This window comes from Ciconia boyciana, chromosome 6, assembly GCF_034638445.1.
Source record: "Ciconia boyciana chromosome 6, ASM3463844v1, whole genome shotgun sequence".
NCBI lineage: Eukaryota > Metazoa > Chordata > Aves > Ciconiiformes > Ciconiidae > Ciconia > Ciconia boyciana.
Genome location: NC_132939.1, coordinates 59,125,468 through 59,361,164, shown reverse-complemented (window position 1 = coordinate 59,361,164; position 235,697 = coordinate 59,125,468). Strand labels below are relative to the sequence as shown.

The following is a 235,697-nucleotide window of genomic DNA, read 5'->3' as shown; positions in this document are numbered from 1 at the left end:
CAGCAGCCAAACCATTAATCTCAGTCTTTTGTGCAACTGTTTCCCGAAAGCATAAGACATAAACAACACAGAAGGGAGTGGAAGCACACAAGTGAGAAGACGACTTTTCCTTCAGAATCTCATTTCATTTTAAAAAAATCCTTAAAGCTCTTTCACAGCTGTCACATACATGCCTGCCATAGCCCAGTGTATATGCTTTGACTGATCTAAGGTATTAGATAAGTTTAGCTCACTGCCACTGAATGGACAATCCTGTTCCTCCTTGCCCAAACTAGTCCCCTCCCTCGCCTGGTCCTGCCTGGTATTTGAATGTGCCTGGGAGAGGAGAAGTGGCTGTGAAGTTCCAGAGCAACTCCGACTCTCAAGAAGTGCACTGGGACCGCTGGGTGACCCACAGACTAAAAACTCCAGTTCTTCTTCATATGGAAGTGGAGAAGGGGAAGTCACTCAAAAAAGAAAAACAAGCAAAACCAAATTCTACAAAACCACCTCCGAACCCCACATGTGTTTCCTCAGGTGGATACACAGGCAAACGCACGGAGACCCTCACACCCAGGACCTGTTCAGATGTCCTGCACAAGAAATAAGGAAGCTGGGGTAGGATATCCTGCCTGACAAAGGAAGTCCTGACCGGTAAGCCACTACGTAGTGTAACAGTGTTAAAGGGTCTATGTCCAGCTAGGACACTAGGAATCCAGAAGGCCCAGCCACATACTCCAGCTCCTCCATTTCTACCTGGAAAAAAGCTTGCTCATGCTCAAGTAGGCTCCCAAGGGGTTTAGGAGTCCAGTTTAACTTTGAAAAAACAGCAATTTCTTAAGTAATAGAAATCTCAAACCTTCTTGTCTGGAAGGAAAAAGATCTGTTCAGCACCCAAGTTTCAACCACAAGCACCAGAACTGATAGAGGTGATTCACTGAAAACCAATCAAAACCATTTAATTTCCCCCCCCCCATTAGAAAGGTGAATTTTATTTTTGATGAAGAAAAATAGTGGTAGATACTCATTTGAATATTCTATTTACAGAACATAGTTACTGATATATTGTTTAATACAACAGTCACCTATTTCCATTTTCTGAAGTCTAGTTTGCTCACCCCCTATCATTCTGCTACATGCAGGTTATGCTTTAGGATTATGTTTAATATGAAAAAAAAAAAAAAGCTCTTTGCTAGGCTGTCTGAATTCCACAAAGGCTACCCCGTAGCTGGTCCTGCCTGACTGCTTTCCAATCAGGGGAGAATTATCTAGTTCCTACATCCACATAGTGTCAGTACAGGCCAAGCATCCAAAAAACCACAGGTTAAATTAACATCCTGGCCTTCAGGATGTTCGTTAAAAGGGCGTCGATAATACTCTTAAGCAACCTAGATACATCTCAAGTGTAACTTGGCATGTCTTAGGAGGTTAGCTCAAGCTACGTTTCAAAGCGCTAGCATTCTCATTCTTCTAAAACAGCCATCTGCTGCACCAAAATGTCACAAAATTTTTGTAGCTTACAAAGCAAGATACAATATTTCATTGCTGTAAAATTGCTGCCAGGAAAAAATTAGAATAAGGAAAGTAAAGTAAGGAAGTAAAGAAAAGCAAGCTGGACAGAGATAGGAAATAAGAATTCAAGTAATTATTGATATACATTGCTGCTGAATTGTAGAGAAAGCAGGGTCAGAAAAACCCCAACAAGTCTCATCTTACTGTAGGTTTTAAAAACAGAAATACTCCCTGTGCAACAAGACTTTATGGTATAAAGAACAAGTCTAGGATTCTAATATTTAAATGCTAGGCTACTTGCAACTAAAAGCCAGCGTACGTAGGACACTTTGTATTCCTTTAATCACTTCAGCCTTATCTACTGTGCCACAGGGCAGGAGGAAGATGTTGTAAATTAAGTTAAAGGAAATTGAAGCAAAGACTAGATAAACTAGCTTTTTGCACAACTTCTCATGTTCAGTTAAAGCTTTAGCTTGTTCAGTCAGGGTGAAAAATAGTTTTCCTTGATCTACCTCCAGTTAATTCTGAATGTCCTTTTCTTGGATACACAAAGGACCCGGCTCTTCTAACAGGTATGCGAGAAGCCATTGAAATCAGCCATCCAAAAGGCAAGACTGCCAATATGACACATTTCCCCTATAATTTAACTAAAAAGTATTTCAGAGAATCAGAATGAGAACTAGGACTTGTCAAGACAGACAAGATCTGCTCCTGGCAAATGGTGTACAACATATGCAGAAATAAAACCTTTTGTATAGCTTATAAAAGAAACAACTTTTTTTAAAATAAAGTTGTCTTTTTCCTCTATTTAATAATAATTTGGTAGTATTTGAGACCAAAAACAAAGCAGAAAACCCAAACAAGCAACAATCAGAGAAAATCACTCCCTTTCTCATCTCTAATCCTCTTGCATCTCTAATTCTATGCCAGAGTACTAGAAAAATTACTACCGCAAAACCTTCATGCTAGCATGAACCCTCTTAGTGTGGTCTTCTGGATCACAAAAATGCCTAAAATAGCCTGAGGCAGGTTATGTGAATATCCTTCCCCCTCTTGTAGCAAAACAGTGGAAGCCCTCTCCCCTCAACACCATAGGGCTGATGGTTATGAAACTTCATGTTTTGTGCGTGCAGCCCTCCACTTGTGCGGGAATGAATGCAGTCCCAGTATGACTGGGCTCAGAGAAAGCCAGCTGCAGTCATGCTGCTCTTCAATTATGTGAGGAAGGAATAATGTATTATCATCTTTAGCACCACAGTAAATTCTCCCTTGGGAAATTTTACATAGAAATTTTTTTAACTACATCAAAGTTTTACTTCACAGGTAAAGACAGCTCAAGCCAAGTTTCATCATGTAAAAGAAACTATAATCCAGGGAGACAGCAATATGGTAATTAGAATGGCATTTCTTAAATAGCTATATGCAGTCTGAGTCTCCACAATCATTATGCACAGTTAAAGACAAGATTCTAGGAGCAGAAATGCTCCATGTTTAGGTGGATGGTCCATAATGGGATCCAGAACAATACCCCTGGATAACCTGGAATTGTAGCTATCTCCTCTAAGTACCATTTCTAAGGTGCTAAAATAGTTTCCGTGAAGCCAACCAAAAAACCTCCAACCACAAGCATACTTGTGGCTACACTAGCACCTTCCTTTCCACTTCTAAAAAGCCAGACAAAGCAAGCAATGCCAAAAAATGTTGTTGGTCAAAGCCCCTGAGCTTAATTCCCTTAGAGAGAAAGGATTAAAGTTCACTTCCTGAATATGCTTGCAACTCAATAAGGTATTTATATAGAAAAAAATGTCACTACTGCCAGTATTTTAAAACATTGTATTTTGAGACATATTTGACCCTAATTTTGTAAACTGAACAACTGAATCCTCAGCTGTTTCAATATCTAGTTTTTGATTCATGATTAAGCTTGGGAGTGCATGTGATGAGTTTACTTCTGAGCTTATGCAAAAAACTACTTCATTCAGTATGCAAAGGCTTCATTTATAACTCAAGTCAGTAGTCAGATATTGATCCCAGGCTTACAACGTGTGTCGTCCCCCCCCCCCCCCAAAACCCACCACATATTGAAAGTCAGCTTTATGTGTGTCATTTCCTTACTTCTTTCAAATACTTTTATGGATTCCAGAGGAGACAATTCCTACTGCAAACTGAAGTTTTTTCCTACGTCCTTGCCACCTGACCACGTATCACCTACCACACTATAAACCCTAATTTTATGGCTACTTTGCTTGAAACCTGTCAATATAGAAGTGTTACAGGGGAAAACACTATTGTATGAAAGGTGTGTCTTTCATATCTGTAGACTGGAGATTTATCAAATACCTTTCAGTACTGGCAGTTGTTCTAAAAGTTAAGTCTGTTTTTTCTACTGAATAGCCATTATTCCTGTTTATTACTAATGGACTTTCCATAATTTTTTTTTTGCTTTTGTGAAATTTCTGAAATTATTTTAATTTGTACAGCTGATTCTGCAAACAACAATAATCTGAACACACCCCCAAATACCCTGTGCTAAATTTAGTTTCATGATGAGCAAGTAAAATTCACATGTTCTTTATTTGTCCATATAATACACCATTTTTTTTTTTAAGTTTTAAAATTAGATAAAAGCATATTAAATGGCAGGTGTATGAAGTTCTTGAGAAACAATGTCAGAACAAAAAATTGAATTACAAAATGTTAAAAAATATGTAGGTACATTTGAACTTAACATTCCACTAATGCATAATGTTACAGATATTGTCTAATGAAAAATAATTGTGCCACTTACCTATTTTTGCTGTTTCTAGGAACTTTTTATTCTGTACATAGGACGATTCTGTACAAAATATGAAGTCTACATTTTTATTACTTATTACCATAAAACAAGGTACAATGTATGTACAATATTAAAATGAAGCCATACTAAAGCCACACTAAAAAGACACTTGTAATATTACTTTTGACATTCCTGATGTACAGGTGTAGTTTTGGAAAATGGGGGAAGGTGTCAGACACAGAACTTTATGAAGAACAACAGTCACCAAAATTCTACTTTAATTTTTATTTTTATTTTGGATGTATTAGTTTTAGAATGGTTTAGTACAGGTTTATAAGAAGTATATAAATATTGATAATAAACATGCTAAACCATTAGTGGTGATAGATTTTGGAATATTGCCTAAGTAAACGTTCAGTGGCCCAAAACTTCAAGTATGAATTTATGGTGAACTTTAAGCCTTTAAAAATATCATAGTATTTCCCTTTTTGGTGAGTGTTTATCTTCAGTAAAGAACAGAAATAAAATCTAGACGGTGAAAGATGTTCTTATACGTTAGGCATCACACAATCAATCAAACATTGATATACAGGGTTTTTTTTCTTTCCCTTGGGCAACATAAGAATAATTCCTTTCAGCAACCTCTTGCACAAACATACTGAACACCCAAAATCAAAGGTAACTGATAATCTACCAGCTAAAGATGGAAGTTCAAACAATGGTATATCAAAATACATAAACGTTGCTTTACACAATTAAAAAAGCACCCTTTTTCCCTCAAAAGGAGAAGGCATCTTTAAACTGTTTTAATATAGTTTATCCTAATGGTAAAGCATATTCTTTTTCAAGTTTTACAGGAAATATTTTCAGACACAGTGGACATTCCACTTAAAGGTTGGGTTGGTCTTTAAATTTAGTTGTTGTAAGCCAATATTTACCACCCACAATTTTCTTCCAATAGACAACATAACAAATATTGGAAATTGAATGTTAAATGCAACCAACAAACAGCAGGCACTACATCTGCACAAGGTTACTATGAATGTCTGCTTTGCGCAATTTTTTTTTTAATGGATGCAGGAGACGTTATACTTCCTTAAAAAGTAAAACAAAACTATTTTTAAAGAAGCCACGTTTTTATCTCTTTATGCATCAAGACATTAAACATTAAGTTATACCATGTTACTGCCAGAGACAAAAGAAACTAATCACCCATTCAGAATAGCAGAACACATTTCAAACAGCTTGTAAGCAGGATAAGTAAGTCAAAATACTGGCCACCCTGAGAGAAATCAAATATTGAAGACAAAGCACTATATTTTTAAAGAGATTTTCCTCCCGTGCTTTTCCATCTACAACAAAAAGCTCATTACATGCAAGTAATCTTGTGGAATATATAGCAGCATTTGAAGATCATCAGCAACTCAGATGCATTTTCAGTTCACTCGTGAGGTGTATTTGCAGCACATGTGCTCTTTACAACAACAACAAAAAAATATTTTCACGGTAAAATTATGGTCACTATCTCCTCAGCTCTTAGACTCATTTAAAAAGAAGCAGAATGGAATTCAAGGGTCTCTTCTTTTTCTTATTTTAATAAAGCTTGTGATGTTGTGTTTCCTGAAAGGTTATGTTAATCTTTCAGATAAAAATTGGTGCAACTGAAATCACGCATAGTATCTGCCACAGAATATTGAACTCCTAGAGCCCAAGAAAAATGCTGAGTATTAAAAGCTCAGATAAGGGAAAAAACAGTGAAAGAGTATTTTATTGATTTGAAAAAACTTAAAATGAAATTTTATATTCAGTCTATTCCCAGTCATAGTAAACAAATTTTCATTTTAGGAAAAATTCTTCTACCAGTTCATATCTGGAATACTGGTGCTGTATTATACACTAAAGACTGGAAAATATGGCTTTAAATATACATAAAGTATTAGGACATGGTATATATAGATATATATCTTTATCCCAAAGTAAAGGAGAAATAAATTTACAGAATTCTTAGAAAGGAATGATGATTGAGGATTGTCATGAAATTTACCAGTTTGTAAGCCATGTTTTATAATATGAAAGAATAACTGTGTATTTTCAAAACTGCTGGTATATTACAAGACAGCAATAAAGTGGAAAAAACTGTAAAGTTGAGAAATCCTAGAAAAAGTTTAATACTTAGATTTGAAATAATTTTACTTCTGAAAACACACATTTATCATTAGTACCAACTATTGGTAATTCACTTATTTAGATGGAAAGCGTTTATAGAATGCTCTTCTCAAATATGACTATAAAAACTTGTATGTTATCAGCTAGCTGGTACTATGATTAACACCTCCAGGAAGCTGTGTCCACTTGATTATAGTCAACCCAATATTCTGCATATGGAATTGGTTAATTTACCATTGTTTGAACTACTAATCTTGAGCTGCATACTCTATTAAGTTATTGCCTACAGAACTGGGTTGAAGAAAGCTTTGACTTTGTGTGTAACTGATTGGTATGGCACAGAAAAGTAAGTCCTACTGTAGAACTGAGTCCAGAAAAAAAAAAAACTTTTCCTCCAAAATAATATTTCACTGTAATAGTTTAATGCCCATCATGTGATATTAAATCATCAGCTCTGCAATGTGATTCCAAGGCTTTCATGGTATAGATATCCTGAGGCAGTTCTGACTTGCGTCGCACAAGAGGACGATCTTTTTTCTGATCTTTCTGTGCCTGAAATAAAAATAGAACAAAGTTGGCCAAAAATACTAATTACTAAACAATTACTGAAAAATATTTCTAGCACATCAGTATGGTCACTTATGGGAAACGACATAAACATATGGGAAAAAGTTTATACCTTCTCCTCTTTACCCCACCAGCTACCCAGTTTCAAGTCCGAAATAATTTTTTTGCTAAGAGGAAATATTAGAAACAACTAAGAAATTCTAAGCTACTGGCAATCGTGACATTACTACCATAATTATCACTTGATAACATTTTTAAAAATAAAATTATCATCTATCTTCTCACTTATTTTTCATTTTGTATGTCTCTACATGTAAGATAAATTATCCTAAGTTTTTTTCCATGCTTCTAATTACTTGTGCTATTCAGATATCTGAAAGTTTAAGGTTCTGCAGTATTATTTTACTGATGCTTTCTCAAAACCAGACAGTATCCCTATCAGAGTATCTTGAAACTATATAATGGTGTCTTTGTATAGTCCCCATGTCTGTCTCACTTACCTCAATTTGCCTGTTAGATCAATTATATTTATTCATGTTCTTCTATTAAAAAAAGTCCTTATAAAAACTGATTGTCTTTTACTTAGCCATTGATTTACTAGTACATTCAAAAAGTTCGTAAGTCATGGTGGTCAAGTTTTATTTGTAGCAAAGAATATTCACTAAGAAAGCTGATATGGTCTGGTATAGAAAAAAATTCCTGGTCTACTTTCCTCTCATTCCATCACCTCTTCAGTATGGACATTCTGCTACATTGCTAACCTCTGGCATAAACCTTACTTTCACTGAAACTGTATAGATCTTTACATAGAGTTCCTCACTTCTGAAGTTTTATTTAAAAAATAAACTAAGCTATCCTTTTGACTTGCCCCCCCCCCTTTTTTTTTAATTGATAAAAAGGGATACATAACTGTCTTTCCAGTGTCCTCTCAAAGACTGATGCAAGAATGCTACCTAGCTTTCCTTCTGCAATACCCTAATCCTTAATCAATCCTTTTCCTGCCTGGTGACCCAGACTTACCAATCCTCTTGCAAGCTTTATAATTCCCACAGATTTCTGTAAGTTTTTCTAATAATAAGAATTCCTGTTTCAAACTGTTCTATTAGCTCTGCTAGGACAGGACCTTTATCTTTGAAAAACAGGCTTATAACCTTCTGATCATATCATTTACTTCTTGCACACTTTCTGAGCAAGAAAAAGCAGGAAACCATGCACTTGGAGAGATGGCTAAAGAATGCTTAAACAGTTCCAACCCAAGTTTCAGAATTTTATTTAGTTTACAAATTTGTTTCTTTTCCATTAGTGTCACTTTTTTAATCCCCACCCCTTCTAACAATTGGGGCAGGGGGAAATCAAGCTCATCCATAGGAATGCAAAGCACTAATTTTCCAGCTGGAATGTTATCAATGAAGCTGTATATAGCCCCAACATTATAGCTCCTGAAGTTGAATTCTTTCTAGAAAAGAAGGTAAGACCTAGGTGGAGTCCTTGGTTTTAGTTTGGGCTGCCATTACTGTTTGTGCATTTTATACTGTGTAATAATGGCCCAAATCCCCAAACACTTCCAGCAGCTGGGACTGGGAACTTTGTTCTTAACTGCTTGTCCCAACTATTAGTATTAGTCATACTTTGGCTGCTTTTCTTCTAGAACTGATGTTAGAGCACTGAGAGTTAGGAGGTATGAGTTTTAATTCCCTCTGGCCAGCACAGAAAGTGAACCATGGTCTCATAAATCTTGAGAAAATGGTTATGCACTAGGAGATAGCATAGTAAAAGATGGACATTACCATCAACACAATTCTAAGATTAAGCAGTACTCGCTTTTTTCAATATTCTTATATGTACCTTACTCCACCAGAACTGGTTCTAGGCTCTGGAGCTAGTGAAAGGAGGCCCCTCTCCCCATCATGTGGGCCTGGGTAAGCTATCCAAGGTCTGACCAAAGGCAGAGGTTTAGAAACTTTAATAAGCCCAGTGCTCCTCACAGACTAGCACTAACCAGCATTCCCATTCAGGGGAACGCTACCCTCATTCATTGCCCTGGACAGGCATGTAACTCAACCGCCAAGATTTACTTGTAATGCATAGGGTTCCACTACAGAGATAAGTGTTTAAAAAACAGCAATCACTGAGCATGTCTTGGAGGCATTCCAGCATTTCTTTTGATTTCAACCTTCATCCAAAATGCCATAGTACACATAATAAATAAAATATAATCTTGCAGGATAATGACACTGGAATTTTAAGAAAGTAACATAGGAGGTTAGGTTGACCATATCCTTATTTTTATTAAATTTCTTGTTTGATACATAGTCTGTTAATTTGAAGCAATCTCCAATCTCAACCAGTTTTTCAGCTCCAGATCAGTTCTCTGGTCTTAAACTTTGCTGGATTTAGAGATATTCATATTACTGATACTCCTACCAGACATCTTAGTGATACTGCAATGCTCCCTGGCACCTCTCCATTTTCCATCAGCTCCAAGTTTCAATCTCTAGTTTGAATGTCAGGATTCCGGTTCCACTTAGCTGAAGTTAAATTAAAAATACCTGAAGATCACTAAGCATTAGCTAAAACCAAAAAGACTGGAATGACCTTGAGAGTCCTTGCCCTGCAGTAGGTAATGGAACATGACAGATGGTGGACTGAAGACGACGACCCATGAGTGGGCAAGACAAATGCACACTTTACACATTTTTTCAAAACATAGTAGCTTTAGCCACCAAGAAAGCTCTGAATAACAAACAAACAAAAATGTCATCACTAGAATCTGACTATATTTTATGCAAGTTTTCCTTATGAAAAACCAAAACTGTTACTTAGAGAATAGAACATGATGTGGTAGATTTTAGCCGTATTTTTAACTATCCTTAAAGCATAATCATTGTTCCCATCATGAGAAAACTATTTCTAAGTGAAAAGAAAATGAAAGTTTCTGTACAAGAAATGTCAAAAGAGACCATACAGCAGATTCACAGACATTAGAAATACAACACTGTATTCCTGACTACTACAGTAGCACTTAAAAGTAGCAGGTCTAATGAAGTTTTATTACTGTAGGACAAATAGTTACAGGGCTGAAAATACAACTCAAGTTTATGTCTAGGATTCAGAGTAGCTTAAAAAAACCCAATTAATAATTCAGAGTACTTTGTTATCTTCACATGGCTTTACCTGACAAGCCTCCTCTTTCACTGTCTTTTTCAGCATCTGCAAATCTTCAATTAAAGGCCCATCTGTTTCCATTGCAACAGGACTGTTCAGCAAACTCGTGTCACTGTATGTTGGGTACTAATAAAACGCAAAGTGTTAAAATAATAATTTTTAGTAGTAATACCTAAATACTAAGAGTGTATTTGAGCATTTGAATGCTATGATTAGTTATTTGAGATTAGCTTCACTATCTTATGCTTCCAGGCACCAAGTTAATAAATTTTAAAATGGAACTCCAATACTTTGACTTGGCAGAAGTGTCCTGTTGAAAAATACAGTCAGAATACAAAAGACATGCTTTGGCTATCTGAGACTGAATTTTAAAATATTCAGACTTTGCCACTGTTGAATATCTACTTTGGCAATCATTTATCTGAATTGTCAGTGAACAGTGTAGCAATCCAAACACAGTGATTTTACTTTCTGGTGCAATTTTGTGTTGGAAGAGAAAATACACTGTTAAAAGGCTAAATATGGTTAATATACATTTAAAATAATTTCAAAACAAAATATTAAACTTTCCTGTGTTGAGAAAGTAAAACAGCTATGAAAGTCTTTTGGGAATAAAAAAACATCTTGTAGAAAAACTTGTATAGTATCTAAAGATTACTGTATAGCAATCTCAGTATTTTAAATTCTATTTTAATTCAGATGAGGTGTATGTGGTCTTGAAATCAAAACTCCTTTACACACACACATACACACTTTTTCATCCATTTTTCCTCATAAATATTTTAGTATCTGAGTGCACCAATAACTTAATGCAGATGAGTCAAAATAGAAAAGACCTGACAGCAAGGATTTAACGAATATAATTACAATGATCTAAAATCTTAAAATGTATTCTTGTGTCATGCAGAGTCAGGAATAGCTCTGAACAACAAGAAGTCAGTAATTAGACAAATTCAAAAGTTAATAGAAATTCCAGGAAAAAAAAACCAAACTTAAAAATCCATTATATAGAGTGCTAAAAGCATTTATATCCTTACGTCAATTCAGTTGAGCACTCAGTGTTCAAATTAATAATTATTTTAAATTGCTTCCAATTATTAGCCTTCTTTGAGCATCCTATGCAGAATATACTGTATACAGGTTGTGTTCACCAGTTCCAGAAAATGTACAGTTACAAAAAATTACTTGGGAAGAAAAGGAAATTTACACTGTAGAACTCTAAATTTTACTACTACAAGTCAATCCCCTTATTTAGGCAGACATGCAATAGTTCATCAATTGTGATAGCAAATGACCACGTATATCAAGTACTCTTCAAGCAAGGCTTTTGTATGGCTTATCTGATTAGAGGAATGTTTTGTCACTGAAAGTCAATTGCTGCTTTCATACAAATGGTTCTTTTTTGATTAATTTAACTGATCTGTTGTCAGATGACATTTTGCTTAATTTTAACAAATTTCATTTGAGCAGTTTAGTAGTTGTTCCCGAGAAATGCCACAAAAGGAAAAAAAATTATGAAATTCCTCCTTCTTAGAAAAAAGATGACCACATACTTTCTGTTTTAGAATAGCATTGAGATCATAAAGTGTCCCACTTCTGTTTATAGAGTACCATTACTCCATCTTCCACCACTTTAAAGTCAGCTAGATGATGTTGGAAAGATACAGTACAGTAAGTTTCTTGCTGCAGTATGGTAAAATTCTGGCTACAAAGTAACTGAAAAGTTTGAGGTTTTTTTGCCCATAGCAGCAATCAGTATGATTAAGATAAAGGAAACCTGGCAGCATTCTCCAAGCAAATTAAGTAGGGGGAAAAAAACAACCCCAAGCCAAACCATCCCCTTCTCCCATAATTTCAAAACATAATGAATAGTCTAAAGGACCTTTGTTTATCAAAATTTCAGTTACATCAAGTAAGGCCTGACAGGATGTTTTCCTTTTAGTAAGAACCTGAGGTGCAGGTTCACCAGAAGACCGGCCCAATGCAGGTATGAGAACAAATGCAGCAGACAAGAACGTACAATATTACTTTAATCCATTTGACACAGAGGAAAACTGACCAGTCATAACTCACAGTTTGCAGAAAGATCTCTTTTGTAATATATTGTTTGCAAAACAGCTTTTCAAGAGAAACCAATTATGGCATCTCTATATTTTCCATAATTTTGCACAATAACTTTTCAAACCGCAATACAGTATGTCTCCTATTATAAGAAAAGGAAAAAGTACTTCATATCATACTTTTCAGAATTTTTTTTAAATAATTACTTGCACAAGAGAAAGGTTACAAATTTTAAAAGTACTTTTATTGTATATCTTTCATAATACAATTAGTGAAATTGCTTTATTTCCATGATCAGTCAGACCTGTTTCCCCCACTGATGTTTAACAAAACTAAAGTATTTAAACATGAACATGTTAATCTTTTCTAAGTACCTGGGGATTTGATTTGGCTAGATTTTCTATTTTAACCCATGCTTCTTCCCGTTCCTTCAATTTTAGCTTCTCTCTGAAACAAAAAAAAATTAGAAGCAAAAATGGCAAAAGAACCTTGGTGAATCCTGCATCACAACTTAGTATACTTTCTTAAACATGAAGAAATTAACTAGAAGAATTCAACAGAATAAATTATTTAGCTATGCCTCTTTCAGCCTATGGCCCAAAATATCACTTACTGTTGAGAGGATAATTTACATTATTATCAATACCCTATGATCTCAAAGCAACATTAAAAGGGAAAAAACTTCTATTTTCTCATGAAAGCAACAAACTGGCTGATACCAGTTTATCTTCAATAACTGTACATTGTTAAAAGAGTTAAAATTAAAACAGAAAGTAGTCTTGATCTATGTTGAAAGCACATTTGTGTTTTAACTTTATAGTATTTGAATTCTATATTGAAACATAAGAAGCTAATATCTGACCATAAAAAAGGGCAGAGATTCTTGCTGTCAGCCCAATGGCTTCAGGTAATAAAGGAAAAGGCCCAGAGACATTTTGAATTGAACACTACCAGAGAAGTACCCAACACACACACACTCGTTCAAGGGAGTCACAAGCCAAGAGAGATGACATGGGACGCCCTTTTTTTTTTTTTTAATTAAAGTAGGAAAGGTTTGTTTCCTTATGCCTAATGTAATTCAAAATGGTAAAATCTAGGGGGCTTCTTTCTTTCTTACAGACAAACAACTTATTGCAGAGATTAGAACCAACACTTGTCTTTGAAAGGTGGTAGAGTTTAAAAGGGCTTTGAGCTTAAGAGTGCTAAAAATGCTCTCAGGCTTCAATGGACAGAGCAGATGATCCAAATATATATATACATATATATATATATATATATATATATATATATATAAAGCAGTTATATTCAAGCACATACACAATTTGCCTCCAACTCTCAATTAAGTTAAGTTTGGGTTGGGCTGGAAGAACTCTTTAACCACCCCTTTTTAATGTCTTGTGTGGTGGGGGATTTTTTTGTTTCATTTTGCTATTATGTCACTCACTCTTCCTGCCTTAGTTCACACTCAAAACGCCACCCAAAAAGCCCCAAAAAAACAGAGAAGAAAAGATTGCTTTCCCATTTAAAAGGGATTCTACTTATTTGCTGTAAAGGAAGAGAGACTTACATAATCTTTTTAAAAGCAGCAAATATTCACATTTTGTTATCTATGAACACACACATCTCTTAAAAATTTGTTATACCAGAAGCTCATTTCTACTTAAATTGTAATAAGGAACTTCAAAACTTGGACAAATCAATCTACATTAAGAATTTGTACTACTTCCAGTATATTGGTTTAAAATAGGTGTATAATCTGAACCACTACTTGAAGGAACCCCTGTTCACTTCAAAATTAAAAATAAAATTCAAATCCAGGTATTTTCAGTACCCACTTTCTAACTATGCTCCCTAGCCCCTAAAATAAGAGCCAAACCATTAATACTTTTGACTTCTCGATCTCACATTAGTAGGCTTTATAATACACTGAATATTCAAATTTATGTCTATTTAACAAAATTTGAAATAAAGGAACAGAAGATAAGTGACTTCATAAAAGTTATCTGCATTTTTTGATATAAAGCAGACAAATTCTAGCTTCCAAATCCCTGCTCTGTTCACTGGCCTATGCAAGAATATACTAAACTCAGCAGGATTTTTCTGGCAAATAATGTACGAATGCCCTGTATTACAACAGAGTAACAACTGTATTTCAGGTAATTTTTTAGAAAAACATGCACATGTGCTCACACAGTGCAATGCTGAAACATACTGGAAAAGTGTTTTGGGAAGAACTGAGGAACAACATGAAAGAAAATAACACTGGGTAAATAAAGCATGCTAAAATAAACATAGGATGTAAACTAAACTGTTTAACAGATCTTTTATACTGGGCTCCCCAATTAGCAGTGTCCCTCAAAAAAAAATTTTTTTAGGGAGATGGTGACACCCCCAGCAGTATTAGGCCAAAGACTACATGAAGCATCCTATTCTTAGGAAGATTTTACAATTCATATATAATGAGAAGTTTCACCAAATCAGTTTTGAGACTGTTGTAACTGTAATCAGATGGGCACAACTTCCCACTAAAAACACAGTAGTTTTTCAGAGCTAAAGCACTCTGAACAAATTATTCAAGAACAGACAGACACACTGACATGAAAACTTACTTCAGTTTTTCTGCTTTAAATTGCTGTGTGCAGTCATCGAACAGTTTTTGGTTCATCTCCATGAAGAGTTTCAGAGCATTGTATATCAAGCCATGTATTGTCCTATAAGTAAAACTTCTGGTTGAAACTCAGAGTACTTTAAACTTTGAAATCTATTTTTTCTGGTCAACAGTAGCCAATAGCCTACATAACTGGAAAATTACATCATTTCAGAATAAGTGGAAACAAAACTAGTTAGTGGAAGTTTCAGTTTACCCTCAAAAGGGCTAATACAAGTAGAATCATAGAATAGAATAATAAAATCATTAAGGTTGGAAGAGATCGCTAGGATCAGCTAGTCCAACCCTCAACCCAACACCTCCATGTCTACTAAACCATGTCCTGAAGTGCCACATATACATGTTTTTTGAACTCCTCCAGGGATGGTGACTCCACCACCTCTCTGGGAGGTGGTGTACTAAAGTACTAAAATTACCAATTTCAAATGCAGTTTTCTTACTCCATAGTACTACTCATCACTTACACTTTCAGTGTTTGAACTTCATTTTTAATACTACGTGTATCAATACAGGACCAGTTTTGAAATTTAGTAGCTGACACTAATCAAATTAGGGTTATTAGAGAAAATGCAAGATGACAGTAAAGATCTGGATATAAGTAACTTACTGCCAACTGACAAATTCAAGAAAAAAAAGTTAGTGATTAAAAGTAGCCTAGAAAAGACAACATTCATTTTGAAAACTGCCACACAGCAACAACACTCACTTCAACACAATTATGCCAGGACTCTTTAGAAAAGTGTTAGCAAAGCGAAGTGGAAAACATCAGAAAAATTAAACAAAAATAATCTGCTTTATGTCATGCTATTTATGACTGGAATTTACAGTTCCAGTCTGTAATCTATTGCTGATCACTAAATCCAAAAAAGCAATCAGTTAAATGATTAGTTTGTATCATACATGTAGAGTTACAAATAAGAGTGCAGCGGTGCTGGGTAGCACGACTTCTGCGCAGCATAAAATGAATGCATGGCCTTGAAAGCCACAAAAAACAACCGACAGCAATTCACATTTACTATGTACAGTTGCATCACTGAATCAGAATTTTATTAATGAGTATGTTATTTGTTACTGCTTACATCCAGGGACAGTAACCAATCACTAACATCACTTTATCTTCCATTTCTTTTCCTGTGTCTAGTGGCAGACTGATCACACATTCTTGGCCAACCCACCAGCAGTCCTCAATTCATGGCCAGCACTAGACTGATACTTTCACCATCCCAGCAGTTGCACAATAGCTCAAACAAAGAGGCACTATACAATGGAACAGCTGCAGAAAGGAGCTGACCAGGACTGTTTTCATGCGTAAGTACTATGTTATTGTGGGGAAAAAAGTGAAAATAGTCAATGGAGAAAGAAAACAATAAACAAAAAGGGGGTGGGAGGGGAAGGAAAGGAAAAAGTGACCTGCTCTACAACATATTCCACTAGAATGCAGAAGAAATGCAAATCAGCAAAGCAGTTAGAGATCAGAAATCAAAGTTAGTCTTTAGAAGTATCTGAACTACAGATTAATGCCAAATTTGCTTCATATTAATAAAAATACGTCATGGATTAGATGCACTAAAACACTGTTTCTTGTTTAATGAAAAAAGGAAAAACTTTCTTCCTCAATTCTTAATTTTTCCTAAAAATTCTGACAACAGTAGTCTCCTTATCCAGCAACTTTAATATCACAGAATAAACAGCTCAACACTGTTAAAACTAGCAACTCAAAGATGTGAACCACTTTTAAGCCTAAAACTAGACATAAGTGAAGGAGCAGAATTTTATTTCTACGAGTGTTTCTTACTTGTTCCAATGTGTCTTTGAATTCCGGTACAAGGATGGAAACATGATGGGTAAAATCTTTGCTGCATTGTCACTAATTAAACTCATAATGTATTCATTATTCCAGTAGTATAATGCTCGCTCCGCAACCTAAGACGACATGAAAAAAAGGAACACTTCTTCAGACAACCTCTTAAAGAGCAAATAATTGAAACATTGGGCAAATATAAGGGAAAGGTACGAAAAGTTGCAACTTAGATTTGGATTTTTCTAGTGCAAATGGGAATCAGAGCTGATGGAACGAGATGGAAAAAGTGCTTTTTCCTTTATAGGGACATGATTCAAACTAGAACGTATGAACTCTGCAATTCAAGCAAAGAAATGTTTTCCCAAAGAAAGAGTACTTGTAGAACTCTATTACAAGCAGTGAAACACAAACAGTATGTACTGAAAGGGTTCAGGTACTTCTGAAAACAGTGAGCTTTTAAGCTTTAATGTTAAGCATAACACGGAAGTGAATCTCCCAATATGAATGCACATACCACACTCTTGGAAAGAAACAATAAACATTTGGATGCTTAAAATTTGACATAGAACTGAACACTTTTTTTGCAACAAATGAAATTCATTACGGTGAATAATAGTAGGTAATACTATTATACAAGTCTGCTTTACAAAATCCTCATATTACTGTACATTCATTAAGTACAGACCTGAAAGTGTGGACTGGACACACATTTGGCTAGCTGTCTGAAAAGAGGCTCCATAACTTTTACAAATTCAGATGGTTCAATGACATCTAAAATTTCTTCTAGTTCATTTAAAAACATGACTTCTTTTGGACTGTGAGTCTTTGGCCAGTATTTCAGCAGTGCCATTACAACCTGTAGAGACAAAGTGAACATAATCTTCACGATAATTTGACTTTACCTTGCACTAAATTGTATCTCATTAAGTAGTCTGATATTTTAAACAGAACACAAAACTCAGGTTTCTTGTCCCATGTGACAGCAGTGATCAGATCTGGTTCAGTGTCACAGAAATAACTGTTAATAGGTCTAAAAACACTTCTTCAGAAAAAAAAAGTTATACAGTTAAAAGACATGTTCAAAAATAATCATCAAAAGACTAGAGAAAGTAACCTGACATCTAACTTAACATGATCATCATCAACAAATAAAAGTGCAAATTTGCTACGATACTATGGGGAAAGTTATCTGCCACTTAAGTGATAGCAGCTTTCAATCTCTAATTTCTTGGAGGCATACTCCAAAGCTCAAGAAATTGAGTTCTATCATGTTTTAAGAAAAAATTTACTATAAATACCCAAATTGACAGGTGACCAACTACTCTAGCCATGTTGCTCTTAAGTGTCAAGTTGTATTTAATTGACAATATTACTATAATCAGTCTTAACTTTCTTCGTGATTATTAAATTATTTACTCAGCTTGCTGAAGCAGTTTTTGCCTAGCAAACCATAAACACGCAAAAGATAGGTGGGAGAAAGGCGGGGAGACAACTAAGGGATCCGTAAAAACGTGACACAAAAGGAAATCATCTGCCAGTTGGCCCACAACTCTTCAGAAAGAGTCTATACATCTGTGGGAAATGTTTCTGAAGCCTAATTGAAAAACAAACTCTCTCATCTATTGAATATATAAGTAGAAGAATTTAAGTCTGAAAAGTGATACTAGTTTAGCAGTTATATTTAGACATTGTGTTTGTTAGTGGAGTTATGAATTACATCATAATTTATCAAGAATCTTCAAATATACACAAAGTTATATTGAAGGAATAATTTCTCATTTAAGGAAAATGCGAGTAGACACAAATGTTTTTGTTATGAAAGGATGATGATTTTTTTCCCCAAAGACGTCATTTTTCAAACCAAAGTGTAAGATTTTAAAATTTAAGTTTGTTTGGGTTTTTTTTAAACTATAAAAACTGTTTTCCATCTGTCGCAATTTGGTGACAAACAATATTCAAATAAGACGACATCTTCCTTCAAAGGATATTTAAACCATGTTAAATATTTTAAAATGACTGGCATAGCACTCAATCCTATATTTAGATATTTTTGATGAGAAATTAATAAACCTTGAATATGTAACTTTATAAATGCTTTTGTTTTGTGGTTAAAAATTAAAAAGCCACATAAAGAACAAAAATATGGCGGTGCCTGTCTAGTCCTAGATGTAGAACTGGACAACGCCCCCCCGCAAACAGTACAGACTTGAAAAACTCTTCTAAAATAAGGTTTATATTTGTCTTTTTATATAGTTTAAAAGTTGCAACAATCCATTAGCTTTTCCCTCAGACAACAATTTTTTTCTCTCATGTAGGAAAAAAAGCAGTCTCTTCTGTTGTTTTCTGAAATGGAGGACATTTTTATAGAAGTGCACCTTTTTATATTTAAAAACTATAAGCAATATTTAATATCATCACTGATGAGATAACTCAGTGAGAAATCAGTGCATCTTTCATATATGTATTATTTAATCATGAAAGCAGACACTATGTCCTCAAGGAAGCTTTTGGAAATTTATGCAGATTTTTTTAATAAGATGTCAAAAAGTCTCATAAGACAATTATAAGGGGAAACGAAGAGTTTTATTTTGTAATGACCAGAATTTTTGAAGGGGAACTTAGTACTTCAGTGATGCATGTGCTAAGTTTTTAAAGAATGTTGTAATCATGTACTAATTTGGATCAAAAAGGGAAACAGACTTGGATACGTTTTAGTTCAGATTTGTACTAGGAAATATGTAACATCCTAGCTGATGTCTGGAAGAAAGCTAAGATTTCAAGATCTCATACAGCACGAATGACAGAACGTCTGAGATTTGATATCCTGACAAATACTAAAAACTCCAAGTAGAAAAGAGTTCTTGCTAAGCTGCATACTTCATTTGTTTCAAGAATCCCAGTTTCCATCTTACAACAGAACTGGTTATAAACTAATAATGTGCACTTTTGTTAGTAGCCATCATTTTACTGATTGCTACTTGGTGATTAAACTTATTAGTTCTCACCTACTTAATACTGGGTGTAGTGACGCAAAACACTATATACTATCAAGGACAATTAAAAGTATTCATCTATGCAATTATGTGCAGCCAGACCAAAGTCTGGTTTTGTCTATGGTCCAAAGTTGGTAGACATGAACAGGATCTGACTCAAAAAGCCTTGCATCAGTTGGTAGCTCCATGTGCCAGAAATCTGTGTTCCATCATAACATCAGTCTCTCAAAAGAGCACAGTTCAGGCAAGTTAATTGCTGACTAAACTGCTTCTGGATCAACCATCTCATATCCAGTCAGTCAGAACAAAATACGCAGAATAAACTCTGGTCTGTTTGTAAGAGGTATGCTCTTAATGTTTTTTTAATTCATTTTGGACATGCCAAACAACTGTTGGAAAAACTGAATTTGATAGATCAAAATGGTTAAATATTTGAGTCTTCCTAACAAAAACAATGACTTATCAATACTTTGTTCCCAAAAGCTCCTTAAACAGTCTACAGATGAAAGGGATATTAAAATTCCAAAATATATAATAGCAAGATAAACTTACGGGTTCTGTAAGCGTGCTGTCCTTTTCTAAAAATTGAACTACACAGTATGCCAGCTACAGTAAAAGAAAAAGATTTTTATTAACACTCACTGTGAAACTGAACACACTTTGAAATCACTAGTGTAGTGGAGAACACTACTGAATTCAAATAAAAGCACAACAGTTTTTCCTGTAATTTTACAAAAATTATTTGGCAGACAATTTAAACAACAAAAGGGTAAATACGCTTTACCAATTTTTCCCAACCCTTCCAAGTCTGTCCTCACTTTTTTCTGGGTTATAATATAGACAAGCACATAATCTGATGTTTTTCTTTTTAGACCTAGTACTTTACATTTCAGCACACTTCACCTTTTCAAACATAGGATTTAAAAATCACAATCTTGTCCTCTAAAGTGCTTTCCACTCACTAACATTTTGATGTCCCATGCTGATTTAATAGGTTATGAAATAGAAAATACTTAAGTTAGTTAAAAATGCATTGAACAGTTGTAAATCTTAGGATTTTCTATATATAGAGAACTAATTACAACTATGCATATCAATGTAAAGCTGATGCAAGCTGAGGCTGAATTACAGTATTTACCAACTTCAGTTCTGAGAATGAGACTGTGTGTCTGTGCCTAAATGGTCAACTATTACATCCCTTTCACTCAACAGGCCAATCGTCCCAAAGTAAATGGGAGGACCACTGCATGCCTCATGAACTGTTTAACCATTTTTCTAATGTCTCTCCATTTATGGAAGTTCAGCTGATGAGCCCAAGTGCTTTCCTCTTTTTGATGATTGCTACCAAGAATGTCCCTAGGTAATTTGAGGAATGTACAGAGATTATTACATCTAGTGTTCTCCACTATTCTAAAGTAAATTTGAATTGAATATAGAAATTAGCTTTCTTCATGTGTATCTGGATTTGCAGCAAATCCTTCTGAATATCTGCCACTGTTTCAATGTGAATTTTTGTGGTTTTACTCCGGTGTTTCGCACACTAAGCTCACTTGAAATGCCTTCCCATTTCATTCAGTAGGACATGTAAGACAGTCATCCCTATGTCACTATCTTCTTTTTACTGACAGTAATGAGAAATGCAAATCACCTGAAGGTTTTGGAGAATTAGTTTGTGAAGTAAGGGGAATAGATAAAGACCAATCCAACTCAGGTAGGTAGAAGAAAAGGTGGCAATCAGTGTCTGCACTAGTTGAGAGAAAGGTCTGACTGGCCACACCCCAACAGGTTATGTTCACAGCATTAGAAAAAAAGTAAAATATCTCTGGAAATGGGAGCCACTCTAGCCTACTACTTCAACAGGAACCAATGTGAGCCCCAGTAGGCAAGATCCAAAGAAAATGCTTATAAGCATCTCTAATTGCTAGAGAATTGTAATTATACAAATGGTGTTCTTAAAAATACAAGTTGTTAGTAATTGTGTTTGAAGAAATGGTACTTAAAACTTGGAGTACTTGAACTTAACATAGAAAATGTTGACCTTTCAAATTATAAAAACAAAGCTGTGTAACAACTTCTCGCAGAGAAAATTTCAGCATATGACAATAATACTGTGTTTTCTCTAACACTATATGATTTCCCACTCCTCTAGGAATTCTGAATGGAACTACAACTCAGCACAGAAAAGATACAGTTGGTTTAAAAGCATGATACAACTCAGATGTCCCCTTTTTTCCCTGTGTACTTTTAAACAGTTCTATTGAATTAAATAATGATGTCCTAGTAAATGCCCGATTCCTTTCAAAACATCAACAGTTGTAAGAAACTGAATTCAGCTGAAATTCTCCATGTAGTTTAGAAAAAGCTGTTTATAGATGACATTCATTAAAACCATACTTTTCTGCAATTTATGTATGTCTAAACATTACAGGCAAGGACAAGATAAACAAAAAATTCTGTGTGTGGATAAACATCAAGAACTCTCACATTAATCAACTACTTCATGCATTTCATCTGTAAACACTACAGTGCTTTTAAAAAAGGTATTTATTTATTTATACACACACATATATATTTTTTTTCCCCCTCAACAAGTGAAGCATTATAGGTACATACATTAAATAATTTCCCCGAGGGCACTTAGCAGGGAAATGTTGGCACCTAGAACAGAATCCACGTCAGAATGACTAGACTCCCCCTGACCTCTCTAGGCAAATTTACTTTAACACTAGTATGAAAAGCGCCAAACAAATCTTACCTGTGGATGGTAGACACTGAGTGATTTCACTTTGTGCAATGGTAACAAAACCTTCAATAGGAATATTTTGTGCTCTTCTTTTAATGGTAAGGCAAATCCATTAATTATGCTGCCAGGGAAACAAATTTAAAAATAAAAATCAGTAAGTATGCAAAATCTGCACTACTGTAGAGATACACCAAAACCCTTGTTTTCATCACATGTTTTTTTTGCCATCTCCTGCAGAACAAGATGCAACAGAAAAATATGTAAATTAAGCATGCACCAGAGGCTATTTAATTTTTGATCCAGTTCTCTAAAGATTACAAATTAATAGAATAGTCAAATCAACCTCTGCCCATCCCTCATCCAAGTCTCTCAGGTCCCAAATTCTTCTTCCAAGCAACATATATGACTATACCTACACTTCAGATTCCAGCTTTCACTATGAACTATTCACTATCATCAAAGCTTTGAATACATTTTTCTCCCAGCTTCTTCATGGAATTAAAGAATGAACCAGAGACTGGATGTAGAAAAGATCAATCCAGGACAGCAAACAAGTCAAAACATGACTTTTGCCAAAATATTACTATTTCTGCAAGAATCTAGCATATAACCAAACAGCATCTCAACAGATGACAACCCAGTTCCAGGTGAGTGCAGATGTGGCTCAATACTGGGCCAATGGCACCTTTACCTAAAAACATAGTACTAGACAGTGTTTTGTGTTCACTCACTTTGCTAGCATTAACATCAGTTAAAACATCCAGAATCCTATTGCCCATTTACTATTTTAAATCCTATTTTATTCATTCTAATGCTTTTCTCTTCACTAAACAAGGACAGAAGGCACCAGGCAAAAGGAACCTGCCAAAAACTTATCCTAAAAGAAAACACATTAAAAAATTCAAAGTTACATGTATTTCAGATCTCAGAAATCAGATGATGTCCCAGAATTAAACAAACACTTGCTCACCCTTACTGCACATGCTTAAAATAATTTTCACTAGTAATGACTGCACAACTGTTTTGAGGATACGAGGTTATTCCTCCTGAAGTCTCTCAGTGCATAATATCAAACCCCCATTTCTACATTAACATTTCTATCATGTTCTTGCCACAACTTCCACATACTCGACAAAAGTAGATTAACTTCCTTTAAAAAAAAAAAAGTTTCTCCAAGATGTTTTAAGGGTTGTTAACCACAAAGAGAAACAGAATTGTAGGGCAAGCTTGGCCTTGATTGAGTGTGAAGAAATTCTGCAATCCTGTCAAGAGATGATCATCAGAAAAAACATAACCATATTAGTAGTTCCTACTGGAAGTGTTCATTTGTCCAGTATTATGTAGCACGTAGCAAAGGAAAAGAATGAAATCCACTACTTCAGCATGAAGTTCAATTCTTCTTTACTTCTGACAAGTCAAAACCCAGGAACCCAACTGAAAACTGTTACTCATAAGCAGCTCTGTGTCAACAACATGCTGCGTGAAACTCCTTATCGGATTGGAAGCATAACCAATACAGAACAGTTACAGCTCAGAAGCCTCATTTAGCTACTAGAAATTTTGATTTGGAAGCCCGAGGAAAAAAAATTCTTAACTTTTAAATCTGTAACACTTAAAGCTAATCTAACAAAACCAAGAATGAAAAAGCTGGTGACTTAAGCAACAGTTTTGAAGATTTAATTCCATATTCTACTATTTAAGCTTTACACAGTCTTCAGTATATCTTGATGACTATTACTTGATTATAGTATGTTGAAGTAATGATGGATATGTAACTCCTTTAATCATTGAACCTTTCATTGAAAATTAAATAATTATTCTGGGCAGACATGTAGACCTAGAAAATTTTAAAACATCTTTCCAATTTCAACAGCATTCTGGGCTGCATTAGGAACAGCATTGCCAGCAGGTTGAGGGAGGTGATCCTTCACTTCAGCTCAGCCCCGGTAAGACACATCTGGAGTGCTGGGGCCAGTTCTGGGCTCCCCAGAACAAGAAGGATGTGGACGTACTGGAGGGAGTCCAGCAAAGTGCCATTAAGATAATGAAGGGGCTTGAGCATCTGACATACAAAGAAAGGCTGAGAGCGCTGTTTAGCCTGGAGAAGAGAAGGCTCAGGGGGCGATCTTACCCATGTGTACAAATACCTGAAGGGACGGTGTGAAGAAGACAAAGTCAGATTCTTCTCAGTGGTGACCAGTGAAAGGGCAAGAGGCAATGGGCACAAATTGAACAACAGGAAATTTCATTCAAACATAAGAAAAAAGCCTTTTTATTGTGATCATGGTCAAACATGGGAACCTGTTGCCCAGAGAGGTTATGAAGTCTCCATCCCTGGAGATATGCAAAGCCTGACCAGACACAACCCTGAGCAACTTGCTCTCGCTCACCTGTTAATTTTATGTGCAAAAATATGGGAACACCATAAAGTAAACCTAACTAAGCTTTTAAAGACTATTAATGTATAAAAAAACAAAAGCTTGCACATGGATTAGAGATATCAGTTTATAAAACACACACTATTTTTGATGAGGCTATCAGCTTTAAGTTGTAAAATTTTAGTTTCAAGGGCTTTCAGGTGCATCACTGAAGTTTGCTATATAATGCGATTAACAAAAGGTTTCTGAAGTTTCATAACCTATGCTTCCTTTGCTTACCCACTATGCATTTAGTGATGTTAGAAGAATTTTTGAATAAATTTAAACTAATTACATGTTATTTGTAGTTGCTTTACAACTAATATTAATTACAAGGATCCTAAGCTAGAAAATAAGACTTAAAAAATAAGATTAAAAAATTGTCATATCCCAAAACATTGCCACTGGGTTCAAGTTTTTGCTGTGCTCCTGCAATCTTACACAAAACTTCTCTTCATTACAGCTCTGCCACATGATATGAAGCTATTTTAATCTTGTCTCAAAGCAATCTGCAATCCCCAACTAGATTTTAAAAGTCTCCTCTGAAGACCAAGCGAGTTTAATTAAAACAAAACCTACAACTTACCTTCCCAGTATTTCCAGTAATTCTGCTATGCCATTGTGATGTTCTGTTTCATAAATAAACCTAAATAAATGAAAAGTTTTATTCAGTTACTGCTGAAGAGAGATAGAACTCTAACACCAAGATCCCCATCTAACATTACAGGTAGCCTTGATCTCCCAGGTTTTAGTCACTCAGCAAAAAGAACACAGAAACAGTGGAAGAGAAACTGTGGAAACAAATCAATAGCACATTAAGCTGCTTTCAGTGTTCACACTTGCTTGCTCTTTTCTTCCACTTTTAACAGAGCAGCGTGCACTTGAGTTTTTTCCAATAATCATATTTCAAGCCACTTTAATAATGCAAAATGATCACAGCAAACAACGTTTTAAATATTAAAATAACACAAGAGCATCTGGCATAATCAAATGCCATGACTCAACCTTCTATAGCGCATGCAAGCACAAGGTGTTCAAACAGTTACTGCTTACAAATCTAAAAAGCTCTTTGGCATTACAGACTTCTGTGCATACAAAAGGCTCTGTAATAAACAGAGGAAGTAAAATTTTCCTGAATTTTCTTTTGATAGAGCAAATTTGATAGATTGCCTGTAATTTACTAGGCCATCACCTTTCCACCCTTCTTCCCAATTGCCTGAGTGTAAATTTATTGAGAAAGTTCTATGCACAACTTCAGGTATTTTGCAAACAGTTATAAAAATTTACACTTATGAGAAAATAATTCCACTCATTAGAAAATATTTTTCTATTTGAAAATTTGTCACATATTAACAGCTACTTTTAATCCAGAATATTTCATGTGACTGTATTTTCTCCTTAAAGACCCTTTCCATATAATTCAGGACAACAATTCCAAGCAAAACTAAAGACAATGATACAAAAAGCTTTGGACTGAATTACCAGGAACATATCAGTTTAATAATTTTTATATTAGAAATTTTACATTAGAAAAAAATCAGATTAATGTACTATCGGGACAGAATTCACGCAATTCTGAGTGACTAAAAGACAAATAAAGACTGCACATTTCTCAGGTGAGCACAGTAACAAACTGACGACTTGCAGGAAAAAGTATAAGAAAAGGAAATATTTTGAAAAATTCTACGCATACTTTAAGAGCTTATCATGCACAATCCACTAATTCGAGACAGAAGTTGAAACAACTTTCCTCCCTGGTGCTCATATCCAGGAAGACTAGTTTACATTTGCATGCAAAATGTTTCAACTTCTAGCTCTTAAATATTATACAACTAGGTGAGGTTTTCTGTTTACTCCTCCCCCCTTGCCCTGCCCAACTTGGTCGAGAAAGGTAGTCTCTACAGTGCAAATTATATAATCTCCCATATACATTTCAGATTGTATAGAAATATGTTTTCAAACTATTACAAAGTTGATCTAATGACCAGAACATTTCTTAGCCTTTCAAAAGCCTTGTACCAGAAATATCTGTATTTGAAGACTTTGCTTCCATTATCCCTGAAAGTAAAGTGCAAGATGTGGCAAATAAAAACACTGTTCAGAAGTGCATTATAATATGCTGTGATGCTGTTGTACCATCATTATGCATTTTGGAATTAATTTAATAAAATCTATGTGTGGGGAAAAAAGTTTACATCTTTGTTTGAAAGACACACCCGTACTTTTTCCTTAGGACATATTGGATCTCAACACATCCAGCCAAGAGCAGCTGTCTGCAAAACAGTGAAGGCTTACTAATTATTTTAAATTAGCCCCTCTGTATCTCTTCTAAAGGCTTACTTGTTACCATAGACAGGGAAGATAAGCTCCCTCTACAGCTGGTACTGCTGGGTGCCATTCATGAGATGGCACAGAATATGTGGCAGCTTTTTGCTATTTTCTTAAAGGGGTCGCATCATAGATTCATTTTGGGATGACAACAACAGTTGTAGAGAAAAAGGGAAGCAGAATGGAGGGAGTGTAAAACACATCATTATTTGTAGGGAAAAAAAAAAAAGGCATACCAAAACTAAAAGACTAAAAAAAAGGCACCATAATCTTGCATTCACACTTGCCATAATGGCACTAAAAACACACTTCTAAAGACCTTTGGTAATACAGTGGATTAATTTTTCACCTTTACACTTTTTGTATCAGGGATAATACTGCAGTTTATTCTATGGCAATTAAAAAAATATTCCATGACCCTTAAATGGTACATCTCCGTTCTGATGAAAGAAAAGGCAGTAAATATGTTCCCTCAAGGGAATTCCAGACCTCTCAGTGATTCGATTTGAGCCCAACTTCTGCAGGATGCATTATGAAGAACTACGTTTTATTAAGGCACTACTGTAATACAAATACGACTACCCAAAAAGAAAGGAGGGGGAAAAAAAAAAAAAAAAAAGACTCACAGATGAAGATACCAAACCACCTATGGAACCACATACAAACTCAAATTTCAGCTGCCAAATTTATGCTGTGTGCAAGACTACCCCAATTTAAATCTGCCAGACTGGTATTAATTATTGTTAGATGTAGCAATATTGGGCATAAACTTACTAAGAATTAAAAAAATTGCTAGCAGTGTCTTGGGAGTATTTTTAGTTGTATCCCTGACCACATGCACCATAATACAAAGATACTGACATACCTATAAAATATATTATTAATTTGTTTCCGGATGTAAGCTCTTAGGCCTAAGAATTTCCCATATATTCTGTGAAGAGTTGTTTTAAGAAAATCTCTTTCACGAGGATCTTCACTGTCAAAGAGCTCTAAAAGCTGCAAAGAGGGAAAAGAAGAGATGCACTTTACTTGATTCTAATGTATTGTAAAATAATTTAGAGCTTGAAGTTAAAAATTCTTTTTTTACCTCACCTGTAATACAAACTTCTGATCGATATATTTCTTAGCTATATTAGGTTGGAAATCTGGAGATTCTAAAAACCTTAAGAAAAATTCATAAACAAGCTGAAAAAAAAAAAAACACACACCAACAAAAAATCATATTAGTCTTTTAAACAAGGAACCATTTTATAAGCAGCACATTACCAAAATTGCTAATTAGTTGTTCAGAACTGCCCTATGTTTTTATTTATATACCACAGAGTAAAAGCTTTGCTCTTGCTCTCCTGACAAAGTACAAGAACTTAAGGTTCTTTAAATTGCATTAAAATTCTGCTGAACCTCCATCACTAGATTTTACTCAAATGACATAGTAATCTAATATTCATCATGCCCAGAAGTACATGTTTTGAAAATTCTCTGTTCTCCTCTGTTTGTCACGGTACCTCTGAAAGCTAGAGCTGTGCCAGAGTCGGATCAAAGCATTCATAGTGACAAACTGAAGCTCATTTAAAACCAAAGCAGTTACATCTGTACCGCAAGAAACGAGCCTTTAACCTCTAATATACTAACTGAAACTTTTTTCAAAGATTATCAGTTTAAATTCAAGAAATATTTTAAATATTGCAGAGAAATGTAATTGACTTGAGATAAACACAAACTAAACAATTTTGAGTCAATAAACAATTACTTTAATGTCAAAATTTTGTTAGACTGACTTCCTAGTCTTCCTTAAATACCTGTAGATGAGGCCATGCAGCTTCTAAGGTCGGTTCATCTTCCTCTGGATCAAATTCTGCTCCCGTTGGATTGGAAGATGGTGGTAATGTTCGAAACATATTAACTGCAAACTGAAATCACATGTGCCTTTAACAATTTTGAAACAAGTGAATGATTAAAAAAAGACTTCAAAGATTGTTTTGACTGAGAATTCTTTACATGAACTATTTTAATTAGTATTTGCAAAAATACAAGCTATATAAGTTTAAACAATAATGAGGTACATTAATTCTTCTTTAAAGATTTCTAACTTGGAAAACGCTTTTCCACACAGTACTCTTTCAAGCACAAACCTACTGTCCGGACATGTTTTATGAGAATATTGCTCTGATCTCTTTACACACACACGTTTTAAAAACCCAAGCAAACGTATATAAAATGTTTACACAAACATTTTTTATATATACACTTTACAAGGCCTTGTAACAACCTGCAAAAGTGGAAGTCAGAAGCAGAGATGCAAAACAAAGATTACCCCCAACTGTTCTTTTCTGTAAAATATCAGTTTCACACCGTGGGTATACACACAAGGAAACACTTCAAAACCAAATTCCTCCCTCCCCCTCTGAGCGGTATTTCTCTTAAAACATGTCCATCTACCTGACATCACAGGGGCACTGAGAGGGGAGAAATGCACATCCTAATCCTTTAATCTTTCACTTAATCTGAAATCTCAAACCCCTGAAAACCATTTAGCATCCTCATGGAAGTGGAGCAGACTACAAAGATGAATTGCTTAAGTTGTTGATATATACACAGATAAATTATTTTTGTGTTCAAGTGCTCGTCTAGACACACATTCATATGGTGTATGAACCAAAGTAGTACTTTTCACAAACCTCTAACATGAACAGAGTTTCAAAGTCCCTAATAAAGAGAAAAAAAAACATTCCCTGTTATATGGACAGAAAACTTTTCTATGAGGTCCTGTTCTAGGCAAATCAACCTCATCACTAAATGCATGTAGCTTGAATTTTTTAAAATAAAAAAATAATCAGAAATAATCACATTTCTATCCATTTATACAATGCATATAATTGCAAATGCAAAGTAAAACACATTTGTTGGCTGAAAAAAAGAGACTCACATGATTTTTGGGATAAATTTAGCACGCATTCTCAAGAGTAACCTTACCTAGAATGGTGCAAAGATTTAAAAGGTCTGCAGTATCCTAAATTCTCCACCTGAAATGATAGTTAGCAAAACCAGCTGGCTTCTCTGTGGACAAGGAACAACTAGCTAGTGATTCAAATGGTTGTTCTCACACCCTGAGGAGTTAATAATTAAAACTTTACTGACCAAGTTGAAGGGAACAGGTTTCTGTGCATGCCAGTAAGAAAAACCTGCAAAAAGCCTTTATCTGTATATGCAAGACAGCTATGGCTGTCAGTAATGGAAAGAGACTAATTCCTCAATTCCACTTGTAATCCAGAGTATTAGGTAGGGCAGACATTGGTAGGAGACAACCAAATTGCTGAGCAAGTAGAAAAATGTAATCTATTTAGCCATGTAAGTGCACCCAGTAGAGACCTTCTTGTTCAATTTTGTTGCTTACTCATTATTGAGCCAGTACCAAGCAGTCTAAACTTATTTTTGTACAGAATAAGAAAAAATAAAGATCAATTCAAATTAGTAACTAAACTGCCTCCACTACTTCAAAATGATCCTTAGAGACAAATATCTCAGTCTCTTAGCAGCTTGAACACATTGCAGAAATTATAAGACTGCCAAAATAAAAACATAGTAGTGTACTGCCCTAACCCTTCCATAATGATTGAGTATATTAGACTCCATAAAGAAATTATCTTCAAGTCTACTCCTACTTATAACACTAAAGTAAATTCTGCTTTCAAATACACAAATCATTTTGTGCTTTATAAAAACACTAAGGTATTTTAAAGTAATTTTTGGTAGACATTTGCTCACAATGAGAACAGTGGCTATGCTGAATGGAGATCTACATCATGCACAAAACTGATTTATCAAATCAGCTACAGCTGGCTATAAGGCACACATACTCCATTCTAAATATGTACCACAAGTACTGGTAAGGGTTAACCTATACATTGTTATGGATATTCTATTGCTGTAACAGATTGGAGGTGTCTTTTTGCAACTATTTAGAGGAAATGTATTCTCAGATTTTCCCAAGTCTGGCAAAGTAAGAGACAACAGGGTAGACAAGCTGATTTGTCAGGAAAAGGAAAATTCTTTGCAAAAGGCTACATCACCAGGAGCAGCAGAAACATTTACAGAGCCTTTTCAAGAAAACCAATACTTGGCTCAGCAAACATGCCAGTACAGGGCATATCCAGGACCAGCTAGGAAAAAAAAAAAAGATTACTCCATTGGAACTTGCACTGAACTGAATGTCTTATTTGAGGATGCAAAAGAACATTTTATTTATTTCATCAGCTGAAAGGTTCCTATGCTTTCAACAAGTGTATAATACAGCTCAATTTAAGGAAAAAACCCTAAATCCTACAAGTTTGAGTTTACTTGTAATGCAGCTATTCAGAATGCAAGGTCTACTTCAATATCACATTTAAAATTTATTCTTTGTGCCACAGTTTCAATCTTTGTTATGTTCAAATTCCATCACAGATAATAATCACATGTGCCATACAGATTTTTATTCTTTTCTCAGGTTTTACTGAGGTTGGGGGGGTGTGGTGGTGGTGTATGTTTGGTTGGTTTGGGTTTTTTGGTCTTTTTTGGGGCTTTTTTGTTTGTTTTGTTTTTAAATAGCATCAAAGCTTTCTTGTTGATAATTTGAAGATTACTTGAAAGCTCTGAAAGATTAAGCTGTCTCAGTTTAAAGATGCTACTTTGCAGAGGAATGCATTCCACCCATCTTTGGTGGGATTCTGGGAAGAGCAACAGAATGTCATGTTTCCCTCTTCACATTCTGACTTCTTTTCATTGACACCTCCATTCACAGTTTAAAATAATGCGGTGAATTACCTATTAACTGGCAGGGCTAAGGAGCATATGTATGTGCTGTCCTGCCATCTCACATCTGACAGATGGCAGAGCAGACAGTGGGAGGCAGTATCAAACTGCATCAGCTAAATCTGCAAGAATTACATCATATTCCCATGAAGGAAGAGTCATGCTCATGCTCTGTTTTTCTTAATTTCAGCAACCGAGATGCAGGTCTGATACAGACTGAGACTGGCATATCAGAGTAATTATGATTTCAGAGAATTAAAAGTAAAGCTAATACACCTTCACGTTTCCCTTTTTGAAATTTTGCATGGACATGAAGCAACTGACAACCTCCAACCTTTGTTTAAAAACATATGGTGAAGATTTACAATAATCAGTGGTCTTCCAAGAAAATAAACCTAGAAAGACTAGATTTGAAATTTAAAACTTGCTAAGGTAATGAAGCCTGATTTGATCTGTTTTGTGTTTTATATCCTTGGCCAACGGACCACAAAACTGCTCAAACCAACGTGTAGCATCTCTTGGTGAAGGCAGAAACTTTAAACTCTCTTGTCTCGAGAGATTTTGAAGCCATCAAAATTTAGGAAAATTTACAATGAATTAATATCAGTAAGACCTTTACCTTTCTGGCAAATGGCTGATCTTTTTCCTAATGCCTCAGTCTTTTGCCCAAACAGACAAGACACAAGCTGCAAAGCCTAATTTCCTCTAAGGCCAAATTCCCATAGAAGTACTAAGTAAACATAGCATAACTTAAACACATTCACCCCCCATCTATGAAATTTGAGTCTATGAAAACTGGGCTAGTGTGCCAAAATTCCCTCTGTGCTGTTAGCACTGACAATACTTGACTCCAAAGGACATAATTTACGAGGATGGGAGAACAAAAAAAGGAAAAGCAGACAACCTGCATTTTTACCGCTTCACAGATATGTTTGCTGTAATGGTAGTTATGCACCCTGTTTTTCTGGTGGCCCATTTCGTGTAACACTGAAGAACATTTTCAAGTAAATAAGCATCAGAGATATCATTACATATTTTCTCCTCCCTTCTGCTGAGCAGCGTGAGTGAAGCCTGACATGAACAGCTCTGAATTACAAGCTATATAATCCAAAAGTCTGCACCTTCTATATTCATGTGAATAAAGCTAATAACTAGAGCCACAAGTAATACACTTCTATTCACAGTAAAATCTCTTATTCTAGACCAAATATCAGAGTAAAAAAAAAAGCCACACCCACAAAACTCTCAAAGCAAAAAAAAAAAATCAACCTCCCCACATGTATAACTGGGTACGTAATTTCATTTGCTGAATGCATGAAAAGTTGCAGTGAAAACTGCTTCGGTTGCTGAAAATACCTAGTTATAAAATTAGATCTGTTCCTATATATTATCAATTTTTAGAGTAATATTAGCGTATATGCTTCACAAAAATGTTAATTTACCATCCACAAGTACTTCATCATCACCACCACTAAGGAAATTATTCTGAGCACTACAGAAATAAGTAAGCTATATTTATACAAGCTTCTGATCTACTTCTTTCTCAGAACACTACGACCCTGGACCTCCACATCCAGTACTGCCCTGGCCTCTCTCAGGTCTCTTCAATACCCTCTGGCTGGCTAGCTGGGGAAGTGAATATTCATATTGACGTTCACTTTCACAGTCCCGCTTAAAACAGATACGATCCAGATATTGCCCATCCTTTCCTGAGACAGAAAGAGGCATTAATTTAGGTCTGTATTCTACATAGCTAGCAATTCTCACAAAGTTCTACAAAACTAATATCCTATGTGTCTGAGGTTCTGAAAAACTAGTGCATAACAGAACATTCTTATAAAGCCCTGTTTTCTTCAAAAGCCAAGCTAAAAAAAAAGCATATATTCTTTTCTAAATAAGAATCTGTAACTGATGCTTTTGACAAAAACACCCCACTAAATTCATCATTTACATTTACAAGATTTATTCAGACATTTGACTACATCTTATAGTTTTGAGAAGAAGTAAGTTCCTGCTCCGAGGCTAATCAGTTCAACCTTATTATATTATACCTATATACTATATTATACCTGAGAAATGGAACTTATTATACAAGCATTTAATAAAAACATCGCCTTTCCCATCACATCTTTGCTTACAAATGTAAAAGGAATTTGGAGGACACATCAGCTGGCTCTGAGGAAGAAAGAGAAGAAACTCTTGGATCCACTCTCGAGAATAACATTAAATCAATTTTAGAAATTAATTTCTCTCATATCTTTTGAAAAGAAGACTTATGATTGACATTAAATAATTGAACTAAGCCACTAGATGAATATATAGGTTAAAGACAAGAGCTTACTATAAATTAGCCCAGGACACTTGAAGCAAAAAAGAAGGATGAGGGTGGGGTGGATGGACATGACATGAGCACTAGAATTATAAAGAACCCCCCAATGATAAGGTAGATGCTTCTCTTGTCAGAGAAAAATAAGATTTGAAGCTATCGAAAAGGAAAAATACTATTTTATTATCATTAAACAGATAACTTGTGAAATGCATTGCCCTCAGTGTTTGGCCTAAATAATATGTTAACAAAACTAAATGAAGATTATACACACACACATATATATGCATGTATACCTATATATACTCATACATAAATGAATAACCTCCAAATTGTGAAGATGAACAGAATAGCACAGTAAAGTCCTAATTCCTATGCCAACTACCAACTTCACAAACTTTCCAAACCAAAACCACTCTCAAATCCGAGTACTTCTTGATCTCTCTCATAATTTTACTGAAAACACTATTCCTTATTAATATAATTCAGTGGCAGTAGCAGCACACAACTTATCAATGTCTCTTGGAAGAGTCTTAAAGTACAAAAAGACATTAGATTTATTTTTCCTTAAAATCCACACAATCCACTCAAATCTACTGCTAGAACTTAGCAAAAGTACACCTCAACCTACACGTACATGCCTAAAAGAAAGAAGCTGATACTACTACTGCAGGAGGAATATAGTTGTTTCAGAACAGATGACCAAAAGAAAATTGTTCCGTAAAAGCAGCCTAAAAAAACCTGCTGTCTGAACTTTAACTGTCTGAACTGATACTAGTCCAGGTGCCTTCACTGACAGTGTCTATTGCAGTGCTGTGTAAGTCCCATGCAAGGAAACCCTGCACCCTTTAGAACCTTGCACATAAAAAGCATTTTAAACTGACTGAAAGAATTGGCAAACAGATGCTGCGTGCTCCCAGCAAAACACTGGCAATTAAAATAGCAGCCAAATTCTGCACCAAGATTTATTAAACTGACTGAAGTGCAGGCTTTATTACCATTAGTTGCATCTGAAAGCAAATAAAGTATATATTCTCCTCAGCCAAATGTATTCTGGCCTTAACTGTTTGATGGAGGAAGATAATGCAGGCACATAAGGCAAAAGTTATCAAATTATGGGCAGTTAAGACTTCTTACGCAGAGCAAACACTGATGTCTGACATAGATATTCAAGAACTCATCATGAACTCCATTTTACCTAAATGAAGTCTCAGCAAGCTTATTCTCTTTCATAACTCCCCCTTCATCAGTGTCAAGTATTCCAAAACAAGCAATCAATTAGAAAAACTCAGAGATATAAATAAGCTACCAAAACATGGGAAAAGCCATGATCCCACATCTCCTCATTAACCATCCACAATGCTTTGTGTACATGTTTGACATCAAGTTATATGTAATCCTCATATACTCAGTTCTCATGAAAACAACTTCTTTATCAGTAAACACTTATGGCTGATTTAGATAACAAGCAATCTTCAGAATAAGCAACATCTTTCATACTATAAATCCTTAGAGTCTTTGAAGCAGCTTCAAAGACTCTGATTTGTAGGAGGACCTCAAAATTTGACTCAGTTCATATTTATGTTAAAGATGCACTGGTTTCTCATCCCCCTGAAAATTCACCTCAAGCTATAAAGTCTCGGGGAAAAAACATCATGTCACACACAGTCAAGAGCTTCTTGAAGGCTTAGTAGTTAGCTATTTTAAAAGATGCTTTCTGTTCTCAGTGTATTGCAGACAATGGCTACAGACCTCAACCCAACTGCTACTCCAGGCAACCGGTGTCTAGTCACCACAATGACAGCTGAAAGACTCCCTCATAGTTTCACGGACTTCTCCTCTGGAGTGGACTTCGGCATGACAGAAGAATAAACTGGGTCTAGCTGGCTAGGATTTGGATAGTGAACAGGGAGGAACAACGCAGGTCTGAATGGTTCACATAGCTTGCTCCCGCAGAACCCTCATCTGCCATCCCATGTACTAAATAAGGTCTGACTCTCATTCTCACCTCTGAATACAGAATAAAATAAATCGCTGGTACTGAATGGGATTACATAAGATCAAGTGTCAAGCTTGCACAGGTGATCTTAATTTTAGTCTAAATTTTTTTCAAATTTTCAGTTTTGCAATCTACATGGTTTAACAGCTAGATGTATTTTATAAACACCCATTCCAAAAAACATCAGTGGGGAAAAAAGCAAAACCCCCCCGCCTTTTTTTTTTTAATACAAGATTTCATTTTTTGCCAACTTAAACCATAATTTACTTCTGCTTCATACATGTGTCTACTTTCTATCTTACAACAAGAGGAATCAACACTGTCAATGGGATTTAAAAGCACTGTTATATTACCATTTTGCAGATGTGCAAACATAGTTAATCTTTTTTGAAGATTTCAGTAAGATTTCTTAAGATAAATTGATACAGCTGAAGAAGCAACTGTGAATTAAAAAAATCAAAATAGTTATCACTGTCAAATCACTTACCATATGTACAACTTCAGGGTAAATAGGTTCTGTAATCACATTGCGATTGTGTGTGATATATTCTACCATTTCACTTAAAGCTGCTCGTTTTACTTCCTTCCACTTTAGGTCACTTAGTGGATCAGAAACAAAGTCAAAAAGTACACAACATTGTCGTAACTTCTGGATAAAAAGCTTTTCTTGATCAGCAGGAGGAACATCTGAAAAGTGAAAATAATTGGTTATAAGTTATATTGTAGCGGACTTTACTCTTCTCCCCATTTTTACTTCCCGAGACACAGGCATAGCAGTGTTTAAGACGACCAGCAGGCTTTCTGAATCTTCAAACAACTCTCAGCAATCTAATGGTCCAGAGTATGAACCCCAGTAAAATACACTGTACATGACAGGATGATTTAATAAAATTTCAACAGTGATGCATACTTGCCTTTGCCAGAAATAGATACTGCATGGAAAAAATACATACTTGAAAAAATGCCTCAAGGAATTCCCCCAACAGCTCAATTTGTGTAAAGAATATTATGCCACATTTGCAGAAATACTCTGGTTTTAATATTAGAGATAAATGGGTGGATCTTCAGTTTCAGCATTAGATTTAAGCCAGAGCCACTTTTTAAACCTGGGAGCTGCCGCCTCACGAAGTCCATTTTTGTATCAAGTGCCTCCTACAACACAACAGGCTGCAGTAACCACATCTAGGCACAGAACAACTATTCAAGGTTTGGTGGTTTTTGTTTTTTTTTTAAACTTCATTAACACAATAAATATTTAAAGAAACTGGAGCAACACACTTAGGATCTTCAACTATTTGGTCAATTTGTAACACTACTTTGAATGTTTGTTTCACATGTACAAGGGTTAGACTTGCACCATAACACGTTTTACGTTTCTGCAATAATGACTTTTTTATTGTTAGATAAGAACTGCTAAAACGTTAATAGCATGTTAAAAAACAGAGTAAGACTAGATTGCCTTTGTAAATATTTCTGCAGTTTACTCCCACTTCTTCCAGTTGATGGCTTTTCTTTTTCCTTAGACTATCATAAAATGCTAAAATTTTCTTAAACACAAGCAGCAAGAGCTACCAAAGGATTTCAAGTGGTACTACTGAATACAAGCACACAGAACCTAACACATGCACGTACAATCTAATAAACTGAATGTCTGACAGATATCTACAGTCCAGTTGATTAGTTAAATACGACGAGTTGCTCTCCGTTAAGTGCCTGACAAACTTCTCCTTAACAAAAGCTGGAGTAGTTCTTCCCTCCCCAAGAGAAGTTGCTTTCAAAAGTACTTTTGTTATAATAAACCTGGAGGACATATTTGGATTAAAACAGCTGGCTTTTTTTTTTTTTTTAAGTTATGGACACTGAATTGCTCTTAATTCAAGGGGGGGGGGGGGGTAAAAAAAAAAATCTGTAAAGTAATAGCCCTGAAGAACATACGGAATGAAATGTAGAATACATGAAAAAAACCATAACCAGTTACAGACTTCAGTGTCACCAAGACATCTGGGATAGTGAAAACTTCAAGAACTAGAAAGAAGGTGCTAAATGAGAGGTGTCTCTAAACAGAGCAACAACTTTCTGGCAAATAAACCAAAATTCCTGTCCAGTGTTGTGAACAAGTTGAGGGTACTTTAAGCCCATGCAAATTTTGTGTCTGAATACACATGCTTTTGTCTATTTGGATTAAAAGTTATAGCAATGAATAATTTCTCCTGGAAAAAGAATATTTGAGTAGTTCGCATAACGAAAGCCAGCCGAATTTATGACCTGAACATAAGAAGTCTCGGATGTACGAAGTGGTTGGAGTGTTACCTTTTCCCAATTAACTGTAAAACGGAAAGTAGTTCAACCTGAAGCATAACACCACAATTTCACTTAGGGATACTGCGTTATGAATGTATGACTCCACAAAATCCAAAGCCTAAATAGAGACTATAATCATACAAGTAATGGACATGCAATTACAGTGATTTACAGTACACTACCCTGAAAGCAGAGAAGCATTAACGCTATAATTACTACTAATCTCGGAAGTTAAAGACTGACAACTACGAGGGTCAAGAAACACCCTCACAAGGCAAGCCACCTCCCATACCATTTATTTTGAAGTGGCTTGACTATCTTAAGTACCTCGGTCATCCTTGGTATTCTAGCAGAGATGTTCTTTATGCAAACTGAGAACCTCACGTATTTCTAAGGAACTGTATTTTGTTTGTTTGGTGTCCTCCTCCCCCCCCCGTCCTTAGAAGCGTTCATCAATAGTTTTCAAGTGTCCAGACCTCAAATCTCTTGTGGTACTTGTCTGGAGTACTTGCCATCAAACCAAGATCATCTCTACTTTTAAGGTTTGAAAGGTTGATTTCAGTATGACAGCAAATAGAAGGTGGCTAAGAAGCTGACCTGAGTAGACCATCATTTTTGTGCAGAGAATGCATGCACGCACACCTGCAGACCAACTCTGACATGCCCTGAGAAGTCATTTATCTTCAGCCACATGCCAGGGACTATCTGGCTACGTTCTTTCAGTTAACTGCATGGCGATTTCTACATCACCTTCCACTTCAATTAAACAATAACCCCTGACTTCCAACTGCTAAAGTTAACTGACATATTTGAAGAGAGTGCCATTAAGTAAAAGTTTCCATAGTTGAGCAACTCAGGTGCTCCACTCCCCAATGACCATGGGGAGGCCATTGTTATTCAGAAGCTACTCCTTACAATTATTCCAAAACTGATATTTGGAGCTATTCACCAAGCAATGTTTTTAACTCCCCCTCCCTCCCCAAACAAACAAAACCCCCACAAAACCAAAACCAACACCAAATGCCCCCTCAATCAAAACAAAACACCCCATACACACACCCCCACCTCCCTTTGCTAGCCACCATTTATATAATTTTCACAGAATTTGTTTCTAACCAGTAGCACGAGTATAATCTTAAGACTCTTTATTCAATCCAAACACTTACTCCTATCAGTAATCATACTTTAAATGAGTACTGTTTCTGGTCTCCTACTGGAATAGGAGCATAGAGTTTTTCAAAATCACAAAGAATTTCAGTCTTACATTTGGATTGGATGTCCAGCAATTGCTAACACAGATTTACACAAACAAATATTGTAATGGCATATTTTATGCCTAAATCTGCATTATTTATCCTACTGTCTTTTTTGTGAGATGGAAAAATACATGAGAAAAAATATCAAAAGAAGGTAGTACTATGATAGCAAGGTAAGCCTCTGGGCCTGAGGGATCAGCCTTTTGCCTTTTTCAGGTTTTTCAGAGTTTCCTTCCTTCCAATCCCAGGATAACTGTTGGATTAACTTACATAAACAACCCACAGAGATGCAAACTCTACCCCTTCTATTTTAACAGTATTGATACAGGAGTAACTGTTCAGTTTAAAATCTTCAACATCATCTTAGGCTGTGGCCTTGCCACATAAACTTGCTGATGAGTATAAAACATGTTTCTTTCCACAGTAGAATTGATACCAGCTGTGCTTTTATTATCAGACTAAATATACCAGTGTCTCACTCTGAAAAGCAGCACTTTCAGTCCATATCTCAGTTTGAACAGCCAGGGAAAGACCAGGTATTCAGCTACTGACTGCCTTAGCAGAACACAGATGATTGGCTGTAAAAGCTAAAATTTAAACAGACAACTTTGTATGAAAGCCGATTCCTTGGAAGCTTCAGGTATGTCTTCAACTGTTCTTACTGTGAGTTAAAGGTAAAGGAGCTCACTGCAAACAAACTGTTCACACTGGTAACTGCCCTCCCTCCGTCCTTGCTTGCTTCTCAGCCAGGATGTGGCATCATTCTGCACCCAGGACAGACTATAGCACCCTGAAAAACCACCTTTTTTTTTTCTTTAAGGTACAGCATAGCTAAAGAACTAAAACATAGTTATATTCTAACAAATCAAGATTTTTCCTGTCTTCATATTAAAACAAATTTTGTCTGGTTTAAGCAAATTAGAAATAGATGAAGTAAAAATAAATCAGAAAAAACTGAAGTTCAGTTTTGAAGTGCCTGAACATATGTTCAATACTGCATGACACATGAATATTTTTTGCATTGTAGGACTGCAGAGAACTTATTGTTCTCTGGATAACATTTTTTATGTTCCTTCAGATATAAAATTTACATTTTTAGTTTTTTATTGTAATTGTGGCATCACTTGGCATCGATGATTGATCCATCCGTACCTTTTTCACAGAAGCCCATTTTTCTATGGCAACAGTGTAATTTAATAGTTGCTGAACAGAGGACAAAAGGCAAGGCAGGGTAAGTAGGTGACCCAGAGATGTCACACAAAATAGCTGTTTCCTAGCACAGATTGGAAGTGAAATAAAACTAGAAGTTTAAAATTTTTAGCTCGTACCCTGACAGGAAGAACAGTTGATACAACTTCTACCACAAAAAACAATTTGTGGTCAGTAAAACTCACTACGTTACATCATTTTGAAAGCAGAAAACAAGAGACATGGTTGATAGCTTGCATAAGGAAGATAAAATTCATCTCAGTTGTATGAGCACTTTCTTGCTCACATATAAAGGCTCAGCAGAGGTACCAGTTTTGCTCAGCTGACAGATCCCCAATTAATTAAAAGAAAAATAGCTCTTTTTTTTCTTTAAAACTGTCAGATACCCATAGCTACCAGACTATGTACACACACATCAGTTCCTCTCATTTTAAATGGGCAGCCAGATTTTTTTCATACAGAAACACAAAGAGGTTTAAGTCAAAGAATACACAGACCACCATACAGAGGAGAAGGAGCATGTGCAAAAACAAGATCATAGAAAAAAAAAAAGGACTAAAAATCACATGCTAAAAGTAACTGCTTCCTTAAGACACTGGTGTAGAGCAAAAGTCTGAGCACTTAAGGTGACTCCTGCTTGCGAGTAGACAATACATCTTATGAAACATGTCTGCAAACCTACTGAAGGGCTAGGGTTTTTAATGATATAGAAAAACAACGTTAACTGTGAACTAGGGTGCTACCCAGAACGTATCATCAAGTATATTGATAACACGGTCCCTTCTGCTGGTCAAAAGCCTGTATTAGCGTATTTCAAATTTGACGTCCCTTGGAAAAGCAAGCAGCATTAAAGCTTTAGTGAAGCTTTGTAACTTGCACTATATACTTGCACTTCAACATGGGGAGTCCAGTATCTTGCTAATTTTTCTTAGACATTTCAGTTGATAGTACCATGGCAGCATTTTTTCCAAGAATAATCAGGGTTCAGTATCTTGAGTAAGAGAAATGGAAATTGCCAGACAATAAGGCAGAGGGACTGCAAAGCATGGGAAAAAGGACATAATCTGTCAAAACATGGATTTACCAGAATTAGCACTTTTTCCAAAAGATCAAGTCCTTAAAACGAGAAGAACATGAGACAATCACAGAAAACTAGAAAGAAGATTACAAAAGCTTGTCTAACATTTGATAAAATTCCATTTAAAATATTTACCTTATTTTGAAACGGTTAAATTACTATCCTAATCCTAAGCAAGGAGTACTTTTCTGGGTTAAAGAACTTAATTTTTATTGCATTTCTATTATTTGACAGACTTATTACAGTTTTCACTGATTTTATTGAAATCATGATGACAATAATTAACACTACTTAGAGATGACACTCTCCTAGTTAACAGTATTCTATCCTAATACATGATCTTGGAAATAAGGGGGTGGCGCAGGGAAGAAATCTTCCAACTCATGCATGGAAAAGTTTAATTAAAGCTATTACTTCTAGCAGCACTTAAAAATAAACTCGAGGAATACAAGTAAGTACTATAATTATATACAATATACAATACATTTTATACTATAACTAGCAACCCTGGGAGTGGGAGTTTGGCTGCAGATAACTCAAAGCAGGCAAGATATTGTTGTATGCATGCATTAAGACTAGAAAACACATAAAACATACTGCCGTTTATATTGTTTTATTTGGAACATTATTGATCCCGTTTAAGCATTTCTTTTGGCAAAAGAAATGCTTAAAACAAGAAAAACAACCACAGCAACCAAAGCCGCAGGAACATTCATGCAAAAACAGAGTGCTTATATTAGACACAAGAGAGCATGATATGTAAACATTTTAAGTGGCACAGAAGAGGAAAAAATGTCCGCTCCTTATCGCACTAATGAAGATAAAATGATGCACATGTAAGTGATGTGAAGTGTCATAAAAGAATGCAGGCTTACTCCAAAAGAATTGAGCTGTCAGTTTAAGGTCATTCTCTAATTACCATGTGTTATACCTGTAAACATTCCTACAGAGTAGTTCAATTTTTTTTTTTTTAACCACTTAACACATTTCCTGTCAGAAACAGAACACGGAAGATTAGATGGACTTTCAGCATGATCTACAGCAACAAAGCCCACTATTCCCAAACAAGTCCTGATCAATTAAAAATATTTTACAGGTACTCTGTAAGGATTACAAGAAAACACTTATTCCAACCAGCTATTACCATAGTAAAGTTGTTTTGTTCAGGCCAGTTAGAAGGAGCTCAGTGGATGCACAAGGGAAGTTGCCAATCTCAAGCAGTACCTGCACATTGGACTGAACTTCCAAAGCGTGACCCCTGTCTGCATCGGCTGCCTTCATGCGGCACCATGATGCAGTCCAGGCATTGGGGGGGGGGGGGAAAATGAGAACCAGCTGTAATTACTGGCTATGTTCACTCCTTTGCTTTCAAGGAACTGAGCTGCTGCCAGAAATACCTTTTGGCTGTTCTTCAGATGACAGAAGCTTGTAATTGGAAATGACAAATTGGTAATTTTCCTTTCCCTGCATTTGGAGAAACTGCACTGTTCCTAACTGCTGCTGTTTCACATTCGGTAATGCACTTGAAAAAGACTGGCACCCAAAATATGAGAACTACTTCCCTATATATTGACAGAAAATAAGGTTTAAAAACAATGCTTAAAATCATGCATATGTGGCACATTTTCTACCTAAAATTCAAAAGCAAGCTGTGTTTTACTTTACTTTCAAGCAGTTCAAGTTTTTGAACATTCAGGTACTCGAGTGGTTTTATTTAAAGAAGTTTTATTTCCAGCAAACAAGTCCTGGTTAGTAGTGAACATTCAAGCTTTACGTTTTCAATAAAGCAAGGGCTTCTATGCTGATCTGCAGTGTGGATCTAGCTGTAACTCCACTTAAGATAAAGTTATTTCACCTATGACAGCTTATGTATGAAACTAGTCTTAATCATGATACAGAAGTGGGGAGGGGGGAGGCAGGAGCAAGATGTTGGAAGTCATTATGTAGAAAGGTACACAACATTTAAAATTTTAGGTTTCTACATAAAGAAATCTCTTGGCTAAATTTTCATTCAAGCGAGCGGCTTTTCATTGGATTATGAGTCTTTTAAAGCAATGTATTCCATTTAATGAAAAAAAAAATTAAGGGCTGTTAGAATCAAGTGAGTCATTATCAGACTAATTAAACAGCAGGAAAAAAAAAGCCACCACCCAAAAAACCCCCACAGCTTAAGAGAGCCTGAAAGGAATGAGAGAAGCACAAGCTTGTCAGTCCTGGAGTGAAGCTCAAAACAGGTGCTTCACTACACTAATCCCCTCTGAAAGCTGCAGTCGTTGGGGAATCCAGTGCTGAAGGCTATTGCTGGTGGCAGCTATCTCCTAACTACAAGATTACATTGTGGTTTTGAGGATAGAGAAATTACGTAATAACATTTAACTGTCAAAGATTTAAGATGGGACATTTTAAGGACTGACTGGTGATGAAGTAGAAAAAAAGCCTGCTGTTTTATACTATTCAGCATAATTTTTACATACTAAACAACCCGAGGCACTGAAATTACTTCCAATAACATCTTTTCCAGGTGTACATCATAAGTCTAATGATGATAAAAGTAGATCAACAGTGAATAATCTGTGCACCTAATTATCTAATGATTTTTCAAAAGCGGACCAACACCACCCTGCACCTAAGCTCCTGTTTTACAAAGAGTTTTATCAAAAGTCAACTATTTGCTTAGAAACCATATGAAATTTTAAAAATCCTTGAGAATATATTTGTAATAATATTTAAGAAAAATAAGATAGACTATATTAAAATGTTTAAAAATAGAAAGTGAAGAGTAAAAGTGATAACTGTATAAATACTTTAAAGGCAGTGTACCATAAAGAGAAAACCAGGAACGCTTATACAGGAAATGACAAGTGAAACAAGCTGACATGGGCTTCAGCTAATGAAATAAAAATTCCACTTGAAAATTAGGGAGAAAAATGACAGGGAGGATAATCAAATAGACATTGGAAGAAAAAACTGTCTTAACAAGGGAAGAGAGAAACCAAACAGATAAAGAATTCTCAGTAGAGCTTTTTGGCATACATACAGTTAATATGACAGCAAACACCATTTTTAAACACAAAGCACTTACTAGAAACCCAGAGAGAGAAATCCTTAATTTCCTAGCTGTTACAGTGTCACAGGGTGCTAGGGGTTTGTTTTGGGGTTGTTTTTTTTTTTTTTAATTCCCTGAAAAAATCCTACTTTCCATTTCAGTGCAGTTTTCCTAATTTTTTGGCATAAGCAATGCTTCCTTACCCTGTGAAATTTAGGCACCTCGTGTGATGTGACACACGTAAAAGAAATGGTCAAGCATGATAGCAACAATGTTTTAGGAAGAAGAAAAAGAAATAATTTTAAAGCTAGGTCAGTAACTTCGCAGCCGATGCCGACCATGTCAAACGCTAACAACAATTATTTCAAATGCTAACAGCAATTACCAGCGGTTCCCTGCTAGGAAATAAAAACTACAGGAAGGACAGTTTTGACTCAAATACAGCAGAAAGCCAATTATGCCCATTTCAAAATGTACTAAAATATGTGCTTTCAACATATTTTAAGAAGATTAAAGATATACTATACCTGCACATTCTGTTGGGAATTAAGTCCTTCAGAATTTTCCATTTAACTTAAAAAAAATCATTCCTGCACAATCCAACATTATTTTCCTCATACCATACCTGTCTGAAAACATGTACATTTCCTTCAAACAGATATCTTCAGTCTCACACAGGAATTCTAGTAAGTACAGAAACTGTACCTATTAGCAACAGTGTCCCTGCTTAGCTGCCACAAAAGCTGACATTCTGGTGATAATTTGCACCAAATTTCCACCCGTCACACAGCAGGAGTGGAGAATTTAATTACGTAATACATTTAAATTGGAGCCTCCAACAAATCTGTAAATTTACAGGGCACAAGCAAGTTGCTTGGCTTTATTAGCTATGAATCCAAGACTGACCCACTGCTGCATGCCCAGAAACCCTGGACATGTTTAGACATCTCACTCCCAGCACATTTCCCAAAATATTAATTATTTTTATTTACAATTTTCTTTTTAAACAGAAGGTTCAGATGTGCAGTGAAAACAGAAAATTTATTGTAATTTCTTTCATTTAAAAATAAGCTTTAGGATTCTTTATCCCTTAAGCTACATTAATGAGTACTGAGTTTCCAATAAGAGGGAGTCAGAAAAGTTACACAGTGAAGTATATGCTCAAAATTTTACTTTAGAGAGGATGTGTTTATTCTGATTCAAAGCTCAGTAAGATCTTAATTTCCTACTGGGACAGGAACAACACAGAAGTTTTTATAGCATGCAAATAACTTTAATAGACAGTCCTCAAAAAACCCTATGCATCAATTTTTTGATTTTAAGATACTTTATATAGAAGAAGATTAGATGTAACAGGAGATAAAGATATAAAAATATTCTGGGAATAGGTTAGAAGAAAGATTCTAGTGTTAAGACTAGTTACAGTTTGTTTGGAAAATATTTTTTGGGAGAAAAACACAAACAAAAACCAACAAACCAACTTATTACACCCCAAGGACAGACAACACCCTTTTTCCTTCAATTATTTATGAGATTTCAACTTTTGATCCATTTTGTTAAAGTTTTCTTTCCAGCGTGGCTTGAATGAACATAGGACACCTTTGAAACACCATTGACATTGTTATGCTTTCACTTTAAATACAAAAACAATATGACAATTCAGTTCTAGAGGCTGTGTGAAGACACACAGCTGGTAGCTTTAATCCAAAAATGCAAATTAAAAGCCTTCCATAAAAGTCCTCAAAATGAAAAAGTGTTTCAACTTAGTAGACTGCTACAAACAACTAGAAAAGTCCCAAATGAATAATTTTACTTCGTTTTTACATCTTTCACATTTCATGTATCAGTTTTTCTTTGTGTAACTTATAAAGAACATATTCACTTCACAAAAATTCAGATCCTTATCAGTAATGAGAGCAATTATGAAAATTGACATAAAACTGTCACTTCTGCTACTGATAACAATCCAGAGTCAGACCCCACACCTAATTTTAACTGTATTTGAAAAAGAAAACTTAATTGGCAAATTATAGCAGAAATGATGTTGCATGATTTGTATGTGCATTAAGTAGAATTGATTAAAAGGGGTGTGGATGTGGCTTTAAAACATCATGCACTCAAGAGCATCATTTAACTCAGTTTTGTCACTTGAGACACAAGCATGCAGGCAGAAGCCAAGCACCAGCTCTGTTAGGCTGACAAGACTGTACTTTCACTCGTATAGGGTGTTTACCTTGGGCATAAAGATTAGAATATAAAAGCCACCACCACCAGAGGAACATCTTGTCTGCATATGATGCAAATATTCCTGTATCTATTAAATACTGCTGGTGCTCACTTAATCTGTGTGGTTCACAATGCAGTTTCAGTAGCTAACAGTATTTGATAGCACATGGAGAGAATTAGCTGACTCTACAGAAGTTGAAATTAATTATTAAAAGCTTTGAACAGAAATGGGAATAAAAATTTTCCTCAGAAACAGATGACACTGAATTTTAATCTTAAAATGTATTTCATAGCAACAACCACAAACCAGAAGATTTTTGATGTATGAATAAAAATTGAAGAAAATATGCATTTATGCCGATATAATTTTGCTTCCTTGAAAGGGCACACAAGTTACATCATGAGTCAGTAGATGTAACTTAAAATTCCAGCTGACTACCTTCCTATAATTTCACGGAATTTTCAGCTCAACAAAAAGTCCCCTCCAGAGACATTTTACAGTCATACCTTGAGAGATGTTAAGTGCAGTGAACATTTAACATCCTCATTGTTTCCAGCAGCAGAACTCACACATACACTCTTCATATGGGCAAAGGATCTATACAAAGGTAAAAATAACCCTAAGTGAAGTAAGAGGAATAACAGAATGACAGAGTACACAGAGTAAAAGCAGTAACAAGGTAAAATACATTCTCTGATACAAAGTGATTCACAGTAAGTGAAGAGTTAATAAACATGTTGCCATGTTAAATACAGCAGGAGTGATAACTAAGCAACCTCCTTTAAATCTGCTCTTGGTCAAGTATTAAAAACACTCCCCGTGAGCTGCTTCAGTATATCCCATTAAAAACCCCATCAGTCTATGTCTGGCTGTGTACTGTGGCTACGTCTGGATGTCCTTCAAAAAAATCTAGCAAAATTGTACAAGAGGCAATACAGTAACACAGTCATTTGTACCGATATCAGTCCTTTGACAAGTCCTTTGATAATTATCTAATACTAACTGATGAAAATCTTAAGTAAACACTTCACAATCCTATAGATAAGAGAGGCCTAGGTTCATTAACAGAACTGCTGCTTGTTCTTAAGGAAGATGGTCTTGTTTCTCCTTTTTGAGGCAACACTTTTAGAAAGGAACAGTGCATGGGTTTCAAAGCTAACAATTCAGTGTACAACTGGTTAAGCAATGCTAAAGAGCAGCAGTGGCTGAGAACTTGATATGAGGATATAAGAAACTTTTGGCAAGATGGATGACCATGAACTCCAGGAGTCAAGCTGAGTATCAGTGGAGTCCGCGTGGCTTGGTAGGAAGGCACAGGTATCAGCCCAAACACGCAGCTGGTTCTCAGCCCTTCAGATTATCAAATTATAATTGCTCACATGGGAGAAAAGGGAAGAACAAGCATTTTTATCTCCTTTAAATCTCAGCCGAGGTTTATCCATTTGATCCAAAACCAACAACAACTATGACCCACAAGCAGGACAGAAGAAGTGTGATGGACATGGGAAAACCCTTTTTTTGGATTACCAGGAGTGAAAAAAAGTTTTGAAGGTCTTTTGCACAGGAATATTTCCACAAAAGTAGAAACAAGCCTCCAATTTTACAAGTAGCTGTAATTTTTTAATTTAAATTCACTGAAAGAGAATTAGTACGATTCATCACAGTGATGGAAGCATCTCTGAAGAAAATGATCAAGATGTCTACTCTATGTACCTTTCTTCCCAGGAAGATTTTACTCGCACAACAAAGAGTCACCATACCTTAAATGTTTACTAAATTTAAATGTATTGAAGCATTAAAGGAAATTAATATTTAAATAAACATACATGCTCAGACCAGTTAAATTCATATCCTTAAAAATACCTACTTATGTGGAAAATGCAAGATGTGCGTGAAGGTGAGGATTATCATTACACAGAAAATAGAGAAGGATGGACTAACAGCAAAAACGGTAGCACGAAAGGTGACTTTCTGAGATTTTTAGGTATGCTTTCATAATCAGCATAGGCCAGTTCCAGACTATAATAAAACATTAATACCCAAAAAAAGGCAAACTGAACACATGTAACAAATTATGCTTGAAATTTATCAAGTTCTCTAAAAGTGTTAGAAAGTTGGTAAATCACAATTATCCCTGGATTTTTAGACTTTTAACATAATGTTTTTATAATGCAGGAAGATTACCAGAAACATGTTGTAAGGATCTGTGGTAGAAATTACACTGTTCAACATTTTCGTAAACACCACAGAAGATGAACAGCGAGGTCACACAGTTTGTTAATGCAGTATTCATTGTCAGTTTAAAGCTTGTTAAAAAGAGCTACAGAAAAACCTCATGATACTGAGCAAATGAATTCATTCTATTAGATCTTTCCAAAACCTGATAAATGTAAAGAAATGCAAGTGAAATAGCTGACTGTGTACCTTTAGGAGTTCTAGCTTATTCAGAAGATCCTTTTAGAGTTACAGATGTTCTGTAAAACACACATACCTGCCACAATTTTTTTTTTTACTATTGCTAAGCTGCTAACAGAATATTAAGAAATTACAAAACATCCTTTTAGTGTGCCAATATTTTTAATACTGCATGTGGTTCCAGTCACCCATCTTTAACAGTTTGCAAAAACATGATAAGAACAATTTAAAACGCTGTAACACCAAAAATTGAGAGTTAACACAGAGATAAAAGTACTACTAATAGGCATGGTGGCACCAAACATATTAAAAAGTCTGCCTTAGTAATTGAAGGGAAAAGCAGCAAAAAAAAAAAAGATCGTTTACAATAAGAATATTGCTCTTCAAATTTTAAAAAAGTACATTAAAATTGATATTGTAATATTTTTAAGTGACAGTAAAGGCCACTAATTTTTAGGTCCCACATGCAACAAAGAATGATAGAATCATAGAATAATTTTCACCAGAAGGGACTGTCTCATTTCTTCTAGCCTAGTTCCCCACTCAAAGCAGGGTGAGCTAGATAAACCCGGCTGCTCATGGCACTGTCCAGTCAAGTTTTAAGTATCTCCAAGCACAGAGACTTCACAGCCCCTTTTGGAATCTTGTTCCAGTGTTTAACCACTTTCACAGAGAAAATGTTTTCTCCTTGTATACCATTGCAACCTCCTGTGTTGCAACTCGTATTGGTTACTTTTCACTCAATCACTGTGGACCTCTGAGAAGAGCCTGGCTCTGTCCTCTATACCCTCCCATCAGCTAGTTGAAGACAAGATCTTTCCTTAGCCTTCCCTTCCTCAGGCCAAACAAACCCAGTTCTTTCAGCCTCCTTTTGTACATCATGAGATTGATGGCTACTGTTCTGCATGCTGAATTTGGTCTGTATTACTTCTGAAGTATGAGCTTTGGCCTCTGCTTCCCATTTAATTACAATTCCTGCAAAGCAAGAGCCTTCATGATTTTTAGCAAGTATGGTTAGACAAAAGTATCTTCAGGTCAATTATTTTTCAAGAAAAAGAAACACATGCTGGGTTCTTTCTAAAATGAAAGTGCCGAGCTCTTCTCCTTTAAGAAATAAATTGCATACTTCAGGTTTGAATGCAATATGCAGCTCACTTAAGTTGTTTCCTATGTTTACACATTGTCAAAAGGGACTTGACCTTTCACAGCCAAGTATGAAAATACAAAGTAAGTGGAAATGCACCTTGCAATAGCTAGATAGCACTTGGTTGCCTTAAGAACCTGACAGTAGTTCATGGTGATCAGGTAACCTTTCAGCTCCAGATCAAAGGTGGCCCAAGCTCAGGGAAAACGCCACCGACAGGTGCTTGATGCTATGTTGGTACATAGCCCAGTCCAACTCCTTCCCACACAACTTTCAGTATGTCTTGCAAAACATCTTGACAATTATTTTTGCAAAGCATGAACAGACATTACCAATCCTAGCCAGCCAGCAACTAAGCCACTAAAGTAACTTCTATATTCTACTAATTCTGCTATTGCAGACCAGAGCACAGTTTTACCTATATTTTGTTCACCTATCTGTGTCTTGAGTTCATAAAAACACTGGCATTTGGGCTACTTCTATGTTATTGATAAAACAGTATTAAGGGATTTTTTCTTAACAGCATCGAACTGTATTCCTAATGAAAAATGTGTGCCCCCCCGCCAATAGAATGAATTACAATTATTTTATACCTGCAACTGCACTCTGTATTACAGCTACAGTTTTCAGCAAGACAACTCAGTAGACACGAACTGGTAACTGAAGTCTAGTGACAAACGTTTACTGTTTGTCCTAATCCATGCTGCTTTTACAGCTGCTTTCTTTGCTTGAAGTGCTGAGATAGAAATCAAAAGGTCCTGATTCCTTCCCCCAGGCCTCATCTCATTTATGTGGATCCTCCTGTCAGGGCCTTGAGTGCACTTCCATCACCCTAGGGGTTTAGCTGCCAGAAGGGCTCCACAAGGAGAAAGACACATCTTGGAAACACCATCCAGCTCTGCTTCTCTCCTTGTTGCAAAAAGTCTTGAATTCATAATACCTAATAACCCTCTTCTCTGGACTGTCCTAATGGCATCTTCATAGCTAGTGACCTGTCTATGCACAAAGATCCTAAAGGAGTTCCCCACGCAGATATCCCATAACCAGTTGCTCTGGCTACACGATTTGTTTCAGAGTGAACTACAAGCTCAAGTCTCTCTCCAGGATCACAAACCACAGTAGTTAGTCCACAGCAATAATGGCTGCTCAAACTGAAATTGTGATTTTCTTGGAATCTCTGGATCATTTCAATACAAGGTAAGTTTTCAGTTCACCATGATAACCAGTGACAAGCAGCTCAGTTGACCATTATGCACTATCTTTGTACTCCAGAAAGATCAATGCAGCAGTAGCAAAACTCAGATCTCCTGGAAAGCCTGTTGCAGGTGGAATGACCAAGGGCTCACTACCCTAGCAGGCCAAACACTCTCACTGAGCCAGTGCTTTCAGCACAAGCAAATAACATACAGTAATGGCTCCATGCCACCTGCGTTCAGTGTGGATTAGGTTCTTTTTGGTGCTTGGTATTTTCCAACAACAGGTCCAAAGTCATCTTCTGCAGACCTGATTTCTACACATTGGTCTTGAACAACTGCCAACAGTCTCTGGTTGTGACAAAGGGCATAGTCTCCCAGTACCTGAATGAAGAAAGGAAAGTAGGTGTACTGACAGTGATCAGGGTCAGCCAACAGTCTGGTGGTGGCTGAACAAGTCCACAGTGAAGAGGCACACCAAGCCGGGTAGTCAACACATCAGGATCCAGATCAGCGAGTTAGGTGGCTGGACAACCACATAGCTACAACCTAGCTGAAGCAACAACCAAGGCCAAGGGCTTGAGCTTAAAGACTGAGTGAAAGGGGAACCCCAACAAGACTTCTCACAGCTCTTTCTACAGCAGTCTGACTCAAGATTACACGGCTGCACCATATCCAAGATGACCTTGAGCACTGGCAGCCAAATGAACTGCAGAGGACAGTGTATTTGGAGCTCTGACACCTCCCATCCTACAAATACCTACTGCTCCTCTGTATTGGTGATGGTGCAGATATCAGGGACAGCAACAGCAGTCAATGAAATTCTGACACCCTTATTTCCTATTCACAAGACTCATAACATCATTTTTAAAAACCACTTGCATCTGTTTTTCCAACTGTGTTGTTTCAGCAAAGCTGTGAGTAGCCCAGACAACAAAGCTGTCTGCAGTTCAGGAGGGGCAGGAAGAAGGGGAGCAAGCTCCCATCCCATGCCGGATCAGAAGATTTCCTTTGTATTCTGCAAACATTACATACTCCATATGATCTAGGTACAGAAAGTGCTTTAGAATTAACTTTAAAAGCAACATTGCAATTTTTATTTTCAAAAAAGTCCTGATAGTGTAGACCACAAGGCTTCACAGATTTTTTTAAAATTAAGATTAAGGCCAAATATGGTACCTACGATATAAGGGTAAAATAAAATACAATACATCATCTCAAATTTTAGTTTAAAGATTATATTAAATTGGTGATAAAGCAGTACCTTCTCTATTACAAGAAACTACACCTACTAGAAACAACTGAGGGGCTTGTGCCTCCCCTCCCTTTTGACATTTAAGTTTTAGCTATTATAGCTGCAAAGAGGAGTACTTCTACTAGAAATTTAATCCCATACTGCAACAGATGTAAAAGGACAACTTTAAAAGTAGCATGGATTGGGACAAACAGTAAACATATGTCACTAGGCTTCGGAGTTACCAGTTCATTTTTAACTGCTAATAATTTTGCGTGTATTGCTCTGACAGGCTTCATTTTGGAGGCCTATCAGTACTGGTAACATCAGAGCAGCTAGTGAGATGAGGTACACACATAAAAACCAAAGCAATTTCTGTATGCATGTATGTATGGAAGAGATGCTTTTCCTCTCCCAGCATCAAGAAACTCCTCTGGGCTATAGTACCAGAGATCCATTCAATTTCCTATCACCTGAAAAATGCAAAACAATCTCCCAGTTATTCCTTAATTGCTTACAAGAAGTTTACTCTCATCACCCATTTAAAAAAAAAAGAAAGAAAAAAAGCACCACACCAAACCACGAAACCCCTTAAACACTACTTTACTACTGTATTATCCAGTGCACCAAAAATTTAGGTCTTAGGAAAGTAAGTTTCAGAATAGTTTCTTAAAATCTGTTGCTTCCACAATTATGTATTTGATTGGAGCAACAACAGGGATAATAAATTCACTGACAAGAACCTTGTTATCATATTGAGACAAAGGATTATTAAGGTTCATTGTGATAACATTTCCTCATTCTGATTCCAACCTTCGTTTATTTCCCTGACTTGCACCTTTAAAAGATGGTTCTTCTCCCCTTCCAAAAGGCAGCATCCATTAGAGAATGAAGGTGATTTGCACAGAGTGAAAAGCAAAGACCCATCTACAGGTCAGGCAGTTGCATTTATATTCCCTTGACAAGTACTGTCCCTATTCTAACTCAATGGAATTTTATTGCATTTCCCCCCCACTCACACACCAAAATTAGAGTCTTCTAGAATACATCCAGTTCCACTTCAGACAGAGAGGATATGGCTCTTTTAAAAGGTAAAGAGCAATCATGAATTCTTAATATATGAAGGCCAGTGCTACTGCTTAAAGGAGCAGGCTCCTGAACACTTAGGGTTTTTTAAACTTTCAAAGCAAAATTTTTTCAGTCTATGGAATATTAACAAAAAAAAATACTCTTTTCAATGCTAACAGCTAGCCTACACCAGTGAAAGCTGAGAAGCAAAGGTAACTGAGAACGGTATCAGCTGTGTTTCTTGCATATAAATGCCATTGTTCAAGGTGTGCCGATCCCAGCTAATACATGTTCTGCTTTCACAAAAAGTTCTAAACCAAAACCACCTTAAGGCAGACAATAAAAAAAAAAAAAGCTTTGGTTTGTTAACAGCCAGCTAAAAATATACACAGAAAACCCCCATAGCAATGCAAAATTTTACTAACTGCAAAAATACTGAACAAGAGATACACACTCAGTATTAAGCAAAAGTGTCATACCAACATGTGTTTTCCCAGTGAATTATATAAAATGTAGATTCGCAATGCACTAATTCTATAAACCCAAAGGAACATATTCTGTGAAGAAATTTAACATCCAAAACTGCACAAAGCCATAGGCACATAAGAGCTTGCTTGTTAAAGCCGAACCACATCTCTTCTAGGAAATGCCTTCTGAATACATAAAGGATATTTTCATAACAAATGTCACATCTCTTCCCCCCCTTCCTCCCCAACAACACTCCCAATTCTTTTACAAGCTGCAGTGGGTTTTAAAGGAGCTCTATCTGAACGATTCACACAAAACAGGCTTTGAAGCACACCAAACGTTTGCCCTTATTCTACGGAAACTGTACAGCGATAACTTGGCTCTTCCCTCCCCCACTCAGTACCTTTCTGGGGTAGTGACTTCACATCCTTTGACATCAGCACGGCTTGAAAGGGGGATGGGAGAGTTACGGCAGAAGGCAGTAAAACCTGCTTTTAACTATGCATGCAATGCCTCTACGAATTCTTAAATCTTCCCAAAACGCATTTACTGGCACACGGGTTTCGATCTCCCCCGGTTTTCCTGCGGCTGTAACAGACCGAAAGGGACTGGGCTACAAAGGACTTCCTGCTCCCCTCACCGCAGCACCACAATAGCCATTTATTAGCTCGCCAGAGGGTCGCGATTCACTCGCACACGCACAATAACTCACCTCTAATATGCAAAAGGGCCACGGGCTGGAACGGCCCATTGGAATTGGCTGCGTCAACCACCATCCTGCTGCCAGCTCTGTTACATGTCAACATCTAGGCTCCAGCAGGCAAGGCAATGTATTCCTTAAGGCAAGAAACCAGCCTCCATTTTAGTTTAAAAAAAGACAGAAACTGAAGCGCTCTGCAGCTGGAGGGAACTGGCTAGTTAGTGATGTCAGCGGGCGGGAGCAGCCCCATTGGCTAACGGCAGCAACTTAAAATGACACTGAGGAGGCCGCGAATGAGCGGGGGCTGGTGCGGGGCTGTCACCGCGCTCCTGCGCCGGCCCCGCGCCTCCCGCCGCCGCCCGCCGGGCCGGGCCCCAGCAGAAGCGGGGCTTGGAAGCCGCAGCCTGAGGAGGTGACGAGCCTTCCGCCCTTGTCTTCTTTAAAGCAGGATGGTCTTACTGCTGCTCTATTTCCCCCGCAGATAACACTCAGTGCGCACCTGCTAGAAAGAGCGCATGCCTTTTTTTTTCTCCCCTTCCTTCCTGAAAAAGCCAAAAGCTTCATCTTTCCTTCAGTGAGGTTGCCAAGAACTGCTAAACTGCAGTTCAACTTAACCACGGAAAAACACAGCATTACGAGAAACATCTGCAACTTTACCTTTCAAGAGCCATATTAAAAGGTGATTCACAGTAAGAATTAGTAGTAGTAGTGATTTGTAAGTATAAAACCTTATAAGCAGTCCTGTGAACTATTTTATGACTGGTTGCTAATATGTATATATTTTTATTCATAACATACAGATGACATTCAGGAGATTAAAATCTCATTTCATGCTCATCTGAATATTCCTTTCAATCTAGAAACGGATCTATCTTAAGTTTAGTGTAACATTGGTAAACTCGGATATTGCAAACCTCAGGTTTTCCTTTCTAGAAAGTTCAGTCACGATTAATAATAATAATAAATGGTTACTTAAAACCTGAAGTATTGCAGCAGTAAGAACCAATATATAGGCATATGGAAACAGTTTTGCTGCATAATCCCAGAAATACAAAAAAAGCACATCATAAAAATTTCTAAACTTTTTAGTCAAATTACTTAAGGTATTTGGAACAAAACTGTAAGCAACTTTTTCTTTATCTATGGCACTTGCACATGTATTTTTACAGTGAGCTATCTGAAGGACCATTTTGTCTCCTGGCTACCTCACCTCTGGGAGTGAAGGTCAGAGAAACAGGCAATGTTATACTTGTACCATCTCCAAATCTGTGCTTCTTCTCAAATACTATTTGCACCAATATGACACCTTTAAATATTTAATTAGTTGATTTATGACACTGTCCTAACTTATATCTGCTCAAAAAAGGAGTACAACAAAAAAAGAGAAAGAGACTTTTCCATTAGGTAATTTGCTGATGAAAATTTGGAACAAAAACAAATTATAGGACATATGCATACCTGGTTAGAAAAATTATATCGCACTACAATAATACACTGTCAAAGGTGAGTTAGAGCTGTACTGAATATTATTGAATTGGATGAAGGGAAAAGACTAACTGGGATATAAAAAAAGAGGGATATTACCCATAAGACACATGAAGAAATAAATTGGATTTACTGATCAAGATTCACTGAAATGGCCCGATTTGAAGTAGTACCTCCTGGATGTCATAGTTGAAGAAGGATGTAAACCTGACAAGAACACCCAAAGACAACCAATCTAGAAAATATTACTTAAAAAAAAATAAAGCTGCTCTGTTTGGTGTGGTGTGGGTTGTTGGGTTTTTTTGGTTGGTTTGGTTTTTGTTTTGGTTTGGTTTTTTGATAGAAAGGACTAGACTGAGACTATCCAAGTATTTAAAAAAGTAATTATGCAGATGAAGGGAATTAGTTTTTCTACATTCACTACAGACAGTAAATTCTTCCTACATCAAGGAAGATTAGGTTAGATATTAAATGAAATCCTCTCACAATAAGCATAGTGAAACAAGAGACTGCAAACTTCCTAATAATTTGAAAAAATGGCCAAACATAATGAGTGATATAAATGTAGTTGATCCTGCTTTTGAAAACATCAAAATGGACTACATGAGCTTCTGATGCCTTTTTAAACCTTTTCCCTAAGACTACAGAGATTCAAATTATTTGTCCTTCCAGTCTAGGCAAAACCGGGGAAAGTGTATTCTCAAAAGTGTCAGGTTTTATATCCGTACCTCCCCTGGGTGTACCTTAGATGTGGAGTTTTAGTCTTACAAAACAAAAAGCTACCATAGAGATATGCCTTTAACAAAACTAGATTTAAAAACAAAACCAAGACTGACCTCAAACAAAGTTTTCTACAAGATCTTGATGGATGAAGGAGAAAAGAAAACTGAAGAACAACTCAGATAAACAGAATTTTCTTACAAAATTCTGCATATGAAAATACTGCAAAAAATTCTTTTCCCCATCTCTAAAGTACAATTAGACTGTTCTATAGTGATAAGCCACAGTGTGAAGCAGCAAAAATTAGGTTTCAAATTCCAGTTTATCTGGTAACCACATCTGTAACATGCAGCTGCTCTATCTGTCCTCCTCTCTACTCATGTCTTTGCTTTAATGGTCAACTGCTGCTTCTGTCTCTTTGAAACTCCCTGCAAAGATTAAAATGGGTATGAAGACTGCTGGTACAATGGCACACAACTACTGTACTGGAACACATTAGAGCAAAAAGGGAATGTTATTTAGTTACAGTGCCATTTCCTATTTTATACATAAGCATGGCTTGAATAGTTGGAGGTTCATTAGCAAATTTTAGGTAATGGTTTGAGTCAACCCTCCTACATTGTCCTCCACTAAAGAGAGTAAGTGTGACATTTGCTGCGCTAGCAGCAGTATTGGCAGAACACTAAGACATATTCAAGTAAGTTTTCTCTTGCAAGATACACATATCCTGTTCACATTTCTTCCTCTTTGCAGGACTGTTTTACATCTGAGGCCAGTACTTAGCAAACTACCATGAAACTGGTTCAAACAGCCATAATTCAGTATATTTCTGGTGTGCTTCCTGACAGGACAGTAGTGGAGTTGAAGAACTTTAATCTTTATAAGACCTTTTGCTCATTAACACAATCTGGTACCTTCTCACCAGTCGTACAGATTGAGAGGTACATTCTGCTCAGGAGGCTTGTATACCTTCCCTTTGTTTCAGCCTTAAAATATTTGATTTGCCAAAGGAAAATATTTACTTAAGTTGAATTATTTTGAGCAACTTCATTTGGGAAAAAAATTGCAAAGAAAATTGAGTTAGGAATTGATTTACTAATGGGAAGGGAAAGAGTATTAGTGCAAGTGGAATGGAGCTAGTGAATATCAATGGGAGGAGGAAGAGGTTACTTGAACAAATTTATGAAGACACTTCTGTTGCAAGAGAATCAAAAGCCTTATTAACTTTGGCTACCCATTTTTAGTACTAAATTAATGAAAAAACATATTGACAATATAGTAAAACTGTACCTATTACAGGTTTCCTCTGAACCCTGCTCATTGCTTCTAACTTCCTGATGATGGGAATGAAGGAAAATCCTGTAAAGTTCTCAGGATATAATTAAATATGTTACATTTAAGATACAGCACTATAGCTGGTGAATTCTCTTTACACTGGGAGGCTATGTAGTATTTCTTTCAAAACAAACACTCCATTTGGCTTGTGATTTAAAAAACAACCAATGCCACACCCCACCCCCAACAACAAATTCACCTGCCCAAAGGTGAATTTTACTTCCATTCTGAACTAGCTACTATTCTAACTGATAGTGACAGAATCAACAACATATAAGATAATAGAAGTTAATCCAATTTTAATTTACATGAAGACACCTTGGGACAAAGTTGGTTACCTTTCAGACTATATAAGGACTTTTCTTTTTTGGATTGGGGGAGGAGGGGGCTATTTAGTCTGAACTCCCAGGTAACTAAAGGCATAATTCCACAACTGCTGAAGTTGCTACTCCTCAGTGACCTAAGCCAGCCTAGCTGCAGACTGCTTCAGTCCCCTTCTTGCATTCCCCTTTGCTTTATTTTGTTCTCATCTGCTTTAGCAGTCATCAGACCCACAGCTGAGTTAGTTTAGTCCACCAACAGAAGAGAAGGCCACTTACTTTGTTGTTAGGTTGGTTTTCTGTTAACTTAGACTGTGTTCCACGGCAGCCCAAGCTGAACTAAGTCTGTATGAGCTACTGCTGCAATCCCACCTCTTCTGAGGCACATGTGCACAACCGTCCAAAATTGTTGTATGAGGGCTTTGTGCAGCTGCATGGTTGAACCAGATTAGGAAACTGAACAGAGTTAAAAGGAGAAGGAAAAGAGTTAGTATGAGCCATGCTGATTCCATTATCTGGTTCACCAGACAGCCACCCAAAAAAGGGACAGGCATAAACATGACTCACTGAATCACAGAATACCAGGTTGGAAGGGACTCAAGGATCATCTGGTCCAACCTTTCATGGCAAAAGCATGGTCTTGACAAGACGGCCCAGCACCCTGTCCAGCCAAATGTTAAAAGTGTCCAATGCTGGGGAATCCACCACTTCCCTGGGGAGATTATTCCAATGGCTGATTGTTCTCATTGTGAAAAATTTTCCTCCTGTGTCCAATCAGAATCTCCCCAGGAATAACTTGTACCCATTACCCCTCATCTTTTCCATGTGACTCCTTGTAAAAGGGGAGTCTCCACCTTCTTTGTAGCCACCCTTTAAATACTGGAACACGGTGATAATGTCTCCCCTAAGCTTTCTTTTCTCAAGGCTGAACAAACCCAGTTCTCTCAGCCTTTCCTCACATGGCAGGCTTCCCAGTCCTTTGATCATCTTTGTGGCCCTTCTCTGGACCCTCTCCAGCCTGTCCACATCTTTTTTGTGGAGCAGGGACCAAAACTGAACACAGTATTCCAGGTGTGGCCTGAGAAGCACTGAGTAGAGTGGGATAATGAGTTCTTTATCTCTGCTGCTGATGTTCTTGTGGATGCACACAGCATCCTGTTGGCTTGCTTTGCCGCAGCAGCACACTGTTCACTCATATTGAGCTTGTTGTCCACCAGGACCCCCAGGTCCCTTTCCACAGAGCTGCTCCCCAGCCGGGTAGATCCCAGCCTGTGCTGCACTCCTGGATTGTTCTCCCAGGTGCAAGACCTTACATTTGTCCTTGTTGAACTTCATAAGGTTCTTGTTAGCCCACTCTTCCAGCCTATCCAGGTCTCCTGCAGGGTGGCTCTCCCTTCCAAAGTGTCCACTTCCCCACTCAGTTTGGTATCATCGGCAAACATACTGGTAGGACCAACATAATTTACTTTTTTTCCCTCCAGTTATAGCCTAAGCAAAACTTATGATTCTCACAAATGATGTCAGGCTATAGAAAATAAGGGTCTCTTCACAACTCTGAACAATGAGTTACTCGAGGACAATAACTTTGTTTTAGGGGAGAAAAGGCACTGGATACTACACATTCTGGAGGAAAAATCACAGCAATAGGAAGGATACTGGGCTTCTACTACAAGGTTCTGACTCAATTCCAAAGGACAGCCCAAGAGGAAGTTCTTCAAGGAAACAGAGGCAGTAAACACCATGTTAGTACCTTGCTATCAAAAGAAATACACCAATAAGAAAAAAAATCCTTACCTGGATAAATGAAACATATGGACTATCATTTGGCTTCCTTAAAGAATTCCTAAGACTGAAGCATGGCAAAAGATAGTATTCTACCTTCCATGTTGAGAAATTGATAATATTTACTCCTTCTAGTACAGGAAAAACTGATTAAAAGTGGAATTGGCAAACATCTGCCTGTGATTGGATTTGTCTCTATCTGGATTTCCTAATATTTGCATGGTCACTGTAGCACACACAGGCTCAACAGTACCAAGTTCTCCTTCAGCCAATATTGTATATTCAAAAGGTTTTGTAAGTGGGGGTGGGGACAGAAATCAGTAGATATCTGTTGAGTTCAGAACGCTGTACAAGACAAAAAAACATTAGTTACCTTAAAAAGAAATATATTTTAAGAATAGCATCTGATACAAAAACATATTTCCCAGGGCAGATTGCAGAAGCTTGTTTCAAGTCCTGGCACACTATTTCCACCAAGCCCAGTATAAAACCTAACATGTATACCACCAAACTCACTCCTTTCTGTCGCCTTATTACATAGGTCACACATAATTTTCAAGAAATGAAGCATAAAAAGTTACATTTAAGAGTAAAAATTTGAGAGCATGCTAGTTATCCAGCAAACACTGACTTATATTTACATGCATAAATATTGCATTCAATGTTTGATCAGTAGAGATCTTACGAAGGGAGTTTAGTGCAGCAGCAAAAATGTTTAGGTCTGATTATAATGAAAACCTGTGCAATGGAACAAAATGTTCTTTTTGTAAATAAGGGCATAATGAAAGACATTTTAAGAGAGATCTAAACTCTGAAGAGACAGGTTAGAATCTAGAAAATAAGACAATACCACATTTTAAATCTTATTTTTATGGATTCTATCCAAGCTTCAGTGGAAACAAGTTTGGTAGGAAATGCTGCCAGTGACAGATGTAGAGCATTCTTCTAACACTTTCAGCTGCTGACTAATGAGTAGGTGTTTGATAGGGCAGTTGAAATGAAAAATGGCTCATTAATCCAAGCCTATGATTTCATGTAAAGCTAGCTAAAGAAAAAAAAATTCACATACTCAAGCAAAGTATTTTACTCTATAACCTTTTTTTGGTAGTTATTCACTCACTACCTACCATGTTTCTTAATCTTTAAAATGTTACAAAGTAATTCAGACTGGATAATTGCCAAATACTTTAGTATTAATGATTTGATAATCATTAAATATTAAAAGAATTACTCATTTGATAGGTCCTATTTTCCTGTATGAACACCAAACAATTGCCAGTTTTTGCTTTAAGAAATGTATATGCTTACCACACATATATTTTAATAATTCTTCTAAACATTTAGAAGAAAATTAAATACAGGAAAGTCTGTTTATGCAACACTATGATAATGTTTTAAAGATCAAAGTTCAAAAACAAAGTTACTAAATTAACATGGCAAAAAGCCTCCGCAGTTCTTTCACATGATACAATACATACACTCACTGACACCCAACCATACTGACGTAGGGAAGAGCAAGCTTCTGCAGTATTTTCCTATATGGACTTTTTGTTTCAATAAATTCAATAAAATATTAGGCTGCCAAAAATACTATAAAAGCGTGAACGCAGCCAGGACCAGAAGGATAGCACTTAGCATACTGAGTTAGTCCAATGCAGTTCGCGTACAAGGGAGAAGAACATCATCTGTTTCACAAAACTGCATTCATCGATGTTTTTGCATGAGAATTAATTTGTTTTGCCTTTTAAATGCATTACATATTTGGGCAAATTATCTTTTATAGTACCATTATCTTGTTTAATCTGCCATCTTATTTTGCATAAAATACTTTTAGCTAAACAGTGATGCTACCACCTTGCAGCTGGACAAAATTCCTTAATTGCCATGGGCGCACACAAGAAGCACGATTAAACTGGAAAGGCCGAAGTACTGCACCCTTGTTCTCTACCTAATTCACATTGGCAGGAGCAGGTTTCTGTGATGAAAGTGACATTAAACATTGAGATCTCCAGTCTCAACATCTTATAAGAAAAGTGCTCTTCAAAACCCCAAAGTAGTCCCTTACTGCTATGATTCCCATAAATTCAATTATATTGCATATATCCAGTGAGTCTCTTTTGTATCACGAAAATAGATGGTAATTTTAAATGAACAGGTAACACACTCTGCTTGAGTTTGAACTTACCCTGATCTAAGTTTGTGGAAATTACCAACATATATGGTTGAATTTCTCTGCAGCACAGAGAACGATACTTTGCTTTATAATTTGCTTTTTAATTTACCTTGGTAACAGTTTTGCTTACTTATCTGTACTCTACAGTTGAAAGAAACACACAACCACCTTCTATTTCCGACCTCTTGAGAAATTCTCACTTTTTCCTCCTTCCTCATGGTTACAACAGTTTTATCAATGAAAATTTGGTCCAATTGTTTTTTTAAATATCAGAATCTTAAACTGGAATCACCTCTTCTGCAATCTTAATTCATCACACTTTAATATTGTACAGACAATGAAAACAGAGCTATCTCCTAGGCAGCCATTTATGACTTAAAAACATTAGGAAAGCTTTAATAACGCTTGCCTCCCTATCAGAGTCCTGTATCACAGGCAGACAAGTTGAGACACCACCCTGATGTTCTCCCTTTGCACAGAACAGACTCAGAATTTGGCATAGCTCTAAAGTCTCTGCTTGGGGGAAAAAAAAAAAAGAAACCATGCACTCTGCATGAAATGTGCTCAGAAAAATGGCACCCTTATGACCTGTCATGTTCATTATTTCTTTTTTTTTCCCCTCTCTCTCTCCTTTTCTTTTTTTAAAAAATAGATACGACTGATAGTACTTTTAATGTTGAAATCATGCTAAGTCAGAAGACATCTCCACCAGAAGGTCAAAACCAGGGCTGATCAACATGCACAGCAAGATCTTCAACAATGAAATACCAGAATCTGTTTAATCATATCACATGCAGATACTTTACATTAGAAAACTGTGCTGTTTTCTATACTTCTCAGCACTAAAAGTTAGTCTAGATGTTCACATCTGTCAGCGTAGCTCATTTCTTCCTACCCCGATATATACCGTTATAAGAATATTGTATCCACATTTTTTAGATCAAAAATCCAACTCCAAGAGGTAAACAGTAATTCTGTAAATAAATTAGGAACTGTATTTGAAAAAGCTGAATTGCAATCTCCATCTTTAAGATGACATAAAACAATGTTCACTTTTATCGAAAAAAAAAAAACCCAACCAAAAAAACCCCCACAACAAACCAAAACCCAACAAAACAAAAACCACCCCAACCCCAAACCCACGAACAAAACCATGACACTGGCATCACAGCAGTCCTCTATAAGGCTATAAAAGGACTCCTATCCAGCTTTAAAAACATATACAGAAATGCTATGAAAAAGCATATTTTTGAATCATTCCCAAATTTACATATGCATGACTAACACGTTCGTTGGGAAATTTTGCAACACTTCAGAATATTAAGGAGCGCTGACTTTTTTTATTTTTTTCAGATTTATTATTCTAGGACTGACAGAGAACATTATCTTTTAATGAACATTACTTGCAGGTTAAAGTTAGATTTGTGACACAATCGTATTTGACAGTGTATAAAACCTTTTATCTCAGTCAAGGCATCATAATATTGTATTTAAGAATTCTCATTGCAACATTCTCTTATGTGTTGTAGGAATTCAGACCACATCCTTAAAAGTCTCCTCCCTTTGTACATCAGTTATCTCTAAACGCTGCACATTTACACAATTTACTAAAATCAGCACATCCTTGCAAAATAACGTGTACAAATACAAGTACGCTCACCTGTTTGTACAGTTAAAAATCCCTTATAGCATATAAACTAACCGTACATATTGGGCAAGGGAGCATCTTAGAAATACATAATTAGCAAGACTGTACCACGGGGAAAAAAACTGTCAACGTGTAATGGAAGTATTACTAAAATGAGAAATTCTTATGAACAGAAATTCTCATTTTTAATATCATACACATTTTGAATCATTAAACTTAAATTTTGCTTTTCTGTATTAATAGTGTTGAATAGAAGTGAAACACATTTAACATTTAGGTTGCCAGTTAACCAGTTATGAAATGCACCACTGCTAGCTGTTCTATTTTTTTGTTGTTGTTCCTTTTTGATCTTGGTCAATTACTCAGCAAGTCCATCACAGCAGCAACCTCACTCCTGCAGATGCTGACACTTGCACACTACTCTCATTTGGTAAGGGACAACTATATTTTCAGTAAAATCAGAGGGAAAATAGTTTGTTGTTTTTGGGGGTTTGTTGTTGTTGTTTTTTAAAAAAACCCAAACCCAAATGGTTGCAAAAAACATTCCAGAGAAAATTCAGAAAATATTAAGTCTGATCTCCTAATGGTTTAGATAGTAAACTAAGCTTATAGAATTTAGAAATGTTTGTTTGGGAAAATTTTTCTTAATATGCATTTAAGAGAAGAAAAAAAAAAAGGCAGCTAGATCTGGAAGTAAATGCAAGTACCTCATAAAAAAAAGAGATACCCTTCCTTTCCCTCAGCATTAAACCCAGGTAAGTTTTTTGTTTAAAATTTTACAGATTTGATCTGTATGATGGTCTTCAGATACTAACTCCATGAGAGCTGAAGTGAAAGTGTATTATAGCAGCCGTCAAGTGCACAAGCAACAAGCATGCAATTCCTAACATATCAAGACACTCTTAAAAGTTTCCTCTCAAAACTGAACAAACACAGCTAGATGAGTAGTACATATCCATGACATTCAAGCTCTAGAGCTTTTTCCAGTATATAACGTATCTGAGTGTCAGAAGTTCATAGAGGTAACCTAGAATCAAGAACTAAAGTGAATATGACCCATCAACATCACTAGAAAAACTGCCAGTCCACAACAAACTAAATCACAGACACTGTGGAATTATTTGCTAATTAACCATGAAAAAGTTATCCATAACGTAACAATGAATTCAAGCTTCTTGCATAAGGTTGAAGCGAGCAGTTGCAAAGAACACAAACTACTTCAGTGTGTCAGTGGGCAGGTACATACAAGCTCGGATATGGTACATTAATATATTTATTAAATATTCATATTGAACACGTACACTGTTTCTCTCATACAGAACACATTCTTACATTTGTAAACAATTTCAATATATCCTAAGTTACAAACTATTTTCTTAAGACAGCAAAAATAAACAAACTTGTTTCTGAAGGCTGAAACACCCTTTGCCATTTATATTTGAGATAACCAAAGCATTAATCTACAAGTTTTCAAATCATAATAAAACAAAACACACCTTTAAGGCTAATAAGTAATTTTTTTCCAATAAACAACTGAAAACAAAAATCAATTTTCTGTAACTGAAGTACCTGTACTACAAATGTTAGCTAACAAGGAGAACCGGATAAGCAGAAATCAACATACCACAAGTTTGTTGGCAGAGAATTTTTATTTTTTTGGTGAAAATAGGTAAGATCTTTTCAAGGTGTTTGACACCATTCTGAAGGTACTTCTCCAGAGATACTTCTGGGTTATCTGTGTGCAGACAAGCTACCTATTCTACCTGAACTACATCAGATGGCATTGCACTGTGCTGCAGGGAGCTTCGCCAGCTTGCAGCTTTGCTAATACATGGATCTCGATGCTCCACAAACCAATTGCATCACAGACTTCTCTTTTCTATGTTCATGTCTATTCTTAGAGCCTCTTAAAGCATAATTTATTTCCTTTTCTTTTTGCATTATCTGAGCTATCCTGCTCCTCCATTTCCTGCATAAACTGAGGGTGTACAGTGTTAATCATAAGCTGCTCCAATGAATATATTGGAGCATACCTCACTAATACCAGTCACCAGGGCAAACAGGCTGGTATTTCTGGAAGCCTATCACCAGCACTTTTGTGCAACGCCCAAGAGAAAGTTTGCAGCATGCCTGAAGACCAAAAATTAAGACTATTTCAGATTAAAAAGCAAAGTATTTCCTAAATAAGAAACCTTGATGAAAATCCACTTTCGCTGCTCCTCCTTTCCCTTCCCAGTATTTCAAGTGATCTGCTGACCTCAACTCCAGCCCTATGGCACAGAAGCAAGGTGGTTATCTCAGCAATACCACAGGCCATTTAGAGCTTACCAGTTACGGGCTTTCACAGATCTAATATAGATCTTCAAGTATGCGAAGACAACCCCATTCCATACATGGTGTTTAAAATACAATCTCACGTGAAGTACATCACACCACACAGTATTCAACCCAAAATTTATGAAGAAAATACACATCTCTTGGTCTACTACAGATAGAAGAAAGGTTTCCCAGGTACTGTAGTCATAGAAATATAGCCACCTGTTACAAATAACTGGAGTTTGAAAGCTGGAAGCCGGTTAAACACAGCTAACCTGAAGGAACACTATATTCTTCCCAGCGCTTCATAAAAGTCAAACCCACCTTAATCATCTCAGTCCTTTAAATTATAGCCTGCCAGTTTGCTTTAACTCCTGTCCAGACACAGACATTAAACAACACACAGCTGTCCAAAGAGAAAGTTTCCCAGCTTCACTTGACCCACTGAACGCACATCAAGTCATGTATCTATGTACACATTAGGAGAACAGGGTGACCGGTCAACAGCATTCTCAGCAGCCCTAATAGGTGTGAATTAAGTCACGAATGAGCACGCGTAGAGATCACAGCAACTATACAGACACTTGCTATGATCCATGAGTCTGGGCATAGCTTTATCTTTAGTAAAGGTAGCAATTACTACCCATCACTAGATCAGCAATTGCACCAGTGTTTCATAACAAAGTTTGACCCTCGACAGCCTGGGGACACACATACACCATCAGACATGCATCAGACATCCACCAGAGATAAGCTCAAGGTCTTTTCTTTCTTTTCACTTCAGATTGGGTGTAGTGATTGCAGACTGAAAGGCAAGTGTTGTGCACATGCACAACAATACTTCTACCATTTCTTCACATCTAGGTACGCTGCATCAAGAACAGTAGAACACTCTCAGAACATACCTTATGCAGTTTTTAAGACTTACACCCCCCCAAGTCCAAGCAGGCATTCTTCTGCCCTTCATTGGCCTACTAGTTTAAACTGCAACAGAGCCAAGGTGGAAACTGATCTAAAACTTCACCCTACCCGCTGTAAGATGGATTACTTTCCCCCTCTCCCATCTGCTCATTTTTCTCATTTCCAGCTCGTTGTCCACTCTGCTTCTCATTGAATGCTCAGTTCTAGTCTCCCTAAGCTGACAGTCCCAGGCACTCCCTAAACATACTACTTAAGATAGGACAAAATGGAGATTCTAGACCAAGTAAGAAACATTTTTCTTTGCGGCTGAGTTTTTGAACAAAAGGTTATGCCAGTCAATGAGGCTGTATACATAACTTTTTATAAAAATCACTACTTTCATTCAGTGTCATTTGCTTATGTTACACCCTGGATGTGACAGCTTGTGCATGAACCTACAATGTCAGTTTAAAAAAATAGGACATATTATTCATAATCTGTGGTGCTAAATATTCTTATTTACAAATTTAATAAAATAGATTGAAATTCACTAATTAAACAAACAGCAGTTAAGTCTTGAGATATTTTAAGCAGCATCTTGTATATAGACTGCTATACTAACATGATGGACAATATTTCATATTCTTTTTGTACAAACAGTATTGTGTGAAGAGAAGAATGTTGCAGTCTGGTTTGATCTGTATGAAAAGCAGTATAATTCACATGGGCTAAGAAGCTGGGTTTCTTATTTTCAAGAAACACTAATGCATTATATCAAGAAAACAATGACTGGAGGAAAAAAGTCTTATCCCTTGACATTTTCACATTGCCTACAACAGTACTACTTAACATTTCAGCAATCTATTAGGCTTTCACTGCCAACTTTGAAGACTGGAAAGCAGTATGCATCACACTCCAACACAGCTTTTTTTTTTTTTAAATAATCCTTCAGAGCAAATCAGTTGCTCATAAGCAACAGATCAGTACATCTGACCACACCCAGAAGATTCTATCCTAACACTACTACAAGCTACCATAAGCACGCTATGCAAACATGTATCTACACAACAGACAGTAGCTAAAATAAAGATGATAAAAGCCATATTAGTAAGAGAGGACGCATCAATTGTCATCATCTTTTCATCACAGATGGCAGTAAATATAATCCTAAAAGATCACAAAGCTTTAAAATTGACAAAGGAAAAATTCATATTCACTAAAAAGATGCCACTATGCTTGAGCCATGCTCAGGAAAACCAGACCAATAAATAGCAATAGACCAGGTCTTCTCACAATGCCAAGAGATATTTTAGTACAAACAAAGTAGGGTTTGAGCATGCTGCACTGAGGACAGATGACTGATATTTTGCATAGAGAGTCCCAATATTCTGCTTTTATGTGAAATGAGCGAATATACTTTCACACAGACATTTCTGGGTTGAAGAAACTTAGATATTTCCTATACAACACAATGGAAGTCCTCATATAAGGAATGAAAGAAAAAAACAACCAGTGTGTTTGAACATGCAAGTATGTGCAAGTTTGCACATGTGTATACTTGATATATAATGTATGCTGTCCAGATATAAGTAGTATGATAGTTGAGATGCTTCTCTGTCTTATGCCCAAGATCCCCCACAAGAGTTATTCTAATTTAGAAAGACATACCTTTTAAAGCTGGCAGTTTTTGAAGCTCCCTGTTATTGCTAACATTAAACCTTGAAGAACTCTGCCACTTTTCCTTCTTCAGTACTGTCTGTGGTGCTGGTACTTTGATTTTGGATAGTTGTGCTGGGGGAGGAGTGCTGTTTGATTTTTTGTTTGACACCTGTTCAAAAATAAATTAAAGCAGTTAATTGCAGCTGAACTTAGAGAGAAAATCTTCTAAAAAGCTATTTTTGTTACAGAAATAAATTAAGCAAAATAAGCTTTTAATCAAATTGCTCTATTCATCATCCTCTGAATGTACAGTTATCTAACTCTTCTGTTCCCTCTTTTCAGTGTTCATTTCTGTACCACAGCCCTCATAGATGGAAACAGATCACCTTGTTACATGCACTGACCCATTTATTTGAAGTTATTAGCCAACTGAAAATGAATTTTCAAATAGTGTAGTTCCTCAGCTACTCTTACCTTTTCTCTGAGAAGTCCAGGTCTCCAAAGTCTTTTGCTGTCTAACTTCAACTTCAAAGGGATCACAGGACTGTGCCTATTACAGCAGGTGAACCTTTCACTGCCTATTTGTACTGTGCCTCATTGCTGGAGTCTCAAGCTTGGCTTAGGACATTCAGGCTTTGATATAAAGTTAAAGGAGCGAGTCTTACTATTGTAGTAGGTTCAGCAGCTTCTAAAACATACATGAAGATTTGTAGCAGTTTACTGCCTACTCAGAGCAAGTTGCTTTTACTGTAATAATCCTTATCAGATTGTCACTGTACATCTATATGAAGTAAATAACATAAAACCAGGAAAATGGTTCCCACCTATAGGTTTCCAATTTGCTGTTATTTCCCAGACTACACTTGACAGTGCTCTCTCTCAGGCTGAATAAAATGCATCATAAACAAAAGCCTGTCAGAACTTGTGATGCTGCCTTTCTCATTCCTTTTCTGAAGTAGGAAAAGTAGGTAATAGTTAACTTTTTACATATTAATAATTTCATTACTTTCTTTAGAAGAATGATAAAACATCTAGGAGTGACCTACACTAAGAATATAGAAACAGCTGAGCAGGAAATCTTACTGCAAGTATTGTAATTCATTTTACTGTAATTCAATTTGCTGTAGAAGCCTTTCAAATTTGCAAACTATTTTACACTGAAGCACACACACGTGAAAATACACCTTGGCACTTTTCTCTTACAGGAAAGACCATATTCTCCTTTTCAGGAAGTGCCCACGTGATAAGAAATAGGAAAAAAATTAGATGGGAATGGGATTCAGGATGGAGACCAAGTGGTAATACTGCTACTTTGGCAGTTTGAATGGATTTAATTAGAGTTTTGTTAAGTATAGTAGGTATGAAAGCAGTGTTTCTTTCCTGCATGAAAGAACATCAATGGTATTTTCATAGGCGTATGGCTAAAACAATAGAAACCACTTTTCTTCATGTTCTAAAAAGGATTTCCAGAATAGCTTATTCATCAGCAATTTCCATATGGTCTGGGAGCGTACACATTCAGCGCACATGGAAATGTTACCATACATAAATTTATCTACCTTTAGAGTCTAAGACAGTAATTTTATTCAAATTTTGTTCTAGTACCATAACTTGGAGAAATGTATATGCTTCAGGAATAGATTAACATTTGTGTTATATTATACACACAGTATTTAATATACTGAAGATATGGCTGAAAGCAACATTTAGTTTTCATTGAACACATTTAAGATGACCATTTTGCGGATTTAATATTATAATAGCAAAATCCCTTGCAGCCTTATAGAACAAGTAAGGGGAGACCATACACTGAACACCAGAAGTCTTAAGTTACCAAAAATACTCTAGAACTTGTTTCAGTAAAAATGACACACATCAGCAAGTTAAAAGCATTTATGTACAAGTAATACCTGTTACATTGCATTTTTCAGACTATTTCACTTTTTAATCCCAAACACTAAATGCTTAAAAATCTTTTTGCTGAAATACAAGTGATCTGCAAGATCACTTGCAGATTTTATCCATTAATTCAAGTTTTTTAAAAAAGCGTTCCAAATGAAATTATGAATAGACTAAGCAAAAAGAAAAACAGCACTAAAAATTAGGAAGCAATGACTTACCATGTATTAAACAATAAAAGCTAATTAAGATCCATTATAAACACTATTACTGCACAGGATTCTATACTTTCAATATTGCACTTGAGCCTAATGGTGTTTTTCTGAACCAGCTATCTTCCACTGCCACCTGGTTTTTGTTCCTTACTTGGAACAGGAAAAGCCGTTTTCCTGTTTCCTCTATTCCCAAACAAAATCTCAATTTCGAATTAACAAGTGCTCACATGTGCCTGCACGCTATGGTATCTTAAGGTAACACACACCTCAGAGAACCAAGTATTCTAAATAACAGATAAATTCTAAAATTAGCCAAAAGTGGTTATTTAAGAGAATGGGTAACATTTCCAATTAGAAATGTTGAAGGAAAGCATTTTTTGTTGCTATGGCAACTTCCCATCTAGCAGTGACGACTCCAGCGTAATTCTAGCCCTGAATCACTGGCCAATTTATCCAACAGATTTCCTCCTCCTTTCTACCATCAACCATGATCATCCCTGCTTTTCAGTCATGCTCCAGTCCTTCAGATAGCACATACCACAACGCTGCTGAAACAGTTTCCAGTTCATTATTATTTGAATACTACACTGCACAGCTGTACCCAATGTCCTCTGCAAGTGGCACTATGGTGCTACTGTGATAACTGGCCTCCAGAGCTTGCAGATAACCATCCCTTGGATAGAAGGGCACCTCGAGAAAGTGAGTTAAGTCGACCTAAGCCACGCAACTCAGCGATCTTAACCACTCCTCTAAAAAGAAAAGAAATTCAGACTAACAATTCTGTGTATTCATTTGCTGAAGATTTCAAGGTAACATAACTTTTTATGAAGGTACAGTGCTCATTAGTTCAGATCAAAGAGCCAACCAAGCTCAGCTTCTTCCTGCCAGTAACAAACCAAACTACTTCAGAAACCACAACTCCTGAGAATAACTGATGGACATTCTGCTACACCAGTAAACAATTCAACTTATTCAACACTGGAACAGTCAAACTACAGATACGTTTTTATCAATTATCTCCCTGTGACTAGAATGGGAAACACCTAGTCTTCCCCTTGTTCTGGCAAACAGCTCCCTCCTACCCGAATGTTTATATACTCATAGACACATTCAATTCCAAAAGTGCTGATAAACTGCTAAAAATGTGTAAGAATTAGTCAGAAAAAGTTAGATTGAGAATGTGTTTCTTCAGATCATAATTAAAACACAACCCTTGGGTTTTCTGATCAATTTATTTTTTAAAAGCTAGAGCTTTACATACTTTTATGAACATGAAGACAATCAGGACCAGTGTGATTCTGACTTAACTTCTGCTTTTAACAATTGAAAAAACCAGAGTTTATATTCCTCAGTTCCTCTGACTAAGCTTAAAATTAATTCAAAAGAATAAAAGGCAGGGAGGAGAGAAAGAGGTTTCTTGCCAGTCACAACAGTTCAAGATAGGTAGTCCTTGCATCCCTTCTTCCCTAGAGTCCTCCTGCATCAAGTAGGATGTGGTACATTCCTTGTCTTAACATCACTGTTTTGAGCAAAGTTGGATCCTTCATCCCCCCAGGTCGTACACAGGCAAGTATAGATCAGAGCACAACACTAAGTTTGTGACCAGGGAAAGAAAGATGCAAGTAGACCAAGCACATCTGCAGTTACAGCCATTTTTTCTTTTTAAATTAAATGGATCAAACAGCCCACATAGCAACTTTTACTTTTGGCCAGCCGTCTAAGACGTAAGAGAGAGAGTACTGGGATCTGGAAGGAGGGTCCATCCTGCATCACAGGTACATCAACAAGTCTTTCAGAAGACCCTATTCTTCCCCTTCTGACAGTCCCCCCAAAAACCGGTATTCAAGCTACCTTGACCAAACATGGGCAACCAGAAGAACTCTGTCTGACCTTACCTTTCAAAGCACATTCACTAATAACTGAATTAGACCAAATCACACAAAGTCTTCCACTCCACAAAATCAAGAGGGCTTCCAAGCCAAGCCTAGAGTGGGGTCAACTCTACAATGATGCAGCAAACTTTCATACTGCTTTCTAAGATAAACTGGTCAGAGCAGGGTAAGGATTCGAAGATGACAGTAAAATCACCTGGATGCACCTATCATTCAAGAATACAAAAATTGGATGGCTTACTAGTGACAAAAATCAGATCACCTCCTAAGCACAAGGCAAGACATATTCTCTCCCTCTGCCTGAACATGGTGCTAGGGAGTATCCTATATGGTGTTTCTTGACACATATCAGTCTAACACTAATCTGCAAATTTCTTCCCTCTAATGAGTATCAGCACTGAATTCAAGTTTATATCAGTGTGTACACCATCCCCGGATGGCAGCAGCAAGCCACATACCAGCAAGAATCTCGATAAAAACTCTGGACTACAAGATCCAGATAGGTGAACTTTGTACCAATTAACACATAATTAAGACTCCCTGTGAAATGCAGGTACACAGAGTGAAAAGCACAGAATGCTTTTTATGAGAATCATTACTCTGAATCTGAGAACAGAGGGAGAATGCTTATATTAATGCAGAATTAATCCCTTCCTTCTTTTCCTTTTGGTATAGCAAGTAGTCTCCATGGGTTTATTTTTCATTAAGATAAAGAGAGGTCTGATCTATAGCACCCAGAAGGTGTCATTTCTTGCCAAGGCAGTCTCCGAAGGGGCTATGAATGCATTCTGGATTGTATATACTTACAATGAAACCGAAATACAATTTACTGAACCTAAAAAATAACATGAGAAAACATGAAAGGGACATTTACAGCCTCATTTTCAAAACTGTATGAGGGCCCAGCATGTAATCAAAATAATTTGGCTAAGAGGTTGAGGCCCAATACATAATCAATATCATTAGGCTGAGAAGTTGAACTTAATTTAATCTCTTGAGATGAGAACTGAAATCAAAGATCAAGGAGTCAAAATGGGTGGAAAGCAGTTAAAAGCCTTCTGTGCAGTTTTTTTTCCCCTCTGCAGTAACTTCAAAGTAGTGTGAAAATCTCTGAACACTCCAGGAATCTTGAACTCTGCCACAGAGCTCTCTCCTTTGCAGATCTTAATTTACTGCTCTGTTTTGGGGGTGTGAACAGGGACAGATCATATCTGGCACATGGCCCAGTAGCCATCAACTTGGTAATATATCCACAGCATACCTGCAGGAGGTAGGCTGGTGGTGTTAGATTAGCAGCTGGGATCAAGGCAAGTTGTTCAAGACAGCACACTACCAGGAGAGTGGCATTTATCAGCTGATTTCAATGCTGTGCTATTAACACCACCAGTTCAACATGCCTTCCATGAGGACAACATCAGAATAAACTCTTGTTATTATGGTATAAAAGATATGGCTTGACAGAGCTATCCAGAGAGTCTGCAGCAAATTCTAGTTCATGCAAGTAGTGCCCAATCACTGGTAAGGAGTTTGTTATGGAGCAACTAGCTATGACCTTTAACATCAGTATTTTCAATCTACAGAGACTCAGTGCAAACTGTACAAAGCTTGACGTGGATTCTTAATCGTCTGGACACATAAAAAGGGGCACTGATCCATAACCAACCCAGTTAAAGCAGGGAAATGACATGCTTGTTGGGTACCATTTTAGATGGCAAACAGTTCTGAGGTTCTCACTTTGATGAAGATTCTTGCTACTATGCCATTAGTGTTCACCAGTTTCACCACCGCAAGACTGTCTGGACAGACAACTTATGGAGGAGCCTCTGGAGATGCAGCTTATGATGCTGAAGGCTTTGGTTGGTTTCACACAGACTGCAATTTAGATTTCTATTTTTTTTCCTCAACAAAATCATTTACCAGAATGATACCTGGATTGGCCTGCTAGAATGATCTTTGCAGCTGCCTTTCTAACAAGTATGTTTATTATCGTTAAAGATTCTCTCAATGGTTGAGATACACTGGATAGTACAGTGGTAGTCTCAGCACAACTTACTATGTTTTTATTTGGTAAGATAGCAAGAGCTGCATCCTAAAGCTTTGAGGATCCATGTTATTATAATTATAAACAAAAAATTAATTTTTCAACTGGGTGGTGATGACAAAGTTTATGTATTTTAGCACACTGTAATCAGCACTCACTGATTTACATTGTGGTACTTGTTTAGCAACTGTGATTTTGCATTTACATATAGCAATGCTACTACTGGCTATTCTTGATGTCTAACTATGGAGTTCCATTAGTGTTTTGTCAGAGACAACATGGAGTTTCTTGAATTGCATCAGTGACTGGGAAGTTCCCTATGAGCAGTGAAGGTGATCTGGCACTCTGCACTGTGGAGGGGTGTCCATGGCAAGTTTTACAGTCACAGACCATTTTAGAACACCGATCTACAACCTGCTGAAGCTATTCTGCCTTTCTTGCTAGCATTTATTTTTCAAGACACAAAGCATTACTTGTATTCCCTGTTAGCTGCTCGCACGCACAGCTCAAATTTTATCTTCTAAAGAATTGTATCATCACAGCTTTATGCAATACACTTTACTTGCAACACATCAACCAATCCTGACAATTGCCAAAGATGTCTCAGCTCAGTGTACTGTATCCTTGACATTCTTGCACTGTGATTTTACATTCATAGTTAAAGATCAGTAGCATAAGGCTTGGTTTCCATTTGCTCCTTGTAAACTTAATTTTAACTAGTTTACTCCAGGAGCGAACTGACATTTGCTTCCTTTCAGTCAGAGATCAGATCTGCAGCCTGGGGTTGTAGAGTATTGACAAAGATTATCATCTTTGTCTGGTGCCCAGGCTCAGACTGTAAGCGGATTCACCCTGTTTTGCGTTTGCTGAAACACCACCACTAGTGAGCACCTGGTACTTCACAAACTTAGGCAGCAAGGCAACATTTGTTTCTTAATGCACCTTCTATTATGAAACTTCAAAGAAACAAATGCCCCCCAAAAAGTAAAATTTGTTACTTGCAACCGTCAGTTAACTAATTAAATATGATTAAAACCAGATAATGTCCTAAGTATTATTTCAAAACATTTATATAAATACAGAGATAAAGAATCTGAATAAATGATGGCCTGTCTTAAATCACTTTAGTTCTTGATTTTCAATTGTAATCTCTCTCTTAACAGCCTGGATCACCCTTTTACTTTTAAAAAACCAAACAAAAACTACTGTTGTGCTTCTCTTTTTAGATATATATACACACACATATATATGTATGGTTCCCTCCTTCATATATATGAAGGAGAACCTACACAAACTCATCTCATTTGCTTTAAGCCCCAACTCCTATACTCTGTTGTAAATTTTAATTATATAAAGCTACTGATAAGCTAAGGCTACTGTATATGTGGCTTTACCAATGATGTCTGTATTCTTGTGCTCCCCGATCCATAATAGTTTCTCATTTCACATACTCCCATTGAAATCTTTTTTGCTTTGCCCCTCACTCCTCAATTTCGTATTTGTATTAGATGCTATGTAAGAGAGGTAAGAGAGTTACAGCCCATGACAAGGTTCCTGGGCATTTTAGTAGTATAACCACCACCTTGACTACTTCTAAAGAACTGTTACACCAAATCATTTCATCTTTGTCTGTCATCATGCTTTTATTTTACATGTCACTAGAAAAGTTTACTTTTCAGTACTTCAGACTGCTAAACTGAGCAGTGATGAGGAAGTGTATTAAGTTATAGTCACTATAGAGGTGTACCAAATGATAATATTTGTCAGTCATCTTTTAAGAAATATATTCAGGAATGGGGCAGGATTATTTTCCTATAATTTTTTTTTTTTAATTGGCCCCAAAAGCCTGTTGGGGGAGGAAGGGGGAAACATAAAACACAGGAAAAAAAACAAAGCCTACCATCTCACTCCTAGATTTACAAATTTATTCTGGCTTCAAATGAAATTGCGGGAAAAAACAAATGATTTAATGTTTGTAAAGTCAGTGAACATACAGATGGATTCAATAGCTACCTGTTTTTTCTTACAATTTGTATTCTCTGTGGGGTAACTATATTAATAATTCTGTATTACACATATGCATTAATGAACACCTGAGTCCTCTCAAAGTTTAAGGAGCTGTAGGCCTTAACTCTTATGAAAAAAACTTAGAAAGAATGTGAAACAAAGGATGAAAAGGATGTTTTCAGTTTACAAACTGGTGATATCAATTTTTGAAGACCACTTTGCTCTCTTTGATTAGAACACCCTTTGCCTTCACTGCTGTGTTTCCATTCAGGAAAGATTCAGAGACTTTAAAAGCATGATTAGGAAGTAGAGGATAGCAAGTACTAAAACAAACCACAAACCAAAGACCTCACACATCATATGTTACACAAGTAGTTGTCAGCATTGTGTAAGAACTAAGAAGGGCATAGGATCCTGTTTTCAGAAGCATCTCCATTTAGGTAACAAAATATTTGTATACAGCAGTGTTTGGTACATTTCTTTAATCAATTCAATTAGTTTTAAAAGCATAATATTAAAGTTACATAACAAGCACTGTTAAGGTAACCTCTTTCACTAATCTGTATTAAGATATATTTGCTTTAGATGCAGAAGGAAATTCCGATTCCCAAAAATAAGGCAAGATGTCAATAAAAATTGAAAATAGGAAATTAGAGAAGTTAAACACAAACAAAAAACTGCATAGCTGCTTTAAGAGTAACACATACTGCATCTTTCTAGTCAGTAAAGATCACCTCATTTAGCACTAAAGGGTATATTCCCTTAAGTATTTTTCACTGGTTACACCTTATAAGACTTAAGTATTTTTCAATGGTTATATCAACCCATTAAAAAATTCTCTTTAGGAAAGAAAATCAGAACTGCAAGCCATGAGCAAAAATTAGTTTTCAAATTAATTTTTTTAAAGAAGCTGGCATACCAATTTAAAGACAAACCAACAAAAAAACGCCAAAGCCCACAGAGTTTATTTACGCAGCTGATAGAGAAAAATCCATCCTGATTTTACATGCAGTTTTGGTTTAAAGTCCTGTTTTGCTAATGTTAGAAGTAAAATCCCAAACCAACAGCCCTGGAAAGCTTCAGAAAACAGAAGGCCTAGTACTGTCCATTTATAGCCATTCTGCAATTCGAACTTGAGAGGACTAGTTGTTCAAAATTCCAAATTTATTTAATAATATGAGTATCTGTCTTCTTCCAAATGAAAGACCACCAATTTCCAAATCAATTTTATCTACTGCATGGGACTGACTCATGAAAACACTGGCTACTTCGCCTATCAGTCCAGCCAGGACATATTACCAAATACATACTGAAGAAACAGCTAGGGTACAGCTAGGTTTGTTAGACACCGTATACACCAGACAAACATAGCTTATTGATTTGTCCCACTGAAAACTTGGGGGCTTGAGGATGCTTTATCACAGGCTATCAGCCATTCCTGATCTAGACAGCTATATAAACTGGCATCAAACCGACAGTAAGGTAAGGAGTACTACCCAAACCCTTAAAACACTGTTTAATGTTATAAATAAATTAATACTTAACTTCAGGCATTAATTAAAAGAGATAAATATATCTAAATATATCTCTTTTAAAAAGACGTTTGTTTCTATGAAGAACAAATGCAGAAGAATCTTATACCTCAAAGATGCTGAACTCAATGCATCCAAAAATGCCATGCCACTGAGTAACAGGCTACCCATCTAACAATAACAATGGAAAAGAGCTTAAGTGACAGCTGCTTTACATAAGTGGCAATAAAAAGAACATACACTGAATCACATGCAAGTACAAATTAGCATACTAAACAATTAAAACTGGATTATCTCAGCTGATTGAAAGAAAGTTCTGTGGCAAGAAGATACTTCCAGAAATTATTTAGGAGCAGTCCCAGTCCTAATACATGTAAACAAGGGGGGTAAAAAACCCACAGAACTTATGGAAAGGTATTCTCCCCTCCCCCCAGACCTCAAGCTCCTCTTCTGTAGTCCCTAATGAGTTGCCTAATAAGTACTTAACTGTGCTAAGCCTTTCAACTATAACTTTAAAAATTCTGAAGTAGAAAAATCTAGTCACAAGCTAGACACTGTATAAGAGTCTCCATACGCCGTCTTCAAGGTTAGATCAGGTATGTTTGTGTCTCAGGGTTACTAATAACTGGTACAGCATCTTAAATAGCATTGCAATGAAAATCACAAACAGGAAACGAGAAAAATAAGCAACAGTATATAGAAAATGTTATATTCTAAATAACTTTCTGCCACGGATTCACAGGAACCTGTTAACACAAAAAATGCTGGATTTATTGCTTTTGTCTATTCCTAGTTTTCCTTTTAACATTAGGACACTTCTACATATGATCTCTGCTAAGAAACCCACACAAAACCATCAACGCCACTTCTACTCCCCATCCCTTTTTTAATTTATTATTTTTAAGGAAAGTGGCAATCATATGTGCACATGTGATCAGGAATCAGTAAAAGAAGTAATGAGAATACTGATAGTCTTTCCCCACTGTGTGCTGGCTAATGTAGGAAAGGTGATTATAGATAACTGGATAGCCACCTCTCAAAGTTCCTTCAGAGAGATTAAAGCCCTTACTTTTGCTGAAGTATTTTAAAGACAGCCCATTAAAGAGATTTCCGTAATTTCGTTACCATTCCCAAAAAACATTACTGCTATGTTGAATAGCTTAAGAAATTAACTTTTAAATAAAAAAGGCTTCACAAAGCAGGGAAGAAAAACCTCCGAAAACAAAGCCTGACAAAATTGCTGCACTGAAAGCTATTACCAGTGTTTAATAAACCTACTGAAAAGTGATGGCTGCGAGACAGTGGTAGGACAGAAGCGTGGATCAGTACTTAACAAAGCTTTTTAATTTTTTTTTTTTCCAATTGGTTTCAACAGTGATTAGAATCTGACATTAGCAACACATGCTGTTAATAAATCAAGCAATTTCTTGCACGGCAAGAAAACTGGCCAATGCAGTTTGTATTTTATTATATTTTGATTTGTCTGTATTCAATAAAAATACCTTTAAAGTAGAAAGAACCAACCAGGGCAGCACATGGAAACAATGAGATAATACACACAAACACACACACTCCTCAAACCACATTAGTCTTCCGTTTGCTGTTCTGCATGGCAGAAGAACTTGAAGAAAGAGTTATGATTTCTGTTCTTGTTTGTTGAAAGTCACCAAGCCAATACTTTCTTAAGCAACAAAAGTAGTCTTTCCCTTCTACAGACTACTCAGCACCTAGATTCAAAATGAATACAATTTTAAATTTAGAAGTTTCATGCCTTCTTAAACCAGTTCAGATAGGTGACTGGGAGTGATAGCATCTTCTAGGTCTATTACTGCCTTGGATGAAAGGTTACCAGCTACTTCTGACCTTTCCATCCCCCAGGTGAACCACAACAGTGAATTGTCCAAGTGTTCCTAGACCATTGCAGTGATTGGTAAAAAGTGCAGGTTTTAGAACATACATTCCCACAGGCAAAACAGACAGAAATGAGTCTATAGGGTTAAAATTTTAACTTCCTTCCCCTGTGGTTGTATTTGAAAACTACTGCTGAAGTACTGTAAGAAACACTTGAATTTTTAGAAGTGTTAGGTTTTTGCTAGAGATCGAAAAAGGTAATGTTTCTCAACAACCATTAACTGTGACCAAGCCACCTCTTTCTAAAGAAATTAGACTGACCATAAGTTACTACTGCCTTAACTCAAAAGGAGACCTCCACACCTCTGTGACAAAACAGAACTCTACAACAAAACTTACCTGTGAGGCAAGTAACTTCTAAAAAGGCCAGTTAGGTCACAGGGAATATGTCCACAAGCTACTAAGTGTTGGCATAGCCAAGCCCCACACCCAGACTTTTTTTTTTATTTGTTTGTGTCCTGAGTATAGGTTTTTGGAACTGGTAAACACCCCCCGCCCCCCCAAGTATCTTACCAGAGTAGAGACACTACTCCCACACAGAGGAAAAACAATCTGAAGACACTAATATCCTGGACTAATTACTGAAGTAAGTTATACTTTAAGTTATACTTAAAGGAATAGATTCAGTTGTTCTGGCAACTATTTAGTCTAATTCATTAATGTTTACTAAGAGGTTACAAACTAAAGTTAGATGGGAGCTTAATAATATTAGCCTTTTTCTTAAGTGTTCAAAAAGTAAACAATATGTGCAACTGGAATAATTGCATTAGGGTACAGAACAATGAGGTGCCCTCACCTCATACATACTGTGCATTTCTGGTACCTCCCTCACGAAAAGGGGAACAAAACACAGAAACAGAGAAGGACAATCAAAGTAATGGAAATCCTCCCAGCTAGGGGAGATTAAGCAGGGCTTGGGCCAGGGGCAGGAAATCTACAGATGACAATATAAGAAGTCATTTAAATAATTAATAATATGAAAACACCCCAGCTAAGCAACCTTCTAAGCCACGTACTGGCTTACAGAAAAGCATACCAGGATGGAAGACCATACATCTACTCTGTTTCTGAATCTCTCTTATCAGCTACTGACCGCACAGCAAATATGAAGCAACATGGACCTCTCTCTTTATGTAGTATGGCTCTTTTGGTATTATATCAAGTAACTAAGGCATGGGTAATGCAAAAAAAATCATCTTGTATTCCTTCCCCTAAACATCTGCTTGGTGGGAATGCTGGAGACAGGAAAATAGGCAAGACGGACTTTGCTTTCAAACACAACTATGATGGGATTCTTTGAGATTTAAATGAAGAGGACTTCAGTAGGTCACCTGTGTGCTGCAGCTACTATTTAGTACTTCTGCAAGTACTACATGCTCATGGGCTATTGCTGAGATTTTCAAACTGAGACAAGTTATCAGCTTAAGTCACTTTCACCCCCTTTTAGCATGGGCATCCTGACCTGGCATACCAGGAATCATTTCAATCCCTTTTCAAACTTGCTGTACTGCTTCACTCAACTGAAATCTTGTTTCCCTGACTGCAAGACAGGAAAAACACTTGTTCATTTTTGTAAATATTAAGATCTGTTGTGCTTTTTTATCTATAGAAGTCCAAGGCATCATGAATTTAGTTAAGTGCTATAAAAATGTCTATAAATAAAGTATTTGTGGGATGCTGCTGCTTGTGTTGTCCCTGTTCTTTGAACAGCAGACAGTTTCTAGTCTTTACAATCTGTCATTTGCATTAAATGCATATGCATTAAATGCATTTTGAGAAAAAAAAAATAATGAAATGAACCAGCATATTTCCAAATCTACTCATAGTTTAGAAAGGGATTTTTAAAAAGCCATGTTAAAACACATGTACAAGGAAATTGAAGACAACCTTCTTCAAAGAAAAAACCAAACAAACCCTAAAAACGTATTAACAGTGTGTTCCAGAATATTTCTATATTTACTAATCTTCACTATGTTAACAAATAGCCTCCTTTCTGCTCATATAAGCACCAGCTAACATACATCACGATTACAGCCAGCCACATTAGAATGCAAAGTCTACATTACTATTTGTGTGCAATTATTCTATTAATTAAGTTAATGAGTCAAGCACTGAGGTGTTCAAAATTGTATGGAGACTAAATAATGCCCACTGGGAATGGCAATCCTAGTATATGTGCCAGTCACGTTCCCAGTCCCTTTCCCATTCTACCCCTACTCACATATTATTAAGTACCACAGATAATATAAGTAAACTGTACTTTTCATTGGGAATTCCACCTGGAAAGACAACTGAAAAAGAAAAATGCATGAACACGACAACATATTCTCCTATTGAGATTCGTGTCTCTCACATTTTAAGTTAAAAAAAAGCTAGATCTGCAAACACAGAAAGAAATTACAAAGAAAACAGCATATACATTTTCAGTTAACATTTAAAGCTCTCCACTAATTAACTACGGGAGCTTTACACTCTATCCTGAAGTACGAAGAAGGAATAAGAAAATCAGTTTTGGTCTCAGCAGCTTGTCATTCAGAGGCTTGAGAAAATAACCAGTCAACAAATGCACAGCAAAGAAGCTGATAATGACGAGCCTTACAATTGCACAGGAACTAAAATTACAGCCAAGTAATACTCTTTTTAACATCACAGCAATATACTGTAAAGACAGAACATATCACAATAAAGTACATCTATTTACATCATTATAAACATCTACACTGATACATTTCTTATCTCATTCTAAAAGCTTTCCTAGTAGTTAAGATCCCTCCTAGTAGCTAGGCTCCCTCCACCAAAACTCACTCTTATCTGATTTTGCCAAAAATACTTAAGTTTACAAGTTTTAATGATCTTACTAATTTGACACTAGCATGCATCCTTCTGCACAACAAACATACAAGAACTCACTGAAGTGCATCAGAAAGAGTATACTAAATATTCCCACCCACCTACCCCCAACAGTCATTTCAGGGAGGGAAAAAATGGTAAAGCTGGATAAGTATTCTGTTCTCAAACATTGTATTTCAGTATCAAGACATGTAGTTTAGAGGCCAAAATACATAAGCTTTTCAGTGTAGCATTTTACATTCAGGCTGGTATGCAGATTTTAAAGGAAATTTCAGAATCCATCTAAACAGTGGATTTCCAAATGAAGCAAATGTATTAATTCTGAGTTTCTGGATTAATGTGGGAAAGGGAGTGAATAATGATGTAATTGACCCCTTTCAAGTCACTGCACCTTCCTGGTGGGCAAAACAGAGAGCAATGCAGAAGGAAAAAAAAATCAGCATCAACAACATAACAATCAGTCATAAGTGGAACACTCCATTGTGTACCTATAAAAAGAAATCACACAACAAAACAACTGGCAGCCTTTGATTAAGCCTAAGGTCTCCTGACAATATAACAGACTAGTGACACTTAACTGACATGCCAACATCAACAGTTTGAGAGAAGAGAGCTCTGGGAATTACAGAGAACGATCGAAACTGCAATGAGCAACTAGAAGACAAGCCCAAAACCTCACAATAAGACTAGAAAATAAGATAGATGTACGCCTCATAACCGAAAAGGAAATAGATGAATATTTAAGACTGTAGCAAGCAAGTATTTATTTACTCTAAATAAAATTAACTTCCTCAAAAGCATCTTAAGTCTTAAAAACACTTTTTGTCAAATACCAGGTCAGTAGTTCCACAATCACCTGTCATGTCAAAATTATAACCATCTAGAAAAACTTAAAACACTCGTCAAAAGTCATGACAAATTTGCCTGGAAAAAACCTACATATTTTAGTAATATTTACCTCATGTTCTTGGTTATCTTGTCCATCTTTGCCACTTTTTCCACTCTTGGCTGATTTCGCAGGTTCCTTAAAAAAAGAAGTTTGCAGTCTCAGTTACTTTGAAAAGGAAATTTAGATAGATTTTCAAGTCAAGCAATTAGGTTTTTTTAGACACTCACTAAGAATATTAAAATTGACGGGACAAAAATGATACTGTACTTAACTGTCAGTCTCTACAAAGCTGTTTAGACATTTTTCACCTGCAGAAAGGTTTCTGAATTTTATTTATGCCTCAAAATTCACCCATAAAGTATATAAAGATAAGCTTTCATATAGGTAAGCAGGCAGGGACAAAGAATGCAAGTGATTTGAACCATGTCTGAGAACATACCCTTGCTCTCTTTCATTTTTAGCTTCAGGAATATTTATATTTAGTTTAGCTTTGAAACTAGCATCAGTGCACTACACATTTTACACTTCATTATTCTGTCTGTTCTTGGGGATAGAAATTCTAGTATTAGAAGTAGGTCCACAACTGAAATTTCTCCCTCCCAGCATTGTACTTAACTTGTATCCTTCACCCATAGCATATTTTTGAGATCTGTTATTCTCAGAAAAGTAAAGAAAGGTTTGAATGTTTTTAATATCAAAGGTAGCAAAGATCTTGGGAAAAAGTTAAAACAAACAAACCCCCACAAACCACAACACCCAACCTCCCTACATCTAATTTTAAAACGATGTGGAAAAACTAAAAGACAAGCAGAAGTCAACCAAATACAGAAGGTCTAGAGGGACAGCAGCTGGATGAGGCAGACCCTATACTTCACTGTTTCTGACTTCCACTCATATGGCTAATTGCCTATCACATAAAATAAAGTGCAATCCAGTTAACTTTCTGTTGGATTTAGAAGTTTTCTGCGAACATTACTTGTGCAAGCCCCTTTCATGGCTACCGGACAAATCGCTCCTGGGAGCACCGGGAGAAACTGAGGCAAAGTGGGGCCAAAGCCAGGCCCTCTCCCATTGTCAGGAAAAGGAGGTGAAAAGATTTCGAGTGACGATTAGTGCTCCTTCAGTGCTTATGGTGATCCCCCAAGCACAACTTCAGCTGCAGCTAGAGCCACGCAGCAGTGAAACTTCCCAGGTCGGGGACCGGGCAAGCAGCTGTGGGGACCGGGCAAGCAGCTGTGGGGACCGGGCAAGCAGCTGTGGGGACAGTTCCCCCCCCCGGCTCTGCCGTGCCGCCATGAAAAACACCCCTTCCCCCCCCGCCCCAACGCACCCGGGCCAGCCCCGAAGTAAGAGACACCCCTTCCCAGCTCACCCTTCCGCCAGGCACGGCTTAGGACACGTTTCCCATCCCCTCCCTCCAGCACTCCCCCGCACGCCAAAACCACGGCCTCCCTCCACCGACTCCCTCCCTCCCGCTGCCCCCAACTCCGCGCCCGCCCGCCACGGGCTCCGCGCCCCCGCTTCGGCGGGGCGGACCCCCGGGGCCCGCCGAGACGATACCAGGACCCCCGCCAGCCGCCACGGCACCCCCCGGACTAGGCCCCACCGGGAGCTGCCCCCTCCCCAGTACCCAGGGGAAGGCGGGGGGCCGGCATACAGCGGTGAGGGGAGGGGGCTGCCCCTCGCCCGGCTCTTCCCAGCGGCACGGCGCGCCCCGCCGGCCCCCTCGGCGCCGGGCTCCGCTCGCCACTGCCGCCCCCGCACCCCGCCGCGCTCTGCCCCAGGCCCCTCCTCCCCGCGGGGCCTGCGCCCCACAGCCTCCCCGCGGGGCCGGGGCCCGGCCCCCCCCCGACCCCCCCGACTCACTTTCTCCTTCTTGTTTTTATTCGGCATGGCCGCCCCACGCGCCGCGACCGGAGAGCCGCAACCCCCGGCGGCCCCCCCCCCCGCTGCCCCCGCCCCGCGCTGCCGCTCCCCCGTCCTCGGCGGCGGCGGCCTCGGCCCTCCCCGCCCCTCCCCGCCCCCTTCCTCCTCCGCCCCCCGCCCGCCGTGAGCGGGCCGCTGCCTCCCCATTGGCTGTCCCAGTCACGTGAGCCGCGGCTCCCGGAGCGTCACCTCGTAGGCGGAGCTCGCGGCGGCTTCCCGCCCCTCACCCCTCCTGTCACACTCCCGAGCGGCGGCGGCCGGCGGGGTCGGGCCCGGCGCTCTCCCCGCTCCGCCCGGGCTGTGGGGCGGGCCCCGTGGCTCCAGCCACTCCTTGGGGTGGGCCCCGCAGGCTGAGCTGTTCCGCCCCCGCGCCCCAGTCCCGCCGCCTGTCTGAGGGGAAGCAGCCGGGCAGGCTGGGGCGTCCTGAGCTCCCCGGGCCTCCGGCAGGATCTCTCTCAGCCGGTGGCACCCCGTGGGAAGTGGGAGGTCCCCGCAGCCCCGCCGAGCCCGAGTTGCCTACCGGAGCCCGGTCTTAGGGAGGGGTATGGGCTCCGCCGCTGTGGATGCAGGGAAAGGTGGGACCGCCGTGCGGGGTCCGGGAGCCCGTCACTGGAGAGCGGCAAATGTTTAAGGAAGAAAAAAATAAAACAATATAGGGCATATCTGAAGCATGCTGGCCCTCTCATACATATCCAGTGTGGTCGTCATCAGTCTGAGGACTTCAATATATGCTTGCAGTATATGGGTAAGGAAAAGGTGAGCTTTCCATAGTTGCAGCCTGATTTTATAATAGTACCTTTATCCCTTGTTTGTTTTTAAAAGCCTGGGTGCAGACGTGTTTGTGTTCATGATGCCCACCTGTACCAGAGATAATTTTTTTTAAACAAACCGCTCTTTAATCTCTCAAAGCCAGAATGCAAAAATTGGAATAATCTTCTTAGACAAAAGAAGAAAGGTGCATGTACTTCATCTGGAAAATTTACAAACTGTGTTTATCACATGGCCAGATTAAGCCTCAAATTACCATTAGCTGAGGAAAAAGCACAGGGAATATTAATACTCATAATAATTACAAGACATAACGCATTTAAAATTTAGGTTGGACATGCTTATTAAATTCTAATTGTGCTGTGCTACTAAAGGATAGAAAAAGTACAGCCTAATAAATACCCACATAAAAGTGAAATTGATCTCCTTCCTTACCCAACCTGTGAGTATCAAAGCCAGCATGAGCAAGCAGCTGTGCTCTCATTTTTAGGAACTGGGATTTCTAATAACCACTTGTGTCTGATGTGATGATATCTAACATCAGCTTGTATCTATTATATTTGAACACTTTGCTTTTGCTGCGGTGAAAGAACAAAGAAACTTTCCCTTTTCCAGGCACTGCGAAGAAGTCTACTGACTATGGAGAACTGCTTCCTCTTGCTTGAGTCCCCTTCCTTTCCTGCTTCTGAAGTGCTAGAAAAGAAATTATGTCAGCCTTTTATCCTTTCCCTAATCTCTGGTTTGAGGATTTAGAAATGAGGCACAGCTATCACTATTGTGCTTCTGTTAACAGCCAGTCATGAATGAGTTACTACTAATAAATGAGACTTCAGACCAACATGGATTTTGAACATACTAAGAGGCAGCAAGGGAAAGAAATCTGCCTCCATCTGTAGTTTGGAGTTTGATCAGTGTATGAAAGGGTTTGTACAGCTAAGGATAAACTCGAGAGCTTCCAGTTCTTTGTTTGGTTTCAGTTTCATGGAAGCTTAAACTACTCTTAATTCCCAGCTGTTGCGTTCCTATCTCCCTCTTCTGCGCTGATGCTGGTACTGTGCAGCTCCTTAAACCAGCTCATAGAATTGATCAGGTTGAAAACTCTCCCGCCAAAGTGATGTGTTGTTTGGGTTTTTTTTTTTTGCCTTGAACTGGCACACGACCACCTGCTTCTGTAAACACTAGCACTGGCCGAAGGAAGGGGGTGGAAATATGTGGCGGGGGCGGGATGTGACCTCAACAGCCTAGATTTAGATCAGTTTAAGCAGCTTAATGAGTTTCTCATTGGCTGTTGGCCTCCTTTGTGCTTGCTATTGCTCATAGTTTTTCCAAATAATGGAAAAACTCTGTCAGTATCGTTGTTACCCAAGTACTTCTGAGTAGCAGCAGCGTGTCTGTCCTTATTTTGCTGCTAGTTGGGAAACCTTGAATCAATACGTCAGACTGAACATAGGTTCCAAAGATGGCACTGACTCAGTTAACATTTAGGAGGTTTTCTTTGTGACCACAGATGTAGAAACTCTTGTGAAAACTTGACTCCCCCTCACCTCACTTGCTGGGGAGAGTCTCATTCACCAGTAACAGAAAGCAATTGTGTTTTTCAAGGCTTTCTGTATTATATGAAATAATCAGTGGGTGGAAGTGGTTTACAAGAGAAATAGTTCCATCTGTATGCTCTAGTGTCTTCATAAAATAGGAGAATAAGACAAGTGACTTATATTTTCATGCGGTGCTAAGATGAAATCTTATTTTTACTACGGTGTTACATCACTGTGGGCCTAATTATTCTGCTACAGAGTAGGATTAACTATGTAAATAAGATGATGTAATATGAGTGTGAATATGACTATATTAACATTTGCATTAACTTCTGAACATGTTTCATGCAAACTAGATGTTTTCAAAAAACAGAACAGATTCAGACTGATTAGGTTATCTCTGTAATTAAAATAGCAAAAACTAATGCATGTAGCATAGCTTCCAATTTGCATTGGAAATGCAAACACCTGGATAATATTTAATAGCTTGAAACTGGGCCAACTGTCCAGCGTGCCAGTGAAAGGGGAGTATTTACACAGTTAGTCCTTTCCAACTGTATTGGATATTCTTTTTTTTTTTTCAACAGCAGTTGAGCAGTCATGCTCTGGCCTGAGTTTATTGAACAGATCACTGTGACTGTGATAGGGATAACAATCTTCAATTCCCAGTAGTATGATTTTACTGCTTTCCATGCACTCTCTCTAGTTTAATTGGGTGGCGTGCCAGTTCAACTTGCTAAAATGGCAGAAAACTAACTGAGCAGCGAAGACGGGAGACAATGAGACCTTTTGCCAGCAAGCTGTTAATTTGGCTCAACTAAAACTATGCAACTGCACTTGTGGACAAGGTTTGAGAAGCCAGTGAACTGTCATCATTATACATAATTGTCAAACATTGGCAGGCTGTTTCTCAGAACACTTCTTTATTGACTGAAGCAGATCTCTTCTGTTTTCTGGCACTCCATGTCAAATGTAAAGAGAGAACTGAAAACTGAAGCACCACTGGCAGTAAAGAGGCTGGGATAGATGCATTGAAATTTAAACAATTTTTCCATGCTTGTGCAGGCCAAACTACTAGTTAAGGTAACTTTCCTGTCAGGAATAGTGAAACTGCCAGATTATGTCTGAAGGAACTAACTGAGGGAATAAACTACTTAATCAGCACCTGCAATAGACTCTGCTTTCTATGCAACCTAGCATCAAAAGCTGCAAAGCCGATATATTCAACTTCACAAAAAAGCTTGAACATCTTTCAGAAACCTTCTCCACCAGCATGGATTTATTCTGCCTACCCTGAATTACATTAAATAATTCTTGGGCTGTTCTCAATCTAAATTGTAAGGCTTTAATTCTCAATTCTTTTAATATCCATTAGTGTTGGATGCCCTGCTGTCATGATCTGCTGTGTCGTAAAGGTTACAAAATAATTTATCCAAAGCTGTATAAAAGTCAGACTCTTTTGAGGTAATGAGTAACAGGTCAAATTTTAGAACTTCATGCATATAAACAACATGAGATTTCAGCCCTGTGTGTGACCACATAGTTACAAATGGCAATTATTGGCATCGCTTAACACAGAACCAGCAGTGCACATTCAGAACCATAATTAATCACATGTACGTATAGTAGTGTGAGTATTGGATACCTTCTAACTGTAATATTACTCCATATTTTTGTAAAATTTGGACTGGTAAAAAATGAAAAAAAGGGTCATGTATGATTAATTATGCTATCTAAATCTCAGCTTTAAGAATTTTCAGTGACTATGTGGAAGTGTTACATTGAAATACAGATTTCTTTGAGTTTTGTCTGTTCTTAAACCTTTTCATTCTCTTTCTTGCCTCTTAAGTTTAAAAAAATTGATAAGTTTTCATTTTTAATGTAGTGAATAACATTATCAGTTATTTAGGCAATTATAGCATTATAGAAAATGCTCGCTAGGAGGTTTTTCACTTTTGTTAAAAATTCAAGACTCTATTTCCTTCAGGTAGGGAGTGAAAGCTCATGTTAAGCCCACTTTTGACTAAGCTCCCAATGGCTTATTGGCAAAACCAGAACTCAGCTTGCTTATGACTCTTCTGTCAGGGAGCAGCAAGAGTGGGGTTGCTCCGCGAGAGAGAAGGAGCTGGGAGCAGAGTGTGGCTACAGCAAAGGCAGGACCTTGCTGACCAGGGTACCATCCCAGCGGGGTCAGGATGGCAATAATCACCAGTCTGAGACAAGACAAGGTAGCAAGTCAGGGGTCCATCCAAGAAGTCCATTTAGGAACAACAGGAGACAGGGCCAAAGACCAGAATGGAGACAAGGCTACCTATAATGCAAGTCCAAGCTTACAGGAGACCAGCCCAGAGAGGACTACTTATAACATAGGTCTACAGTTCATCCAGGAGACCGGGGTCAGAGACAAGACTACCTACAATGTATGCCTGAGGTCCATCTAGGAAGCTCAGTCAATAAGTCATGCTGGAAGGAGACAGCTAGATACAGATACAACTATGACAAAGCAGGCCAGGTTTGGGTGCCCAGGCCAGAGCTTAAATGGAGCTCCTGGACCAGTTGGAAATGTTGTCACATATGGCTGGTAACTGGTCTGGTATTAGACGTTTTCAGTAGCTATTGTCCATATTCATGAAGACATTGATTCTGGATTTTTGTTTGGGTGAACTTAATTTTAAAATGAACATGAAAAACATAAATAATGATCATGGAGAACTCACACAGTATGTTACTGAGGCGTTGTACTGGGTTCGGCTGGGCTAGAGTTAATTTTCTTCACAGTAGCTAGTATGGGGCTGTGTTTTGGATTTGTGCTGGAAACAGTGTTGATAACACAGGGGTGTTTTGGTTACTGCTGAGCAGTGCTTACACAGAGTCAAGGCCTCTTCTGCTTCTCACCCCACCCCACCAGTGAGTGGGCTGGGGGTGCACAAGAAGTTGGGAGGGGACACAGCCGGGACAGCTGACCCCAACTGACCAAAGGGATATTCCATACCATGTGACGTCATGCTCAGCAATAAAACTGGATGGAGGGGTGGGGAGGTTGGCCGGGGCTGCCAATGCTTGGGAACTGGCTGGGCATCAGTTGGCTGGTGGTGAGCAATTGTTTGGGGTGGTTTTTTGCATCACTTGTTTTCCTTTTTTTTTCCTCCTTTGTTGTTTTTTTTTAAATTATTATTATTATTAAACTGTCTTTATCTCAGCTTATGAAATTTCACACTTTTACCCTTTCAGTTCTCTCCCCCATCCCACTGGGGGTGAGCGGCTGTGTGGTGCGTAGCTACCTACTGGGGTTGAACCACGTCAGGCATCATTACTGAGATTCAATAATATTCTGGACAAATAATACATGACAAAAATATCTAATAATATCTAATGATAGTTAAAACATTTTATCTGTTTGTGGCCAAAATTTGCACAGTGGTTATTAAGTATTAAAATGACCTACATGTGGGAATGTGGATGGTGGTCAAAGTGATAGACAGACTAGTAAGCTGGATGAACCATTTGTCTTATCCAGAATGCCAGTTCCTATGAAAAGTGCCTGCATTTGTGTGCTGCTACCCAAATTCCATAGAGATGGGAATTACAAAAACAGTAACATTAAAACTTTGTACAAATCACTTGATGTTCTTCTGCCTCAGTGAAGCAAATAAAAAGATGATAAAAGCAAGACTTTGCTGCGTGTCATGTAGTTGAATCTTTTCGGGAAAATAAACTCAAAGAAAGAGGTGCAACTCTGGTAACATAGATGAAATTAGGATGTCTGCTTTCATGTTTCCACTATTTTTGTGGTTTTATTTTTTGTATTTATAATGAGTTGAGAGATACTTTGAGATATGATATAATAATCTGTTTAAAATTTATTGGATGTGCCTAGCATTCAGAGGATAGAAGGGACAAGTTTATTTTTGATAGTTCATCTCTTTTTCGTGTCCAAATTGGGTATTATTATGGTGTGTTTTGGTGCAATTTTTAGCAGTCTGTTGATTCCAGGTTTTTGCTGCATTAAGTGCAATGTTCCTATTCATGTACTACCGTTCCCTCTTCCCACATGATATCAAAGGAAAGATTAATTTTGTATCCAATGAGTGAGACTAGTAACATAAAGGTGACTGCAGCTAAGACTCCTACATTTTCATTTTTATTGTATTTAAGTTGGTATTTATAGAATGAATGAGGAGATCCAATTAATTGTACCTCCTGTTGCTGCCATACAAGATTTTCTCTTTCAACGCTTAATACTTTTTTCTGCCTTTTTTAGGATTTGTCATAGCTAATATAGCTATATATTTTTATCTCAGTGTGGGAAGAGTAGAAAGACATACTCAGAAGGCATACTCAGGACTTAACCCTGCAAGTACTGTAAGTTTGTAGATGCGTGAGGGTCTGCTTCTGAGTATGCTCAGAAGTGTCCAACTTCTCAGATGATGCGTATGCTGGATTTGTGATCTGCTTCAGAAGCACTCCGTGCTTCCTGGTCAGAAAGTAAGGAGTAGCTTCCATCAACACAGCATTTGGCTTGGTCCCCCTAGGACAGGCTGCCTGCATCTACACTGTGCAGCGTTTGGAGGGATCTTGTGGTCTTCTGCAGGCCTTTTTACAATACATAGCACACATATCCCTCCTCTGTTGCGCTCACATCCTCTGATCATGCCAGTTCTTACTGTGTACCTTACGATGGGTAAGGTTTGTTTTTAAGTATTGTTGCCTGGGGCTACACTGAAATCCCTCAGCATCAAGCTGCCCTACCACATCTCTTTTGGTAGTCAGGGTGATTCCTGCAGTCAAGGTTCCCCTTTGCTCAAGGGCTGTGATAGCCTAGAGTCCTCTGCCACACTAACCTCCTCTCGGCACCTTGAAGCCTATCTTTGCATATGAGACATCTGAACAATTTTGAAAAGGTCTTTAATAATTAATACCCTTTTTTGTTTGTCCAAGATAAAGAGAGAAATGCTTGCAGTATGCCACATATCTGCTACTATAGTATGCTACCAGAGAGACATGTTACGGGGGCATGCCACGCAGAAGGTTTGCAAGGATGATGTTGCAGGGTTGGACCAAGGGGAGGGAGACTTATACTCAAACCATTTCCTAGAGCTATCTAGCTACTGAATGGCTTCTAGGTTTTGTCTGGGAAGAAGCCTTGTTATTTTGCTTCAAAGGGTATTCCAAGAATAATCAAGCATGCACACAGAGTGAATGCTAATGAAGAGGACTTTGGAGCAAAACAGGTGATGATTCAAACTGATAGTATAGGTGCACTCAAAATCTCCTTATGTGTTATGTTGGGAGCCTTGGTCTGTAATTCAGCTGTAGATTATACTGGATGGCAAAACTCCCAAGTCCATCACTCTAGATTCAGTTTTTCAACATAAGAGTTATAAGCATTTGTCAGCTTTGGCAAACCAGAATATTTTTGCTTAAGTCACATTTTAGAAGGTGTCAGCTCCATTTTTACTGAAGGTTTGAAAAAATCAGATACTCTGAAAGAATTTAGACTGAGCAATTAAACATTGGCAAAGTTTATAAGCTTTTCAAACTAGAACCTCATAATAGGAAGTGTTAGGCAAACTTAACTACAGATTTCTTTTCCATCTGTATTTATATCATGCTGTGTACTGACTGTCTGGTATGCCTGTACAGACTTTGCCCCAAAGTTAACTTTGTCTGCTTCTTGTGTTCAGCATTTATTTTAAAAATTCTGCGTAGGTATGACTTGTTTTTACATTTATGTCATAATTTCTTAGGCATGTTAGGATTTCTTTTGAACACCAGGCAGGTGAATAAAAGTACTGAGAGGCAATAACATGGGAAGACAATTACTAAGAAGTCAAAAAACAAGGCCTTTGACACAGATTTTTTGCCTGCATGCCTTCCACAGAAGCATGAAACATAGTCTTTATACTTGATGCATTCCATCTGCAGAGAGTTTCACTTTTTTTTGACTTTATGCTCTTTTTTGCTGTCCACAGTTTTTTCCTGTCCATGAAAACGGCATTTATTGATGTGAGCAGAGCTGATTAATCACAGCTGCTCTTACAGATTTTAATTTCCACAAAACAGCTCATGTCTCCATCATGCTGTATGTCTCTGCTTTTGCTTTTATTGCTGTCCTACATGTTTCTTTCCAACTTTATCAGAAGACTCTCTGTTCATACATTTCTTGGCTGTTTAGAGCAGCGTTCCATGTACATGTAACATGGATTCAAGAATCAATTGTGAGAGCTCTTTTTCCCTTCCTTTCACAGGGGCTGCCAAGATAGTTGTATGGGCATCCATTTGCCTATCTTGTGTTTTTTAATTTATAGAATAAATGCCCAGATTACTTCATGGACTCCTTTATTTTTGTTTCAGAGAAAGAATTAGCAGGCATTTGAACTAAAGTTAGCTGCTTTTCAATATAAATTGAAATGGAAAGTCCCTGTTACTAGCATATAAAAGAAGCAGATTGGTAACTGCCTGTCCATAATTCCCATGGCACTTTAAATTTAAAGCTTCTTTCATATATGTAAAGAGGATAATGGTAATAAGGTAAACAAAGTGTGTAAATAAATGAGATATAGATTGTAAGATATATAAATAAAGGATTCTTTACATACATTGATGTAGAAATCCTAACCCCAAGTTAGCTGTATTTTTGCGACTTACTTTACTAAGTTGGATTTGAATTTTAGTTCTGCTAAATATGTTAAGGCATTTTAATATTTATCTAAAATGTTAGAAACTAGATGAACTGATAGGTAATCTTTTAAGATTTTTTTTTTTTTAAATTTACTTGTATTATGGAACCAACCAGAGGTTTTAACTCAAGACCGAAGTATCATGGCACTGTATATGAAATGCTAGTAAGGAAATGTCCTTTTCACAGAAAGGTCTGGGTTTGCTATATATTTCCCTAACAGTATGCTTCATAAATAGTATTATTCAATTAAATGCTAAATTAGCTATATGCATAACTTGTGGGCTAGAAGCCAGAATGAGAGGAAAGTGATCAAAAGCTGTACAATTAAAAAAAATGTACTATGTATCCATTATTTAGGAGATGCAAAGGCTCAGTAGTCACTCAGATGTGTGAGTCTGAGCTTTGACTGTGCATTTCCAGGCTGCTCAGCTGTATATAGGTCCTGTGTCATTTGGTCTGAAGAGGTAAAGCTGATCATTTATGATGTTGACCATTGCGTTCCTGTGCATGCTGTTGGCTGCAGAAGCTGGAATACTATACCCAGCTAGCCCAACAGGCTGTTGTAGGCTTGAGTGAACTTTGACTATATATGGTACAACAGGTATCTTCAAGAGCTTCTTAGCCAACTTTTTGATTATTCTGTAAATGTTACAGAGGAAGTGGGTTTCTGAGAGGTGGTAAGTTCGGTTGCTTTGTGTTTAAAAGCTCTTTTTATGGTCTAACATTAATTGCTACTGGTAAACACTGATGGCTAACAAAAATGTCTTAGAAAAAGCCCAGGGGAATACTCTGTGAGCTCAGCAAAGGACTGGGATTTGGAAGATCTGGATTCTATTCTTAATTTGACCATTGATTTGCAGTGTGATTTTGGCAAGTTAATCTCTGTGTTTCTGTTTCTTTTTCACATCTTTTATCTCTCATCTATCTTTACTGCAATTTGTCTCTACAGTGCCTAGAATAAGGAGAGAGGCAACCTTGACTGTGATTCTAAGAACAGTGATAACAAATAATATTAAATACAAAGTAAGTTTCCATCATTCTATTGAAATACGATTGTAATGGGTTTGTATAGGTATACAGTGATACAGATTTAAATTACGTGTGCAGCCATCTTTAACCTAAAGGGTTGAATCCTGTCAAGAGAGCTGTCTTTAGCATCCGTCTTCATGTTCTGTACTGAGCTGAGAGAAGTTAGACTTGAAGATAATGTCCATGGATGTCAAGGAGCTAATATAGTTGTATTTGTAACAATTATGACTGAACAACTCTATGACCTACAGCTAAATGTCTGCAGCTCTTTTACACAAATAATTCCCTTTCATGCCTGATACATTTTCAAAAACTTTCTCATTAAAACCACTTTTGTATGATACTGACCTTATGTTTGAAAATGATTGATTAATTATTTCTAAGATGGCTATTGCTAGGCTTACTCCAAATATACCCTGATGGTATTTTTCTTTTCAAGGAAAAGTGGTTCTACATTGTGACCAATTTTGCTGTCAGGTTCCAGGTGATATAGACAGCTTTTGGGTCTTGTTTGAAACCCTAGCAATTTCATTTGGGTTCCATGAAAACGTAAGTGTGGTTCTGTTCAGTAAACATGAAAAAACCCTATAATAAATTAAAAGCTCCTGGGGACCACTTAACATGGTAAGCTTTACTGAGAACAGTAGCTGCCAGCCTTCTCTAGGCTTCCTGCAAAAGGGAGTTACAATCACTTAATTTTTATCAATTTATTAATGCTTTTTTGACAATACAGATATTTTGCATCCATACTGTATTTTTGTATCACTACTGAAAATTCTTGTGCCTTGAGCGTACAAAAGAAAAAACACATCATGTCCTTCATGCCAGGCTTTGTGAAAACAATAGTCTGTCTCATTACATTAGTTTTTTCCGTTCGTCTTGAGTTGATTTTCTTCTCTTTGTTTTTTTGTTTAAAAGTTAATTTAGTCATTGAAAGAATACCTGATAGACACTAATGGAAACTGACAACTGAACAAGTGTAATATGTGCTAAGTCTGTTGTCCCACTTGCACCTGGGTTTCAAACTTGTTTTGAAGGGCTGAACCTTTAGACATAAAAGGATAATCAAGTCTTCTGGCCTACTCAACCCTGAGTTTGAAAACAGCATGCCAGCTTTGTTAACCAGATTCTACAGGAAAAGCTAGACTAAGGCTCATTATTACATATTGGCTATCGAATACCTGTCAAATAGTAACTTTCAGTTATGATCAACGTGAGGCAGATCTGAAGCAGTTACTTTGAGATTAAAAGCTGTGTATCCCATTACCAGTCACTTGAGCCGTTCAGTGTCCATCTGCTGATTTGAGAGGGAAACATCATTAATAATGTATTCACAGATTGTGCTTTAGCTTTTTATGTTGCTATTAGTTCTTCCAGCATGAGCTATCTCAGCATATTTAGCTTTTGAGCTCTAACATCTCCTTAGTAGCCATAGCAAGTTGCTTGGTATTTTCTGTTTTGGGGATAAAAGGAATTAAAATGTATGATGTGACATTAAAATTGATCCATGAGTATGAGGTTGCTTAGTTTTTGCATAAGAATCTATACTACATTAATATGTTTTATCACTGCTTCAAAATACATTTGCAAAAGAGGGAGTCTGAGCAAAGAAGAGTAACTTGTATCATAGTTTATTACAGCTAACACAGCTACACTAATCTAGTACTTGATAATATAAATCACTTAATGCTATGAAATGAATAGGGTGGTGTTTTGGATTTAGGGAGCTGAATGCTGATATAAACGGGTGCAGCTCCCTCAAAGTCAGTGGAAATGTCAATGCCAGAAAAATGGCCAAAAATATCTAGAGAATTTTGTTTGGTTTGGACAGTGTTTTGACATTCTTAGTTAACAGTTCCACCAGGCACAATAAAATTATTGCATTAGAACTTAAGCCATTCAAACCCATAATTTATAGTCTTATCATTTGGCGGAGTTGTTTTGTTTTTAAATTGATGAACAATGTGATCTGAAAAGTTGTCAGAATTAAAGCCTACAGCCAAAACAAGTCAGTATTAGCTGTTAAGTTCTTAACATCTCTGAAAGTCTTGCTCTTTTGAAGTATTGATTCTTTTTTTTTTCCCTTAGAATGGGCAGTTTCTATACACTGGGAAAGTAATTATGTGCTTGGGAGAAAATGGCATGCAGGTGTAGTCCTTGACCCAAGACATTTGCAAAATAAAAGTTCTTTTTAATCTATCTTTTTTTTTTTTTTTTAATATCAGGTAGTATCACTGGCCAAAACACCCAAAGGCTTGGCTGTTTATCTCTGATACAGATCCCTGCAGTTTTCATGCCTTTGTGGCTTCAAGATTGTATTACTGCAGTACACAGGGACTGAGGAGCTATAGCTATGGCAACCAATGCTTGATAGGTAACTGACAGCATCAATTACAGAATCTCTAAGGATTTGCTGGAGACTGGTCTCCCTGCTGCTCTGACTGCTCTTTTTTTTTGACCTTCAGGACCAGGATCAAGGCCTTTTCTGTTGTAGTATTCGTCCTTCTGTAAGAAACTCTAAAGAGTTTGTACAGATAAACACGTACAGGCGGATCTTAAACTGGCTTAGGAGGCGATTTTTTTTGCAGTCATGCTTATTCTAATTCTTTGAGTGAGACAAACTGTGTCTCACTTTTGCCGGTATCAGTATTGCTACATCTACGGTAGCACTTTTACCAGCACAACTAGCTCATTCAGAAGGGTATTTTCACAACCCTGACTGACTTAGGGGTGTAAGTAAATCCTGAAGTCCAACTCAACCTCAGATATAGCCTTTGTATTAAAGATGAGGTGGGGAATAAGGTGGGATATTAAATGTTCTTGTTTTCCTTCTTTAGGTTATGCAAAGAGTGGCTGAATTAGGAGAGCCCATTGTGGCCCTGACCTTAAAAATCCAGGTCCTCCATGGTCACTGGCAATTGGAGTACACCTTTCATAGCAGTATCACAAAATTCAAGAGACTGAAAGGTGAAATATAGGAGCAAATAATTTGGGTTCTTACTTTTCTTAATACCTCTGCAACTTGCTGATTAAATTTTAAGAAAAATTCAACTCATACCCCTGGTTAACGTGTGAGTGGTCACGCTTCAGAACCCAAAATTCAGTTTCAGGTCTCCTTACCCATACAAAAGCAACAAAAAGACTTATTGCTGGTTAGAGATATTTTGTAGATCAGAGTTTAATATCTCTGTTGACAATGTATTTGGACTTCTTTTTGTGAAAGCTGTTGGCCATTTCTGTAAAGATACCTGCCAGCAGTTATCTATTCACAGTGGCTTAATAATGTACATTTAAAAACAAAACTGAAGGTGCCTGGACACTTATGCCTTCAGCCAAGTATCTTGTTAATGCAGATATAATAATATTGTGTAATAATAATAACAATGACGTAATTGAGCAATCCAGGACACATGTTCTGACATTGCAACAGCTATTTAATTGCATATAAAGGTTTCAGAGAAAATGAAATCCATTTGTTAGAAAATGAGGACAACTTAAAACAAGTTTCAGCAGTCAGAGGAAAAAAAAATTATCTGAATGAAGCACTTCATAGTATAGAAGATCATAGTATAGAAGGTTTTATGGATTTCTTTAGTGTGGAGGTCACATGCAGAATTTTATTGCTTAAATATCATCAACAATCAGTAAACTGTAATGCTTGGGTATTAACATACGTTGCTACAAAAATCTACTAAAACGGGAGTAAAATGCATTTACAAGAACAACCACAGTAAGGTGATTTTATCTCTACAAACGTAAGGCATAAAAAAGCAGTTCACAAGGAAAAATCCCTGTAAAATGTTATTGGAGTTTGCTGGATTCAAAATTACTCAGATTCACTTAATTTTCAATTAAGATGACCTAATGAAATTTAATAAAGTTATAATCCTAACTGAATTGAAATCACTCTACTTGGAAGACTCATGTAATGCTTCAGTTGTGGAGTGGCAAAGCTGAAGAATTTGATTTTCTTTTTTTTAGTAACTACCAGTTACTTTTTCTAGTGGCTGCTTTCAGTACTGAGAACAAACTTTCAGAAATTGTTAGGAGAGTTCCCCACAATTCAGTGTTGCCTGATGTTACTGATGAACTGATAGCTAAGAAGAGATAAGGGAATTATTTACATGGTGATTTTTGCACAAGACCATAGAGAAAGTGTGATAAGTTTATGTGTTTATAAATAAATAAATAAAAATCCAAGAAAGGTGACAGATTTTTTCTTAGTTATTAATAGCTTTTATATATACCTAATTCAGATCCCTTTTCCTAAAAATGCCATATTACTATTACTAATAACTAGTGGACCAGTCTGATGCAATACCATTTTCCCAGTTTGTATTGATTTTAGTAAGATTGTAAATGACTAGAGATCACAGCAGCTGAGGATCATAAAAGAATTATAAATATGTAGGAAAGGTGGAATTCACATGAAGAGGTAATCCAGGGTAACCTATTGCTCTTGTCAGGTTTTTTTTTTTCCCTAAATAATCTATGACAAGGACATTTAAATTTACTTAAAAAACTTTGGTAAAGAAGTTTTTACAGCGCCTTACTGGGTCTGTTGCTTAGCTTCCCATCCATTACTGAATTATCATAATATATGTTCTAATTCTTCTCAATGTAAGATTTAATTAATATTTCCTGTGCTTCTTCCAGTCTTCCTTCTAGTGGATACATTAAGCAGTAGAAGATCATATTTTTGTAGCTACCATGTATCCAGAGAATTATCAAGTCCTGCACTCTTTCAGATCCTTCACTCCTCTCGTAGGTCCCATTTTCTAAGCCACTTTTACTGTTACTTTTATTCTCTGGATGGAGCTTTTCTATAAATACTAACCATTGCTGAACCTATTGACTTTTTAAGTTAAAGCAATACAAAATAACTGAGTAAATACACACATTAATTTAGGTATTGGCATATTAGTAATATAAACATGTATTGTGAACACATAATAGACATTAAGGAAAAACACTCTCTAGTTTTGAACAGTATAATGTTCAGTATGTCAAGCATAGATCTAAATGACTTGACTGTGTTCCAGTGTAGATTTCATTTGCTGAAAACAAGTGTGTAAAATGTGTTCTGGCCTTCTATTGAAGAAGAATGTCCACATCACCACCAGACTATGATTTAGACACCACCTTTTAGACTTTAATTTTTTCCCGAAATTAGAATTCTTATTCTGAACATGGAGAAACTTACAGCTGTACTGCATCAGGTAGAGTTCCGGGGGGTTGACCAGGGCAGTTGCTCCTCCTTTGCTTGCTTATTCCTGATGACAGCAATTTACTGTGGCTTTTTATTTGATACAGTGTACTCCTCAAACTTGTGCAAGTTTTTTTTTCTAAGTTCTGTCTACATGCTTTAATTGAAGTCTGCAGCTGATTTATCTCTGCTTTGCCCAAGTGAAGGTGTAATTCCTTGCTATTGCCATGAGTATACCCGAGCTTGGCCTGATCTGGTTCCTAGTCCTCAGAAGGCTGTCAGTCAATTTTCAAGTCTGATACCTGTAACTCTCACCAACAGCCTCACTTTTCATCAAGCAAATAAAATTATTTTAATGCTGCAATGAAGTAGGAACATTCTACAATAATGAAAGCAAAGACACTTTGAAAAATAATCAAAACAAAGATGCTTTCAATAGCACAGAATCCCACAGGTATTTCATCAAGATGTATGATGAACCTTCTGGTTTTGATCAAAAAAAGGCTTCAGGGTTTGTCAGGCAAAAAAAATATATCTTTAATTGAAATATAAATGTTCTTTGTTTTGCTGGCTTTAGAAAGTAAGTAACTTGAACTATATAGTAACTTCATGTACTTAATGTGGATGCATAGTAATATGACAACACTATCCTCTAGTGGCAGTATGTGTTACCACAAGTCTCTACATAAATGGGAATTGCTTTATATGTGTTGAAAAGATGGTATGTTGCCCACATTAGTATTTACGAACTCAGAGTTTTGTTTTACATAACATAATAAGGAATAATTAACCAAATGCTGCATACAATGGGGTGATAATTTTTGCTTTGGCCACCAGCATCAGCTGCACTATGTATTTTTATGTGACTATAAAACAGAGTATATATATAATTTCTTGTAATTTTCCAGACCATCAAACTTCTGTAGTTGTATTCCTCTATGGTAGCTTTTTCATAGGTATGTCGTTTAACATGGTAGGATCACTATTTGGTTTTTAGTCTATTCCCGAACTCTGGCATTAAAATCTAACTCTCATGGTGAGAATGTCTCTAGACACTGGTATCCACAAGCACATAAAATAATTTCTTTTTTCAGTTTGAAATTTCAAAAAGCCAGTGCATAGCTTAAAGGAAAATAAGGAAAGGCAGGATTTTGTGTAAGAGAATAAACTCAGATTTCAATGCATCAGTTTTTCAAACTTACCCACTAAAAGGGCCAGTCTAGACTGAAAGTGTATTTGCTTACTGTAAAGATAGATGTTACAAAAATTTAAATGATTTTTCACTCATCCTCTAAAGATGTTCCTACTCTGGAAGTTTGGAAATTTGCTATCTATATAAAAAATCCTATGAGAGTCATCTTTTCTGGTGGGTGTGGTTTTGTTGGTGGTTTTTTTTTTTTTTTTAAATATTCTGACACATGTTGGAAAAATTTTATCTAAATATTTCATAATGTGTTTTGGGAATAAAGAGGTTACGATGCTTCCCATTCACACATGCCCCATATAAATCCAAGGTAAAGTGGAAGCAGGAAACAGAGAAGACCCAGTTAAAGACACATCTCTAGCTTTCTGTATGGAGTGATTTTTGCAAGTGATGAGCAAAACAGATGGGAATGAACATGTTGATGTCTTTATTGTTCTGATTTTACTTTCAAAGACCACTTGGCATACAGCCAGCTCACTTGTGTATCAGGTCCAGTTAGAGGACCGCATAGCTAGTTTAACAATGCTTTCATTTCACATCTCCATACCCAGAGAGTTAGCAAACACGCTTTAGGAGATGGGATTTTACCTTTTAAATGTTACCACTTAATGCACCATGAAATAAAACCACTGACTTTGATACGTACCAGAGAATTCATGAAAGCTACTTGTACTTTATAAACTTACTTTAATTCACAAGTGTATTTGTTCCTATAGTGCCAAGTTGTTTTTCTGATACCTGTACAAAGAATTCAGGGTAAATATTTTCTTAATTTTCATGTGACTTGTCCTTAAAAAGCAAAAGCAAAAGTAAAAACATAAAAATGCAGTGTTCTTTTTTCCTAGCATTCAATTTATATTGCAAAATGTTTGCGTTACATTATTTTTCTCTGAGGTCTGCTCTTGGACCAAAGGAGATACTTGATCTGGACAGTTCATGTGCACAGAGAGAAGTCATTGTCTTGTTGTCTTTGTTTCACAATCCCCTCGAGCAGTGTTTGCTATAATGGTATAAACTGCAGTGGTAAATTGCAATGTGAAAACAAAATTTGCGACAACATAATTGTAGCCACAGAAGAACAATTAGTCAAGAAACAATTATCTTGATTGAGACAACAACTATTTTTAAAGTGTCAATAAAAACTATTAGTAGTATAAGTAGTGCCCTACTAAGGGTCAGATGTAACTCTGCAATGAACAGTGTTATTTTAAAAATGACATGTGAAGGGTTCAAATGTTATTACGCTTGGAAGATGTTATTCAGGGGCTTGTGGTGAGTGATGGAGCCTTTTGCTTCTGATTCATCAGTTTAATTCCAGTTCACATAGCTAGTGACAAAATATATAATGGCAGATAATAGCACTGTGTTTCATGAATTAACCGTATGTGTCCAGTCCCCCAAAAATATAGCTAGAAGTTTACATCGCAGATTGGCTAACTATGGAAAGCACCAACCGGTAATTTTGTTGGCAGTGTTTGCTACCAGTGTTTGAATGGCCAATGAAGATTGAATTGTCCTTTTTCCCCTAGTTCTTCTCTGAACGTTGAGCATTGTCAATGGGAAATACAGAGGAGTCTCAGAATTTCTGCCTCTGCTATGTGTGTTCTGCAGATAAATAAAGAAATGAAAAATAATGTCAGGGAAAAATAATATCCAGATGTCCTGGGGGAAATGCCTGTGAGGATCTGTGAAAGGGAACTGTATGTTAGTGACAGGCTGCAATCTGTTTGTGTGAAGACAGGCCCTACATCACAGGTGATCAAAATAATGCTCTTTATCTCTTAAGCTATGTTAAAATAAGCCTGTGATGTAGAAAGAGTGAAAAAACTTTGGTCTTAGCTCCACATTCTCTTCAATAGGTCATCATCACCAGGTGAATCTGTCTCCTGTTTCTCCTTCCACTTGCCTGGTTCTCTTAAATTCTGTGTTTCTAGATTCTGTGTATCTAAAACTAATGACTTAAGGGCATAAGAAGATGGAGCTTACTGTTATATGGGTTATAATGTGTTTTAGTTTTCCTGTTGACTAAAACCAAATTAATTTGATATTATGTTACTGAAAAACACATACTCACTTGATGACTCTATCAGTGTTTTTTGGAATATGTTATGTTTTCTTCGTAAATATTTTCCCTTGAAAAGGGAACCTTTTTAAATTTTCTTCAGAAAAATACTCTGTTTATGTAGTAAGCAGTACAATAAAACAAATGTTAATTATAATTTGCAGTTTCACATGCTCATAATTGCAAGACTGTTGCCTTAAATACAAATATAGGAATTTAAGAACTATTCTGAAACATTTGAAAACATTATATTTGGCTATGAAGCATCATAGTCTAATGGTTTATTGTTTAGGATTCCAGTGTAGTATTTTTCTCAGTGTTTCATTGAAGTATAGAATAGACATTAGAAGAGCTCTGTAATAAACACAGAGTTTCTTATCTATTATCATATTTTCAAATGGGGCTTGACTGCTAGCTCTGCAGAACTGAATTAGCAGGACAAATAACACAGGAAGAATGGCCAAAGCTCCTTGGATAATGTCCTTCTCTGCTGACCTACAACACGGTTCATTTCTGTACTCATTTAAAATTTGGGCTGCCTGCTGATATGCACAAAAAGACTACAATAATGGCAGTGTTCTCTTCCAATAGAAATCTGTAAAGAAACACAGGAAATAAAATCCTCAGATGTATTTCTCACAGGTCACTGAAGAGCTCTAATGTCATGTGCAGATAATAGTTACATACTAATGATCTGGAGAATGTGAACTTGCAATCTAGCACAGTCATACTCTATTTCCATTAATAACTGCATGAACCAGCCCCTGTTATGGTATAACGGCATGCTGTATGCAAGGATTAGAAAAGATCTTTCATATGGTGACTATGTCACTTTACAGATGGCTTCACTGAATTCCATTCAGTAGGGCGGGTGTTCTTCAGTGTGAATAAGGGTATCATCTTGCCGTGAATAAGGCAGCAAACAGAGTCTTATTGCATTGGCTAAGAAATTGCACAGGCAAAATGTCTCTGTGTTTCTGGTGGTTGACTAAAAACATAAGAAAGAAAAATTAAGTATGTAACAGAGGACAGAAGAAACAAATACGTTAAAGAGATTGACTTTAATTTGCAGAGGCTGCTTTTTCACTACAATTTCAGTTATGCCGGTGGGAAGTATGCCTTCTCTTTCTGCTGACACTATCCCGTACATCTGGAAGCAATCGGTCTTAAAAAAAGGCCCTGACATCTCAAGTTAGAGAAAGCAGACCAACGGTATGTGGCAGAGCTATGACAACAAATCTGAAAATCTGTCTTCACTGATTTCAGCTACTGTCATGTTAGATTTGACACAAAACTTTCAGTATCGACTCACTCTTATGTGTATTACTGTAAATACCTGGAAAGTATGAAGAATTATTTTTTAATATAAATTGAATAGACAGATCATACAAGCATGTGCTGAGAATTGATTTGAATGGGATACATAAGAGCCTTAAAAAATTTAAAAAGTACAATGAAGTGTAGCTGTAAAATAGTCTTTATAATATAGAACTACAGAGAGCAGAATCCTCTGCCAAGTTAGACTCTGTCAACTGATTAATCTTTCTAGAATAAAAGATCCGTGTGATTTCCCATAGTATGAAGTCAGAAAAAAATTTGTTTATTAAGAAAAGCTAGAGCGAACAAATTTTATAACTAAATACTGTATTTTATATGATGGTATATTTTTCATATCAATTCATTTGCTATCATTTTTGAAAATTAAAGTGTTTTCAGTGCACACCTTCATGTAATTTGCGAGGAAAAAAATACCACATAATTTTTTCACTTTGCAATCTTTTAAAGAAATGTCCCTAGATATGGAATAAATCAGAATTTGGCTTGTGAAAGGGACAGCTCCTCCTTGGATTCAACACAGACATAGGGTACAGGCTGGTATATTCTGATGAAGAGATTTCAAATCTTATATAAGGATAAGGGAAGTTGACTGGTGATATTGAAAAAGCAGCTATGTCTCTACTTCTCATTTTTTTAATAATATTGCATATTGTCAGTAGTATGACAAAACTACTAGTTTGTTACCAAGTAGAACAGAAGGACAGAATATGGCCACTTAAATAAAAAATTGGTAGTCCTATTTGCTGAATTGGGACTATGTAAGAGAATAAGTACTCACCGTTGTGAAAGGCAGAAAAATTATAATCTGCCTCTGGGAGCCATTTGCTTTTAAATTTCGTGCCTTATGTTTTAAACAAAGAACCTTTAGAGGTGAGGGGGGAGTTGTTTCTTCAAGTTGTAAGTGACACAATTTCTAGGTACATATGTCTTTACTGGCTTTCTCTGAAATAGAAGTTGCCGACTGCAGCTGGAAGGACATGGTACTAGAGTGATCAGTAGATTGGTTTGGCATGGGAGATCCTGTTTTTGTATTTTAATAAGTTAACAAATCAAACAGATGTGAAATAAAAAAAATTCCTAAATTAAAAAAGAGTTATAAATGGTTTAGTCAAAATACTGTGTAACAAAAGTACTACCAGAGAGAGGAGTCACACAGCTTTTCCAGGGAGTGCTTTTTTCTGTATTTGAGCAGCTCCCTCCTGGGGAGCAGTGCTACAAAAATTACTGGTAACAGAGTATGACAGGACTAAGTGCTTTAAGAATAATAAGCATTTTGCCTAAACCAAATAGTGTTATAGTGTCATAATAGTCTAAAATAATATTAATTCTTAAATTTTCTGAGTAATTTTGTCAGTTCTTGTTCTCTTCAGGACAGAACACCTATTCTTCATTGGCATATCTTTAAAAAAAAAATCATTAAATTCTACATTCTTTACAGTTTGAGAATACAAACTTGTGTATAGGGGAATTAGCAACATTAGTCAAATGTACTTTCAAAAATATTTAACTAGGTAATAATCTTATTATATGGGGGGTGTATTTATTTAATTAGGTTCTAAAATAAACTCATTGCTACTAATACTTTTTTACCAAATTTTTAAAAACCCCACAGGATTCTACAGTCTAACCATTCTTTCATTAAATGTCTGTTGTTTATAATATCACTTTTCTAAGTAATTTGCTACTCAAAAGAAATAAGTTAAGTAGATACTTTGAGAAACATGCTGTGCAGTGTCTCAGACTGTTTTCTTGCCAAATAAATGTTTTTAGCACCTTACAGTCTGTTCTTTAAAGGTATCAAAGAGAGTGAGCTACTAAGCCAAATTCCCCTCAGGATTTGAGAATGTGACTCTGTAATCTTGTGTAAAGAGGCATTAACAATATTAGTCACAGTACTCTGCTTTTTCCATATTCCTGACCAGTCCCTGATGTGGCCATCCTTGCACAAGCAGGAGTCTCATTAGCATTAACAGGTTTATCAAATTATTCTAAAAAATTACTGAGATTTGTAGAACAGTGCTCCTGTTACTTATAGAAACAGCATAATTTACTTTTATTTACTAATGCATGTAAGCATTGTAAAAAAAATAAAACAAACATTGGAATTGTGAATCAGCAATGTTTTATAGCAGGGGATGCCTGGGTAGGGACCAAGGGGATGATTTTAGGCATCTGGGCTTTACTACTGTAAATAATCAAGTTTATTTATAAGCGCTGCCTGTGTAAGAATTGTATGATAAAGCCATTGAAATGATGATTCACAACACTTAATGATAATGGACTGGTTTTCTTGGCAAAGGAGCAGCAGGGAAATACTTAAAACTTTCAGATTCGAAATTCACTTTTACATCAGCCCTTGCAGCATTACAAAAAGGGGACCACTCAAACTCCTTACCCTAGTTATGATCCACATGAGGCAGTCCACCAGCTGGAATTGTTGTCCCAGTTACTAACTTAGACTGCAGGAATTCATTGTACTGGATTCCAGCCAGCTGGGAGTGATTTTTGTGATCAGGGAATTCTACCTAGAGAGAGGTATCCAGTCTTTTTTTGATGTTCAAGCAATGTAGTGAGAACAAACTAGACCACAAAACGTGACCCCAAAAATGTATTAAAGTAGCTGACTCACTAAAGGAGGTGTTTAATAAAACATCTGCTCTATTCAGTTTTATCATCAGAAGAAAAACACCTGAATAAGGAATCCAAGATCTGGTCCTTACTGTGCTTTCTTTACCCATTCATTCCTTGTTTTGTTACCTTTGTGAATTTTGAGTACATACAACAAGTCAGCAAATGAAGAATCAGATGCTTTTTGAACTATTAGTTACAACATCCACTTTTCTTCTGTGGATGTTGATATCTTAACTTCCCTTAATATTTCTTTGACTGCTTAAAATTTTTCTTAATTTGTTTCAATCAGTTTAATATAATTTGGAGATCATGTAACTGCACAGGGTTGGTTTTTTTTCCCCAACTGTCTCTTTGTTGCTTGAATTCTTTACTGATTTCAGTGAAACACAAAAATTTATTTCATGTCACAAGAAGAATTCTGAAAACTGAGTGGTATCAATGATGGAGGCTCTATAGATTAAAGAATATCTGCATTTAAAATGTAACAACCTAATAACCTTATGTATTCTGTGTATGTGTGCCTATGACTTATGTAACACTATGGGTTTTGTTCCAGATTTAAGTATTTTTATTTTGTTGTGATTGCTTTGGGCCAAATTTTTTTTGTGTTTGGCTGTGAAAATAGTCTCTTTTTTGGGAACTGATTATATTAAAATGCTATAAAACTAGTGACAAATAGGTGACTCATCAATAGGTTTTTTACGTGGTATAGATTAAAAAGTACATTTGCATTAGGGTGAAACAGTTGCATGTTTTGAGATCAGCAATAGTGCAACAATATCAAATTTGAGAAGAGAGTGCTCAGCATTTTTAGGATTCCCATCACTGATTTATTGGAAAGAATGAGTTGTGGAGTATGTTAAATCTTACTGATATAAAAATACATCCTGACATTGATGCATTAACACTAATGAAGCAGTAGATATAGGTTATAGTGTAAATACCAATAGTGGGGGCTGCTGCTAAGCAAGTTCTAGTGCCAAATTTAAAAAAAAAAGATGATTCTAAGAATGGAGTTTTTAAAATGTTCAATGTATACATTAATATGTGGGTAACGTTCTCATTTTCTCACTGAGTATTTGCTAATAAACTATCTCATGAGACTTGTTACATAAGGAGTCTGCAAATTGTTTGCAGTATTTTTGATTTATTTAGTGCCAATCTAGGAATGTGTAAGTACTTAAAAATATTAATAAAGTAAACATCTGATTATTCTGGTAAGAAATATTTTATCTGTTTTATAGATGACTAAACAGAGCCCCTGAAAGGAGATGTGACCAGACAAACACTACACAGAAGATCTGTAAAAGAAGTTGGGATGTGTTAACCTGAGTGGCAAATAATACAGTAGGTGTGCTCATCTGTTTGATAACTGTTTCCTTCCCATAGCTACTAATGGACTTGCAGAAAGACATAAAAACTCAATTCATATGTCATTTACTTGAAAACAAAACACAAAGTGATGATACTTATGTAGAAGGCAAAAACCCCCCTAAGTTTTAAATAACCAATGTCTCTCAAAAGGAGGAAGACTTTTTCTTCCTTTTACCTGGATCCTTGAAGTTAGGAATTTTCTGGTTAACAAGCCAATAATGAAAAACCCTTCTGCACTGCTATTTGCACAATTCAGATTCCAATTGGATAATCCTCCACCCTGACTCCTCTAAAACTTTGTGGGAAATTTATTGATTACTGCTTTCATAACAGAAATTTTAAGGAATTAATAAGCTAAATGTTTACATAGTTAAATGCAGTATGATCGCTAAGAATAAAGTCCAAAACATTGGAACTAATATTTTCAAGCTTAGGTGCTAAAATGTGGTTACTCAACAACTTTATAGGCTCACAAACAATCAAATTGCTGACTATCTTCCAAAAAGTTCGAGTCACTTTTATTTTGGGATCTAAACGTGCATTTAGGAATGCAACTTTCAGGCACTAATGGCTGATTTGCAGTGAATTTTAATAGTTCATTTGATGATCCATAAATGAAGTCCAGAAGACTCATGAATTTTCTAAGTCCTCACCACCACTAAATTTATGGAACTGCTGTACATAAACTATTGTATTTTACTATGGTATCTGTGGGCTCCTGGATATAGACGTGCATCCTAAGTGACTGTCAGAACAAGCTCTAAGTGTGTATCATTCCTGTTTCCCCATCAATCTAATGCTGTCATTTGTGTTGAATGGAAACCTAAAGATACAGGCAGAAAGTTTTCAGTTTGGACAGTTTTCCAGTCTGAACAAAATCAGGGGAGCTGGATGACAAGGGTAAAATCTACTCCACATTTTAGGATCACAAGCCATGAGAATTCAGTCCTCTTATGTTTTAACATAGAGATCTCCTTACAGACTACAAGAGAATACTATCTCAGGGAAAAGTTATGACTGTGTTTACTGAAGAATTTTCCAATCTTGCAAATTTTAGTGAAAATTTTATTGTCCTATTTTTCAGAATTACCTTAGTTTCTAAAATTGATGATATAGAATGCAGAAACTACATTTAGTAACTTGGGGATATAGACCGTATAGCACTTCAAGGAAAGATGACAGTAGGCATCTGTTTTTTGGACAGTATTTTTTGTTGCAGAGGAACATTAATAGTAGAACCATCAAAAAGAGAACTAAGCAAGTGCAAGGGGGCAAATAAGGATAAAGGGCCACATCCTGCAAAGTCCTGAACATGTTTTGAGGCGCTGACTGCCTCTAACTCCTGTTGACTCCTGCATGCAAGGAGGGTGGATTGAAAGAATGTGTGTATGTGCATGTGTGTGGAATCAAAGAACCTTATCTGAACCTGTCTTGGGGTTATAGCCAAGTACTTTAAGTCAAGACGATAGTCAGATGCTTGGGTTATGAAAGGTACTTAATGCAAAAGAAAAAAAAGGAATATAGCTGCCTTGATTTTGATCTTGCTCATGTGATAAAAGTTCCAATACCTTCCGATCCTGCTGGCAGGTCCAAAGACCTTCTCTAATTATATTTATATAAATGTTAATAACTATTTCAGTATTATTAACGATGGCAAGATTTGAACTCATTAAAGGTGGGAAATTGGTGGGATTAATTTGCTCCAGTTTTATTTGCCAAGAGAGCATTTTCCCAGCATTATTCTTTCTCCATATATTTTAACTTTGTAATTGTGGATCAAAGCCTTCTCAGCTTTGGTTGTATTAAGTGAATCTTACTGAAATAGAAACTCAGAAAGGCATTTTCTGCCAAAAAATATAACTGGAGAAGTCACGATTGAGTTCAGCTTATTAACTCTGTTTACTCAGTGTGCCTAAGTCTTTTTGGAATTTAAAAAAAAAATAAAACATGGGTATGCTTGGGCAGAGGGACATGATGAGTAGTACATTTTTAAAGAAATAGTCCTGGGAAATAGGTTTGAGAAACACTCACAATACAGAACAATAAACAAGACCTCATAAATGTATTGCCTGCAATAATATGTGGCTCTATGAAATGAAAATTATTTAGAAATTGTGAAAAATCAGATCTTCAAAGACTTGCACTTTATGTTCACCTGAATATAAGAATTCTATCTGGTTCTGTATCCTGTCTCTGAAAATTGCTGATATATTTGTGCTTTCAAAAGAAGGTGTAAGAATTTTACAGGAAACTGCTGTAAAATTCTGGAAACTGCAGGAAACTGCTGGTTGGTCTTTTCCTGAACTCTAATTGCTAATCTGCTTCAACTTTTAGTAGCTCTTTCCATAAAACAGATACAAATAATTATAATAATTGTGAACATCCACTGTATTTATATTATTTCCATGTGAATATTTGCATATAAGTTCTTGACCTCATTTATTTCATGACATTTAGAATGTAAAATCAGCCACATGAAATGAGACCAAAGGTCCCTCTAGCTTAACACTGCCTCTCACCGGCTCTGTGAAAATTTTGTTTGGTGAGCCTTATTATTTGCAGAGTAACAAATAATGGATTATTCTTCTCTGTTAACTGTCTTAATTAGATTACTGACATTAGTCATCTCAACACTGACATTAGTCATCTTTTGCTTTCAGTCTTCTGGGAATTTTTTGAAGTGAAGCATGTTGGCATGTTTTGTTTCTCTTTTGTGAAGCTGTTCCATACTTCTGTTTATCTTTGATACTCCTTCTATAGTTTCATAGAAGCTATAGTTTTTTAGAAACTAAAATTATAGTTTTATGGGGCCTTTTTTTTCCCCAAGATGGGATGTCAGAACTGCATACTTTGTAGATGTTGGGAACATGGTAGGTTTAACCTGGTTGAGAGCCTTACCACCAAACTAGGTGCAGAGGTGGAGTTTGATGAAGTTTGGTGCTGCGCAACCAAAGTTTAAACACTGAAAAGATACAGAAGATACAAAAATTTAAATTTATTGATTGATTTATTTATTTTTAAAAAGTATTCTTTACAGGGTACAGAGCTTTCTTGAGCATCTGGGAAGAGGTTTTTTTTGGTTTTGTTGTTCGGAGTGGATGATGTTATTAATAGGCAATATTAGAAGACAGTAGCTGTATTTAGTTCTAAATAAAAATAAAATGCTAATATATTGTCTCAGAATTATTTCTGTCTCTTTCCTGGTAGTTTATGTTGCTTGCCTTTTTGAATCCTGTTGCATATTGAACTGCTATTTTCAAAGAATGTAATGACTCCATATGACTTTCATAATGACTCCAAGACCACCTCTCATTATGATAATAGTTACGAGATCATCTTTTTGTATGTTTTTGCCTTATGTATTATGCTGCCTTTATTGATTTTATGCATCCATTATCCATTTTAAGAACATTTGAATGATTATATTAGGTTAGACCAGAGATTACTCTAGGCCAGTTTCCTGTCTCCAACACTGGCTAAAATAAAATGGTGTTGGAAAAAAAATGTTAGAACAGGGCAATCACGTACTGTTACTTTGTCAGAATATTCTCCCCAGCTCCAGCAGTTTTCAGTTCAGGAAATTCCAGAGTCAGAGATACTGTCTTTGTAGTTAATGAATTTTATTTCCTGTTGCTCAGTACGATATAATTCTTCTGCAAATGCTAGCAGTAAGTTTTAGATTTGACCGTCCTGACTAATTTTTATCACCCATAATACTTGCTCCTAGTCTGTCCATATGCTGTTAGGCTTAATTGAAGTAATTAAGCCAATTAGTGTTGATCAAACTTTTAAGTTCTTGTAGACACTCAGTTAGTTGATCATTCTATTTTTTTGGTCAGATCAAATGTAGTTTATGTTTTTTCCAATCCTTTGTTAAATCCCAAACTGTTTAATTTCCTACTTTAGCACATTACTAATTTTTTTCACACAAGGTAGAAAGCACTTATTTGAGGAAGAGATGAATGGAATTTGAGCCATCCTGTGACTGTTTAAGCCAAAACATGCTGCTCTGAAGCTGTAGAAATTAATGGTTATTCCAAATGCATTCTGTACCAGCTGCAACTATTTAAGTAATTCACTATTTTTTGAGGAGATATGATATGAGTAGGGATAAAAGCTGGAAGAACTGATAAGTGTTTTGATTTAAAATCTTTCTGCTTAACCCTTTATTATGTTCACACAGGATTTTTGCAAAAATACTGTCCTTAAGCAAATGGTCTTTGACTAAAGAACTGCCTGAAAATATGACAGTCTCTTGCCTAGTGTTACATGTAGGATTAGATCCTGCATTACTGAAATTAATGAAATTAATGAGAGCTTCTGCTTTGACCTTGTTTACAAGGAGCAGGACCTTGGACACCAATGTGCAGCTGGACACATTGAAAGAGAAAAAGTTATCTGGGGTGGGTTTTTGTGTGATAGGGTATAGAGATAAGAACTCTAGGATTATTTGCATTTTCAGCGCTATTTAAGTGCTGAATTCCTAATGTGCATTGACATTGCACAGTTTTAAGGGTGGTATTATGTGCAACCAGAAATAAATGTGTATTATTATTCCTTTGAACGATTTAATATTTTAGGCATGGTATGTTGGTTGTGGCTTACAGAAAGAACAGTTGTGCAGTTTACCTTGTGGGAAGAGGAGTCAGCTGCAGTAATTTAGGCTTTTCTCCTGGTATTTCCCTATTATCCAATAATCTCTTTGATGAGGAACAGTCCCCAATTTTCTGTTCTCCCCTCTAAGTCTGGCACCTGCCCTAAATCTTTATTTATTTGGAGAAACAGCCCCCCCCCAAATGCCTTTCATATTTAGCACTGCTGTTTCCATTTAGTGCCTGATCAACCTTTTTAGAGGCTGTACTGTTTACCTCAAAGGTTATTGTTGCTGAGGACAAAAAGCTGAGTCCTAGATATGCCCTCTGGTCTTAACCAATATCTGTCCCTGAACCACAAGTTCTTGAAATGTGTCCATGTTAGCTATTATGATGGGTTTGCTATGGCCCAGGCGTTCAAGACCCAAAATTTTGTCTTTGCAGTATTAGTAGAGGTGTACTATTGTTCGTTTCCTTTCTGCTCAACCTATGGCATATAAGGAAGTTCTCTTGTTGAAAGGGAATGCTTTGCAGATCTTTTGCAATTAATATATTGCCTTTTCCTTCTCCTGTATTGAGGATTTAGTCCAAAGCCTCATTTCAGTTTTGCAGAACATGTGAGGGTTATGTCCTATGATCAAGCCTACATGTGGGATACCTTGGTTTTCTCAGAGTCATGTTTCTCAGGGGTTTCCTCTTTGCTGGTTGTTCAAGATGCAAACACTGTGCAAAAGGGGTGCAGCTAGACTCCGCAGTTTTCTTCTCAAATGAGTTAAGAAGACTTTTGTCTTTTCGTTTTCTCCTGAGCATGCCACCAGAGCCAAAATTTCTTGTGCCATTTGGGTAAGTACATAGGCTAATCATATGGGTGAGGTGTTCATGGTAGCACCAGGGATGTCATACGCCCTAGTGATTTGCTCTGTAAAGTCTACGGGGAAAATGCTGGAAGTTCACACAGTGCTTGTTTCCTACAGCATCAATCTATTATGCAGCTGTATCGGCTTTGGCAATGTCTGTAGAGCACAGTAGGACAGTATCGACATTGGCTCATTCGCTATTGCTTCCTGAATGTTTCTGACCTGGTGGCTCTACTTCTTGCACCTTTCAGATTATTAAGGCTACAGTGGCTACCATCAGCACTATACACATTGTCCTGCCTGCGTGGTTCTGCTTCCTGAAATCTCCTCCTTGATGCTTAAAATCTCTTCAGCTATTCCTGGCAACAGGAGTGTCATCTATTTGCTACTCAGGGATCTAAACTGTTCTGCTAGAAAGGATGGTGAGAAAATATATTTTTGTCTGATCATTAAAGGAAGAGCTCGTGCCAGGGAGTTTAAACTATCCATTTCAGTACCCAGTGGTATGTATGTGTTTCACTCCAAGGGTATCTGCTTCTTGAACCGGCTTACGTGGATCAACCTCCTTTCTCATCAGTCTAAGTGAGCTTGCTTATTTCTCAACATAATTGCAGTGCTGGCTGCTGAACTATTTGGCTTTGTTTTCTAGATGCAGATTCAAACCACTTGACAGGTTTCTTCTCTGCGTTCTTGTGTCCTAATACTTTCTTTTCTCTTTTTAATGGAGGCCAGATGGTCTCTCACACATCACATCACTCCAGACTGTTCTTGATGCAGCAGACGTAAGTTCCCATTCTATTGCATTGCCTGTTCAACAGTGGCAATTTTCATAGCTACAGAGTACTGGCCCCTTTAGGACATGCAATACTTGTTGAGAATTTGCTGTCTAATCATTCCTTCATTTTTATTTCCAGAATTAAACTCCACTCCACTGTCTTAAGAATTCTTAGACCAGTTCTGTTTGCCAGGAGTCTTCTGTTGCAAAGGGAACAATGTTTTACTAATTACTCATATTAGATGGTCTGTGCCTCCACAGTCTTTGAAGGTGGTAAGCCTTGGCAATGCGTTATTCATTTTAGGTCTCTGATTTATGTTTCTTCCCAGCCAGGGAACATGCAATAGATATAGGATCGCCTATTTTCTATGTTCTGTACTCAGTTTGGGTGGAGTATCTGGATACTGAAGGTGGTTATTGAAATAACTAGTGAGCTAGGCATTCTGGCTTGGACATGTCTAGCAATCCAAGTACTTGAGAGAAGAAGTCAACCAGTATTTCAGAATGAATAAACTGCCTTTTATCGGAGTTAATTAATTATTGAAAGAGATAGATGGTAGTGCCTAATGGTAACATTCTACATGGCTGCATTACCATTAATGCTTAGAAAACACTTAGTTCTTCAGGGCACGCAGTGTTCTTGTCTTTTAAACATAACGGAATCTCTGTATAATGTCTCTGGTCTAGGCAGTGCTAAGACGCGTACGTAAGTTCCCCATCTAAGCCTCCGCAGCTTTGCTGCACAGCCACTGATTGCATTTTAATTTTACCATAAACTCAGGCTTTATGCAAACTTTAAAGTAACTAGTTTTGATATTTTCTGGAGATCTAAACATTGTAAGGGTATTTTTTCCAGACAATCCTTGTTTATGGAACAGTGCAACTCTGGTCTTGATCATGAGTATTTAGCTGGGATTTAGTAAGGTGTCACTATGAATTACAGAAGAAGCTTCTATACAAAACTTTCCTAGAAGTATAATCCTCAGAAGAATTAACGATTCCAGACTACTTTGCTGAATAAATTTTAGTATGTGTGGCTTGTAAACAAAAACCCACAATAATTGCATGTTTGAGTGCCTTATATTTTTCTTTTACTGAATTACAGAATAGCAGTATCTCTTCATTACTAGACAAGTCTATGAGTTGTAGTGATAAACAATTCATCTATTCCAGAATATTTATCGGACCATTGTCTTTTAAAGATAAACATTGCTCCAAGAGGGAAACAGGGTATATAATGAAAGGTGATTGTTTAATGACTGATTGGGAACGTGAAATTCTAAGAGGCAGTAAAGCCTTTAGGACATATTGATACTCAGTTTAAAACTGTGGAATGAAAATCAAAATGATTAATTTTAAGAATTAGATCATGAGCCGACGGAGCTGGAAATATCAGATTGCTAACAGATAAGTATCTTCACATTGGAAAAATACATCAATATTCACCTCAGTATTTTCTGGAAAAAAGTTTTGGCTTTTCTTTATTCACTCAAGGCTTTCTGAATACTTTTCTGTATATCATTTCTATTGTTTAGACTTTTGGTATAAAAAGAATTCAAAATTCATTGATAGAGTTTTGTTTTCAAAGTCTGCTTATCCCTAAGAAAACCAAAAATCTTTATTTGCTATCTAGCTTCAATTAAATTAGCTAGAAGGGTTTTTTTTTCATTGGAAATGTTACTCCATTTCCATTCCAACTGCAGGCTAACATCCATGCTTTGGGGTAAATAGCAATGAGCCTTCTCACAGTTTCTCAGAAGCTCTTTAAATAAACAATAATTGAGTATGATAGGCAGCAACACCATTACAACCTGCTGATGTCAGAAGTTCTTTCTTTTTTTTTAAGAGACATTCAGTCTCTGCTTCGTGGATCAATAACTCTTCTCCAGATAATGTTTAACAATCACTACAATCTGTGTCTATTAATGTCATAGTATGAAATTCTATGAGAAGGAGCTATAGGAAGTGACATTAGGATTTGCACAGTGTGTTGGTAAGTGAGTAGCTAATAGTGCTAGGATTCTGTCTCTGGTATTGCAGACTGGAAAAAAGCCTGTAGCTTAGGAGACATCGTCTGTGTCAATGAAGAGGTAGACCTTGAGCTGCAACTGGGACATATCATGGGGCTGCCAAAGGGAAAGGGAAGAAAGTTCCGTTTAAGTTCTCTGATAGTAAAAGAGTGCTCTGAGTTGGTCCAAGTCCCAGGTATGCTAACTGCTAATGGTCCCAGTGGGCTGATCCAACAGCCACTGGAAAATCTTGTTTTGTGCCTTTTGGTTGTGCCCAGTGCCTCATTAGTGGTGGATAAATGAGATAGAGGGCACTATGCTGGGGTTGCACCACAGGAAAAAAACTCCTCACTGCATTTTTCTTAGAGAACTGCAGGTGTCACTAAAAATCACAAAGACAAATCCATTCTCCGGAAGCCAGGACACTGGGGAAATCTGGGGAAGTGGTGAAAAAGATGAATCCTTTTCCAGTTGCGGAGTGTGATAAGCCAACGTAACAGAAGACAGGGTATATTTTTTTTTTTGGTGTTAGATCTGTCTCAGTGCTTTATGCATGATGTCCTTAAAAAGTGCTAATTGTGGCTATAATTGGAGTTAGTAAGTTTTCCAAGTAGTCATTATGGTAAGAACAGTCTAAGAGGTTCAATTTCCATCTGTTACCAGATCCATGGCTTGAATAGCAAACTAATTTTTTTTTTCTTAAAATTGGCTTTGTTTCTTGTATTACACTTGTTTGTCACTGTGATCAGTATGTGGACGATAAATACATGTCGCTGTAAAATATTTTTAAAAATTACTTTTAAATGCTTCTTCCTGAATATTTGCAGGACTTCTAATGGTCACCATTTCTGGTTCTTTCTCTAGATTCTCTAGTGGTGAATGTTGCTTATTTAAGTGTTTTCTTTCCATAACTCCTTCAGCTTAACTTTGCTTATTATTTAGTGGCTCCTGCTTTCTTAGGTCATCTCATAGGACATGAGGATATATCTACTTAGTGAAAAGATACAGAAAATATCTTGATAAGCATGTTTTAATTGATATGATACTGAACACTGTGGAGAATGTAAGACAGTCTTGCAATAGTTCTCCATTCGCTCTGCATCTTTTAGTTTTCTGCCTTTCAATTTTGGCATGAAGTAATGTGTTAAGTATCATCCTTGCCTGGGAGACAAAAAGTCTGGGAGTATTTGCAGTCAATGATCTGTCACGGTGTCAAACAGTGTATCAAGAATTTAATAAGACAATTACCTATGGACCATATTTTTTCTAAAACAATGGAAAATTATTGCTGCTAGCTCTAACACTTTTAACAACCAAAAATCATCTTCCCACCTTTCCACCAGAAAGGGATATCAAAGAAATAATTAAATACCTACTTAGGAGGAAAAAAGCAGGCAGGAAATAGAGAAAGAGATGGACACACAGACAGATAGCAGCAGGCTGAATCTGAAAGGTCAGTGTGTCTCTCCTGCTATACAATGTAGTACAGTCTTGTTGGGCTAGGGACTGTTGACTTCTGCCTCTGAATGGCCCTTAAATGGTGGATTATTTTAGAAAAGCTGTCTTTCCAGCATCAAACTACTGCTGGTTGCCTCAACTTCCGATTTCATAACAAGTATAAGTTGCATGCAGTGATGTGACTGCCATATCCCCTTCCAGAGTTGGAGGAAACACTGATCGTTTATGCATATGCAGAAGCAGTGCGAGGGCTAACTTCGAAACTGATTTGAGGAAGCTGTGTGATGACCATAGTGGAAAGTGCAATTACTTTTGTCAAACATCCATGGCAAATATGAATTACCATCCTGTGAAATGTGTTAAAAAGTGTTTCGCAGAATTTATTACTTTGCTGTTTTATATCCTGCTGTTGGCACAGCAGGTACAAGGGGTTAATTCCAGAAATATTTCATATCTCTGCCTTGCTGACACTTTCTCATCCATCAGTGGTCTCTGGTAGCCTCTTCTTGCAGAGTCTATCCTAGGTAGTCCAGTAATGCATTTGAAAGGTTAATCCCATAGTTGAGTTCAGCTTCCATGGGAAACAGCATTGATAACAAAAAGTGCACTTTTCCAATTGAATTTCCATTTTTACAAAGTTCTCTGTACCTTGTTTAAACAACTTCAGCACGTCTGAAGGACTAATACTTACTAATTTTTTAAATTTTTTTTGAAAATACTTCAATTTTCTCCAATCACTTGTATTGTTCCAAAGCAATAAATAAAGTATCATGTACATCTGTCCGTCTTTTTCTACCAGAAAAAGCTCTACGCAGAGCTTTCCCACTTTCATTTTTCACTTCGTCTTTATTGGCTGAAAATCAAACGCCTTCTTGTTTACTTTGGCAGGCTGTTGAAGGTTATGACTGAGCCCCTCCATTTTCTTTCTTTGTTACATTTACAGTGGTCATCGGAAACATGAGGCTTCCTTTATGTGTTTCTTTGCTGAGAATTCCTATCAAACAACACTGCAGACATAACCGTTCTTGGCACTTACTGCCAAAATTTCATTAGCTGATGCCTGTGTCATATTATCACTTATTCATTTCAGTCTCCTCTTAAAATAGGGTCGTATTGTGCCTTTAACCACATTTTCATTACCTGTCTTTGACAACTTTCTCTCAGCTAAACATCCTTTGAAGATGAGTTGAACACAATATTCAAAGATTCAATGCACCATCAGTAACCTTTACACAGTTTATATTGTTTTCCAGCTTTTTTCTCTGCTGTACTAGATTCTCAGTTTCATGACCTTCTGGGTAAGTTGTGAGACTCATTTGTTTTCTAAAAGATATGAGTGGGTTTTGCATCACACTTACTCTAACTACAACATAATTTATATTTCTCAGATTCAATATTTGGGTTTTGGGTTTTGCACTGTCATAATAATGAAACTGAACTGTGAGGGCTTTCTGTTATCTCGTTCATTTCACTGTTTGGTTCTTTAAGATTATCACACTGTTGGGCTTCTAGCACAGCAAAGGAATGATCAGATTTCATATAGGTAGATTTCTTGAAAATATTATGACATGAGAAATATTATATATCATAGTCTAAAAATCTTTTAAATATTAAGTAAAAAAATTCAATAAAACACATATGTGTTCCTTGTACATGAATGTTTTTAATTGGTTGACAACTACATTTTGTTCTGTTCATGTAATAGTGTCTGCAGGTACCAGGTTGTTTAAGAATTTGTTGTGCTGCTTGGAATATTGGAAGACGTTATGTATGTGCTCATATTCATATGTGTAATATGCATAAATACTTGTTACATTATCATGTTATGTGAGAAATATCTATGCTTATAATATATATAAGTAATTGAGACAAATTAAGATTTTACAGTTACCTCTCTGGATTAAATGTACCACTGTATGCAGAAATACTAGCTAAGTTACCTTTCACAAACCTGAATGGGTGGTGAGAGGACTTTTATTGCATGTGCATCAAAAATTTTGCTGGCAACTCCCCCCATCCCCATCCAGCACCACAAGAATGGCTTGTTGCCTTAAGGAAATACAAAGGAACAAGTGATGGGGAAAGTCACTAAATACCAAAATGAGAAAACCCACAAAATTTAAAAAGATGAAAAATAAAAAATTAACAATTTCATAATAAACTGAAAATCAGATGGAAATCAAACCAAAGAAAGTAATAAAACAGAAATGAAAACATACAGAATAATATATGCTTGTACACGAAGATATATTCAAAAGCAGAAATAACATAATTAGTGATCAAAACTTGTAGATTTCTGCCACAAACTCATATCTCTGTGGAATTTTGGCCATCTTCCTATGAGAAGGCAAGGCTTTTAGAAAGCGTGGAATTCTCACAGATGAAAAGAGACTTTAATGTTGGCACACAGATGCTCCATTGGCTTCTTAAGTTGTTGATCTAGAAACATTTCTTATTCCAGTAAAAGAATATATGGTAGAGCTGCAGGCTGTGGAGCATCTCCACTTCCTCCTGCAAGAGAGAAGGCTTCAGGAGACTGAGTTTTCTTGGGAATGCAGAGCCATAGGAGAGAGTTCTTCTCCTTGAGCCTGCCAGGGAGAGGAAGAAGAAAATGGTCAATTAGTCCGAAGTTCAGTGCCATCAGTTTAGTACAGGGGGTGGCAAGGCTGTTTTCTTCATATTGCCTTTGAGTTATGAAAAGCAGAGCCTTGGTTCTATTCCTGAATATATTTTTTTGTGTCTTTAAGTAATCTTAAAGAGATACAGAATTTGTGATCAGCAATGATTCCCGAGTACTTTTTGTAAGTGCTAAGCACGCTGCCTTGCCCACATTCTGCTTTGCTGGCTAGCCTTATTTTGTGCCCTATTGCTATTAAACAGTTGTGAGTGTCATCCCAGAAATGGCTGCACTTCACTGAGATAAGGTGAGCTTTGAATATAAAGTCCTGTCCTGAGATATATTATGTGCCTGCAAATCCTGTTGACCTCACTGGAAATTTGGAATCCTGTGTAGGAGAAGGTTGGAGGACAGCAAGTTCATTTTTACGAACTTATTGCCATGTTTTCCTTTGAGATTGACTCCTGAACTACCCTACAACACAGCTCATTGTCTAGAATTTTCCTTAGCAGTCCTGTCTTGGCTTATCCCAAAGCCAACATCTGTGTTCTTCCTTTAAATCCTCATTTGAGGGAAACTGGCTCACTTGGCAGGCAGAGTTACTGGGACAAATATAACTGGACCTCAATGTAATTCCCTCATGGGCAGATGTAGGCTGACATTTTTGCTACTGTTTGTTGTTTGGTGGAAGGTAATCTCTTGCAAGGCCAGGTTGGGTGTTGGTTAGATTATAAAGCTTATATACAGTGGAAAACTGTAGAAATACATGAAGCTTGAAACATGAAGGATCCATCATGGTTTTGCATCTGTGATTTTCCATTGGTTTGGGACATAACCATTTGATTTTGGCGTTGTACCCGTGTTCGTGTCAATAAATAAGATAGCTAAACCTCCAGGGAATTACTGTCTCTTAATCAAGCCCATCATTAAAGTGTGTACACAGAAATGGGCCTAGAGACCGGAGTTCCTGCCAAAACCCCAGAAGCCAAAAAAGAACATCAAGATTTTAAAAAACATTCCTGTAAGACATTTACCAAATGTTTATGCAATTCTTACTCCATCTCTTCCACTGCTGCTTTCTGTTGATTGAGAGCATAAGGTGCTGTCTTTCCTGTAAGTCAAGAGAAGCTTCTGGAGAAGCAGATAGGAGCAATGCCTTTTTTCACCTTGATTTCATTATAATCTTAATTTTCATCAAAGGATTCTCTTGGGTGCCCCTCTGGGCTTCAGCAGTCTGCAGAGCCCTGATTAAGCAAGGCTCCCATTTGTTTTTAATAGTCTCAGATTTCACTCTGTGAGTGCCACAGCATGTTTGGAGGGCCTGTGGACATTAAGATTTTAAATCTTTGTCTGAAATGTGTTTATGAGATGCACATAGAATGTGCATATTTATGTAAATGTTTAACGTATGTGTAAACTTATATTATTTTATCTTGTTGCATTTACTTGTTGCTAAGAACTGTTCAGCTTAATTTGTATATATATTGTAAGAATACATGCAAACAAATGCATGGTATTAGTGGTATTAGCACAAACCTAATGGGAGCATCCACTTCAAGGTCTAGATCTGCCAGGTATTTACTATCACGTGGTCATTATGTTTCAAACAGAGTGCACGTGTATTACATGCATGTACAAATATACTGTCAGCTGCAAGGTTCTCACATTGAAAATCAGACCTTGAATCTTACCTTTTTTGTATTTCCAGGTTTTCTCCACTTCCCTCAGTACTGTGAATAAACTTTGAAATTAAATTGTTGTCTTTGAAATTAAATAAATTGCAGAAAATAGTAATTAGGTATGAATCTTCTTTTTAACTCTTGTAAGAAATTTGAACCTATAATTAACAGTGGCGAGGGCAAAAAAGAATAGCTCAAGAGTTAAACTGACCTGAAGTGCATTCTTTTTACTGACTTGTGTCTCTTTCCCCGAATGAAAAAAACAAACAAAGCTCAACAAACAATCCACACAATTGGTGCACAGATGGTACAGACCAGAACCAGATTCCTCTGCAGAACTGCAAAGCTTTCATCCCATGCAGTTTCTACACTGATATAGATTTTACCCATCCATCTGAGCTGTTAAGTTTTTGTGCACTGAGTGTGAGACTCATAGATTTGGCTCCTGCATCGATGCACCCCCACAGATAGGGGTATGTCTTCCATACTTTCCTAGCACAGTGCCAGAATCTTTCTCCTACTCCATGACCTGATGTACCAGCTGCAGGTGGTTGGCAGCTCTTCTCGGCCCCTGCCTCCAGGTGCACTGGTCTGTCGAGTGGGACAGTCTGCTGGGCTACCTGTCCACCAGTCCTTACCGAGGTGTTGGGCTCCAGGGAACCTGCTTGCTGGCATGTTTCCTGGCTGTAGCACAGAAATGCTGGCCTCTTCCCCACCATAAGCCCCAGCACCCAGATATGCCTCCTGCACAGGACCAGTCCACGGTTTTGTCTTATTCATTGGAAAAGAAGAAATGTGAGAGGACTGAGCCATTTGTAAATTAAGTTATGCAAAGCTACAGTCAATTTTGTTTGCCAAAGCTTGATGATTTGAAAAATTTGCTCGCATATTTCTTCCAGTCTGTATCAAATATTCTGGAAAGTCATCTGCTTCTTCAAACATCTTTTGGGTCCTCTATTGTATCTGGATAAACGAGTCTGAGGACTCCTGTTGCAGTGGACTTGTGAGATATTGTTACTTCTGATTTATCAAATTGTCATTATTTTTCAGACACCGAAAATAAATATTTCATTTGTTGTTTCATAGCTGATTCCACTGGTGTGGCTTGTTAAATTTTTGCTTATTTCAGGTCTGGCTCAGTCATATTTCATCAGGCAAAGCTGCCACCAAAGCTTGATGGGAGATTTGTCCAAGTGAAGGCTCTAGGACTTGACATGTATTATTTTGCTGTGTCTTTGTGCTGTTACTGTCTTTCATTTGAATTGGAACATAGATAATTATATTCTAGATTTAAAACAACAACTTTGTTTTTTTATAAATAAAATATTTGTTTTACTATCCAAAGCCTGGAAACACCTTCAAAGAGGTGATTTTAGTATCTTATAATTTTCTGTACACCATAAATGGTTACTTGGAATGTGCTTCTACTTGTCTGCCCTAAAAGGAAAAAAATACTGACCAAAAGAATTTAAAGTGCTTAAGAGTTTTAACCACAAAGGATACACAGAGAGGCTAGAATGGCTCATGGTGCTGAGCCTGTCAGATTCTTAAAATACCAACAATTTGGTGGTCTATAATCCTGTCACTCTTTTCATGTATCTGAAAAAAAATGCTTAACATCCTTGTTAATTGAAACTAGAGCTTTCAGGCAAGATATTTGATTTTTCCACTATCAATGTTATAAAATCAAGGAGGATTTAGAGTAAGAGCATAGGGGTCTACAAAACCTGCTGAAACTTTATAAAAAGATTTTGCAAAGCAGTCTACTCAGAAATGTTCTCTTGTGTATCATGTTATCCACAATTTCTCTTTTCCCATTTGTATTATTGAGGAATTTTCTTTACAAGCTTCATGTTTTAAAACCCATGTGCTCCTTTTTCTTCCTACCCATGTGAATTAATCCTTTATTTGTGACTTCATTCCACTGATATTTTTATGATGTCATAAAAGATCAGATCCAGAGAAAACCTAAGAATTGGTCAGTAGAAATTAGGGCTCAGGATTTTGCAGGATTGAGCCCACTGAAAGAATTACAGTCATGTTGAGGCATGATTTTCCAGCAAAAGCCAATGAGCTTTAAATGTGAAGTGGTCCAAAAAATATATGAAGCATAAGCATGAATGTTTCGAAATAAAATGTTTTCCAACGTTTTCTGTGAAGGCTCAGCTATACAATTCCAAAACAATAATTATTCTTGTTTTAAAATCTAAGAAAAGAAAGATTTTAAACCAGAAATGATGGTACTAAGTAGCACATAATCTACAGTGTACGAACCTAAAGACATTCTAGAATGAACGGGAGCTTTATGATATTTATCGTAATCATCTTAAAATTATTTATTCCAATACATTTATTGAGGGATGTCTGGTTGTCTTCACCCTTTTCTTATCTATGTCTTACAAGCAAAATATATATGGAGATGGTCTGGACCAATGAAGCAGGAAACTGCAAAGCTTGATGAATCTTATTTGTTGAGCCACACATGGTTGGTGTTGGAGTTTGGGTTTTGGGGGTGGGGTGGGGTTTTTTTGGTGAGAAATAAAGTTTTCCTTTTCTCAGCAGCAACAGTAGTGACAGCAGAGAAGGGCCAAGCCATTCTGAACTGCAGTAGGTGGGTTAGTCAGGCTGCCATAGCTTTTCAATACAATCAGTTTATTCTTTATGCAAACCATTCTTAGCTTCTTTCACTGAATAAATGGAGACAGCATAGGTGCTTCTGTGGGCAGAAGACTAGATGGGAGGAAACTACCTTTATCATTGGTTTATATTATTTTTCTGCTACTTAGCATGTGCTTACAGATGTCCGTATCCATTTCTCAGCAATGAGATTGTAGAAAAATGATTGCTGAGGATAGATAGCTTGAGAGTTTATAGTGTGCACACTGAGTCCCTTTGATCTTGAGAATAAGGTCAGACCTTCATTTTACTGAGGTGTATGTAATTTCTTAGAAATTTTCTCCATGTAACAGCAGCAAGGTCTATAGGAGAATGAAAGTGAGTGTCCTTCCACCAAAGAGGAAGAAGGACATCCTTGGTTTAGCACAAGATATTAATGTATAGTGGGAAAGATGGAATCTTAAAAGGCTCTGTTGACCTTCAACACTAAAATGAGAAGGGGACCAAATCACTTGTGACACTTGCCTCATATTGAAGTCTGACCATAAATTCCTATATGCAAACTATTTGTGCATTTCATCTTTGTAGATACTAGCAGACTTGTATCTGGGAGAAGAGCTGAGAAATTAGTGGTTTCTCAAACGGGATGATTACCTTTAGTGCTGTGTTTTTATTTGATGCTTGGCACATTGTAAATTCCATACAAAACAACCTGCCTGCACTGTGATGTGATATCCTTGTGACTTTTGCTCCCTAACTGGATGGAATGGGTTGTTTTCTTCTCTCTTATGTTATATCTTCATTTCTAGACTAATAGGCTTTTAGAAAAGATACAATCTTGTAAGAGCGTTCATAAGCTCTTGTCACTTATCATATATTACACAAAGTCTCCTAGGTATTCTTTGATTTCCAGGTTTTCCAAACATCTCTCTCCCAGATACTTTTTGAATGATTATTTCCTTCAGCTTGCGTTTTTCCAGAATGAATCTCATTTTGGGTGATATCCAAAGCCCATTGAGGTCAGAAGAATGTCTCCTATTGACTTCAGTGGGCTTTGGATTTGTTCCTTTATTTCCTATATCCAGGAGCCAAATTCTGCACACCTTGTTGTTTTAATGGGAATTTTGTATAAGCAAGGCAAGCAGTATTGGCTTCCATAGTCTGATATTTTCGGACTCCTTTGCATTGTATTTCACTCTTTTCAATAGTGTTCATAGTGGTACAATATAATTTACAAATGTAAGTGCTGTTTATCTGTCACCATCACCACGGATAGCTAATGGAAATCTTAAGTAATACTGAGTGAACTCTGTTGTGTCCACTACCACCTCTTTCCAGACTTGATATATGTTCTTCCATTACCTTTTGTTTCAGGCTTTTAATTACTTTGCAGTGCATAAGGTTTTGTCAGTGTTTGGGAAAATGTGAATCATTTGTGGGTAAAGTTTTGAAAGGCACTGTAATAAAATATAAAGTCCATTTACAGGTTATATTCTACATAGAATAACTTTTGCCCAGATTCAGGAAAGCGCTTTAACATGTGCTCGAGTCTATCCCTGTTAAGAAATGCAAGTAGATTTTTAAATGTAATTGTCTAAATGAGACTTTGGTCTCAATAAAAGTTAAGCAAAACTTTATATTAATTCCTGAATAGGGAGATCTTTTCAAATTGTGTCTTTTATATATCAGTTCTCTAAGACGAAGGATTCCAAACTATTCTATAAAGTCGGTACCTGTAAAGACTATTCACCACTACAGTATGGTTATCTCTGAAATGAGTGTGCTATATATCTTTCCCAGGATTTGTCATTTAAATTTAAAACTGACGTGAGTTTAGTGGAGGGCCACCAAGATGGTCAGGGGGTTGAAGGATTTGCCTTAGGAGGAGAAGCTGAGGTTTATTCAACCTGGAGAAGATATGGTTTTTGGGGGACCTTATAGTAGAAGGTCACCAAGAAGATGGAGCCAGGCTATTCACAGTGCTGCATGATGGGAGGACAAGAGATAACAGACAGAAGTTGAAACAAGACAAGTTCAGACTGGATATAAGGAAAAACTTGTTCACAGTGAGGGCAGTCAAGCATTGGAACAGATTGCTCAGAGAAGTTGTGCAGTCCTTGAAGGTTTTCAAGACCAAACTGCACATGAGTAAGTTGGTCAGATCTCATAGCTGACCCTGCTTTGAGCCGGAAGCTGGACTAGATGAACTCCAGAGATACCTTCCAACCTGAATTATCCTATGATCTTTTGATCCTATTCATATTTTCTGTTGCTTGTGGTTCTAGTATGCTCTTGGCCTCTCTCTGTGTTCATACATTTTTTTCTAATAGCATTTATTCAATTATTTTTCTGGAAGGAGAAGCGAGAGATATGGGAAAGTAAGTTGGACTTGGACTTCCATAGGAAAAGTGTTAATCCATATTTCTCCCTTTAGAATTTTTCCATTTCTCAGTACCTGCTCCTCTTGGCATACCAATTTAATTGTCAGTGGTTCATAAATTAACTAGCTAAATCCTTTATGATCTGGGGATGCATATGTCCTCCTTCTGGTTTATTTTTTTTCTAGCTGTTTTATTAAGTACTTGTTATAAATAAATGTACCAGAAAGATTCTGCTGCTCTAGTTGCTCAGGCATCTTTTCCTTAGTTTTCTTGTTAAAGACTAATTTTTAAAAATTATTCCTCTATTCTTTCATTTTCCCTCTTTAATCTTTTATCAATTTGAGTAATATTTCACAGAATCACAGATCACAGAATGGTTGGGGTTGGAAGGAACCTCTGGAGGTCATCTGGTCCATCCCTGCTGCTCAAGCAGGGCCACCTGGAGCCAGTTGTCCAGGACCATGTCCAGACGGCTTTTGAATATCTCCAGGGATGGCGACTCCACAACCTCCCTGGGCAACCTGTGCCAGTGCTCAGTTACCCTCACAGTAAAAAAGTGTTTCCTGATGTTCAGGTGGAAACGCCCATGTTTGTGCCCATTGCTTCTTATCCTGTGACTGGGCACCACTGAAAAGAGCCTGGCTCCATCTTCTGTACACCGTCCCTTCAGGTATTTATTTACACTGAGGACATACCCCTGAACCTTCTCTTCTCCAGACTATACAGTTCCAGGTCTCTCAGCCTTTCATCATGTGAGGTGCTCTAGTCCCTTAATCATTTTAGTGGCCCTTTGCTGAATTCTCACCAGTAGCTTTATGTCTTGCTTGTAGTGGGGAGCCCAGAACTGAACACAATGCGCCAGCTGTGGCCTTACCAGGGCTGAGTGGAGGGGAAGGATCACATTCCTCGACCTGCTCACAACACTGCTCCTAATGTAGCCCAGGATAACTTTGGCCTTCTTTGCAGCAAGGGCACATAGCTAGCTCATGTTCAACTTGGTGTCCACCAGGACCTCAGGTTCTTTTCTGCAAAGCTGCTTTCCAGTTGGTCCTCTCCCAGCGTTTATCGGTGCATGGGGTTATTTTAACACATTTTGATTTCATACTTAACAGAGAGCCTGCAAGGGTAAAGCCCAGCAGCTGAAGAAATCTAAAAAGGTACAGGTAGTTACCTAATGCAATCTATTCATATGCATAGAGCCTTAGTTGGGCTGTATGTAAAATTACAGATTGACTGAGCAGGTGAAGCCCATCATTTCAGATCATGGTTCAGTGCTGTTACTACCATTACTACCACAGACTTGAAAATTGATATCAAGTCCTCTATTATAATTAGGTAATTTTTTTGCAGTATTTTTCCTCATCTTCCAGTATAATCTTTAGTTTCAGCCTAGGTACGTCTGGGGCACGACACTTCCGTTTTTTTCGGTATCCCCTGCACGCATACGAAGCATCATCTTGTAGGATGCTTCACAGAATGTTAATCAGCAGGGACCTACTCTGTACCCAGAAAATTTAATCTATGAAGAGATACTGCTACACAGATGTTGTTTCTACACAGAAGATGTTAAGAATTCCTCAGAGCTAGTTCTTGTGGTGCTGTCAACTCATGGCATGTAATGGACAAGCAGATCTGGTCAGGGAATGAACTTTTTTGTTTCTCTTGCTCAAAAAAAATTGAGACTTTGTAAAAGAAAGTCATCCCAAGTGGGAACAAAAAGACAAATTGTTGAACATCTTCAGGAAAAAAAGATTCAAATTAATATTGCTTTGGGTCGTTTGAATTGTAGTGTTTGGCTAAAATAAAGATATTCAGTTTAAACATTTGTAATTTTTAAAATATAAAATATTGTAATGTGAAAATTTGAAGCTTTCTTTTCCAGAACTGTCTGATTGAAATATATCTACATTTTAGAAGTGTTTTCCACTTTGTCAAGAAAAGCTTAAATTAAATTAAATTTCTTTTAGGAAAGGATTCAATGGAAATGACAGTTTTCTAGGGGAGAGTTGCTCAACACATTTTTAGCACTTTGTGCAAATTATTTAACTGAAATACCTCAGTTTTCTTCCCATGTGAGAGGAGAGTTATATAGTTTATTGACCTCATAGAGTGTTAGGATAATTAATTTGTATTTATTAAGCACTGTAAAGACAGAGAAGCTCAATCCCCAAATGGAATTATAAAAAATACTGTGGTAGTCTAAATGCCACCAACTTTCAATGAAATTAAAAGGCACTATCAGGAATACTCTGAATCACTGATATGAATGAATTAAAAGAAATAGTTTCATTAACTCATTAAAATCTCTGTAGACTTTGTTGTCCAGAGGTACATCAGGCAGCCATTATGTGGAAAAATGTCTATTTTTTCCCAATTTAGAATGTTTTTCCCCACTTAGAAATGGCATTTAATTTCATCTATCACTTTACCAGCTAGTCATTTGGTACTGTGAGATGCTTCTATACTTTGCCTCAAACAACTTTAGTTTTTACTATCCTGCGTAATTTCATATCATCATCAGAATGTATAAAGTTTCTATTTACTCTGTATTTGAGATTACTCATTAGAATGTTGAACAGCACAGATTCCAGCAGAGACCTTGTAACGCCTTGCGAGTAACCTTCCTCCCTTCTGACAATTGACCGTTAGTTCCTTCTTTTCTTTCCTAACTTGGAAAAAGCTAATAATGCACAAGAGGACTGTTCCTCTTGTGCCATGGTAGCTTCACTCTTTTAAAGGCCTGTGAATTTTTGCAAAGCTTTATGGAAATCCAAGTTGTATGCACCCAGATATCCAAGTATAGAATTGCAACACCACAGTTACCAGGTCATCTTATTCACATGTTCCTTTAGACAAGCCTAATACATTTTTGAAACATGACTTCCATCTGCAAATCTGCATTGATTCTTCCCCAGTTAAAATCTCTGTCACAGCTGTAACTCCGATCATATTGCCGTGGTAGAGTAAGCTTGTTAAAATATGCAGTCTTCATCTTCTAAATTATTTGGATACTTACCCTTTGATTACCCCAAGTATTATTTTGCTTTTTTTCATAAATGGTATTGAGGGGACATTTTATAGAAAAAGAAGGTAAGACTGAACAAACCCACTTATTTTTGTGACTAAATTATTAACATTGGGGAATTCATTAAAGAATGCTTGTAAAGAAAACCGAATTCTGGAAGTATGTTTTGTGCAAGAAAAAACAAAACAAAAAATCCTTCAAGGTGAGTCCGTTCCTGAACCTCTACATCTGTATAGCTAACTAATTAAATATTATTTTCTTTATGAGCTCTCTGATATTGTTTTCTGTGTTTTGATTTTCAGATACATGTGTAGGCAAATTTTATAGAAAGTGGATTAATCTAGGCTTTGGCTTTCATTCAAGCTATGTCTGACATATACAAATCTGAGATCTGTAATGGAAGAGACTGTTTTAGAGACATGCACATTCACATCAGTATCACGTTTCTAAATTTCACAACAGTCTTAATTTTCAGAGCTTCATACTTTGTACGTGCTAGATTTCCCTATTGTGTCAACTGGCTTTTCTTTCTGTGAAGCACTGAAAAAAGCGTGTGTAAATTCAGACGAAAATTGCCTGTGCTGTTGACATTTTCTGCTGTTGAAAATGTAACAACTCAATTCTGATTTTCAGCTTGCTTTAAACTTACAGAAATGGTGCAACTGCTGCCTGTTTCTAATTATTCCTGAAAAGCCAGTAAGAGGTAGTAGGAAGGCCCCTCAGCAGAATGATTCAGAGTAATCTGGAAATTTTAACTATTGATCTTTGGCTGATGACGTTCTCTTTGCTAAGCCTGACGTGTGCTGCCCAGACCAGAGGTTGTTTCTAGTGTCTGTTGCATCCTGTTCTGTCCAAGGCATGAAATTGCAGTGATGGGGGTTCAGGAAAGATGACTATATTCTTCTTCGTAGTAGTAGTACAAAATAATGAAACACAAGGGGCTTAAAGAGGTGCTCTTTTGATAACGATAGCTTTGGTGAAAATCTGAAATCTCTACAGCTGATCAATGACATCAGCAGGTACCAAAAATCTTAGCCCATCACTGCTATAGTCTTATGACAAATGTTCAAAACTGGATGTCTGTATTTAAATAGGCTTCTGAATCTATAATGATAATGAGTTTACGAATAGTTTGATGTTTAGCTGGGTTGTATCTCACAGCCATTCACTGAGATTTGTGGGTATCTGTCACTGAGGTATAACAACTTTACTGACACTAGGGAGACTAAATGTGGATTGAAAAGCTTAACATTAGGCAACTGTGCTAATATTTTGGCCCTATTTCCTAGAAAATTATCTTTTACTTTTTAATCTTAAAAAAACCACAGTGAATAAAGCAAATTTTAAACATCTTGGCCTGGTAGTTACAGCATCCTCCAAAAGCTTAGGATTGGTACAATCAAGTAAAAAAATTGGCCGAGGTTCCTTAAAGATACGTAGAGTAGGAGCAAAATCCTACTAAAATGAAAGGCAAGTTTATTGCTTTTCCACATTTCTGGGTATGAGGCAGTGAGGCAGAAAAGCCCTATATGAGCTGGATGTAAAATGAGCAGTTTCAGTATGATTGTGCTTTATTTTATGTAAACAAATAAATATATGCATGTGTGTGTATAAAATCCCTCACCTAACTGATTCTTGAGGAGTCTTGATCACTCGTAGCTTCCTGGCTTACTGCATTAATGCTACTATTTAATATGGATTCTTTTCTATTTCGCTTAACACTGTTCTCGCCTTTTCTTAAGCAAATCTCACTCATCCTACCTCCATTTCTCAATGATGTGTTTATTTTCACAGTTCTCTCAACCATCTCTTGCACAGGCAAGCTCACTGACCATTTTTCAGTAACTTTGGAGACCTAGGAATGTACTTTCGTTATATGATCAGCTGGTAATTTGAAATCTAGGTCTCTTCATCCTCTTATTTCCTGCCAGCTTTTTCTAAAGACTGTCATGGGGCAGCCAGTCATCCTCGAATGGTTCATGCAAGAAGCTGATCTCTACAGAAGCTCAGATAACTGTTGTCTTTAGGGATCTTCTTTAGCGAACTCCCATTGTCCAGTGTTATGTGCTTACCTTGAGGTATATTTATTCAGTGTGTCACATGAGCATTTGCAGGGCAGATAATAGCAATTTGTGGAACTTCTGTCCTAAGCTGCAAATAACTCTTTTGTAATACAAGCTGCCTCATCCCTCCTGCACAAGAAGAAGGAGAAAGCATTGAAACATACAATGAAAATGAACTGATAACTTTACCATAGCTTAGTAATGTTTCTTTTTTTCTTGTTAAAATGCAAAGCTCTTCAAATAGGAGAATAAAGATTTATATTTTTATTATCAGGGACAGTATTTAGAACTACAACTCCTAAAGATAACCAGCTCCTCTGTTAAAAGGCTCTTTTGGAAATCACTGCAAGGAGCAGGCAGGAATTCTCCCCTTCCTATGTTCACTGTTGCACCAGTGAATTCTGTGCTGCCTCTGACATACCAGACACATGGCATTGCTGGTATTCAGATATGATGAATTATGGCTCAGACCTGATGTTTCTCTGTTAGTTTCATGGTATAGCTTAGACTATTTATTAAAGTATAAACCCTAATAAAACTCTTAACATAAAGAAAGCTCCCAAATGGTCATAGGCTTAATGTCCCTCCATCCTTTTTACAGGAAGAAAAATGACTAAAACTTGAAGTCAGACTCTGGCATGCTTGAATACCATATGCCTGCACTATTGAGAGACTGGAGCAGAGTATCTGGAGAAAGATGAGAGAGTGTGGGTGGCAATAGAAAAAACAACCACGACTGTAAGTTAGCAAGATAATATCCTTACTTTCTTCTGTGGGTCTCAAGAGTGATTAAAAAAACATTGGTGTTTTAAAAATATTGCTGAAGACTACAGTGTGACTCATAATGCTTCAGAGAATGGAATTCTTGGAAGTTTCACTGTAATGCCAGATTTTAGAATGGAGGGCAGCAAAGCTGCAGAGAAGTAACACGAGGCTATGTTGACGGAGAAAGAACATCTCTGAGGAAATGCAGGCGAGAGAGAAAGAAAGGAAAGAGAATGAGCCTGGGGAGACATGACAAGACAATTATTTATACTGAGAACTGTTGCTTGCACTGATGGGAATGTTTCACTGCTTTTTGAGATTCTACTGGCCAGCCTGCCTGCCTACACAATACTTGGTCATATACACAGCAGGGGAAGATATGTAAACATGTTGACCAATCAGGCAATGAAAGCAGTTACATGCGACTCTGAAAGTCCATCCTAGAGCTGGCCTGAAACTTTTGAATGGAACTTTTTTCCTTTTTTTTTTGGGGGGGGAGAGTAAATTTCTGGTAAATTCAGCTATTTTATGAGGGCATGTATTGGCTAAAAGTAAATTTTCATTGGGAAGGTTTCTCAAGTCAGAATAGACTTTCTGGTCAGAGTAAAATAAAGTAGAATGACAATTATCTGGAATTAAATAGTAGCCTCACAGTTATGGCATGCACCTGATATTTTGCTTGATACTGTAACATACCTGTTTTATATCCTAAATAAGTACCTTTGCTAGGAAAGTGAGCAGTCTTTCTCCCACCATCCCCCACAAGTGCTGATCAGTACCTATTCCCCTAAAGGTCCAAGGAAATGGTTTGTGTATTTCACAGGCTATGACATTGGCAGGGATATGGAAATTCCAGGTTCAGATCCACGAACATGGGCTGGGCTTGTACCAGAACCTCCTCCTTTAAGTGAGTGTCCTAACTATCTGGCAGCTGAGGTATGATTGAATTCTCACTATTACTTACGGGGAAAAAGATATTGTTTATACTGGAAGCCTAAATACTGAAATCTAGGCTCTTTTTTTTAAAAAAAAGCATTCTTATTTTCTTGTTATCTAGTCTCTCCTATAAACTATATCTATAATTTGTGCGTACGGTTAAATAAAATATGTTGGTTCAGAGTGCTGAAAATGTGTTGATGGCTTAAAAGTGGATAATGCTGGTGTCTAGATAGAAACTTTGTATATCTTTTAAACATTTAATGATTATTAATCTGAAAATTCACATCTGAGAAATGTCATGACTTGATATTTGGTACTTCCTCTCTGAAAAAAAAAAATCATCTATCCATCAGGGGAGCAAATATGACACCACTCGTATAAGTGGTGGTCATATATTACAGTTAAATAAATACCCTAACTGAACAATTAGTTGATATGTTCTTGGCTGAAATTTGTTCATGTAATTTGATCGATGAAGTGTGTGGATAAAGAATAGATTAACAGATCATAACCAGTTCACAAACAATTCATGAACAGGAGGAAAGACTACAGAGCAGGGAATTTGAATAATGTATATTTTACTTCACTTGTGTAACAGGAAAACATAGATTTTTGAATTGGCCAAAACGGAAAATGAAACCTTTCATTTTTTGTTTTATCTATTTTTTCTGGGAATTTAAATCTAATTGTATTTAGAAATGATACATCTTAAATGAAAAAGGTGGTCTACTATGAAAATATGAATATACATTTTTTGAGTTTTAACTTCTAATGTTTTAATGTTTTAATGAATTCTTGTTGGAATAATTTTGCAATTTTCAGGTGGATGACACATGGATTTTAGCCAGGTTGAACTGGTGACTTGGATGGATAAAACATTTGATCAAAAATTTGTCCAGCTTTCCTGGGTTTATGATCTACCATTTCCCTCATTTCCCAAAGCAGTGAACTGAGAAATGTTTATTTGTTATAGGATTAGTGCAACTAATTTGTTCTCATATTGCCTGTCATCCTGTAGATTTCATAATACGTGAACATAGCCAGACTGTTACGATCTCAGAGTCAGCAGTAAAATCTACAATGCATGATGATAGTAGGTTCTCAAATAAACAGGTGAAAAAATGCACCAAAAATTTGAGTAAACAACAGCAAGACAATCTGCATCTTCTCAGTTTGTGTAGGAGATAAGTCGAAGCTGGGAAACATTTTCTGATATGCCCATTAATGGATGTACAACTCATCCAATCACTCAGGAGCTAATACTGCACTTTTCTGTTCTGTGCATAAAAAATGTCATGCCAAATTACTCTGAGTGGTATCCTTAATGATGAATTTACAACCATCAGTAAGGAGCCTTCTTCGATTGTCTGCATTAAAGCAGCAGTTGATTATAATCGCATCCAGTGATGCTTTTCCTTGGCCTTATTAAAAAGAGCAGCATACAAGACAATCATACCCTTGGGTGTCTTTTGACTTGCTCAAAAGTATGGCTTAAGTGTTGATTTCTTTTCCAAAAAAACCTAAATTCCATTTTACAATGACTACACATCCATTGTCTAAAAACAAATGATATGGGAATTACAATGAATGCCCTGATTGCTCACCTGGCATTAAAAATAGTACCAGGTTTCACAAACAATATTTAGCTGGGCATATCTGTCAACTGTCAGTGCTGTGCATGGGAAATAGACAACCGGCTCCCTCTTTTCATCGTCCCACAGTTTGGGCCTTATCTCATGCATTTGTAATGCAGTGCTGCAGTCTCTCTTGGAGACTCTATGTGCTCGATGGCTTCTTCCCCATCCTCTGGCCCATGAAGCACTGTCTTACTGCATTGAGCAAGAGAAGCTTGACAGATCTGGAAGTGAATTGTGAGTCAGTGGGCATGTTCAATGACTGGAAAGATAAAGTCTGATTTTCCTTTTTGTAAAGTCCCTTTTCTAAGGATTAGATTTATTAACAAAACAAAAGATTCCAAGGCGGGTTTGTAGTAACACAGAATATGTGGTAAAAGACAAAGGAGATCTTTCCAGCTTCCAGCAGCGTCTGCAGGAAGTGCCAATATGCATCCCTCTGGATAGCTTCCTATCCAACTTCAGGAAACACAGATGTATTTCTATAGTGCATACCAATATGTTTCAATTCTACTGGTAAATCACTACTGAGTTTCTCCAAACCTCTCTTTGTGTTCATGAGGATGTGGCTGAAGACTGCAAAGTTCAGTCAGTAAAAAAATGAAAAGCAAGATCAATGACATTTCTTCCTCGATCTGCTGTTCTTTTCTTCCATTCTGTTCCTCCCAATAGATAATTTCTGGAAATTATTTCAGCTGAGTGAATCAAGTGAAGACATCTCATGGAAATAGGAGAGGTCTTACACGTCAGTTCTGGGGAATGGTTCCACGTATTACAAATTCTTTTCTTGCTTTTGCTTACCACACCTTTGCTCTAATCAGGTAGATAGAACTATTGACTTAGTTTGATGTTGTGGTAGATTATTTTGTATCAGAGATACATCAGTCAGCTAAACACTAACTAAAAAAAATCTATAGGTCTGCATGAACATTTAAAAAAAATAGAGCCCAGCATAATCATTCCAGTGATATGCATTCTAGAGAAGGAAATATACAGTTAAAAGAGAAAAAAAGATAAAATTAAATAGAGGAAACAAGACAACTGAGTTCCATCTAATATTTTCCATTTCCCCAGAACTGTTCCTTATTCACTGACATACATGCAATTGATGTGTTCCACTTAGAGTGAGAAGAAATAGAAATGAACTTGGTAATTTGGTTGAATTTTTGTATAATTATCACTTTTTGAAATAAATATTTAATTCTATAAAATGGACAACTCCCTGCCACTCCTTTTCCAATGTTCCAAAACCACTTTGGACTCATTTTGATCTCTGTTTGCAATTGTATGCATGTGTCTGTGTGTTAGTAGCACAGTATGTTCTCTGTGTCCATGTGCTGCAAATCCGGTTGACAGCAGCCTTGTGCCCTCTTCTTTCCTGGTTGTCCTTCATCACAAATGGTAAGTGATCAAATAAATAAAAAATTTTTTTTTCTTGCGTTGAATTGTGGAACTTCCAGAATTTCTTCAGCCCAGTCCCATAGTTTTTATAAGGGTCACTTCTTTTTTTTCCACAATTTGAAGAAGTCATAACATGTACCTTTAAATTTTACTTATCACTTAATAAAATATCATTTTTCATAAGCGTACATTTTAAAATTTATCCTTAGGTAATGTAATGATTTTTATTCTTAGAAATTATTTCCACTATCAGGTCTTTGGCACTAACTGTATCTTTGGCATAATTATGCTCATGAAGTTATATGCGCTCTGAGAAAGCTCTGAAAGATGTTTCAACACAAAATTTTTCAAGTTCATGATACTTGAAGGGAGGTTCTGTGCTGTGAGACCTTGTTTAATTTCCACAGTGTGGCACATCATTTGAGGAATTGTGCCTGATAAGCTGGAGTGATTAAATAAGTATACTGAATTTTGCCTACTGCAAGGAATGTACATCCTGACTAACTCTTCAGGCAAGAAAAGCAAGACCTACCAAGGAAACAGAAATATTATCCTAAAAATCCCACCCAGGGTGCCTTGGAATGGATGTGAAAGTCCAGTCAAATGCAGACTGCTCAAGCGCTAGTTGCTTTGTAAGCCTAAGAAGGTGATAGGGAGAAGATGGACAGAAGAGATAGAAAGCTTTGCTATAGTCCTTACCCTCATTGCTAGGGGTTTCAGTAAAATTTAAATCTGTTTATTGTTTATTATAGTGCCCATTACTCTATAATGGATAATGGGATCCCCTTCTGCCAGGGGCCATGTGCCAATTCATCCCTGAATGTCCCCAGTAAGAACTGCAGCTCTTCGATGTTGTCTTTATCAGACATTCAGGGATCGGCTCCGTGTCAAAGTAATTCTGAGCACTGGGGGAACGATGTGTAGGAGGTTGAACTACCTTACCCCATCTGGCCATGTCCTAAAGGTTCTTTCAAGATGGAGGCTATTTATTACTTGAAAGGAAATGGAAGCAAACGCTTCCATGAGCAAAGTCAAGAAGGAGCTATTAACTTGGAACAGAGAGAGGAAACATCAGATAGGCCTGACCTTCTATGTTTGATGGGCACAGGAACTCCATGGACCAGACTGAGGGATCCTTACTTTTGTGAGCATGAGCATTATACCCTGAGAAGAATTCTTTTACAAAACATATCAGCTGAAGGATTTTAACCTTGTCCTGTAATGTATTTTCACACAGGAGGTATTGAATACTGCTTAACTGTTCTAGTTAAGATGTTTTTGGTTGTTGATTGTTAGTGCATTTACCACTGTAAACCACTTCCAAAATCTCTGAAGAAGCAGGTGGAAGACCAAGAAGATGAGGAAGACATGGAGTAGTCAATTAAGCGGAGGTCATAAATGAACCCCTTTTCAAGAGGCATCATCAAGAATTTGTCTGAAAAGAGAAATTTGCAAAGAAGGAAGCAGGTGTCAAATTCCTTTTGGCAGCTGGATGCTTAAAAGCGTTTAAAATGAAAAGCTACCTGATCTAAAGCTCAAGACACCAAGAGGATGCACCTTAACAGGTGGAAGGACACACTCATCGATGGGGTTTACGACTCTCACACTGTAGGGAGGGTGCAGAACGGTGAGGAAACGTGCTGACGTGACTAAGTTCTGGCAGGATTTAGGACACTGGCACTGTCAGTGAGGAGGAACTTGAGAATTATTTTTGAGCTCTGTATTCAAACAGCTGTCTGTCTTCCGCAGCATGCTGTAGAAAAATAGAGGTTTTGAACCATTAGAAAAGCAAAGGAAGTGCAATAGCCCAGATTTTGATCATAATTACACCCAGGTGGTTCTGAAGTGACTACACCCGTGTCATTGAAGTTACACCAGTGCAAAACTTGTGTGAGAACTGAATCAAGCCCTTTGTTTTCTTGCATTTGTGTACCAAAAGAGCACTCTAACGGCTCTTAGTAAATAATAAATTAATAATGATATTATGATCTCCCTTATGACTGGAAGAAGTACAGAAAAAATAGTGTCAGAGTAAGAATCTTGCTTGCAAGATTCTTTGAATGTGTCATTTCTAGATTTATATTGGATATATGATGCTTTGGTGGACTGATTTTAATTTCTGGACTGATTTTAATTTTTATTTCAAACCTCAGAAATATCACATTTAGTCAGTTAGTATGTGGTGAACGATACCAAACCTACGACATATAGCTTATAGATCAAGTGAGTAAGACCTCTGGTCTGTTCATCGTAAAACACCTTTAAATCCCCAGCAGAAAGTAGGGATGAGAACAACTAATGAAAGAAGCAAGTGCTTTTGCTGTCTCCCTGCTGTAAAGCAAATAATATTTTAGTAGCTGGTTTCGTTTGTGTTTCCCCATTTGTGCCTCAGAATACACCAGATTGCAATGTTACATCACATCTTTAATGACTGGAACCATGTCCTGAGATCCCCCTCTGACCACACCGCAACTTCTTTCTTTTCCACTCTCGGCTAGAGGACTGTATGTAATTATGCTGAGGACATAATTCAATTAATTATTGACAGAACCCGTAATCACCACTCAGATCTCTCTCTGATAAATCTCTTCCCTGCTCTCTGACTTCTGTTTGTCAGGCACTAGGGAGGTGGAAAGGCAGTAAAAATGCGTTTTAAAGATAGGACGTTTCTCAATACTCTGTATCAGCCGGAGAGGCTTCTGACACCCAGGGCTCTTTAGATGTAAAGCGTATTGTTCTCGTCTGTGCTAAACAAGTATCCCCGAGAAAGCTCAGTGGGATGGAGGCTTATGATTCATTTTAAGTGGAGGATATAATAGGAGCAGATAACTGTGATTTGGGAAAAGGAAAAGTGTTATCTCTTTCAGGGATTCCGGGCATTCACAGCAAATTTTTCTTCTGCAGCTGATTAAAGAGAAAGTGATAAACAAGAGCTCTGTGTTCGGTTGGTTTAAAGGAGGAATGCAGCTTTAGAAAGCTGACTTCTTTGGGGGGGGGGGAATCCTGACCTCCGGTAGCCTTTGACCAAAATCTGCTAGTAGCAGAAAGTAAAGACGAGGCTGTTTCTGTAACTATTAAAACCCAAGTAAGGACAGTGATCATTTCTGTCCATATGACCGGAAAATGTCCTGGGGGCCGGGCCGGGGTGGGGACGTGCCCGGGGGTTGCCCGTAACTTCGGATTACAACTAAAGCATGCCAAAAGCGGATAAGAAAAAGAGATAAGGAGGTGAGAAAGCAAAGAAGGGCTTTATTGTAAAGTAAGGAAAACTAAGCTGGGGGGGGGGGGAAGTAACCGCGTAGGTAGAGCTGCCCTTGTAGCCCCTGCAACCGGGGCTAACCCGATGCCGGCTCTGAGGGCGGGCGCGGAGCCGCACGGTCTGACACCCGCCCAGGGCCGGGTGGGTGCCGGTGCGCCGGGCATCGGCTCCGGCCTTCACACGCTTCTGGGAGCCGAGCCTAGCGCTGCCGAGTGACCCGGCCCTGCGTGGGGCTTCGCCGCCGCCTGCGCTCGGGGGGGCGCGGGGTGGCACCGACCCCGCCCGGGGGCTGCGGGCAGCGGGGCGGCTCGGCGGGCACCCACCGCCCTTCCCTACGGCTGCGTGAAAGTCCTTTACGGCGGCCTCCTGAGAGAAGACGCGCTGCGCGGGCTTGCAAGAGCTGCTCTGCCTTTGGTCCTCCCGGCACGGCGTGCGTGGGGCTGGGAAAGGCGCCGCGGGGAGCAGGGACACGGCTGCGCTCGGAGCCGGTGGGCAGCGGCGCGGTGGCGGTGTGCTGCCCCGGCGGCCGCTCTCCGCCCGGCGCTGGCACCTCCACCTGCTCCCGTGTCTCTGGAGCCCGGTGTGGGCGCCTGCCCCACCTCCTCTCGCCTCCTTCTGGATGTGGCGAGGTGACTTTGGCTCATTCCGTGTCGGGAACAACGTTCAAAGGGAGCGGGGCGTCGCCGTCCTTAGGCAAGAGGCAGCCGGGGTTGCTGATGCTTGGAAGCCTGGGACCGGGGAGAAGCGCTCCTTCGTCCCGCGTGGGGTCGCGGGGAGGGAGCCGAGGCTGATGCACCCGTGGACCAGGCGAGAGGCACGGACGGTGGCCCGAAGCGGCTCAGGCACCGACACCCTTTCCGTACCGGGGCGGGCGCTGCCCACGCCGGGAGGAGCGGGACGATGTCCCGCCGCAGCCTGCCCTGCTGGGGCTGCCGCGGAGGTTCCCCCTCCGCTCCGAGGCTTCGTCGAGGGCTCTGTGCTTCGCGCCCAGCGCGCAGCCGGGGGAAGCAAGCCCACCTCGGGCTCTCGCCCCGCCGCCCCACAGCATCACCGGAGGTGCCCCAGCCGGGCGGAGCCGGTGCAGCCCTGAGCCCGGTGCCGCGGGAGGCCGGCCGGGCGTCCGCTCAGAGGGGCGGCGGAAAGGTGAAGTGCTGAAGGGTTTTACGGGCCGGCAGAGCCGGCTGCACGGCCAGACGGGTCGGGAAGCCCGAAGCGGGCACCTGAGCCGGATCTTTTGACACCTCAGCCAAAGCAGCCTGATTTCCAGGGGTTCTGCGCGCCCGCCGTTCCCGCCGCTCTCGCCGAGGGCGGGGGCTGCGGGGGCGAAAGGGACCGAGGAGCGGGGTCGGAGCCGCTGGTTTAACTGTGAGAGACCGCCCGGTGTTGCTTTCCTCGCGGGGAAGCGGCGGGAGCGGTTACACGGGCTAATCTAAACCGTGAATGCTGAGGGACAGGGACGTTCCGGGGACAGGCGAACATTGCCATGGACAAGACAGGGGCTATAACGCCCTTACAAACAGCTTTCCGCAGGTTTAGCTTAGTACTGCGGGCGCGACTCGCTCCGCAGCTGCGGAGAGCGGCGTCCCCGGCTTGCCTTACCTTCGGGCGGTGCCCCCCTCTCCAAAACTTAGTCAGGGGCTGAACAGCCCAGGCGCCTCGTCCCGCTGCTGTCAAGGACAAGGAGGCGTTCAGAGGCACAACGGGCGGTGCTTAAAGACCCGCTGTTTCTGAGCGGCCTTGCACGGCTCCTGCGGGGGTTGCGGGATGCTCTCCACGCTCGGCTTCACCTGCCGGGCTCCGGGGGAGCGAGCTCCGGCACCCCGCACCCTTCGAAACGCAGCTGCCGGGCCCCGGGAGGGGGGGTGAGCCTCGCACCGCCGGGCTGGGCGCTGCCCTCCTGCCCGAGCCCCGCAGCCGCCGTCGGTCGGCGGGCCCGGCCCCGCCTCGCCGCAGGTGCGGGTCGCGCTGCCCCCGGCCGGGCTCCGGCCCCGGCCCCGGCCCCGGCCCCGCCTGCGCGCCCGCCACGAGGCGTCCTCCGCAGGGCGACTCTCCCGGCCGGGGCAGCTTTCCCTCGCCTGTTTTTTTGGCCGGGATTCACTTGCCTGCACGGCGCCGGCCGGCCCCTGCACCTTCGCCCTCCCAGGGCTCAGCCCCGCGGGCGCCTCGCCGGGGTCAGAGAGGGAGCGCACGGTCCTCCGCGCCGGTCCCTAGGACCACCGAGGCGCTCCCTCCCCCGGCAGCCCCGCAGGTCCGGATTTCGCCCAGGGGACGCCCTGTAGCCCCCCTTCTCCTTCGGGTCGCGGGCGGTGCGCGCTCCTGCCGCAGCCGAGCGAGAGCCCGTCGCCGGGCGCGGCAGCAGCTCGCCGCCCCCGGGCCCCCAGCAGCGCATCCTCTCCCGCCTGCCGCTTCGCCTTCCCCTCCTCGGCTGCGGGAAGGGTATTGTGAGGTAGGCAACAGGGAAAGTGAGCGTAGCGGTCTGAAGGTAGAGAGAGGCAGTCAAGGTTAGACGTGTATTTACTCAACCTTTATTATTTAAAAAAATTCATTTAAAAAAAAAAGGTGAACGAACGTCTTACAAAACCCCCCCACATAAATAGGACATTCCGTTCAGCTCTGGCTATTGGCAGTTCTAGTACTTGACAACATCAGACGCGATTTCCTGGCATTAGAGAAACCCATTTCAAAATCGGTCATCACAAAGAAATACTAGAAATCCCAGTTAGCACTTGCTAGGCAGCACGGAGCACTTGTACACAACTTTTCAGACACACACCCGCGCACACACGCAGCTGGGAACAGATCCCGTACGAAGAGAGCCTCCTTAAAAAATAGTAAACGCTTCTCAAAAAAAAAAAAAAAAAAAGGGAAAAAAAAGTTATTTACAAAACGCACATGGAAATACAGTATTGACAGAGCGTGGCTGGCAAATCAACATGATTTGAATAGAGAAAGGACTATGGCACATCTTGCTCGAAAGCTCGCACAGCAGCCTCCTTCGAGTGTCCCCGGGGGAAGACAGCTCCTGCCGTCCGCGTCGCAGTGCCTTCTCCCTCCCCACCTCTCCTCCCGCCCTGCCCTCGCCTCTCCACCCCTGCGCTTCTTGCCAGGTCCTTTTTACACTTGGATGACCACCGTGCTGGGGCTCTGGAGCCGGGTTTTGTACTGGTCTAGCCAGGTCCTCAGCTCCGAGATCTTGTAGCCCTCTGGTCCTCTGCCTCCCTGGTACATCACCTTCTCCTCCTGGATGATGTAGAGCCTCTCGAAGTAGGCACCGTAGGCGGCGCTGGAAGCATTGTCCATGGTGTCCACGGCCAGGGGGCAATCGGGCGCCCCTTCCCTCATCAGCTGAGCTGCCCGCAGCCTGTCCTGGAGGCACTGGTGCTTGGGGATGTTGTAGGCTGCGTCCGAGCTGACCCAGCCGTCGGAGGGGTGTGCTTCTTCGATGTACACCAGCAGGAAGTCAGCAATGTCCACGAAGTGCGCGGCCAGGCGCTGGAAGGACCTCAGGCGGGCCATGAACGGGGGTCAGGTGCAGCTGCCGAAGTTGAGGATGAGGGGTCTCTTGCCGCGGGCGAAGTCCAGGATGCGGAGCCTCTTCTGCCCGTCCAGCTGGATCACCTCGGGGTTGGGGGCTAAGGAGCCCACGTGCGCCGACTTGAAGAAGTCCAGCTTCTGCCCGTGCCACACGGCTTTCAGCGACTCCAGCGTGAACATGCGGTTGGAGTCGGACACGCAGACCGGGGGGTCGTCGGGGGGCGGCCCCTCGCTGGCGCTGGCCGCCTCCTCCGCCGTGGGCATCATCAGCATCTTCTTCCTAATGCACAGAAAATCCAGGAGCCAGAGCATCACGGCGGTGAGCAGGAAGCGGGGGAAGAGGAGGATGCAGGCGGCCGCCTGGGTGAGCAGCTGCAAGGTGTGAACGCCAAGGGAGTGGAGCATCGCAGCGGCTTGTGCTGCAGGGCGCTGGCTGCCTGGGGGCCCCCACGCACCCTGCTTGCCGGGGTCTGTGCAGCACAGCTGAGATCCCGCTTCTCTTTAAGCCCATTTTATAGTCAGGGATTTAAATGAAAAGTGACTCCACCTCCGGCCAGAACCCGCCCCTCTGGAACTTGAGCCTGGGGATTACCTACCCCTCCACTCTAATGACCTAAAAATACACAGACAAAAGGGGAGAGAGCCCCGGCGGGAGCTGCGAGGGACGTGCAACGAAGCAGGGAGCAGCCGCTATCAGGCACCAGCAGGGAGTCCGAGATAGGGCACCGCCGGGGTCCCCGGCCGCAGATAGCGGCAGGCGCTCACAAACAGCCCCGCCAAGGACAATGCAACAGGCGCAGCCCGCCCCCGGCCCGGCCCGGCCCGGCCCGGCTCCGCACGGGCTGTGCGAGCGCGGGGCCGGCGCCGCGCCGGAGCGGCAGCGGGAGCGGGGGCCGCGGCCGTCCCGGCAGCGCCCGCAGGTGACAGGGACGGGCCGCCCGCGCCGCGTCTCTCCCCGCGCCTCCCTCCCCTCCCCTCCCCTCCCCGCCCCGCCGGCCCCGTCGCCCCCGGGCACGGCCTCCGCCCCGCCACACGCCCCGGCGCCGCGGGGGCACCCGGGGCTCGAACCCGCGGACGCGCCGCGCCCGCATCCTCCTGCCGCGGCGGCGGGACGGGAGGCGGCCGCTGCCCCGGCCCGCGGGCACCCCCTCGCCCGGCGGCGGGCGGCCCGGGCCGCGCCGGCCTCGGGCCTCGGCGCGGGGGGTGCCAGGTGGGCGCGGGCCGGCGGGCGCTGCCCGCGGCGGAGGAGGGGCGCGGGGCGGCGCTCCGGCCGCTAGGGGTAGCTGTTGCCCGAGAAGCCGCCGCGGCGGCGGCTGCGGCGGCGGGGAGCCGCGGGGCCCTGCCGCCCCCCGGCGCGAGGTGTCCGCGCCCCCGCCGCCGAGCCCCGGACCCCCAGTCGGAGCGGGCGTCCCCCCGGCGGCGGGTCTCCCCTCGGGGGGCGGTCGCCGGCCGCCTGCGAGCGCCCTCGGGAGTGGGGGTCGCCGCGGGGAGCCCCGGGGCCGCAGGAGGCTGCGGGGGGCGGGCTGGCCAGCGGCTGCGGGTGCGCGCCGGGGTGTGAAGGCGGGGCCCGGCCGCGCTGCGGAGGCGGCCTTCGACCGCGCTCGACGCCGGCCGGGTCGGGACGGCCCCTGCATCCTCGGGGAGGACCGGACCGTCTCCTCTCGTCTCGTCCCGGGGACGCACCGGGGCCTGCGGGGCGTGCGTCACCCGGGCTTCTCCTGCCAGCTCAGCCGTGACCGCGCTCCCCCGCGCCGCGGAGCTGGGGCCCGGCCGGCGCTGCGGGGGGTGCCACGACGGGTGGGCAGCGGGGACGGTGGAGGCGGCGGGAGAGCGCTGGCTCCGCAATGTCCCCCTGTTCGCTGGGCGTCCTGCTGCATCCAGGTGAGCTGCAAGTCAGGGCAGACGCTCCTTTACGGCCGGCGACTCAGGGGGAGCCAGCAATATTTTTTTTCTGTTGTCAAGTGAAGTATAAACACAAGCTTCTCACGTGAGTAGGTCTAGCAAAGTCCTTAAACAGATGGCTGAAGTGTCACCTCATGGACATGGTCAGGTAGACCCATGTACTGTCCACAGCGCGGACATGCAAGGGCTGGTTTTAGGTTGGGTGGGTAGCAAAGCGCTACTCACCCCAGCGCTATCAGTAGCAAAGCGCTTGCAGTATGCGGAGCTGAGCACAGACTGGCCACCCTCAGTCTTCACCCACTTAGGAGGAATTTATGGCCCGTAAATTCCTTCTTGCTGGACTAGATGGAGACATGTCCCAGAGGTACGGAGCTTAAATCTAATTTTGTGTATAGACACAGTCCTAGACAAAATACGCCAGCTCTGCTCGCAGCCTTGCCACTCCATCAGTGCAGGGCTCCCAGCTTGCAGTGTGCACATCATTTCCTCACCAGCTTCTTCAGAAAGGGATATTAGTTGTCCAAAATGCTGAACACTGCCCTCTGCTACGCAAATGCAACTCAGGCATCCCTGAGCTGCTGCTACAGCTGCTGCTTACCCGCGTGCCTGCCACGCTGACTTTGGGGACACACAACCCAAACATTCAATGTGTGTATGGGTCCTGAGTGCCCCATTGTTGCCTATGGCCGATGCCAGGTCTCTGGCTGCAGATTCCCAGAGACCCTGAGGACCTGCAACTTTGCCTGGGTGCAGCCTGCACTTCTCCAAATGTGACTGTGCATGTCTCTGTGCCTCCCGTCTAACATCTGCAAAATGGAAAAATTAATGCTGAGCCTCCTCCTGGGAGTCTGGGCGGCTTACTTCATTTTTATGTAACTTATTACGAGAACTCTGAATAAAAGGCAAAATTAAAATCTCATTTTATTTTTTCTTTATCTGGTTCCGAATAGGCTGTTTTAGAGTAATCTAATCAGGCGCCTGGTTTGCAGCCCCCCAGTGCATCATCTGTAGTTGGTGTCAACAGCAAGTGAAGGGAATTCAGCATTTTAGCATCTGAATGGAAATGTATGCCCCAGTCCTCATAAAGCCACGTTCATACACTAGCCTGATTAATAACTTCTTTGGCATTCCGTGGTGCTCAGTCCAGGGAAAATTACTGAGTAGATATTTACTATATTGTCAAACTTATTTTGAACTCTTCATGTGGGCCTCTCACCACCTCTCTGTGCAGTTATGCAATCTTGAAAACCACAAATTAAAGCCTCTAAACAGACGCAATAACAAATTGTGGTAGCTCTGAAGAAACCCCCAGGAAAAAAAATTGATCTCTCAAAGTGACCTCTTCAAACTATGCTGACAGACAAAAGCCTGAGTAAACAGATGGGTTTGCAACCCTGAATATCAACAAACTTTGCTCTACTAGATCAGGGAGAGATATTCCGAGGTAAAAAAGAGTATTTGTTCTTATATAGCATATTTGTAGCTGGATAGGGACTTTGGAAATCACTTTTTCTCCATTCCCTGGAAACAACTTTGCTTTATTTTTATAGCTTGAAGGAAACTTTTGAATTGGGGTTTCCTATTCAGCTGTGGATAGACAGAGAACCGAAGCATTTTGCTACAGCGGCCCACCGCTACACTTTCCTACCATAGGAAAATTCAAGTATAACCTGAGGCCGCTGTTTCATAGCGAAACGGTGGCTCTGCATGGCTCTACAAGCCACGCACCGATGCGTTCAGTTGAAGTACAGCGCTCATGTATTTATACAAAACTCCGTGGGAAAGGGTGGAATTCCTTCTGCAGCCCTTTGGTTCTCAGGAGGTTTGAAGTGACGTGTCGCTGCTGTTCTCACTTCTGTGTTATGCTGGACGGTTTTCAAAATCATGTGTTTTCGCTCCAGTAAACACGGTCTCTACTTCACAAGGGCCATACCTCCCAGTCGGATCTTGGATTATTTTTAGGTACGTGAAGGTAGTCGGTCTTTCTAAGAATCCATATTGCTGCTACAAATAGTGTGGGAACTTACATCTTCCTGCGCACTGAGGATTTCATAGAATATATCCTAAAATAGGGGATTTACAGTGGCACATCTGGTTATGGGTGGTTTTTACTCTTCTGCATGTGGTCTGTGGTTCAGCGGTCACTAACTTAAATATATATATAAATTTGTGTGTGTGTGTCCACACAAGTGCACATACAGGGTTCACATTATTTCCTTTTTTGAGAACTTTATAGTTGTAGTTTTTCTTAATTTGATAAATGTAATTTATAACTCTTTTAAAGTTCTTTTCATAAACAGGAGCTACAAAATAAATTCAGCAACTTATAAAAACAAAACCTCAAAAAGCTGAAATTAAAAACATCAGGTCTGCTTTGATGTAGAGGATGTGTTGAAATGGTATATTTACATGTTTATTTTCTATTTTATAATTTCCTGCGCAAAGGCACGCAATACTTTCTGACAGGAAACTAAATGTATTTTGGAAGAGTTCCACCCCTCATGTCATCTAAGCTACATGTCGTTAATGTGTTAGAACAGAACTTTATGTGAAGGAAATGAAAAAGACTTTGCTGAAGTTTGGATCTGGCCCTGAAATAAGAGCTGGACAATTTCTTCTCATGTAAGCGCCTACCCAGTGACTACAGAGAGGTGCAGTAGTGCAGTGGTAAATTACTCGCCTGTCTGGTATCTGTAAGAAGTGGGTAAATGTTATATTGCTGAAATCAGAGGAGGATAAACTCCATTTGCGGTTGTTTGCTCTTAGTGACACCTCTGGAAAAAAGTTACTGTAAGCTGGAGTCTGTGCATGGGTCTGGCTGTCTCTGGACCTACATCCCTCGTAATCCTTCACCACTTTTAGATGACACCTGTTTTCTTTTCCTCCCTCCTGTTTGCTTTTTTTTTTTTTTAAATATATATATGACTCAGGAAAAACATGCAAAGTCAAGCAGCTAGCCAATGCTTTGAGTAGCTTTGAGAACTGAAAGAGAAAAAAGTGCCATGCTGCAGATTGGTCTATAAAATCACTAGTGGAGCCATGGACTTTGATTCTCCTACCCCGCCCTGGCATTCTCACCTTCGAATACATGATAAATATGTCATATATCACAAAGAGGTTCCCTGCACAGAAGCTTGTTTCTTTTCCCCACTTCCTGCTGACTCTGGGTTGAACTGGGAAGGAATTGTTAAATTTGGAGGGAGGACTGATTCTACAGCTACAGGTCTGTTAGTGCAACACTCAGGACTCACCCTGAGTAAGTGGAAACCAACATTTTCTTGAGTCTGTGAGCCACCTACCAAAGCTTTGCAGTGTGACCAAGTGTACAGTTCCCCGGTGTGTTAATGGGTTTCTGCACCTGCCTCCACACTGCTGCTCGCTAGTGCCATCGCTGTGCTAGCAGCCTGTCAGGCTGTGGTAGAAACTAGATAACCAAAAGGTTCTGGATTAAAGAATTCTGGTTTTAAACCCAGACGATTTTGGTGACTGAGTTTACTTTAGGACCCCTAAAATAGCGTGTAATAGCACAGCTTACGCTGTCACTTGATGAATGCCAAAAGGTGCAGCTTTCCATCCCATGACTCCTTCCTCACTTCGGCTTGCGCTGTGTCTTGTGTGATCCTGTGGTGACCTGCAGTCACCTGGTTCGGGAACTAAGGGGGCAGAAAAGCTTGGCTTTAGAAAAACGAGTTATTTCCCGACAGGTTAGTTCGCTAAACTGGCTCATGACAAAAGGAAATGATCACATGTGCGATGCAGAGAAGGCACAAGAGAAATGGCCCCAGCATGCAGCTAAGGCAGGGGCAACAGGACCATCCCCTCAGACTGCCTTAGCAACATTATCAAACTGCCCCTGGGTGGGACTGCGTAGTGAGAATGTGTTAAGAGCAGAAATTTCCTGAACAAGCTTCACTGGAAGGAAAATGTACATAGTCTTACCCTTTTGTGTAGTGGAGGAGTATAGGAGATGCACAGGAAATGACAGTGGCTGTCACAAGGTCCTGTTGGGCAACGGAGCCGAATGGGGCGCACAGCCAGCTTCTGGGGTGAGCCGGCAATGCCAACTTCAGCAGCAGCTGCTAAAACACTTCCTCCAGCAGGAGGAAATCAGATTATCCACAAACCCCCGTGCCAAGCACATCTCTGCTACCCATCAAGCAAACTGCTCAAAAGCTGCTGTGGCTCAAGAGCTCAGGCTGGACCCCTGGTAGTACGGTATAATTATAGTCATCTGAATGGTTCGCTCTGCAGCAAAGACAACAGTCTAGTCCAGAAGTGGAACCCCATAGAGTTCTACTTAAGCGGCAACTTTATACACATTGAATACAGATGAAGTCCTTGGCAGAAAGTGAAAATACTTCTTCCATTGTCTTTGTTCATACCGGTTTCAGGTGTGATGCAGAGGAGGACCAGGAGATGCAATTTGCTTGAATCTAAATTTCCTCTGAGAAGATTGTAACAAAATTCACCACGTGCAGTGTTTTATAACAGAGTGTGTTTCAGCATATGACAGCAAATTTCAGTACACTAACACTGTTTAGAGAGATGAGAACAGCAGGCTGATAACTAAGGTTAGTTTTTCATCTTTTAAACGGCAGCACAGCAAGAGTATTTTCGCAAAATGTTAAGAGGATACTTTGGAGTTGACAGACTCAAGGCTTTGTTGGGTAAAGGAAACACCACTCCTTTGAGCTCCCTTGCCATGGGGAAGTCTCACTGCTGCCTTTGTTACATGCTGGTTCTCAGAGCCCCAAGGTTTGTGTGGTGAAAGCCGTGAGCAATCAGTGGCAAAACTCCCGGCGCCTTCCTTGTGATCAGGATTTTGCCCAAGCCATGCAGCATGATAACAGACAAAAGGAGGGCTGAAGACTCAGGGTGCAGTTTCCGTCATCTCACTTTCCTTAGCAAGTGCAGTAAAATATAAAGAATTTTAAAATAATATCATTTAATAATTCTCAGGTTTTCAGGCAATTGCATGTGCCCTGCCTGAACTGACATACACATTTGAATTTTCAATCTGTAACAGACTCAGAGGGGAAGGCAGGAAAAACAGCATTTAAAGAAACATTTATTCAAGGAAAATCTTTAGGGATCATGTCTAGGGTAATCTTTTTCAGGGTGACCCTCATTTTCTACAATATAACGGTTTTATCCAGCACTGGTTTAACGGTTTTGAATAAGCTGTAGAGCGGAGGAACAAATACTTTAGCAAGAATGGAGACATTTATTCAGAAAGGCAGGAGAATCAGCCTGCTTTTGAATATAGAATGGAGATGATTAATCTACTGACCTTTTATCCCCAACATCACTAAGATGTATATTACATACCTAATGTGGTCTGGTTTTGTGTAAATGATCGCTTTAAGCATGACAGACCTGTTCGAAGCAAGTGGCATGCCAAACAGGAGGCTAGAAGGCACCATCGCTGTGCACTGAGGCTCTCATCAAATAACTCACTTGCTTCAAGCCTGCTCTTTGAACATAAATGTTTGTGAAGTTTTCCAGTGATTTTTTTCCTGGCGTTTGTACCATGACTCTTATTATTTTTAGCCATGTAAAATGGCATTATGCAATTGCTGAAATGTGTTTCTTTCAGCCCATGATGATTTATAAGTCTTAATTTCCAGGATACTCCCTTGAAGTTACCTTCTCTTTGTGACCTCAGGATTTCTCTTCCCAGACCTTTGGTATTTATTTTTACTATTTCTGTGGTCAGGGTTTGGCAATGTTGTTTTGGATTAATGACTAAACATACATAAGAACTGGAAGGAATACACATCTTAATCTCCTAATTTAATGCGTGGCTTGTTTATCAATAGTAGAAAGAAGTTTCTGGACAGGTTTGACACATCCTAATAATAGGCCTCTGCAGCCAGATAGAAAGATTTTGATGAATCTGAACTGCATGTAATTCTTCACTTGTTCCAAAATAGATGCAATTTGCTTATTTTATATTGCAGTGCAGTATTTCTTTCTAAAACTTTGCCCAGAAAGAATTGGAAGTGGAAGTCAGTTAGTTTGGACAAGTATGCATTGTTTATATGGAATATTTTAATTGACACAAAATTGTGTAAACCTGCTTGCTTCTCTGCTCTTGGATGAAGAAAAGATCTTTGGCGTAACAAGGGCCTGAATTTCTGTTCTATTTTTTCTTTTTATGCAGGAAATTGCAAATAATTTAATGCTCAGATGAAATTACTCAGCATTTTACTCAGTCGTGGAATTTTCCTCATAAGCTGTATATTTTGCTTTCATCATATATCCAGTAATTTTTTAACTGGCATCTTCTGATGATCTTTTCACTTTCTCTGTGTATTCTTATTTACCTTCATTGTTTATTTACTTAGGCTTAATTCCTTCCCTACACAGCCTACTGTGAATAAAATGTTCCTCTGAAAATGATTAATTTTGCACTTTGTTTACAGAATAGTCTTGCGACGTTGTATCTGATACTCATTAGCAGGAAAACAGAAATAAAAGGAGAAACATTAGTTCTCACCACAAATCATTTTGAATTCACTAGGATCAGGATCTGACCCAAAATGTTTAGATTAGCTCAATAGCTCAAGTCGATTTGAAGGGTCTCAATGTTTATGCCTAACAGCGCGTCCTCCTATGACTTTTTATTTTTAGCTGCTCAACAGTTCTTACTTTCTGTGAATTTTAAAGTTATTCTTAGACTAAGCAATACAGTATCTTCACAGGGAAAAACTGTGACAAGCATCGCTATGTGATACAGCTCCTCATTTCACAGGGCACATCATTTCCACCTGAAGCTCTGGCAGGAAAAAAAAAACCCAAAGATTAAATGGTTACTTTAAAGTTAGATATTAAATTTTGGGTTCCAATTCACTCTTCTCAGTGTGTGAGTTATTGTGGATACCTGGAGCGGTCCACCATCTTCTGTGAAACTTAATTTAAGGGCCACAGATTGCCTCTGAATATTAACATATGTGCAAACCTGCTCCCCGGAATCCAACTGTACTTTTATTTCTGACATTTTAATAGAATTGATTTTGTGAGAGTACTAATCCCTTGCTACTAGTTCTTACCTGAAACCGAGTTTGAATTTCTTAAAACAAGAAAATGGTGCTTTTTTAGAAAAGGTATTCACAACCCCTTTTTTTAACAGGAATCATATACTTACACAAAGCAGGGAATACATATGCGAATAAAATGGATCAGAGGGATCTAAGCCCACTCATAGAAAGGGGAAAGAGTTCTGAAATGCATATTTATTGCAAGCAAACCCTGGATTTACTAGGTACTGAGGGAACATTTTTTTTAAGAACCATTATTTTGTATTTGGAAAAAATAACTTTTTTTTCTTAACTAATTTTAATTGGCATTATGCTCCCACTGAACAAAAAAAAAAAAGGAAGACAGCAGCAAAATATAAATTAAAGTAGGAGCAGAGTATCTTAGCTGATGAAAGCATAGATAAAAGGCTCTGCAGCCTTTCTTACAAATATCTTCTTCAAAGCGGGGTGGTCCTCAGGCAGTGGTGGCCCGCGCCTGTTCCTTGGCCTCTTTTACAGTCCTCGACATTGCGCTGCCAACGAAGCAGCTGTCACTTTTTACCAGCGTAACGCCTGCCAGCAGCCAGCTCAGAAGAGCTGCTTTTAATTAAATTTCTGATTTCAATTGGATTTTGGTTTGCAGTTCACAGCTAATGGAGATTTTCAGGGTGGGGTCTTACAGGGCATCTAGGAGTATTTCAGACACCTCTGTGTTACAGGGTTCTGTTCAGAAGCATCAAGTATCACCTTAAAGTTAGTTATGTTTTTGCCCCCATTACTTGCGAGAGCTCTTCCAGGATCTAGTATCTATGGCGGATTTACACCCGCTTGTTCTTATGCCAACATTGCCTCTTTGCTGAGGCAGTTTTCCTGTCTCCCCTGTCTTGGTGTGGTACAGAAGGCAGTCCCATCCCCTTGGGCACCGCTCCACCGGGGCTAATGAGCCAAACTCGTGGGGCGTATCGGCGCTGATGAGGGCAGGCAGATTCAGGCTCTCTCTGCTAACGATCTGAGTGAGCTGGGATGCAAATTTGGCCTCTCCCGGTGCCTATAGGGCTATGCCAGTGTAATGCTAAGCCTGAGCTGGTGAGTTCTGCTGGAGACTTCATTAGCACTGTGTTAATTCAGTCTATATGGATTCTGGGCCAGTACAAAGCCAACTGAGGCTCACCTCGGTCTGCACCTGTTTATTCAGATGTGCTCACAGTCTCTTCTCATGAGATGGATTTTCCATTTCTCTGGTCCTCCTAGAAGCAATCTTCTGCACCTGTTTCATGTCAAGTCCATTTTCCTGCATCATATACGAAGAGATTAATTGGAGAACAAGAGATGGCTCTACCCTCTCCTATTTTCCTTGCATTAGCACTGTTGGCACGACATACGGTCACTGGTTCAGCACAATCATTCTCATCAGCCTGGTTGATGTCTGGAAGTCATGGACAAACACAGATGCAGCTTGACAGCTGAACACCTGGACAATGAGCCTGGCATGTCAGGGACACGCTGGGTGTACCCTACATGCGCTGTGTTATTCGATCGGTGCTGTGCAATACAGCTTGGACCTACCTGAAACCCAAAGGACAAATGAAAAGTTGATGTACGGTAGCTCTGGAGCCTCTCCACTGTATCAGCCAAAGCACCGTGGAGTCAACCCATCTTGGTGAGCCTAGTGCAACCGGAGAGCATCGGGCTGATTGTGCACTCGCTGGCCATCTGTGTCGTTCACGTTTCCCACAGGCTGGATTTCCTGCTCATGCGGTGCATGGCATGGGGTTTCCCAGACACAAACATGGGAGCCCAGGCACATGCTCGGGGGCCGTGTGACAGGGCTGTGGCTGTGGATCTCCCCCATATGGAGCACAGCTGTGTCTGTCCTTGAAAGGGGTGACCTAAATTTTACACAGTATTCCAGTGACGTATGACCAGCACATCCCTTGCTGCTGCAAATACCTTGTGTGTTTTTGAATTGGACTTGTTTACCATAGCTGCCTCTCTTTAGGGGCTCATGCTAACCCTGAATTTGACTGAACCATCTAGAGTTTTCTCCTCCACGTGTAGCTGGCAAGTGCCCAGTTTATAGCGATACTTTTTGCTGCCAGCTTCATGAAATTGAGCTAGGCAATTCTGGATTTCATCTTGTTTGTATTGCTTCAGTCCTTGAAGTCATTCAGTTCTTCCAGTGAAATAGCCCAGTACTATTCTGTACACCCACAGATTTCATAAGCTCATTCCCATTTTTTGCACCCCAGTTTTCTATGTTGTCTCTGCTGACCATATTCCTGTAATTATGTTTGATCGTGATAATCAGCAGACAGCAGATAACCTTAGCTGATGCAAACTGTCACAGCTTTTGCTGTCAAAGTAGTGCTGGTAGTGTTTCCGGCTAAGGTTCTGCCAGAATGTAATTAGAAATGTACCTTTAAAATGCGATATTTCTTTAACTGCCATAAACATATTTTTAAAAAAATAGAAAGGCTTTGCTTAAAAATGCCACTGTGCTCATGAAATAGTTACTCTTAGGCTAAATTAACACTAAGAGTGTATCTTAATATTAAAAGTGTTACAATATTAAAGGTTTAGATTTCCATTATTAGGAATATTCCGCCTTGCTTAACTCTGCTATAACTGTGTTTCCTATATGCAGATGACCCCAGTTTTTGCAATAAATCATGCTCCTCTTTCTCAAGTGAGATGCCAGAGAGATATTGCAACAAGCACTTGCTTCTTGGCATGAGATCAGCCCCTTTCAACAGTGGCTTGCTTTGGAGCTGGCCTTTAAAGCTGTTTTGTTCTGTTACCCAAAGAACTGGGTATTATGTTGCTATCTTCTCTATGCCACGAGGACTGTCTTCCCCCAGTGTTGTTCCCATTCCCTCTCTCCAGCTTTATGGCTGAGAAGAAAACCTAAGAAATATAAACCAAATGCAATAGTGCGTCTGAAAGCAATCTAGGTAACAACTCCAAGGGATACAAACTGGGCCACATCTCGCATATGTTCAGTACTGGTGATTTAAGTGTTGACATTGTCATGGTGACAATTAAGAAGCAAGAAGGGGAGGATCTTAGATCTGTGTGGTTTAATGGGAATATTTTGGCGCTAATAGTCACCTCTCGTCAAGAACCACCCAAGCTTAGGCCTAGCAGGCTCCATGGGTATGACCCCATTTTAGAGGGGAACCAAGCTGCAAGAGTGTGCGTACTGAGAAAACAGGAACGGGTCCTGTACTGAGCAGTCCTGTTTTCAGTGAGCAGTATCTCATCTGGGGAATCAGGACAGATGTTGCTTGACTAGTATGTGCCACTGTCACTTTGGCCATTTGGTCTTTGATAGGAGATGATCAAATTTGAGCATGGGGCAATAAGAGGCAGTGATGCAGCCACCAGCATTTAATGAATCACTTTTGAAGGTGTTTGGAGCTTTTTCTCATTTCTAAGCAATAATCAGTCAGAGAAAGCCTTTATAAAACATTTATCCTCCTTTCTGTGTGTAAAAATGATTTACTTTATTTTGTGTTTGATGCATTATTTTTTCCATTAGGAAAGCAAGCCGTAATCAGTTAAACACTTGCATAGCAGTATCCCAAAATGACCTGATATCATGAATACTATTATAGACTGTAGTTGAATAGGTGCTTCTTTTCCCAGCTGTGGAAACTGTAGAAACTAAAAATGTTCTTTCTGAAAAGTTCTGGAATCAACTTTTTCTCTTATAGAGATCTTTCTAGTATAGAATTAAAGTTGCTTAAGTATATTTCCTTGCAATGAACATTCTAAAAATAATAAGGGATGATAAATAAGGTGACATTTACATTCAGTGCAGTGCTCATTGCCATCAAATTCCATAACCACAGCCCTCTTGTACAGACATTCAGTTTAACAATACATCACCTTTGATTCACAGCTCTGAATAGCTGAAAAATCCTCTTGTAATGCTTGTCCTTGGCCCCCAATAACTTGCCGTTTGCTTGAATTACATACGATGAGTAAGCACTTGAAGCAGTGTACATCTGTACATGTCAGTAATGTTTGTGTAAGGTTTAATTTAGTGCCGTATATTATATTGCAGCCTTCACTTTCTGGGAAAGGTGATGTGAGGAAATGGTTTTGCTAAGTAAGGACTGCAAAATTCATTACCTACTGTATGTTATTTCAATGTACCATTTTTTAATTCTAGATGGATTTTTGCCATTCGAGGGCTGAACAATGTAATGTTGGAGTTTAGCCTGGGCATTTGTGTCCCGAAGTACATGACGATGACAATATTAAAGGGGTTACTAGTAGCTTTCTGCCAGTTCAGATATGTTGTGTGTTGGGGGTGAAGCCACTCCCTTCCATATAAGACAAAGAAATTGTTTGAATGCAGCATTTCTCTCCCTGTGTGCATTTGAAGAGTGGGGTGCAAATTTTTACTTCCTATTCTGCTCTAATTGAGCTGTGTAAAACTGCCCTAGAATTTGCCATATTTGTAACTGGATAGTGCTATAAATGTGCGTGCAGGTGCCCAAAATGTAACTCTTCTCTTTAAAATATGTTTTTCTTTTTTTATTTTTTTAAGTGGGAAAAATGAAGTGCAGTAAATTTGTTCAGCTGGCCTATTTTATCTCATCCAACCTGGTATCATACATAACTTGAACATCAAAATGTCATGGGAAACTATGAGTAAGCTGAGACACTCAGGGTTTGAGTAAGGCAAATTTTCAAGGCCATACTGAGAGATAACATACTTTTTAAAAGTATGTTGGAAGTCCTGGTCCAAGCTGGCATGCCTTAGTTGTGGTGGTGTTATGAATGGTACATCAGAAACAGCAGAAACTAACGTGAAGCACGTGCTTCTCTTTTTATCTGTGTTGCTGCGCTTCGTTAAAAGGTTATCAACATAATTTCTAACTTTAGCAGCATCTCAGTCTCCATCTTTGAGTCCTGCACTTCTTCCTGTTACAGATTCTTCCCATGATTTAATATCATTTCTCCAAAGCGGCATTCCTCCAAACTGTACCATAATAAGCAGGGGTAGATGTACATCTACTTGTGGACCACTGGAGACCAGTCTTCACCCAGATGTAACTGCAGACCTACTCGAAGACAATTCCATTAATAGCCACAGATCCATAGTTGCTGAGTGTCTTATGTGCTTGTCCAAAAGGAATTCACTGAGCCTATCAATGAACTTCACTCAATAACCACAAGTTCATAACAAATTTTGACTATTACTAATACATTACAATACAAATGAATGTGTTAACAGTGCAGTTGTTTGAAAACAGCAGTATTGCTTATGAGAGAACAGTTTCTATTTTCCTAGTACAATTTTCACACATTACTATTCATTTAAAGGGAAATAGAAATGAATAGCCACCCAGGCTTTGTAATCTGGATGTTTAATATGTCTGTTATATATCTATTTTTTTATTTTAACTTCTTCACTGTGTGTGCTTCTCTCACTCTGTCCCCATCAATACCCTTCAGAAATGATTGGGTTTTTTGAAATAAAACTTCAAAAGAGAAATGAGATTTTCCCAGCATGCTAAAATCTTGGGTGGTATACAGTGTTGTCACTAGTCATATAATTTAAAATTAACACCATTGACAAATGCTGCTTTAAAGCCTCTATTGAAAAATCATAATATGTAAGTGCAGTAGGGCTTTTTTGCTGATCTGGATTTACGTTTGTATAATGTACAGTTAATAACTGGTATGATCTTGTTACAGATTGATTACTCTTCTTCAGTATGTCCCTTGTTTTGTATCCCATTATTCACTTGAAGGGCTTAATTAAATGAATCAGAGTATAAGCACATATTTGCTGCAACAATCGCAATTCCCCATAGATAATTTTCTTTGGCTTGTCTTACTGGGATTTCCAGGAAAGTTCCCAGAAACTGTTTCACAGAATAGAGGGATTTCTCTTTTTAAAACCCTTTTTTGGTGTTACACAAATTCGAGCCCAGAAGAGTTTAATTTTTGACAAATAACCATGAATACTACATGCATGTGTGCCTCTATAAAAACAAAATCTTCAGAATAAATTGAGTTTAAGTTGAATCTTATTTAATTTCTGTGGTTGGCTTTGGAAACATTTGGTAGTTATTTTCCATTGAAATTTGCACCCGCTTGGGGCAGCAATATGTTTAAGTGCTTCTCCTGTTATTTCTGCTCTGTAATCTTAATTTCAAAACTCATTTTCCATTTTTTTTCCTATTTGCTCTGTTGTGTGTACTTATCTTTCACATGGCAATAAATAATTCTGCGTTTGGTATTGGTGGTCTTGGTCTTAGTGTGCATGTATGTGTGTTGAAGGGGTACAATATATAGCCCTGTAAAGAGCATTGTTCTTTGATTCTGTGAAAGAGAGAAGGAGGGATTCTAATTTACATCCATACTGCTGAAATAAGAATGTGGTCTCTCCATTCAAGAACATGGCTGTGATTTTTCAAAATGACTTGTAAGGCTTAGATGAATCTATTTACAGGTGGCTAAACTGGGACATTTTTAAGAAACAAGTTTTTAGAGAAGAAGTTTCAACATTACAGAAATTTTAAGAGGACAAGCTGGCCCCAAAGAACCAGCAAAACTCTCAACTGCTGACTGTGAGTTCAGTGCAGTTCTCTTGGTCTCTGTTGCATTTGTTGGGTCAAGGTGCTTGATTCTGTATTAGACACTAAATAAAGGTGATTCATGCCTCAGTGTACTGACAGTCTGATGGCAGGCACTAAAGAGATGAGGCACATGGAATGAGTCAAAAGGGAGAAGTTGTTTCGTGTTTTTTTTCTTTTTCTTATTAACATAGAGATTAATAAAGACATTTCTACGAGAGCAGGTGCAAACTTCCTCTGAGCACCTAGCAGGCTGACAAGGTACAAGTCACCTGGAATCCAGAGGCTGTATCACTGCATCAGCCTGACACGATTTAGCAGGAAATATTAGCTCAGGCAAAGTAACCTGTTAACAGAGCTGCATAATTTTTGTGCCAATGCTGGGTTGCTTCTTGCTGACTTGGGTAACTAAGAAGGAACATTTGCAGATATGCATCCATTTTTGTGAGGATCAGAGGCTTGTTCTGAGGGTCCCCAAATCAGTGGAGACAAACCAGTCATCTCTAAGGAGGTTTGTGTCAGACCTCAAGATCTCTAACCGGCACTTGTTGCAGCTAAGTGTTATACCTAGGAGCTCCAGCTGATACATGGCTTCATATGGCAAATACAAAGGAAGAAAGAGATCCTGCTTCCAAAACTTTACCCTGAATTGAGAGGAAGCTTAGATGGAAATGATCATCCAGCCCAACTCCTTGCCAGAGCAAGATTATATCCTGCAGGCTGTTTTCTAGCATTTGCCAATCTGGCTATAAAAGCACCAAGCAAATAGGATCCATTACTGGGAAGAGTCTGGGAGACTGTTCCATTGTTTAAAAGACGTCATGCAAGTACATTGTCTTCTGAAATTAAGTATTGATTTTTTTCTTATCTTAATTGCATCTTATCCTTGGTTATGTTCTGAGATACCAAATTAAAATCTGACATTCTTAAAGTCTATGTGGTTGTTGGCTATTACAATTCACCTTTGTGTCCTCAAGCTGACCAACCTGGGGTGTTGGTCATCCCAGAGGAAAGGGCTGCCCAGCTGCATGACCATAACTATTCTATGTCACAGGGACCAGGGCAAATGATGGCTATAAAACTCCTTTTGCCTTCTTCGTGTATCTGGCCTGCTCTTTCCTAATAAATCAGTTCCTCCATCCCATCACAGCTTTTGCTGTTCTTCAATGAATGTTTGCCAGCAGCTATATCCATGTTAGTAAGTAGTATGGCCTAGTAAGAGTGTGGGGTGAATGCAAAACAGGACCTGTAGAGTAAAATGGTTAGTGCTGAGGGCTTAACTTCCACACGTGTGCATGCGTTAAGGTTTTTGGATAGTTCTGGGCTGGTCCCTCAAACTGGATATATGTACTGGTTGGAGATCATTAGATGCACTCCTGGAACACACCTTCTAATTTAGTTTTTTCTGAAAGTCTCTGAGTCTGAGACTGCTTTGTTGTGTGAACCAGAGCATAATGAGTAGGGATGATCTGGAGACTTCTCCAGTTTTGAAGAAAAAGTGCCCTTCTGGTCTGAACTGAAATGCTAATGCAGATTATGCAATCCAGATCTTTTTGTGTGTGTTTGTTGTCCAGAGCTGAAAGCAATGTTATATAGCAGCAAGAGAGATTTGAGTCAGACCTCAGGAAAATATTTGTAATGATAAGGGCAGTGAAGCACTACGGAAGTTGAAGAAAATCCATGATGAGAGGTTTTTAAGAAAAGGCTAAACAAAACAGAATTTGGGAATAAGGTAGATATAGTTGTTCCTGCATAGAGAAACAGGAATGGATTTGGTCAGTTTATGACATCCCTTCAAGCCCAATTTCCCCTATGATTCCAAAGTGCACCACCATATCTCTTCAGGAGTGACAAACTTTGTACAAACAGCTCCAAAGAGCTTTGTTTTCTTGCTGTGTGACAGTGCAGTCCCTCATGCTATATTTGTGGTTTCTTTCGGTACTGCACCTCCTTGCATTTCTTCCACCTGATGAATGTGTGTCCCTTTTTCTTATGCATATCAGTTTCAATTTTTCCAGTTTTACTTTTCTGTCCTTCCTCCTGCTATTCACTATAATTTTTTTCTCTTCTGTGGCTGCTATTTATAACTTCTCCTAGTTTAGCTACATCATGGAGTTTCACTAATGGCAATTTACTCTCCCAGATACTGAAAGTTTTCAATAAAGTTGAATTAAAAATGGTGTCTACCAAGTAATCTACATTGCTGGCGATAATCTACTGTTAGCCAGATTTCAAAACACATAACTGGTTCTCTTCAGGTCAGTTTAAATTCAGGTTCAGATGAGACATAATAGCAAATGCTCTACTGAACTGATGGCATATGATTGTTTCCTGCCACTCACTTGTAATTTGGTCAAGCAGAAAACTTCAAATTAATAAAATTGCAGCCATTCTCTTCCTTTATGTTGTACATTGTTGTGAATTATTAAGTGTCTTGAAACAGAACTGCTCCCCACAAAATACACATTTCAGAGCCAAACCCCCGCAAACAAGTCCCACTCTTAAGCCTCAGATCACTCAAAAAGAGCCTCAGTAAATTTGGGCTTCTTTGCCATTAAATTTAAATGGATGTTAAGGACCTTAACTCACTAAGGTTCCTTTTAAACCCCTCCCTTTTGTATTATGATTTGTTACTTTATGCATTTTCTGCTGTAGCTTATGAAGATCCTAGTGTCCCAAGAGGATTGACCTTTTCAGGGGATGGTACAGGTGTCCAGTTTCAACATAGAGGACCAGTCTAGCCTTGCCTCTTGGCTGCTGCTCAATGCAGTCTCTGGGAAAGGGAAGAAGTAGACTCAAACTTACCCTACTAAAGTGTTTTTCAATCCAGGTCACTCATTTCCCAATAATTTATCTTAACATTGACTCCTGCTCAAAAGATAACAAAGATTTAGAGCTCTGAGGCCATTTAATGTGTGTGCTTTTGTGCTTTCTGATGACATTTTAATTAGAAAGATATATATTCTTCTTTCTCAGATACTTCCATTTTGCTAGGATAAATAGTATTCAGAAAGATTTTTTTAATATTCAAAATTATCTGTATACCCCTATCCATTTCTGATACTGAATTTATTGCTAAAAAAGAACAATAAAGGGGAAATGTTTTGGTACAAACTTCAGTTTTGGAATGAAAACATTTTCAACTATGAGGCTCTATTAGTTCTGCAGTTAGCAAATACTTCAATTGACACTGTTGTCAAACCAAGGACATAAAACTGAGAGTGTGATATGTTATCTGCTGCCAATTACGTAAGTTCATGATGCATAAGTTATTGCAAAAAATAAGGTCATGACTCCTAAACCAACTCCTTTTGAAGTTGTAGTTCTTCATAAAACCTCCCACATATTTGTATATTTTAGTTGGTTAACTCTTAACTGAATTTATACAAGTGCTTATGAAAATTAAGTATTATATGACATTAACGAAAAAGCAGAACCTTGCATGGTCTACAAGAATATCAACTTGTTGATATCAAATGCTTATAGAGAGGTGAATCTGTCTAAAAAATGGATTTTAGTTCCTAATCAAAGAGCTTAATCAAAGTTCCTTATCAAAGAGCTGTTTGAAAATAAATGTTTTTGACCACCATTTTAAACGTTAAAGTTATTACGGAACATTATCTAGTGGGTAGGTAAGAGGATTAGGTTCAACCTCCCCAGTTCTTGTCTTACCTTTTATATGGTCTTTTATGGTAATCTTACACTAATCACTGAACTTTTCTGATTGCCTTCATTTACCTTTCTGTATGACTAAATATATGACTGTCATATTTACCATGTGAAGATAGTATGTAAATAATAGACTTAAGCCTTCATTTGAAAAATGCCGGTAAAGCTGGGAAGAGTGTCAGAGGAACAAATCACTCCACTCAGAACTGGAACAGTGAGGTCCTTCTTCATGTCTGGGGCAGAGGTTTCAGAAACTTTAAGAATCAAGCGATCATGATGCTAAAGATGCTTAACATTTTCATCTTAATGCAAAGGATTTGTTAGAGGATCGTGTAGCTACAGGAATTTATGTTTTTTCACTTCAGAAAAAAAAAGTATGACTTTCAAATATTGCCTCTTTTCAAAATTTGATGGAAGCATGACCTTTGGAGATGATTTGACAAAGCCTTCCCTAGAACAGCTAGTAGTCCTTGTTCTGCTTCCTTCAGGTCAATGACTGAAAACCAGGCGTTTTGTAGTCTACTAAATGACTTTACCATGAGTCTTGGGGTTTTTTTTCTTGAGTTTTTGGGACCCTCTCGGCTATCTCTGTTGCTCTACAACTTATCAAGTTTGTACAAATAGTTACCTATTCACCGACCTGGAGAAAGGCCAATGCAATAGTCCAATGGGCAGTCTAAATTCAAGTCCTTGTTCCAATTAATGTTTAATTATTTATACAAAGTAAAACAGGTCCAACAGGAGAGACTGAGGAAGCTGTTCTTCAGATTAACTGACAGTTTGGTGGCCAGAAAGCCTGCCTGGGATGCAGGTTTCTGACATTCAGACATCTTGCAGAACAGAAACTTGAAACCTGGACTCCTGTGCCACCAGTCAGTGCCTTGATCATAGGATGATTATCTGGGAAGGGTGACAGTTTTCTTGCTCTTTGATGTATTGCAAGTCTCATCCTAGGCATGAGAACCTTTCCCAGGTAAGAGCTTCATAAGAACTGGTAAGTACCTGCAAAAAGTTCTGGTCTCAACAGAATATAATTTGTCAGTGAAAAAATGCATCACTGTAAACTCTGATGGGGGCATGACTAGAGTTTTCACAACCATGTAGGTCCAGAGTGGTTTGGCCATTGTGATGATCCCTCAAAGTCCTGTGTTTGAAGGAGAGGTCAACAAGCAGCGCTGCAGGGCATGAGTCTCGGGAAGCCTGTAGAATGCCAAAGCATATGTCTGCATAAGTGTCAGACTTGTAAATCAGCGGTTGTTACAAAAGTTTAACAATGGGGAAATGGTTACATACAAACATTGGTTTGGGCATTAGGCTTAAGAGTCTTGCTGTTTTTAAACACTTCAGCTGACATTGATAGGAAAACGGGGCATAAAACCAGGAGCCTGACATGTGATCTCTTGCCAGTTGCCTTCAAACTACCATGCCTGATGAGGAAAAAAAGAGAGGAAGTGGATGGAGAAATGGGACAGGTCATCTGGACTCTGATAATTAATGTTCCTTAGAAAATAAAAGTTTTGAAACTTTCCTGGAAATGAGGTTTTATGATCTGCTACAATGGCCCACAGGGGGGATGCTGCAACCTACACATATTGACAATTGTGGTATTACCAGGCAATTCATTTTTATGAGTAATTTCCAGAGCAACCCTCAACCATGCAGTCACTCATACAGTGCAACAGTGTGCCACAGAAGAAAGACTCAGCTAGAGGCCAAAGATTATACAGATTTATTAATATTTGGGAAAAAGAGCCTAACAGCAGAAAGCAAATTGAGCAACAGAGTGGGGAAGAAGGAATGGACTTGACAACAAAGCGAGCCCTGTAAGGATGTGATCCAGAGCACAGTGAACTCAATGGAAAGATTTCCATTGATTTCTTAAGGTCTTGGATAGATCTCAAAGGAACAGAGACACTCCATCTTATACCTTTCCCCCTCCTTTCTCCATCTGAATGGAAAATACATTCTTCCTTGTTCACAACTAGCATCATTTAGTGACCAAGCATCACAATCAAAATGTTGATCATACTGGGGATGTTAGAACCAAGAATCCTTACCTAAGCAGCCGCAGAAGTGGCTTGACTTTTCCAAGGACTGAGCAACTTGCAAATTCTCTCTAACAGTACCTTCATCTTTTTATTAGACTCAGAATAGTCTTATCCTGTACTTAACTTTGCAAACCCACTCTGCTTCCTCCTTTAAAACACAGAGAATAATGGAGCAGTTGGATTATAATCTTGTTTCTCTTAAATCCTTCTCCATAAACACTTTTCTTGTAAAGGTAATGACCCATTTAGTCATCTTCTATTTATGTCTAGTCTAAGTAGTTATAGCTGTTACTTTTAAACAGCTATTAAATACTTCAGTAGTTCTTAAACCATGCCAAGGAATACTTGGAATAAAAGAACAATGAACAGAGATGACTGAAAATGAAGTTGTAGAACTGAATTTGATTATATATCATTCAGAAGAAAAAAATAATAGTTCTGTCAAAGTCCCTGTTAAGGGCTGTTAGAGAAAGTGATATACTTTGCACTAAGTGAGGCTACATAGATCATGAATCATGGCCCCAAGTGATATATCCCCAAGATCAGCTTGGTTATCTACTTTCAAAATCCTTCCTTCTATGGGAACAAAACTTTGCTGTCTAATTAGTGTTTGCTGTAAGTAGTGTTTGACAACCTCATCCTGCTGTGATAGCAACTCTTATTTCATCCTACACACTGAAGAACGTAATTTATCTTCACACTAGGCATTGAGCAAGGCTAGCTGTGGGGAAGTAGAACTACTAGGGTTTCCTTTTACTACTGAGCTCAATTGAAATCTGCAGTCAAACCAAGCCTACTTTAAGTACTCTGTTGATTATTTTCTTTAACATGGTGTGAAAGACCAAGGCTGCTTTATTGGAATGGGTGGGTAAGTTACCAGCAAGACATGCTGAGCTGAGGAGCTGGTGACAACACACAGAAAGAGAAACCCGCATTACTCCCCATCACTTTGAAGATACAAGAATAAACTTCCTTATAGAGAAAACCAGAACATTTTCAGTGGAGAACACTCAACAGAGAGTCTTACTGTTAGGTGGATCTCAGCCTTCCAGGAGGCCAGGAGTCCCAGGTCCCTAAGCACAGCTTCCAGGTCCCTAACCACAAACCCCTCACCTTCCCCAGGCTGTATGTATGATTGGAGTGCCTGCTCCTCATCTTCCTGCCCACCGGGATGCCAGCTGCATCAGAAAGCCCAAATTCCACAGTCTGAGGATTTAGCCATTCCCTTCACTAGCATTGAAGGTGCTGGCTTTGGCAGTTCACTCTGTGTTGCTTCCTCCAGGACCCTGTAAGGTAGCATCAGTGGAGACAGTTGTCCTTCACCTGGCCTAAACACGTACACACACACACTAACAACAGGCATTGGCATGTCCTTCTGTAAGGTGATTCTGACCTAAGGGACACAGCACCAGCACTGTCTCAAGCTTCGCAACAGAGCGGAAAAAAAGCAGTAGAATTGATTTAAAAGAACAGAAATGAATAAAAAAGGCAGTTCTCTCCTATTACAGCACACTGGGCACTGAACATCAATTCCAGTCTAAAGTCTGTCAAACGATGGAGCACAGATAGTGCATTTGGAGATTTCAGTTTAACTTCCCAGACCTCCCTGAGGACAGTGGGAATCCCTCTGGGTTTGATAAGTGCCGTAGAGGCTCTTTCCTCAAGGACAGGTAAACACATAGTCATTAACAGGTTGTAAAGGAGAACTGAGCTTATGCAAGGACTTGTTTTCTCAGATTCATCCTGCACTATCAGCTTGAACACATCTGTGAAGATCCCCTGGGGGTCCTGCAATTTTCCCTCTTTGGCTTGCTTTCAGGATTTGTTTTAGCGAGTTGCCTGTCCACAGAGAGGTGTGACAGAGTGATGCTTGAAAACCTGGTTCTGTTCACTCTGTCTGTGTCACAGTAGATATAGTTTGTTTACCAGGAAGCCCCAGTGTTATGACCTGAGGAAAGAAGGGGACACAGACTTTATTTGTAGAAGGTATTTTAAAAACTCGGCATTGTTGTCACAAATAATGTCAAGATGGAAAATCCTGATTAATAAATCAGGATACAAAGGTGAGTATGAGTTTGTTGGGCAGATACAATTACTTAATCTGTGCTAGTGGAACAAGCCCGCTAGCATCCTGAGCTTGCTTATATGCAGAAGGGATGATGATGGTAAACATGATATAGTTCTATGTCTATGACAAAATTAATAGATTTTTCTGTGGACCTGGTCCAAACACTGTTGGAGTCCTCAGAAAAAAAACAAAACCAAAAGGTGCTTTTCTGTGCTTGCATGCTGAAGGAGATGAATATTGGTTTTGCTTTCAAACACAAGAGTCTCAGGATGTATCCAGACACATCCAGCACGTGGCTACACAGCTGATGTGTGTGCATTTCTCCTTTTTCCACTCTCCCCGAAAGGTTCATCAGAGCTGTAGAGATGTTTGATCTTCCTGGTGAGAAAAGGTCAATGCTCCTCTCTTGGAGCTGAATCATGTGAAGTGGAAGCTGAAAGGGGACAGAGGGCATAGGAGAAAATAGGAACTATTTTTAGCACAGGGACATTCTTCACTAGCCCTGGCATCACTGGAAATCTGCAAGAAGTCTCTGTTGGGGACATGATTCATGAAGTAATATACAGAAGAGATGCAGAGGTCTGCAAATAGCAGGCTCCTCTACAGTCATGTCATTGACACCTGTTTGCGTTTGGTTTTTATCATACTTGTGTGCCAATATTTCAGACTTCTTATTTTTTCCCTTGGTCTTTTAGGGGCTAACACAGATGGTGACTTCTCTTGTGTGTTTTGCCCTTTACACTTGTTTCGAGTGACCATCTGACTGCCTTCATTGTGGTTCTGTTCTTTTCAGAGTGCTATTGATTATATACTGCACTTTGTGGGAATCTGGTGTAAAGGGACAGCTTTATAAGCCACCATGGGCTACAGGTATCTATTTTTATCAACTTGAGCAATTGTCGCTTAGAAAAAGAGACCCCTGCTTCCCAGGCTGCGTGTGGCTGACCTCAGTTAGTCTGAACTCCTTTGACCTCAGCGCAGCTTAAGCGATGTGACAGCCGAGTCAGCCCCTTTAATTCCAGTCTTTGTGAGGCTCATGTGATAATCATGCACTTGCTCTGTCAGAGGAGCCGGCAAAGAGCGATTCTGTCTGTACTTGCTCCCTGCAGCAGACCTCTTTCTTGCCTTCTCTCTTCCACCAGATTCCTTTCATTTTGTTGGTTCTATTCAGGAACAAAGAGGACTTTGTTGAATTGCCTTTGTGGTTTATTTTCCTGAGCCTTGGAAGATAGCAGACTTTTGCCACTGTTTTATCCAACCCTTTATCACACGCACAATACCCTGAATGCTTGAAGGAGGCTAGTGTGTGCTAGCCTAACTCTCTGCTTTTTTTTTCAGGTTGGAAGCCAAGGCTGACTTCTGGATGCCAAGTTAGAAATAATTGCCAGAGTAAAAACTCAGGGAGGAGTCCGTCCACACAGCTGCCGTAAAGGCTCCAGTAGATTTCATCTTATTTTTCCTGTTCTCTGGTCTTACCAGGTCCCAGTGTCTACAGAGACATGTGTTTATTTACAGATGTAGAACACATCCTCATGAAACGATCTTTGGGCACACGTTCAAAAAGGGGTAAAAATACATTGACTGGCCACTACAGCTGCTAATACTTAGCAGCTTTTATCTGAGCCTGTAAAAGTGTTTTGACATGATAACCTGCTACAATCTTCACAGATGCAGAAAGGCAGTTGCAGAAGAGTTAGATGAGGGACTCTGGTTTATAGACTTTACCATAAAAGACTTCTCCAAATCTCAGGACAAGTCAGTAGTGTGGAGAAGACTAAAAAGAGCAGCTGACTCTAATCCCTTGGCCTAACCACTGTCCCAGCTGCCTTTCACATGACCTCCCACTCTACCTATTCCCAACACAAAGCTCCCAACATGCTTTCTTTATTTAATGCATCAAAACATCTTTTTAAATGATGGAAAATGTAGCCGTTACTCAAGGCTGCCCTTGAGTGATAGCTTTATCTATTTTGTCTATTGCCAGAAGGACACAGTGTGGTCCTGGAGAGTCTCTGGACAAGGTAATAACAGAGAGTTGCTTCATCAAAGCTCTCCCCATGAGGGACGAGATCTATAATCTTTGTTTTTAGTGGAACAGACTAACATCTCCGAAGGCATAGTAGGCGTCAAAATACAGTGCTTCTGAGCTCTGTATGCAAAAGGTCAGGCAGTGTTTAATCCTGGGGGTGACCTCATGGACCTCAAGGGAATTTCATCAAGGATGTAGTTAGTCTGTATTTTGCAATAATCTGTAGGAAATAAGCTTGGCATTTCAGAGATAAAGTTCGCAAGCAGTACCATTCCAGTCACCCAACGTGCTTTGTAGACGGGATTTCTGTGACTGTTTATTTCTAAAAAAGTCTCATGTTCAAAACTGAAACTTTCAGCCCTTACTCGGGCAAAATTTACACAGAAACCAGTAGGAATACTGCCTAGAGCAGAGTGAAATAAAAGCTGGAGGATCTGGTGCTGTGTTATTTGGCTCATGCTGCAAAACTTCAGCAAATTTGTCTCTAGCAAGCAAAGTGAGCAGTTTTGACAGCTTTTATTATATTGAATTATAATGACAAATAGGGGCATTGATTTGTAGAACATTTGAAAGCGTGATAAACACAGTCCTAATGAGAAAGATGTCTCTTTTTATTTGACAGAACACCACTGTTTTTTCTTGTGCATACTCTAGGTGCACCAACAAAAATAAAAGACCTGGTTATTTGGGGCAAAATTCCTGAAATATTATTCTCTAAATCTGTAAGCTTTCACTTATTACTTTTTATTCCCAGAAGTATTTGATGACTTTATTGTTCACAAAAACTGTAACAGTAATAAAAGAAAATAAAATCATTAGTGCATAGAGTACCTCAGTGTTTTATTATGAATTCAAGTATGAATTTAAAGTCAGACATGCTTTTCAAAATCTTAATTTTTAAAAATCTTATTGTACAGAGGTGCTCACAATAAGGGGATTCCTTTTATATCCCTTATGCAGTTATAGCCCTTGGGTTGTTTAACTCCAGTTTCACCCACCACGGTGCTTTTTGAACTTTGAAGCCTACAGTGAGTAACTTGTACTATAAAAGAAAATAATTTTACATCCACATTCACATAACAGTTGTAGCAGGCTCTTCAGAGAATGATCTGTTTGGAAAGCAGCTAGTTTGTTATGGGTGCTGCCATAAATAGCAACAATAGCAAGATAATTTCGCTTATCCACCAGTAACACTTGCAAGTGAAGGCATTTTGCCACAGCTGTTAGGGATTCAATCACTTCTAACAAGGTGTTTAGTCCAGGATGTTGGCATTTTCCGTGAGTGTTGATTTCACTCAAAACTGTTTAGTGCTTCTGTCTGTTGTCTTTCTAAACTTGCATCTGTCTCTATATAATCTAATACCTTCTTTAAATGTGAAGACTTGCACTGAGCCTGTGCAGATTCATTCTGTTATGCCAGTTCCCACACTCAGACCCATATATTTCATCACCTGCGCTACTTTTGATATAGCATTGAAATGGAACTGGGAGGTTATTGCTATTCACACAAGCGTACTCACGTGTCCAAGCCCTCCCCACAGGTACACATGCATATGCATGCCCTTCACACACACACACGTATGTCCCTGCGAGCACATGTGCTCCTTTGGTGTTGTGAAACTTGCTTTTTTCTAATTTTCTGAGGAATTTTCAGGAGACTTAGCTCAGCTGTGTCTCTGCTGGCTGAGCCTTTCCACTTACTTCTTACTTACTTTTCACTTGCCCATTTCTCTCTGTCCTCCCTCCATGCCTGCCTCAAACACTGTTGCAGCCTGCTGAGATCAAGCCCAGGAGCCACCCGGGGCAGGGATGCTTCTCCTAGTGCATCCTGACAGCGTTGCGTGTTCTCTGCAAGTGCATCAGCCCAGGAACTCGCTCCGTGTGTGCGGATGCGGTAGGGTGCAGGACCAGATGAGAGGGAGCTGCCAAGAAAGCCACAGGAGCAGAATGCATATGGAAATGAAGCAAGATATGACAAATATATATTCCTGGTTTAGGTGGGTGCACAAGAAACAGCTGCCGCTGGGGCAGCCTCAGGTCATCCAAACCGTGCTGAGAAGAGGCACAGCTAAAGGAATTTTTCATGTGTTGTCACATCCTCAAGGCTTGTTTTTCAGAGCACAGAAATGCTTTTTATTGTCTTGGAAGCCACCTCCTGCACATTTACAACTTTTAAATCAGCCTTACTTGGATTCAGCGGAATTAGGGATAGGGAAATCCTATTAGGTCCCATTATCATTTGAGCTACCAGAGCAGTATTTTTCTATATGTTAATTTGCCAAGCACTGTGTTCATGTTTAAATAACTCAGTGTAATAACCATGTAATTATTGTCTATGCCCCTTAATACGTGTTCATATGTTTGAAAAAAGATTTTTAATATTTCTCTTAGAGTTCAAACACCTTCCTGCCTCTTCTAACCCTTTCAACCACTCCTCCTCTTCAAGAAGATCATGTTAACTTAATTTTGTAGATGAGGCAGTGGAGGAAGGGCGAATCTACACTGACTGCTTACACCCTGTTTCCTTTTACCAGATTGCTTTTAGACTCCCTTTTGAATCAACTGATTCCCTTAAAAACAAAATCCAAGAGGAGGGTTTGCTCCTCGAACCTCTCCAGAAGCACAGTGAGGAAGGAAATGCCAAGTTCGACTCCTTGCACCCAACATAGACTATCCCCAGTGGCTGCTCCAAGTGATGTTTGAGAGAGTACATGTCCTCCCATGAGCTGCAGCCCTTGGAGTGGCAGGAGAGGTGGAAATCTGTTAGCATGACAGGCAGAGGTGCAGTTTATTTGGCTGAGATGGTGTTATCCCAGGACAGCAGTAGAGTGCTTCTCCCGTGCCCTCTCCCCCCCACCTTGCCAGGGCACCCCTTCCTCCTGCTCGCCTCCTGCCAGCCATCTGCACCCAGGCACACCCTGGCAGCCTCCTCACTCCATGGCCAGGGTTTCTGCAGAGCCTCGTGCTCTGGCACTGCATGGGGCAGCTCCGGGGTGTTGAGGCTGGGGGCAGCACTGCCGGGTTACCAGAACCACGAGGCTGTGCCTTCCCTCTGCAGGAGGGTTTCTGCCCTGGCCACAGGCAGGCCTGCCCCCACGACAGATGTGAAATACAGAGGTGTATGCCCAAAAGTAAGGAGCCTTCTCATCAGGGTGTTTGCCTGGTGTAGGAAAGACACCTGAGGCCAGTGAAGATGCTGGCCTGATGCCAGGAGACAACTGAGTGGAGATCTTTTACTCCCGGGTGAGAAAGAAGATGCTGCTCTGAAAGCAGAAAGCAAGTGCCTAGGAGAAGGACTGACAGCTCTCTGGCACCATGGTGACCCCCTGCATCCCCCCATGTTGCCACCAGTGTCCTGAGTGCTCCAGGCAGTGAAGGGCTTCTCCAGCTCCTGCCTTAGCCGCAGGGGAGCAGCAGCTGGGGCACCCGCCTTGCAGACTGACCCTGCAGACCTCATCAGGACACAGCTATGGAGGAGCTGGTGAGCAAGTCTGCTTTTACTTTTTTCATGCTTACTACCACTTAGGCTTTTGTATGCCAAATGCTGTATTCTGATAGTATAGGTGGTGTGCAATAGCACTGTGCTGTTGGGACACCCAGGGCCTGTTGTATATGAGTCAGACCTCTCTGCAGGCTGGTGGGTGGACAGGTCTCTTTATAGCAACGGTTACAAAAAGAGAGGGAAGATGTGGGGGAACACTTCAAAGAAGCAGATGAGTAGGTAGGAAAGAAGAAAGTGGGGGAGCAATAGGCATGGTGTTGTCTTAGAGATCTGGAGACATGTGAGTATACTTGGTAGCCTTGGAGCTACCTCCCTGACCTGGAGAGGGGTTGAAGCTCCTGGTGGCTGGAACAAAAGTAGAAAGAAACCTCTGTGCATCCTGTGTGACTGGCAGTGGTGCTGTAAAGGGACATTGCCTGTGAGGGGTATGTGGGGAAGACAGACACTGCCAGCATAGGTTTATTGGTTACCTGGCTTATGGGTGGCTTATTGGTGAACTGGCACAGGTTACGCAAGAGGCAGCAATGACCTGTCCAGCCTGTCTCCCCACGTTTGTCATCCTGAGGTCAACTAGCTGAACACATGCTCTGCTGAGAGCTTGCAGGCAGCCAGACCCATGCTTGTCTTGATATGGTGCCTGAATCACTGTAGGAGGGGGTAAGCAGAGTTTGCCCAGGTGCCGAAAAGTGTTTGGTTGCCAATATCTGAGGTAGGAGGAGAACCCCAGCTCCCGTGGCACAGAGCAGTTTCAGATAGCTGCTCTTTTGCAGTTGTCTGGTGTAGCTGGTGATTCTCTCTGAGCCTTCTGCTTAGGGCTCAGAAAAGGGAAGAGTGGCAATCTCTTTGGTTGAGGTATTTGTGGAGGATGTTAAGGAGTTTCATGGATTTGCCTGGATATCTGGAGAGTGCGCATTGGGCAAGCACCTGTACTAGCCTCCTGGTATTTTCAGTGCAGATATTTCATGAGAAGACAAACTGGCTAATCTCACAGACCTCTATCGCAATCATGGCCATGGTGGTAATAACCAGCCTTGAACTGGTTGCCAGCAACTAGTGAGAACTGGGAGTGGTAGAACTCTCTAAGGTGACAGCAAAAGTTTTTCTCTCACTGTGGGTTTCTAGAAGGCGAACTGCTGGTACAGGGAGCCTTGAAGCTGGTTTGATGTATCCAGAAGTGTTGCCTCCATTGAGAGTAATCCTAGGTGCACAGCACAAACTAGTCTTCCAGGGGTAAATGATTTCTAGAGCCAACATCTCCTCTGAGCATGAAGAGACTGACATAGAGAGCAGATGATGTTGCGTCCCATGTCAGTGCCATCAGCCTGGGGTAGCTGCCTTTATCTTTGGCATCAGTGTTGTCTATGCCTTGGAGATACTTGAGGAACAAGTCTGCCGATCTGACACAATGCCTCAAGCAAATGGACTTTTCTTTGAAGAAGAAGGCAGATCTATTGATAGGTATGAAATAGCAGCAAGGGCCGTAGGGATGAGCACAAGCAAATTGTTCAGTAGTGGCGAAACAAGTGGGAGCAGTGCTGATCATGCTGCTGCCTGCATGTTGGACAATGACTACCAGAAAGCTTAGAGCATGGCCCGCTTTTAATGTGCTTGCTAGTGCTGTGGAGCAGACAAGGGTTGGATCTGTTTCTCATATTATACATTACTTTCCTTTGGGGAATCCCTCTTTCTCTGTATAACACAAAGCACAAGCTGTAACAGGCTCTATTACATTATCCAAGAGATGTTGTGCTGGAGAGCATCCCTGGAAATCTTCCCCTCACTCTGAGGCGAGATCACACTTAGCTAGATGGTCCCCGGGAGAAATTCCTGTAACTCTTCCTCGACACTTCCAGTGATGCGGCATCAGCTACAAACAGAGGCTGCAATGCTTCACTCCCCTGGCACTTAATTTATTTTTTTCCTCCTGACCTCAACGTATCTTTGCTGCAAGTCAAGCTTGCACTTTCTTGTGCATACAGCAAACCTTTATTTTGGTAACAGCCTTTCCTTCATATTGACAACTCTTTGGTGGCCTCTTTCTCTCTATCAAGGCTTCTCTTTCCCAAAGCACTTAATCTTCCTGCTGTGCTCCGCCGGCCTCTCTCTGGCTTCCCTGCACTGCTCTTCTGATGTGAGCTTTGTGTCCCTGTTGACCTTGTTGGCAATTTAGGTCTAACATTCAATGTGTAACACAAACCTAGGAGTGAGGCGACTTGCTCCAAAGACCAGGACCCTGACTGAATTCTAGCATGTGGTTTTCCTAAAGGATAATAACTCTACGAGAATTTGGTGACCCCTCTGTAAGTCCTAGGGAGGAGAGTGCTGGCCAAGGCCTGGGGAGTTCTTCTGTGGCATGTTGGCCCTCCCTGCTCCATCTGCTTTCTATTGCGCTTGAAAAGGAAATGAACTGAGCTAAATGATTTCAAAGTGACATTCCCCACACTGCACTCTAATTCCGTAATTGCCAGCTCCATGCAGTTCCCAGTACTAAAATGTTTAAAATAATAGCCTTCGAAAAGAGCCAAGGCTTCGAAAGGGCCATACACCACCTCTGCTGGAGCAGTAAAATGGTGGCAGAATAATTTCCATATGCAGTGGATGGGTGTTTGGTTATCTGGGGGTCGAGCATAGTTTCTTCCTTTGCCAGGAATTTCTCTAAGCCAGGAGTCAAAATTACTTTTTTCCTTTGTGAACTCCTTTAAATGCTGCATTGACTGATATATCAGCCGTGGTTTGGTCTCCAGCTGACCGTTCAAGCTTGCTGGTGCAAATTTTTGAACAGACAAAAGAAACTTTCTTTTTTTTTAACATGGACTACTCTGATCTCCATATAGGTAGAGGAGGTGAAATAAATTTTTACTCTCAGCCCTTTGATCTGATTCATTTCCCATATGCCGTTCTGTAAATGCCTCTGTGGCAATGATAGCAGCTTGGTTTAGTCTGACATCCATTAACTACATCTTAAGTGTGATGTAACATCTGGGACAAGAAAGACAATGCTCAGCCAGCTGACAGTGGGCAGCCACCAAAGATTTGTTGGCCAGTGGTGGTTTGTACACCACAGCTCAGGAACTGCTGGCTTAGAGACTTCAGCGTGCAAACCTGTGAGACTAATTGTGCTTTTTACTAAACCATTTGCTGGTTTGTGTTGCATTCATTCTCTAACGCTATCTCCATTTGCTCCATGCACACCTCATATTTTCCCTCCCCTTATATTTTTTGTCAGATGTTTTTATTTCTTGAAATCTACCTCTGAAACAGTTCTGCACTTTTGGTATAATGTATCTACCAGCATGGTTGACTTTGCTGCGTAGTATCAAGTCCACTTCTGGAACTCATCAGGTTATTGTAAAGACTATTGTATGTATTCCATTAAATGAATATTTTATATGTATATCTTGCCATACCTTTAAACAACACTTCTGTTGGTTTTGACAGAGATAATTCAGCTTTTTTCTTAAAGTAGAAAATAACCAGAATAAAAATAGCAAGCGATATCTCCAGCAACGAGCAGTCAGAATTTATGTTCTCAGTGTGCATGGCTCTGAAGATGTGATGATTCCATTCAGCTGAGCATCAAAAAGATCAAAAGACTTTACTGAAGTGTAACCGTCACTTTGATCAGAAAGCTGTATTGGAAACTTAATGAAAATTAGTGGCTGCTTTTGACAGTTGTGGTTCTTCCTATTTCTAGTTGTGGTGTTGATACTATGGGAAAATAACCTGACCCTGTTGAGTCCAGACACTATGGTTGGGTTTTGGGTGAGAGATTAGATCAGGCTTTCCTTTTTTTCAGTAAATATAGTTGCCTTGAACTTTGGCTCCATCCAGCTGATTTCTGAAGTTGGACTTTTTTTCTTTTTGTCCTGATCGCAAGTTATTTTATTCATTCCAGATTTTCCAGCTTCCTCAATAATTCCTGAAGTGGATGCTATTTCCTACTCTGGGCAGGAGAAATGATCCAATACCTGAGCCCCTAGACTGAGACTTGGAAAGTTTTGGTAGAATTGTGTGGAAAAAGCTGGCCATATTTTGTGGGAGAGTTCAATGACTTGAAGTTTGGTTTTGTTGCAACTCCATTGTCCTTGACTTTACAGAAATCACTATGGAGGCTAGAGAAGACTGTAGGATGGAGGTAGTTCAGGAGGTTGACTGCTGGGGTGGTGGCAGGGAATGAGTCAGGAATGAAGAATGCACGTCACTCCATGGGAAGCTTTTTGACTGACCCTTCCTCTGCATTCTCTCACTCAGGTGGTGACTGAATATGGCTTTGAAGTGATTTGCCCCCAACTAAATATAAAGAGCTGGGGGCAAATCAACCTGCTTTTCTCAGCTTGGTTCTGAAGTTTTCTAGAAAACTCTTGGTTCAGTGTATTCTGCATTCTTTCTTAGAGTGGGATCTTAGTTTCTCTGGAAAAAAAAAAAATGTTCTTTTGCTATTGTGTTTTTATTTTTTAAATCCCTCTAAAAAAAATTCTCAAATTTAAAGTTGGGGCATTAATTTCCTTAAGTCTTTTATTTTGTGGTCTAATCCTTAGAGAAGCAGCATATTACACACAATCAGATGGTGATCTCAACTTTAAAAAAAAATAAGACCTATCAGTTAGTCCCAGTGTGGGACCCTAAATAAGTGCCTGCAGATGAGGCACTCCAAAGGCTCTTGTCTCTCTCCCTAACCAGCTTCTACAAACACCAGCTGTAGTCATGTTCAGAGGTTAAACTGACTAGATTTGGGTTGAATTAACATACTGAATTAAAGCCCAGCTCTGAACTTTATAGCATTCAAAGTTTATTGCATGCTAGATTTGAAGCCCGATGGTGACCAGACCACACCTTCCCATTGTTGTAATTCTTCTGCTCCAGACATGGGGACCATCTTCAGAGTGGACAGTGGAAACCAGGCAGAAATGTTCTTACACACCTGCCCTCACCCTTGGAAGCAGCAGCAGCACTTGTCCTCAATTTCTGTTTTTTCGGCAGAAGTCAGCTGGCAATTTTGCTGGCATTGGCTCTCTTGTGATGCAGAGAGCCGTCTGCCTTGCCCAGAGCTCAAGCTGTCCTCGGCTCCTCTGCAGAACCAGCTTTGCAGGGGAATGTCCATTTTTTTTTCCAGAAAGTGACCGCTTCCAACAATGGTTGGTGCCAGCTTGCTCAGAAAAATTAAGCGGGTGGTTAAAGATTAGCTTGTGGCCTGAAGGCTATGGCCTTTTGAAAGAATCTTGTTTAAAAAAAACAGACAGAAAAAAAACCAAACCGGAGGAGTTGTTTTGAGTTCTCTTCAGTAAAAGGAGCAGTTGATAGCAGAATGGCGTGTTTCTTCGGTGACACCTCGCATCCCTCACAATGAATATATCTAAATTCTTGTTTCCTGAACCCTGGAGAGGAGTCAAGCGTCCAAAGAGAGTTTCTTTGCTCACGGGTCCAAGACTTCTGCGTTCAGCACGCTGGGCAGACAGTTTGTCTCCACTTTCCTCGGGAGCGCGTTGCCAGAGCTTGCCTGGCTGCTTCTGACAGCCAGTATTTCCCACTGCAGAGCAGGCTGCTGCTTCCTCCCTGGGTGTATCAGCCGCCCAGAAAGCCCAGCAGACAGCTTGGACCCTGCCATTCCCAAGCCGTATGCACTAGCCCGTGTGCAATGTGGGCCGTAATCCCAGCTTTTGCTATAAACAAAAGAGAATATAGATGTTCCTGCAGTTAGCCTGAGCAGCCGTCAGCCATGCTCCCCATGGCCCCGGTGAGGCTGCGTGACCGCCTGGCCTCCACCATTGCAGCAGTGGGGATGAGCCATGAAGTTTTCCTCCTAATTCCTAGGTTGCTTTATGCCCTGAAGCTTGCAAGCATAAAGCTTTCCAAAGCACTTGGCTTTATAAAATGCTTGTAATTCTGGGTATTTTTATTATCCGTGTGAAGGCTTCCGCCAGTGTAACTTCATGGATTTCTAGCAGAATTATTCTTGATTTCTATCCATGTGAGACGAGGATCATATTCCAGGACTTTTCAGCCTGGGACCATTATATTTTCAATTGGAAGTGTCAGCATTTTGTCTATAGACATTTCCAAACCTAAATTATTCTGATCTTTGAGTTCCACCAATTTATTTCATTGATATTTTGATTTCTTGGCCTTTTTAGGGTGGAAATGAAAGTTGAAATAACAGGATTCCCTCCAGATTGGAAATTCTGCTTTTTGAGCAGGTCTTATGCAGCATGGGATTCTTTCGTTGCCTAATTTAACATATATATATATGTATATATACATCTCTCTGTAATGAGCACCTTGGGACCCTGAATAAAAGTTCATTACAGTTGAGTGTTCCTTGTAACGGCATTTGGCAATTCACCAATAAATGGAGAAGTGTCCAATTTTAATCCAGCAGGAATTGTATAGTAACTTCATGGATAAGCTTCATATTGATCAACTTTTAAAAATATCTTGTAAGGAATACAATAAATACTTGAGAATAGAAAACTTATCTATTTACAAGCTAAACACAGCTTGCAGTGAAGAAAGCAAGAGAAGTAAACCCATGATACCCAGGTCAGTCTCATGTCCTTGAGATTTTTCTGTGTGGGAATTTGGCACAAGCAGATCTACTATGGCAAAATGAGAGTGTTTTGAGCATGCTGAGCATCCCTTTTAAGCTCCCCCAGGCAGCTGTTTCACACTCCCCTCTTCTCCCTGCATGCCTCCTCTTCATCTCTGATGTTTGGAGCTGTTGCTCTGCTGACCTTCGTCTTTCTCAAACCAACTTCTCTGCCTTGCAGACCTTTCTTTAAACAAAGACCTACCAATGTATCTTTAAACATTTAGTTCAAAACCTTTGTTTCACATTTTAATTTCCCCTCTTCCCTCTCTTTCCCCTCTATCACCAGGCTTTTCAGGACTGTGGCACCTGCTTTTGGGAGGAGCCCTTGGAGGGAGACAGGGAGGGCAAGAGTGCATCTTCATGGCTAGGAATACACAGGGGAAAGTAATTTAACTTTGTTTCTTTCCATCCATCTAGTACCAGAAGCTTTCTGTTTCTGGATGGAGACAAAATGAATTTTTCCCTTGTGGTGTTTTCTGGTTGCATGATAGCTTAAATGTTCCTGTTCCCTGGGGGTCAGTGGGGACAATGGGTGTGGAGCACCTCTGAAAATCCTTCTTCTTAGGAAGCCCTGCCTGGAAAGGCTGGGCTAGGTCAGGCTTGGCCCTGCATGGCTACAGACCAACTCTGAATTGGGCCTGGACACACATGACATATGCCGACCCAATGGCTCAGCTAGTCTTTTGCTATTTTTGTCTTTTCTTTAGGGAGACAGATTGACTGCTTAACACAGCGCTTAATTCTCAGGTCACGATCTGCATGTCTTCAGGTCATAGGGGAATTTTGGCTTGCCAAGTGTTAAACCTTCTGTGTTTATAAGTGTTAAACCTTAATGTGGTTACTGCTCGCTGCTCTATGTGGTTTTTTTCAGTCTTGTGAAGAATATGACATATAGCTTAAGGGCACTGCAGACAGTAACTCAAGCTTTGTTTAAGACATCGCAGCTAAAAATGTTTCATGCTACTAACACATTATGGTAATGTGGGACGCTTTACGCTGTGTAAATATAAAACTTGCATGTTATGAGAATGAGATATTTTATATTTTCTTGCCAAGTGAAATATTTGCTTAATTTTTTTTTATAATATTGATTTGTACATCATTAAAAAAACACTATATTTTGTTAGCTTTTGTATGAATTAGAGGATGGAATCTTAAATTTATTTTAAAAATAGAAACCACATCATGCAACCATTTCTACACGATGTGGGAGTGCTGACCTCTTTAGTCACTTACAAAGCACAGCATGGCTCAGTAGGGATGTCTGGTTGGCTTTTCCAGTCGCTGCAGTGCTGAGAGCCTGCAGGTGAATGCCACGTGGGGAGGACATACTTTCTTCAGTCTTCCCACCTTCTTACTTATTTCTCTGATAGCTTTGGATCAGCACAAAATTCTTGTCCCACTGAGCATCTGCTGAGCTCAGTGATCTGCTGAAGTCAATCAACCTCTGCTGACCTCAGTGATTTCCCTAAGAACCATCGTGTATATGGAGGATTTCCTGTCTTTAAGACCTACATTTTAAGGGCCTGTCCCAAAACTCACCGAGTCGATGGCAAGCCTTTAACTGACCTAAATAGGCTTTAAATTGAGTCTTATTGCAGAATTTGCTAGTGGAATACAACGGGGATTTTGTGTCCTGGTATGTTTTAAGCAGAAGTGCCTTTCTGCTTCTGGACAAAGAGGGTAAAGCTGTATTTGTGTGGGACAGGGGATCGGTTCCTGATGTGGCTCCAGGGAAGTACTCGTATGTAAGAGGCCATGAACAACTCTTCTGCAAGCATTGAGAATTGTTTAAAAAGCCACTTGGCAGCTTTTTAGTCTAGTTACAAAAATGTGTGCAAATCTTATTTCAAGGTAAGTGGAAAAAAACAAATACTGAGCTATTAAATTTAATCTCTAACCAGAGCATTGTAATAAATAAAGAAGGAAGAAAATACCTAACTACCAAAGAACCATGCAAATCTATTAGGTCTTGTAAGTTTGTGTTTGTCTGGACTCCAACCAATGCCTGGTTGCACACTATAAATTTGCAGGTGGTATTTCTGTTTGATTTCCTTCAGTCCTCCAGAGCTACCTCTTCTCTAGGTGGAGGATGTGCGGAGGTGTTACTTAGCCGTATGAGAAAGTCTTACACACACTTGGATGAGGTCTTGCTATAAAAAGCAGTGATTATTTTGCCTTGTATGTACTGGTTAAGGGACAAGACCTATATAACAAGGTACTTTGCTATTTCGTTGTTATGGAGCAATTGCTGGCATGTTACGATGTGTTATTATAGGAAGCCAAATTCTGATCTCATTTGTAAATATGCAACCTTTATAGAATATAAGAGGCTCAGATGAATGTAAATGAGAGCAGGAGTTTACTTCATTCTTTAGAAATTTAAAGCAAAGTACAATCATAGAAAAACAGGGTGAAAGAGTCCTCAACAGATCCTCAGTCATCAGTGTGGATCAAGGTAGGACCAATTATGTCTGTATCATTCCTCTCAGCTGTTCATTTAAATCGCACTAGAAGATAATCCAGTATGGGAAACCACTCCTTCCCCAGACGATATACTCCAATCCTTCACAGTTAGGTTTTCCTTATGTCAAACCTGAATCTTCCCTATTGCAACCTTAATCCAATTCCTTTTTGTCCTATCTACCATGCAATATTGCACTACTAATCTGATTTTCATTTTGCTAGGAATATTTTCCTGTGTTTTCTACCTCGAGGTGTTCACAGACATGTTTTCCAACAGAACAATTGTAATTTAATTAAGGTGCTATGGGGCAACAAGAATAGAAACTACATCTACTAACAACAGTCATATCTCTGCTTCTGTGTGTAATAGAAAAACAATTTAATTAAGTGCCTTCGCTTAGTCAAGTGGGTTTGCAGTCTGAGTTTGCCGTTCCTGTTAATGGAGCCAAATTTGTTTATTTTTGGGGATTCCAAAAATTCATGTAACCATTTTCCAAGAATGGCTATTGTCAGCAGAATGATAATAATCTTGAATCATTTGTGCTGGGTTGTGACAAGGATTTCCATTCCTGAAGAGATAGCAATTGAAAGGCAGGAGTACGTGCAGTTACAAACTGTGGTGGGCATGTACGGTGTTGATAAATGTGAAGAGGACAGAGGAGCTTTTAAGAGACCAGCCAGGCAACAGAGAGAAGGGGATTGTTCAAGGTAGGGCACTACAGACTTGGCAAAGGAGATGAAAACTTTGTCCCTGTAAAGGAAACTTTCTAAAAATGCCTCACCGTTGGCTCTACTCCACTGACATTAGTGAGGCTGGAAGACGTAGGAATAGCCTAAAGGATTTAAAAGCATGAGTGGGAGTTCTCTGCTGTGCCATACTGGTGGAGCTGGAGAAGTGCTTGCAGCAGCGGGAAATCCTTAGCGAATATCCCTAGTGTAGACAGGGCCCCATGGAGCCGTTAAGAGTTAAATCTGCAGGAAATAAAAAGAGGGGGAGGGAGTGTGAGAGATGCAGTACAGACCGTTCCTAATAGGAGTAAAACTGCACATAGCCCAGAATACAATATACGGAATATAATTGAAAAAGATGTTTTGAATGAACAATAACCTTTAAATTCTTTAGTGTGTGTTCTCTGAGCTGTAGAATGTTCTGATTGTTAAGGCAATTAGCTTTTAAAAATAGTTATTTTTTTAGATTTTAATTACATGCTGCATTTTGCCTTTGTTATTAGATGGGGTCAGTAAGGTTACTGAAGTAATTATTGCGCTCTGCTTGGCACTGGTTAAAGCATAACTGGAGTAACTGCATTCAATTCTGTATGAAAAACGTGGACAGATTGAAGAATTTAGAGGAGTGGAAGAAAGATGGTAAGAAGTTTGGCATTCAGATCTAAGAGGAAAGGTTAAGATAACTTGGCACCTTTAGCCTAAAGGCAAAAGAAGAGTGTGGGGAACATAATAACGGGAGACATAAAGGAATGTTATAAAGAGGACAAGGATCAATTATTCTCATTAGTCAACAAGGATGGGACAAATAATAATTGGCTGAAGCAGAAGGGAAGTTTTAGGTTAAATATTAGGCAAAACTGTAGAAGAACTGTTCGGCAGTTGGACAAGCTGCCAAGGGCCATTGGACAATCACTGTCGTTGGAGTTATTCAAGGCCAGACACCCATCTACAGGAACAGTTATAGAATAATTAAATCAATCCTGCCACAGGCAGAGGGGTGGGCAAGGGGTCCTTCTGGCCTCAGTGACCAAGATTTTGTTACGGATCTACTTTTTCAGGATTCACACCCATCCCCTATGTTGTAAACTATCGAGTCTGCTTCAGCCTCCGCTAAAATCAAGGGGGAGAGCAACAGTTTAAAGCTGCTCTTTGTAGAGTCAGAAAACATGTGAGACATAAAATTAGCCCCTGATCTGTGGCCATGCATTTCTTTTTACAGCTTCTTAGAATCAGACTTCCTCTCCTCTGGGTGTCTCTGCTTTGTCCCTTTGAAAATATGAGCTCTGGGAGAATAAAGTAGTAACCAAAACAGAGTAGAATGGCTTTGGACTTATTCATTGCTATTCACTACTTTATGGCAGCTTTTAGAAATTGAATTGTAAATAACCTCTGTGTTTTATTGACAATATGCTCCTCATCTTCCCTACTACTTATATGGAAGAAACTGATCATGCCGAGTGCAAACTGGGCCTTCCTGGTATCAGCAGACCTCTTCTCATGGATTCTTTGAGATGCTGAAAACAGAGCAAACCAGGAGAAACTCTACAAAAAGTTGCTCTGGTACACAACGGTTACCAGCCAGATGTGGCCCAAAGATTGGCCTGGACAGGTTCTCCTTCCAGCTGTATGGTGAATGTCAAAGATGGCTCCAAATATTGGTCCAAATTTCAGAGGTACATTGTGCTGTTTTCGGCACATCCAAGATTAGAATCTGGCTGCCTGATGGACAAAAATGAGGTGGCTTACATGCGCTCTGAGAGGCACTGCAGAGATGATATAAAGGGCAGCGAGCTAATTTGTATTGCTAATAGTGGTCTTAAAGTGGTAATTACATATGCAATTATAAACCATGAGCCCAGCCTGTTTATTTTTCCCCTCCAGTGCTAATGAAAAACAAAGTAGTCTTAGTGTTTTGTGAGATCCTGAATGTAAGGCAAGCAATCATTCGGCTGACTAACTGGAAGGCAGAGGCACAGTACGACATTGCTTGGGTTAAAAAGAAAAAAAAAGAAAAAAACAAAAAAAGAGTGCTAGTGGTGAAGATTTAAATCCCCAGAATAATGGCAAAGTCACACAAAATCCTTATATTTGCTAAGCCTGAAAACACTGAGCAACCCCTAGTGTCTGGAATGCCCTGTCCGGCCATGCTCTGTCCACTTCTAGCCAGTAACATTATCTCAGAGATACAGGGATATGTCTGCCGTGAAGATTACCTATCTTTGCTGAATCAGGAGACTAGAAAACAGTCACAGAGCAGGAGATGCCATTGTGATGTGATGCGCGACCCCATGTGCAAACTAAACAACCCCATGACCGTAACCGTGAGATGCCTTCACTAAGCTCCATCGCTCTTTTTTTCTCCCCACTCCCATTTCTCTTGACATAAAGTGAAAGGTGCTGGGATGCTTTGAGGGGGGTGGTGTGGGAAGGCTCCCTGTGACTTGGGAGCCCTGGGAAGGCTGAGCTGGGAAAAGTCCCCCCTGGGGGACCTGCAGTGGGTCTGTGTGCTGGCTGGTTACTTCCAGCCAGAGGGTAGGAAGGGCTGATGGGCACCCACCTTGCTCCCTATCATGGCCCTTGTACGCCCAGGGACTCCATGAGGATCCATGGCCGTCTCATCTCCAGGCTTCACTCTCCCTCACTCTGAGGATGCTCAGATCCTCTTCTGCAAAGCATGGAAAGAGAAAGGGGAGATGTTTTACGCAGGCCTGTTTTTCTGCTCTTGTGGAGTCGAAAGAGACCATTTCATTGCATTAACTCTGTATTTCTTTTCTAAAAGCAGATTGTACTTTTGATGAATATCTAATATTTAACATCCATTAAAAACAAGCAAACAATGGTCTTCAAATTTAGTTATCCTTGGCAAATATTATCGATACGTATATGTCTAATAGGTCATGCATCTAAGCGGGGGGGGGGAATGAACCTTTTCTTCTGTAATGTCTATTAATGAGTCTACGTGCAAAACTTCATCCAATGGTTTTTGGAACTATAAACCCTTCCTTTCTTGGCTTAGTTCTTCAGGCTCTGCTAACTTTTTTTTTTTCCTGCCGTCTCATCCTGGACTAATTCACATGTGAATGTGAGGGGGAAGAGTACCTTCACCACCCCTTCAGTGCTGAATTGAAGCAGCCTGGAGGGCCAAGAGGCCAGGCATTTCTGCCTACAAAAGTCGCTGATGTATTAGCGTGGAGGGCAACACAGTCCTAACAACACCGGTACTTAATAACTCAAAGCTGCTTGGCATGGCCGTGCTTTTTCTGCTTGTGGGTCTCCTCGCCTGCTAGCACCACTTTGTAACCTTGGACACCCTCGAGACCCAACCCCCTCGCTTTTAATTCAGTCGGGAACTTGTGACATAACAGCATTAAGGCTCTGCCCGCTCTGGCTTTTTCTGTGATGGGGGTGTTAAACAAGATTCCTGCTACAAAGTTGAAAGAGTAGAGGAAGAAAATCCAGCATGACTTTGGGGTAGTGCAAACGAGTCATAGAAAACTCACTCTAGAGATATCTCCAGAGACTAGTCAAGACAAAAGTTACAGCACAAGCATTTGGAAGGGGGCCACTGCAAACAATTTGTCCTCATTCCAGTTGAGCAACTGTAAGCAGGGACATTTTCAACACAGGCCATTTAGGGACAGAAGGAAAGATTGGATGGCACTAAAAGAAACTACACAAATACATGGTGATAGGATGACTCGGCCACCCGCCACACATACTCTGCTGCTTCATTGTTCTTTCTCCTATCATCCTGACATCTGAAAAGGTCCCACCCCGGCACAGCAGCACGACACAGTGGAGACCAGCATAAATTAACTCCCGGTGAAAAAATCACCTTCCTCGGCTGGCCTCTGTTTGGCAGGGAGGGAGGGCAGGGGCCCTATGTGTGGCAGGAGCTGAGGACAACGGGGTAAAAAAGGATTTTGCTTGTCAAAGTGAGCAATATAGAACACATAGGGAGAAAAGATGCTTTGCTCTGCTGTGACAGATTTTGCTCTGTGAGTCTTGGGTTTAAAGGGCTGCAGTCATCCTGCTTTTTGAGGAAATGCTTGGATATAGTTATTCCAATGTCTTTAATCCTTCTCTTCCCCCTAACTTAGAAGCTGTTCTTGCTCTGCTATTTTCCCCAGCATGCTAAAGGCACCATACCTTTCCGTGGAAAGTTTCTGCTGCCCTCTCTGATTTTGTATTCATGCTGCATAAAAAAGAACAAGACCTCCCTCCAGCACCTTGGCATGGGGTGGGGAGTTGGATGGGAGGACGGTGCATGATAGAAATATTATGTAAGCAAGGTCTGAATGTCTGCAGCCTCAGCTCTAGACAGCCATTGTCCACAGATATTTTAAAACAGCTTTCCCCCCCCCCCCCCCCTTCTTAGCACCACATCACAATACAGTTTCATTCAGTGAAGAGCTGGCATTCGGGGGCTGGATGGCTTAGCTGGCCCATTTTGGGATGGGGCGCCTTTCATCTGTAGGTCACTGCTTTGAATTCTGCCCACATTGTTGGCAACCGGGAGCCCTTCTCTTCTGATGGCAGCGCAGCAGCATATGCAAAATTGCTAGGAAGTCTCCGATCCTAGACACCATGTCTAGATCATAAAAGCTACCGTAACAATTGAGTCTAAATGGCACCCTTCTTGGCAGCTGAAGCAGAGGCCAAGCAATAAAAGGGCTATGGAGAATGGACTACTGTCTAGCATCTATAAGCTAATAGTGAGGAACACTGGTGAGGGAGTGTGAGAAAGTATGCACGGCCCATGAAGGCTCTTTTGGGTGAAGAAAGAGAATTTCAGTCTCCTAGGCTGAAAGGCCATCACCTTTCAATAGCAGAAGAATCATTTACAAATGTGAGAACAAAACCATTGTTAGTCCTCGTGCCTTTAACAATGCTGCTTCCTGTTGGCATCTTCTGCTTACGAATAGCACAGTCCCACGATTTGTATCTTCACAGTGCTGCACGAGCACTAACTAATTAATCCTTTCTCACCCCTCTGAGGCAAGTAGTTTTTTATTTTTAATGGTCTGTAGTGGAGATGTCTTCCTTAAAACGGTTGCAGATATGTTTATAAAGGCTACATAATACTGACTACACAGCGTACGCTAACCGTAGGTTTTCGGCATTTGATACAGCTATTCCATTTCAGGTAGGCTACGCCCACTTATATGTTTTGCTGAACTGAGGTCTTAATTAAAATAAATGAGAGCTAATTCTTGGAAAAAAAACTCAGAGCAGGGCAGGGTTTCAGTATAATGATACGAAACAAACAAACAACCCCTCCTTTCTGCCCCCCAAACAAATCAACTCCCCTTCATTGGAATAATCTCTGGCTGTCTGACCTTATTTATTCAGATGCTGACTGAATCATCATCTGAGCAAGTATTCCCTCCTACACCTGCAGTACTTGGGGTTATAGTTCTCCTTGGTTTTCTGCGGCAATAAGAGCTCAGTGTTACTTGGAGCTGTCTCCATCTGGCAGGCCATGAAGTCCACAAAAGCACAGAGGTCTTTCTGTAAAAATGGAGACAGCCCAGATTGCTTTCTCTTTACACAACATCTCAAGAGGACTCCGGACTTCTCTTTTTTGCAGTTATAGTCAAGTGTGCAGTCTCTTTCCCTCCTATCTACTTTTTGTGTCATGACCTCTTCTTGGGGTAAAGAACTGCGTGGGTGAGTTTGGGGGAGGGGTTGTTCTTCTCGGGAAAGCCAAATTGCAGGATGCAGCACATCTTGAGCTTGGCAGCCTTTCTCACTTCCCCAAGAGGCAGCTGAAGGGCCCAAGCAGGGGTAAGACGTTATCAGCTCACTTCTAGCGTGCCAGAGCATATCCTTACACACAGATAGTGACACACTGTGTGCACCACAGTTGACCTTCGCGGACCAAAGGAGATCCTTCGGTGGTGGCTAAGGGAATATCTCATGTCATCTGTACGCTGTTACAAGGCTGAGTACTTAACAAACGAGTAGCTCTGCAGCGTTAGCCATAAAGCGTGTACAAAAGCGAAGGCAGAAGTTAAACATTATGTTATCTGCCAGTCATTCATTGTTTGGAGGCAATATCCCAAGAGCATGGTTGAGCATTGGTGTCGTAAAGATCTATACATTGCTGTTGGAATGGGGTCATTTGTCACCATCTGGGATTATACCACTAGCAGTATACGAGCGTATTCAGACTATTATGCAGCTCCAGGTTTCAGACATATGGAAAAAGTGTAATATAGTGAGAAATTCAATCCTTTAATAGAATCCAGAGCACTCTCCAGAATGTTTTCCTTAGTTTTATTTCTTTGCAATGCAGGCTTAATAACCACTGATGTAGCATTTAAATTGGAAGAGATGCGACATCTAGATAAGCTGGGAGATCTGCTGATACCAACTGCCTTCTGATAGGAAAATCCCTTGCTGTTTCAGTGGAAAAACCCACCAGGCTTACTAGAGCCAGAGGAAGGGTATGGCACAGCTGTGGCATGCATTAACCTCTTTTGATTTTTATCTCTATAGACACCCAGAAGGGCTCCCTTATTCCAAAATAAATATTCTCAAGTAATTTTCACTCTGGAAATTGTCTTTGCACTCACCTCTTTCATGCATTGCTCATGCAAAATGCTAAAAGCATAAAAGAATTGTGACTTGTGACAGGATGCTGATGGTGCACAAGAAAACAGGAGTCCTTGTCTCCTTCCCTATCATCTACCCCTCTTTACAGACTACATTTGTGGTAGAGTAGCCATGTTGATATGACCCCACTGCTTGTCGGAGACTAGGTTGGTCTGTGCAAACCCATCAGCGACTGTAAGACACCAAAATGGTGATACCGATGAGCTCAGAAGCCAAAATGGCTTTTCTATAGTCTTGCCTGGTGGTGCCAGGCCAGCTTCCCCAGTGCTGCATAGAGTATATGAAACTAGATGCTATGTTGTTAAGGATTTGGAGCGATGGTGAAACTGGGAGGAGTTCCTGTAAGAAATTAGCTCCATTGATTGAGAAGCAGTGATCTGCTGACCAGACTCTGTGACCATCCACCAGACTCTGCTGCTGGCTGAGCATTGACAGGAGTGTCTGAAGGAATTTGATGTAATTCTGCACTTGACGTCTCCAAAAAAGGCTGTTCCTGAGATGTACCTGGCATGGCATTGTAGCCTAATGCCAGAGAAATGCAAATGTTCCCTGAAAGAAATGGTGGGGTTTTCTGAGGCCAGGAGCCTCAGAAATATATGTTGCTGTCTGGGAAAGGTACAAATAGCTACAGCTCAGTGCAAAAAACTACATTATGCTATATCTGGCTTAAGTGCTACATAGTTCTGTGGGCTGTTAACAGATGTTGCCAGAGCAACTTGTTATGACAAGTTGTGTTGTATTTCTGAACCCTGTAATGTTACTGGCACCACCTCCTCCATCTCCCAGTGATTGCGAGTTAACTTTGGTTGAGATAGATAGGTTCGCAGCCCATCCTAAACAAATACCCTTGAAGCTCCATATGAGGAACTAATGAGACTCTGAGCTAAGTTCAATGTGTGTGACAAATAGTCCTCTGATAGCCAGATCTTTGTCATCACTGTACAGGTCCATAGAGCTGGTCAGGATTTTTTAACAACAGCTACATTTTTAGGGCTAGACCAGGGGAGGAGATGACAGTGGGGGAAGAGTACAGATTGGCAGAAAATGGGGAAAGAGGGCTGGAGAGAGGCAGAGAAGCTCTGCAAAACAGCCAGCAACTAAAGTAGTCGTGTGGCAGCCCCATGCCTACATCTATATTCTAAATCAGACAAGGGAGGCATTTGTACCCAGGTGGGTAGGCTAGTTGCAATGCAATTGGATTTGGTTGGGTAGATCCCTCTGGGTCTCTTTTTTGGTAGAAAAGTTTAAACTCATCTCAATTGAATCCCATGAAAATTTTTTAGAAAACTGAAATTTTTTGGAAAATCAATCCAGTTACAGCTGTCTTAGCCAGGTTATTTTCTCACCTCATGAAAACCCTCCAAGTAAACTCTTTGGGAGAGTATATAAATGGTGCAGTACATGATATCTCAGCAAATCAGGCTAGTAGAGGATGAGCTTTTCACACAGTGAAACAGATAAATCAATGGCAGTGATGTAGGGCAGTAGGAAAGTCTGTGGAAAAAAACCCCTAGCATTTTGTAAGTCAGCGGAAAAAAACCCTGTGTTGTGTTGCTTAGTTACTTTTCTTTCCTACTGACGCAAAAGAGAAAACAATGCAGAAGATCACCTCGAAGAAGATTCCCACTTCACTGGGCCTTCCTGGTGAGTAGCCAGAAATGAGGAAAAATGAACAAAGGCTCCTTCCAAGGGACAGCAGTGGGAATGGGTGCAGTGCATGACAGCCACCATTGACCCATCTTTCTTGGTTTGTGTGAATCAAAGCAAAGTGTAATTGTGATGTAGCCCTTCTTCATCTCTCGATTACTTGACAGAACAATAACACTGAAAAGATAAACGAAGTGATAAAATAAACAAATACTCTAAAGCTTTTATAATCTAGCTGATTCTTTTCTCCCAAGCACAGCCTGCCCAGTGGCAAGATGGGGAGTCGTAGTTTGTCAAAAACAACAGTCTGCTGAGCCTGGAGAGAGAAATGCTTTGAGCAAGAGGAAACAGGCATTTCAACCACTTCGCAAAAACTGTGCCCTTAGTGTCTCTGCATATTTGATATGCTAAAAATAACTGTGTGACATGGTCTGTGATCAGGAGCCATGCTGATCACGGCTCGTCAAAGCCAGCAAGGAATGGCTCAGGCCATTACTGCCAAGAGGATGGGCTGATGTAGACCACAACTGGCTTATTCCAAAAAGCAAATAACCCTGAGGGTCTGATCTGCAAAAGTGCTGAAGTAAATGGGAGTTGTGGTTGCTCAACACTTCCACAGATCAGGCTGCTCTGTCCTCATTAGCCACGCTGCTGCTAACTCCTATAAATCCTGCAATTTCTTTTCATGCAGATAACTTATTGTGCAGGAGTATCCCAACACCTGGCCTCTGCTGATATCCTGCTACCTCCCAGCTGAGCTTCAGCCCTGGGCCTGGCTCAGAAATTGCCCCAGCTGCTCTGAGAAAAGAGAAGGGTCTTAAACGGCAGCTTCTGCACTGGAGCAGGGGCAGAGGCCCTCCACCTTGGCAAATCCTGCAGTCCCTCACAGAGTGAAAGCCCCTAAAATACTTTCACAGCATTGGTGTTCATTTTTGGTAGCCCAGCATCTGTGGATGCCTAATTTTACTAATCCTGCCTGTGATTAGCTCAGGCAGGCTGGCTGATGCATTCGCAGAAAGATGGAGCTAACGTGTGCAAGATCAGGAAAAAAGCAAAACCCTCAACAGACCAATGAAGCCAAACGAGCAGGTTTCTGGGATTTGGACGTGTCATGTCTGCCATCTAGTTACTAGTCAGGGCTTGTTCCATGTAGAAATGAAGAGTAAATAATCCAGTGCCACATAAAAGGGGAATAAATTTACTGGGACTTTTGACAAAGGAGAGAAAGATTTTCAATGGTATTTTAATTGAGGGGCTTGGAAAATAATATGATTAATAATTAAAATAAAAATATGTGAATTCCTGAACTTATTTTATTTGGCTGTAAAAATAATTGTATATGCTAAACTAATAGGCAGGAATACAAGTGATGAAGTGTTACTGCAATAATGGAGTTGAAAGCTCTGGGTCCCACTCTCAAATACAATGAGGTTGTTAGCATGAGGTCCTCTTGGCATGAGACGTGATCTGGTAAAAGTTTGACCAGTGAAGTGGAAGCCAGGACATCATAAGTTCTGTGCTGTTTTGTTCTTTGATTGATTGGGTAAGGCACAAATTGGCATAAAGAACCACTTTCAGTCTCAGTTTACCCATCTGTAAATGGAGACATATATCACAGTGATGTTATCAGACTTAATTATTGTAATGTATTTAAAGCTTCTCAGGTGTAAGGTATTATAGAAAAATGCAAAGTTTATTGTTCCTAATCTAAAGTACTATATGAGATTTTCAGTATTTGCAATCTTGTGTCTCACCTGCAACTTTAGCTGTGAATAACGTTTTGCTTTTATACACACACACATGCTCTAGCTGAAAAATAGCATTCTCTTTGCTTTCTGACAAAGCTTTCTGTAGTGTGGTTCAGCATTCAAAAATAAGGCTGCAGTTCTGTTGAGCATGGATTTAGTTTAAATCTCCAATTTAGTTAATTGTTTGAGCCATGTAAGATACTGATTTGCAGATAGTTATAAAATAGCTAAAATACTGCTTAAAGATATAGTACTGGTGAACAGTTTATTCGTGATGTAAAAGACCCCTTAACTTACAAATCAGAGTTGTTCATTATAATGAACACGAAATTTTTGCACAGGAACCGTTCATCTTTAATTTCAGCTTTTTGTACATAAAAGGGGATGCCCACAGCTATAGAAGTACCTGTGCTTGCTGTGTATAAAAGGAAGAATGAATTAAGGGTCTTCTGCTGAACATGCTACTGGTTTTGAAATACTGTGGCTTGTCAGTAGAACAAGATACTGGGTTTGCGTAAAAAGATATAAAAGGGCTGAATGACGACACTTTTAGTCTCTCTGAGCTCAGACAGTAGAAGCACTCATTGAATAGGGTAGGACATGGCTCTGTTGGCCTCAGAGTCTGGCTCAAAGATCAGTTTTCAGTTCCTGGTGTTAGACCAGGTCTCCCTGACTTACTGTCAGACGATGTCCTGGAGAGGACCTTGTAGCAGGAGCTCGGTGGGCAATAAGGGGGACATGGCAGGGCCGTGCACATGCTGCACGTTTCATCAAGTGCCATAGAGGGGAATGTGACACACCTAAGAAGGAGCAGAGCTGATACTGGACTGAGAAATTTGCATTTTTACCAAAGGTTAAATTACGTATATGAGTAACCTGCAGTAACACACTGAAGAAAAACTTGTCTCAATACCCTGCACTGAATACAGGGAATTAGGAGCCCATGCCAGAAGCAGCCAATGCCCCTCTGCTGAGGGCAGCTGTGTTTGTCAGGGAGATAGGACAAGTGTCAAAGAGAGACAATATCTCCAGGATATTCACCGTGCGCCAGCTCCCTGGCCAGGCAAACTGGCTCAGAGCAGCCCTGTACCTTGGCCTGGGACTGACAGAGGTGAGTTGGCGTCACAGTAAAATTCAAGGACCTGATCTTCCCTGTGGCTTCCTTTGGGGTGGCCCCATCTGCTCTGTTTGTCTCTGATCACAGCCCTCCAGCTTTTTTTGCCCCGAGCAAAGCTGCCATGGGGTATGTGACGGGAAGGCTGCTGCGGTCCCTGCCGGGGCTGGGCTCTCCGCAAGCACAGCTGGTCGGGGCTGCCCTCGTCTCAGATGGACGGCGCTGGGGGCAGGTGACACCTTCTTCCCTTTCACTGCTTGGAGAGGTCCTTTTTAGGCCTAATTCTCCCCTCACTAATTTTAGTCTTATGTAATTCAATTACTTTAGTGAAGTTGCCTCCTGATTTATGTCAGTGTGAGTGAACAGAGTGTCAGCCCTTGAGCCTTTTACCGAAGTATGATGTTACACTATTTCTGGACATCGTCATGTGCTGGTTGTGCAACAGATAAGAATAATGCTTGGTAAGTCATTAGTACTTCAGTTCAATTTGTGCTAAAATCATCAGCTACATCCCATTTAGTTTCTAAAGCCTCCTCATTATTGCTGCAAACATCAGACCCATGACCTGCTTTCCACTCTGTGAGAGAGGGATAAGTGAATTTAATGTGATCTCTGCATGACAAAAAGTTTTCTGCTGCTCCCCTGAAATCAGGTGGCGTCTTATCATTGACTTCAGTGAAGGTAGGATCAGGCCCAAATTTCAAACACTTAATTTTCCAGCAGAGGATCGTAAGGCTTAAACTGCTGCACTTCTTTGGCAAATAATGAATGGGACCTCATTATCTTTGTTAGGACGTGACTTTACAGAAGATTACATGCTGAAAGTATGCCACCGATAGACTGGCTCTGTCCTGAGCTGTGAAGCTTGCTCAGAGAATCAGAGACTGCTAACTTCCAAGACACTTCATTCATTCTCATATCATGAATGGTTTTGTCAATGAATGGGACTACAGACCTTGATGATCTGGTATCAGCATTTCCATTGCTAGGTACAAGCACACAGTGATGCTGTGACTACTGAGCATTATTCCTGCCCTCTTTTCAGACGAAAAGTCATCCACAGTAGCATTTACCAGAATTTCTCTCCTTGTAAGATATTATTGTGACCCTGTTCATTTACAAAGAATTTGATGTCTCTTATGAAAACAATGTACAGATTAAGAATCAAAGGAGCTGCTCCACAAATTTTACGTAGAAAATCTTGGTGTGACTTTCTGAATATATATTTGCTAAACTGTTATAAAGCAAGAAATTACAAAATGCACTTGATTAACTTTATCCTCAGAGGTGAAATACAAATAGCACAGGAATAGAAATGGTTTGACCATGATGGATCCTTTTACTCCTGCCACATATTCACTGAACTCTACTTTTTAGAGGTATTATGGGGCTAAAATCAGTAGTTCATGCGTGCTTCTCACAGTATCTATGACGGGTGCTGCATAGAAAGCTTGTTAAGAGTACGTAAGAGACGTAATGATTTATGGATTTATTCTTACAAAACTTTTCTGAGTCAGATAAATAGTGTTATTGCTGTTCTGCAGATGGGTAAATTGAGGGACTGAAAGCTTGAGTAGCACGCACAAGATCACCCAGCAAGTCTAGAGAAAATAGTCTGGAACCAGAACGTTTCATTTCTATTTTCATGTTCTGTAAGTGTTAGATCATCTTTCTCCCATGATTAGCTGCTATTCTGGCATGAACTCAGGACCATTATGATAGAGCTATTTTTCATACAATGGGATGAGACTGCCATGGCTTTAATTACAAGCATGTGTTCACTCTTTTATGGCATTGTGATTGTTATGTAAGGTGATGTGTAAAATTAATGAATTTTAAATTAGGAGTTTACATTACAAACCCTTTGGGGTAGGGAAAATTTTCTTCCTCCCTGTCCATACAGCACTTATTAACTTGGAGTCCTAGTTAATGACTGGACCTTGGAACTGGTACACCAATGCAAGACTAAAAGTAATTATCAGATTATTTTTATTCAAAATAGAAGTTGTTTTAAATACATGAGGAGGAAATCCCACCTTCAGGAATTTGCAGAAAAGACTCAAGTGCTTACTGCTGGCTGAACACACTTTTCATAGAATTTACAACTAATGGGACACATACTCTTAAACTTGAGTTTAGGAGTAGGGGCATCCTAAACGCATGCCCCACAACATATGCTCCTAAATTTTGTAAATTTAACCCAACTGTTTTGGAGGACAATGTGATGATTTCAGAAATGAATAAATGATGGTACATTTATAGATTCTTTTCAAAGAAAAGAAAGGTAGCCAAACCTTATGACTAATAACTATTATTTAAAGTACAATCTGAGACACTCCTTGTAAAATTTCAGCCAGGGTCTTGGCATGACTTAGTGCCCAAGAAAAGCATATCTATATTGGGAATCAGCTGCTCTTACACAATCTTTGTGATGATTTGGAAACACTTAAAAACACGGAGTTGATGATATAATACATTCTTTGGATTTGGAGATGTTCCCCTTATTCCTGCTTTGAATTAAGAGAATATATTGGTGGTTTAGTTAAATGTCTCTTAGTCAAAATTATATGTCTTTCTTTATCGTGCAATTGAAGCCAGATCTGTCTCTTACTGTAAAAAAATACAGGTGTGAAGAACTTTCAGCTGCTCTAAATGTTAGGTCATTTCTATATCGCAGTGGATTTCAAACTGTGGTCTGTAGACCATGAAAGACCTGGGGAGTGTCTGCTGGAGGTCTGTAGAGGAGCTGGCTGGTCAGATAGGATTGCCTTTTTTTTTTTCCTCCAACAGCTTAATGGTGTTACAAGTAGCTAAAAGTGCATTAAATATTTCCCAGCTAGCACTTTTAAATGTTAACAGTTGTACTTGCCTCAGGGCTGTTATTCAGCCACCAAATCCAGAAGGTGGCCTGTGTGATCAGGAGGCAGGGGTGAGTCTCAGTGACAAAATTTATGAAGATGCTGTCTGTAGCCTGAAACTCATTAGGAATCCCTAGCCTATGTCATGCTTTAAAACCCATTGGTAAATGCAAATATCTGACTTCACTAAGTGACTGAGGTGTATTTATATCATTGTGAGAATGCAGACAGGGCTTTAATGAATTGTAATGATTTTTTCTGATATGATACTGTCAGTATGCAAGTTGTTCAGAGGACTTGCTGCCGGTAACATGCCCTACAATAGCTAATGATCAGCATACAGAGAAGGACAAGTAAAACTATCTATTTCTTTAACCTTGAATAACCAAATAATAAAATAAAGATATGATCTATTATTTCATCACTTTATAGAACACCCAATCTATTTTTTTAATCTGAAAAGCTTATACAGGATACAAGATAACAAGTGCTAGTTATAGTAGTAGTACATATACTCTGCATTTGATTAATAATTGTAAACACATGATGAGTCAAAAGGTTAGGCTACATTTTGCTCCTTTGAAGCTCCATTCAGTGTGTATCTTAGGTGGCAGAGAAATAACTCAAAGTAGAATTTAGCCACCCATATGTGTGGCATTTCTAGAGCTGGTGTTCAGAAAAGACTTTGCTGTTGAAGGCATTATTTTCCCACTAAATCTAGAAGGCTGAAAACTGTTTCACTCATGTTTTCTTTCTGAGGCAGAGAGCTGGCCACAGCAGGGAGAAGCATGGGTTATCAAAATATTTTCTGCTATGGAATATGCTTATAAATCACAGATTTCACAATGCTACTTATACAGAGTTTATGATGGCAATTGTCTCTCCATTACAACTGGGACTAGTAAAAGGATTTGTCACTGAAATTCTTGAGGCGAGAATAATCTTTGACCATTTTTAAACTGTTGCAATACAAAATTAAAAAGGAAAATAAAACACAGTTAAACCCTGGGCAAAGAAATAGACACAACTCAGGGTGTCCACCCTAGGTGACTGGTCTAAAAGAAGAAATTGATTTCAACAGGCATAGTAGATCAATCATGAATTGCTGAAACAATTAGTTAAAGCCATTACTTGGGAATCAATGGAAAGAAATTGTATCCACTTGCTCAATCCAGCAATTTAAATTTCTCAGGGTGGGAAGCACTTACTGCCATGAATAAACTGTGAAATGTATCTTTAAAATAAAGTTTTTAATTAGAACTGGCAGTTCTGAACCTGTTGTTGGCAGGAGCCAACCTACTGAAAAAGAGCCCAATGCAATAGACTGTAAAGTGTGTCTGCTCGCTGCTTTAGCATTTAACAATTAAAAAAAAAAAGAACAATCAACCTTTAAAACTGAAAGTTGTCTTTCAACATCAGCATTAGAAGATTTTTTTTCTCTGTGGTTAAAGCAGTTTGGAATTTTCAACTGTCATTTCTTACAATAGGTGCCAAATACAGCTGGTTTCCTGAAGGATGAAACTTGTTTTACAGGAACACACCAAAAAAAAGAAAAAGAAAAAAAAAAGGAAAAAAGCACCTGCTGTAGTAGACTCAGAGACCTAAGTACCATCCTACAATTCACTGCTGGACTGCTGGTGAGGGTAATCCTTCATCCATTATGACCTGATTCAAGCACTTCAACCAAGCACCTGCTGAATTACAGTTTGCTTAAATCGCATTGTCTTTATTGGGACTTAAGCATGTGCTTAAAGTTGAATATCTGCATTTTAAATAGGAATTAACATGACACCTACTTGGCAGAAATTACCCATTTATTTTCAAATATGCCTCACTGCATGTTCCTGAGAAGAAGAAGTGGTGCTAACCCTTTTAAAAATCCCATCCTAGGCTGAGTAAAATAGGTGAATTTGTTGTTTTTGTGAACCTTAATGGGGGAAAAAATAAAAGTCTATGTTAAAGGCCGAAAGGTAGGGTGACTAAAAGAGCAACCTGTCACCTGTCTCTGCCCATTCTTCCGAGAAGCGTGAGTCCACCTCCACTTCCCTTCCGGCTGTGGTTTAGGGGCCTTGGTGGCTTCGCATTACTCTTCTTCTTTCATGTTGCTCTAACTGTGCTGTCATTTAACAGAATCCATTTTTTCTATAGTCCAAGCCCAGTAACCCTTGTCGCTGACCTCACCAGCCATGTGCTCAGTGTGAGCATGACTCATGGTAGCAATGAGAAATCCTTTTTCTCTCTAATTTGGCCTTCTCAAGGAAGGGGGGGTGGAGAGGGGATGGAGGAGATTCTGATATTTCCAAACTTGCTTGCTGGAAATACTGTGTCAGTTACAATAATTTGGTGTAGCATATAAATCTTTAGGCTGACTTGCAATTCCCAGCACACCCCTTGTAGTCTAATTGAGGAATTGCATTTCTGTCAGTCACATACTCTGGTGGAAATGCAAGAATGTGAGAAAGAATAGGAGCGGGCTAGTACTGAGTCAAAACAGATAAAGCCAAATCGCTTGTTGGACTGAAAGATGGGAGCAAGCAGATGAGAAGCAAGTTTGTCAGCAACCCATCGCTGCCACTGATGGCCACGTGAAGGGTACACTCGCTCCTCTTGTTAGGGTGTGAACAAAGGGAGCAGACAGACAAACCAGCAAGAATGCCATTAATCTTTTCTTTAGGAAAGAGAAAAGATAAGGGCATCAAAATAATACAGTACACTACAGGCTGCCGATGGATTTCAGAGCGAGGAGAGCACTCTACGGATAGATATGGAGGAAAAAATATGGGGTAAAATAAGCCCATGAATAGGCTGGGTGTGAAGTGAGTGGTGCATGGACTGTGCAGGAGGGAGGGAGCTGGGACGGCCGGGGCTGCTCGCAGACTGCCGGCTGCAGGCAACGCTGTGAATCAGTTCAAGATGGCTACCCAGGGGGAGCATGTGGTGGGCCTCTTTCTCCTCTGGAGACTTTTATTTGTTCTCCCTTTCTTGGTGATTTTCTCTAATCTGAAGAACAAGATGTCCTTAATGAAAACAGATGTTTTGCTCCCTTGCATATGGAAAAAAAAAAAATTCCCCCAAAATAGAATAAACCCAGAGAATGCTGAGATGAGTGATGGGTTTCCACAAAGTCAGGAGAACAAACCTCTTAGTTGACGCCCCGACCTGGCCACTCGTCTCCCACGGACACGCCGTGGAAGCTATTGATGCAAAGGTCCATGGTAAGACCTGGGTCTAAGAGCGGGCAAGTTACGTGCCTCTGTAAAGCATAAACACCGCACTGAGCTGGCTCACAGCTTTCCCCATCCACGGTCTCCCACTGCGAGATCCTGGTCAATGGCAGTTTTTGTCATTGGCTTCAGAGTAACTAGGAATTGGTCCCAGTATTTAATTTAAAGCACAGCACACAAAAAACCCAAAATCATAACATCCCTGCTACATTTATAGAGCTGCATAAGCCACTGATTAACAAATGGATGAGATACTGAACTTTGCTTTACCATCTGTCTTTAATTACATAAAATAACTTGAAGCAATTAACAAGAAAGAAACACTGTGACACAAATAAATAAATCCTATTGATAGAAACAGATGAGGGAATACTTAGGATATTTGAATATATGGATGAAAGTCACTAAAGCTGCATAATCCACACCCAATGATATTACAAGTATTATCTAACACATTTACACTAACATTGCCAATTATTTTTGAAAAATAATAGTTACCTGTGGAGATGCAGAGAAACAAAAGGAAAGCTCTGTGTGTGTGTGTGACTAGAAAAGAAAAAGTGTGGTCCATCCAACTGCTGTGATGTCTACGTTTTGTCTTTCACAGATAAGAGAAACTAATATCAACAGAAAAATACACAAAGCATGAGGTTTCATAACTGTGGACCTAAAACCAGTCACATAAGTCTGCATGCTTATAAGTCTAGGCACCAGTGGGGATTAGGCTCTTTAACACTTTGCAGGATTTAGGTTCTAAGTCTATTTTTTTAGCTTTCAAATACACTTGTTTGCCTTCTCTGTTTAGGCACTTAGAAAAAAATGAATGCTGTACAATAGCTATTGAGTGATGGCTGAGTGGATTAAGAACTGACTAACTGATAGATGTCAAAAAGTAGCTGTCAGCTCTGAATGAAAGCTCTGGAGTCAGTCTGCAGATGGGTGTTATGCCTGACAGGCTACAAAATTGTCCTTAATGATTGAGAGCTAAGTACATCCCTAGTAAAACAATGCTAGAAAATTAGGGAGGAAATTAAAGTTGGTGGAATGACAAATAAATTATGAAGATGGAGCAGCCCAGATTCGCTGAGCGGGACCTCTGCAGACGAGATGAATTTGAAGTCATGCACTAACAGTGGCTGTATTGATGCACTAGAAAGTGTATCCCAAGGGTGGTTCTTGAAAAGGCTTTGGTATCATTGTGGGGAAGCAAGTGGACACAAGACTTGGTCCGATGGTGCGAAAGAGGACTAATGCTGTCTTTGAACGAGTTAGCAGGGACATACGAGTTGAGTGTAATGCTGACTATATGGCAATGGTGTGTTAAAGTGCTGTGGGTGCTAGAAAGCCGAAAAAGGGTGGCAGAAAAGGCATAAGAACCTCTTGTAAATTGGAGAATATGCTTTGTTTCCCTTATCAAAATAAGATGACTGGATTACAGTGTATAATTACCTTCACAACAAGAAAAAAAGTGTCTTGCATCAGATGAATATATTACAAGAATCAGTGGGTGGAAATGTAAGCCAGACAAATTTAAGCAAGCAATGAGGCTTGGATTTGTAGCAGTAAGTGTGATGAACTGCTGAAACAAACTGCCCAAGAAAGTGATAGTGTAGATATCAAAACTGGATCCCTTTCTGGAAAATGTGTGTCAGCCAAACAGAAATTATTGGGCTTGGTAAATGGGGAATGGTGCAATGCTATAGTCTGTGACACAGAAGAGGTTAAATGTGATGAGTTAATGGTCCTTTCTGGCCTCAAAAGTCATAAATTAAGGAAAATACCTTAAACATGTTAGGCCAAATTCTTCTTATTTCATACAGCTAAGTCATCCACTAATCCCAAGGAAACATTGAGGCAAATTGTATCAGGAGCAGCAAGTGGTATGGTCTGGGAAAGGATAAAGCATATTAAATGTACCTTTCATGTTAATATGTAACATTATACATTCTGTATAGTATAGATTTGGGGACCAAGGCGGTAGGCTATGGTCAGCATGCTCTGAGTCAGCACTCGGCAAGCAAGGCAGCATGCACAGTAAGTGAACTGAGAAATAAACAGACTTGGTGGGAACGTAGGAGAGTGGCTGTAGGGAGCACTGGATATGAGATTTGCTACTGTTTCAGGTATTCACGTTGAGAGAAAGAACTTTAATTGTTTTGGCGGGGAACACTGCTGTGTAGACTGAAATGGGAGAAAGAATGTAAACAAAGGGGAACGATCAATTGCTGTGTTATCGAAGCTTGTAGAAATGTCTTGTGGGTCATGGCAGGGACTTTTGACAGACATCGTTCTATTTAATATCTCTATGGTAATCTCAAAGCAGAGGTAAACAGCACAATAGTGAAATGTGCTGATGATACTAAACCAGGAAGGAATGCAAACAGGAGACAGCAGATAAATTATATCAAAGGACCGGCAGATATTAGAAAGCTGGGTACAAAATCTCCCAAACAACTCACAAAAAAACCAAACCAAAACAAAAAAAACCAAACAACCAAGGGAAAAAAAAAAACAACCAAGAAAAAAGAAAAGAAGATATATTTGAATGTACGTGTCCTGGCCATCAATATTGCTGATAGAGTTTCAAGGTATAGTGGACAGCAGATCAGATGGGAGTGAGATATGAATTTGCATAGTGATAAAGGCTACGCACATACAGACACGTGTCACGAAGCAGGGAGGTAATAGTTCACGTGTAAAGCTCCATGTTATTACATTCGACTCTGTGTTCAATATTGCCAGCCACTGACTGACTGGAAGGAGTTGGAAGAAATCCCACAACGATTCAAAGGCTGGAAAAATCACTTAGGGGGAAAGACTAAGGCTCAAACCCCGCATCTCATTAAACATAAACTTAACGTGCATGAGCTGTGCTGCTGATTTACAACTCCCTTTATAGCCCTGCTAGGTGGCTTTAACAAAGGAACTACATATCAGCTTAAACGGTGCACATGTTTAAGCAATTCATTAGGCTGGAGCAGAAGGGGCTTCGTTAGACCTGCGAGGCAATGTGACAAAAGTCTGCGAGCCCTTGGCCACTGATAGGTGCATATTGGCTGCACCAAAATCAGCAGGCAGTCATATATTTCCATAAGGCTGGGCTGCTGCATTCTTATGCATGGAACAAAGGTCTGCAAAGGCTTAAACCAGCGAATATTATTTAATTGAAAGGGAGGAAGGCAGCGAACTCAGGCCTTTTGGGTGTATTTTTTTTTAAGGTGAAAATTGGAAGGCTGTCAGATGGTCTTTCAAGGGGAGTTCATATTGCTGGGGGATTTCGGATAGGTTTGAATAAAGCACCAGATAATGCCTATAAAGTACAGCTTTATGTCTTTACATTGGAAGGCTGAGAGTTCTTCCCTATCCCAAGAAATTCCTGATCATATGGAGTCGCCACAAAAGCTCCACAATTCAAGGTGGGAGGAATGGTTCCCTTCTGAGCTCTGAAATCATCTCTGCGACTGTTCATAAAAGAGTTCTTGTGAGGCTGAATTCCTGGTGCTGATTTTCAAACCAAGGAAAATTAATCTTTAAAGAATAGAGCTGTGAAATGCTGAACTGGGATCACAGATACGGTGGGAATATCTCTTCTGTGTAACCATTTATTGTGCTTATAACTGAGAATTATCTGAAGTGGGGAGCAGTTTGTTCTCTAAGAATGGCATTTTGGGGGAGTTAGTACTCGATTCTTTCTGAAAGTCAAGAGAAGGTGAATACTCAGCTCCCTAGAGTCTTTTAAACATTGCCACAGACTGAGGGTTTTTTTTTTTAATTTTGCTCAGAATTAGTAGAAAAGAACTCTCTTCTGGAAAAAAATTAACACTTCAGTGTTTCACTTAAATAATGATTCTAGACTTACAATGAAATTAGTATCATATGATTTTATAATTAGTATTAGCAAATCACTGTGTAAAAGAACATCTAATATTTAATTTTATCTTTCAGAAATTTAATAGCAAAAATAAGAGTGTTGACTTTGGCAGGGATTTAGTCTTGGAAAGTTAGCAGGCACTCTTCTGGGCTTGACTAGTCAATACCCATAAGAATTTAACAAAACCTCTGCATAGATTATGAAAAGATCATCAGGGAAAGACCAAGGGAATGATAATTAGGGCAGAGCCTCCCTTTACAAATCTTGATCGAAGAAATAGTTGAAAGTCATGTTTGTCATCACAGGATGGAAGTCAGGATACAGGGTTAAATTATTCACATGAGTGGCTATCTACAGATCCTTCTTTTTCTTCTTTCTCATTGTCCTTTATAGTCCAGTTTTATATTGCACTGCTTCATTCATTCCCTAGTGCTTTTTCTCTCCTGACAGGATGTCTCTACAAGCTAGTTCAAGGGACTAACTTGCAACCTATTGCTCTCCTCATACAGTTACTTAGTTCTAACGTTCAGCACTCAGTCCCCTTTGGATGCCGAGTTGCTACAGCAGTTGTTAAAATTTGTATGTGTAGTACAGTACAAAAGCTACCAAAAGAGGGCAACATATGAGCCAACAATGAGAAATGTATCCTGACAAGTTTACAGTTGTGTATTTGTGACACCCTCCCCCCTTTCTTTTTGATAGAGCAAGAAATTCTAGCAGAGCTGGTCAAGAAACAGAATTGCCATTCTATGGGAAATTCCAACACTTGGGAAAAAAGTGAAGGTGCTGAAGTTTTCACAGATTGAAAATTCAGAGAAAATATATTTGGCATGATGGAAGTGTTCCATAAATGTCAAATCATTATCACACCAGAAAGCCCCAAAGTTATAATGACATTAAAATATTCAATTTAATAGGAAAAATGTTGAATATATGAATGCTATAGAGTTCAAAACAAAATGAAATGAAACAAGGAACACTTAAATGTTTTAACTTCGGGGAAAACAATATTTTAAATATTATTGAATGTAAATATCATTTTGTCTCCCTTAAAAATGTTGTCAAAGTAAGTCTGCTCTCAAAAAAGCATGCTGATTGAGACCAAGTTGTATTTTCTGAAAGAGTATGTTTCCTCTGAACATTGTTTAATTACGTTTTCTCTCAGTGAAATTCCTGAGAGAATTTCAGAATACTCTTAATAATCCTGCAAAAGACTAAGGTAAATTGGCCACATCCCAGGACTGTCCCCAGTGCTGTGTTTGTGAAGCTAGACAAAGCGCTATTGCAAACGCCGGGCACGTGAGCTCAAGAGCTAGTATACCCTGGACAACACCGAACGTGCACTCATTGGCAAACAGTTTATTATAAACAAAGGTTTTTTTCAAAGTATTCAATAGTACTCCAAGGAGTTAGACAGTCTTGAACACATGCCAGCATGGCAATGGATACAGTAAGCAAATATAATCTACCTCACTTAGGGTAAATATTTGGCTACAAATGTATTGAGAGCTCTTTAATTCTTTGTACACTTCTATGATGAGAACCAGAGGAAAGGCAGTGGAGATGTAAAGACTGGAGAGTGATTTTTTTCTTCTCTTATCAGCTGCCCAGATAGGCTAGCTGCCAGTCAAATTAAAAACCTCACTGGAGGAAATGAATGAAGGCCTGTAGGTGTAGAAATCTGCTGTTTATACAGCTGCACCAAGTTCTGCTAATGATCAACCAGAATCGGCCAAGTCTTCATGGAGATATGCAAAATTCTGTGGCAGTGTCCAGGAGGTTGACTACGGAATTTAGAGCATCCTCGGGATTTTTTTTTCTTTATTTGTCTCATCTCTTTTTTCAAGACTAACTTCTGCTTTCTGCTTGCTTCTATTATGGCTTAAAATGCTGGAAAGTATCCTGGAAGGAGAGGGCGACAGATCTATGATCTATCTGGAGGGCAATGAAGCATTTGGAAAGTTTGGAAGTACTCACCCATCTCGAAGACGGGATGTTCTGCTTGCAGGAGCAATACCTTATCTTCTCTCATTTATCCACATCCTGCTTTTGCATCTGTATTTCTGTGGATTCCAAAAGAAGGAAAGATTTATTATTCCTAGTCAGAAACAAGTAGAGGTTTCTGTCTGGAGGGTTTCTCCATTGTCTGATCTGTCACATGAACAATGACTTCACATCGTTCACCTGATGAAGGGCTGCAGAACTGCAGGGTATCAAATAAGATGTTCAGTATAGGAATGACAGCTGTGCACGCTGTCTGTGTCGCTGGATCGAGTGTATCGACTCTAATCACAATGTTTTCACACAGCTCCTGCATTCTGGATATGCAGGAAGCTATTTATACTCGTCTGCTTGGCCTTCATTTCTTGTACTGCTCATCTATTTTTGATTAATGTCTTGATACTTCCTCCCAGGCAACGATGCTACTTTTGGGAGACAAACGAGGAATTGTTATGGAATATAATACATGTATTTTAATGGCACTGGGAGGTGTGGTTCATTATCTGCTTGTCTTTATTTTAGGAAAAAAGGTAAATTGCATCCTTAAATAGCCTTGCCTCATGGGTATGAGCCTACACATGTCTGACTGCCATGTTATATTGCCACTTTACCCAGTCGCCCAGTGACTGGTGTTTATTCAGGAAAGACTCGGCCCATGCACACAGACACACTGATTCTCTCAAGTGGTTCTGTGTATGCTTTTGCTTCTCGACTTCTGCCAAATTCAAGCCTAAATTCTAGGAAGCAACGATAACACTGACACGAGTCACATCAGACTTGAAGGTGATTGCTTTAGTTCTGTGAACACAAACCGGACTTCTTTTTCTTCCTTAGAAATGATTATTAAACATGCCTTGGCTTCTCTGACCTAGCATAGTTTTACCCTGCAAGTCAGGTTATGAGAAGGGATCTGTTACCCCCTTTGCAGATGTGGCACGTGAGCCTAGTTGCATCACATTTCAAGGCAGATGGATCTCCGAAGGGAACTGCAGTATCCAGTCATGTGCTTTCTGCCCCTTGCTATTGATTCTTGTGGTTAGTCTGTTTCTGATTTTATTTCTCTGTGTAGTTTAAGGGCAAGTCTGTGGTTTGCCCCATGTGCCCAAGTGAGGGAGCAAGGGTGCAGAAGACTGCCTGAAAATAAATAAATCAGAAACAGATAGACTAATTACAAGGACAAATGCCAAGGGATGGAGAACACACAGCATCCTCATGATCAGATACGCCTGTCCCGTTGGAGGAGAGATGGATATTTCACCATGTGACGTAACTCTGTACCACATCGGAGAAGAGAGCCAAAGCGTCCTCTTCCTCGCCTGGCTGAGCAAAACCCTCTTGTGTGGTTTGCCCACATGGCATGTCCCAGCATGGGGAGGAACAGCTTCCATGAGGTAGGGGTGGGAAGGAGCAAGGCTGGGAAATGAGAGGCTGTTCTCGCCTCTCCAGTGCCTGCCCCGACAGCCGGCAGGGCTAAGCTGACACGAGGGACGATGTAATCGACTCCTGGTTGTTTTATGCACAAAGCACATTACTTCCTTCCGTGGAATAAGAGGATAGTCATGGATGTCGTCGTGACTCACGGTCTCCTGGGGCAGCACGGGTCTGTGCCATGCCTATAATCAAATGACCCAGGGGGTGAATTAGGAAGGCTTTTGATGTCATTCTCTGAGCGTTGCACCACAGGAGACGAAGACTTCTTAATGTAATGTCAGGCTATCTCTTAAACATAACCATGAAACTAACTTTGACTTGCCAGCAGCTGGTACAGGCAGTGGCCTCCCTACACCGCTCTGGCACTTAGCATAAGAAATGTCATTATGTGGGTGGATTAGGCAGAACCTGTCAAAGTTGTGTGCGTGTTCTTTGGCTGTGTTTCCTTCCCTGGGCTAATAATGCTGAGGAGATGGGGAGTGGGTTGACACATTTTCTGGCATGTGTCACGTAACCCAGTGAAGTGGAGGACATGTCAGCCACAAGACTTTTCTGCTTTAGTAAGTCGCAGGCAGAAGTGACATGCTGCAGCGGCTAGCAGTCTTAATCCTCTATGCATTCACACTGCTAGCACCTTCATCATGGTTTCAGCTTCCCCAGGGCTCTCTGACGGAGCCAGAGGTATGTCTGGAGGAAAGGGTAAGGAAATGTATCCAGACAGATATTGTTTAAACTCAGGGAAGCAGCAGTAGACAGGGGTGTTTGCATAGCATGTTACCTACAGACCCCAAAGAGCTTTACAAGTTGACTGACATGATCTCCATAAGAACCACTGAATTTGGCACTGATATACAGGAGGAAATATTCAGAGGCTGTTTTGCAGTGTGCAAAAATGCTCCGTACCAGTTCAGCAGAGGATACAAAGAATACCCGTACTTCATAAGAAGAGACTTCTAGGACAGCAGATGCTAAAGCAAGACAACCGGAGATTGACGGAATTTAGGACAGTCACTGTCGCTGGCTCCCTAAACTGGTGTGAGGGCAGTTGATATGAGTATTGGGGTGAGGGAATTTCCCAAGGTCCAGCACAATCTCAAGGTAAATTGTCCTCAGGGGAACAGGGAAGAGAGTGTATTCATTCTCACAGAGAAGCCCAGTTTTGCACAGCTGCCTGCTTAAAGTCTGTGCCGAGGAGATGCAGTTTAGTCCCTGGGCAGAGGCAACATGCCAGGTGGGTTCCTCACAAATCACCATCGGAGTAGCAGAAGATGGTATGAGCATGTCTACCCAGTATGACTGAAATGCCATCTCCTGTCACTGCCTGTATGTTGCAGGCTGTATTCAGTTGTTGGGAAAAGACATATCAGCTGGGTGTCAGCTGCACGCCACAAAACACACAAGTCATAGGTCTGATGTGACTTATAGCAAGGACAGCACCCAATTTGCTGGGAAGAGTTACTGTACTGTGTTTTCCTTGTAGCTCATAATTAAAAAAAAAAAAGGACCAGCAGCTTCTGCAAGTGACTACAGGTGAATGACAACTGCTACTCTGTTGTAGCATCTCAGGTCAAGAACTGCCATCCCCAGATGCCATGTTCTGGTTCCCTGTAAAACTGAAGAGCAGTAGTTGCATAAGCACGTAAGTGGTGAAAATACAGCTTAGCAGGCACGGAGGAAGCCTATGTGGACAGGGGTACTGCACAATAGCCCCACAGGGGTGCGGATGCCTCCACCCTTCACTTGCTGGTGTTGAGCCACAGCATCGGATTGTAGTAAGGGGGTAACAGGCACTGCCCAGTAGCTATACCTCCTGCAAACACACATCATCTCTCCTGATGTGGTTGCTGCTCCTCTGTCAGACACAGCTGGTTAGCCAGTCAGTCAGCTGGTGCCTAGTACGTGGGGCTGAGGAGCTGGACTGGAGCTTAAGGCACTGCACTGGGATGCTCTGAGGTGCCAATTCTGCCATCGGGGAAGAAGAGACAGAGGATAATGCTGAGATGGGAGATGACTCTGCCAGTTAATTTGTGCTTGCCTGCACCTCTTGACATTTGTGTGAAGTTGAGACAACATGCATCAACATGATGCCTGACATGGAATTTGAATTGTCCCATGATCAGCGTGACCCTGCTCAGATTGCCAGATAACGTCACATCTCCAGTTGTGTAACACCACCATGTTCTCTAGATCCCAGGCCTGCAATCATTATTGAGTTGACTGTTTGTGCACTGGGGAGGGAATTCAAATATTGTTAATCAGTGGAAATGTTAGCTACGTGTCCTTTTGTTGGGAGTAAAGCAACCCCATTCCTCATACGTCCACATATTGAAAGTAGGAACTCATTGGAGAGAAAAAAGATGTGGCAGGAGGGGTAAAGGAAGAGCTTTCATCTGTGTATGAGTACATGACGTGCAGGGTACATAACAGTGTTTAGGTAGATACCAGTGTTTTGTAATTCAAGGATCACGTAACTTTAAAAAAACATACCCACGATATTTTTCATTTACAGCCAAATAAAAATTAGGCTAAACTCTGCAAGTTCATTTATTGCTTTTAGTTTCCCCCACCTTGTTTGTTTGCCTGCTTTCTTGCATGGTTATGTGTATGTTTTTTGGTTGCTTGTTTGTTTTTATTTGAAATAATTTTGCATGTAATTTTCTGAACTCTTGCAGAGCAGAGAGACTAGTAAATGTGTATGTTTATGCACCTTTGTTCATGTACAAAGATAGCTAATAAAATGCACATCTCTGCAATCCTTTCATGCTTAAGATCCCTAAGCAGAAGTTGTGAGTATTCAAATAAAATAGAACTGATCCAAAATGTACATATTTAGCTTAGATAATAGCAGCCCCCAGATATGTGCCTCTTTCGCAGTTGGAAATCTGTCAGTTGAACAAAGAGCAGGATATAGTGTGAATCAGGCTGTCCTAAAAGCTTTACGTGATAGACACACTTTATGGAGTTAGTTCCATTTCTCTCACATTTCAAAACAGACTCAGACCCTAATTATCATGAGGACAAATTCCACAAAATCATTTTTTGTAGTCAAGGATTGCAATGTATTTTAAAAGTCAGAATATATGTTAAAAGAACAGTTTGTCCCAAGGCTTATGGTTCAGCTGTACAAAGCTTCTCCTTGTTCCTTCCATCTGAAAAATTATTCCTGAAAAGTCATTCTGCATATGGTTTTTTTGCTATTTTTCAGGAAGAAAAAAATATAAATGAGCTGTAAAGCTCATGTTGTTCTGAACTCCTTCTCTCCTCTTTCACCGATGAGTTCATCAAACAAAATTCCACGAGAAACAAATGTTATTATGAGATTAGCAGAATGAATGCCAGAGTTCAGATACTAAATATTTTTTTTAAAAACAGTGGGCTTAATGACGTGAAGGAAGTTGTAGTTTAAACATCAAGGTCAATTATTTCGTTAAATATTATTTAAAAGTTACTTGCCTTGAAACAAAACCAGAGCTATCCATTTCCCAAAAATGCAAACAGATTATTCTGCCCCTGTTTGTCAGCTTCACTAGATAACTTCTATTTGATCTTCAAATGAAAACAGTTTCTGTTTCAGATTTATACAACAGGCTGCCTCTAAAAAGAAAAAGATCTTAAGGTTGGACTGCTGTTTACTTTCTCCCCTAATCCTGTGAGAAGATTTGCATAAGAAAAGCAAGTAGATTTGAGTCTAGGTTTTTCTGTCTACATCGAAAGCATGAGGATCAGCCAGTCCTCTCCATTTATTCAGAAAGAAAACGATTGCTTTTGTAAGTCAGGTGAGCAGGAAATCTTCCAGTAAGTTCAGCAAGATTCCTCTAAAAGCAACAGGGGTTACTTATCAAGACTAAATGGAGCTTAGTTAAATAATTATAATAGTCAAACACCGAGAGTCTAAAACCTAAACCCTCCAGTTCCAGGTATGTTTCCTGATACTGTATACTTAGCTTTAAAACAACATCCAGAAATGGTATTTCCTGGACCTTGCAGAGCAGCCTCTTGGATTTGCAGGTAGCCTTCTCACAGCATCGGTCTCATTTGGGACCTCAGTGAGCAGAGGAGTGCTGGGTGGTGATGTGAGCTCTGGGTGTCACGACTGAGCCAGTGCCCCCAGCCCCAGGTGTGACCCCTGGAGCAAACCAGTTAACTCTGCCATAGAATGGGAATATGGACTGGTACCTACAAGAGTGCTGTGAAGCAGAATAGTTTAATGTGTGCAACGTACTTGGAGATTCTTTCGGTGTATAGAAAGGCAAAATATTATTTTATAGGAAGAGGATTAGAAGGGATGTTTTGGATCATGGGGTCAAGTCCCTCGCTGTGGGTGGTAACCACATCTCAGAAGCTGGTTCACAACCCAGTCAAATTCCAACTTCCAGCTGCTTTGATTCCTTCCCGCCTACAGAAGGCCTTTCTGGGTCCTCAGCAGTCTTGGTGGGGTGAAGGTGCTTTTCTGTTTCCAGCTTGAATCCCTTCCTGGCCAGTTTGTACCCATTCTTTCTCTTGTAATTATTTTATTTGGGAGGAGGGGAGGGAAACTGTCTCATAATTTTAAGATTCATTTGAATTTTCCTCTGAGCCCCAGGCACCTGGTGGAAAAACGCCAGCAATGCTGTAGGCTGGTCCAATGTACCAATAAAAATAAAATTAAATTAAAAAAAAAAAAAAACGAGTAAGAAAAGCACCATTCTTAGAAAGCCTCCAGCGTTCCAGCTAGAGCACAAACAGCTTCTTATTTGGGACTCTCCTCGGGTAAATCAACAGCCCCGGGGCGAAGGGGCCGCAGCTCTTGTGGTCTCGCACAAACCCAGACCCCCCCCGGGGGGGGACACACAGGGGAGGGAGGAAGGAGAGGGGAGGGGAGAGGAGAACCATCCTCAAACCACGGGTGAGACCTCGCCCGAGGGGGCCGACGCTCCCCTGGGGCGAACCGGCGCGGAGAAGCCCCCCGGGGCGCAGGTCCCTGCCCGCCCCGCCGGGGCTCTGCCCCCTCCGCGCCCGCCCCGCCGGGCTCTGCCCGCGCCCCCGGGCTCCCGCCGCCGGGAGGCAGCGCGGGGCGGCCGGGCTGCAGCAGGGCTCGGCGGGGAGGCCGATCTCCGTTTTGCCCCTTGGCTCGGGTTTCCCCCTGCCCAGGGAACAGGCGCCTTTGCTGGAGCTGCGCTCCCCAGGGTCGGGGGTGATTTTTCGTTTGTTTGGTTTTGACCTTCTTCCTCCGCTGTCTCCCGCAGGCCGTCCTGTGCCCGCACCCGCACCCGCGCCCCAAGGGCGGGCGGGCAGCGCGCTGCCGCCTGCCCCCGGGCGAGCCCCGGGCACGAAGAGGAGCAGCCCGCGGGCTTGAAACGGTGGCGAGCGGGAGGGATTCGGGGGCACTCCCCCCTCCCCGGGGTGGGGGACAGAGACAGCCGGTCCATGTCCCCCGGCGGCCTGTGCTCCCGCTTCCCACGGGTGAAGGCAGTGCGTGTACCCCGTGGAAACGCGGTGCGGCAGCTGCTCTCTGCCCCCGCGCGGGGCAGCGGCTGCGGCGGAGGGGCGCGGGCTGGAGCCCGGGGCCCGGTGGGCCATGGGGCAATGCCACCTGCGGCCGCGGAGCGAAGGGCTTCCAGTCCGTGGCTACACGCGGCCCGACGGGGGAGCAAACAGCCCCGTCCGTCCCCCCAACCAACTACACCCCCCCGCGGCCCCCAAGCCCAGTTCCCGGAAGCCACAACCACCAGACGCCCTCGAAAAGCCCCGGCCGAAGCTCGGCACCCCCAAAGAAAACTAAAAACCAAAAAGCGAGCGAGCCAACAGCACCACCAACGAGCACCCCCGAACCGGCGGGGCGAGCCGAGCCTCACCGCCAGCCCGGGCGCAGCGCTCCCAGCCCGCGGCCGGCCGCGGGGGGCCCGGCTCCCGGGGAACCACCCTCGCCCTCCACCACTGACTGCCGGTTCCTAATTCCTACGAATTCAACCAGATTCCCCAAGTGGTATCGGGGGCGGCATGGGGTTTAACCCCCGAGCCCAATTACAGGGAAACCACCAGAAAACAGATGCAGGTTACGGTGAGGGAGCGCGCTCGCTGCCATGAGCGCTGCCGTAAAACTTGCGGGGGGCCGGGGCGCCTCGCACAAGGGCGGGCAGCAGCGGGAGAGCCCCTCCCGGAGCGGAGAGAGGAGCCGAGGAAGCGGGGCTTTTCCCGGGGAGGGGGGCGGCCGTGGCCGGGACACCGCGCCGCAGCGCTTCCCGCCGCCGGCTGTGCGCGGGCCAGCCGTCCCGGTGCGCACCTTCCGCCCCCGCGCAGCTCCGCCGGGACCTGCGCGGCTTTTACCCGGGCGATCGCGCCTGGCCGGCTCGCATCGAGCAAGAGCCTTTCCGGGAACAGGCTACTAAGAGCTCAGCAGCGGGAGCGGGGGGGCGGGGGGATGAAATAAAAGGCTAAAGAAACAGCGCGATTTGGGACCAGGACCAAATCCTAACGTGTTACATAAAAGCCACGGGCGGTTCTTATCAGCAAGCCCGGCCCGAAGAGGAACAATCCCCAGGAGCGGCTCCAAAACAACCCTGTTAAAGGAACAATTGTGAAATGCCAACTTCCCACCAGAGTATGAACAGCAGGAGCCGGGCATGTCCTGTCTGTAACCGGGCTTCTGACAACCAACAGAGAGAGGGAGGGGACGGGGGGGGATCCTTTCTTGACAAGATTTATCAAGAAACATTTAACTGGGCTTTAATCATATTAGCAAGAGCCCAATTAGGGCTGAGAGCGAAGCGAGGCGACCGGCGGGCTGGGGAGAGGAGGAGGAGCAAGCGGTGGAGTCACTCGAGGATAAAGTCCTTTCATCAGGCTGCGCTCTCGGCAAGCAGAGGAGTGCGGATAATCAGTGCCCTTCACTGGGGGGACGGGGGAGGGAGCGGGCGGGGAATGTGTGTAAAGGATCATTAAGGCCAGGCAGAAGGGGGTTTTTGTTGTTGTTGTTGTTGTTTTTAATTATTACGGCTATTAAGGTGGTGTCTCTGGGCTCTCTCGGGCGCTGTTCTCAGGGACGGAGCGGGGAAGAAGCGAAGGGGCCCGGGGGCACCTGCTGCACCGCGACGACCTGCTCTGCGTGTGCGGATAGGGGTCTCCCTCCCGGGGCAAAGAGGAGCTCCGTCCCTCCAACCCCCCCGCAGCTCCCCGAGGGAGAATTTCCTTAGAAGCCCTTTGCCGGGTCGCCTCTCCCTGATGCCGAGCGCTTTCCCGGCGGCATCCCGCCTCCCGGCGCGGCTCCTCGGGGGGAGCGCGGCTCCCTCTCCCCACCGCCCCCGCTCCGCAGGGCGCGGGGTGGGCGTGCAGCGCAGCCCCGGCGGACGCCAGCCCAGTAGCCAGGGCTGGCCGAAAGCCCCGGGAGAGGGGCACAGGGCAGAAGGCGTCTTCCCGGGGTCCAAACTTCCCGTGCTTTCGCATGGGCAACCTGCCCCGTCCTTAGGTACTCGCCCGCTCCAGCTGTCGGGGATGGGGAGGGCGGACGGCAAAGAAATAAGGAAAAGCTGAAGATGACAGGTGGCAGCAAAGGAAGACGCTGGCGATGAGCCCCCCCCGGGTTACGCCATCTCGGGGACACGCCGGTGGGAGCGCGGCAGCGGCGCTGGGCGCCGCGGGGAGCGGAGGCGGCCGTGACCCTGCCCGCGGCTTTCGAGACATCGCCGGCAGCTGCCAGCAGCTGCCCCGGTTTCCTGCCGCTCCCCGCGGCCAGGAGCGGGGAGATAAGGCTGCCGGGCAACGGTACACCTTTCGCCCAAGAGGAGCCGGATCCTTGCACCGCGGGGCAGAGGCTGCTGTTGTTTTATTGTTTTAACAGGGCAGGGCCGGGGGCTGTTGAGCATTCGCACCGATGAGCATCCCCGCTGTCGGGAGCGATCCCCCCGCTCCCGGCGCGGAGGGGCTCTCGCCCCCGCCCCCCCCGCCTCCTCGGGGCGGCAGGCCCGGCCGCGCCGACCCCTCCCCGCGCCCCGGGCCGCCGCAGCCGCCTCCTCGGGGACGGGCGGCCCGGGGGGCAGCGCCTGCTCCCCCGCCCCGTGCCCTTTTTGTGACCGTGCCCCCGCCGCACCTTCCCTGTCCCACGCTTACCTTTCCGGCCCGGCCGCCGAGGGGCTCGCCCCCCCCCGCTCCCGCCCCCCGCCCCGTCTCCGCCATCCCCGCCGAAGGGGTGTCGCACGCCGCCGCGCCGGCAGAGCCCCGGCTCTCGCCTTGCGCGCACTCGGCTGGCGCTGGCAGCCCCGCCGGGTTCATCCGAGGACAGCGGCGGCTCCGCGCCGCGGCTCGTCTGGCTGCCAACGCCGCGGCGAGGCTGACGCTGCCGCGGCCGGGGGGTGACTCACGGCGGCCCGCGGCAGCCGCCCGTTAGCGGATCCGCCAGTCGAGCGGGGAGCGGGCACGTCGCGGCCGCTCCTCGCCCCCCTCCCCGGGCACCGCCGCCCCTCTCACACAGCCCCCCCCGCCCCGGCCCCCTCTGCTCCGGCAGAGTGGAATAACGCCCGGTTTCCCGGCAAATATTCGCCCCTCCGACACCGAAGGAGAGGCCGCCCCCCTTCCTTGCCGGGCCGGCACCCCCCGTCGGAGGCGGGCCGGGGTCCGGCCCCGCGGCCGGCGGCGCTGCCGGCGGCACCCGCCCCAACGTAAGTGACCGTCGGGGCCGGGAGGGGGTGGCCGTCCCTCGTGTCCCTGTCCCGGGGCGTGTGGCCGGAGGGGCTGCGCCCAGGCGCCGAGGGCGAAACCCGCGGGCCGGTTTGGGCGGGCGGGCCGGGGCCGACCCCCGGCCGTGGCCCCGAGCTCGGCCCAGCGGCGCTGAGCCCTGCTGGGCGCCCGCCCCGGCGGTGTGCCCCGGGGAGCGTCGCCTGCGTTCGTCCGGGCAAAAGCAAACACAACCAAGAGCCGGCTGGCCGGCGGGTGAGGGAGGGGAAGGGGGCTAGGACCTGGAAGGGTCGGAGCGCCAGGGAGCCGCGGTGAGATGCACCGTTGATGGTCTGCCCTGTTCAGCAAACAAGCTGCGGGGTTTCAGCTGCATGTGGTTTCCATGGAGTCCTCGTGGCACGTCCCAGCTAGAACGTATGGCAGATGTCTTCATGGCGACATGAAGACATCTGCCATACGTTGCGTGCATGTGCGTGCAGCGGGTCTCCTGCTTCTACTCAGAGGTCCCAGGTGGAGCCTTTTCAGATCCTTTACACTGTGTAGTTCAGCATCAGCAGTGCTTTCGGGAAACGTGCTTCGTGCATGACATCCTTGTTCTGAAACAGATTTTTGAAGTGAAGCTGTGGCAACATCCACCCTATGGGTAGGATGCACAGTTTTAAAAGTAGTGGCTGCCTAAAATTAAGAGATTATTAAAAGCTTGTTTATTAAGAAACTCAAGCCACGAAGGTAATGGCAATGAGTGCTACGTTCTCTGGGCACACGCTCAAGTTCTGGATGTAGGAAGAAGGCATGGCTGGGCCTGTACTTAAAAATACTCCAAAGCTGCTTGTCAGAAATGTGCTAAAATGATAAGCCGTGGATTTACGGACAGGGATTATGTTGCCAGTGCTTCAACCTTAACTTCATTTTTAAGTCCAAATTTCAGTCCTTTGAGAAAAGAGAGTAGGAGGAGGAAGAGACTATTAGAAATGCTGACATTGCTAACTGTGGCGGTGTGAATTCACTACTATAATAAGACCTCAGCTAGCAGCCCAATTCCAAAGAGGTGATGTTATCCAGTAATAATGTAATCAGTTTGTTGGCTGTAACATAGGAAACTGGGAATTGGTCTATTTTATTGCTATTTTTGGCCAAAATAATAAAAAAAATTAAAATGTATAAGATGCCAGGATCAAGGCAGGAGAGCTACCTTTGCTGTTTAAACTAATAAACCGGAGTTCTTCGTGAACATTTTTCACTTCAATGCAGTTTTACAAAAGCATATTTAAAAAGGGATGGCTAGTGAGAATGCAAGCTTTCAAGCTAGGGATTGGAGGATGGAAAGGCCCAAGGGTGGAACATTGTTAAAAGTTTTCAGAGAGGTCCCGAAAGCACAATGTTCACTTTACAAAATAGGAGTTTTCTCCTGGGTAATCGCTGAATGAGTTTGCATTGATTTGCAGCTGCAAATTTAAAGGAAAAAGAAGGAAAGGAAAGAAAAGAAATGAAAAAGACAAATGCCCTGTTAGTAATTCAGAATTATGCTGCAACCATTAAGAAAATTGCATCAGATATAGGAAAAATTGGAATTGACCGCTTAAGCTTTTGAGTTTATTTATTCAGTATTCTCTAGCCCTCTCATCTTTCTTTTGATAATTATTTTTAAGGAATAAACATCTGACAATTTTCTAGGCAGCTCGCTCTCAAATTAGAAATGACAGCATAAGTGAATTAACTTGTAAGGCATATGTATCAGTGAAACCTTATCGGTGAAATCTTCCGTAGAAGGTTAGTCAGTGATGTGAGTGAGGTCAGAATTTCACCTACTGTGAAGGTCGTATTGTTGCAGAAAATTACAAGGATAGAGACAGACCATATTATCCCTCTAGTTCAGGTTTAGATTTTGCTGTTGCTCTTGATGGTGTTCTGTATGTTTAACCTGATCCAAAATTCACCGAGGTCAATGTGACTCTTTGGGTTGGGGTCATGAATTCTTTGAAGGATCAAGTCTTAAGTTTCCTCACGTTGCTAGGAAGCCCAGCAGTATCAAGATCTAGATATGTGAAAGTATGTGAAGACAATTAAAACAAAGTAATGAGTATAGCCAAATCATAACTGTCCATTTTAACGGAGTGCCTTGTAAATAATAGAACCCTACAAGAATACTTGGGTGTGTCTGAGTCAACCCGTTCTGGAAATCCTATGATATGCAGCTGCAGAAACTACAGAAATTCTTGAAAAATTGTCAACAAAACCTGAAAGGACCCCAAGGGGTTTTATTCAAATTTGTTGAAATTTCTTGAAAATCATGTTTCCTGAGTTACATACGAGCTCTGTTCTGCTTATAAATATATCACATGTTGTCCAGTAACTCTTGAAAAGCAGGCTAAAACTACTACAGTGACTACCTTGTTCATCTGATCTTCTTAAGGCAACATTAACCCTCTTTTTAGACTTGCCATTTAACAAAGCGTTGTAAGTATTAGAACCTCTTGTGAATGTGTGTACTCTGGGCTGTGGAAAATCAGGGGCTGGCATTCACCGTCAGGCTTACATCCAAAACCATATGAGTTAATTTGCACTAGATGACCACTGGCACTACAGAGTGATGAATTGGAAAAGGTATTTTGAGAAATGTGGATGGTTCCAGAGTTGCCCTTAAACACTTGCTTGAAGCTAGAAAACAGATGTGATATAATGATAGTTGTTTTGTTTTTATTGTGGAAGATAACACCAGCTTGTGATTACTGATTGGATATGAAACAAAACTTTATGGCTTTGTATGGACTGGATGTAGCACATCAGCAGTCACACAGGATGCTAGTGGAAGCACCGCATATTAGTTCTGTAAAAAGATTTGAACAACAATTAATCACTGTTTCTCACAAATACAAAAATGAGAGGACACTGAAAAATTCATTGAGGAAATTAATGTATGGATATCGAGTATGGTAGTCTGGATGCCGGCTGCTACACAGGAAATCCCCAAACCAGTGATTGATGGAAATTTTGAGACCTTACCAGCTTAGGGATTGCTCCAAACAATGTGTTTTCCTATTTTTTTCATAAGTGTTCACTTCTGGCCACCACAGAGAGATTACATTAGCCCAGTATAGACAGTTTTGCTTCCTCGGTGCATTGTTCTTGAAGCCCCACCTCCTTCTTTAGTCATGGTTACTTAGCTTTTCAATTTTCATACAAAATGTCAGCTTTATTATTGAGAGATCGAGTACGATAGTGCAGAGGTGTGTCCTTGTGTATATAGGAGCAAAAGAAGCAAGTGAAAGAGGAAAAGGGAAAGGAGAAGGTGTTTGGAGAGTGGAGAAGGAAGACAGGCAATGTGAGGCTTGCAACGGAGTGACTGGTGATGGAATGGGACAGGAAGAGACTGGACCATTGGCCACGCAGAAAGCAATGTTCAGAGCTTGTGGTTTGATTGAACTACTCCTTATTTAACATGCCCTGCATTTCTCAATGGAAATGCAACTTGCAATCCATGTGCAACAGTGAAAGATTGAAAAAGTAAGGAGAGAATGAAAAAGCAAGAGGTAATTTCCTCATTTGTTTATTTCCTATTTCTGAAGTCTGCCTCGCTCACACAATGGCTAGGGTACACTTAGATAGAATCTTGGACAAAACTAAGCTGGAGCTAGAACAAAGTTGGAAAGAAATTCCAGTAAGTTTAAAGATGATAAAAAATATCTGACCCCCCTGTTCTCCCCCAGAAGGTACTTAATGTCCAGCAAAATCATCTACCCCCAGGCAAATGCCTGGCAAGAACAAGGTATGTGTATCTACTCTGAAATCAGAGTTCAGGGTATAGATATGTAAATGCAACTATATATATGTAACTACAACTCATACTTTGTCTTTCTGATAATATGTTGACCTAGAACTTTCACATTATCATCTTTTTCTACTTTCTTTTTCAGTCATTTTTTCTTCTTTGCTTTTGGGACAGAAAATCCCTCATGCAGTGTGGTCCAGGTTATACTGGATGTCTCATGCAGGGCAGTATCTTATTCCGTGCATGACTTACTCATGTTGCAAAAGCAGGGTGAGTAATGGGTGCTGGAATTTAGCTCTATATTGCATTTTGCATCTGGGGTTTCTGTAATAGGTTCATGAAGTTCACAGACTACCGCTAGTAACTTTTCTGTTTTTCTTTCTCCCATTCTTTCTCTTTTTCCTTTCTCCAGAGATTTTCTGCAGTCCTGGAGGACTTTACAACTTTGCAAAATGATACAAACTTATATGAAAATGCTCTAAGCACTGTATAAACACATAGATTGTATTTGTGATGCAAAGAGAGAAAGACCAGGGTTTGACTGGACATGGTACCTTATGGTTCTAGGACTGTGGGTCAGAATTGCACCTTTACCAGCAGCAAGGTTTGCAGCGGCTGCAGATCTTAGGAATGCACCACGTGTGTCTAGAGGAGAAGTAGTGCTGGACTATTCACATTGCAAGTGGGATGCTTTAGATGGTACCATGCAACATCACCCTTGGGTCCCCCAAGAGAAAAACTGATTTCCATGTACCAGTGATACACTCAAGTACATGCCATAGGACTCCAAGTACAAGGGCAAATTTGAAGTTAAAAAGAAGCTCTCCAATGCACTAAATTGCTGATGTAGCACTCACGGTGAGAAATAGTCCTGGTCCAGATATAACTTTTGGGAGTACAAGCGGGTCAGACAAAGAGGGACTCAGAAAGAGATGCAAAAGAAACAAACAAAAGTGTCCAAAATCACAACAACTCATTATCTGATCCGGAAACGGAATGGAGGGGTTGTCTGTAGCTGCACTTTGTTCAAACTTCAGTTGGGCTTGTGCTGTAACTTACTGCCAGTCCACACAGTTCATGTCAGACTCTGGGCTGTGGGTTTTCTTACTGATGATTCTGCAGCCTCCCAGGGTTCCTGGGGCCTGGGGAGAGCTAGTGTACAAGGGTGTGTTTGTTCAGGGATCTCTATTCAGTGCAAAGAGGTGGTGACAGAAGTTGCTGTTAATTGTTGCTGTATGGGTAAAGGTTGGGGGTTGCTGTGCAAGCAAGTGTCCTCTGCTCTGTTCCAGTTCCAAGTCAAGCCATCTAGATGGAACTAGGGAAAAGTGTTAATACAGCTAGTGTTTGGTCTCAAAAGAAGAGAGGGAGAGACAAGGAGGAAGGTAAGCATCCAAATCTGTACACAGCAATGGTAAGTCTGTTGGGTCAAGCCCCAAGTTCAGACCCAGAGGGCGCATGCAGTATAGATGTGCTGAGTCCAGTCTTGTGTCCTACTAACCAGATCACAGTCAGTTGTGAAAAAGGGTCTGATGCTTTCCAGGATAAGTTGGCCATCTAGTTTGTCTTTCTAACTAGTCAATAAAGCTCAAACAATGCTCTTCTAGAAATTCTCTTTGTATTAAAATTTCCTTATTCCTATGTGTCTAAGTCTATATTTGGATGTGAATTGTAGGACCTTGGGGATATATGTAGAGTTCAGTTAAATTTTGACACAGGAGCAACTGCATTATTTTCCTATTAATTTTCCTAATCTGTAAACAAGCTTTTGTGCAAGACTCTTGGCACTGCAAGTCTGTTTGAAATTGAGTTGTGGAAGTGCAAGAGTTCATAACCCTTCTCTTGCAGCAGCTGTCAGTGCCATCTGAATACTGAGTGCTTGCCTTAGGGAGAAGTGGTGAGGTCTACCTTAGCTACTCAGGCAGAGCCCTAGGAGAGAGCAGCATTGCTGCCAGCTACACAACAAAGGACGCAGATAGTGCATACAACATCCTCCTCTTACCTCTGCCAGGAAGAATTAATGAGACGCTTTATTATCCAAACACTTTCTGAGGCTGAGCTTCAAACTCTTTAACCTGAGAATGGATTCGGCAACATGTATTTATTAGTGCTTTGCAGCTCACTAGGTTCCAATAGAAGAGTTTTCCGTTGCAAGCCTTTACTTCCTTGTTTATTTAATATGCATGAATCACTGCTGCTGGCTTAATATGTTAACAGTTATTTAAAGAATGGTCTGGTAAATACTTTAGTTCATGTATGGATTATAAAATATAATATCTTATGATATATTGTCTGGTCACTCACTTTATGTTAAGATTTCATTAATATGCTTTTCCTAAATAACAAACAGCTCCTGCAGAGCTTGTTAGCCATGTGAGGACCATGTGGTGTAAGCAGTTATAAATACACCAGTAAAAAATGTTGCAGAGAATTATAAATCACTATAATGTTCAACTCTAGTGGGTCGATGAATAGTATCTTTATTAGCTTATTAACCACTTATCAAAATGATTTGTCTTGTACTTAGACTTAATTTTATGTTCAGTGTAAGTTTTATATAAAGCCTGACTTTGTTTTCTTTTGCCAGACGTATTTATTTCTGAGTCAAAACTCAGTCTCTTTTGCGAAAAGGAGGAAAATCAAAGAGGCATGATAATCAGCCTAAACTCATCCAAATCACTTTAAAAATAGCCAGCCCACCTACTGCACTGGGAGATTATATAGTGCAGTGTACAGAAGCACAGTGTGGAGTAGCTAAGGAACCATGCAATATGCAAGCTTTTCAAAATGTACTTGAGGTAGTGGCTCTCTAACCAGTACCAGATTTGCTCCTGCTAGGGCATCTGCGTCTCAGACCCCCACTCCCTTACAGCTTGGTGCCCAGGGTGTTTAATTCTGCTTTCCATGAGAAATTGCCCTGCATGGATTTTGGTTTCCAAATCAGTGGCTTATAGTGGGGAGAGCTGTGACAGCAGGTGGTCGAAAAGAGCGAGACGGCGTTGTTGTTCAGTCACTGGTGCAGTGGGCGGTGGTGCACCGGCGCTGTCACTTGGGCTGTTGCACAGATGGCCTGTGTAAACTTGAGTAAAATTCTAGCAGATAGGTCTGCAAAGGGATGTAGGCACACAACTGCCCTGTGTGGGCCTTGCTAGGCTCCACAAAACCATGCCCAGCTGTCATCTTGCTTTCTAAGTGTCTTGGCTCTGCCAGGGAGCGCGTTACAAACTGCCTGCAGATTCTGGTGAGGGTCTCGGGTAAGACCTTTCTTGGCCAGCCTTCTCAGCAGAGCCTTGTACAAAACTGTTGGACTGTTTGGGCCTCTGCTTGTACAGGAGTACTGTTTCTTGATGGATCCTATGATTATCATGGTGACATGTAAATACATGACGTATACATACACCAATTAAATTGAATTGGTCTAATTTACAGAGATCATTTTAATCTTTTTTCCTGCTCTTCCCTCCATCAAGCTTGCTCTTTCTTGTTATAAACCCCTGCTTGTCTGTTCTAGCCAGCTTTTATCAGTGTTGCACCTTTAATTGGTGCACATAGTTGGCCAGTTTACCTAATTTCCCAATAAACAGTCTGTCGGTGAAAGAGCTTTCGGTATGTGAACAGCATACATTGCAAAAGATGCTGTAGGACGAAGAGTAGTATGTATGTGTGTTACCACACTACGGCTTAGGTCAGGTGGTCACATCGCTGTATCTGAGGGGAATTTTGCACCAAAATAAACTTTGAAGTTGAAAACAAAGAGGATTTTCCCATGATAGACCAAACAGAATGTACTGTGCAGGGAAATGAGGAAATCCAGTCTCATGGTTTTCAGCATCACTGATTTTGAAAGGGTTAACTACCTGCCAGTAACCGCATCTTATTAATGTAATGCATATTGGCATTTCCTTTGCATATCTCTATTATGGAATTTGATGAAACAGCTTTTGTTTGTTCACACTTGTCTCTCTTAAATTTGTATATCATCAGTAAATGTTATTTTTTCTGCAACAGCTTGCACTTTCTTCTTTATGCAGACAGAAGTCAAGTCATCCTATTGCTTTAGATTATCATTTTCAGCTTGATTTAAAAAGTAAATATGTAGACTTTTACTGCTCCTGACAACAAGGACTGTAACCAGTTTACATGCTGAGATTTGTTAATTTATCTGTCTGTAGGAGTTGGTCAGTGCAGGAATGTAGGGGTTTGCATGGACCTACAACATGATATTAGGCCCTTAATACAATTTTGAATCCTTTTTGTGGAGGTAGGAAAAAGCAATTGATAGTGTGAATCCAAGTTAACACATGAAGTGGCCTTCATTGTTTCCAAAGGAAGGAAGTTCTCTACCTCTTTACAATGTTTCGAAGACTTTTGGTGCCCTTTGGTAGCAAATATGTTCACAGGATGGGGGTTGATGGGGGTTGTCTAGACTGTGCACTTCAGATTATTTTGAGCGTTTTATTTAGCTGAGAGCTGGAGTTCCCTAACTGGTTCGTGGGATTTGGAAAGACCTCACTGTGCATGGGGAGAGAGGAACCTGCTGTAGCTCTTTTGGGTCCTGAGCTGCCAAACTTAAATATGGATAAGCATGTCCCACTGACTGCAGGGGATTTTCAAATTAAGCTCTTTCAGAAGTTTGTTCAGAGTTGGGATTTTAAGCAGTCGCTGTGTTAGGCTATGGTGTAGAAAAGAATATGTGCTCATACAGCGAGCTTCCTCAAGTCAATGCAGAAAATCAGATATATTTGGTTAATATTATAACTTGAAGTATAGTCAAGATTTTTACAGAAACAGAATACAAGAAAAACTCTAAATTTAGAGAAAAGGTAATAATTAATCCTGTTGTGGTACAGAGAAATAGCCACTGCATTTTTTTTTTTCTACCAGCATTTGTTTCCTACTAACCATATCATGTTTAGGAGCGACCTGTTTTATTTTTTCCAGCATGCCTTTTAAAGGTGGCAGAGAGAAAGCCTTGCAGGGAGGTTGTTATGCAATTATTGCTGTATATCTTCCTGCTTGTAAGCCTTAATTCCACTCTGATTTTTTTGTGTTTTTGTTTAAATCCTTGAAAAGATGTCATTCTCTCACTGAATGTGTTTTTCCTCCTAAACACAAGCTGTAAATACATACACAGATAATATTATGTGATTCTTTGAGTCAGCTGCTTGCAGTTCTCATGTGTTCTATCCTAGGCAACTTTAGAAAATTATTATCAAACCTGATAAGCTCAGACATAAAAGCTCCTTGACTGGTCTTTGCCATGGAAATTGCAAGTTTTAACATGTAAGCGTATATATAAAAAAAAAATCCCAGAGGTAATAGACAAGTAGAATTTTGCAGGGTTGTTATAGACACAGTGACATCTGTTTTTTATTGCAGTTAATGATTCCTAATATTGTGTGCCATTTTGTGTTACGTAACCATTTATTATTAATCTGCCTCTCCTATTACAAATCAGTTTTCAATGCTTTTCCCCCCCCATCATATCTTGAGATAGTATGTGGGTATATAGTTATGCCTACTAAAATAAAACTGAAGGTGTTCTTCTATATTAAGAATATTTGAAGTACTTGGAGATGGATTCTGGGTTCTTCATGAGGTAACTGTTGTCCTAATCATTACCAGGAATTGAACCTGGAACTACCAGAGCTAGAGGATAGCTTGACAATTTGAGCTCAAAAAGGCTAAATCTTCTGGCTAACAGTTGTAGGAGAGTCATGCCTTTTGTGGCTCTGGCAGAAGTTACTAGTTGGAAAGGGAATTATGCTTGTGCAACTCAAAATTGTCAGTGAAATCCAAGGGAATTTGGGGGTTTGCAGGGAATGCAAAATTGGGCTCTTCCAGGAGCTTCCCAGTAAGCATGAAAGAGTTGTTTTTTTTTTTTTTTTTTTTTGTGTGTGTGTGTGTGTGATGGGTAGTGAGAAATCCTAATATCTGACATCGTTCTGGCTAAGTGCATTCTCCAGTTTTCCATTAGTGGTGGTGGAGTCCATCAGTAAATCCTTTCAGGAGTAACCAGCTGGCATTTCCTAAACCCTTGTCTGTGTATCATGTAAAGCTCAGTGCCACCACTCTAAAGAAAGACCTTGAAAAGTTAAATGCCATTGGAATTTAGTAATGTAGGCCACAGTGTAAACTGTGGTTAAGTTGAGCTGAGGCCTGCTTTAGAGAAAGAACCTGTAATTGATTAAACCCTGCCTCTAGCTAGATAAAAATGAGTTTGAAGTAGATTAATATAAAAACAGTTAAAAGCTTCCTTGTTGTTGTCAGTTTTCAAAATGAAACTTGTAAAGAGTTTGGCAGAAAGAGCTCAAAGGCAGATGTGATTCTAAACTGAGAAAAACAAACCCAAAGGAGCAAACAGCAGTATGGACCTTCTCACGTTGGGTTGATTTAAATGAATTTTCTCAGCGAAGGCTGTGACTTTATGGCCTTCGTTTTTACTTGCCAAGCCATTTTTCTCCAGACTACAGTCCTTCATGAGTTGTGTCTCATAGCTTTGTCTAGCACAGAAAGTTCTTCTGTACTGCTTGGCCTATCTTCTCATGGCCTTCATGAATCTTTGCTGACATTTACTGTGTGTAATTATTATGAGAACATAAACCGAGGGCAAAACTCAAAAGATAATCTTGGATTCAGAAAGAAACTGTCTGAGAGAGAATTGAAATGGAGACAGCACAGCCTAACAGCTAGAATGATGTCAGACTTTTTGCTGGAATCTGCTTCCATCTGTAACTTTGGATGGCACGTGACCTCTTTGTGCCACACAAACAGTTTGGCCTACTGCAGGCACAGCCACAGTATGGTGGTAAGTTGGTGCAACTTTCTGTCACTGGTTTGGAGATAAATTCTGTAGTCCCAACGATGAGTGAAAAGTGAGACTCATAGATGATCTCCAACAAATGCTACCAAAGTCTTTATCAAAAAACAATGTTGATTTTACTTAGTGTCACACTGGAAAGTCATTTTAGAACATATTTGGGCTTTGACACCCTTTCTTAATATTTTTTGCCATATCCTTTTGTATATACAACTAGGTCACGTTAGTGACCACAGGCATGAGTCTCCATTCCATTGCACTGGTTTTATGCCAGAGTAACCCCACTGGTTTTCACAGTATAAAAGACTGATGAAATGTGGTGAAAAATTGGTCCCATACATATTCCAATCTCTGAGTGACTTAATATTTAGTGCTAAAACATTTTCAACCCTTAAAAACAACACTTCTATCAGTCATGTTACAGATTTAAAGTTTGCTGTCTCACGACTTGCCAGAACTGCAGCAAATGCTGGGAAGCGAGCATGTCCTTAATCATGGCAAATCATGGGATATTTAATCCTTAATTTTGACAGTCCTGTAGGAGGGTCAGCTAGTGCTCCTGTATATTGACCTCAGTGTTGAAACATGTACCTTTTCCCCCCAGTCTCTATTTTAGAGTAAAATAATAGAATAATTACCATAGATGTAGGCTATTTGTTCCTTTTAAATGGTAGCAGTTTGAAATCTGTGTCAGACTTGTAATGTAATGGACTAAGAGATAAGTCAATAGAGACCCTGAGAAAGTAAACAAGGCAGAAGTTAGATGCAGGATGTTTCATGGGGCTGTAGGCTGTTCCATGGCTACAGAAGTAAAACTGAAGTCTGTTGTTGTTTCGACAACATACATATTGTAAATAGATATGTTTTGATTACTACATACATACATATATACATAGTCCCACTAATGACTAACTAACCTACTGCTCTATTTGAAATATGAGGGAAGCATTGTGGTATCTTTAAGTTTCTGAAGCTAACAAGCCTGTTCCTGTTAAAATTAGTTGCAAAGTTGGAGTTGATAGCAATAGGAGCAATCTCATTATTCTGGATGATCATAAGCTAATACTCCTGACAACTAACTTGGGAAACTGAGGCAGACTGTAGTCTCAAAGGGCAGATCACTGAGGAGGTACGGGTGTGTAAAAGAGATGTAGGGGTCTATTGTATTTGAGACTTTGTTACACCACAGATTTCCTGCATGAATTTTAGACTAGTTAATATGGTTCCCTTCTGAATCTGTAAACCGGGCATAGCAGCACATCCTTACATTAAAAGGAGTGATATGCTCAGATACCAATCTGTGGCACATTTTGTGGTTGGGAGAGATTTCTCCTAAGACTCAGGCATAAGCTTGGTCTGAAACAGTTGGGTAAATAGTACCAGTAGTTAATTAATTATTAGTTAATTAGTTCAGTTAATTAGTAACTGGTAGCATAACAGCTGTTGCTCCTGCTTGTTGTGTAAGAGAGTTGTGACCCTTGGCCTCATGTGGTGCTTCTAACAGCACAGAAGTAGAGCAGCAAAGTAATGGTGTTGCAAGTCAATTATTGCTTCTTTTCTTACATGTATATTCAAATTGCTGCAGATTAATGAGGTACTATATGTCAGGTCCCTTCCAACTTGAGATATTCTATGATTCTATAGGTGAAGTGTGGTAAGTGTGTATACATTTAGGCTGTGGGGTATTTAAGGCAATGAAACTTGGTTTAGCCTGTAACAAAAATGATTATGTTAAACCATATTGTCTTGTGCTAGTTAAGGGCTGAGGATGTACAAAGACTGCTTGGTTCAGCTAACATGTGGTAACTTCTTAAGCCTTGGTAATTTGATCTGAGCTCATATAAAGGTTTAGATAAAAATTGTGGTTGTTCCTTCTGGTATCAACATCTCTGATTACATGAAAACAAGTCTGGCAATATAAAGGTCTCAAAAAGATTTATACCGGTTAACAGTGTTCCTCCCTCCTTTTCTCCCTTTCACTTTTTACCAATTTAAACTGGCTGAAGAACAGAATTTCTGGTTCATGGGAAATCTTGTTTAATTTTTTTGTGTGGGGTTTTTGTCCAAATTGATCTGGAAAATAAAAAGAAATTTTTCTGCCAACCAGAAATTTTGAGATAATTGCATTCTGGAAGCAACAAACATTTTATTTCTGAAATAAATGTGCTCCCTGGTTCCTGCAGCTTCTCAGTGAAAATGGCATTTGACAGGTGACTGACTATCAGCTCCATAGAGCAGTTGTGGGACTGTACAAGATCGGTGGTGCTTTGGCAGCCCTGCTCTGTGGGCTGCCTGGAAGTCCGTTGCAGGGCTTCCAAGCTGTCAGTTGGCATTTGCCGGTAGGTGATCGGAAAGTCTGGAAATGCTGGAAATTACTGGGATTTCCATGTTTTCTGTACCCTTAGTGGGAAGCCACTCCTTTTAAGGTCAGCGTTTCCAGGACTTCCAGCTTAGTGGTTGAAACCATGGAAGCTTGGTGTTTTCCTGGTTTGGGACACTCCGTTGAGCAGATCTGCATCCTGATTCCTTGTTAAACTCACCTTTATTTCAAGAGAGCCATTTCGTACCTTGTTCTCCAGCATCAGGGTGGTGGTCTGTGCTGTAGGATGCAGAAAGAAGGGCCTCCTGTCTGAATATTTCATCTGTCTCCTCTCACTGGAGACATACCTACCTCGCTTTCAGCTAGCTAGCTGGGGTATGGGTAGCAATCCAGCTGTGGAAGCGTGGAATTCAGTGTGGGCTAATTCCTGTATGCAGTTTACCCAGCTTCTTTGGGTGCGTCCTGCATGGCTCCTAGACCACAATGGAAACTACCCACGCAGCTTCAAACAGCTAATGAAGCGGCCTCGCACCCACCACACCCAGCGTCTGGAAGATTCTGGCCCATCTTGCAGAGTAACACTATGCAGAGTTACAGCATCTGGCTTTGGCAAGTCTGCAGGCACAGACAGTCTTTGAAACAAAAACAAAACCATGCATCCTCACCACTGTTTCTTCCCTTATTTACATGACTAAATGCTGCAATGCACACATGTGGGTAAGAGCAGGAAGAATGTACCCCACCAGGGATTGCAAAGGAACTGTAGTGGCTCAGCACCCTGCAGGATCTCCTGCTTGAGCTGATCCACAGCTTTTTCTAGCCACACCAAGGGTTTCACACATCTTCAGCAGAGTTGGCGCTTGCAGTGTGAAAGCTACCTAAGAGGTGTCAGATTTGGCCTTCAAAATTGAAGGAGTTTTATCAGACATTTTTACAGGCAGATTGCAAGTGCACCTATCCCCTAAACCCTGAATATCCATACATTTCACCAGAGATGCAACTCCTTTCCTTGTCTTCTTCATACATTAGTGATACAGATCTCCTGTGAATGACATGCAGGCACTCTTGCAATCCTGCTTGTGTTGCTACAAGTATACTTCTCATGCTGAGGAACTGAGCACCTTCAACTCTTTTTATTGCCCCCATGACTTGCACTTCACAGATCTTGGTCTATGGATGTCTAGAGATGGCAGGAGATAGCAAATATTTTAGATGAAAGATGAGAGAAGAAAGCAAGAGTTGTTTTCAGTCTTCGTTGGGATACCAGGTTGTTTCTCCATTTCAAACACTTTTGCAGAAAGGCTTACTCTGGAAGTGTTAACACTGAATGTATCTGATGTTTCATGGTTTAAGTGATTTCTGCATGAAAGATTGTGTTCTCCTTGTGCAAGTACCTGTGCCTGTGAACAGATTTGAGCCCATAAAGACTGTTTTGGCTCTTCAGTTCGTCTTTGAAGATGTCTGCCAACCTTAGACTTCCACAGCAGGAATCTTGCGTAAGACCACATGTGCAAGAAAATCATCCATGTAACATTTAAAACCCATTGTTTCTTCCATTAGTTAAGAGGAAACACAGTTAGACTAGTTTCTTGCCGAATGTGTTTTTTATGGCCTTCTCACAGCTTTGATGATCTTGTGGGAGCATGTAATCATAAATTATTAAAAGAAAATCCAAGCTACTCAAAGCTAAACACATCAGTTATCTTCTTAAGGGGGAAAATGTATGTGAATGGATCAGTAGGATTAAATCACTGCAAGATGTCATGACCTTCTGTTGTGATTGCATATAGGGAACCTGACAATCTTAGTTGTCTCTGTCATAAGAGAACAGAAAGATATTTTTACGCATACATTTTATTACAAAATGAAACATGGCACTCTAGGCACAAAGTGGAGCAAGAGAGTGTGTGTAACACATACATACATACTCATGTATACACACATACATTCTTTTGGTACATGCATATTTCCTTCCAGATGCAGTTAGAGTCCTGGCTGCTGTGAGGGTTTGGCAGCTTTCTTGTGCAGTGTGGGTGTTTATCATTCTATTGTGATTGTTCATGTTGTGATGAGTTTCCTCTTGTGTGCAATTTTCAGGCACATGTTCCTGTCAGCCAAGGTCAATGCTGAGCCAGAGAAGCAGTGCACAGGTGGTATGTCAGAGTTAGCCTCTTTCTTTTGGCTGCAGACAGTGGCACTTCTTAATTTAACTTATGATTAAACCATTGCCCTGATACAATACCAAAAATATTAGAGTCTTTCTGCCTGGATTTCAGAGAAATGGTTCTTTAAATAAACAAGGGAAAAATGAGTGAATGCATAAAAATAGACTCTCAGGACCTGACCAAAAGCCTGTTGAAGTTGATGGAAAGACTCCTTGGGTTTCAGCAGGCTCTGTGTCAAGCCCTTAATGCATGCTCTGGTATCTATAATCCCAGGTGGGAGTAGCTCTTTGTTAGGCAGGAGGTGGCTTCTTACTTTACTCTGAGAAGGTATAGTGCTGGTGGCAGTGGAGAAAGCTCAGGGTGATGGGAGAGTTCATGGCAAAGAATGATTTTTTCTGCCTGGGGGGCAACTGGGTTCTAAACAAAAAAGCCATAAGGGGAGAGATGCATCAGGGTCATTACAACTGTCATTTGGCAGTTAGTAACATGCGTTCTTGAAATAAACTGTTAACACAATTTTGCTGTTTCTTGCCAAACAGCAAGGGCAAGCTGGCTGTATTTTGGAGCCAGAATTGGACTGCAAGCTTTAGAAATCCTCTCAAGGATCAGCTGATCAAAAAATATGGGAAACTGAACATGATTAACCCTTCTACCTGCAGAAATCCATGCTTGTCCACTCACAAACACACTGTGTGTCTGTCAAACTTCAGATGTGTAGTAGAGATTATGGAAAGTTACACCAGATTTTTGCCTGTCCTTGAATGACAGTAATAATAACCTATCATGAGGTAATACTTTAAGATCAAGGATGTTGTTATTAATTGACTTGCAAGAAGTTTATTGAGCTATTTAGACTGTATAATGGTTTTGATTCCACTAGGAGTGGATAAAAGCCAGATTTCAGCCTTGTTAGTCAGATTTTTCCTGTTAGAGCAGCACCTCCTGTCCAGAGTAAAGGAGGAATTGCTTATTCCTCCCACGACCTTGATGTTTCTCTGTTTGTCCTGTTTAGCCTGGAATAAACAAGCCAGAACTTGCCTCTCACTGTGTCTAAATTGCCAACATCCATGACCTGTGAGAAATTTAAGGCCTGAAAAGGGACACCAGTCTCAAGGGTCTATTGCAACTCAGGATGCACTGTGACTCCAGGACTGCCACTGCGCCATGGCTGCATTAGCCCTTTTACAAGGGCTAGTAGTAAAGTAATGGTAGCCTGGCGTACAAAATCAGCAGTAAAACTTGAAAAAAAGACAAGCTCTGTATGTGGTGGCAGGAGTAATTATAATGTTTCACTGAAGCCAGACAGAGAAGCCGGACAGCCGGACAAAAGGCGGTCTGGAATCTAATTCACTGTGTTTTCCCATCACTGTCTTGGTTCACTTGGGCAGTTTAACTGTGATTTAGTATCAATAGGTTACGTAAACTAAATATTGCTTAAATGCTTGACTTCGGCAAGTTCAGTACAATCCAGTCCAGCTAATACAGTAAGCCACCTCCCTGGAAGCGTATAGAACAGTTTTCTTATTGCTCTGAGACACTTGGTTTGTTGAGACTAAGTTGGTACTTTTTAATGTGCTTTTGAATTTGTTTGGAGCATTTGACTGTGCCAAGCCCTGCAAAACTGGAGGAAATGTAATTCAGTAACTGTATAGTATAGAATTTCTTGTATGTGCTGTGAATGTTGGCACAGATGGAAACTGGATTAGGTGAACCGTGCTGATCTCTCAGAGTATTTCGTATGTTTCTTTCTTGCACACAGAAAGAAAAATATCCTAAACTCATTTACTTGATGTCATTCTGGAATAAATCCACTTTAGTCAATGATGTTAAACTACTAAGCCATGCTACTGATATGGCTGCATTTTATTACCTGCTTCATGCAAACCGTGAATAATACAGAGAGCACTAGGTACGTGATTTTAGTTTCGGATGCAGGATGTGTGATGCAATCCACTACAGGGTTTATGCACATATGCACCGAGCATATTTTTGAGCTACTGTACTTTGAAATCTGTGCCAGACATCTATGCAGCCAGACAGTAAACAAAGAAAATGATACCTTAGGCCAGGAACCTTCAACAGCACAGAGGGCTTACCTCAGAGACTGCAAATGGGAAGTGCAGCATGTGTTGAGTCACAAAGGTTAGTAGGCCAACGAAGAGCAGTGCTGTGCCTGTGAGCTACATGTATGGGATCTGAAGTCAGTGGGAGTTTTGCCACTGATTTCAAAAGGGGTAGGACTGCCCCTAGTGTTTCTACAGCAGTTTCATTCCATTGGCATCAACGGAAT

At 40.0% G+C, this 235,697-nt stretch overlaps 2 protein-coding genes and 2 long non-coding RNA genes across 10 annotated transcripts; 1 reads left to right on the top strand and 3 right to left on the bottom strand.

Annotated features, from left to right (window-relative positions):
• Positions 1-4,339: 4,339 nt before the first annotated feature.
• On the bottom strand, positions 4,340-87,201 carry PPP2R5C (protein phosphatase 2 regulatory subunit B'gamma). Of its 3 annotated transcripts, XM_072864394.1 has the most exons (16): positions 87,072-87,201; positions 85,275-85,340; positions 69,979-70,138; positions 36,780-36,979; positions 28,976-29,086; positions 28,269-28,361; positions 28,042-28,172; positions 25,435-25,494; positions 22,444-22,552; positions 20,241-20,294; positions 17,381-17,551; positions 16,690-16,817; positions 14,836-14,937; positions 12,601-12,673; positions 10,175-10,291; positions 4,340-6,985 (listed from the first exon to the last, which is right to left on the bottom strand). In XM_072864394.1, the coding sequence occupies exons 1-16, from the start codon at positions 87,096-87,098 to the stop codon at positions 6,854-6,856; spliced, it is 1,734 nt and encodes a 577-aa protein (XP_072720495.1). In that variant the 5' UTR covers positions 87,099-87,201; the 3' UTR covers positions 4,340-6,853. The 3 variants fall into 3 exon arrangements, with proteins under 3 accessions (XP_072720495.1, XP_072720496.1, XP_072720497.1); XM_072864395.1 differs by lacking the exon at positions 28,269-28,361; XM_072864396.1 differs by lacking the exons at positions 69,979-70,138; positions 85,275-85,340; positions 87,072-87,201 and adding an exon at positions 55,644-55,851.
• Positions 87,202-87,384: 183 nt separating this feature from the next.
• LOC140652892 (uncharacterized) lies at positions 87,385-137,395 on the top strand. Of its 3 annotated transcripts, none has more exons than XR_012042972.1 (3): positions 87,385-87,876; positions 110,831-110,933; positions 135,634-137,395. It is a non-coding gene; the product is annotated as an uncharacterized lncRNA (long non-coding RNA). The 3 variants fall into 3 exon arrangements; XR_012042971.1 differs by having other exon boundaries at positions 87,385-87,887; XR_012042970.1 differs by having other exon boundaries at positions 87,385-87,887; positions 110,831-110,937.
• An 8,194-nt stretch (positions 137,396-145,589) lies between these two features.
• DIO3 (iodothyronine deiodinase 3) lies at positions 145,590-147,460 on the bottom strand. Its single transcript, XM_072864291.1, has one exon. It carries the CDS (start codon positions 146,967-146,969, stop codon positions 146,145-146,147), a length of 825 nt encoding a protein of 274 aa, XP_072720392.1. The 5' UTR covers positions 146,970-147,460; the 3' UTR covers positions 145,590-146,144.
• A 4,463-nt stretch (positions 147,461-151,923) lies between these two features.
• On the bottom strand, positions 151,924-218,088 carry LOC140652893 (uncharacterized). 3 transcript variants are annotated; one of them, XR_012042975.1, is made up of 4 exons: positions 217,773-218,088; positions 208,233-208,318; positions 156,657-156,776; positions 151,924-153,366 (listed from the first exon to the last, which is right to left on the bottom strand). It is a non-coding gene; the product is annotated as an uncharacterized lncRNA (long non-coding RNA). The 3 variants fall into 3 exon arrangements; XR_012042974.1 differs by lacking the exon at positions 151,924-153,366 and having other exon boundaries at positions 155,847-156,776; XR_012042973.1 differs by lacking the exons at positions 151,924-153,366; positions 156,657-156,776 and adding an exon at positions 184,296-185,418.
• Positions 218,089-235,697: the final 17,609 nt, after the last annotated feature.

What these genes read in the sequence shown, in the direction of transcription:
- PPP2R5C (XM_072864394.1), bottom strand. Translation starts at nt 87,098, where the DNA reads ATGCCGAATAAAAACAAGAAGGAGAAA. An exon ending in ATAAAAACAAGAAGGAGAAA is followed by an intron (nt 85,341 to 87,071) that starts GTGAGTCGGGGG and finishes TCTTTTTTTAAG; the next exon opens with GAACCTGCGAAATCAGCCAA. An exon ending in TTTAAAGCAGAAAAACTGAA is followed by an intron (nt 12,674 to 14,835) that starts GTAAGTTTTCAT and finishes TTTTTGTTTCAG; the next exon opens with AGAGAAGCTAAAATTGAAGG.